The 288,358-nt window shown below is 36.4% G+C and overlaps 4 protein-coding genes across 6 annotated transcripts; 2 read left to right on the top strand and 2 right to left on the bottom strand.

Moving 5' to 3' along the window:
• Positions 1-48,814: 48,814 nt before the first annotated feature.
• Positions 48,815-199,968, top strand: LOC132548673 (uncharacterized). 3 transcript variants are annotated; one of them, XM_060212553.1, is made up of 10 exons: positions 48,815-49,323; positions 178,190-178,253; positions 187,099-187,210; positions 187,414-187,577; positions 187,827-187,905; positions 190,536-190,615; positions 192,520-192,774; positions 194,816-194,941; positions 195,706-195,858; positions 196,226-199,968. In XM_060212553.1, the coding sequence occupies exons 1-10, from the start codon at positions 49,291-49,293 to the stop codon at positions 196,606-196,608; spliced, it is 1,449 nt and encodes a 482-aa protein (XP_060068536.1). In that variant the 5' UTR covers positions 48,815-49,290; the 3' UTR covers positions 196,609-199,968. The 3 variants fall into 3 exon arrangements, with proteins under 3 accessions (XP_060068536.1, XP_060068537.1, XP_060068535.1); XM_060212554.1 differs by lacking the exon at positions 48,815-49,323 and adding an exon at positions 149,873-150,242; XM_060212552.1 differs by lacking the exon at positions 48,815-49,323 and adding an exon at positions 165,881-166,309.
• A 1,958-nt stretch (positions 199,969-201,926) lies between these two features.
• Positions 201,927-206,528, bottom strand: LOC132548681 (uncharacterized). Its single transcript, XM_060212562.1, has 3 exons — positions 206,441-206,528; positions 205,153-205,305; positions 201,927-202,222 (listed from the first exon to the last, which is right to left on the bottom strand). The coding sequence occupies exons 1-3, from the start codon at positions 206,526-206,528 to the stop codon at positions 201,927-201,929; spliced, it is 537 nt and encodes a 178-aa protein (XP_060068545.1).
• Positions 206,529-234,488: 27,960 nt separating this feature from the next.
• Positions 234,489-257,060, top strand: LOC132548680 (sodium- and chloride-dependent GABA transporter 3-like). The gene is made up of 13 exons (XM_060212561.1): positions 234,489-234,716; positions 243,494-243,625; positions 243,912-244,209; positions 244,746-244,878; positions 245,068-245,202; positions 252,475-252,578; positions 253,286-253,410; positions 253,979-254,091; positions 254,474-254,611; positions 254,700-254,799; positions 255,194-255,294; positions 255,871-256,047; positions 256,477-257,060. Exons 1-13 carry the CDS (start codon positions 234,509-234,511, stop codon positions 256,582-256,584), a joined length of 1,872 nt encoding a protein of 623 aa, XP_060068544.1. The 5' UTR covers positions 234,489-234,508; the 3' UTR covers positions 256,585-257,060.
• Positions 257,061-261,268: 4,208 nt separating this feature from the next.
• LOC132548679 (sodium- and chloride-dependent taurine transporter-like) lies at positions 261,269-287,913 on the bottom strand. The gene is made up of 13 exons (XM_060212560.1): positions 287,712-287,913; positions 280,959-281,090; positions 278,725-279,010; positions 278,470-278,602; positions 277,382-277,516; positions 276,659-276,762; positions 275,817-275,941; positions 268,456-268,568; positions 264,249-264,386; positions 263,388-263,487; positions 262,528-262,628; positions 261,852-262,028; positions 261,269-261,370 (listed from the first exon to the last, which is right to left on the bottom strand). Exons 1-13 carry the CDS (start codon positions 287,911-287,913, stop codon positions 261,269-261,271), a joined length of 1,848 nt encoding a protein of 615 aa, XP_060068543.1.
• Positions 287,914-288,358: the final 445 nt, after the last annotated feature.

Here is a 288,358-nt window from a genome sequence, read left to right as displayed (position 1 = left end):
GTATATCATTGGTGTCCGTTATTGTCCCGTCCTTGTTTTAGTATATCATTGGTGTCCGTTATTGTCCCGTCCTTGTTTTAATATATCATTGGTGTCCGTTATTGTCCTTGTTTTAGTATATCATTGGGGTCCGTTATTGTCTCGTCCTTGTTTTAATATATCATTGGGGCCCGTTATTGTCCTTATTTTAGTATATCATTGGTGTCCGTTATTGTCCCATCCTTGTTTTAGTATATCATTGGTGTCCGTTATTGTCCTTGTTTTAGTATATCATTGGTGTCCGTTATTGTCCTTGTTTTAGTATATCATTGGTGTCCGTTATTGTCCTTGTTTTAGTATATCATTGGTGCCCGTTATTGTCCCATCCTTGTTTTAGTATATCATTGGTGTCCGTTATTGTCTCGTTCTTGTTTTAATATATCATTGGGGCCCGTTATTGTCCTTGTTTTAGTATATCATTGGTGTCCGTTATTGTCCCATCCTTGTTTTAGTATATCATTGGTGTCCGTTATTGTCTTGTCCTTGTTTTAGTATATCATTGGTGCCCGTTATTGTCCTTGTTTTAGTATATCATTGATGTCCATTATTGTCCTTGTTTTAGTATATCATTGGTGTCCGTTATTGTCTCGTCCTTGTTTTAATATATCATTGGTGCCCGTTATTGTCCTTGTTTTAGTATATCATTGGTGCCCGTTATTGTCCTTGTTTTAGTATATCATTGATGTCCATTATTGTCCTTGTTTTAATATATCATTGGTGCCCGTTATTGTCCTTGTTTTAGTATATCATTGATGTCCATTATTGTCCTTGTTTTAATATATCATTGGTGCCCGTTATTGTCCTTGTTTTAGTATATCATTGATGTCCATTATTGTCCTCGTTTTAATATATCATTGGTGCCCGTTATTGTCCTTGTTTTAGTATATCATTGGTGTCCGTTATTGTCCTTGTTTTAGTATATCATTGGTGCCCGTTATTGTCCTTGTTTTAGTATATCATTGGTGTCCGTTATTGTCCTTGTTTTAGTATATCATTGATGTCCGTTATTGTCCTTGTTTTAGTATATCATTGGTGTCCGTTATTGTCTCGTCCTTGTTTTAATATATCATTTGTGCCCGTTATTGTCCTTGTTTTAGTATATCATTGGTGCCCGTTATTGTCCTTGTTTTAGTATATCATTGATGTCCATTATTGTCCTTGTTTTAATATATCATTGGTGTCCATTATTGTCCTTGTTTTAGTATATCATTGATGTCCATTATTGTCCTTGTTTTAGTATATCATTGGTGTCCGTTATTGTCCTTGTTTTAGTATATCATTGGTGTCCGTTATTGTCCTTGTTTTAGTATATCATTGGTGTCCGTTATTGTCCTTGTTTTAGTATATCATTGGTGTCCGTTATTGTCCCGTCCTTGTCTTAGTATATCATTGGTGTCCGTTATTGTCCCGTCCTTGTCTTAGTATATCATTGGTGTCCGTTATTGTCCCGTCCTTGTTTTAATATATCATTGGTGTCCGTTATTGTCCCGTCCTTGTTTTAGTATATCATTGGTGTCCGTTATTGTCCTTGTTTTAGTATATCATTGGTGTCCATTATTGTCCTTGTTTTAGTATATCATTGGTGTCCGTTATTGTCCTTGTTTTAGTATATCATTGGTGTCCGTTATTGTCCCGTCCTTGTCTTAGTATATCATTGGTGTCCGTTATTGTCCCGTCCTTGTCTTAGTATATCATTGGTGTCCGTTATTGTCCCGTCCTTGTTTTAATATATCATTGGTGTCCGTTATTGTCCCGTCCTTGTTTTAGTATATCATTGGTGTCCGTTATTGTCCTTGTTTTAGTATATCATTGGTGTCCGTTATTGTCCTTGTTTTAGTATATCATTGATGTCCATTATTGTCCTTGTTTTAGTATATCATTGGTGTCCATTATTGTCCTTGTTTTAGTATATCATTGGTGTCCGTTATTGTCCTTGTTTTAGTATATCATTGGTGTCCGTTATTGTCCCGTCCTTGTCTTAGTATATCATTGGTGTCCGTTATTGTCTCGTCCTTGTTTTAGTATATCATTGGTGTCCGTTATTGTCCCGTCCTTGTTTTAATATATCATTGGTGTCCGTTATTGTCCTTGTTTTAGTATATCATTGGTGTCCGTTATTGTCCCGTCCTTGTTTTAGTATATCATTGGTGTCCGTTATTGTCCCGTCCTTGTTTTAGTATATCATTGGTGTCCGTTATTGTCCCGTCCTTGTTTTAATATATCATTGGTGTCCGTTATTGTCCTTGTTTTAGTATATCATTGGTGTCCGTTATTGTCCTTGTTTTAGTATATCATTGGTGTCCGTTATTGTCCCGTCCTTGTTTTAGTATATCATTGGTGTCCGTTATTGTCCCGTCCTTGTTTTAATATATCATTGGTGTCCGTTATTGTCCCGTCCTTGTTTTAGTATATCATTGGTGTCCGTTATTGTCCTTGTTTTAGTATATCATTGGTGTCCGTTATTGTCCCGTCCTTGTTTTAGTATATCATTGGTGTCCGTTATTGTCCCGTCCTTGTTTTAATATATCATTGGTGTCCGTTATTGTCCTTGTTTAAGTATATCATTGGTGTCCGTTATTGTCCTTGTTTTAGTATATCATTGGTGTCCGTTATTGTCCTTGTTTTAGTATATCATTGGGGTCCGTTATTGTCCTTGTTTTAGTATATCATTGGTGTCCGTTATTGGTTTGACTCCCTGTTTTCCCTATTGATGATAATCCAGTACTTTATTAGTTGAAGTGAACGAAATGAATTGGTATAGATTCCATCGTGAATATATTTGGATGACCGACATTCATCTTATAGTAGAAATATCCATGTTTACTGTGAATTCTTCATCGTTTCTGTTTTAATTCCTAATACGTCGATATGATGTAAGGAGTATCAATAACGAAGTTATATACCAGAACTCCAAGATTTCATTGGCGGTAAGATACATCTACTTTCAAACAGTGGTAATATTCATGGAACTAAGTTGTAACTGGTTCATTTCCCTTCGAGGGTTCGAGAGGAGTCCACTTCTCGGCTACTACAGGTTAACGTATCATGTTAAGTGGTATTGACATCCGGCGGTTTACAGCCGAGTAGTCATATCTCATTACTCTATCCGGTTAACAGATAGCACGACGGCCAGAATTATTGAGTAGTTATGCCTGGTATTGGATACTAAAGGTCGTGATCTATTGCTCAGGAGGACCAGTCTAACAAGAAACTGACACCTTCCTGACGTCGCCACCGTAGTTAACGTCTGCTCAGGACGCAGAATTCCCGCCAAAGGCAACCTGCACGTGTTGGGAGTAGCACGGCGGTCATGCAGCATCGATCCAAGTTTATGACAGATCATAAAACCCCTGACCCAAGTCTTTATTAGCTTAGTATGGTGTAAACACAAAAATTTCCTGAACTAATTTAGACCGACGAGATAATACATGTATATCAATTCTATCTGCTATGGCACTAGACAAACATAGTTAACGCATTGTGCTTTCATCTGAAGTCACGCATGTTTATGGTGACCGAAAGGTACGTGCAGTCAATTAAACTAATGTATTTTATTTTTGCTTACTAAGAAACCTCTCATAGTACAATGATGCGGAGAATGATTCGGATTTAGTTTTAGTCAGACTGGGAATGCTATAATCTTATCAAAATCCGACACTTTCCTGTCTGGTCAGTTTTACCATCATGCAATGATTTCACTAACACTGTCCTGCTGAGAAAAAACAAAAAACAAAAAAACAAAACAAAAAAAAAAAAACACCAAAAAACAAAAAACAAAAACACCCTCTCCTGACCACGGAAGTTTGTTAGTCCTTGGACACTCCTGCTTACAAAATTCTATCGTCAATCTCCTATCCACACATTTATACTTAGTCATGGATTTGCTACTTTAATATGATATGTCGTGAACTTATTTGGCATATTGTGTGTACATATCAACGTATCGTATACCGGTGCCTTAGGTCGGTGTTACGGTTGCTACCTTCTTTTTTCATTTTTACATTATCAAGAGTAAGAAAAAATAAATTTCTTTTCATAGAATTTTTAGATGGTTTTGTTTACGTCCTATAATATTGAATCTGATTAACAAACACTGTCTGGAAAACGTGTGATCCGGACCACACCATTCCAATTAGTGTAAGTAACTAAGGTAACTGTGCTCGGCGTATACGTGAGTCGTTCCGAGCCTCGAAATCGATCCGTGTCCTAGAAATGCTTGCACGACAGTGGCACAAGCGACAATGTCACCATGGCGCTTTAATTGTTCCTGATGTGAAAGCAGTATCTAGAAAAGGCTAATAATCCCTTTTCATTAAAATCCATATCAATCACCGGAGGTTTTGATGATATTACCGTGTCTTGTGATATCAATCTTGTAATTGTTATCTAACAAACGAAGTCGACTACGGCATCCGGATTTATCACCAAAACAAGATTGGGAATCCATTAACAGCCTGAAATCCTCAGTTATATTAATCAGGAAACACGTACTTCCTTGGCGACAGATACTGCAGCGATACGGAACTAGGTCTTAGCAGCTCAGAAATTTCTAATTTAGTTTGAGAATATTTACTGCTATTGTCAGACAGCTGTTTGCGTGTTTCATTGCGAAGGTTTTTTTATTCAAGTATATCACGGATTGTCAGTCATAAAGCCGCTTTATCTTATAACCAGATTACCATGCTGAAGTATGGTATACAGTATAATTGGTTGAGAGTTAAACCCCTAAATTCATTCAGAAAATGAAATTAAAGAATTTTTTTTTAACATTTTTGCTTTTCAATTAGACAAGTCTAAAATCTACTCTCTCCCAGCCCTCAAACACACCTTTTACAAGTACGGACGCCTGTGCGGCTTGGAATCTGTGCTGTGTGGTATGACAATGTAACAAAAATAAACAAATAAATAGATAGATAGAAAAATAAATAAACAAATAGATAAATAAATAGATATAAAACAATAGATACGTTCGAACGACACGTAGATCGATCTGATATAGGCCTATTGGGCAAGGGACACAACTGTACATAAAGCTACATGTGTTGAAATGATTCAAAATTCCCGCCTCTCGATCTTACAAAAAGTATATCCGTGACGTAATTTCCAGGATCTATATCCGGTGAAGCAGTTTACCCACCGAGTTGGCAGGTCTGGTTTAGGTAAGTATTTTCAAGCTTCGTTTACTTTATTTTCAGTATCATCGTTTTGGAGTCTATCAGGATCTTGGTCTAGGTAAGATATTTACAATGTATTACCAAGGGTAGCTGAGTGTGGTGATCAAAGGGGCCTAGACCTTCTGTAATAGGGAAGCCTTTTTGTTATTTCATAATGTAGTATTCTGCATTATCCAATCGCTAAAACAATATGATATTTTTGTATTTATAGAAGATATATTATCATTCTCGGTGGAAGTGAGTTATTTTCACTATTATATTTGTTCGGTATACGTGGGGGCAACTTCACAACGAGTTAGTATTTCGAGTTGTGTCCCTTTCCTCTCGTGACCTGCTGAGATAATGTTACAATGTACTACTGGGCTTGGCCTTCAGATCTGACATCATCAGAAAAACGGCTCTTATTAGACAAATATATTTCATTTCTTCGTGTTTCCATAGTTCATATTTCCCAAGCAGGAAACATGAACTAGTCTTCTGTGCCTAGACTTCTGTCAAAACTTGTTCATGAACAATCTCTGTGATCACGTCAGATGTCGTTGAAATATTTTTGATCTTCCATTCCTATTTAAAACATTCCCCGTAAACAATTTACACCGGTAACAACAATGAAAACAAAATGTAATTATGTCGTTTATTTTTCTATCGGAAGTTTCTTCACAATTTAAAAAACAACGGTCTGAGATGGAGATGATCGCCTCGTGGAAACCATGAATTACAAAATTAACAATTAAGCATGTTAATTTATGATGTTTATTTTCGTGCTGAGTGGTAGAGTATAGTGTGAGGAAATTATCGACCTTCGGTGTCCCATCATTTGTTGTAGTACGTCAGTTCCGTGAGGACATAACATTTGTGGATAAACCAGTGACACCTCGGGATACCCATAGCTTCTCTCTTAGTTATATTTCTCAGACAGAAGGTATGTATCCATTTAACATTTCCGCATTCTTTCTCGTGAATACTCTCGTCGCGTAATCTCTGTGTGACAAAGCATGCTTCTTTAGTCAATTGTCTTACGTTTTGGCACGACGAAGTTCGAATGAAATTCGCATTCAATGTGTTTGTGATTTGTCAGCGAACCTAATAAAATGAGTAAAACAATGCCAATCTGAACTGATATATACATTTTAGTGCAATCATACTGAAATATCAGAACATCGACACAGTAGCTTAACTCCCTACTTGGTTAACATATATAGATGATCTAGAACCTATGACTTAAACCGTCCATAAATTACTGTAACTTGATAAGATTGACATTGAACAGTACTAATTCCGTCACAGTGAGATATTGTCAGGGAGTTGAAAGAAAATATAGACTTTCTTTAGCAACATAACCTTTAACAGAGGACATGATACAACGATAATGAATCTCGAATTATTATAAGAATACCACATAAGTCGCCTCATTCGCAATTGCAGAAGGTACATGTGAAATGACAGGAAATGCTGGGTTGTTACAAGTTCCCCCGGGTACATGATGTACCTGTGACCGGTTTTAGTAGCTAGACACAGACATAAAACAAGCTATTTGATATATCAATAAACAGTGACGAGTGACTTTAATGTCCTCTCTTATTGTATACGATCTCAAAACCTTCGAAACATGATACGAAAGGTAGAGGAATTTATGAGAGGATAACATCAAAATAAAATAATGATCGTAGCAAAACGCAATATTTCGACGACGGAGTCAAGTTTCAATATCACGCAAGGCGTCATTAGAACCCGCTAAATGGATCATAGAATGTTTTACAAAAATCCGTCGCCTACAAATGACATGACTATTGGGACTTAGACGAGATACAATAAAACATAATTGTGACATTAAGTCGGTTTTCTACCCAGTCATGGATGGGCGTTTTTATCAAATCTTGACGACGTTCTATTGTTGTACACAATCATTTGTAATGTTAACTTAATGACACAAATCAGTCCAACATTGTGAATTGTAACTGTGGGCTCTGATTGATATCATTACGGTGTGAATGATATCACTGGCGTATAAATGACATCAGGGTATGAGTGATATCATCAGGATGTGATTGACATCAGTAGAGTGTGATTGACATCGTCAGGGTATGACTGAAATCATAAAGATGATCAGTAGTGTGTAATTTACATCAGCAGTGTGTGATTGACATAAGTAGTGTGTGATTGACATCAGTAGTGTGTAATTTACATCAGCAGTGTGTGATTAACATCAGTAGTGTGTGATTGACATCAGTAGGGTATGATTGACATCAGTAGTCTATGATTGACATCAGTAGTGTGTGATTGACATCAGTAGGGTATGATTGACATCAGTAGGGTATGATTGACATCAAAAGTGTGTGATTAACATCAGTAGTGTGTGATTGACATCAGTAGTGTGTGATTAACATCAGTAGTGTGTGATTGACATCAGTAGGGTATGATTAACATCAGTAGTATGTGTGATTGACACCAGAAGTGTGTGATTGACATCAGTAGTGTGTGATTGACATCAGTAGTGTGTGATGGACATCAGTAGTATGTGTGATTGACACCAGTAGTGTCTGATTGACATCAGTAGTGTGTGATTGACATCAGTAGGGTATGATTGACATCAGTAGTGTCTGATTGACATCAGTAGTGTGTAATTTACATCAGCAGTGTGTGATTGACATAAGTAGTGTGTGATTGACATCAGTAGTGTGTAATTTACATCAGTAGGGTATGATTGACATCAAAAGTGTGTGATTGACATCAGTAGTGTGTGATTGACATCAGTAGTGTGTGATGGACATCAGTAGTATGTGTGATTGACACCAGTAGTGTGTGATTGACATCAGTAGGGTATGATTGACATCAGTAGTATGTGATGGACATCAGTAGTATGTTTGATTGACACCAGTAGTGTGTGATTGACATCAGTAGTGTGTAATTGACATCAGTAGTGTGTATTGACACCAGTAGTGTGTGATTGACATCAGGAGGATATGATTGACATCAGTAGGGTATGATTGACATCAGTAGTGTGTGATTGACATCAGGAGGGTATGATCGACATCAGTAGTGTGTGATTGAGAACCAGTAGCGTGTTATTGACATCAGTAGTGTGTGATTGACATCAGTAGTGTGTGATTGACACCAGTAGTGTGTGATTGACATCAGTAGCGTGTTATTGACATCAGTAGTGTGTGATTGACGCCAGTAGTGTGTGATTGACATAAGTAGAGTGTGATTGACATCAGTAGGGTATGATAGACATCATTAGGGTATGATTGACATCAGTAGTGTGTGATGGACATCAGTAGTATGTGTGATTGACACCAGTAGTGTGTGATTGACATAAGTAGGGTATGATTGACATCAGTAGTATGTGATGGACATCAGTAGTATGTTTGATTGACACCAGTAGTGTGTGATTGACATCAGTAGTGTGTGATTGACATCAGTAGTGTGTATTGACACCAGTAGTGTGTGATTGACATCAGGAGGATATGATTGACATCAGTAGGGTATGGTTGACATCAGTAGTGTGTGATTGACATCAGGAGGGTATGATCGACATCAGTAGTGTGTGATTGAGAACCAGTAGCGTGTTATTGACATCAGTAGTGTGTGATTGACATCAGTAGTGTGTGATTGACACCAGTAGTGTGTGATTGACATCAGTAGCGTGTTATTGACATCAGTAGTGTGTGATTGACGCCAGTAGTGTGTGATTGACATAAGTAGAGTGTGATTGACATCAGTAGGGTATGATAGACATCATTAGGGTATGATTGACATCAGTAGCGTGTTATTGACATAAGTAGAGTGTGATTGACGCCAGTAGTGTGTGATTGACATAAGTAGGGTATGATTGACATCATTAGGGTATGATCGACATCATTAGGGTATGATTGACATCAGTAGGGTATGATTGATATCAGTATCCTGTGATTGACATCAGTAGTGTGTGATTGACATCAGGAGGGTATGATTGACATCAGGAGGGTATGATTGACATCAGTACTGGGCAAATGTGATCGTCTTCCATTGTGTTTACCGCCAACTTTATCCACTTTAGTGCAGATTGCAAATAGAATGGAAATCTGACCTCATCACCCTTGTAATATCGGTTCTGATCTGGGATCGTGAAGTCGACTTCAGTGAACACCTTGACATTTATGACTATTATGGTGTAGGTGCATGTAACTCTTCTTTAAACGGGCGACAGTTAACACATTGGATCTTTAAATTCTCCTCTGTTTGAATCTCTTGTTATCAATCTCGTCATTAAGGATAGTAATTAAATCTGATGTCATCGATTTCTTCTTATCAACGTTCTAACGATTGTTTCTAAGGTAACGCTAGACAGATAGAGATTGGCGTCACGTTCAAAAGTGTTTCAAAGCTAGCATGGGAATTTTAAGTTTTTTGTAAAAAGCGCCAATATCAAATTTCTAATCAACTTCATTTTATATTGATCGCAATTTAAGTTGCATGTGATCAGCTTTGAATAAAAGATAAGTTTGTCATTCTGATTCCGTGGTAACCGTCACAACTTATTTACATAGAATGAATTAGTGTAATTTAATTTAAACCTGCAATAGATGATAAGAGATTTTTCCGAATTACTGCAGAACAGCGAAGTAGCAAACCAGTCAAATCAGCTGTACACAGAATCTAGTTAAAACAAAAGATGGAAATTAGAATTGAATTTTAATGAACAAATCCATAGAGTAAGTGACATGTTGAAACGGAAGCTAGAAGCTATTCACACATGCTCGCCTCAGATGATAACACCAGTGGTTAATTGTAGTGAGACACATAGAGATGGGAATGACAAAAGATATTAAGTAGAAACATTACTGCTAAAGCTACCACGGGATTATGGCTCTGTGTGTTATCTTGGTTAGTATAGTTCCTTAATGGATTAGGTTTTAACATGACTTTATCAAGACACGCTCTTTGACATACTCCTGGTACTGAAGTAGATCAACCGATTATCTCCCCTTTTTATACTAAAAAAATATCAAAACGAAACAGTAAAACTTGTGGTGTAGATTTCTTAAACAGCCTTTGTCAATAAAAAAATGTTTGTGGTGTATGTACATTAACAAGAAAATTCTCTCATTTTGTGTAGAAATTTTCATTTGAAAAAAAGTGTGTAAAGTTTATAGAAATGTTAAACCAGAGACGTATATAACACATGTGCTATATATACGTCTCTGGTTAAACTCTTAGAAACTTGACTTATCAGCGGGGTTATAACTGCGGGTGATACAATGATGGAGCCCAGGATTATCATCATTGTAAATAGTCATTACGACCAGGGACCCCGCTGTGATGAATGGCCGGAATCAGTATCGTATGCCTATTGATTCACAGGTAAACATTTCCGGACGGAAGTAATTAATTTCGGATGAGTTATATAAAAAATGATGTGTGAAGTTATAAAAATCGATATGATTTAGGCGAGTAGTTCAATAATTTTGTTTTATTTGTAAGTATCTGTGTTCTGGAAATTTTGTCAAAAACAGATAGCGTAAATCAGGAAATCATATGAAAGAAAGACATCGTCTATAAACAAAATACAAGTAGACAACATTTATACCTGTAAAACCACAGGGGTCCATACTCATTTCTTACAGATGTGTACCGTTAGAGAGAGTGATAGTACCTTCAAGTTGTACAATCTGTAAGGGACGTAGTGTGGGAATAGTGTCCTTGTTGATCAATGTGTAGCAACATAATACATTGTAACATTACAGATAAATTGGGGGCCCAGACGGTCATCTGTAACTTCCGGTCTAGAAGTTCACGTGACCTCCCATATTTTGTATAACAAAATAAAATATATGAGGAAAACAGAGCCATAACGTAAAGACTTAATAACGATGTCAGGACATCAAGGCCAAAATACTAAAACTGATTAAATACCGGACATAACGTAAAGACTTAATAACGATGTCAGGACATCAAGGCCAAAATACTAAAACTGATTAAATACCGGACATAACGTAAAGACTTAATAACGATGTCAGGACATAAAGGCCAAAATACTAAAACTGATTAAATACCGGACATAACGTAAAGACTTAATAACGATGTCAGGACATCAAGGCCAAAATACTAAAACTGATTAAATACCGGACATAACGTAAAGACTTAATAACGATGTCAGGATTTCAAGGCCAAAATACTAAAACTGATTAAATACCGGACATAACGTAAAGACTTAATAACGATGTCAGGACATCAAGGTCAAAATACTAAAACTGATTAAATACCGGACATAACGTAAAGACTTAATAACGATGTCAGGACATCAAGGCCAAAATACTAAAACTGATTAAATACCGGACATAACGTAAAGACTTAATAACGATGTCAGGACATAAAGGCCAAAATACTAAAACTGATTAAATACCGGACATAACGTAAAGACTTAATAACGATGTCAGGACATCAAGGCCAAAATACTAAAACTGATTAAATACCGGACATAAATTAGAATAAAGGAAACAAATTATCAGGTAAATGGCGATTTTTTTAAAAATGTCAAACGTCCTGGTAACAGCCGTCATAACAGAACGAAAGACGAAGACGGACGCTATGTCATAAATCAGAGCAGAAATTCAGTGTAGCAGATAGTGGAAACAGACAGTAAATACAGACAGTGGAAACAGACAGTAAATACAGACAGTGGATACAGACAAGGGTTACAGACAGTGGATACGGGCAGTAGATCAGAGAGTGGATACAGAGAGTGGATACAGACAGTAGATACAGACATTGGATACAGACAGTGTAGCAGACAGTGGAAACAGACAGTAAATACAGACAGTGGATACAGAAAGGGGTTACAGACAGTGGATACGGCCAGTAGATACAGATAGTGGATACAGACAGTGGATACAGACAGTAGATACAGACAGTCGATACAGACAGTAGATACAGACAGTGGATACAGACAGTAGATGCAGACAGTGGATACAGACAGTAGATACAGACAGTAGATACAGACAGTAGATACAGACAGTGGATACAGGCATTGGACACAGACATTAAATACAGACAGTAGATACAGACAGTGGATACAGACAGTAGATACAGACAGTGGATACAGACAGTAGATACAGACAGTGGATACAGACGGTAGATACAGACAGTGGATACAGACAGTGGATACAGACAGTGGATACAGACAGTGGATACAGACAGTGAATACAGACAGTAGATACAGACAGTAGATACTGACAGTGGATACAGACACTAGATACAGACAGTGGATATAGACAGTGGATACAGACAGTAGATACAGACAGTGGATACAGACAGTAGATACAGACAGTAGATATAGACAGTGGATACAGACAGTAGATACAGACAGTAGATACAGACAGTGGATACAGACAGTAGATACAGACAGTGGATACAGACAGTGGATACAGACCGTGGACACAAACCGTGGACACAGACAGTAAATACAGACAGTAGATACAGACAGTGGATACAGACAGTGGATACAGACAGTGGACACAGACAGTGGATATAGACAGTGGATACATACAGTGGATACAGACAGTAGATACAGAGAGTGGATATAGACATTGGATACAGACAGTAGATACAGACAGTAGATACAGACAGTAGATATAGACAGTGGATACAGACAGTGGATACAGACAGTAGATACAGACAGTAGATATAGACAGTAGATACAGACAGTAGATACAGACAGTGGAAACAGACCATGGGCACAGACAGTAGATACAGACAGTGGATACAGACAGTAGATACAGACAGATACAGACAGTAGATACAGACAGTGGATACAGACATTGGATACAGACAGTAGATACAGACAGTGGATACAGACAGTGGATACAGGCAGTGGATACAGGCAGTAGATACAGACAGTAGATACAGACAGTAGATATAGACAGTGGATATAGACAGTAGATACAGACAGTAGATACAGACAGTGGAAACATACCATGTACACAGACAGTAGATACAGACAGTGGATACAGACAGTAGATACAGACAGATACAGACAGTAGATACAGACAGTAGATACAGACAGTAGATATAGTCAGTAGATACAGACAGTGGATACAGACAGTGGCTAAAGGGATTATATAAAGAACTGAGAAAAATCATGTATTACATGTAGAAAATTGATATTAAAACATAATCACATTACAGGAACTGATATAAAGACAGGCTATGTACAGGATAAATATTATATAGGACAAGTGTATCAAGGGGATGGAAATCAGGTGTCAGTAAAAAGTCAATTAACACAGAATATTGAAATGAACAAATGGCTTGAAATGAATGCTATGACTATTAGAATATTCCTCATTGTAAAAATGTATATGTTAATAAGCGTATTGAAAAAAATCGTGAAAGCAATGAAATTTACCAAAGCTATAAATACCTCAATATATATAATTAAGTATAAAACAGCGATAGAGCTTTTAGTGGTAAATACTCGGAGTTATTTTATACATACTGAGAGCTGGACATATGTAGCAACTGTTATCAATAATTCACATAGGAACACTGAGTCTATCGAGTGCGACGCTGCTGACGCTGAATGAGCGAAGGACTCTCAGCCTCTGTATCGAAATACATCATCATTACGAGGACGAGATCAATAGAAGAGGTAGGCAGTCATGTACTGCCAATGTACGTGTGTCAAGTAATACCTTAACACGACCCTGGCCGTGCAAGACGGACGTACTATCGTCCGAACTTAAAAGTGAAAGTAGACTTGTCTGTTTACAGAACGAGTGAAGCCAGTTTTGGAACTCTCCTTGGTGTAGAGTACAGTGGGTGTGTATAGCCAGCACGTGCAAATTGCCTAAGTTCCGTCAACTGCCGGTGGTTTGGTGAACTTTTACACAATCTGTCAACTTAAAGAAGAGGTCAGCGATGTTGTGTACATTCCCAAGTCTTCAGAATTTGTCCATGTGCAGGGATAAAAAGAAAAAGGTAAGACTTACTATATAATATACATCTATATTAATCGCTTGTTATTTACAGGTGTATGTTTGTACACTTGCATTTCACCTGTAATTTTTACATGATAGAAAGTATTATACATTTTGTACCAATCTATTATAATTTGCAGAATCACGCGCATATGTACTGTTAAGACATTCACGAACGTATGTTTTCGAGAAAGTAAATTTTGCTCAGCAATCAATACTCATGACGATTCACCCGATAAGCTTGTGACATCGGGAATTAATGTCCATAAATAACTTGATTTGGTGTTGATAATCCTTTCGACTACAGCTGGTACACTGGTAGACATCACTATAGTATAGAAACGTGTTAAATTACTGTAATGAATGTTGTATCGGGTACGAGAGGGTTTTCCGGGGAATACCTAATCACAAGATTAAGTTAGTTACATATTTTCTTATTTACACATCCTCCCCATCATAATTATATATAACACCCCTCCCCATCATGATTATATATAGCACCCCTCCCCATCATGATTATATATAACACCCCTCCCCATCATGATTATATATAACACCCCTCCCCGTCATGATTATATATAACACCCCTCCCCGTCATGATTATATATAACACCCCTCCCCATCATAATTATATATAACACCCCTCCCCGACATGATTATATATAGCACCCCTCCCCATCCATGATAATATATAACACCCCTCCCCATCATGATTATATATAACACCCCTCCCCGTCATGATTATATATAACACCCCTCCTCATCATGATTATATATACCACCCCTCCCCATCATGATTATATATAGCACCCCTCCCCATCATGATTATATATAACACCCCATCATGATTATATATAAGACCCCATCATGATTATATATAACACCTCTCCATGATTATATATAACACCCCTACCCATCATGATTATATATAAAACCCCTCCCCATCCATGATTACATATAACACCCCTCCCCATCATGATTATATATAACACCCCTCCCCATCATGATTGTATATTTAAAACTTCCCTCCCCATCATGATTATATATATAAAACACCCCTCCCCATCCATGAATATATATAACACCCCTCCCCATCATGATTATATATAACACCCCTCTCAATCATGATTATATATAACACCCCTCCCCATCATGATTATATATACCAACCCTCTCAATCATGATTATATATAACACCCCTCCCCATCATGATTATATATAACACCCCTCCCCATCATGATTATATATAACACCCCTCCCCGTCATGATTATATATAACACCCCTCCCCATCATGATTATATATAACACCCCTCCCCATCATGATTATATATAACACCCCTCCCCATCATGATTATATATAACACATGATTATATATAACCCCCTCCCCATCATGATTATATATTACACTCCTCCGCATCATGATTATATATAACACCCCTCCCCATCATGATTATATATATACCCCTCCCCATCACACCCCTCCTCATCATGATTATATATAACACCCCTCTCCATCATGATTATATATAACACCCCTCTCCATCATGATTATATATAACACCCCTCCCCATCATGATTATATATAACACCCCTCCCCATCATGATTATATATAACACCCCACCATGATTATATATAGCACCCCACCCCATCATGATTATATATAACACCCCTCCTCATCATGATTATATATATACACCCCTCCCCATCATGATTATATATGACACTCCTCCCCATCATGATTATATATAACACCCCTCCCCATCATGATTATATATAACACCTCTCCATGATTATATATAACACCCCTCCCCATCATGATTATATATAACACCCCTCCCCATCATGATTGTATATTTAAAACTTCCCTCCCCATCATGATTATATATAACACCCCTCCCCATCATGATTATATATAACACCCCTCCCCATCATGATTATATATAACACCCCTCCCCATCATGATTATATATAACACCCCTCCCCATCATATTATATATAACACCCCTCCCCATCATGATTATATATAACACCCCTCCCCATCATGATTATATATAACACCCCTCCCCATCATGATTATATATAACACCCCTCCCCATCATGATTATATATAACACCCCTCCCCATCATGATTATATATAACACCCCTCCACCCCTCCCCATCATGATTATATATAACACCCCTCCCCATCATGATTATATATAACACCCCTCCCCATCATGATTATATATAACACCCCTCCCCATCATGATTATATATAACACCCCTCCCCGTCATGATTATATATAACACCCCTCCCCATCATGATTATATATAACACCCCTCCCCATCATGATTATATATAACACCCCACCATGATTATATATAGCACCCCTCCCCATCATGATTATATATAACACCCCTCCTCATCATGATTATATATAACACCCCTCCATGATTATATATAGCACCCCTCCCCATCATGATTATATATAACACCCCTCTCCATCTATTATTATATATAACACCCCTCCTCATCATGATTATATATAACACCCCATCATGATTATATATAACACCCCTCCCCATCATGATTATATATAACACCCCTCTCCATCATGATTATATATAACACCCCTCCCCATCATGATTATATATGACACTCCTCCCCATCATGATTATATATAACACCCCTCCCCATCATGATTATATATAACACCCCTCCCACCCTCATGATTATATATAACACCCCTCCCCATCATGATTATATATAACACCCCTCCCCATCATGATTATATATAACACCCCTCCTCGTAATGATTATATATAACACCCATCCCCATCATGATTATATATAACACCCCTCCCCATCATGATTATATATAACACCCCTCCCCATCATGATTATATATAACACCCCATCATGATTATATATAACACCCCTCCCCATCATGATTATATATAACACCCCACCATGATTATATATAACACTCCTCCCCATGATTATATATACCACCCCTCCCCATCATGATTCTATATAACACCCCTCCCCATCATGATTATATATAACACCCCTCCCCATCATGATTATATATAACACCCCTCCCCATCATGATTATATATAACACCCCACCATGATTATATATAGCACCCCTCCCCATCATGATTATATATAACACCCCTCCCCATCATGATTATATATAACACCCCTCCCCATCATGATTATATATAACACCCCTCCTCATCATGATTATATATAACACCCCTCTCCATCATGATTATATATAACACCCCTCCCCACCATGATTATATATAACACCCCTCCCCATCATGATTATATATAACACCCCTCCCCATCATGATTATATATAACACCCCATCATGATTATATATAACACCCCTCCCCATCATGATTATATATAACACCCCTCTCAATCATGAGTATATATAACACCCCTCCCCATCATGATTATATATAACACCCCTCCCCATCATGATTATATATAACACCCCTCCCCAACATGATTATATATAACACCCCTCCCCATCATGATTATATATAACACCCCTCTCCATCTATTATTATATATAACACCCCTCCCCGTCATGATTATATATAACACCCCTCCTCGTAATGATTATATATAACACCCCTCCCCATCATAATTATATATAACACCCCTCCCCGTCATGATTATATATAACACCCCTCCCCATCATGATTATATATAACACCCCTCCCCGTCATGATTACATATAACACCCCTCCTCATCATGATTATATATAACACCCCTCTCCATCATGATTATATATAACACCCCTCCCCATCATGATTATATATAACACCCCTCACCCATCATGATTATATATAACACCCCTCCTCATCATGATTATATATAACACCCCTCCATGATTATATATATCACCCCTCCCCATCATGATTATATATAACACCCCTCCCCATCATGATTATATATGACACTCCTCCCCATCATGATTATATATAACACCCCTCCCCATCATGATTATATATAACACCCCACCATGATTATATATAACACTCCTCCCCATCAGGATTATATAGAACGCACCTCCCCATCTATTATTATATATAACACCCCACCATGATTATATATAACACCCCTCCCCATCATGATTATATATAACACCCCTCCCCATCATGATTATATATAACACCCCTCCCCGTCATGATTATATATAACACCCCTCCCCGTCATGATTATATATAACACCCCTCCCCATCATAATTATATATAACACCCCTCCCCGACATGATTATATATAACACCCCTCCCCATCATGATTATATATAACACCCCTCCCCATCATGATTATATATAACACCCCACAATGATTATATATAACACCCCTCCCCATCATGATTATATATAACATCCCTCCCCACAATGATTATATATAACACCCCTCCCCATCATGATTATATATAACACCCCACCATGATTATATATAGCACCCCTCCCCATCATGATTATATATAACACCCCTCCTCATCATGATTATATATAACACCCCATCATGATTATATATAACACCCCTCCCCATCATGATTATATATAACACCCCTCCCCATCATGATTATATATACCAACCCTCTCAATCATGATTATATATAACACCCCTCCCCATCATGATTATATATAACACCCCTCCTCATCATGATTATGTATAACACCCCTCTCCATCCATGATTATATATAACACCCCTCCCCATCATGATTATATATACCAACCCTCTCAATCATGAGTATATATAACACCCCTCCCCATCATGATTATATATACAAACCCTCCCCATCATGATTATATATAACATCCCTCCATGATTATATATAACACCCTCCTCATCATGATTATATATAACACCCTCCTCATCATGATTATGTATAACACCCCTCTCAATCATGATTATATATACCATCCCTCCCCATCATGATTATATATAACACCCCTCCCCATCATGATAATATATACCACACCTCCCCATCATGATTATATATACCATCCCTCCCTGTCATGATTATATATACCACCCCTCCCCATCATGATTATATATACCATCCCTCCCTGTCATGATTTTATAACACACCCCTCCCTATCATGATTATATATAAAACCTCTCCATGATTATATATAACACCCCTCCCCATCATGATTATATATACCATCCCTCCCTGTCATGATTATATATACCACCCCTCCCCATCATGATTATATATACCATCCCTCCCTGTCATGATTTTATAAAACACCTCTCCATGATTATATATAACACCCCTCCCCATCATGATTATATATAACACCTCTCCATGATTATATATAACACCCCTCCCCATCATGATTATATATAACACCCCTCCCCATCATGATTATATATAACACCTCTCCGTGATTATATATAACACCCCTCCTCATCATGATTATATATAACACCCCTCTCCATCCATGATTATATATAACACCCCTCCCCATCATGATTATATATAACACCCCTACCCATCATGATTATATAACACCCCTCCCCATCATGATTATATGTAACACCTCTCCATGATTATATATAACACCCCTCCTCATCATGATTATATATAACACCCCTCTCCATGCATGATTATATATAACACCCCTACCCATCATGATTATATACCACCCCTCCCCATCATGATTATATATAACACCCCTCCCCATCATGATTATATATAACACCCCTCCCCATCATGATTATATATAACACCCCTCCCCATCATGATTATATATAACACCCCTCTCCATGCATGATTATATATAACACCCCTACCCATCATGATTATATACCACCCCTCCCCATCATGATTATATATAACACCCCTCTCCATCATGATTATATATAACACCCCTACCCATCATGATTATATACCACCCCTCCCCATCATGATTATATATAACACCCCTACCCATCATGATTATATATAACACCCCTCCCCATCATGATTATATATAACACCCCTCCCCATCATGATTATATATAACACCCCTCCCCATCATGATTATATATAACACCCCTCCCCATCATGATTATATATAACACCTCTCCGTGATTATATATAACACCCCTCCCCATCATGATTATATATAACACCCCTACCCATCATGATTATATATACCACCCCTCCCCATCATGATTATATATACCATCCCTCCCCGTCATGATTTTATATAACACCCCTCCCCATCATGATTATATATAACACCCCTCTCCATCATGATTATATATAACACCCCTCCCCATCATGATTATATATAACACCCCTCCCCATCATGATTATATATAACACCCCTCCCCATCATGATTATATATACCACGTCATGTCTTCATCGTAAATAGTTATTTTTCAATATGATTTGAAATTACCGGTCCTTCAGTACTGGATATTCTTGAGCATGGTGGAACACTTAAGGTGTCATTAAGTACATGTCACTTTTGTTTAAGTTCATTTTGGCTTGCAACAGGGAAATGTTTCTGGTTCCTTTTCTAAATATTCTAGAAAGGTTGATTTCTCAGAACATTTTACGTTGGGCTGAGCCGCTCTAGGAGAATGTCATGGTTACACATAATAACTGATCAAGTTACGCTAAATTTTATAATATTGTCTTAATTAGAACAACACAATGCACTCTGGGTTGTATCGTAATTCTGTCATCAAAACATAATATCTGTGTTTGATAGGTTGTCTGGTAGATGGTATTTCAGTCCAGGCGTCATTGATCAACTCTTGATATTATAAATCGATTTGTTTGGAGAGATAAAATATTATTAAAGAGAAATCCTTGGATTTTGAAAGTGCGATCCGCCGACATTATGGATCTTCTCATCGCTTGGATATAAAGTGATGTAAATTTTATAGAAGAAAAAAATGTCCATAGATATCAGAATATAAGGAAGAACAGTGTAACAATACAGACTAGTGATACTAATCAGACACAGAAAGGTTTATATACTTACCACGTGTAAAACACGGTTGTTATAAACACGAGATAAGACTGAACATATTTTACACACAGTGGTTCTACATTTCTTATAGACAACTTAATACCAGATAGAGTTTGTTGTCTCTACTCTAATTAAGGTTTCCTTGTAATTGCAACATACCGGTTGATTTTCCATATTATGTTGTGTGTGATACATGAAACATGACTGTAACGATGTTGATGTATCTACGTGTGTGTACTATATTAGGATGATGATATATGGAGTGTGTAGATTTTTAACAATTAAATAAAAATGTTTTGTCCTCTATCAGAAACCATTAGTCAAGTAGATGTTATTGGGGCCCCTCCGTGTAAAAAATGTTGTCATCGTGACTGATATCCGGTCACTATGACGACCCGAGTATAACCGAGTACAACCGAGTATAACCGAGTATAACCGGCAACCAGATCAGATTTCTGTGATATCTGGGTACAACATTAGAATTTGTATTTGGCACTGACATGATATAAATAATTAATCATCTCGTTATTCATTTGTTTTATTGATTACAAACTGAGGTATGGCGAGATAAAATTCAGTTGTCTGTACACGTGATTCTTTGTTGAGGCAGCTCTTCTGGGCAAACAGTGATGCACTTCAGTACAATGACAAAGTTGAATGAGAAGCCGCGTTATCCTTATTGTCATTATTTGGTACAAGGCCATAATTGGTTTTCTATTCTACATATCTACCTTGAATGGTTTTTTAACTATTGAATATCACCAAGGTACACTGTGTAAATATATCGTTTATAATTCAATGATATGATAAACAGGGATAGTATAACACTAATTCAATTGCATTAATATTACGTAATGGCACCGTGAACTCGAGAACTGAAGATAAACCACATCATTCCACCTCATATAGACGAGAAACAGAAAATACTGAATATCAGACTATCCTACACAGAAGAAACAAAAGAAAAAAATGTCAAATTTTCTTACATAATTAGATCGATCGTGTTTACAGTTTTAAAATTATCGAGTCGCTTAACGTCTCTAACGATCAATGGTTGGCATACATTGTGTTCTTGAACAATAATTTTGACATAATGATAGAAACTTTGGATGAAGGTTTGATATCAAATGATCAGGATAAGGAAACATAACCTTTATACATGTACACGGTGCCGTATTACAATAAACATGATGTTCGCCGATCTCTTAATGCTTTGTTGCCGTAACAACGACTACGCTCGAATTGTTGTCATCATGACTTTTGTTCTCTGTTATCTGCATGAACAAATTCCGTCAGGTTTCTCTCACTTGTCCTTGGAGCACAATCTACGTTCTATCAGAGGAAAGCGAAAATTAATACACATAGAAATTTTGCAAAGGATGTGACTCTGTTATAGTTTTGTAGACGTGTTCAATCTAAACCCACTATGAGCTGTAAAGTATTTCAGATCATGCAGTATCTAAATATCAGTACCCTATTCTACTATGAAAAGTGATTATCTACCTTAGACGTTGACTAGGCTGGGTATCTTCACCTGTGACACTGGCATTACGTCTATAATATGTATGTATCATGACCTATTTTATGGTGTTCTCTTCATGGAACTTATTCCTAGTGATAAGTTTAAAACTGCCGGTGGACTATTAGTCTCCGAAGTTTGCCGTAACCGACATACCACGTTTTAATTCATCTGTATAATGGTTCAGAATATACACATGTACTCGACGTGCTTCTGAAATTATCTGATACATGAAAATTGCGATATTTACTGAATTATGGGGCTAGTGCACCTCCCCATCTAAATTTTGACATTTCTTTCTATCACCGTGGATTTTTATCAGTCACTTCCTAATTGTAGAATTAAGGCCCTTATCATCACTGACAAGTCATAGAAGGACGAAACAGCTGCATGATGAAGCATCACCGACAAGTCCTAGAAGGATGAAACAGCTATATGATGCAGTTTAAATAATTGTTAAGCTCCATCGGACCTTATCTAAATATTCATTTAAATGTGTTGTTGACTTGTGTGTCTTTTGTACAATCAATGATTCCCTATAAGTAATTCCAAACTATTCGGGAATATCATTGATCATCCCCTCCCCCCTCCCCCCCCCCCCCCCCCCCCATTTTTTTAGCGTAGGACACAGAGTATACTTGATTAACTCCCCTTGAGTGTAAGATCTCTTTCTTCACCTCCGCTTTCGTGTCATTTTTAAAACTTCTCTGTTCTTTCGAGATATACATGATTATCTCCCCTTTTGTGTTGTTCTTTCGACTCTACATGTATTTCTATGTGAATTTATATGAAACCAGTCTTGCATCTCACCGCTGTCTGGAAAGTTTCAACAATGAAATATGGATGAGGTAAAAAAAATTAAGCGGATAGAATTTCCCTTGAACTGTACAGCCAGGAATTGACGTAAAACAATAACTCCCTAGCGAGACATCCATATGTCTGGGTCGGATATCGCCGCATGATGGCGTCGTATATCTCAACTGTCAACTCCTAACTGAACTATGTCTAGTCCCACGTGGAGGATGTACACTTTAAGGTCTTTTTCCAACCAAAAGAAATGATAACCACCAGGCAGGTACGAACTTACCGATAAGTAATGCAGTATGAAAATGCACGCTTAAGACTCCCGACGTCTCGATGGAAAATCAGCATTATTGTCTCACATATGGGAAATGTCACTGAAGAAATTAGATTAATATTTTAAAAAAATGAAAATAAATGTTTCAAACATCAAAGGATTTCAATAAAAGATATACAGCACTGGGTTTTTACAGGGAGATTGAATTGATATGCAGGACCATTTCAAGGGAAAATTTATAGACATTTACACGTAGTACGAGTATAGATAGGGAACATGGATCGAACGCTGTAATATAGCACATGCTTGTCAAGGGTCAAGCTTTGTTAGGGATCCGCAAATAATTTTTGTATCCAAGACTGACAAAGGTAGTCCCTATTAGGAGAAACTCTGTCAACCTGACGTGAAATTGCCATATCAGGTTCATGAATACTAAGGTGTATACCTTGATCTTGTTTGTTAAGAGTTATTTTCTAGGAAAATCGACATAAGTTTGCAAAAACTCGTATAATATCAACCACTTCTGTTTATGTTGATGTCGAAAAAATGAAATTAGAACGAACTACGTTATCAGTGGAATAAATGTTTGAAAAGGAAAATTGAGATGAGATTGTACAAACCGTACCTGATCAATGCGTAATGTCTGTCTTGCATACAGATATAGGTCGTCACGTGCGATAGATATGTAAACACGTGCATTTCAAATGCAACTTACGACAATAAAGTAGAAAAGATAAAATTAGCTTTTCCCCATTCTTTCGTGTCATGTTATAGATAATTAATCATTGAAGGGTTTTATAGTGTAAATTGCTGGTTTACATCGTCGGTGCTATGGTTTCGCACGGTAACAGCTGTACACATGTTACATCATTACTTTCGCAGGAGTGCTAAACACACACGTCTTTATATTACAAGTATGTTCATGATATTGAGGAAAATTGAATCACAATTTTCTAGTGAATTGAATATTACCAGATGAAGATCTTTGATATCTGATTACAGAAATTAGTGTTTACTGCATACATAATTACGTTATTCTACTTAAATTAACTGTATATCTATCCACTAAACATGACTGACTACAATAACTAGCTATGAATTTAGGTATCCTCCCCCTAAGTTTCTGTGTAAAGCATTAACGACGATATGTATGGAGACGTAGAACTATATATCTAAACTTGACATGTATTACGCAGCTTCACATTATGAGAAATAGAATATCAAACACTTGTGTCACAATTGGGTCTTGGAATTTGTTCATGTAAATTTGTATCATTGTTCCCACGAATATGAGGATTTTTTCAGATTGCTTTTTTCTATGTGGGCATTAAATCTTCGCGATAAACACGCTGTCAGACCAGAATGATTTGGCACGTCGGAGCTGCCCGGAGCACAATTGCCTGTACGCTAAGAATGGTAGTTCATTGTCAGAACATCATTAGAACATCAGCGAAAAAATAAGCAACGGAACACGACAGTAGATTGTTTAGCAAGTTGAAAAGTGTCTGCTTTGCGCTGGTGGAACGAGCTACGGTACTGTAACAGCAATACAGAAAAACAGCATTCCGGCATGGTTCGTAAATATCGACAGAGCAGCGTTAGTTCCTCGTAATGGATCGGTGATTCTCCCTCAGTGTGTACTGTACTGATATCGATGTGATACCATACCACTACAGTATTACTACCGTGTACTACCCATACTGTTGCCGTACCGCCTCTGTAATACTACCGCGTACTACCATGCTGCTGCCGTACCGCCTCTGTAACACTACCACGTACTACCATGCTGCTGCCGTACCACCTCTGTAATACTACCGCGTACTACCATACTGCTGCCGTACCGCCTCTGTAATACTACCGCGTACTACCATACTGCTGCCGTACCGCCTCTGTAATACCACCGTGTTGCTACCATGCTGCTGCCGTACCGCCTCTGTAACACTACCGCGTACTACCATACTGCTGCCGTACCGCCTCTGTAATACTACCGTGTTGCTACCATGCTGCTACCGTACCGCCTCTGTAATACTACCGTGTTGCTACCGTACCACTACCGCACTCTGGAAGCTAAGGATCTTGTTTGTGTCTTTGGGAAAGTCCCTTTACCCTAATTGCTCTGGGCGGCATATGACGGTCATTCTGTGTATTGTTCAGAGAGGTAGCCATCAGTTACTCCACGGCGACCACATATCAAAATAACCCTGGCTGTTCACGGGACGACAAACGCAGCCAACAAGCTTTACGTGCTGCTACCGTGTTCCACTACCGTTGTTTTTTGCGACGACGCGTCGGTATAACTACGGAGGCGCATCGGTAACACCAAAAGTATTCGGCCGCACAACACACTTAAGGCTAGAACAACGGGAATTCACGTAATACATGTATGTTTTTCAAGCACTGTTTTGACGGGGCTCCGTTGATTTTGTCACCATTGATTGAACGTCTCGGCGAGTTACAGAAAGTTACCCGCGATCCTGATACAATACCCAAAATGTGCATGTGTGTTTGTTATCTGTACGATGCTTGACGATATCTTTCAACAACATAGGAAAATGAAATAATGACTCTAACATTTAAGCGCTATAAAGATATATTCGTGTTCTTCTCGCTGGAGAAAGTAAACAGATTAGAAATATGAACCGATATCTTTCACCTAAATCTGTATCACCAATGTGGACTTTGTTTAACCCCGTGGGAAGCAGTGTTGCAGTGTAGCTTGGTATTCTGTGTTTGTGGCTCTCAGACATCAGTAGGGTTTACACTGTACTTGCATGTTTAATGAGGAATGGCCATTAAGTGTTGGCTTTGGGAAATGTTTTAGGGCGTTCATGATACTGCTCGGCTGTTAATAAGCACTAAACACGTTTATATACATGTATACAAATGTCTCTGTGTTTTAGGCTCCGGTTGTAGTGAAGATAAAACTAACAGTTTCCCAGCCGTCCCTTTTTGTTCTTGTTTTTTTTTATTATTATTGTTATCATTTCTTATCGACCAAATTCTTTGTAAATTTTTCGCAAAAAATTATTCCCTAAAATCTTAATGTTTGTTTTTTCATGTTTTATATGCTAGCGATCCCCATTACTTTCAGAACCCTGAGGCAAATTCACTTAGTCGCTCTATATTCTCCTGACACCTATCTGGGAAGAAAATGGCACGTGCGTTCAGTTTTGTGAGTGACAAATGCAATACATATAGACACAAACGTCATGAACTTTTCAAAAGTCAAAGGTGGAATTAGGTATTCCGGATAAATATGCATCTCTTCCGGATAAGATAACTTTACGTTGCTGTGACAAATATTGCCTAAACTATGTATGATTTATTTTTGTATTGAATTTCTAACAAGTATATAGGAATCATTTTGTCTGTCCATCTGTCCGTTACTTTAGGCTGTTAGTGGAACTCCTACACTGTTTGATAAATTATATTAACACTCGGCACATGAATTTTGAATTTAGCAAAATGGACAAAATCTCAGATAGAGCAGTGGTTCAATATTTGAATAAGAAAGGTGTAGCACCTAAGGATACATACTGAAATGGTAACAACACTAGGGAATTATGCCCGTTCATATTCTATACTGAAAAGCTGGGTGGATGAATTGAAGCGTGACAGACAGAGCCTTGAGGATGACGCCTGTCCTGGAACACCTGTCACTGTTGCAACCCCAGAAATGGTCAATAAAGTCAATTTTATTTGTTACGACTGACAGGCGAGTTACACACGTACGTAACAGTTGGCACTTCAGAGTAAAGAGCACATTCCATTTTTACAGAAGATCTTACAATGAGAAATCTCTCAGCTTGTTTGGTAACAAAACTTCTGACATTTGATTAGAATCACACAAGGCAGACTTTGCCACGTGCTAATCTGATCCTTTTAGAGGCAGGTCCTATTAACTTTCTGAAGAGGTTTGTGATGGAATGTGAGTCCATCATTTCACCCCAGAGGCCAAACAACAGTCTAAACAATGGAAGTACCCTGGTTCACCACTGCCTAAGATGGCAAAGAGTGTTTAATCAACTGGAAAGGTTATGACCTCAGTTTTCTTGGATGCTGATGGTATTCTGAAAGTGAATTATTTGCAAATAGTCAAACAGTCAATGACACATATTATACATCACTTCTTAAGATGCGCCGCGGAAATTAGTAAAGGTGTGTTGGTCCACCAGGACAATGCCACTGTTCACAAGTCTGCCATTGCCATGGTTGCCATTAACGACAGTGGCTTTGAATTGATTGAGCATCCGCCTTATTCACCTGATCTGATTGAAAAAGGCCATTTACAGTACCCCCTTTCGATCAGATGATGACGTCATACATTCAGTGGTGAGCTTTCTGAACAGTCAATTAAAGGACTTATTTGGAAGTGGCATTGGGGCCCTTAAACATTACTGACAAGTATTTAGATATTGAAGGGGGTTATATCGAAATGCAATAGGAAGGACTGTAATTTTCAAACACCACAGATGTTCTCACGCAGATTAGGATTTTCGTCATGGTAAACCATCTCATTATGTACACATTAAATATGTAACACATGTGCTGTACATACCCGACACCTGAGTATAAACTATTCCCATATCAATATGTGATACTTGGGAAATCAATGTCTAAATCAAGAAGATACTGGTTTAAAACAAGTTAATCCCGCCCAATTAATCCTAATTTTAGACAGAAACACAGACAACTTATCTTTAGAACTTGTTCTCGTTTCCTTTGTCATGAAGATTTCCAATGTGCAGTTTGAGCACTTTTTCGGTTTGGGAATCCTTTCACAAATATAGCGCTGATAACGTTACGTAACGGTTTTGAAAACGAGGGCGATCATTCTGTAAACAAAAACACATGATGACGGGGAGAAATGACAGTAGTGACACAGGTTTTCCAGCATCGGATTTTGTAATGGGTATGGTCAATGTTATTTGATAAATCTGGGTCAATTCAGAATTACGAAATAAGTATTAATCGCCGACATTGTTGCAACCGATTCAGGCGGGAAGCCATTTTGTTTACAGGGGACTTTGTTTAGTGCGCAAGCGTTATCATCTATGACGCATCAGTAGATGAGGATTTCCTTTAATTATAAATTAACCTCTTTATGTGCACATTTCAGCGAAAACCAGCTATTTTTGTTCATAAAGTGATAAAATTGATATATATATATGCGACAAAAGGAAAAAAATCAATAAAAAATCGTTTTACCGTGATGTCGCTTTAAAGCCCCAATATACGTAAAAATCACTATAAAAAACAAACTTTATCTTATTTTCCCCGTAATATATGTAACAAAACAAATACTTTCCTTTAATTAAACAAAATAAAACTGACTGTTTTCAATTTAAATAAAAATTGAAAAAATCGGAAAATAAACAATGTGGGACCCACAATAATTCATACATTACCGCTCGTAGCGATGACATTGCGCATGCGCATATTCCGCGAGTAAACATGGCAGACACAGTACAGTCGTCCACCAGTCGCTTCCTTTCTCTCCAATCATACATCAGGCCATTTCTGAATTCTTACGTTATAATTGTGCGTCGTATCGTTTCTAAACTAATTATTCCTTCTAATAATTTCCCAAAAAACTGAATGTTTATCACAGGAATACCTCAAGTCTACGACAAGACTTCGCAAAAATGTTTGTAAACAAAAACTTACCGTAGACATATCTGCATGTGCTTCCTCTATAAGAAGAAACCTCAACTCTCGCGAGATCAGGTCATGAACTTTCCGATGTGTTCGACAACAATCGTAATTTCGATGGCGGCGTGTTTAAAATGGAGGCATGTTTACAAATAGCGAGTTTCAACTGCTCATATATCAATACTTTATGCACAAAATCATGGTAACTATTGTTTAAATAACTTAATTTTAGCTACATCTTAGAGAATATCTCAATAATTATGTGTGATTCTACACTAAATTTTTGGTGAATGTTACGTATATTGGGGCTTTAACAACTGCAAGTATATCAACAAATATTTTTTTAAAAGTGATAAAAAGGGTTCTATTTCGATAATGACAATGCACTTCTCTGATATAGAATTCATTTCAGATGCTGTAAGGTTGGATCCCCTGTTTTATACGGACCGTTTGAGGTCGTGAAATATACCTCTCCCCCACCTTGAATGTATTGGTGTGGGTAATAACGCGATTTCATTTCAAGGCTTCCTCGTGTATCTCCGCCATAATTAGTTACGGAGGAACATAACATATTAAACATTGATGACGTCCTCCATCTTCACCATCCGATAGTGTAGAATTCCGTGATCCCAATAACTGCTATCTTCACGCCTCCATCTGAATAAGTCTGCACTTCATTGTAGGAAACAATAGTCAGACTATTGCCACTCGTGTCTAGAGACGAGAAAATACCTAATAGATGATGGCGTGGACGATGTCAGTTCAACGATTAATACCGTTGAGATATCTGAATTATTATAAATGTTTAAAATCTACCCAGTCGATTGGATTGTCGCCCACATTTACTTGTCATTTGTCCTGATGAAGGTTGAAAGGCTACATTGCTATCTACACACACGTTTCACTGGCTGTGTGTAGCATTATACCTGTGTTTTACCATAGATATCAACTCGTAAACGAAAAATGCCTTATAATGTCTGTTCCCACTGCGGATATTATAACGGGGTTATTTCAAAACCTCTTCGATACATTAATTATGAAAGTGAAAAGTTACAGGTATTGCCACGTGCCACGACAATAGTACCGTTTGTGTAATACGAGTAAGCTGGAGAAAAAACTTATGATATGGACGCCTCATTTCCAGTAGTATTGCTTGCTTGCCCAGAGTAATTTCGATTTCAGTGGTAGTGTTGTTCCGTAAGCCCAACATATTTCCTGTCGGGCGTGTTGTTCAAATAGCAATAACTCACGATAATAAGACTAGCAGGTTTCTGCTGCCTATTGTGGCCTTTCATTAAGGCCAAACGGAAACAACGCCGTGTTTTAGGTCCCTTGTTAGAAACTTGTATGTACGCAGTAAGAAGCTCTGTTTTATAACAGGAATGGTACAGATGTGCGATCGAATTTTTTCGTGAAGAGGTTAGGAATAGATAAATAAAATTTACAACTAGTATTTGATAAGCAAGGTGTCGAAGGTTGGATTCTCAGCTGAGGGTGGGAAAATCAATACCTTTGTTACCCTGACACCCTAGTAAGTTCTCTCTGACATTGTTTAACCTTTTAAAATTCCGGAATTTTCTTTGATGGTATTGGAGAGGGATCTATGCCAATATGAAAACGAAATCACTTCCTCTTGCTCATCAAAGGAATACCATCCTTAATGTCGATCACTAATTAGTTGTCTATTTCAGAGGTACGGCGTCGTTTCTTAGTAGTGTGTTATAGATATCATAGCATCGGAGGTCGAGTTTTACATTACAAAACTATCTATACAATGTTGTACATCATACAACTATCTATACAATGTTGTACATCATACAACTATACAATGTTGTACATCATACAACTATCTATACAATGTTGTACATTATACAACTATCTATACAATGTTGTACATCATACAACTATCTATACAATGTTGTACATCATACAACTATTTATACAATGTTGTACATCATACAACTATACAATGTTGTACATCAAACAACTATCTATACAATGTTGTACATCATACAACTATCTATGCAATGTTGTACATCATACAACTATCTATACAATGTTGTACATCATACAACTATCTTTACAATGTGGTACATCATAAAACTATCTATACAATGTTGTACATAATACAACTATACAATGTTGTACATCATACAACTATCTGTACAATGTTGTACATTATACAGCTATCTATACAATGTTGTACATCATACAACTATCTATACAATATTGTACATCATACAACTATTTATACAATGTTGTACATCATACAACTATACAATGTTGTACATTATACAACTATCTATACAATGTTGTACATCATACAACTATCTATACAATGTTGTACATCATACAACTATCTTTACAATGTTGTACATCATAAAACTATCTATACAATGTTGTACATCATACAACTATGCAATGTTGTACATCATACAACTATCTATACAATGTTGTACATCATACAACTATCTATACAATGTTGTACATCATAAAACTATCTATACAATGTTGTACATCATACAACTATACAATGTTGTACATCATAAAACTATCTATGCAATGTTGTACATCATAAAACTATCTATACAATGTTGTACATCATACAACTATCTATGCAATGTTGTACATCATACAACTATCTATACAATGTTGTACATCATACAACTATCTTTACAATGTGGTACATCATAAAACTATCTATACAATGTTGTACATAATACAACTATACAATGTTGTACATCATACAACTATCTATACAATGTTGTACATTATACAGCTATCTATACAATGTTGTACATCATACAACTATCTATACAATGTTGTACATCATACAACTATTTATACAATGTTGTACATCATACAACTATACAATGTTGTACATTATACAACTATCTATACAATGTTGTACATCATACAACTATCTATACAATGTTGTACATCATACAACTATCATAAAACTATCTATACAATGTTGTACATCATACAACTATACAATGTTGTACATCATACAACTATCTGTACAATGTTGTACATCATACAACTATCTATACAATGTTGTACATCATACAACTATCTATGCAATGTTGTACATCATGCAACTATTTATGTTGTACATCATGTTGTACATCATAAAACTATCTATACAATGTTGTACATCATACAACTATACAATGTTGTACATCATAAAACTATCTATGCAATGTTGTACATCATAAAACTATCTATACAATGTTGCACATCATACAACTATCTATACATGTTGTACATCATACAACTATACAATGTTGTACATCATACAACTATCTATACAATGTTGTACATTATACAGCTATCTACAATGTTGTACATCACACAACTATACAATGTTGTACATCATACAACTATCTATACAATGTTGTACATCATACAACTATACAATGTTGTACATCATACACCTATACAATGTTGTACATCATACAACTATCTATACAATGTTGTATATCATACAACTATCTATACAATGTTGTACATCATACAACTATCTTTACAATGTTGTACATCATACAACTATCTATACAATGTTGTACATCATACAACTATCTTTACAATGTTGTACATCATAAAACTATCTTTACAATGTTGTACATCATACAACTATCTATACAATGTTGTACATCATACAACCATGCAATGTTGTACATCATACAACTATCTATACAATGTTGTACATTATACAGCTATCTATACAATGTTGTACATCATACAACTATACAATGTTGTACATCATAAAACTATCTATACAATGTTGTACATCATACAACTATCAACTATCTATTCAATGTTGTACATCATACAACTATACAATGTTGTACATCATACAACTATACAATGTTGTACATCATAAAACTATCTACACAATGTTGTACATCATACAACTATACAATGCTGTACATCATACAACTATACAATGTTGTACATCATACAACTATCAACTATCTATTCAATGTTGTACATCATACAACTATACAATGTTGTACACCATACAACTATACAATGCCACCTGCCGGACCACGTGGGTTTTCCCCGGGTACTCCGGTTTCCTCCCACAATAAGACCCCTCGCGCGCTTACATCCGGGCCAACAAGAGTGATTAGTATAAGTTGACATAACTTGTTTCGCAATTGTTGTAAAATAAATAAAGTTTATATTTAACTATACAATGTTGTACATCATACAACTATCTTTACAATGTTGTACATCATACAACTATCTTTACAATGTTGTACATCATACATCTATCATACAATGTTTTATACAATGATATGTAGGCAATACTTTATCTAGGGAGTGTTTACTCAGACATTCTATGATCTATAGATACTTTTAGTATTGTCTTGAAATGTTATTGGTTCATTTTTCAAAACAAACGGCACAAAATCTAATATAAAGTAAATTTATCTGAAGGAATATAGCTGATTTATATCTTTTCGTTATATACACCGTACCGTGTCTCGTGTGGATCTGCGTGCTCGTCGCGAGGACTATAAATATCAATAGATGTCACCGGAGACAATCTAAGTGTTGAACATCGCACACAGAGAATTACAATACGCGTTTTGTTTTCGATCGATAATTATTGGAATTATGATGCAACTCTTGAAAAGTTTCTGTATATGCTATAGGACGTAATGAGATATAATAGACAAGAAACCGTTCGAGGAGTTTTCTGTGTAGGAGGATGTAAGAAACGGTTGGGTAAAATTAAAATACGTTTTACTGGAATGAAATGCGGAATGTAATGCGAAATGGATGTCTGTTTGCTGGATTTCAGCTGAATTTTTTCTAATATCTGTCACTCGAATATGATATAGACATTGTCCCATTTCTCCTGTGTTATGGACTATACATCCACGGTTGCTACGGATATATAACCTCGCTCCCGGCATAATAAGCGCATTAATACGTAAAGTAGTTCCACGGTTTCTTTGTTCAGAAACACTTCAGACATAAATCGGATACATAAAATGTGGTTGTTAACAAATAATGAGTTTTTTTTTTCAGAAATAAAAAATAAAAAATTAAAAAATAGATACACAGTAATTACACCGTATTTGGATTTTAAAATCATAATGATAGAAGAAAATGTTCTATCACATATTGACAGTTGGCTCAGAGATAAGGGTCGTCTATTTTGAACGTTGCTTGATACGATATGGTAGATATTATTGTTGATATCGATTTCTCTGCCGTACTAAATATCTGGGTTCTCATTATGGGTTGGAAAGTCGGCATTTACTGAATATTTTTTATGAAATGTATCGGGTAAAAAGTTGATAATTTTGAAAACATTTCTTCCTCTGATATACGTTAGGTTTGTTGTTATAGTATAAAGACTGAAAATAAGAGGAAAAGGCGTTACAAATATTGTCAATGATTTCACGATACTTAATTACATGTCCCAATATTTTATTTTCATTTTTGTATCTTTTTCTATTTTTGTCGTATGTTTGTGGATTCGATATCCAATTAAACTGTGTCATAACGTGCTCTATAAGTTATTGTCCTTGTATGACGTGATTGACTCGTAACTATAGTCATACGTCACTCGTAACTATAGTCATACGTCACTCGTAACTATAGTCATACGTCACTCGTAACTGTAGTCATACGTCACTCTTAACTATAGTCATATGTCACTCGTAACTATAGTCATACGTCACTCGTAACTATAGTCATACGTCACTCGTAACTGTAGTCATACGTCACTCGTAACTATAGTCATACGTCACTCGTAACTTCAGTCATCAGGAATGATCTTATTTCGGCACACCAACTGTGAATGTGTCTTTTTTATAATTGCAGTTATTTGGACCTCACAGTCTCTTATTTTCACACAACTCCTGCCCTAATGCACCTCATGTTGATTTGTTTCGGTATAATTGACGTCATTTGTAAGTGTTGTCATTGGGACCTCGTCCTATCCGAAATATTTCGGCACACTAACATTAAGCCATTTATAACTCATATATACCGCACATTTTCTTATTTCGGTATGTCTCTATGACGTCATTTATAATTGTAGTTATGTGGACCTTAGAGTTTCATAATTCGGTAAACCTGACATTTAAAAATATTACCAGTGACTCACTTTGTTTTTTCGAGACAATTTGACATACTGAAAGGATTTGAAATGTGAAATTCGATGTAATTGGCTTTCTAAAATCGAAACTCGGTTGTATCCAACAGCTAGACATCAGTGACAAGTACGATAGAAAATTGAAACAAATGTAAAAAATAGGTTTGATAGAAGCCGGAGATAAGATCTGCACGTATCACGGCGGATTTGATTAGACTCAGGTACCAGTGATTATAGAAGACAAATGTCTTTTCGCAGTGCTGCGATCGATTGTATAGAATTATAGCCTTCCGCTTGAGGGAGGAATATGAATATATACGGAAATTCATGTCAAATAAATTTTCTGAAACAAGAAAACAATGTCTCAGTTAAACGCCTTGTGCCCTGGTATTCGATCAATATAGGGGTGTTTAGTGCGTGGTGGTTTGTGAACTAAGGGAGGTAAATCTAGCGACTCTGACTGCAATGGACCGAGATTCACCTGGTTAGTGCTAAAATATCCGTGATACAAGACTGAAATAATTGAAAGAATTGTGTTCTGTAAGGCTTCAGGTTCTTAAATATTTTGGTTTTCGATAAAAGATTGTTCCACACATGAACCTTTTAACATAGACAATAAAACAATTTTTTTAAAATATTAGTTACTTAATGTAATCTTTTGATATTTCACTTCATTGAGCTTTCTATATTGGCTGTAGGTGTTTTTTCTGAAAAAAAGAGATTTTTTTCTACAACTAAATCAGTAATAATGGTATAAATTTTTGAGTTGTATGAAATACATTTGGTCTTCTCTTTCTCGTTAACTTATTAATGTTGCCTGTCCAGCTTCAAAACATAACAACTGTTAACGAGTATATATTCACAAATAATTTTTCAGTTTCTGTTCCCTGAAGAGTTTAAAATTAATCAGTATAAAAGACTCAATAACAAGCATTCTAAAATTCACGGACAGTGAAGTCAGTGATAGTAGGCAGTATAAATGACAAATACACTGTACATTTTACTCAAAGTTTTGTTCGCCAAAAAAATATTTTCATCAATCTTAACCCTGTTCTCCGAGAAGATAACTGATAGTGACTGTTTTTTCCCCAATCTGTATGATAATTAAGATTATTCTGATTTCCTTGTGAACTTTCAGTTTCTGTATAGTAACAACCTTGGTTCTCCATCCTAGTCATAATGTCACGATTAACATGAAAGATGTTCACAATTGACCGATATACTTACGATATTTACATTTTTATCGTAATTTCATTGAGAAATATTCGAATTCCTTGTGTGATATAAAATTGCATGTGTTCGGTGCCCGTGTAATGTCTTTGTTATTGGTTTTGTTGTTAAAACATGGTTCCGTTTGGAAACTAATTATCTTTAATTATTTTGATTGACAAAGATTGAGACGACGGAGCAACGCATGGAGATTGTGTTTACATGTTCCCTTTTTTGTGTTCATAAATGTAGCTTTGAATCCCAGAGATATGTTTCTCATAAAACCTCGATAACTGGAGCCAGCCTTACAACCAAATTTTCAGTACCACGATATATAGTTTTACAATTGGACCTCTTGTATATCGACCTACGTGTTAGATTAAAGGTTGTGACGTATATCTGTCGTCCTCAACGTATGATGCTTTATTTGTTTGTTTAGATTTATGACACGTTACTTGATGTTGATGATTGTAAAAAGGTATGTAATTTGTGTTTAAAAGTCGATACGGACAGTTTTACACCTTATTAATATTGAACGCGTGCTAACGAGATATCGTCAACCTGCCTTTAACGATGTTACTAACGATAACAATCTCAGATTGTCATATTTATCATCCTTCATTGTCAAAATAGGACAGATATCAACATTTTAATACATCATTAATCCAGAAACGGAAAACAAAATGCAAATTTTATTGATAATGATCGTAACATTGTTAAATGTTAACAGTAATAACGGCTTTGGAAATTTGTATCAGAAATCTGAGATAATGTCTGATTGTAAGATCCGTTTTGGAAATCTGAGCAACTGTCGGATTTGTGGATCAGTATCAGAAATCTGAGGTACTGTCAGGTTGGTAGAAACGTATCAGAAATCTGAGGTACTGTTTGGTTGGTAGATCTGTATCAGAAATCTGAGGTACTGTCAGGTTGGTAGATCCGTATCAGAAATCTGAGATACTGTCAGGTTGATAGATCAGTACCAGAAATCTGAGATACTGTCAGGTTGGTAGATCTGTATCAGAAATCTGAGGTACTGTCAGGTTGGTAGATCTGTATCCGAAATTTGGGATACTGTCAGGTTGTTAGATCCGTATCAGAAATCTGAAGTACTGTTGGGTTTGTAGATCTGTATCAGAAATCTGAGGTACTGTCAGGTTGGTAGATCTGTATCAGAAATCTGATGTACTGTCAGGTTGGTAGATCTGTATCAGAAATATGAGGTACTGTCAGGATGGTTGATCCCTATCAGAAATCTGAGATACTGTCAGGTTGGTAGATCTGTATAAGAAATCTGAGGTACTGTCAGGTTGTTAGATCTGTATCAGAAATCTGAAATACTGTCAGGTTGGTAGATCAGTACCAGAAATCTGAGATACTGTCAGGTTGGTAGATCTGTATCAGAAATCTGAGGTACTGTCAGGTTGTTAGATCTGTATCAGAGATCTGATGTACTGTCAGGTTGGTAGAACTGTATCAGAAATCTGAGGTACTGTTGGGTTGGTAGATCTGTATCAGAAATCTGAGGTACTGTTGGGTTGGTAGATCTGTATCAGAAATCTGAGGTACTGTCAAGTTGGTAGATCTGTATCAGAAATCTGAGGTACTGTCAAGTTGGTAGATCTGTATCAGAAATCTGAGGTACTGTCAAGTTGGTAGATCACTACATGCAACAATTGTTTTATGTAAGGTATAATCGTTGTACATACATACTCAGTGTTGTGGTTGATAATTATGTCACTGTATAATTTTCTGCAGACACAACCAATGATATAATTAATTTTTTTATGATGTAACATGTTTAAAAGCAACCCTCCTTAACATTCTATGACATTTTCTTTGTACATTCTACATGTAGCAGTTGAAAAAATCATCCTTTTGAAACTCACTCTCCGGATTTCTTAGAGACAACCCTTTCAATTTGAAGAGTTCAAACTGATGCAACAACGGCGCCCAACAAATCGGACCTTTTTTTTTAAAAGATATCAACAAAGTAAAATTCATCAAAATTTCAAATTTATATCGCAACGGAAGAAGGGTAACAATGTATACTCGTATAATTTATACAGAATTCACAAGAAACCCGAAAAGTGACAGATAGTAATGAGAATCTGCAATGATAAGTTGGTAAAATCAGGATTGCTAATGGTCAGTGAGTAAAGATAGATACTCCTGGCGGCCTGATGGTCGGCAAAGAAAGGCTGAACAACTGTAGAACGGATTTGTTCAAAGTACTTGATTAGGAGCTAATGGGATCGGAGTTGCTACGTTGATGATTTTTCATTTTTTTTTATTTGTCTCACTGTAAGTGCTTAAAGAATAAGTTTCTCCATGTCTTTCCACGCTGGCAGAGAGAAGGGTCACGGTGTAGGGTCACCGTGTAGGGGTCACGGTGTAGGGGGTCATGGTGTAGGGGTTACGGTGTAAGGGGTCACAATGTAGGGTCACGGTGTAGGGGGTCACGGTGTAGGGGTCACGGTGTAGGTGGTCACGGTGTAGGGGGTCATGGTGTAGGGGTCACGGTGTATGAAGTCACTACATTGACAACCTGTCAATACCGATATCACGTTTGCCCATACGAACATTTTCAGTTCAACAAGAAAACGATTTAAACTTCCATTAAAATTGCTTTCTGTATTTTTCTGAAGTGGAGCTTTGACGGTGCTTGTAAAGAAGTTCATAACATTAGTGCAACATGAATACCGTTAGTTTCCTTATAAGTTAATCTTTTACTTCACAGTGTAAAACCGTTAAGTGCGAATGTTAAAACATGTTATTTTCTAGTTTCACGTACGTATTGACTATGATTGGTTGATAGAAATTAAAATGACCACAAACTTAGTATTTGGCGTTGAATATGATCATGTTAAGATTGATATCCCTCACTGGTTTCAGTATAGTAGTAAGTATGAGAAAATTGACCTTCACAGAAAAGTACTCGGATCAATCAGCTGATTTATCATCTGATTAAACACGAGAATTTTATCAGTAGAAGCCAGTCGGATCAGCTTATCGAGGGATTCGCTGTAGACAGAAAACGAGTCTGTGAAATAGTCGGAGCAGTAGATCCAGGGTTCCGGAGCAGAGGGAAGAAACAGTTGGAGAAGTAGATAGGGGGTTCCAATGAAAACAGAAAGCAAGTGAGAGCAATATATCAGGGGTTCCAGCGAAGAAAAAAGCCGGCAGAGAGAGAGGTTCCAGTGGTGACAGAAAGCCAGTTGGAAAAGTACACTGAAATCGGGAGTTTAGGTGAAGACAATCGAGGCTGAAATATATTTCACTTTGACGAGACTAAAACCAACTCTACTCTGACGGAACTAAAAACCGAATCCACTTTGACGAGATTAAAACAGAATCCATTGGCAGAAGTGAAAAAACGACTCCACTTGCCACTTAATCCGATTCCTCTGTGATGCCACTAAATCGACTTCTGCTCGAATCGAGGTTTCGGAGAGAATAAAACTACAATCATGGTCAACTCTATTTCAATATCAAGAAGTCGTGTTGATGTAAGAGAGACGAATAGCCACATATCTTCTGAATACTTTGTATGTTCAACAGTAGCTTTAAAGGTTTTCAAACGTTTGTCATGTTTTGCATGCGCCGAGTAGCTTTACACGTGCCTGTAAGGTTACATGTGTTTGTTAGACTTTGAACTTGTACCATCAGTACGATAACCAAGTCAATGACAACACAAATCTGATACGTGTAATAAATTCCGGATTCAGTCTCGATCCAGTACGGTTTTGTTTGTTGTGTTGACCTTGTCTGTCGTGACACTTGTCCAGTCTGTAAACCGATCGTCCATTGTGATCATTAACTCCACCTGTTTACTATTATCGGGTGTAGCCTTATATAACAATATAATATTGACTAATTTCACGTTTTATCCACCCATCAAATCAGACTGAAATAGAGATGCATGTTTTTCCCTTATATGTTTGGATTTTTATTCTGGAAATAAAATATGACACCTGCAATATATGATGTGAAGTGGCAAGTCAAGACAGGATAAGAGTTTTGTCAATAGAATTAGAGCTAACAACCATCATCCGCAAATTATTGTTTGTCATTAACCAATCGTTATAATCAATAGCAGTGTAATTTAATGTGTAAGCTTGACTATGTGTCATTCCATGCACAGCGTAATGGGCAAACGGACCATGCGTTACTCAGCACACTGTGTAATGGGTAGGCGTGACCATGTGTCACTCTAGACACATCGTAATGGGTAGACGTGGCCGTGTGTCACTCTAGACATATCGTAATGGGTAGACGTGACCGGGTGTCACTCCAGACATATCGTAATGAGTAGATGAGACCGTGTGTCACTCCAGACACATCGTAATGGGCAAACGGACCATGCGTTGCTCTGTGTAATGAGTAGGCGGGATGGAGAGTCGCTAAGACACAGCGAAATGGTAGGGAAGACGTTGTGTTAATCCAGACACACTCTGTTGGAAAGGCAGGACCGTGTGTTATATTCGAGACGCACTTTAATGAGAAGACGGTACCGTGTGTCACTCCAGACATAGTTTCAATGGTAGGAGGGGCCGTGTATCACTCCACCCACAGTGTCACTCCAGACACTGGATAGTTCGAAGGCAGGCTACACGTCTCTTCTGAAACAACCAGAAAATACCAAAGTATGAACTGAACTATAATTCATACACAGATTAAAAAATGAATGAGAACAAGGTACACTCGAACACGTCCAGGTTCATAACGCACAAAGATATAGAATATATATTATAGAATATGACTATGTCGACCGTATGTTCAGCCAAACCTTTGTCAAAACTATACAACTGATCTTAACAGTATTAAATCTGGGTTGTCGTCTTATTGTAATACTGTTTATTCCAAAAGTGGAATTAATCGTATCTGAATTTTTAAGAAATCCAGAGTTCTTGACCAGTCTTCAACACCCTGTTCAAAACAGCATTTCTTTTATAAGACCATTTGATTTTTCTGTACATCACCCCATTCTAGACGCTTTCGTTTGTTTGTGAGAGCTTTGTGTTCTGAGGGAGGTGACTGGCGGTACAAACGAATGGTTTTAAACTATACTGAAGCCTAGTTCTTGAAAATAAGTCCACATCCAAGAAGAAATACGAAAGTTTAGAAAGAAAGAACGAAGTCAAAAAATGATAGAACTTCTGGTTGACAACATCTTCTCCGAGTTTGGTAGTAAGATCTTCCAACAGACTGTTGGCGTAATTAAGGGAGGTAGCCGTTTCCCTCTATTAGATTACTTGTTTTTGTTTAAATACGGGACTAAATTGATCGAAGGGCTCATCAAAACAGGTCACAAATACCTTCACTTTCAAACATATATATAGATATAGTCGTAAATACCCACCTGGATTGAAATTTAAGTTCACAACATACTTCCCTATATCAGCCGTTTATCTCGATCTTTCCTACCACGAAACCAACATGGACAGATTTCTACCACATTGTATGATAAACGTGGTAATTTCTATTCTCCTATCGTGATTTTTCCATTTCTGGATAGCCAGGCCCATACGTCTCCAGTCTATAGTGTTTACATGTCGCAGTTAGTTCGATATTTTAGGGCTTGTTCATATGTTCATGATTTTTTTTGCGCAAGAAGTCGTCAACTGAGGGACAAACTCGTAACACAGGGATTCAAAAGATACTGGTTGATAATGAAAATTTTACGATTGTAATCGTGATCTCATTCAGAAATGTTTTATTTTTTTACGGCGATATCAAGCTGGGCGTGTTTGATGCTTGTTAGTTTGTCTGTAGGTTCTCGTTGTAGAATACCTTGCTGTCGCTCGAGAACGTGACATAGCTTTCTGGAGTCTCCGTGTGAATCTTACTTTGATTGAATTTTACTTTGGATTATGATTATGTTGTCATGTTTGGTATTTTCTTTTATCACCCTCGAAACATGTTTTCGTGGGATATTAATTTATTTTTCAATTCATCAATTCTATGAGTCCATCCGTCCGCTCTTCCGTTCGTCCGAGGGGTTTTCCATTCAACAAAACTTTCTGTATATATTAGGCTAGTACCCTAATTGTGCCTTTTGCTATTGACGTCATTTTTATATATAAATGTTTTCCTGTTACCTGATAACTTTCCTCTCCGGGCTACAACTGCGAAACCATTCCACTCATCTAAAAAAAACTGTCTAGATAAGGTTAGCGTCCTTTTCTTATTGAGGATATTCAATTTTTCTGTTACCATCGAATTTTTCGTTTTTTTTTTTTTTTTGTGACTTTCTTCCCGAGCTTATAGAGTGTTGCATTAATTCGTTCATGTACAATACCAAGCTCTATTCTGATATTCTATACCAAATCTACATCAAGATATAAATTCTTATTATAAGGTTAATATATAAGATAATAAAAAATATACTTTCTTTATTTTACAACAATTGCGAAGCAAGTTTTTCCAACTTTAATCACTCTTGCTGCCGTGGATGGAAGCGCGGAAGGGGTTTTACTATGGGAGGAAACCGGAAATACCGAAAATCGAACCCCGGACGGATAGGTGAAAGACGAGTGTTTTACCACTACGCCACCCTACCACCCGGATATATATATAAAGTTGAAGTTGAGGTTGATAATTGACAAAAGCAACCATTATACAATACATTTTCTACTAGTTTCGCTGCATTATATCTTCAGGTGATATAAGCAGTACTTAAATGCGTGACGTCAGAAATTGCTATACCGGTATATATATATATATCATATTTGGGTTTTGCACGAACAGCAGGGTGCGGCGATAATGACACATTTCGCGGCTCCTTGTTTCTGTTTGTTTTTTCTTTTTGCTTTTTTTTTCTCGAGAACACAAAACCTTATCGAGGACAATGATAACTGGTGGAACCATTTAACAGAATAGATATTGATTTTATGCTTGTAAAGTACCAATCACTGATCTCATTATACTGGTATTTGGATTCATTGTCGAGGGTTACAGGATGAACAGCAATTGGTGGTGAGAATTTCGCAATGGTTGTTCCTACACTTAATCAGAGAAAAGAGGGCACTGAATGGAAACCTTGGGAAATGCAATCTGTATTAGATTTTGAAATTAGAATGTTGAATTTTTCTCAAGTGAACAATAACATGGAATAATAACATGCTCGTTACACGATGCTGCTCTTTCCCTGTTTGCAGGCGTAAAGATGGTACCGAAATAAATTTGTTTATTAAACGTTTGTTGCCCGTAGGTACTCTATAACAAGAATTAGGTTGTGTGGTAAAGCCAGTTGCTCTGAGTTACCATTTTTCCTGTCTTGTTGGAACATTGTTTACAGTACTTTGATTTCGTATTAACGTTGACACTTTCATTTTTTCTGAAAATATCGCCTTTATATTTGTTGTAGTAAACTAATACAGAATCTTTACACGATTGTAAGTACTCCAGCAGTCAGTAAAAAGACGAATCAGAAAGGGTTTGTGTCGGTTTACCGGCTGTCCAAGACATGTTGATATTTAGTGCGAACACTTTTCACTTCCTATAGACCGGAGTGAAGCAGCGGTAATCTAATTGGTTAACATAGAGCCTGAATCTGTCAAGTCGTCATCACCTTCCAGACTCCCGTCGCTCCCCATTAAGGAGGATTCAGGTGGTTAATGATCCACTGACCAATAAGGATTTGTCACCATGTCGTCCAACGCGGCCACTCAAGCCTTGCTTGACCATAACGGAGAATAAGACAATATCAAGAATTTGCTGTGGTGTGAAGGTTAAAACAACTGTAAATTATTCATTTGCGTTATTTTTCCTGAAAAACATATCATTGCTGCCGGTAGAATTTACAGCTTTTCGTTGTTCAGTGGTGTTTAAATAACGACATGCGATGTGGAATGATGTAGTAGTATTGGCACTCTTTGTCTAATGTAAAACTTATGACTAACATAGTACATCTCAACGCTAGCAGTAAGTCACATAAAATGAATTGTTTCAGAACTATAGTTATTGGTGACACACAGATCACAGAAATTATCAGAAGCTGTACCAACATGTAAATGTTTTTTAAAGTGTACGCACGAGCATTTTGCTTTAATATAGATAGGAACTGTTTTGGGAAAACATAAGTACGACTGACGACAAGGTGGCACGTAATTATTTGAATCATTTATGTATATTGACATCTTGTTTACAAGTTTATTTCCAGAGAAAGATTTCTGACTTTTTTTGGTTCATTAGCTATGCCACTCTCGGTATGGAACGGCAGGTTTCGTTTTTCGGACGTCATTACAGTTTCTTATATAACGTTCAAAGTCTTGGAAGGCATTTTACAACCTTCCAACAGTGATATGTGATAAAGTTAACAGAGCTGATCATGATTGTTAAATGTACTGACATAACAACACATTCGGTTAATCCGCCATATTTTGTTTCATATATATCCTCGTTTCTACACTTTGTTAATTTCAGATATGGATCTTGATTGTGAATTCTTTTAAGATTATGATAACATATGCATTTTTCTTTAGACGTTGCACGAGAGCGCAATTTATCTAGCACGCCGCGGTATGTCGTTAACACGCACTAAACATGCAATACCGGAAATTGGGCGTCCTTCGCTTTGGTAGCTACTTTTGTCTACATCCTTTACCGAGCAGCGGACACGTCGTATGAAGATAGCCTTTATGTACACCTAAACATCCAGGCGAGAATTAGAGATATGGCTTCATCGCGAAGTCGACATTAATGTAAAAATCATGAGCACTAGCTCTGGTGATTCCATTACCGGTGTTACATAGTAGCCGGTAGTAGTATTTGTGACCAGTCATTGCCCGCTTTAACCAACTTGAACGCTTTGCGCAGACGACAGTGTAAATGAATAAACCTTCTCATTTCTTTCAACAATTTGGATGAAAAAAATGTGCGAAAGCAAATGTGCGAGCTACCAACTGTTAACAATATTTTTTGTGGGTTCATCACCTTGCACGGAGGCCAACTGTGGCACAGATAGTATCTGAACATTGGGTGTTTGTGTTGGTAGTCGTCTGTGGGATCCACATGTACAATACTAACGTTGTAATCCCGATTTAATTACACACAGGAGTAGGTGTGGTGGTAAACTTTCCACACATCAGCATACGCAGTGATGGCCACATAACAGCTGACATAAAGTGTTATAAGATGGTGTGATGAAGCTTATTCCCTTGCAAGATGTCTGTTATTTATTTTGACGCCAACCCACTCTCTCCTCAACGGTCAAACCATAACAAATGGCAATCAATTAATATGCTAGCTATTAGTGACTTTGGCGACCTATTCCGTTAGCTGTTTGTATAGGCCTCGCTTCTTCAACAATACGGTAGTGATATACAGACCTTTACGTATACAGGGGATGAACAACTGACCGCTGATATTTATCTCTTATCTGACCCGACAGCCTATAGTACAGTAGACGGTGGATGTGATTGACATGCAATACTGATGCAATCAATAAGCTTTTTTGTGAATGTATACATTCATTTGAAGATTTAAAACGAGAAAACGAAAACTGAGGGCTTGAATCTTCCTCAGATCAACACCAGATGAAAATTTTCCATAACCCGTACTTCGTCTTGGCATGGATAATTTTCTGAAATGGGAATGAGACAGCCCGTGAACGTGCTCGAGAAATCTGTGCATTTGAATATAACGATTTGCCTGACGTCATTATAGAGTTTTGACAGAGACCTCGATTAGCACACGAACCAATTTGTCATCTGGCCAAAAGGAGCAGTTTGTGACATCGGTAACCACCTTCCTGTAGGAGAGCTCGTGTGATCACATGTCACTATTGGATTTAATAGGACGTTCGGATTGATGGACTGTCAGTTTTATCGACCGTAGAATACAGACATAATTCAATTTAAATAGAGTTCTGAGCGGTCTTAGCATATTTATTTTCAAGTTTATGATTCGATGTTTATTGACATCAGTTCGGAAGGAATATTGATAATAAAATTTTGGCATCTCAAGTGTGTCTTAGGGTGCAGTAGGACTTGTTAAGGAAAGGTTTCATTGGAGAAATCAACATTTTGGATGTTGAAAAATGACGACGTTATTTTAGATATTTTGGAACAAACACATCGAATAAAGCTGTTAGGTGGATTAATATCACTTCTAAATAGTGTATTGAATACGTTGTATTACAGATAAGGTAGAACGTGGGGCATTATCAGTCATCTAGTAAACGGTAAATCACATTGTTAACACTACAACATTAACCTTAAAAAACTGTACACGGCTTATCATTAGGGGATGTAACTTTAATTCGCGGAAGACAAATCAATGTTTGTTTCTACGGTGTGTGACCAACCTCATTATTTATTTGTTATTTACCGTGGTAGTATATTGTAGTAGAACTTCTCCCTAGATACAATCAAAGTCATACATTAAACTTCCGAACTGAATTGTTCAGTATTCAAATACGTAACGAGTCTAGAGGGAAATTACACCAGAATTAACTCGTGTTTCCAACAACGTAACGGATGAAGAAACAGGCGATGAAATCAAACTGAAGACATTGGGTACAACGACACGTAGACGGTGCTTTAGAAATAATCCAGCTCGTGAGGACAAAGGGTAAATCTGTCACTGAAAAGTAAAAGTATGTTACAGAAGTGTTAGTGTTCGTAACGTCACATGCTTCATTAAGTCCTCATAACTCCCTATTAGCAGGCAATATATTGTCAGGCAGTGAATACATATATGTACGAAACCAATTAGCACCACATGCTACAGGGATGGCGACATATTTGTAGATTCCGCTAGTTCCGAGCCATTCGTTCGTGGAATGGAAATTATTTTTACACACATTGGAAAAAGCTGTTTATGCTTCAGTGAATTCCAGTCGTGATAGACAGCAGAAAATTTACTGTAACGTCTAAGCTATTTGAGAATAGATTTCACGCCTCCGTGAAACTTGTAACTCGCATGTAACAGACGGAGTGAGACATCGATAGAACATCACAGGAGACGATTTCTCGTCCACACGATCAACCGGCCGTCAGGAATACATCAACAATATACTTTGTTGACAAAAAGTTCATTGTGTTAACACGTGTTGCTTTACCTGAATAACTAATCTTGTCTTCACGCTCAAATTTTATCAACAAGTGATCGCACCTTGGACATATGTTTGAAATGCGTTCTATGTGAATAACTGTGATGTAGACTTGTTTTTAACACGATGTCTTTTACGGAACTATAATTGCCAGTTTTATCGAACAATGTTTAATAAAAGCGATTAATAAGTCTGTACCTCATCGAGACCTTCTACAAGAAACAAAGCTCTGTCGCCTTTAATTTGATACATCTGGGATGTTAGTGAATGAAACCTTTATCACTACTGTGTCTGGTGTCTCCGCACGCTCCAACAAAACGTTCAGTGATTTCTACCGATCGCTTGAAATGTGGAGACCGAGATAAGAGTTTTTCGGCCATCAGCGGGAAACTTGTAAAAGGGTCGCCCCTATACGGGCGACTGTCTCACATTATATTTGTGAGAAAAAGGGTAGATAAAGACCGACATTGCGTCAAGCAGTAATTCACATACATGTATGTATCTAGACATCGCTACTGTCCCTACAACATACAGTCTCCCTAACGCTTGTTCGATATTGCTACAGTTGAAGGTGATAAGAGTTTTCACATGGACGTGTTATCGTTAAAATTACATAAAGTGGAAAGTGTACCCAATATACAAATAGTAACTGGGTGTGTGATAGCGTCGATATCTGCTATCACTACAATGTCCTATCAATGATAACACTGTCTGAGGGGTGGGAATTGTTTACAGTTTCCTTCGCCAGCAGAGGAGAGATTCTCCTCTAGCCCCAAGGCTTGCGATTTAATGGTGGCGGTTTTCAAGACACAGCGGTATACCAAAATTTAGGTACTTACTGGTACGAACACTCGCGCCATGTTAATCTTACTAGTTTGGAAGCTATTACCTCATGTGTTTCAGAATTAACCTAACATCTGATAGACTTAATGATCTGCCATTGGTATAGGCGTGTACACATTGCTTCAGTACTGTCAGCCTACCTCATGGACCATTGATCGTCATTCTTTGTCGTGTTAATTGTCTGTATATAATATGTATCTATATTGAAAGAAGAAGATGAAGACTTGAATCTCTACAAGACAACGTCTACACATTCATGAACGCCAATCTACCACTCTCTTGTTTATTAGATTACCTACATCCAATATGTACCACTGTGATTACACCGCCAGTAACACACAGTGCTGAACTGTCATCAAAGGGAAAGTAGGCAAGCGATTTGTGGGACGGAAGCGGAACTGTTTTCTCGTGCTCTTTTTCTATATGTCTGTGATTTGTTTGACTCGAACGCCAGGAATAACTTCATCACGGAACAAACGTCAGAACGGATTTGTCCACGGCTCATTCTGGGTCTGAAGAGCTCTTAGAGTGAATACGTTGTTCGCGTCCGATTGAGGATTAATAGCAAAGTAATAACCAAGTGTCCGCTGGCCCATCAATTAGGGCGGTGGATGGAAATCGATCCTAAACACGGGAATTGACAAATTACGCGGATATGGCTGCAACGTTCCTCAAACTTCTCGCTAAGGTAAATATGTCTTGTGTTCTGTCCAAATGTTTGCTCATGTAATCCTAATATTTTTAGTCTGTAAATAAGAAACGCACACACGTGCACATGTCTCTTTTTGTCAAAGCAGAGACTGGAATGCAGGTGAATCTGTCAATTCAGTATCAGAATGGAGATTCAGACATACGGATTTACGTTATTTAAATGAATTTGGGGATGGATCAATTTTGAAAGAAAAGAAAACTAGAGGTCTATATTTTCCGGTCAGTTATTGGCGATATTGCTGTGTAATGTAAAATTAAAAGTTGACAGACCCAATTGACATCAACATGATATATATAATGTAGATTTAAACCTTCATTGATCTTGGTGATCGATAATATTAATTCCTAATCAAGTTGATTGATTTTACTGGGATACTCAGAGGTATAGTTTTGCTTTGATGTCACTCAATTGTAAAACTTTGCCGATTGTAATTCTAAGCTAAACATATCGTTTGTATTGTAAATATTATCGTTTTCATGAAAGGCTTACTTTTCTGTCGAATCGATAGTATTGCGGATATTTTACGAACTTCTAGATGTAAATATGATCTGACTGTTAACCAAATATTATCTTTTACTAACACCTATAGATTTCCATTTATGTCGATATCTGTAAAATGTACCCTATCATTTTAGAGGTTTAATTACTGTCTCCTTGAGTTAATATGGAGGTCATATTTCTCCTTTATCGATAGAGATTTCCCGTGACTTCAAGATATCGGCTGCAGTCTAAAAGTCATAATTTATATAATGATCCCCAATATTTATGGATATTTGCTTTGACCATAGTTTAATAGTACTGACGTAAAGGGAACACTGTTTTCTATTTCCCTATTTGGATAACACAAATTCCTATACACCTTTCCGGATTTCACTCTTTTCTATAAACCTATCCGGATTTCACTCTTTTCTATAAACCTATCCGGATTTCACTCTTCCCTATATACCTCTCCGGATTTCACTCTTTCCTATATATCTATCCGGATTACACTGTTTCCTATATACCTTTCCGGGTTTCACTCTTCCCTATATACCTTTCCGGATTTCACTCTTCCCTATATACCGATCCGGATTTCACTCTTTCCTATATATCTATCCGGATTTCACTCTTCCCTATATATCTATCCGGATTTCACTCTTCCCTATACACCTATCCAGATTTCACTTTTTCCTATATACCTTTCCGGATTTCACTCTTCCCTATACACCTTTCCGGATTTCACTCTTTTCTATAAACCTATCCGGATTTCACTCTTTCCCTATATACCTATCCGGATTTCACTTTTTCCTATATACCTATCCGGATTATACTGTTTGCTATATATCTATCCGGATTTCACTCTTTCCTATATATATATATCCGGATTTCACTCTTCCCTATATACCTCTCCGGATTTCACTTTTTCCTATATACCTATCCGGATTTCACTCTTTCCCTATATACCTCTCCGGATTTCACTCTTTCCCTATATACCTATCCGGATTTCACTCTTTCCTATATATCTATCCGGATTTCACTCTTCCCTATATACCTCTCCGGATTTCACTCTTTCCTATATACCTCAATACCCGGATGTGCCTTTTCCGTTCCCATCATTTATGAAATATCGGGTCTCCGCAAGATTGTAGACATAGATAATATGAATATAATATTTGCCCTAACATCTTTAATGATTTGAGGTTTAAGTTGACCTTGCCTTGAAGTACAACCGATAACAAACTGATCACTTCCCTGCTAAAAGTACTGCTGCACCTGTTTTGTACTGTTCATGTCAAACAAGTCCCAAGGGAAAATCGGAAGCACTAACTTGGTTATTTTCTAGCCTTTGTTCTGGCTAACACTTCAGTCCCCACAGGAATTACTCCAGTCCAGAAATGACCCGAGTCCCGCCTCAGTCGTCACAGTATTGTTACAGTGGCTGGTATGAGATCACGATTGAATTACATATGGGAAGACATATTTCTTTAAATTTCTAAGTATAAATTATCAAATGTATCACCTTTTTGTCTGCTATGTTTTTCTGAATAATGATCATTACAAAAGTTTAATATTGACGGCCGGTGTGAGTGATGCCTATTCTGTAACTCTATGTAGTGACCCCGAAAGCTTGAATAATATATTTCCATTTGAATATTGGGTTTTTAAAATGGTTAGGAAAAACACAAAGTTATGTTATGATATATTGATCTGTCACAGGAGTGAACAGTTTAAATTATTTAGTGGATCTGATGCAATGTTATACATGAGTATCACTGCCTATCAGAATAGGGATCTAACCATTCCATGCCAACAGCTATAATCAACATATCGCCGTATTCGGTATGATTCAATTTCCGAGTTCGTTAAATTGTAGTTTCTCTGGACAGATGAGCTTGTGCGATAAAAATTAAGCAGAAATCGTAGTTATGTTTGGCTACTTAGCAAACCCTACCATTATCTATAAGTGACCCTCCAATGTCTGCTCATTAGGTCATTAAGTACCCATTGTACGGCATAAACAATGGCTTTTAGCATGTTGCTATGACGTCATAATGTGACGTATTGATTTGACGATTTCGTCTATAAAGAATGACTGGGCCATTTTTTGTAATTATTGTGTATATTCATTAGGTGATGGAAGTTGGATCTGGTCTACGGATTAAGTAATTACATTCCTTATAATTGTACTTTACTGTATGGCATCAAGTGTAGACTGATAACATTCCAAAATCGATATCTGAATAAACGTAAGCTATGATACATTATAGTACAGTATCAACAGGATATCATGAAAATTTTCTCATTTACGCTTGTCCGATCTGATTTTTGTCAAAAATGTGGTGTTAGGTATTTTTTATGTGCATCCTGCATGTTTCGATATGACGGTTGGGACTGTGAAGGTTTCGTCACACACTGTATCACTGTTTACCTGGATTTCAATCGAGTACCTAGGTTTAAATAATTTCGATTGGTAATCTGTTCACTTTAAACGCTGTAGCCATAAAACATGAAACATTCCGTTAACTATCAAAACTCATCCGTATCATTCATGTTCTATTGTAACACCTAAATAAATGGCACTTCTCAGTACAAATTTTAGATTAAGACATACTAGAGCCCGGCAAGGAATTAAAGCTGTTTCGTCCTTCTAGGACTCGTCAGTGATGCTATATCATACAGCTGTTTCGTCCTTCTAGGACTCGTCAGTAATGCTACATCATACAGCTGTTTCGTCCTTCTAGGACTCGTCATTAATGCTACATCATACAGCTGTTTCGTCCTTCTAGGACTCGTCATTAATGCTACATCATACAGCTGTTTCGTCCTTCTAGGACTCGTCAGTGATGCTATATCATACAGCTGTTTCGTCCTTTTAGGGCTCGTCAGTAATGCTACATCATACAGCTGTTTCGTCCTTCTAGGACTCGTCATTAATGCTACATCATACAGCTGTTTCGTCCTTCTAGAACTCGTCATTAATGCTACATCATACAGCTGTTTCGTCCTTTTAGGACTCGTCATTAATGCTACATCATACAGCTGTTTCGTCCTTCTAGGACTCGTCATTAATGCTACATCATACAGCTGTTTCGTCCTTCTAGGACTCGTCATTAATGCTACATCATACAGCTGTTTCGTCCTTCTAGGACTCGTCAGTGATGCTATATCATACAGCTGTTTCGTCCTTCTAGGACTCGTCATTAATGCTACATCATACAGCTGTTTCGTCCTTCTAGGACTCGTCAGTGATGTTACATCATACAGCTGTTTCGTCCTTCTAGGACTCGTCAGTGATGTTACATCATACAGCTGTTTCGTCCTTTTAGGACTCGTCAGTGATGCTATATCATACAGCTGTTTCGTCCTTCTAGGACTCGTCAGTGATGTTACATCATACAGCTGTTTCATCCCTCTAGGACTAGTCTGTGATGCTACATCATACAGCTGTTTCGGCCATCTAGGACTCGTCAGTGATGCTACATCATACAGCTGTTTTGTCCTTCTAGGACTAGTCTGTGATGCTATATCATACAGCTGTTTCGTCCTTCTAGGACTAGTCTGTGATGCTACATCATACAGCTGTTTCGTCCTTCTAGTTTTCGTCGTTTAGACTTCATAGAAGACTAAACACGAAAATACAAAGAAATAAATACGACTTAAGATTAAATAATTATGTATAGTAGTTGTGTTGTATAAACGAATTGTGTTATCTTTGGAATGGTGTCTTTGATTTTAAGAATTAAGAAACTACCCTCAAACACTTTTCATATTGTACTGTATGTGGAGTGACTATACGTGTAAACTTTCTCTGTATTTCAGGATTCAATTTACAGCAGGTCGGTCTGTTTATAAGCGATTTTTACATTTACCAAACTGTAACCTGTGTGTGTGTTTCAAACAAATGAAATAGATAAGGAAAATTAGAAATATTGATTTTCAACACCGATAAGAACATTCAGTCTATATTGATCGTGAATAGCATAGGTCTACATCTTAGATTTTATGACCATGTGCCAGAAATTTCATTAAAGTGAAATGTTCAATTATCAATTGTACTTAGAGAGAAGTTCATTTCAGGAGACATAATAATTACAATGATTTAAAAATACCAAAAACAAGTAGATTTCGTTATATCAGTGTAAAGAATTACCGATGTATCGGTACCCACCAGAATACAAAAAAGGGAAATCAAATTTTTCCTTCATTTCAAGTGTGTCTGAATTGCCAGGGCGGATCGAAATGAAGCCCAAGATCTATGTTAGTAATGTGTTTGAGTTTGATTCATCTACCAATTTATAACATATAGATAAAGCCGTTTCACCAATGTACAGGAATCGATTCCATGAATCTAATAAACGTTTATTCAGATTTCTGTACTGGAAGAATTTGACATGAATGTTATGTAACTGAGAACTTTATTGTATATCAGTTAACAATAGGAAAATATCAAACAAATAATAAACAAATAGAAAAATAGGCAAGAATCACATGTTGTTGTTTCCATTTTTTGCTCAGACCAAGAATTTTCCTGTACAAATGAAGAAATAATTGAATTTCGAAGCCATTATTGCGGTTAATCACACAGTATATTTGAGATGTGGACCATTGTGATGGAGAAGACCGACGTATGTCTACAATAGACAGAACACGTTTGAGGCGACTCGTGAATCAACGCAGACAAGAGAAATTGCGATATGATCAGAGCATGCAAGCAATTGCATTTGTAACGATCCGGATCTGTGTAGTCCGGTCATGATTTATTGTTTATATGTGATTTGTCGGTTCCTGGCCTATGGTAGGTCGTGTTGTAGTTTTATCAAACATTTTAGTTGTTTGAATTCAGGAAAACAGAACCAGCGGGACCATTGATTAATGGTATAAAATTGCAGATGAACCAGATCAGCTGTGTCCATGTACATTTGAAGTCCTGTTGCTGGCTGGTGTTGTTTAAGTACAAGTCAGTTTAGATTCATATAGCATGTGATTTGAAATAGTTTATTGTAAATAACCATTGGTCATGAACCCTGGAGATTTTCAGTATCTCCACTCGCAGACATGTATGCACATGCTACGTTCGATTAGCCTGTAAGTTCGGTGTTATTTATAAATATCTCAGTATGGCGTACATGATAAAAATCCACACTGAATTCCTTGACTTGAAGCAAACAATGTAAAAAATATCACGAGGTTTACGATTCTCTTAACGAAATTAATTTCCAAAGTACATGTAGTATATCCGTGAAGTACAATTAAGGGAATGTGGATGTAAAGAGCTCGAAAGACGTGCGGTCAAGACTCCTTATATGTTAATTAAGACCAATCGGTACCTTGTCATCCTCGTCCAAAACACATTTCAATCCTTCGTTTTTTAATTATGTAACCTACTCTTTTAACGAAGCGAATGACAACTAAAGCAAACAAGCGTAAATGACCCAAGAAGCATACATTAAACAAACTGTAACTGTACTAACTTAGGGTAGTCGTGTAGCGTAGTGTTAACGCATTTTACTTAGTGACGTGGAAAGGTCCGAAGTCACCTGCAGGCCATGTGGGTTTCCTCGGGAACTCTGGTTTCTCAGCCACAGAAAGACCCCTCGCGCGCTTCCATCCAGGGCATGAATAATAATTAGTGTAAGATGGGGAAACTTGTTTCACAATTGTTGTTAATTAAATGAAGTTTACTTTTTTTATAATTTAACACGACAATGCACACAACATAATGAATTAAATGTTGAGATCGATAGAATTCTGACTGATAATAACTTCTGTAAATAAACTTTTCAGTACTACAGTTTTAATTGCCATTGTGAACTGAACGTTTTTTGTTGTTGTTTTGTAATTGAAAAAGTGTAAAGTTCTTGTCTTTTCTTTCTTACTTTGAGTACGTGACATTAATCGTTCGGGATTTAATGGCGGATGTCGTTGATGAAGCAGAAGACGATTTCCCTTCCACAACAACTGTTTGTAAATCTTTCTGTGTTCTTATTTGCATTCGTTTTTTTTTTTAATTTTAGGTTAGAGTTATAACAAATTCTGTTGACATTTTCTTGGAGTTTTCTCAGTGATGCCTATACGGAACAATGTACAATTTCTACTCGTAACAATCCCCTTGCCTTTATCTCAGGTAGAGATAAATGTGGGAAGAGTGAAGTTGTGAAATGATTACCAATCGGGATTTTTTCTATTGACTCTATGAGTTTCGTTGATGACATTTTGTTGACTTTTTCTCTGATAATCTATTTAATACTTGACAACTTTCTGAATCATAAAGTGAGATTTCCAAGTAAACTATTGACAAGTAAAGTATAGATGTAATATGTTCCAGTCCTCGTCTACATCTTTCTCTTTCCATGTAGGTCGTCTGGAGTCATCTTAGTTTTACTAAGGTATTGTTAGGAGTAAGACTTATTTCCACTCCTATTAATACCATCCCCAGTGTGTCTCTTGTTCAATCCTGAACATAAAATCAAGGAAACGACACATCAGTTTACATAGGGATCTTAACCTGATATCGTGGAATCAGTCACAGCTGCATCCTACTAAATTGTAATGTTAAAGGACGAAGAATTGGATATATTGAACTTTCCATTTCTCAATAGAGGTATTCCAAATATTCTCCTTGGCTGTGTCCTTATAGATATGCCCTTTTCCAGTACTTCAACTGAAAAAAAAACTTACAGCCTTTGGTGCTTAATGGAGTTTTATTGTCGCCATTTCTTAGTTATCGCTTCCTACTGTATAATTGTCAGTGTGCCCCGTGGTGTCACTTCTCACGTCGCTATAATTTACCTAGCAGGTGTCCTTAAGTCGTCGGCACTTTTTGTCTTGTTGTCGTGATTTTATCAATGATGTCTATATTATTGCCTCTCTTGGTGGTTAGGTCTGGATTTGATGTACATAGGTGTCATCGCTTTAATCTACTTACATTTTATCAGATAACTGGAAAAATGTGAAAATACTTTGATGTGAGTCGGTACTAAATGACACATCCACTTAGATGATGCTACAAAAATGGAACTAGGTTTGGCTTAATCTCCGAAAACTCTGACAGAAACGATGATACTACAATTTTTATCTAAACTTGTTATATTTTTTAAGCAAAAAACAAAAAAAAAAAACATATTTGTATCACTTGTTACATTAAGAAAATGCAATGAATGCCTATTAAGTAAACAACAATGAGGATTGTAGCGGTGTTGTAATGGAAATTACTTCCGTAAGTAGAACAGAAAATATCTTGTACTTTTAAATAACTCTTCAACAAAACAACACCTCCAGCAAACATGGATTGAAAAGAAAATAAATTGAGTCTTTTGAGATGTAATTCGGAATCATTAATAATTCATGGGTTTGTGTATGAAATCGATCCCCTGGTTGTTTCGCCAGCTGAGTTTTTAAGTCTGAGGATGAGGCGGACACCGGCTGCCTTACAACACTATAATTACCTTGGGCGACGACAATCGATGCTAATTATTGTGGTAGGTTTCAAAGACATTGCACAAGTCGTCGATACCAGTGCTTTGGAGCACGAGAACGCCTACTGGCTATAACGCGTCCAAGTAATGGGTGCTATTGTTTCTTCAGATTCTTCCACCCGTAGGAAAAAAGTTGATAGGTAATTTTTGCTTTGAATTCGTTGGAGTTTATGTGGTGTTAATTTAGCTATTCACGAAACACTCTCGTGATTCCCTTGATACGTTGGATATTAAAAATTGTGTTTGATCCTTTCATTTCAAATTTTGTGTCAAATTACAGTATTAATGAAAAATCAAGTTTGTACGTAACATCGACAATGAATAGAGCTCAACTTGTACAGTTTATCACAGCGGAGACGAGAACTTTACGTAACTCAATAATATATCTTGTACTGATCAACCAGTTGGGGTACTCGACATACATTTTACATTACATCTACCGGTGTACAACAAGAAATGTTGGTACTCCTACACCAATATCATTTATCTACCTGTATACCACAGGAAATGTTGGTACTCCTACACCAATATCATTTATCTACCTGTGTACCACAGGAAATCTGGGTTCTTGTACACCAATATCATTTATCTACCTGTGTACCACAGGAAACCTGGGTACTTGTACACCAATATCATTTATCTACCTGTGTACCACAGGAAATCTGGGTACTTGTACACCAATATCATTAATCTACCTGTGTACCACAGGAAATCTGGGTACTTGTACACCAATATCATTTATCTACCTGTATACCACAGGAAATCTGGGTACTTGTACACCAATATCATTTATCTACCTGTGTACCACAGGAAATCTGGGTACTTGTACACCAATATCATTTATCTACCTGTATACCACAGGAAATCTTGGTACTCCTACACCAATATCATTTATCTACCTGTATACCACAGGAAATCTGGGTACTTGTACACCAATATCATTTATCTACCTGTGTACCACAGGAAATCTGGGTACTTGTACACCAATATCATTTATCTACCTGTGTACCACAGGAAATCTGGGTACTTGTACACCAATATCATTTATCTACCTGTGTACCACAGGAAATCTGGGTACTTGTACACCAATATCATTAATCTACCTGTGTACCACAGGAAATCTGGGTACTTGTACACCAATATCATTTATCTACCTGTATACCACAGGAAATCTGGGTACTTGTACACCAATATCATTTATCTACCTGTGTACCACAGGAAATCTGGGTACTTGTACACCAATATCATTTATCTACCTGTATACGACAGGAAATCTTAGGACTTGTACACCAATATCATTTATCTACCTGTATACCACAGGAAATCTGGGTACTTGTACACCAATATCATTTATCTACCTGTGTACCACAGGAAATCTGGGTACTTGTACACCAATATCATTTATCTACCTGTATACCACAGGAAATCTGGGTACTTGTACACCAATATCATTTATCTACCTGTATACCACAGGAAATCTGGGTACTCAGAAAGTCGTAGTTATATTTGGCTGAAAGATTCCTTTGATGAAGCCCAACAAAGTTTGTAAAAAGAAATGACCTTGACCCATATTCAAGGTCACAGAGGTTAAATGTGTTAAAACCTTTAAACGACTTCTCCCCAAATACCGGAAGGCTTAGAATCATTCTATTATGCTACTATGTTCCTCTTATGGTGTCCTACACTGTTTGCTAAAAGAAATGACCCATATTCAAGTTCACAGGTGTCAAATGTGTTAAAACCTTTAAACGACTTTTTCTGACTAACCCAATATCTAGGATAGTGATATTATGCCAATTTAGGTTCTCAATGATGCCCGGTAATATTTGAGAAAAGAAATGACCTTGACCCATATTCAAGGTCACAATGGTCTAATGCATTAAACCTTTGAACAACTTCTGCTTAATCAAAAGGCCTAAAATCTTAATATTTGGCCAAAATGTTCCCTTTATAGTGCCCACATAGTGTGAAAAAAATAGCTTGACCCTTTAGAATATTTAAGGTCACTGGGGTTAAATTTGGTAAAATCATTAACAACTTCTAATTGACCAAAGGCTATCATATTTTGCCAGTAAAAGTTTCACAAAGGCTTCTATACAAATATGTAGAACGTTCCAATGACTTATTAAAGGAATATATTTGGCTGGGAATTTGCTTGGCATAATTGGAATAAATTATAAGGACCTTTCACAGTGATGTCATATTGTTCCAAAAAATAGATTTGGCCAAGTCCCCTGGAGGTATGAGAGGCTTGAGCTAAGTAATGTGAAAAACTACATGTTAGCCAATTAGTTATGTTCTATTCACAGCATTAAAATACAGAAAACATAATCGGAAAGAGAATTGCAAGGGCTTCATTTTGATTTAAGATTCTTCATAATTATAGCATAAATGAATAAGAAATTTCAAGTTGATCCCATTTGCTATGCAGTGTTTATAGGCCTACAGTTAACTGTTATCAGTACTTCTCCAGTAACCGGGGCTTCACTGACCATGGTGACATCATTAATGATATGCATGAAACGTTTTATTATTGGTTTTGAGTTAGGATTATGGTTTATAATTACATGTACCTTATTTGTGCAAGTCTCAGATATGGTGTATCTGTGTTTGTGAACAATGATCTAAAGGGCAAGTAAGCTTCTGTTGTCCTGGGTCATCCGTCCAGCTATAACTAAGAGTTTTTCTGCTATATTGTTTGACCATCTTCTTTCCTTGATTTTGATTTAAAAGATATCTATCAATAATATTTAACTGGAAACATCACGAGAAAGTCTCAATTCAACATTGTGCAGATGAGGGGACTGACTACTAAGGGACAGAACCTATATGGAGTAATTTGTCATATTGCTTTAAGCATCTACTGTGGAACATATGCATAGATATAGTGCTGTTGGTCATAAAGATCCAGGTCCTCTGGGCCTTTTGTTTCTGTTTCTGATTCTGGTTTAAAAAATGTCGTTAGCCCTGTTGTTGGGGATGGCTACAAATTATCATTGCGATATGTTTGTAAAATGTATGGTTCATACATTAAGTTTATATTTGGTAACTAAAGAAAACATCTAACCACACATTATCAGAAATAGATGGATAATTATAAACCTCTCGCCCATTTGCTGCTCGCTGGAAGTTCGCTAATGATGATAAAATGTTTTAGAGAGAAAAATCAATAGGATGGGTTTTTTTATTGAAACTTATATAGATATCTCGGACGAGACAAAACATCTATCAGCTTTACAAATCGGTACAATTTTAACTCGAATTAATATTCGTTAGTTTTCATTCCCTATCTAGCCAAAATCGATTGCTTCTCGATTGTTTTCTTCCTGTGATTTACATAAGTCGACAGCACGTGCTTAGTATAGATCCAGAACGCCATCAATATTGTGACCTCCCCTGTAGGTAAGCAATTTAACATTTAATGTCCCCCGTAGAACTGTGTTGGTGCTGAGGACGGGGAAGCATGCCGGGCACGTCGCTTCTGATGGTGGTTTCGTGTGAATTATAAACACATTCCTACTGAATCAATAATCCTGGTGACAATAGTTGACTTTTTATATTGTTAAAATTGTCAATATTTCTATGTTTGTATCTAAAAGGAAACAGTTTTAGTAAATATGTGTATGTATTATTGTCGGGAGTTGGGTTATAACAGAATGGCTGATTTTTTCAGTAGCTTCCCGCTTTCACATTTGTCCGTTTTATAAGGTTTTGCCATGTAACATGTTAGGAAACCTTCGGTACACATATGGATGGAGCTGCAATTACAAACTGGCAAAATGAGCAAACGTTTTGTCTCAAGGTTATCGATGATTACGGAACTAGTTACCTCACTTACATAAGAAGTGCACTGTACCAAGCACATCTCCGTGTTACTGTCGTAGTTCAGCGAGTATTTGATTTCGCGAAAGATAAATGACAGTCTCATTCGCGAATACATGATTTTGTGGGTACCGAACTACAAAAGTTATTTATTTATAAACAATATCAGCAAAAGTATATTCGAGAGCGACTGGAATTCGCGAGGGGTGCTGTTCGCGAATAAACATGAAATATAATCCCTCGCGAAAAATAAATGATTTACACATCTGTTAGACCTTGAAGGCAACTTAATACTGCGATCTAACTCGTAAGAACAAGGAAAATTAAAATGGCCAAGAGCAATATTCCAAAATATAGCCGGGGAGATGCATTGGTCATATGCTTATGTTAATTTCATAATCTTCAAATATCTGATGATTTCAAAATAATGAAAGGTACATTTGTATCATCTGAACAGAATCATTAAAATATGATCTAAATTAAAAATTATAATGCAAGTGATTAATGCCACGTTCCAAATGAGAACAATGTATACAACAACGGAATCAACAGGCAAACTGACGAACATAAAACGCTTCCGGGTTCATATCACACAAAAAAACAACATGAAAATACTAACATATGAAAGAGAAAGAAGATATCTGAATGAGATCCTTCTGATAACCGTCATTCTGATGACAATGCTGAAATTTGGCCGATATGTCACTGCCATGACAGGAAAAACGGACGATATGTATAAAGATGCCTGATCAGCTATATGATGCTGTATAGTGAATATAAAATAATGTTTTGTTCTATTCAAGGTAAGATTTCAGAACACAATAATATTCTTTGCATCTATACCGTATTTGGAATACAAGACACAAAGAAAGTTATAAAAGAAATAATTCAAATACGATACGAGCAAAGTCTGGCAACATTTCAGAAAACATATCTTAGCAAGACATCATCAACATAAAACTTTATTAGAGTTGTTTGCTTTATTACTTTAACAGTTCTAAAAGAAGCCGACAGAATGAGATATTTAATTAAGTTACAACATAAGGGATTGGCTGTGCAGTTTTATGCTTTACACTTAACGTTTTAAAAGACCATGACAAAACCCCGTCCTCTCTTACTGTCTCTGTTTTACTGTTGACGTGTTAAGACCATGACAAAACCCCGTCCTCTCTTACTGTCTCTGTTTTATTGTTGACGTGTTAAGACCATGACACTTTCTCTCTTACTGTCTCTGTTTTACTGTTGACGTGTTAAGACCATGACACTTTCTCTCTTACTGCCTCTGTTTTACTGTTGACGTGTTAAGACCATGACAAAACCCTTCCTCTCTTACTGTCTCTGTTTTACTGTTGACGTGTTAAGACCATGACAAAACACCAACATTTCTCATTTTAGAATTCGTACAAAAGCCTCATTTTCTCAATCAAAAACTCGCACAAAAGGTCTCATTCTCAAATAGATCTACGCAAACGTCCCTTTCTTAATTTACAACTCGCACAAAAAATCTTTTCTTCAGCTTGAATTCGTGCAAAAGCATGTTTTAATAATCTACAACTCATGAAAATTACCTAATCATTCTATTACCTGGAAATTAGCAATGTCATTAAAAGATGTAAATTATTTACCGAAAAGTTTCTAGCGAATGCATTATTAGACTGATATTCAGGGCACCTCCAGAAATGTTAAAAGATTGTGCGACATGTCAGTAGAATATTGATCCAAACACAAAATATTAACAAATGGTAGAATTCTTCCTAAGGAAACCCTTTGGAACGAACAAGGAAAATAAAGCCAGATGTTCCTGAAAAGTAAGCGTCTTCTGCTTCAACGACGACACACGCTATTTAAATTTTGGATGCAAAGTATGGTTTCAATTAGAGGTTTTAATCAAGTTAATATTTAATACTTTGATAAATTCGGAACGAAAAGGCTTTCTGGAGTTCTGTAATTTGGTTAAGATGTGCTAAATATGCTTACATTGCAAAAAAAAAAAAAAAAAAAAACAGTATGTATTCAGATTATGGTAATTGGTGGCGAAATTTATGATTTTGTTTTTCAATTTTGAGGAAAGAATTGTATATTTTTTTGTGTTGTATGTAGTTATACCAGCAGTTAGAAACGATCGGAGTATACTCCTAGGGGTTGTCAACAAACGGTAAGGGGTATACCTACATCAGATTATGATAAAACGCGAGCATCTGTCACGAACAGCCACAGTAAGGGTACTCTGAGGTGTGATACTGCCGTTGTTTATGTACTTTTCAACCTGAAGTGAAATGCTTACACGTTTAAATGCCACGAGGTTAAAGTTTTACCGACAGAGTATGTTATGTAACGTCTTTCTATCTGACCAAGGTCAGAAGTAGAACGACTAGGTACTGTAGTTAAGAATAGTATATGACCTTTACAGACCTCGGCAGGGCTAATAGGATAAGTGGAGAAAACGACGCAATCCATTGGTCTCTCAACAAGACAGTAGCGGGTTTATCGTCCTTTTGTTCTTGGCATTATTACATTAGTGAACATATCGTAACGGCGTTAGTGGCACCGGCTATACAGGCACGAGTCTTCGTGATCGTATAAACCAGCAAGCACGTCTCGTTTCATTGTCTCGTTCTAAAGTGTCGTCCCCAAGTCTCGTCCCTAACTCTGGTCGTGATTTTTTACCCACTGTTTTGGTCGTGATTTCTTATCCTCTGTTTTGTCAGTCATGACTTTTTTTTCCTCACACAGTGGTTGATGGTTGACTAACTCTGATTGGCTCCATATACATCGTGACGACTGCCGCATGTGGCACCGGATATGCTTACTTTTCCGGAACATGACGATTCCTATCTATCATTACTCCTTACAATTTCTATAATTTGTGTCTTCCTTTTGTCTTTTTCATCAGTTGTCCTTGAAAGTTGACACCATGGAGATATCTGGAGTAATCTTAACACATGATGGACTTCTATTGATATAAACTAAAGCTGTGGCCGATGTACACCTAAATAATGTCTTATAAAGTTGTCTGGATATAGGGAATTGTTTAAGCTTCAGTCGAGGTGGACGGATATAAAGAATGTGAACCAATAGACATGTGTCCTTTTTACAATGTGTAATAGCGTTGACTCTATATGATTTGTAAGAATATTCCAGTTTCAAGGATGTTCCATCGAGGCGGCAGATGTTGGAAACTTTGTAACTGTAAATTGGGTTCTCTGTGGCATTAGTCATTCAGCTGATATCCTGATTCTTTATACAGGTATTGTTCATAACATTACAACAAACACAAACGATGTCTTGCTCGGTATATACACATCTGTATTATGGCTTTATAATAGCGACAGTTTACGAAGTTGTTAAAATTGCTCAAACAGTTGGCTTATGGTTATTGGACAACGGTGTCTTTTTTTCCATTATCTATGGTGTAGAGGTCAAATGGTTCGCCAAAAATCTCTAAAATGTTCACTCATTATTGGATCGATGCAAACATCCAGTTGGCCCAGACGCCACCGTACATGTTATGTAAACGTTTGTCGAGCTCCAGATCGATGATTTAAGTATAGTTGACCCCCCCCCCCCCCCTTCTTCTCTCCCCAATGACATGGTATCCAAGACATTTTGTACAAACTGGTGTGGGACAAAACCCTCATCACATAAATGGTTACATTTACAATGAAAGCCGCTTTATTGAATAAGGCAGGCATGACGGATGTTCACAGAATATACATTGTCATATGTAGCTTTATAAATAGTTTTATCTTTACTGAATACGTACATGGAGTTGATAAGGATCTGCCGATCTGATCGTTTATAGATATAACAACACGATGTAACTGTATCTGATAAAGATAAATATTACATACTATATATATTATAACAGCACGCTGTAAGTGTATATATATTATAAATATTACATATAGATAAATATTACTATTTATAGATATAACAACACGATGTAACTGTATCTGATAAAGATAAATATTACATACTATATATATTATAACAGCACGCTGTAAGTGTATCTTATATAGATAAATATTACATACTATATATATTATAACAGCACGCTGTAAGTGTATCTTATATAGATAAATATTACATACTATATATATTATAACAGCACGATGTAACTGTATCTGATATAGATAAATATTACATACTATATATATTATAACAACACGATGTAACTGTATCTTATATAGATAAATATTACATACTATATATATTATAACAGCACGATGTAACTATATCATATATATATATTATAACAACACGATAAATATTACATACTATATATATTATAACAGTATCTTATATATAGATAAATATTACATAAAATATATATTACATAAAATATATATTATAAGTTCCGTCGGTGGTGCTTATTCCGCCAACAATTACGTTTATATTTATTCAGTATCAACTCTTTGTCGAAATGAACAGATTGAAATACTCTCGGGAGTTTCGCGTTTCCTGTTGACATTAATATGTGTGCCTGTTGATGGGTCAGTAACAAAACGGCTATTCTGTTGGACACGCATCTCTCTGTCCAGCAGTTCGCTTAATCACATAGAATTGGCTTTGTCGCACGGCAGTCTAATCTGTCTTCATGGCCGACTCCATTACGATTACCATTACAAAACGCGCACAGAGTTGTCCCGTAGTTAGAGTTACTCAGGTGGACTGATTTCCGGTCTGTCATATGATTGAAATCTACATCAGGCCGTAGTTAGGGCTTTTAAATAATCTGCAATCCATTTTGTTCTACCAGAATCGATCAATACCGCCAGTGATCTAGTCGGGATGTGCCCGGTGATATGCTATTGTCATGGACGACACCACGCGAGATTTATCCGACATTTATGAGATCGGGTTCGTCAGTGCGCTTTAATCTTGTTCAGAAGTAAGCTTCATTACCGTTAGGACCTTAATGATTTTTGCGACAATCCGAGCCTGTGTTTCTGAAGTGTTACGGCACACTGTCAACATGGCAGACTAAGTTTGTATGAAGTGTTTGTTTGGAGTAGAGTTTACCTGAGACTAGTATCCCCCTCGAGACCACGCTACATTAGGACAAGTAGTGTTTCAACACGTAGCTTCTTCAATCTGGCGGATGTATCTGATGCTGGGCTTCATCCATTCGTGTCACATTAACGTGTGGAGTGATATATGTCATTTAGATTGATTCTGTGACAGGTGACAAAATTTCAGAATAACAAAGTTGTGAAAAGATTCATGTATACAAGTCTATAAATATTCTATGAAATGGCGTCGGCAATTTTGAAATTAATTTTGAAGGTAAGTTAACTTATTAATATTTCCATAAAATGAATATTCAAAAGATTTCCCTGTTGGGCATTGTTTTCATACACGGTGTTGATTTTAATATAGAATTTAAATTCATGAAGATATACTTGTAGAACGTAGCGTCTTATCTATTAATATTTAGAGTAAATTAAAACTAATTTTGAAGAGTACTGTTTGTGTCGTCGTGTGTCTATAACAAAATTTTGGTAAGAATGAAACGTTAGGTAATCCCGACAGGTCAGGCAAAATTAGATATTCTTTAAACACGTTAGACCAGGAACGTTTTAACTGTTGCATTTGATGGAATCATTGAAACCAGTTTTGTATAGATTGCACTTTCTCCATCTTTTCAGAAAAACAAAATATGATTTTTTTAATTACACGATGCTAGTTTATAAGGAATTACGAAGTATAAATGGTTTCTATCTCCGTTCTGAATTCTAACATTCCCGGGTCCGTATCTTGGCTATTTTCAGTTGTTTCTTTATATCATCATGGTTATATGTATTGGGATATGACGGGTTTCCGGTCTTCTAATGTTTTCTGCAATTTTCAATTTCGTTTGTTTGGGCTTTTGTTTTTTGTTTGTTTGTTTTCCCCATGGAATGTTGATTTTTGGTCATGTTTTATTCGCATTGATGAAGACAACGCCCAAATGCTTTGAACTGACGAGAGCGAATGGTTCATATTCTAAACATATAAATGATTGCTCCGTGATTGTAGGAATTTTTTGTTCCGAGATGGTAGGACCATGTTTCCTAACATAAAACGTATTCAAATAATTTGTTCTCTACCAATCTACAATTGAATATTGATAATAATGACTAAAATAACATAAAACAGCTGAAACCTGGTCAGTGACACTCGCGTCATACAGCTGACATCTGGTCAGTAATACTCGCTTCATACAGGTGATGTGTGGTCAGTGACACTCGCGTCATACAGCTGATATCTGGTCAGTAATACTCGCTTCATACAGGTGATGTGTGGTCAGTGACACTCGCGTCATACAGCTGATATCTGGTCAGTAATACTCGCTTCATACAGGTGATGTGTGGTCAGTGACACTCGCGTCATACAGCTGATATCTGGTCAGTAATACTCGCTTCATACAGGTGATATGTGGTCAATGACACGCGTCATACAGGTGATGTGTGGTTAATGACAAGCGTCATACAGCTGATATCTGGTCACTAATACTCGCTTCATACAGGTGATATGTGGTCAATGACACACGCGTCATACAGCTGATATCTGGTCACTAATACTCGCTTCATACAGGTGATATGTGGTCAATGACACGCGTCATACAGGTGATGTGTGGTCAATGACACGCGTCATACAGCTGATATCTGGTCACTAATACTCGCTTCATACAGGTGATATGTGGTCAATGACACACGCGTCTTACAGCTGATATCTGGTCACTAATACTCGCTTCATACAGGTGATGTGTGGTCAGTTATACTAGCGTCATACAGATAATGTGTGGTCAGTAATATTTGCGTCATACAGGTGAGGTGTGGTCAGTTATTCTCGTGTCATACAGTTGATGTATGGTCAGTAATACTCGGGTCATACAGGTGATGTGTGATCAGTGACACACGTGTCATACAGGTGATATGTGGTCAGTGATACACGTGTCATACAGGTGATGTGTGGTCAGTGATACACGTGTCATACAGGTGATGTGTGGTCAGTTATACTCGTGTCATACAGGTGATGTGTGGTCAGTGACACACGTGTCATACAGGTGATGTGTGGTCAGTTATACTCGTGTCATACAGGTGATGTGTGGTCAGTAATACACGTGCCATACAGGTGATGTGTGGTCAGTGACACACGCGTCATACATGATATGTGGTCAGTGATACACGTGTCATACACGTGATGTGTGGTCAGTGATACACGTGTCATACAGGTGATGTGTGGTCAGTTACACACGTGTCATACAGATGATGTGTGGTCAGTTATACTCGTGTCATTCAGGTGATGTGTGGTCAGTTATATACGTGTCATACAGGTGATGTGTGGTCAGTAATACACGTGCCATACAGGTGATGTGTGGTCAGTGACACACGCGTCATACATGTGATATGTGGTCAGTGATACACGTGTCATACACGTGATGTGTGGTCAGTTATACTCGTGTCATACAGGTGCTTTGTGGTCAGTTATACTCGCGTCATACAGGTGATGTATGGTCAGTAATACTCGCGTCATACAGATGATTTTTGAAAAATATTTTTGATATTTACAGCTACAGTAAACCTGTATTGATAATATTATGAATCAATGCCATTCTGACCGTCTACATGCTTCATGGGAAATAAATATTTGTTTGTGAAACATTCAACAAGTTGGTTTTCATTTTCGTATTGACGAATAAGGGAACCACGCTAAAAAAAATACAAGGAGTGGTTGACTTCAGCAGGGAAATGATTGGAGATATTCATATTGACGGTATTAAATGAAATGTCGCTTCTGTCATTGCACGTTTTTAGGATGAACTCCTTCTTCGTCAGGCTTGTTACAGAAGGAAGTTCAGCTATTCAGAACCAAAAATCCTAATTGTATCCAGTATCAATACCTGTCAAATCTAATTTTATTGATAATAACTTTTTCGCATTTAAAATGTTAATGCACTCAGTTTTCTTGCCATTTGAGGAAAAAAAATGACAAATTGTGTGAGAGGATGTTCAAGGTTTTATTCCGTTCATGTCCTCAGTGAATAATGTTTCAGCTATTTCTCGCAGGGCCAATTATCGATAAAATGGATTTGCAAATGGTAACTAGGACAGGACAAAAAAAATTGTGAAAAATGAAATGCTGCTTAAGACTTGCCAGGGGCTGGAGGGAACTATCGCTTGAAGCTTTACATTACCACTGTTGATATTAATAACCAGGCTTGTGTCGTTTAGTTTTATGTTGGTCTTTATTGTGTGATAATTACCGCCAATACATGACAGAATGTGCGCTACATTGTCAACAACAGAAATGAACGGGTTTAATATCATATCGCACATCCAATGGATCTTGTCTTATTGCTTTGCTTTTATGATAGTTGTTCATGCTTCATGTAAACATTCGAAGTCCATTTGACAAATCAAAGCTGCGCGATTACGTTTGAAGAATGCATGTCACATCCCATTTAGAAATACAAAAGAATTGATCAAATATATGCCGTGCTGAATAAGAGGGAGACTTCTTTTGTGGTATTGTGATAATGATGAAAATCAAACACACTGAAGGGCAACTGAAACATGACACTGTGGCTGTGAAATATTAGTTAACGATTGATGATGATCTAAACACACTTATAAAACAATATTCACTGCTGTAAAACTTCATGTTTATGTTGCAGAACCCATTTCAGACATAATTTGTAGTGCAAAACTCTGTTCTACCTTAGGCATTAACCTACACGGGAATTCAACCTCCTCTTCCCCGCTATATGATCCAATGCTGCGACTAAGAATGATAACCACTGTACATTGTAGTATTTTGTCTATCAGCTGGTCGGACACTGAAGGAACCAGTATTTGCTGGCACATCCATTTGGCATGACGACCGTTGCCAAATCACTCTTCATGTAGTTATTATGTGATAGATTTGATTTCTGAAGGATTGAAGAAGTAGATAAAAACCAGTGTACACGGTACATTTAAAACCATTGATATTGGCTGTAATCGTTAAACTATTGAAATGAGAGACATTGGGAAACTTCCGAATATCTTCTTAATATGTATTTCAGCTCGTGCACAACTCAATCAGCTATCATTATAGCATATACATCTCAGGCATATCCAGAATATTTGCTCAAATAGAAACGTATGTTGTATTACGTAAATGATGATTTGGTATACACACTTGTCGAGGAAGCTTACGCGATGGAAAAAAGTATCCTTTGCAAACTAGTCTTGAATGTAGCTTTCAGCAAATGATAAGGGTTTTTAGGCGTGTACAATGTACTCTTAGGTTTAAGGTAAGTGTTATTTATCTGACAAATCAACAAACATCGTAAATACTTCGTAAAAAAATGTCCAAAGTATGAATGCCCACTTCTCCCACCCATATAAGCAACATTGTTTGGTGAAGTTGTCAAATTTGACCTTTTACCCTTTAACCTTGACCGATGATATTCTTAAAGGTGGGCCACCACCCACCTAATGAAATAAAGGTGAACGTTCAGTTTACTCTCATAAATAGACTTTCCTCTCAGAGGTCTATTAATGCCTTCTTAAATGTATTGGACTCTTGAATATCTAGCTTGACCCCAAGAATATTTTCCTAAAAATAGCGCGATCTCAATCTATATTTAGAGCAGTGACGATACCAGTTGAAAACGAGACTACCTCAACAAAACGAAGATTATGAATGTGATGTATTAAAAAAGATTTTTATAGAAAATTAAAAATTGATGTATTTTCTTTCTTTTGCTGAGATATAAATTATTAATTATAGCCCTAGATTATGTTTCGGGATCCGGGCCGAGACCGGGCACGGCGTACGCAGCAGTCTCCGACAAGAAAGGAAACATGGCGGTTAATGTTTAGAAAATGAATGCAATTTCGGCATACTGAGGTACCATTAGAAACGAGAGCGTGTTTTAAGGATATCGATTAAATCAGAGGCTAACTTGTTATAAAGATAATGTAAGAGTTATTTTGTTTTTTTTGTTTTTTTTTTGTTTTTATGTTTTTTCGTTTTTTTTTTTTTTTTTTTTTTTTTTTTTTTTTTTTTTTTTTTTTTGCGAATCATATAAAATGAGTTATTGTTTTTTTTAATCAACTTGAAGTGCAAGTATCAATTCACGATGTTTTTATCGATCTTTGGAAATTGCAGCATTCTGTTTTAAATGCTTCGAAGCATAATTACACAATATATATTTTTGTTGTCAATTAATGAATAAGTAATGATGGAATATGTCGTACCCATTGCGACTGCACGACAACCTGGTCTCAGGCAAATGTGAAGGAAAATTGGTTTGTTTACTGACTGATAGCTTACTCCTTGGGGATTGGGAAGCCGGGGAGATTTTTCGATGTGGGATAAATACCTCGACATTGATAAAGTACCGGCCAGGACCATCTTCTGTAATGTTCATCATGTCGCTCGCTTCTAAATCTCCCCCAGAGAATTCAACTTTGGAATAATCAGATCAGGCGCAGCCGGTGTCGCCAATATAATGACATCGCCAGGAGCAGACGACATCGCTGCTCCATAAATACCGCGGGAAATTGAACAAAATGCCATCGGCAACAAGTGGTATATCCGAATTATAGTTTGACCCCGTGATTTCCAGCCCCAAGTCACAGCACGAGGTTCTTAATTCTCGTGATTGCTTTGTTTTGCTGGAACCAGAGGAAATAAAATGGTCTTTACTACGCACAATGTATAGTGATAGGGGTATTTTATGTGGAATACCTTTCTCTGTGTGCTGTTAGGTAGGGTTATTGTTGCCATTCCGACGATCTAAAGGCAGCAGTTATAGTGATATAGTGGTCACTGTGTAAAATGAAACATAAGTTCTACATTTCCCTGAAGTAAAAAACATATTCATAATTTAAAGATTGTAAATTAATTATCATTTAATTTAAGTTTGGTTTCGTCAATGATGCGTCACTGTATAACAAATTTTGGAAGCAATTTACTGCAATACGAAAAAAAACCCCAAAAAACAAATTTCAAGAATTCTCTTAAACACCATAACAGCCCCGAAAGTAGACAATGTTAATGAGAATCTAAGCTCAAGATACCTAAACGACCCCGAGGGATGGTCTATTATGTAACTCATGGGAATAATATATCGGATAAAACAGAAACACGTGTTTTAGAACATCGTAATGTGAGAACACGAACTTGATGCTGGAGGCGCTTTTTGATGAATATGTCTGTCCTGTTTTGACAGACATCGTTCTGCCATTTACATAGATCGGCAGTAACGATTTATCATTGGCTCTACGTTATACATACAGTTTACAGACGACCGGTGTATGTTACGGCCGTATGGACGCTGTAATCATAAATCCGGCAGTAACTTCCGTCTGATCCGGTCATTACTCCGTATGTGCGAAGACAACATATGTGAAACATTGATGTGTTGTGTCTGCTTCTAAGTTTATATTGTAATGTGATTTTACATGTATTTCATACAAAATTTGAGAGTACTGAATGATGAACTCTGGAGTCCCAGATGTTTGCCGTAAACATGTCCAATCCAAATTCTTTAAATGATCACACGGTCAAGAACGTTTACTTGTTCTGGGCGTTCTGTTGAAATGCCAACTGGGATTTTCCTAACTTGCCAAGCTAGATTGTCACACATTAGGCTTTCTAACATTACTGATGGGTCTTCGAATGACGGAAGTTGTATGATGTTGTTCGATTCCGTTTTCTTGCATCTGCTGTGTTAAGACCAAAATTTAAAACATTTTTTTTTATTTGTGTGGTTTTGTGCAATCATTTCAGATTTACATAGTTTTATCCTATACATTACGAAATACCACACAACATATCCGAGTCTGGTGTTATGTGCTCTTACATGTACGTGTATGTTAACAATTTATCGAATACAGAACGCTTTACAGTCAGAGATAAGTGTTACTACAAAACACTAGGTTACATACGAGTCCATGAAAATGTGACTCTGTTGATATTATTTCTGAACTGCGAGGAAAAAAGACGTAAAGATTCCGAACGCCGCTTGTTAGCCATTTCTGTTGTAAATGGCTCTCCGATTTACTACGTGCGTGAGCAAGATGGTGGAGAAATAGTTCAGTATCATTAACAATTAATGACTCTCTTAGAGAACTGTGTGAAGTATCTAACAACCTATCTCCTATGGCGGTTGATATTGTAAATAATAAATCACCTACGTTGTATCCTTATCTACAAAACAGTTCGCGTCACGCCATCATCGCCATCTTGTTATAGGTGCAGTATGATACTAGACCAGCTTGAAACAACTTAAAGTTATGGTAATGTTTTTGCAATGTATAGAATCACTGTTTTTCTGACATAGTGTTAATTTGTAGAAATGAGGATTAGAATCTTTAACAACTTAGAAGGCATACATATGTTCTTCATATCGTACAGTCCGTGTCCTCTATAAATACCGTCATTGATATGTAAAACTTGATTCGTCAGGTGTTGGTGATATCTGCCGCTCGTTTTTTTCTGTTTAATTACGTATTGATATATCGGTTATGTTGTTTCATACGCTGATGTGGTGATGATGATTGAAATGTATTCTAAACATTGTATACTGCAAACAGTAACAATTTTCCTTCTAAATATTGTATACTGCAAACAGTAACACTTTTCCTTCTAAACATTGTATACTGCAAACTGTGACACCTTTCCTTCTAAACATTGTATACTGCAAACAGTGACACCTTTCCTTCAAAACATTGTATACTGCAAACAGTGACACCTTTCCTTCTAAACATTGTATACTGCAAACAGTGACACCTTTCCTTCCAAACATTGTATACTGCAAACAGTATTACCTTTCCTTCAAAACATTGTATACTGCAAACAGTGACACTTTTCCTTCTAAACATTGTTTACTGCAAACAGCGACACCTTTCCTTCCAAACATTGTATACTGCAAACAGTGACACCTTTCCTTCTAAACATTGTAAACTGCAAACAGTGACACCTTTCCTTTTAAACATTGTATACTGCAAAATATAATACCTTTCTTTCCAAACACTGTATACTGCAAACAGTATTACCTTTCCTTCTAAACATTGTATACTGCAAACAGTGACACCTTTCCTTCTAAACACTGTATACTGCAAACAGCGACACCTTCCCTTCAAAACATTGTATACTGCAAACAGTGACACCTTTCCTTCTAAACACTGTATACTGCAAACAGTGACACCTTTCCTTCTAAACATTGTATACTGCAAACAGTATTACCTTTCCTTCTAAACATTGTATACTGCAAACAGTGACACCTTTCCTTCTAAACATTGTATACTGCAAACAGTGACACCTTTCCTTCTAAACATTGTATACTGCAAACAGTGACACCTTTCCTTCAAAACATTGTATACTGCAAACAGTGACACCTTTCCTTCTAAACATTGTATACTGCAAACAGTATTACCTTTCCTTCTAAACATTGTATACTGCAAACAGTGACACCTTTCCTTCTAAACATTGTATACTGCAAACAGTATTACCTTTCTTTCTAAACATTGTATACTGCAAACATTGTATACTGCAAACCTTTCCTTTGTATACTGCAAACAGTTAAACATTGTATACTGCAAACAGTATTACCTTTCCTTCTAAACATTGTATACTGCAAACAGTATTAACTTTCCTTCTAAACATTGTATACTGCAAACAGTATTACCTTTCTTTCTAAACATTGTATACTGCAAACAGTGACACCTTTCCTTCTAAACATTGTAAACTGCAAACAGTGACACCTTTCCTTCTAAACATTGTATACTGCAAACAGTGACACCTTTCCTTCAAAACATTGTATACTGCAAACAGTGACACCTTTCCTTCTAAACATTGTATACTGCAAACAGTGACACATTTCCTTCAAAACATTGTATACTGCAAACAGTGACACCTTTCCTTCAAAACATTGTATACTGCAAACAGTGACACCTTTCCTTCTAAACATTGTATACTGCAAACAGTATTACCTTTCTTTCTAAACATTGTATACTGCAAACAGTGACACCTTTCCTTCAAAACATTGTATACTGCAAACAGTGACACCTTTCCTTCAAAACATTGTATACTGCAAACAGTGACACCTTTCCTTCTAAACATTGTATACTGCAAGCAGTTACACATTTTCCTTCTAAACATTGTATACTGCAACCAGGGTACTCCATGATGTTACCGGTTCCGACTGACGACTAATTCTACTGGAACAAGTTTGTTAAAATTTTCGTCATAATTTGAATTCGACGTCACGTGATGACTTGATTCCGACACTTATTGACAAGCTTTTATTATTGTTGGGCGTATTCATGCACTCTTAATGTTTTGACAACTTGCAGATGATGGAAGATTCGTCGTTTTCAATCCTCAGAATTGAAATTCCAGTTTCCATGCTATGTCAGCCGATCATTTAGACAGTTTTATCCTCGGATAGTTCAGGGAGTTTACAAATGCAGTTACTTTGATGTTTTGTATAGTCATTCGCATTTGAAATATCTAGGTTTTGACACGTTACTGTGCATTCATCATGTCTAAAATGATTTTGAAAAAGCAACTCCAGTGCATGCACCCATTCATAAAAATTAAGAATGGGATGGACTTCTATCAAATGTATTAATTAAACTTCAACATGCATCTGGTTTTACTCGTCAGTGATGCTAGGGCCTAAATGGAGTTTCTAACGTAATTCATTAACAATCTGCCTTCGGGATACCTCTGATATTTACTGGAGTGCAAGGTTTAAGATAATATGGTTTGTTAAAGATTTTAAAAAATTTATTCTATATGATGACATTTAAATTCAAGCCCTTGTTTATTACTTTTAATGTTGTTTAATTTGTATTCATGGAAAAGAACAATGGTTTCAATGAGGCTGTAACCGGATATTTTCATGTACTTTTTTATTGTAATTATCTGTAATTAATGGCTTTGTGACGGTAGTCTTCTTAGACAATTAAATGTCTACATTGTCTCTCGCGCAGACATAATGACCCTCTTAAATCCATGGAATATGAGCACGCGATATTTTGATTACATGAATTTTACGATCTCGTCCACTGATTAAAATGTTTATACATTGATTACCATCCTACAGAAATGTATCATCAATTAATCCACGATGACAGATATTAAGGTTATCTCCGGGATCAAATTGTTAAAAACAGGAGTACAATAATTGTTAGTCAGATATAAAATAATTTCAATATGTAAACAGAATCACAAGAAATTCACAGTCGTAATACGAAAACCTGGATATAGAATCACAACTGAAGAAAAAAGGACATAACATAAACGAGAGAATAATTTACATGGGGATGTTTTAGAAGGCATAAGGAGATGATTTCCCAGGGAGATAATTATGACGTCTGCAAAACTTCCTCGTAATTTTGGCATCAGCCTGCATCTCTCGAAACCCTGTTTGTCTGTCAGCTGTAAGCATCTTGAACAAAAATCTTGATATCTAGAATAATTCCTGGAAGATCGAATCACATTCCGGTCTATATTTCAATCATTAATTTTCACACATAGACTCCATAACAAACAGCGGTATAATGTAGTTTAATCATTATTTGGTTCTGTTCTATGTAATGGTTTTAATTTTACAGTTTTATCCCTGAATTTTAGTGCTTCGTGAAGTTTGTCTATCAAAACTTCCAACAGACAAAATACATACAATGTACACATGGAAACCAAGGGCACCAGTCTCTTGACCGACTTTTATAACAGACTGGCTAGATCTTAAAAAGTAACCTCGTCAAGTCCTTTAAATTCACACTTGGATCTGCAAAAACGTTTTGCCAACATGCTGAGAAATTCACTAACCTTTATGTAGTAGATCTTATTTACCCGCTGAAATTGAAATGGAGGACTCGAAAGCCTCTCTTTAGATTTTATCTCGTCCTTCACTTACAACGTAACCAGCACGGACTATTATCTCTAAGCTGTGCAAAATAGTGACGCATGTAGTTTGAATTTCATTATCGTAAAGATACAAGTTAATGTCTGTTCATAAATCGCGTGGTAAATGTTGACAATTGACGGAAAATCTAACAACACTGTGTTAAGAGACCTACAGGTTAATGAATAATTCGAGTAAGCGGTATGGTCGTCATTGTACATTTGTAATCTCGTTTCCCCGTGTGATGTGTAACGAGATGTGGTCAGTGCTCGTTAGTTCTCACTCTGTTCCTACTCTGATTCAGAATTACCTGACAGGTGTCATCGATAGGCACCCTTGACGTCACGTGTTGTAATTATCGATCTTAATTAGAAGTACTGTTTGTTTATACGGCGGTATGTTTTTGTATAAAGATGGAATATTGGAAGAAAAAATAGTTTTAGAGGGAAGAGAAAATTGTTTGAAGTAAGTAAATTGATTAACGTCTTTCTGTTATTAATACATTTACATCTAAAAGTAGTCTTTTTTATAAAACAAAATGTTCATTTAATTTCCCAAGCGTACACTGTTTATTTACAAGGCTGGTGAATTATATTATCGTTTATCTGTCCGATCTTGTCGTCATCTTCTGAACAAACTCGTGACGAAGCAGTTTGTCGCAGACTCGGGCTGACAGCAGACCACCAGACAATCTCTGTGTGTTAAACACCATTTACACACTTACAGATGAGTCCGCTTGGGATTACCCGCCATTTCAAGCACAAGCAACTCTCAAGCTAAGACACTTATCCGCCTCTCGCGTTGAAGAGTTCGCCTTTCCCAAGTGTCGCTCTGTTTCGAACGAAGATAATTCGATATTCGTCTGACATTCCCTAGAGAAGACTTGGTGGAATACAGAGTTACAATTTCTGAATAATTTTCCGTTTATAACGATCATACATTGATAACATCTCAGAGGAGATCGCATCGGATCTGAAAGGAGATTTAATTAATTCGTTAAACGGCCAACATCTTGGTCGACCTGGGACCACTATGTCCCCTCCAATCTTCCTCGAATACTTTATAGCGACCTCTGGCGGTTGACGAGGGGACAGATGATAGCAAATGGCGCCGCACGCGCACGTCCTCGCTGCTCGTGATGAATAATATCAACGATGTGTATGGATTGTCTCGGTGGAGAGAGTATCAAAAATTTAGTAAGGACACGTGCATTCTATTTTAAAATATGTCAATGCCTAAACTTAAAAATAAAAAAATGTTTTATAATCAGCTTCGTTTAATATCTTTGATCAATCGATAAATTTCATTCTTCCAATATCTTACTGAATTTTAACAAAACCCTAATAGATGCTGTGAAAATAGCAGCCACGTGTACATGTATATTGTTGCCAAACACTGGTTCTGTATCGCTCTTCAAAATGATATAATTGAGGCGCGTTAGGTAAAATGTAAATAGAAGAATGATTTAGGAGAGTGATTTGACTACCAAACTTTAAGCTATTTGTCTGTTAATGCTTATAGCGAAACACACCAGTATGGAATGTGATCACTCCAATCTATCCGTACAAATGTTAGAACAACGAATAAAGACACAACAGAATAACGATAGTTCGCTCGTCCCAATATAATTCAAATTATTTATCTTTTATTTCTGTACGTACAATAGCGTAAATGTTTTATTCGATTCAAATTGGCAAGTCGCTGAGGGAAATTGGAACCCGTTTTTCACACTTAGGAAATTAAAATCATTCTAACCACATCCAACATGGAGCTGCATTCCCTTAGCAGATATGTACTGACTGTTTTATACCGGGGTATTGTAATTACATATATAGAAACACACATTTAGCGAAATAAGTATATCGTTTACTACATTTTATTTTTTCCTTCTAATTTCTTTTTCAATTCCGATATTGGCAAAGATCCGGGAATGTTTTCGTAAGTTTTTTTTTATGCGGGAACCTTATTAAAGTACAGCGGTCTAATCCTAGAAACACATTACATGGCGAACCGTAATCCTGGTGGAAACATTACACATACAAAACACACACGGACCAATTATTGTAGAATAGTTTTTATAACTCCAACCAAATGTTTATTGAAATGCAACTGATATGCAGAGCCGATTGAAAAACTAGCGCGGACTTTGGAGCGAAGTGTGATAGGAGTGAGATAGGAGTGTGAGACGGTGTGGAGAAATAGGCGTGTTTTACACCTTTATGATTTCTGTCATATTTTTTACGTGTAAATTCACCATAAATTGTTTCCTTTCTCGTCAAAACTCATCAACCCCCTCCAAGTTCCACACTTTCGGCAGTTTGAAATGATTACAACAATTCTGTTCTTAATTAAAGAAAGTATTTTTTACGTGGCGAGAAATATGGAAAATAGTGAAATATGCATGGTGTACATCACTAGCATATGGAGGTGATTTTATAATTTGATAACATTGTTCTAGAGAGAATGATAATAGCTGTATTACGTAATGCCCATGGGCACATTATCTATATGTTTACTACCCTTTTCGTTACTTTTTGGAATATGAACGGTTTTACGTCAATACTTATTTAAAAGATAGATTTTCTCCCATTTTCATTTTGTGCATTTCAGCACATCTATTATATGCAGTAATTTATGCCTTCGGAGATGATGTAAATTTTCAATTCATTATATATTATTGCTCACATTAATTTACTTACAAACTGAAACAGTATGGATCGCGAACATACTCCCTCGATAATACAGGAAATTTTATCTGGTTTTAAAGTGGAGTGTTCACAAAATTAAAGTAATACAATTCCTAACGTATCTGATCAATTTCACTTACCTGTTTCAATTACAAAGATCTAATCATCTGTGTGTGAATATAATTATATCGCAAGTGTGAAGTAATAATGGGTAGAAGTTTTAGTGAAAACTGACATTCAATTAAAATCACAATTAACTAGCCTTTAAAGAACAATAATTTCACAATAAATCTTCCCGCCAAAATACATTACATGTAAACAGAGACTACAATGTAAACAAACGGAATCAAGCATGTTTTAATGTTTTAATGGTTAAATTGGAAATATGACATTTTTCAGTTACGTAATGAGTACACTAAATTAATGATAATAATGCTTGTATGTTTGAATCTGATTCTGGTCGTCAACATGATCTTTGAAATGTCCTTTGAAATGGGATATGAATTTTGTTCTAAATACTTGTTTGTTCCACTGTACTTAATCTTTATGGCATTATTTAATTGGTTTGACAAAGATTGGTCGTCGATGAAGCAGAAGACGCTACACTTCAGGAACACCTGGTCTTATTCGTCTTGTACTTTCTCAGGAGTCTTCGTGTATTTTATCTTATTAAACGGCTCTAATTTAATCGAATTCAAGTTTAATTACGATTCTGTTGACACGTCAGCATTTTGTTTCTTGACTTTAATATGTTGTTTGAAATGTATATTCTGTAAGTATCTCACAACTGTAACTGAATCCATGGGCTTTTCATCTCAGAACCGAATAAAAGAGAACATTCAATATAAAATTGATATCTGTCATGTAATATGAACTCCGATATTAGCTACAGAATAAAGATCTCGTTAGTTTGGTCGGCAGAACATCGGACTTCTATAGACTCGAATGAAAACAGAAATATTTGGTTCGATACCTAACCTGGAATGATTGTATTGAAGCTAGGAGCTTTAGAATTGCCAAATATGCCGCGGGTTATCTCCCCTGTTTTAGGAGACAATAGTTACTACAAGAAGATATTGTCTAAGTTTAAAGTAACAAACAAACGTAGCTGTGGTTAATTACCACTACTGTTATCTTATTTAAGCAATATCATATATACAGGGGATAGTTTACGACGGTTGTTCAATAAACGATATACATTATATTGGAGACTAGAAAACAATTCTTGTTCCCGTTAAGATGGACTTTTTTTTAGACAATCGTCACTAAGACCATGATTTAAAGGTTTGTTCTGTTAAATTGTATCATTATAGGTCAACAAACTTAGTGTTAACCACCAGTTTACAATTGTATCATTATTGTTCATCAGGCCTTAGATGTATCTAGTGTTAACCACCAGTTTACAATTGTATCATTATTGGTCAACAGGCCTTAGATGTATCTAGTGTTAACCACCAGTTTACAATTGTATCATTATTGGTCAACAGGCCTTAGATGTATCTAGTGTTAACCACCAGTTTACAATTGTATCATTATTGGTCAACAGGCCTTAGATGTATCTAGTGTTAACCACCAGTTTACAGTTGTATCATTATTGGTCATCAGGCCTTAGATGTATCTAGTGTTAACCACCAGTTTACAATATAGCTACTCGCCAGTGAAAGCTTTCACTTGTCTATATTTATCTAAAGAAACCATAACATTATATATATAGTTGATACGATAAAGTATACAGGTCTTGTCTATGTTGGATAAACACTGTCAGTGATATCAGTGAATATCGACTTTTTTCAAATACGTTGTCCTATTAACTTACAGCTATCTAGGCCCTTCAACTTGCCAGTGTAAATCTTTATTGATCATATATTATTCTGAAGGGGTAAACATTAAGTGCATTCACTTCCAAAACATGTTAGAAATTGTTGAAAAAACACATGCATTTTAAAATTTACTGTCAGCTCTCACGTCTTTGAGGGTAGATATAGCAAGATTAGGGATAAGAAATAACCATTAGCTATGTGTCTATATTTATTACCTTGATATCACCTTTCAGAAATGCAGTTCTCGATCACCAGGTGAGGTGATAACGTATCTTTATTGAGGAATTTTAATGGTATGAGAAATGGCGGAAGTAATTTTAGATAGCACTATAAACTAACGAAATGTATCGTGACAGTTTTAACGGATAGAGAGCTATCAAGATAGGAGATGTACTTATTCATCCTGTTAGCGAAGGACGATCTTACTTATTAGTGAAGTTTAACGTACATGTACACCGTATAGAATAAACACGTCCGTCTTCAGCACCAAATATATCTTAGATAATAATTTAATTATATTAACATAAAAAGAGTTGTCTTACCAGTTACGGAAGTAAAGCCACAATTAAAGTATTTCTAGGGAAAAGCCTTAAGTATTGTTACTATTATTTGTGCCCCTCTGGTTACTGTTTTATGACAACATAATATGTTGAAATTGGCTTTAACGATGTCATTAATTTAGATCCTGAGATAATAGCTGTATATGTGTATATGATACTGTCATTATCAGAGATCATGGGTTGTGATTCATTATACTGTCATTATCAGAGATCCTGGGTTGTGATTCATTATACTGTCATTATCAGCGATCCTGGGTTGTGATTCATTATACTGTCATTATCAGAGATCCTGGGTTGTGATTCATTATACTGTCATAATCAGATATCCTGTGTTGTGATTCATTATACTGTCATTATCAGAGATCCTGGGTTGTTATTCATTATACTGTCATTATCAGACATCCCTGGTTGTGATTCATTATACTGTCATTTTCAGAGATCCTGAGTTGTGATTCTTTATACTGTCATAATCAGATATCCTGTGTTGTGATTCATTATACTGTCATTATCAGAGATCCTGGGTTGTTATTCATTATACTGTCATTATCAGACATCCCTGGTTGTGATTCATTATACTGTCATTATCAGAGATCCTGGGTTGTGATTCATTATACTGTCATTATCAGATATCCTGTGTTGTGATTCATTATACTGTCATAATCAGATATCCTGTGTTGTGATTCATTATACTGTCATTATCAGAGATCCTGGGTTGTGATTCATTATACTGTCATTATCAGCGATCCTTGGTTGTGATTCATTATACTGTCATTATCAGCGATCCTGGGTTGTGATTCATTATACTGTCATTATCAGAGATTCATTATACTGTCATTATCAGAGATCCTGGGTTGTGATTCATTATACTGTCATTATCAGAGATCATGGGTTGTGATTCATTATACTGTCATTATCAGAGATCCTGGGTTGTGATTCATTATACTGTCATTATCAGACATCCCTGGTTGTGATTCATTATACTGTCATTATCAGAGATCCTGGGTTGTGATTCATTATACTGTCATTATCAGATATCCTGGGTTGTGATTCATTATACTGTCATTATCAGAGATCCTGGGTTGTGATTCATTATACCGTCATTATCAGATATCCTGGTTGTGATTCATTATACCGTCATTATCAAAGATCCTGGGTTGTGATTCATTATACTGTCATTATCAGAGATCCTGTGTTGTGAATCATTATACTGTCGTTATCAGAGATCATGTGTTGTGATTCATTATACTGTCATTATCAGAGATCATGGGTTGTGATTCATTATACTGTCATTATCAGAGATCCTGGGTTGTGATTCATTATACTGTCATTATCAGATATCCTGGGTTGTGATTCATTATACCGTCATTATCAGCGATCCTTGGTTGTGATTCATTATACTGTCATTATCAGAGATCATGGGTTGTGATTCATTATACTGTCATTATCAGATATCCTGGGTTGTGATTCATTATAACGTCATTATCAGCGATCCTTGGTTGTGATTCATTATACTGTCATTATCAGAGATCCTGGGTTGTGATTCATTATACCGTCATTATCAGCGATCCTTGGTTGTGATTCATTATACTGTCATTATCAGAGATCCTGGGTTGTGATTCATCATACTGTCATTATCAGAGATCCTGGGTTGTGATTCATTATACTGTCATTGTCCGAGATTCTAACTTTATTTAGTAGACTATATACAATGTAGTTCTATCAGATTTCTTCATTTAAAACATATTTTAACATTTTTTGTCAAAACGTACCATTGGCTCTGATAGGCAGCGGTTTATTGAGATTGATTTCTGTAAAACTAATCAAATTCTGAAATGTTCGGTACTCGCCGCTTCAACAATGTGAGATTATCATCGTTAGAAGCGGGTTGGTTGTACTAAAAGGTGCGGGGTTAAACAGAAAGTGTGGTATGGTCCATGTTTATTTTCTATAACAGACATTCTTTGTCTTACATTATCTCAGTCATCAAGGAGTCCATGTCAAAAGTTTCCGGCTGGAAGGAAGCGGTCCCAGATGTTTGTTGGCATGTTGGCCTTTCTGTGCTGGGTTTAGTCCCCCGTGTGTTGTTGGGACCGTAACGAGGAACATCTCCGGAGGTTTTTAGATCTTGTCCAATTAAAACATGATATCAAGCACGTGCGGCTAAACACCTGCTGTACATCATACAGTAACACGAAACACGCTGTTGGAGATCGGTATTGAGAATACGATTGTGTATGGTACTATCTGTAATAAGGTCGATTTATATCTTACTTTGGAAACTTGAGGAAAAGAACAACAAGGATTCAAAGTTTAGTAGGGTACTCAGCAGTTATAGGATATGTAAAAGGCTAATGAATGATATCTGACACTATTTACTTAATATTATATACTGATAAATAATACCGGTCCTGTCTCTTCTTACAGACTAAGATGGCTTCAATAGCTTCAAAGAGTTATTGCCCTTTGTTATTTTCATTATTTTAACATTGCACACATCTCTTTCAAACTTTCTATGTCTTGATTTACTATAAGATATATAGAACTGTTGTCTCTCTACACATTTTCAACCTTTATAACCATAACTATATTTGTATTCACTTCGATACTCAAATCATGACTGTTTCTTTGGCATGGGATGTGTGTATATCGCTCCTCCCCGCGGTGTTCTGTTTATTGGCGAGGATTCACAATAACAATAGTTATAATTACATCACTCATTAGTAAATCTTATCGTTTCAGACAGCTCGTATTCCATTTCGTAAACTTGGTGTTAAATCTGTTTAAAACTTTAACCTGTTACACTAATTGGTAGACCGGAATTTACGGTTTTTTACCGATAAGAATATATCTTCTACAATAAAGATAACTAGCAACGCGTCGAATTAAGACATAATGGCCAGAACTATTGCATCATTGACACGGCACGTGCTAATTGATACGGCAGGAAATGGAACTCCTTCCAGGAAATGTTGCAATTAATTTTTTTTCCGGAGAAAAACTGATATGAAAAAATCTCGGGATATTAGGTACTAAATGATATGAATTTCTTTGCGAGAATGAAAGTCTTCCAAGAAACGTTAGAACTAATCCAAGGATTTATTTAGAACGTGTAATAATGCGCAAAGTCTGATCGTTTTGCACTATCAGATATTAAATGTTGAGATAAAAAAACATTAAGGACCGTTATACATACCACAGTTGAAACTTGTTTATGTAAAACTTCGATGCTATGCGGGTCCTCTGCTTCTGTGTTCCAGTTTGCTGCCTGTATTGGATTCTGTGTTTCTTTTGGATTCTTCTGAATTCAGATTTATTGTTTTGTATTGGCAGTAAAGTTGAAAATCGTTATCCCCCTCTGGCGGTGTATTCCGCCGTCTTGGCCACTAATTAAAATAGATACGCCGATTTTGTACCAAGATACGATGAAATGAAGATGTATTTGGGCATTTTATGGGTTTGAAGTCAAAATAGGATCTGCACAATGGTTGGTATCCTGGCTCTGACCTTCTGTGCCACACACACGGTACACGTGTATTTATTATACATATCATACCAACTTTTACAGTATTAAACATCTGGAAGAAACGTCGGTACACTGTTGTTTCAGGACCATCTCTGTAACCATATTCAATAAGTTTGGTTGAATGTTAAACATCATTCATGTGAATTATAATTTCAGAAATAGATATAAAGTGTGTAAAGTATTATGTGGGATTGAATTTTTGGTGATTTCTTTTTTCAATTTAAAAACTTTGACGAAAGCGGTTCTCCGAATCCCATTCCCTCTTATAACGTCTATTAAACAACAACAGAATTTGTATTTAAAGGCAAGTAATGTACCGTTGTAATACTTTATCTCGCAAACAGTACAACTGTACTTGTTCTTGAATGTCAGAGTAAAAAATATCAGTATATCAAATGTTTATGTATGTACATACTGTGATTTAGTTTAGTTCCACAATGAGAGAAGAAATAATTTGCCCCGATAATAATCTCTGTCCTTTGAAATTTGTACAAAACTTAATTCATTCGTGTTTCCGTAGGTATTTTTGCATATATGTTTAATATGTGTTTGCTTGCTGGGTTAAGTTTGCCTATGAACAGCCAAGGTAATTTTAAAAATGAGTTTCCATTAATGGCTAAAAAGTTAATGACTTCACTGGACCGTCATGTGAATGCTGTTTAGAGCAAGTAGTGTGATGGGTCAGAATCGAAATGTTTCACATTTACTGTTTGTTTATATGAAAATATATGTTTCACATTTACTATTTGTTTATATGAAAATATATGTTTCACATTTACTATTTGTTTATATGAAAATATATGTTTCACATTTACTATTTGTTTATATGAAAATATATGTTTCATATATGAAAATATATGTTTCACATTTACTATTTGTTTATATGAAAATATATGTTTCACATTTACTATTTGTTTATATGAAAATATATGTTTCACATTTACTATTTGTTTATATGAAAATATATGTTTCACATTTACTATTTGTTTATATGAAAATATATGTTTCACATTTACCGTTTTTATATGAAAATATATGTTTCACATTTACTATTTGTTTATATGAAAATATATGTTTCACATTTACCGTTTTTACATGAACATGTATAATTCACATTTACTGTGTTTTTCTTTACCAGAACTGATTCACATTTACCGTGCGCTATGTAAATCGATATGATTGATAATTACTAGCATTTGTACAGATATTTTTGAAATGAATACACAAGATTGACTTTAATCGTGTGCCTATTTGTGTGTTAAGATTGGCCGTCACAAAATGTTTTACAGTGTAATGTAGAAACTGTACGAAAAGACTCGTGAAATATCTCTGAAAAAAGTTTTATGGGTACTATCACGGAGTTCTTTTAAATGTGGTACGGATATTTATTATCATTTCAGTTGAGATTTTATATACATCGTAGATTTTCGAGGTAATGAAATCAACAATTTCACTACAATGTTATCTGTGCCTATCACTTGTTATAACGGCGTACCTCGGCGGTGTTTAGTTTGACAGCGTCTCAGAAACACAGCGTTATCAGCATTCCAATTTGTATTGAGAATAGAATATGAATTTCAAATTCAATTTAGTTGTAACATTAATTATTATGAGGGAAAGGGAAAAACGACCCCAAGATAGAATTTAGGTTCACAACGTTTTGATATATCGCCAAATTTATTGCATAACATTCCACAATCGATTTCAGTAATAAAATTATTTCTGTAATACAATTATTTTGTGCTTCTACAATCGGGAATAAATAGAAAGTAATTTGATTTTTAAAAGAAGACGGAGATAAGAATTGATCAAACGTATTGGTGACCTTCCTTGTTCGCAATGAATCGTTCTCAATAGGACGCTTGACGAGACCACAATGCATTTTTGCCGAATCACCCAGTTTTATTGCACTTCTGCAGTGAGTTTGAGTTTAGATGTATTTATTTTTTATGATTGCTATGAAGAATATCACATAATGAAAAACACTGGTTTACAGTTTTATATTTGCTAAATTGATATATCTTAGTTTGAATAATGTTACGAGATTTCTTGAATTTGTAAGTTATCGTTGTCTTTGATACATCGGGATTTGATACGGCGAATATTTACGACATACGCGTGCGTGGGATTGTCAGACTTAATTATATACTACTGCATCTTCTCCGGAAGCATTCGCACTAGTTTTCTAAGTTAGATAAAATGAAATATTTAATGACGATATTACAGACTGAAGACAGCAGATCGAATTCTTATCACTGAGTGAAAGATATCGGAAACTAAGGCAGAAAAACACACTCACTAAACAGACCGCAAAATATTGAGATTCGAAGAAGAAACTAGCTAATCGCATAATAATGAAGACAGAGAAAATCGGGATTTAGAGATCAATAACTGGCCAGAGACCTGATATAATACCCAAATAAAAAAAATCTGAAGGGACCAATAGGCAGACCGATACATAATTAAGCATTAAATCTAATGCAATAGGGACATATCGAGATTCAAAGAAGGCAAAAAGTTAGGAAATATTTACGTACACTGAAACATGTCATGGTTTGAAATAGGCATCATGGATACAGAAATAACAATATTGGTGGTGGTAAAAAATTGACTAAACATAGACTTTTCATTGGTCGTGATAAAGAATTGACTAAACATAGACTTTTTATTGGTCGTGGTAAAAAATTGACTAAACATAGACTTTTTATTGGTCGTGGTAAAAAAATTGACTAAACATAGACTTTTCATTGGTCGTGATAAAAAATTGACTAAACATAGACTTTTTATTGGTCGTGATAAAAAATTGACTAAACATAGACTTTTCATTGGTCGTGATAAAAAATTGACTAAACAGACTTTTTATTGGTCGTGGTAAAAAAATTGACTAAACATAGACTTTTTATTGGTCGTGGTAAAAAATTGACTAAACATAGACTTTTTATTGGTCGTGATAAAAAATTGACTAAACATAGACTTTTTATTGGTCGTGGTAAAAAATTGACTAAACATAGACTTTTTATTGGTCGTGATAAAGAATTGACTAAACATAGACTTTTTATTGGTCGTGGTAAAAAATTGACTAAACATAGACTTTTTATTGGTCGTGGTAAAAAATTGACTAAACATAGACTTTTTATTGGTCGTGGTAAAAAATTGACTAAACATAGACTTTTTATTGGTCGTGATAAAAAATTGACTAAACATAGACTTTTTATTGGTCGTGGTAAAAAATTGACTAAACATAGACTTTTTATTGGTCGTGATAAAGAATTGACTAAACATAGACTTTTTATTGGTCGTGGTAAAAAATTGACTAAACATAGACTTTTTATTGGTCGTGGTAAAAAATTGACTAAACATAGACTTTTTATTGGTCGTGATAAAAAATTGACTAAACATAGACTTTTCATTGGTCGTGATAAATAATTGACTAAACATAGACTTTTTATTGGTCGTGGTAAAAAATTGACTAAACATAGACTTTTTATTGGTCGTGATAAAAAATTGACTAAACATAGACTTTTTATTGGTCGTGATAAAGAATTGACTACACATAGACTTTTTATTGGTCGTGATAAAAAATTGACTAAACATAGACTTTTTATTGGTCGTGATAAAGAATTGACTAAACATAGACTTTTTATTGGTCGTGGTAACAAATTGTCTAGACATAAACTTTCAAAAAGAGTAAATATGGATGTTCTCCAGATAGTCGGAAAGTCGGCACGCTTCCCAACATGTATCTGTTATACAAGGTATTTTAATATTAGTGTTTCGACATTTACAATCAGAAGTTTGTTGTTAATAAAACGCAAAATTGAACCATACCATATGTCTGTGAATTTAGACTTAGCAGAACAGCTGGGGGTTTACAGCAAACTTAATTAGAGTCACGTGTGATTCGTCAAAGTTTATAAGTATGAACACATGCAATGTTTGATCTGCATGACTTGGTGTGTTTAATAATAGGGAGTCACAACAGGTGAGTAATCTTAATGACTCCAGACCAAGAAACTGTATAATAATGAATGTTTGTTAGCAAACAGATAGGCTAGTTTTTTTACAGAGGTAAAACTGACACCCTTATAGATATAATGCTCTGGTTTTAAAGTATAGAACAGACACCGTGTACCTTAATGACGTCTTGTTGTGAGACACGTGTGTTTAAAAAGAAAAAGAAAACTAGCACGAGCTTACATATGGGCACATGTATTAATAACGTTATACTAACCTCACGCAGTGAAGATAGCTTGAAAATGCTGTCTAGTCGATGAGGCTGGATCCACTTAAGTCGCAATTAGATATCTATGTTTTTAATACATGTGTATGTTAGGCACCGTCCAATCCACCACACAATTAGAGTATAACACCTCGTGTAAATCTACCTTGTTAGGCACCGTCCAATCCACAACACCATTAGAGTATAACACCTCGTGTAAATCTACCTTGTTAGGCACCGTCCAATCCACCACACAATTAGAGTATAACACCTCGTGTAAATCTACCTTGTTAGGCACCGTCCAATCCACCACACAATTAGAGTATAACACCTCGTGTAAATCTACCTTGTTAGGCACCGTCCAATCCACAACACCATTAGAGTATAACACCTCGTGTAAATCTACCTTGTTAGGCACCGTCCAATCCACCACACAATTAGAGTATAACACCTCGTGTAAATCTACCTTGTTAGGCACCGTCCAATCCACCACACAATTAGAGTATAACACGTCGTGTAAATCTACCTTGTTAGGCACCGTCCGATCCACCACACAGTTAGAGTATAACACGTCGTGTAAATCTACCTTGTTAGGCACCGTCCAATCCACCACACAATTAGAGTATAACACGTCGTGTAAATCTACCTTGTTAGGCACCGTCCAATCCACCACACAATTAGAGTATAACACGTCGTGTAAATCTACCTTGTTAGGCACCGTCCAATCCACAACACAATTAGAGTATAACACGTCGTGTAAATCTACCCAGTTTGTGACGGTCTGATTTTACCGATCTTGTCCAGACTTGTCCCCAGACTGGAAAACATCGGGTTCGGGGCGACAAACCTTACAATGTGAGAAAATTTAGAAACAGGATAGTGTACTGATTGACCTTTTGTGACCCTATTCTCATTATACCTCTCAGCAGTCTCCATCTTTATATATATATATATATAAAAGTATAATTTTCAGTGTCCGGTGAAATATATTCAAGAATGAAAGCGCTCATGCTTAATTCGACGTGCTGTTTTAAGTTATTCTAATATATATATATATATATTTTTTTTTTTTTCCTTCAAATTTTTCCCTAATTTCATCGAATTTTCTTTGTTGGTTTGAGTCGTGATAATAATCACTGTTCAAAAATGGACTTATACCTGGTGCTTATAGAGCCTCTCGACTCACAAATATCCTGAGATGCAAATCTAGAATTACAGTGTAATCAAACACTGGAAAAAAACTACATCCTAGAAACAATACCGGTACGTATTGACTCATTATAGCAGGAATAAGACGATAGTATGGCGCAGTGCTATTTGTAAAGTCTTCAAAAGATACTGGAAATTACTGTATTCAGGGACATTGTTTTAAAGACTTATTCAACAACGTGACGATTTCATCGTGTATCGATGTGGCGTCCTTGAATATTTCGGTTAAAGTCTCTAAATGATCCTGCATGTTCTGTGTGTCACGCACGACAATATATCTCTCAAGCCGTTAATTCGGTTTTTCAAAATGTTTCTAAACTCGTGACTTTTATATTTGGTCAATGTTAGTTGTAGGAACGTGTGTAGTGTGTTAATATCGTTGAGACAGTGTGTAGTGTGTTGATATCGTTGAAACAGTGTGTTAATATCGTTGAGACAGTGTGTAGTGTGTTGATATCGTTGAGACAGTGTGTTAATATCGTTGAGACAGTGTGTAGTGTGTTGATATCGTTGAGACAGTGTGTTAATTTCGTTGAGACTATGTGTAGTGTGTTGATATCGTTGAGACTATGTGTAGTGTGTTGATATCGTTGAGACAGTGTGTAGTGTGTTGATATCGTTGAGACAGTGTGTTAATATCGTTGAGACAGTGTGTAGTGTGTTGATATCGTTGAGACAGTGTGTTAATATCGTTGAGACAGTGTGTAGTGTGTTGATATCGTTGAGACAGTGTGTTAATTTCGTTGAGACTATGTGTAGTGTGTTGATATCGTTGAGACTATGTGTAGTGTGTTGATATCGTTGAGACAGTGTGTAGTGTGTTGATATCGTTGAGACAGTGTGTTAATTTCGTTGAGACTATGTGTAGTGTGTTGATATCGTTGAGACTATGTGTAGTGTGTTGATATCGTTGAGACAGTGTGTAGTGTGTTGATATCGTTGAGACAGTGTGTTAATATCGTTGAGACAGTGTGTAGTGTGTTGATATCGTTGAGACAGTGTGTTAATATCGTTGAGACAGTGTGTAGTGTGTTGATATCGTTGAGACAGTGTGTTAATTTCGTTGAGACTATGTGTAGTGTGTTGATATCGTTGAGACTATGTGTAGTGTGTTGATATCGTTGAGACAGTGTGTAGTGTGTTGATATCGTTGAGACAGTGTGTTAATATCGTTGAGACAGTGTGTAGTGTGTTGATATCGTTGAGACAGTGTGTAGAGTGTTGATATCGTTGAGACAGTGTATTGATATCGTTGAGACAGTGTGTAGTGTGTTGATATCGTTGAGACAGTATGTAGTGTGTTGATATCATTGCGACAGTGTGTTGATATCGTTGAGACAGTGTATAGTGTGTTGATATCGTTGAGACAGTGTGTAGTGTGTTGATATCGTTGAAACTATGTGTAGTGTGTTGATATCGTGGAGGCAGTGTGTTGTGTGTTGATATCGTTGAGACAGTGTGTAGTGTGCTGATATCGTTGAGACTATGTGTAGTGTGTTGATATCGTTGAGACTATGTGTAGTGTGTTGATACCGTTGAGACTATGTGTAGTTTGTTCCATTTTTTTCCCGCCACTATTTTCGTAAATTTGATATTTAGGTTATCAACTAAAATAAACTGACGAATTATTGTGTATTCATCAAAAATTAAATAACCAATCATCAAGCTCAGTTTCAGGAGAATCTGATGCAGTTAATTCAAAGTTATTTTATAGCTTTTAAATAACTTCAACAGGAATTGAAACATCAGTGTAGCGCCAAGTCGTGAACAGTTAGTGTTTCACCGATAAGTTCGACTTCACTGATAGTAAAAACGAAACAATTTGTAGTTAGGTAATTAGATTACAACAGGAACAAAATATTTATTACTGAGCGCAATGTTTAGAATTTTGTCACATTTTTCTATTGTTTAGTTCAGTGATATTGAAAATTTAATTACTTCAATATGTTTTAGTGTCATTTTCTGCCACAGATAATACTTTTCAAAAACTTTGTGTAAAACTTACAGATTGTCAAGGACGAATACGTAAATCCAACGTAACGCAATGCAGTCAGTTGATTTATCAATAGATAGATTCTATTTATTATATTTATGACATATCAGTAGGACAAAACAAATATAAAATGATGGTATTTGTGATATTGTCTAGCCGAAGCGAGACAAATTCTGATATCAGATGCATCATGAAATAATCCATGTATTTCTTGTGTGTTTCCCGATCTTGTTGTAAATATTGTGTGTTTAATATTTAACCACATATGGGAGAGGGGAATGACACAGAATAAAGATCGTCATAATGAAAAGATTCTACTTTTCGTCGGCGTTAAAAACGTTAGCTAAATTGCTTGACATTCTTTTGAAATCATTTGATATTAATAAATGTAATGAATGGTGGGAATGGGGCACCTGCTTATTTGGATTTTGAAATTTATTTTCGACCAATTTTGATTTCGATAGTTTAAGGTAATAACTGACGAGTCCTAGAAGGGCGAAACAGTTGTATGATACAGCTTAATTCACTATTTGTCTACCGTATTTAATTATGACTTTGTGTTGAAATGCATATTTTTCATGTGATATGTGTACGTGCATTCTTTCGGTGGATTTGGACATTGCTGATGGCTTCTGAAATCTATTTCAATCTTCTTGTTTGTACACAACTGCAGTAAACATTATACTTTTATCATAGTCATTATTTTTGCTTGGTCGTGTTTGCTTTCCTGAACTTTCAAACTTTTATTTGTTATCTTCTTGGTCATTTTGGAGATTTTAGATGGGGACGGTTGGACATACCGAGGCAGTTTTATTGGAGTGTTAACTGTTAGCTTCTCAGGGCAGTGATATATAGATATTTCATGATAATATAACATAACAAAGTATGTATTTACAATTAGAGGTACCGATTTGTTTATTTTGTGGTTTTACATCGTCGCTCTCAAATGAAAACGGTATCCACAGTTGATTGGGCCATTTATGGCGCTTTATAGTGCCATCATACTGAAATGATCTGACATGATCACGGTACAGTCCATCATAATACTCTCACCAATCGCGATTATATTTGTTTCATAATTGCCTCCTAGGTTTCAATATTTAGACAGTTAGAATCTTTGACGTATCCTAGTAGGACGAAAAAGTTGTATAATACTGTTCAATTCATTTTTGGCACTACTGTAACTAATTCTATATTTGTATAAAAATGAATTCACTTGTGTTTCGTACAAGCTTTAAATTAGCTGCTTGACGAAGAAAGCGACATATGTGATTTCATACACTAAATATCATATTCACATCAGGTACAGCAGATATAAGTTTTCATCACTCATCCTTGAATAAAGATAATATTAACGATTGAATACATAGCGTCAAAGATAATATCACGTGACATGTTGATGTATTGCATCAACAGTACATAGTAAAGCCGCCACACGAACATCTACACAATAGACCCGTACAGATAGGTATATAACACATGCAGTACGGGCTTATTATCTATTGTTACGTACTATTTATTACATGTTATTATATATTATTTATTTTAATACCACGTCGTGTTTTAAAGTGCTGTCTGAACCGAGAGACAGTCAATATATATTTATGACGTAGCTGTCACTTAATAGTTGTTTAATAAACCACGATGAATATTTCGGAAAACTTCATTATTTGCATCATGCGATTTCCTTATGAATTAGAGTATGTTTGAGCGTCCGGGACGGCGTATTAATGAAACCTATAGCGCTGGGTTGTGATTCTCACATTGAAAACCCCCTGATTTACGTCGTTATGGCATGCTACAACGTTCTACACAGGATTGATCGGAGTCTGGAGTCGCCCAGTCTGTTGTCTGAGCTGCCTTCTAGGCGATATAAGTATGCTTGTCATAACATATACTCATTACAATTGTCAGATTACACAATGTCCGGTCTAGTGTGTTATGACAGATAATCAAAACCCTGTTATTGTGTTCCCGGATATTGTGACGTGAAGAAGGTCATGACATTAAACGTTTTTATTAGTCTGCTTCAAAGTAAGTGTCTTCTCAGGATATATATAATTTTTTTTCTTGGCTTTCTGTTTTAGTTCGAAGAAAGTTAGAATTTATAGGTTTAATAGAAAATCTCATTAACAGTGAGCAAGTTTGGTTCGTCAATATCGTATATGGTCTGTCCTTAAATAGTTTCATCCATCTGGTGCAGATTGCAAAATATCAATATCAAAAAGTAACTCAGAGTAGTTTTTATCGTTAAGAATGAGAAGGATTATCAAGAAAATAAATGATCTGTGCATAGTACACGTGTAATCTAAGCACAGTACACGTGTAATCTGTGCACAGTACACGTGTAATCTGTACACAGTACATGTGTAATCTGTGCATGGTACACGTTGAATCTGTGCATAGTACGCGTGTAATCTAAGCACAGTGCACGTGTAATCTGTCAACGATACACGTGTAATCTGTGCATAGTACACGCGTAATATGTGCGTGGTACACGTGTAAAGTGTGCACAGTACACGTGTAATCTGACGTGTACACGTGTAATATGTGCACAGTACACGTGTAATATGTGCGCGGGACACGTGTAGTCTCCTTTTATGTATATCCTCTATAAGTATAGTACTGTTGCAGCATGCCGCTATCGCAGGGTACAAATAACCCCATAGTACTTATAATTAACACTCATTGGATCATAGCCAATACCAATCAGTGTTCAAAATTCTAAGAAGGGATGACCTCTGTTAAGATAATTTATCATTAGTTGCAAAAAGAAAGTATAGGATTATGTATCTGGTCGTTCCGGTGAGACCGATGTTTTGTTCCGGTACAAATATTCAATCCTGTTATCAAAGCCATTAGCATTTATATGACATCTTATTTCCATGTATAACCAAATAGTTATGCAGTGATGCTATGGAATACTAAATCCGGATCAGAACGTGTGTTATCCGGCTTCCTTTTCCGGCCAGGACATTAGAATTACCAATAAAGACGGTTGATAGCTAATGGATGTCGGGGAAAAGCTCGTCTGATGTCGGAACCAATCTGTATCGATTTTATCGATCGACAAGTTCACATCAACGCTTTATTTAGTCTGCGTTATGCACACGCTATAATCCCTATACGGTGTCCCGGTGCCATTAATCCGCTCCGACCTGGGACCTACCTGTGTATAGATCGTAATGGAACGCCTTTGTTGTTATATATTTGCATTAGACTTTGCTGTTCATTAACTAATTGACAAGTTTCGACCAAACTGGAAAATGAACTAAAAATCAGATAAGCTCCCATATCAAATGACTTGTGTGCCTAAATCTTTAATGTGACAATGAGTATGTCAACAAAACTGAGCGCACATTCTACAAAATGAAAAATGTATTGGCAGTATGAACTAACAGGTGCTATATTAATATAAAGAGGAGCTACATGCTGTCTGAAAGCGTCATGAAGCTGAAGTATACGTTCGATCTGCTGGGATACTGGTTAAATTGTCCGTAGGTTACTCTAGAAAAGGACGTGTTCTGTTTACACTGTTGTGTCGCCGTCCGCAAAGGTATACTTATTCCACATGAAATAAAAAGATTCCTTTTATTAATTCAAATGCTCTTTAACGTGACTATCCCTAGGCTAATTTCAATTGCAAGCGTACAGATAAATCAGATCACATCAAGTTATGTTATAGTTAAACAAATAAGGTGCACTTTTACAGGAGTCGCCAATTTACATTCATTGTCTTAGCAAAGGTCAAATCACTTCTAAAGCCTCCATGAGTGATGCCGGTAACAATGGTCTCTAAACTGTATTCGTATGATCATACTGCTGTTGGAAGGCCATAGAAATGACTTTGAGTGTGACGGTCATTATCATGTTTCTATGGAAACCCATTAATGAAACCCATTATACCTCTTTTAAGGCTTCGTAATGCCGTCTGTTATACGTATTCTAAATAAGGCCATGATAGCTCTACCGGTTAGAGTATTGTCCTACGTAACCTCACGTGAAGATCCGAACGGTCTGTGTTTCTCAGGTGAGAAATGGGTTGGTTTGTACTGACGTGGCAAGACACTGAACATTAACTGGTGTGGATGGTATGCGACGTACCTCCCGTATGCTGATTAGTGAGGTAACCATCAACTGCGTGTACTAAACGGACACCTCGTCTCACTCTGACCACGGAGCGATGTTCCAATTATAATTATATGAAATGTGATTAAAGTTACCTTTATCATAAATTCGACAAAAGAAAATGGGTATTAAAGACACATTAGCAAAACATTCAAATTGGATGAAAAGAGGCCAAACATTAACAAAATTGAAAAAAAAATATTTTAAACAAAACCAACCTGAAGAAAAACTTTCCGAAATATACCTTATGTTTGTATTACTTCATCCAGGCTACACAAAGCGATGATAGGTAGTCTATAGTGGTACAGCCTCCGATAAGGAGACTAAGCGGAGGGGTTTTAATGTATGTTGTTATGGTGGGTTTTTTGTGTGTTTTTTTTTGTGATATTTACTTGGCGCCTCTTATCATAATCTTCGATATACGGAAAGTGAAGTAATCTCTGTTTTATATTACCAATTTTTGAACTTTTAAGATATGTATACTAAGTTATCGACTATTTTAGCCTTGTCGTGACCATATATGTTCCTGATATAACTAGTTATGGCCTGCATGTCTGGTAGACACATAAATATTACGTATTATCGACACCTTTGTCTGGATCCAATACCTAACGAATGCCCAGCTTCCTGTGCGGTGTAACTTATCTACAAACCATAAACAACCACATTTAATATGTTTATTATTTTTCTATTGGTCGCTTCAGAGAAAACAATCGTTTAATATCGCCCCTCTTTCATTTGACATTTAAAGTGAACATAATGATAGTACTGATAGAAATCGTGTTTATTTCTGAACACTCGTGAAATTCACAGGAAAATCGCAATTAGTGGCTGGACGTTTTAAATAGGTGTTAGTTTACCCGGTGTTTATATGGAATAGACAGTTCTTGTAACACAATATGGAGATGACTACAATGTGACGTTTCAACTACTAAATGGCCATCTTCTAAAAATACCGTGTGGTTCTGTTGTTGTTTACCTTGTTCTCACTTGAGAACATGACATTACCTTTGGAGTAACAAAGACATGACGGGTGAAGCAAAAGACGCTTACCCTAATCCTAATATTTTATATTCTTGAACTACAAAAGTGTTTCATTCTTAAGCCGATGTTGGCGATACATTTTACTTTTTAACAAGAGAGCACACTTTTGACACTTGTCTTTAGAAACTCACAACTCCCAAGGTACGACCAAATATTGAATGCCGAGAACAGGCTATGATATTGACTCTCACACTTTAACCCTTCTCTGCCAGTAGCTTTAGTCTGATGTACAACTTTTATTGCCCTTTGATTAAGATGCATGTCGGTTTTCACCTTTTAGCAGTCCCGCAGATACAAAGTGTGTGGAACTGACATATCGGCGCCAGAAACACGTGCTAAAATGGACAAGTAATGGCAGGTTATGGCACGCGCCTTGAGGTTTGAATTTTGTAGGTATTTCGATTATCGAAGTGACAAGTTAACTAGAAAGTTGGCAAAACATTAGTTAGTCTGTAGCAGGAGCCCACAGCGAGCACCTGCTGTGGAAACTTACTTTGAGCCAGGATTTGTTGGTTTTGTAATTCTTGTTTAGTTATCACTTTAATTTGGTGCTTAGAAATGTCTGTTTTTGTATATTTGTTTAGCTACTTAAAACTTAAGTTGATTTAAATGAAGAAAACCAATCCTTATTGCTTAATCATGCCTTCTATTTGCCGGGCATTAATACGTATTTCGGCTGACGGTGATGTAACGTAACATCGTACAACTAGTGACTTAAAATAAACATCAAACATCAAACGAAACAATTTAAAGATGATCTTACGGTTTTTGATTTTAAGGAATGCTGGCTGTATCAAACGCGTGTAAGTTGTCGTAATTTATGTTTTTTTTATGTCGTTACGTTGATGTAGAATGATACATGCTTTTTGCCAGAAAGCTGCATATACGATCTTCCTTGTCTTTCTTTGAACTTTTGATACACAATTCTGATTCTAGTATCAAAATCACATGTGGTGAGGGCTCAAAATCTCGTTTTTCACTGTTTTGACACCCGATGTTTGGCAATAATCTAATATTTTTTTACGAATTCTTGTATAAACCTCGCCTGGATTCCGCAATTTGCTGTAAGAAATAGTCAAGTACCTTTTTTCCACCGTGAATTTTTTCCCTTGCTGGAAACTCCGTAAAGAGATAGTTATTTGACTTTTTTCTCCCCAAAACAACAAGATTCTATTGGTAATTTTTGAATTAGTTTCCTCGGTGGATCATTTAGGCCTCTGTCACTGACAAGTCCTGTTTATAAGGATTATGACATGTTGCGTGATGAGTGTTGATCGTTTTCAGCATCAGATAAGTTTATATATTGTGGGCGATCGTACAATCATCAGTAAATGAAAAAACAAACTTGTTAAACTCCAAGAGGATTGATTGGATAGCTTTGTGTGATTGACAAGCGAGAAAAAATACAGAAATTTTACAATGTTTACCATATAGCACCAAAATGTCCTTGTTATATAATTATTGATATTGAATGATGTCAGACCATTTCGGATGATATAAATGAATCAACGCTGTTGTTTGTTAACCGTAAATCATTATCCGCTTTCAGGTTTCGTCAGATTGAATAAGTGTTTTGTGTAGCTTCATTTGTTACTTTTAAGTCTAACAAAATATTTACTACAAAGTGATCGATAAATTCTGTATTCAAATGGCAATAAAACGTTTTAATAATACAACTAAATTTAATGAAATCTATCATTTTAAAGTTTTCAAATTGATAGTGATAAAACTACGATACAAAAGACAGTTTATGTATGGCTTTAAGGAAAACATATTTGATTTAAAAAAAAAACAACAGAAATCGCTCAGTCATGATCAATAAGATGTTTTTTCTGCATAAATAACGACGTTGCGCTTTTTTCTTGAAATTGCTGATTGCGCCCATGCATTTTTAACCGTCATTTTACCCACTTGTTTGTTAATTACAGTTTTGAGATCTTGGAGGCTTCCATGCCTTGGAGTGTGCAATCTATCCTTTAGGTAACACCACAGATAAAAGTCCCATGGACTTAGATACGGGGAGTGGAGAGACCATACAGGATTGGTCCTGTATAAAATAAAATTTCCCGAAATGTACAATATCACACTAGAGACGGAAGATGTTTATGTATAGCGATACTGTGCTGAAGGGTTAGTCATCATGGGCTGCTGAAACAGGACAGTAGACTGGTCTGTTCATAAATCCATGACGAATATTTTAACTTTTTTTTGACATTTTGTAAATATTGGGGATAAATGTTTACGTATCAACTGGGCGTGTGATGTGAATTGCTATTGGCCTACACTAGACGGCATGCTGTAATATCTGTACATGTGATTTCTCCTTATCTATTCAATGATCATGACAAATTAGCTGTGACGTCATATATTAACAACGTATCAGATATGACGTCTGTGCTGTAACATGTAATCTATGACGTCAGTAACACTTTGACGTATCAGTTGTGAAGTCGGACTCAATAATACTTCCTAGGATCCTTGCAGTATAATGCATTAGTTGAGATGTCTGTGGTATTAAATCTTATCTGAATTATTGGGTCTGTGTTCTAACGTCGGAGTCGTTAGGTCTGTGTTCTAACGTCGGAGTTATTAGGTCTGTGTCATAACGTCGGAGTTATTAGGTCTGTGTTCTAACGTCGGAGTTATTAGGTCTGTGTCATAACGTCGGAGTTATTGGGTCTGTGTTCTAACGTCGGAGTTATTAGGTCTGTGTTCTAACGTCGGAGTTATTGGGTCTGTGTTTTAACGTCGGAGTTATTGGGTCTGTGTTCTAACGTCGGAGTTGTTTGGTCTGTGTCATACCGTCGGGGTTATTAGGTCTGTGTTCTAACGTCGGAGTTATTGGGTCTGTGTTCTAACGTCGGAGTTATTAGGTCTATGTTCTAACGTCGGAGTTATTAGGTCTGTGTTCTAACTTCGGAGTTATTAGGTCTGTGTTCTAACGTCCGAGTTATTAGGTCTGTGTTCTAACGTCGGAGTTATTGGGTCTGTGTTCTAACGTCGGAGTTATTGGGTCTGTGTTCTAACGTCGGAGTTATTGGGTCTGTGTTCTAACGTCGGAGTTGTTAGGTCTGTGTTCTAACGTCGGAGTTATTAGGTCTGTGTTCTAACTTCGGAGTTATTAGGTCTGTGTTCTAACGTCGGAGTTATTAGGTCTGTGTTTTAACGTCGGCGTTATTGGGTCTGTGTTCTAACGTCGGAGTTATTAGGTCTGTGTTCTAACGTCGGAGTTATTGGGTCTGTGTTCTAACGTCGGAGTTATTAGGTCTGTGTTCTAACGTCGGAGTTATTGGGTCTGTGTTTTAACGTCGGAGTTATTGGGTCTGTGTTCTAACGTCGGAGTTTTTGTTATTGGGTATGTGTTCTAACGTCGGAGTTATTAGGTCTGTGTTCTAACGTCGGAGTTATTAGGTCTGTGTTCTAACGTCGGAGTTATTGGGTCTGTGTTCTAACGTCGGAGTTATTAGGTCTGTGTTCTAACGTCGGAGTTATTGGGTCTGTGTTATAACGTCGGAGTTATTGGGTCTGTGTTCTAACGTCGGAGTTGTTTGGTCTGTGTCATATCGTCGGGGTTATTAGGTCTGTGTTCTAACGTCGGAGTTATTGGGTCTGTGTTCTAACGTCGGAGTTATTAGCTCTGTGTTCTAACGTCGGAGTTATTAGGTCTGTGTTCTAACTTCGGAGTTATTAGTTCTGTGTTCTAACGTCGGAGTTATTGGGTCTGTGTTCTAACGTCGGGGTTATTGGGTCTGTGTTCTAACGTCGGAGTTATTGGGTCTGTGTTCTAACGTCGGAGTTATTGGGTCTGTGTTCTAACGTCGGAGTTATTAGGTCTGTGTTCTAACGTCGGAGTTATTGGGTCTGTGTTCTAACGTCGGAGTTATTGGGTCTGTGTTCTAACGTCGGAGTTATTGGGTCTGTGTTCTAACGTCGGAGTTATTGGGTCTGTGTTCTAACGTCGGAGTTATTGGGTCTGTGTTCTAACTTCGGAGTTATTGGGTCTGTGTTCTAACGTCGGAGTTATTAGGTCTGTGTTCTAACGTCGGAGGTATTAGGTCTGTGTTCTAACGTCGGAGTTATTAGTTCTGTGTTCTAACGTCGGAGTTATTGGGTCTGTGTTCTAACGTCGGAGTTATTGGGTCTGTGTTCTAACGTCGGAGTTATTAGGTCTGTGCTATAACATCGGAGGTATTAGGTCTGCGCCATGACGTTTGAGTTATCACGTCAGCACTATGATGTCTAAGTTATGACGTCTGAGTGACGATGTCTATGCAATGACATCTGAGTTATGACGTCGATGTCCGTTGTTTGAGTTATGATTTCCGAGTTATTACATCCGGAGTGCATGATTGACTTTAAGGTTTCGACGTCATGCCAGTTACTCAAAGCTTACTTTGACATCCGACTGAGAATCACATCTTGTCTTTATGTGTTTTGTCATTGCCAGCGTTCCGATTGAGAATCACCTCTTGTCTTCCTGTGTTCTGTCATTGCTAGCGTTCCGATTAAGAATCACCTCTTGTCTTCCTGTGTTCTGTGATTGCTATCGTTCCTATTGATAATCGTCTCTTGTCTTCCTGTGTTCTATCACCATTCCACTTGTTCTTGCGCACCCCATGTTGAGTGGTGGAGGTGGGGAAATACTGTTTGCTAGCGAATTGTTTATTTTGGTACATATCTGTCAACAAACTTCCTATAGAGAGCTATCATACTTGATGAGCGCAGCCTCCGTTTCTACACATGCGAAACTATTTATGTTTACCCGAAATGTTCGAGGTAAGTTGTTTAAAACTGGTCCCGGCTTGGTTAGCATGTTGTATATACGATAACCCATTACGGAGACTAATTGATGTGGTAATCAACCTCGGGAATGAATGGATATCAAAGGAAACGTATAGATTATGTGGTACATGATCATGATATTCCCCATCAGAAGGATTTGGAGGCCTCGCCTCTATTTCCCTGTTGGGTTCTATCTCTCAAGTCTTCATGTGATAAAAACACAACCTTTTACACAGAATTGACTAATCGTCATGATATAATGATACAATAGAAAATTTGATAAAATACTTGCATTGCATCAAAGAAGGAATTTCTTTTATCCCAAACCTCAGGCCCAAAAGAAACAAATTAACTTTCCATGAAAAAAATATATATTTCTCTTCCCCTACGAATGCTCTAGACCAAATAGGGACGAACTCATATCATTCTTACAGAATAAAGGTGGTTGGGGAGAGAGGGGCGGGGTGCAGGGGTTCTTTAAGAATTGAAGAATTTGATAATTTGGTCTTTTTTATCCAAATTGTGCTAATTGTTTCTGACACTTTGGTCAAAATCTGGAGTGTAGTTCATCAGAAGTAGAAATTGCTTGGAAAGTTTGATGAACAACGGACGTCTCACCATGACAAGCTCTACGGTCCCTGGACCGAGGTGATCTAACTTTACATTTCATCCTTAACGGGATAGTCAGCATTTTTTCTGTTACAAAATGTTTGTTTAAGTTCGGATAAATTTCTTGTTGTGATGTCGGGTATGGCGTGATGAATGCAATTTGTGAACATATTTTTGATATTATTCCTAGGTTTTAACATACATGTATTTATGAATTATATTTTTAGAGCAAACTTTTCGTTTTCGGACACATTTTCATCAGCCAAGAGCTTGTCACGGCGCTGTAATGTTGATTCCTTAGGTATTTGTGAGGGGTCTATGACCTCTGTGTACTTGTATATTTGTGTATTTTGGTCTGTATTTTCACTTTACTTTTATTTTCCTTCAGTATTTCATTACTTTTGAAAATGCACGTTAATACTTCAGTGCTTATCTATTGGAGTACTATTGTGATGTTTAAGTGTAGGTACTGAACGTTCGAAACTAACGCTCCCTTTACTGGATCAGCTTTTACAAACTCATATCAAGCTTTACCAGATATAAGAATATGAACTGTCCTATACCAATGTATGGTACCGTTTAACGTTATATGTATGTTACAACGAATTAAGTTTCCATTTCGTTGACGAGTAGCTTCCCTTGCATCGTGTTGTTATCTACAGATCGCTTCCCGCCATAACATTTTCTCCCACTCCATTTTCCTTCATTCTTTCCTTCGTTATATAACAATACCCATGTCCAGATACAGAGTGCCCCAACTCACCAAGTCAAATGTGGGCCTCAGTTTTGGGATGTGTAATGATAGCGGAGACGTAGAAATTCTACAAATAATGATATTTTATCTGTATATTACACACGTGCACAGTTATTACTGAGCTATGATAATGACGACACTCGTTTAACACCGTGTATAATAGTTTGTGTCTGTACTACCTATATAGTATATGTGTAATACATAGAATTCTATCAGATCAATTTTCTGTAACGCTGAAAACATGGTAATAGGATAAGAATTAAACTTTGAAACGTCAAGACTGAGTAAAACTGTAGTGTTAAGGGTATATATTAACATGTATACAGGGCTACACTAGAACAGACCACACATACTACAATGTCTCTAACGACAGGTGTCATCTCCTCATTATACAAGGATAACTGCGTCTTTGCAGTAAACGACAAAAACAAACAACAACAAAGCAAAAACCAAGAAACATTAAAATTCAATAAAAAAAAACAAACAACAAACAAAGCCAAAAAACAACACAAGAAATAGGCAAATTCATTCAAAATGAAATAACAAACAAACAAGCAAACACAAATTTTGAGGTTGTTGTGTTTGTCTTAAGTATAGAATCTTTGTGACAAATCCAAGTCGCCAAAAGGTAAAGGGAGACAACTACAACTGCCATCCGTACATATGTACCTGACGTGTTATCGTGACAAATCTGACAAATCTGTAACAAACCAAATCAATAGTGATGTCATTAGCTGTACTGGTGATAGGTTCCTAATCAGAACCATAACATCTAGTTTAATGAAGTGAAAGTAAGATCTACCTGGTACACGGACTGTTAATGTCATTCATTTGAGCATCCTACACGTAATTTGTTGTTACTAGCTTGTAGGAACGACATCATGTGTCATTTACCATTCTGATATCATAGGATCTTAACGATTCCTTCATGCTTCAACCACATCTGATATGTATTCCCTATATAAGCTGTGGCACGTGTCTAATTTCACCGGAGCATTTCGTAACGATTCTCACTTATACTCACCACACTAAAATGTATATTTACACATGTAAACAATGGACTGTGTCATTGTTTAAGTTGGAAAGGGAAGCAATGAGGAGCTAAGATGTGAAATGATATGTTATAAAATAATTGATGTATTTCTATTCATCTATTATTGACAAAGCATGTCTGAGTAATATTTCACGTCGGCCGATCTCACCTGAAGTCAATAATAGACTAATATGGGTTAGAAAGACGGTATAAACATCGATTGAGTGTACCACTACAACATCTAATCACCTGTATCAATAACGAGAGACACGTATACATCACTCTAATTAGCTGTGTTACCTTATGTAAGAGATATGTTATAAGAATTATCTGTGATCGAATTATCTAATTTATGTCTTTCTTTTCTATCTTTACAGGTAAGTCTATAACAGTATCAGGTGGTGTGTAAGCGGTGAGTGTAAGTATATAGAATCTAATTATTTCTTCGTGTTGTCATTTATGTGTAGTTCTCAACAAAATTGTATCGACTATACCGATATGTCCGTAGCTTATAAATGTTTTCAAAGCCACAATTTACAAACCACACACATGAAAAATAATAAATCTACGAAGAACTCATTGGTTTCCATTTAGTGTTTCTTTTCGATGTGACGACATTTTCTCCATGAAAACGATATAACAATATCCGGAAAGTCATAAAACTGAGACGCAGCGAAGACAATAAAAGTTATATCTGTTTTTATATGTGTTATCAATCTAATATTTATATGGACGATCTTGAGAAAATCTGACAGAACTATCCCTATATAAAAGTCATTGACATAATTATAAAACATCAAGTGTCTCCCTAAACTTGAAACTTTGATTATAGTCTTTCGAAACTCAGTGTTATACGGGGCGACTAAGGTAGCAATCATTTAAACGTTTGCCATCTTAATCATTAAGACGTTTGATTTAATTCATTTTACATATCATTTATGTATTAAATTTGTCATACTTTGTTTCGCCCAACACGTTCCGCGTGCTCCTCTGTAAAGTCTGTACTATACACAGAGTTCCTGGGAGTATCTCATTGTTTTATCCAGTAATGGCGTCAGTTGAGTAAACGCCTTTAACATAGAAACAGCTGATGTTGACAAATAGAAGCAGTCATTTACGTCCATGTCTATATCCTAATGGCGCGAGCTTGTTTTGACGTGTCTGAAATGTTGATTTTAACGTGAGCGTGGTATTTTGAAATGCACGTTTGCAGAGTGTAAACATGAATCCATCAACACGAATTCCTGTGGTTTATATTGTGTGTTGTTTCGAGCTGGTAGAAATGAGGACTGGGAGGATAAACAGAGGTCATTGGAAGGGTAGGGGGCAATTCAATTGACAAGAGATATATGAGGACAGGGATAAGCTTACGTAGTGGAACGGCGGGAACGTATGGTAAGGCACAAGGAAAGGGTGAGTGTGTGAGAAGGGTATAGGAGCTATTAAAGGAACCGTAGTAATGAAGGGGCGGCAATTCAGGAAAAAGTAGACTGCGACGACAGGGTAGAGGTCAGTGAAGACAATGTAGCAATAGAAAGGCAGGTAGGGAAAGTAGTTAACGAAGATGAAATAGAAATGTAGGAGCAGCAGGCAGCGAAGGTGAAAGCGGTAATGTAGAGGCAGCAGGCAGCGAAGGTGAAAGCGGTAATGTAGAGGAAGTAGGCAGCGAAGGTGAAAGCGGCAATGTAGAGGAAGTAGGCAGCGAAGGTGAAAGCGGTAATGTAGAGGCAGCAGGCAGCGAAGGTGAAAGCGGCAATGTAGAGGAAGTAGGCAGCGAATGTGAAAGCGGCAATGTAGAAGAAGTATTGTGAGACACAAATAAGGAATTAAAGGAATAAAAGTACAGAGGAATGATAAAAAAAAAACATAAGCCACCTAATTTCATCCTACATGTATGCCCAGATTTACCTGATTTCTGTAAAGTTCAGTCGTCAGTGAAATGTCAGGATAAAAAGGTCGTGACATACTGAGAGGTACCAGAGTTAAAGGGGAATGATTTACAAAGAGAACTTGAATCAGGGACTGAAAATGGCTTATGTCGATATAAAGAAGGGACGGGGCTCGATCATTCCTTGTAACGCCTACAGGCGTATGAAGACAGTGTTAATGACCAATGGACCAGCCAATGGCCGTGTTGTAAGCTGGACATGGCAGTCTGACACCCGATTCGTCCACATCCTCCAAAACCACTCAGGTAACGAATGCACTATACAAAGCACGAAACATGGTCATGCAACTACACTAGTATACATTAAATATGTAAAATGTACAGCAATGATCGGTTCGGCCGTGTTAACAACACATTAAGCATTTCGCGGTTTTTACACGCGTTTCCCAATTTCACGTTAACGACATGCTGACGGCGGCAACAAGAATATTCTCTACGTACCTGTTATGGTCAGTAGGGTGGTCACTGACTGGGCAATGCGAATATGGAATCTAAAAAACGGGAACATGTTTTTTTTACCAAAATAAATTTAGTGTAGAGTACAATAAATCAGGAACTGTAGACAAGTGTACATTTTACTTACTTGTTTGGAATCGTTTACGGTTATGCGATACAAACCTGAAAACTCAAGATAAATTGTTATACCGGAAGGTGATACCCAGAGATAAGAAAAGGCTATCTCGGCGTGTCCAGAGATCGTCCAAATATCATACCTAATTGCCTACTGATGACATGTCTACAAAATTCATTGCTTTGAGCTTGCAAGTAATTCCATTCCAATCCTGCTTCACTGATGACATCACGCGAGCCTGAATGTGACTGAAGCAATCCATCATCGTGTCCGAGTAATGGGGAAATGCATATCGTCCGGATATATATATGTTGGACGAAATTATGATATTCGTTTTCATCAATTTCTCCTGTCCTTACAATTACTTTCGTTGAACAGAAATGAGCAAGTATAGATCTAGAGAATTTGAGGTGGTTTCCGGACGTGCTTCGTTTTTCGTATTTCGGCGAGTGTTGGTCGGTTTGTAAAGGTGTCAGTCCAGACATAGGGGGCTGTCGTTTCTATTTTCCAATACCAATTATCTCTTCCTTTTCTATCCTACAAATACATGAACAAAATGACATTTCGCAAATCCTATCGTGGACCTGGTGTGATGTTCAACATTATCTAGCCATAGGGACGTGGGGCAGTTGTATACATGTTTTGTTAGAATTCCGTTATATAGTTGTCGTGGTGGTAAATCGTCCAGTGTCCGAGGTCGTGGAAGAATTTGTCTGCTTTGTTAATGACAGGACATTAATTCGGTGTTTTTCTCTCATTTTCTTATTATTGATGTTAGTTATGTTAAAGATATAATCTACCTCACAAACGATGTCAAATTAAGATTGATTGAAATTAATGGATATGTATGGGTACTGTCCTTATTTATGAAAATATCGAACGTAAACATATGTAATGTAAAAAAATAAAAAAAACTAAAACAAAGGAAGATATAGACAGAAGTTGTAATGCATTGTAATGTACATGTTTACATTGTATGGCTGAAGGTCAAAGTTCACGTTACTTGTTTAATTAAAGATTGAATGTCACGCCGTCAATGGATAGCTATCTAAAACAATGAAAACTCCGACATGTTTGTTTACCGTCCCAGTATATGATCATTACGTACCTACACTCATTTAACCGTCGCAAATTTAGAGAACACACACGTGAATATATTCAATATATCCTTTGTCAAATGACACCGGTGACTTTTATACCCCACCCATGCAGAGAGAAAGTGCGAAATTCTGTTTATTTTCAAACCGCAGCGACGTAAATGTCGCTCATCTTCTTAAAATGTAATTTAAGGGAACCGATTTCAGCTTTAAACGGATTTTTTTCATTGTCTCTGTCCGAACGCTGAGAAAACAATTCACTTCATCCTTTCTCTTTTAAAAGTTCAGGCCGATTTGTGATGTGAAAGACAGGTGAATGCACTAAAGCGCGGATTTATTGCGGAAATCCTTCCAAAACAAAGACGTTATCTACCTTATAAAGATCACGTAAAGACAGGTCGTGTACGTTAAGGGTGAGAATTTATCACGTTCGCACTTCGACGATTGTGGTGAGCCAGGATGCGCGTGCGATATTAATGTCTGGTACAATTACTGCGGGATAGCTGACCCGGGGCGCAATCGATCGGTTTCCCCACTAGTACTGTACGGTAAAGTGCATTGATACCTACTGCAATAGCCACGGACTACCAATATCCGGTCTCTAGTCCGCGGGAAATCTAGTCCCTAGCCAGACGATTAGTTCTCTGGTCCAAAGTAACCATACATTGTATTTATACCGTACTAAATATCCATACCAGTACTGTCCATGCCGACTTTAACAGATAAAATGATATTCGAGAAATTTCATAATTAAAATTGTGTATATCTGGGGAAAAAGTCATTCGAGGTTAGCAAATAGTAATAACACGTTCTCAAAGGAGTGTTAACAACAACGGAACCCCAGATATAATAACGAACACCAAACAATTACACAATGAGATATAATCTGTCTGGACTCAGAAACAACCATCTTCAAGTGGTCTACTTCGCAGGAAATTACTGTGATTGATATGGTTTGGTCAAGCGCGCATGTCCAGGATAGTGTGACTTGTTGACCTTTTACAAAGAAGGATTTTGACTAATTAACCTTACATTAACCAATTCTAGTAGTGTTCTGTTTACCGTACACAGACGTTTAGTGACTTAGTGATCGTATACCGAGACGGTTAGTGACCTAGAGTTACTCAGGGACAGATAATGACTTACAGTGAGACGGTTAATCACTAAGACGGCTGGTGACCTAGAGTTACTCAGGGACAGATAATGACTTACAGTGAGACGGTTAATCACTAAGACGGCTGGTGACCTAGAGTTACTCAGGGACAGATAATGACTTACAGTGAGACGGTTAATCACTAAGACGGTTAGTGACCTAGAGTTACTCAGGGACAGATAATGACTTACAGTGAGACGGTTAATCACTAAGACGGCTGGTGACCTAGAGTTACTCAGGGACAGATAATGACTTACAGTGAGACGGTTAATCACTAAGACGGCTGGTGACCTAGAGTTACTCAGGGACAGATAATGACTTACAGTGAGACGGTTAATCACTAAGACGGTTAGTGACCTAGAGTTACTCAGGGACAGATAATGACTTACAGTGAGACGGTTAATCACTAAGACGGTTAGTGACCTAGAGTTACTCAGGGACAGATAATGACTTACAGTGAGACGGTTAATCACTAAGACGGTTAGTGACCTAGAGTTACTCAGGGACAGATAATGACTTACAGTGAGACGGTTAATCACTAAGACGGCTGGTGACCTAGAATTACTCAGGGACAGATAATGACTTACAGTGAGACGGTTAATCACTAAGACGGCTGTTGACCTAGAGTTACTCAGGGACAGATAATGACTTACAGTGAGACGGTTAATCACTAAGACGGCTGGTGACCTAGAGTTACTCAGGGACAGATAATGACTTACAGTGAGACGGTTAATCACTAAGACGGCTGGTGACCTAGAATTACTCAGGGACAGATAATGACTTACAGTGAGACGGTTAATCACTAAGACGGCTGGTGACCTAGAGTGAGACGGTTAATCACTAAGACGGCTGTTGACCTAGAGTTACTCAGGGACAGATAATGACTTACAGTGAGACGGTTAATCACTAAGACGGCTGGTGACCTAGAATTACTCAGGGACAGATAATGACTTACAGTGAGACGGTTAATCACTAAGACGGTTAGTGACCTAGAGTTACTCAGGGACAGATAATGACTTACAGTGAGACGGTTAATCACTAAGACGGTTGGTGACCTAGAGTTACTCAGGGACAGATAATGACTTACAGTGAGACGGTTAATCACTAAGACGGTTAGTGACCTAGAGTTACTCAGAGACAGATAATGACTTACAGTGAGACGGTTAATCACTAAGACGGTTAGTGACCTAGAGTTACTCAGGGACAGATAATGACTTACAGTGAGACGGTTAATCACTAAGACGGCTGTTGACCTAGAGTTACTCAGGGACAGATAATGACTTACAGTGAGACGGTTAATCACTAAGACGGTTGGTGACCTAGAGTTACTCAGGGACAGATAATGACTTACAGTGAGACGGTTAATCACTAAGACGGGTTGTGACTAATTACCCTTATATACAGAAGGTAGAAGACGACTTACTCTCACTGAGACGATTACTGAATTATTAACATTTTACAAAGACGGTAAGTGTCTTATAACCTTATACAGAGACGGCATGTGTCTTATAAGCATTATACAAAGACGGTAAGTGACTTATAACCTTATACAAAGACGCTACGTGACTTATAAACTTCATACAAAGACGCTAAATGACTTATAAACCTTATACAAAGACGCTAAGTGACTTATAAACTTTATACAAAGACTCTAAGGGACTTATGAACCTCATAGAAAGACGCTAAGTGACTTATCGAGTTGATAAAAAGACGCTAAAGAACTTATCGAATTGATACAAAGACGCTAAGGGACTTATAAACCTTATGCAAAGACGGTAAGTGTCTAATGAACCTCATACAAAGACGCTAAGTGACTTATCGAATTGTTACAAAGACGTTCAGTCTAAATACTGTAACACGAAGATACATTTGTTACATGCGTCACTATGACGCCATTTTTAATCCTAACGTCATAAACAGTATATGTGATTATACGAGTCTGTTAAACACCATCGTGTCTAGTACACCGTAAGTTATTTGTGAGATGATATATTCTTAATGAGTTTTTTTCATTTTTTGTATTTCACAAAAATCTTTTTGAAAAAGATTTTCAGTTAAGATTGCTCCTATGTAGGAACCTGTACAGGAACAGAAGGTACAAACTTGACTACTTTTGCAGACTCTGATCCCTTACTTACATGTAGATTTTTACCTATAGGCGAATATTGGTTGCTTCTATACAATACAATGCATAGAATTCTAGTCGCACAGCGGCCATATTGCCTTATATTGACGTATGTTTGTTTATCCTTCGGGACACCTCTATTTTAATACTCGGACTTGATCGACAATATAGTGTACAATCGTTAGTGATGACGCATGTTGGTGTTGATGTAATCAGTTTACAGCAGTTCGCTTGATTAACTGGAAGTGTTATTAGCTAAATTTAATCAGAACCAGCGCAAATTTTGAGTCAGTGCTAAATTAATAATATAACAAGTAAACCCCGGGATAGGAGCTTAATACCAACTAAATTGTCGAATCTGATGTGAAACAAATCCTCGTACTCAGCTAACAATATCAAGTGTACATGTAAGTACAATGGTGTGTTCCTTCCTCAGTCATATATATATAGATATATACATGTAAGTACAATGGTGTGTTCCTTCCTCAGTCATATAGATATATACATGTAAGTACAATGGTGTGTTCCTTCCTCAGTCATATATATATATACATGTAAGTACAATGGTGTGTTCCTTCCTCAGTCATATATATATATATATATACATGTAAGTACAATGGTGTGTTCCTTCCTCAGTCATATAGATATATATATATACATGTAAGTACAAAGTACAATGGTGTGTTCCTTCCTCAGTCATATAGATATATATATATACATGTAAGTACAATGGTGTGTTCCTTCCTCAGTCATATAGATATATATATATATACATGTAAGTACAATGGTGTGTTCCTTCCTCAGTCATATAGATATATATATATACATGTAAGTACAATGGTGTGTTCCTTCCTCAGTCATATATAAAAAACAATACGCAATGACGTAATGACAAAGATCTGTATACGTACTCATTGTGGATAAGAAGCATCGGAGAGAAAATAAAGGATGGAGAGAGAAAGGGAGAAAAAACAACAAAAAGAGAAGTTATATTATCATGTCTTTAATATGCGGATTTTAAAATTGTGACGAGAAATTCTTTCCCTCGCATATTTACTGACTAAACGAATACTGGTTAGTTAATAAGGATATTGGGTACAATAGTGGGTCCAACGTGTTTGGTATGATGAGCATGTAATTTGGTATAGTAAGCAAATATGGCCGCAGAACTGCGCTTCGGAAGTCAACGGTGAATACAGAAACCTAGATATCTCGTGTACGTAGAATGCAAGACTCTGATGAATATTGCGTTTTGTTGATAAAATGTTTGCTGTTTTCATTCTGGAAGACATATCTATTGACATTTATGGATTTGAATTTATTGAGCAGATTAATCGAAATTCTGGGACAGAAAAAAGCACCCCACGACGGCCACCATGACGTTTTCGACAGGACATGCGCTTCAACGTCATTTTAACAAAATTATGACAAATACAACAACTTATTATCACTTTAGAACCAATATTTATCCGTGTTTCTGCCACAAAAATTCCCGATAAATCCAGTATCGTGCGTTTTATTTTGGTGTACGCTGTATGTGTAGTTATATATACACCACCACACGTGTTCTGGGATTCGTCTATATGATGTCGAAATCCAAACACCTAAAAAACTTTACTGTATCTTCTATAGTAACCTGTGAGAAGTGGTATTTATACGTGTTTAAATTGCTTTGCACAGGCACATTTTTATTGCATAGATGGGATCTAGCAAACTACCACCTCTTTAAAGCCAATTAAATCAGCTAAGAGATTGCACAAAGGGCACTTATATCAAGTGAATAATATCTTTTAATACAAATGTAGAATTTGATACAATAGAGCTGAATAAAGAATAAACAGCATCATACAGCTGTTTCGTCCTTCTAGGACTCGTCAGTGATGCTATATCATACAGCTGTTTCGTCCTTCCAGGTCTCGTCAGTGATGCTATATCATACAGGTGTTTCGTCCTTCCAGGTCTCGTCAGTGATGCTATATCATACAGGTGTTTCGTCCTTCTAGGTCTCGTCAGTGGTGCTACATCACACAGCTGTTTTGTGCTTCTAGGACTCGGCAGTGATGCTATATCATACATCTGTTTCGTCCTTCCAGGTCTCGTTAGTGATGCTACATCACACAGCTGTTTTGTGCTTCTAGGACTCGTCAGTGATGCTACATCATACACTGTTTCGTCCTTCTAGGACTCGTCAGTGATGCTACATCATACACTGTTTCGTCCTTCTAGGACTCGTCAGTGATGCTACATCATACACTGTTTCGTCCTTCTAGGACTCGTCAGTGATTCTAAAGATTGAATCATCTGCTCAGTAACTTCTAAACCAAATCAAATACTGGTAACTATGTCTACCACGAATAGAAACATCAAACATTTTATCACCGAAACGCAATTTTCAACAGAATCTTGCATTCTACATATATGAGATATCTAGGTTTCTGTACTCACTATTGACTCCCAATGCACCGTTTTGTTGCCATACATTTGTTTTTATGCTCATCATACCGAATTAGTTGCTCATCATACCGAATTAGTTGCTCATCATTCCGAATTAGTTGCTCATCATACCGAATTAGTTGCTCATCATACCGAATTAGTTGCTCATCATACCGAATTAGTTGCTCATCATACCGAATTAGTTGCTCATCATACCGAATTAGTTGCTCATCATACCGAATTAGTTGCTCATCATACCGAATTAGTTGCTCATCATACCGAATTAGTTGCTCATCATACCGAATTAGTTGCTCATCATTCCGAATTAGTTGCTCATCATACCGAATTAGTTGCTCATCATACCGAATTAGTTGCTCATCATACCGAATTAGTTGCTCATCATACCGAATTAGTTGCTCATCATACCGAATTAGTTGCTCATCATACCGAATTAGTTGCTCATCATACCGAATTAGTTGCTCATCATCACCGAATTAGTTGCTCATCATACCGAATTAGTTTCTCATCATTCCGAATTAGTTGTCATCATACCGAAAGTTGCTCATCATAATTTTTCATCATACCGAATTAGTTGCTCATCATACCGAATTAGTTGCTCATCATACCGAATTAGTTGCTCATCATACGATTTAGTTGCTCATCATACCGAATTAGCGCGCTCATCATGTAAGTTGCTCATATACCGTTGCTCATCATACCGAATTAGTTGCTCATCATAACATTAGTTACATTCCGAATTAGTTGCTCATCATACCGAATTAGTTGCTCATCATACCGAATTACTTGCTCATCATACCCAAATAGTTGCTAATCATACCGAATTAGTTGCTCATCATACCGATTTAGTTGCTCATCATACCGAATTAGTTGCTCATGCAAACATTAACAATATTAGTTGCTCATCATACCGATTAGTTGCATATCATACCGAATTAGATTGCTCATCATACCGATTAATTCATCATACCGCATTAGTTGCTATATATTCCGAATTTTGCTCATCATTCCGAATAGTTGCTCAAAATTAGTTGCTCATCATAATCTAGAAATTAGTTGCTCATCATACCGAATTAGAATCATACTTCATACCGAATTAGTTAATTCCGAATTAGTTGCTCATCATACCGAATTAGTTGCTCAACATACAGAATTAGATGCTCATAATACAGAATTAGTTGCTCATCATACGCTCATACCGAATTAGTTGCTCATCATACCGGTCTGCTCATCATAATTAGTTGTCATCATACCGAATTAGTTGCTCATCATTTTTGTGCTTTATCAAAAAAAAGTTGCTATCATTCATCATACCGAATTAGTTGCTCATCATACCGAATTAGTATCATCATACGCTCACATACCGAATTAGTTGCTCATCATACCGAATTAGTTTAGTTGCTCATCATACCATAATTAGTTGCTCAAATACCGAATTAGTCCTCATCATACCGAATTAGTTTATATACACATACCGAATTATGCTCATCATACCGAATTAGATCATACGCTATCATACCATACTTAGTTGCTCATCATACCGAATTAGTTGCTCATCATACCGAATTAGTTGCTCATCATACGCTCATCATACCGAATTAGTTGATCATCATACCGAATTAGTTGCTCATCATACCGAATTAGTTGCTCATCATTCCGAATTAGTTGCATCATACCGAATTAGTTGCTCATCATACCGAATTAGTTGCTCATCATACCGAATTAGTTGCTCATCATACCGAATTAGTTGCTCATCATACCGAATTAGTTGCTCATCATACCGAATTAGTTGCTCATCATTCCGAATTAGTTGCTCATCATACCGAATTAGTTGCTCATCATTCCGAATTAGTTGCTCATCATACCGAATTAGTTGCTCATCATACCGAATTAGTTGCTCATCATACCGAATTAGTTGCTCATCATACCGAATTAGTTGCTCATCATACCGAATTAGTTGCTCATCATACGCTCATCATACCGAATTAGTTGCTCATCATACCGAATTAGTTGCTCATCATTCCGAATTAGTTGCTCATCATTCCTAATTAGTTGCTCATCTTTCCGAATTAGTTGCTCATCATACCGAATTAGTTGCTCATCATTCCGAATTAGTTGCTCATCATACCGAATTAGTTGCTCATCATACGCTCATCATACCGAATTAGTTGCTCATCATACCGAATTAGTTGCTCATCATTCCGAATTAGTTGCTCATCATTCCGAATTAGTTGCTCATCATACCGAATTAGTTGCTCATCATACGCTCATCATACCGAATTAGTTGCTCATCATACCGAATTAGTTGCTCATCATACCGAATTAGTTGCTCATCATACCGAATTAGTTGCTCATCATACGCTCATCATACCGAATTAGTTGCTCATCATACCGAATTAGTTGCTCATCATACCGAATTAGTTGCTCATCATACCGAATTAGTTGCTCATCATACGCTCATCATACCGAATTAGTTGCTCATCATACCGAATTAGTTGCTCATCATACGCTCATCATACCGAATTAGTTGCTCATCATTCCGAATTAGTTGCTCATCATTCCGAATTAGTTGCTCATCATACCGAATTAGTTGCTCATCATACCGAATTAGTTGCTCATCATACGCTCATCATACCGAATTAGTTGCTCATCATACCGAATTAGTTGCTCATCATACCGAATTAGTTGCTCATCATTCCGAATTAGTTGCTCATCATTCCGAATTAGTTGCTCATCATACCGCATTAGTTGCTCATAATACCACGTCGGCCCCCTGGTTTGGACACTTTTCTAAATAAACTCATTTAAGGGTAAATGAAACTAGACCTAATTTTTCAGTATGACTGTTTCTGAATTTACAGAAGAAAAAACACTTTGAAGTCCATACGATTTAATCTCCTAACTACTTTAGCGCGCCATACGTGTAAGTGAGAGTAAACGTTGTAACATAACACATTCAGAATTCTCAGGATGATAACATTTTACATTAAGCTGGCAACTTGGCACTTTTTAATCCCCTAGCAACCCCCTGGAATTACTTTAGGTATAAATTGGTCTTGTATAACGACACCATGATCCGGCTTTATTCTGATTGAATTTTCTATCATGCAGGTGGATTTTTTTTGTAACGCGATAAGATTACAGTGGGATGCAAACATTAACAGCAACTTTCGATTGTCAAAATGCTCTTAATTCAGTTTGAGATTTCACTCTCATTGAATTCAAACCGCAGCTTTAGCTATATATCAAATTTTGTGACTTGAATATTCTAAAATCTAAAATCTAGAAATTAATCTAGTCATAGAAAAGAAAACTTGCGGGGGAAGGTTATTAAAAATTAAATTGTATTTATATTTATTTTTATGTCGCCTGATTTCTCGATAAATTCTCTACAACATGCCTCACTCGGTCTGCAGCTAATGGTGTAAAATCATGCGCTCAATTTTTGTGATTTAAAAAAAAAAAGCTATTTCGTGGACACTTGATTCCATGGATAAATATAATTCAGTATATGCACTTAACACTAACATAACAGTTCCTGGAATTCAACTAAAATAAAGCCCGAGAAAATTAGTGATTTTACAGCAAGACATAAATCCTTGCTGAAAAGAATATAGTCCTTGGATTACATCCAGTGGTCTTGTTTATAAACACATTTATGAACTTATAAATGAATTATATGTTATATACACATACTGTTAAAAAACTAAAACAAAGATTGATGTTCAGTGACCTCAAAGGGGCTACCAGGGTAAGGCTTAACGATGAAAGTGGGTTTTTTATGCATAGACTTAGTATGAGTTCGAAATCTTGAACTGGACACTGCATACAGTGATTAACACTGTACCAATGTTTGACTCGACGGACCGGGATAGATATCTTTCGATATATACGATGCGTTAGAACAGGGTCGACAACTCACAATATGTGTGATGCGTTTAGTGCAGGGGCGATAACTCATGACATGTGTGATGCGTCAGAACAGGGTCGACAACTCGTGACATGTGCGATGCGTTTTGTGCAGGGGCGATAACTCACGACATGTGTGATGCGTCAGTATAGAGGAGATTACTCACGATATGTGTGATACGTCAGAACAGGGTCGACAACTCACGATATGTGTGATGCGTTAGTGCAGGGGCAATAACTCACGACATGTATGATGCGTCAGTGCAGGAGTGATAACTCAAGATATGTATGACGCGTCAGAACAGGGGCAATAACTCAAGATATATGTGATGCGTCGGAACAGGCCCGATAATTCACGATTGCGTGGTGCGTTCGAACAATGTCAAAAAGCCACGGATAAGTGACACGTCAGGACAGGGTTTGACACTTCAGAACATTACAGATAAGGCTGGATGAAAACGTACATGTACAACTGCTATACGATATCTTACCTTACAGGTAGATTTTGTTATTGGAGGAGAAATCGATAAGTTCTGTCGATAGATTAATGATCTATGAATAATTCATGTGATAATGCGTGACCTTTAATTAATTATTTATAAACATTGGACTTTTTCACTACGTACACATAGACAGTTATAGTTAGCACAGCCATTACACGTTTACCTGTATACTACATATCATCACCTACCGCCAGTATTAATGTCATGTAGTTTACCTATATACTGTAGAAAATGTTTCTAGGCGGTTTAGATGTCGTAACCTACATGTCACGTTTCAGTGCATTCGAATACTGACACGGTTCATAATTTCCACATATACTTAACGGTCTCCTAACATTATCAGATATGTGAAATTTACTGAATTATGAGGCAAGTGCACCTTCCATTCTAGATTTAAATCAGATTGGATTTCCCCAAGTCACCTCCTTGGTTGAAAATTTAGGCCCTTATCATCACTGTGGACTTCCAGAAGGGCTAAGCAGCTGTCTGATGCAGTTCAATTAATTGTTTAGCTCTGTCTGCCTTACCTAAATTTATCTGTAGTTTATATTCACTTGTGTCCACTGTTACTTTCCAGATATATGTACTTATTTTACCTAGACACTGGTACTATCCGGATATATGTACTAATTTTACCTAGACACTGGTACTATCCGGATATATGTACTAATTTTACCTAGACACTGGTACTATCCGGATATATGTAGTAATTTTACCTAGACACTGGTACTATCCGGATTAAGGTACTAATTTTACCTAGACACTGGTACTATCCGGATATATGTACTAATTTTACCTAGACACTGGTACTATCCGGATATATGTACTAATTTTACCTAGACACTGGTACTATCCGGATATATGTACTAAGTATATGTACTAAGTTTACCTAGACTCTGGTACTATCCGGATATATGTACCTATTTTACCTAGACACTGGTACTATCAGGATATATGTACCAATTTTACCTAGTCACTGGTACTATCCGGATATATGTACCAATTTTACCTAGTCACTGGTGCTATCAGGATATATGTACCAATTTTACCTAGTCACTGGTGCTATCCGGATTTAGGTACTAATTTTACCGAGACACTGGTACTATCCGGGTATATGTATCAATTTTACCTAGACACTGGTACTATCCTGATATATGTACCAATTTTACCTAGTCACTGGTATTTATAAAAGGATTTATGCATTAGGCGATAAAACATTATGTCCGCCTATATTATTAATCAATATTTAGATATTTTTGAATTATGCTCACCTGTATTGTCAGCGGATGTTTATATAACCGGTAATTATGCATCAATTAACATAACAACAATAAGATGAATTAGAAAAAAAACCTGCCTTTACCTGTGGCGTAGGTATATATATATAATATATATAATATATTTATCTATATAAACATATATATACATACTTGTTTTCCCTTGCTATTGTTCTACCTTGGTTAATACATTTTAGTATTCTTACATTCAGACTCAGTAAAATGTATGTAAATTTCGTTCTGTATATATATTTTGTTTCAAGGTAATGTTTATGGTGGTGTGTAAAAGGAAGATCTATTGATGGTAGAGAACATCGTTGTATATCGAAAACTACATCATTGTACAAATCTGTTCTCCTTAGTACGGGGATATTTTTTTCTGGATTGGAACATCTAACATGAAATTGGTGACTTAATAAGAGAAGGAATGAAAGATGAGAGAAGGTAGAACACGGACAGACTACATTTGTTAAGGAAAAACATGTGCCGTTCAGTATCCCCGGAGCTATTGGCTAAGATTGATGCTGATCTCGGGATGTAATTTCTCTTGTCAACGTTGTTTAATTAACGAATCCGCGTCGCCCTTTCTCAAACAACATGTCACACTGCGGAATACACGAGGGAAGCCTTCCAGCAGCTGAAACTAGGGTCACATGACGTTGCTCCGCCAATGACGGATCGGCAGAATGTCGGAAATTTTAGCTTCTTGCTGACGGCCGTTTTAAGAATATCAAATGTTGACTTGAGATAAAAATGGAGTTTCTTTTAACGACAAATAAACACACATAAATACACATCAGTGGCGAGTAACTTACTTTACACCTCGATGTTTACAACATTCTTTGTCTCTGTAGAGAAGGTGTTTATGTTCAGCTATGTAGCATGTTTGTCGTAAACTGTTTTGTAAAAGAATAGTTTGAATTTAAAAGCTACTCAAACATAACAAGACCGCCTATAAATTGCACAGATGGTTCCCAGAGGCAAAGTCGTAAAAATATGACAAATCTACCTTAGATGATTCGGATAAGAATGTTCTGTGTTCGGCAGGGGCGATAACTGCCTGAGGAACGGCTTGCATTTAATTACATGCGCCGTTCAATGGAAACATAATCCAAACATGAGAAGAGCTCGTCATATTGGAAAGGATTTCTTCAGGCAATGTTCGTCGACATGTACCCGGTATATTGGATAGAGACGTTCAGTGTATCTAGAGATACGAATATAGTACGGACGATTTGGCCTTGGAGCCATATTTGCTGTTTCAATAGTTCTCTTGTACATTTAATGGGTTTTTTATGGACGTAAATCTTCAATTACTTTACTTCTGATGACTTTTAATTCAGATTTAGACATCACTTTAGAAATGGGTTCAATAGTTTACCATATGAAGGTTTGAATAACGTCTGATGCTCTGAACAGTACGCGGGAGATGAAGAGTAGGGGTCGGGATGGGGATCTGAACAATACGCGGGAGATGAAGGGTAGAGGCCGGGATGGGGATTGCAAACCATCTGAACCCATGGCAACAGATTCACGAACGTTCCACTTCCGGTGAAATGTTCTCAGCCTCTCTGTATTAAAAAGAAACCCTTCATTATTATGTCTCGTATTTTGTCTGACGTCAAGATTTTAGACTGCATCCAATATTTTATGTGGAAATGAAACTTCAGCAATAATTCATTGGACGGACAAACTGGATCCTCACACGCAAACTTTTAACATTTTTCTTATTGTTTTAATTTTTCTTTATTGTCAAAACACGGAAGTGAGAAATGGTCGATATTTACTGTAGATACATGTTGTACAGCCCTTACAACTGACTTGTACACAATACCAGTTGTTATTTGTCTTTACCCTTAACGCGTTATTTTCTGTAATTGTAGTTTGTGTTTTAGTCAAGGTCTCTAACTTTCGCGAGATATATGTGCTGTCCAGCTTATGTATCCTTTGTACAAATAACATTTACAGTAACACGTATGTATGTTTATTGTAAAGCGGTATTCGGCGGCAGATACTTCTACACATGACTGAATAGGTAAACAATTCAAGAATGCTTATATCGCTTCGGTTCAGTGATTAGATTATTATATGTCAATACTGCTAATTGCATTATTAAAGTCCTCCACGAAACTGTCGTTTCTTAATAATTCATTAGAAATATCTTCATTATCGACCGGGAGCTGGTGAGAGAGACTACCTATAACCCATGCACTGTGTGTACACAGGCTTCCAACCGTCAGCTACAGCCTCGCTATCAACGCCTAGTTACAGCAGCTGAGCAGTGGCGCGAATAGACGCGTGGATGAAACTGACATCTACTCGTACACATAAATGACAGGCAGTTCATTCGCCATTTCATCGGCAGATATGATTAGATTTTCACTGTGGTATTTGTACACCATACTTCTTACTGGATAGGAATTCTGTGGTCGCCTGACCTCTATCCAATATCATCGATTTGTTGTATTTCCGGGAATACATTTGATAGTTCACAACTTTGATAATCCTCAGTATTGTTCTTCCTGGAATTGTCTCCCTTTTCGATTAGGTAACGCGATAATCTCCCCGGGACATAACCGATAGCCTTGCAATCATTATCGATCAGTTTGAGGACGCGCTAGTTTGACGATAAAAAGTGGGCTTAGCGCCGGAGATTATGGTCGAACCTCGAAGTTGATATGACAATGGAAACAGACTTGAGTACTTGACACTCATGCCAGAGGGCGTTAGAGCTATACACCTGTACAGTTTGCCTGTTAGAAAGGTGCTTCACCAAACCTACCCTTAAAACTCATTTACGTCTGATCACGGATTTCTAAAAGTAAAACGTCTATTGGACACCACGAAGATTATTTAGGAAAAAGGATATTTGCACGAGGACCTGAAACAGAACACCAGAGTAAAACGTTGTGATAACAGAAAAACAACAGAAGGGTTCGAATTAATGGACTAAACCTGTCTCATCTGCTGCAGTAAGACACTATTGACAGAAACAATACAGATGTACACTGTTATCTGATGTCGATTTCTGTGTAAACACAGGTGTTCTCCAGTCACTTTTCAAACCGGCTAGCATTCAACACACCTCAACACTAATCGGGACAATTGGTTTTGGACGGATATTTAAAAAATGGCGAGTTCGTTGTGAGTTTCACCGGAAATCTAGGTCCTTTTCTGATCCGTTTTGCCGACCTTTGTGGAAGGAGAGACAGATAGTAACAGTCAAGATGATAAAAGCTGTATGTGTGGTGCTACTTTTCTCTGGTCTGGTAAGTTCTTCTCTCCTTGTATTGCTGTGTTTCTGATATGTACTTTTAATGACACCGTTACAGTATGTTGACAATGACGTTCCATACCTGGCTCCGTATATATATAGTTTATATCATACATACTGATTATTGACGTTGTATGGTATTTGAATGTTTCTGGTATGTTCCATACATTTGTAGGATATTTCTGGTACTTTAATATTTCTGTATGACAATGTGTCTGTATGACATTGTGTCTGTAAGACGTTATTTCTGGTATTTTGATATTCTGTATGACATTGTGTGTGTATGACATGGTGTCTGTATGACATGGTGTCTGTATGACGTTATTTCTGGTACTTTAATATTTCTGTATGTCATTGTGTCTGTATGACATTGTGTCTGTATGACGTTATTTCTGGTACTCTAATATAGCTGTATGACATTGTGTCTGTATGACATTGTGTCTGTATGACATTGTGTCTGTATGACGTTATTTCTGGTACTTTATGACGTTATTTCTGGTATTTTAATATTCTGTTTTGACATTGTGTCTGTATGATATTATTTCTGGTACATCTATATATCTGGATAGCATGTAGTGTATTTGTATATTACGTCTGGGACTATGACATTGTGTCTGTATGACGTTATTTGTGGTATTTTAATATATCTGTATGACATTGTGTCTGTATGACGTTATTTCTGGTATTTTAATATTCTGTTTGACATTGTGTCTGTATGACGTTATTTCTGGTACTTTAATATAGCTGTTTGACATTGTGTCTGTATGACATGTTGTCTGTATGTCCTTATTTCTGGTACTTTAATATAGCTGTATGAAATTGGTTTTAAATGTTTTTTTCTTATTCTGGATGACAGTGTTTTTGTATGATCGTAAACAAATTCTGGTGTTTTGAATAATTCCGAGGTTCATAGTTTTACACGACACCTTCAGTTAGATAACGCACTAAAATTGTTCTAGATTGTGTTAATTTTTCATTCATTTGATTCTGTATAACGTGCTTTACTTTTCGTCCATTATTAATTACGTTATGTTATTGATAAATTCCATGTCATTTAGGAAACTGTCGCCACTTTATTTCATACGCTTAATCAGGCGGATGATGAATTAAATCGAAGTTGAATTTCCTGTGATAATAACATGCACCATTGCACGAGTGGATACATAATCACTGTTGACATTACGTATGTATAGGTAGTATGTGCTAATATTGTAACAAACATCAGTGACCCTCGTTATCAACCAACCCATGACAACCGTCCGACCAGTATGTAACTCGTTAATGTGTGTCACTGTTCTTTGTATAAATCTGTTAAATCCTTTCTCTAATTCTATTTTTAGCTAAACATCAATAGATTTGTTAGTAATCATTTACTATCTAAATCCAGATGACGTGATGGGATGAACATTTTAACAGAAGAAAACACATTAACAAACAATGATATAAATTGTCAGAAATATAAATAATATCTCTCCGAATCAAAAATCATTTTTATTTTCTGGATTAAACATTGCCGATCCCCAAACGATGTTTAAATGTAGCAGTTGATTCTCGATATCCCAGAGATTGTTCCCGATATCAAGATGGTGGCAACTGAAAGACAAATTAAACAACACAGAGAAATTTTGCTGTAATTATCTCACTGATATTTTTTTCTTGTGCGATATTAAGTTGAATGTGTTTGATGGTTGACAGTTCCGTTTTTGCTGACATTGTTCTCACTTGGGAACGTGGCATTACTTACTTGGATTGACTTAGATTAACTAGCAGATGTCTATTCAGCAGAAGACATGTTTACCCTTCCGGGATACCTCGTCTTATTGTCTTAAAATTTTTTCTTGAGTTCCGTGTGTATCTGTTTTGTTTGTTTGTAGTTTGGCCAAGTTCCGTTTATTGTTGGTTTCTATTAAGACTCTCTTGACAGGTCGGGATTTTTTCTTTGTTGATTTTGCTACCGCTCAATATTACTATACTACATACATCATTACATATTAAACAATGTCGGAAGCTTCAATAGTGGAGAGCTCCAAAAGGGGAATTAATTCTTGTCTGAGGACAATATTGTGTATGCATTATTAATGAAATGAATGTGAACTCGGTCCCTAAGAATCCAATTAGTAACTCTAAAATCAAATTTTACACTTTTATTTACGCTGGGAAAAATACGTAATTTCCATTTTTATCTAAGTTTCAGCTTCTATATTTAGATCACTACAGACTGTCTTAATAATGAACTCGTAATTTGTGTCATTTTAATGTATTAAACTTAAGTATGATAACAACTTTACTCTAGAACTCGATTGACTTTACTCTAGAACTCGATTGATGAATCTTACACGTGGGGTACCTGTTATCGTTGACTGGGTAATTAATCAGTATAGCTTATTTGTTAGGCTTGGGGTACCTGTTATCGTTGACTGGTTAATTAATCAGTATCGTTTATTTGTTATACTTGGGGTACCTGTTATCGTTGACTGGTTAATTAAAACGTATGGTTTATTAGTTACGCTTGGGGTACCTGTTATCGTTGACTGGGTAATTAATCAGTATAGTTTATTTGTTCTACTTGGGGTACCTGTTATCGTTGACTGGTTAATTAATCAGTATAGTTTATTTGTTCTACTTGGGGTACCTGTTATCGTTGACTGGTTAATTAAAAAGTATGGTTTATTTGTTACACTTGGGGTACCTGTTATCGTTGACTGGTTAATTAAAAAGTATGGTTTATTTTTTACGCTTGGGGTACCTGTTATCGTTGACTGGTTAATTAAAAAGTATGGTTTATTTGTTACGCTTGGGGTACCTGTTATCGTTGACTGGTTAATTAATCAGTATAGTTTATTTGTTATACTTGGGGTACCTGTTATCGTTGACTGGTTAATTAAAAAGTATGGTTTATTTGTTATACTTGGGGTACCTGTTACGTTGACTGGTTAATTAAAAAAGTATGGTTTATTTGTTATACTTGGGGTACCTGTTACGTTGACTGGTTAATTAAAAAAGTATGGTTTATTTGTTATACTTGGGGTACCTGTTACGTTGACTGGTTAATTAAAAAGTATGGTTTATTTGTTCTACTAGGGGTACCTGTTATCGTTGACTGATTAAGTCGTGTTTACTCTAATGACCTAACGCATGTTATTACGTAAATCTGATCTCTAGTAGGTAAAGACCGTCGATCAATAACACGATGACGTAACACGCTTAATGATACAGCCCCGTCGACAGTGTTCTCCATCTCAGTTCTTAATTTATCCGTTGTATCGGGTGTGCCAAAGCTTCTATTTTAATTTTGATGATTGTAGTCTTACGAAAGAAATTTTAATTGAACTAATCATTGATATAGCATGTGTTATTCAACGTGAACTGAAGCAGGCCTCAGTAATTGAGAGACTTCCGACAATTAAGAGTCTTATGGAAAGATATAAACTGGAGCTGTCTTATCCAACATCACATATCATTTCAAAGGCTTTCAAACAGAGAGTCTTTACACAATCGTCTCAAATTCCTAACATTTATGTTCGTGTGTTAATATCAGGCGGGCGTCTGACTCCTATACTGCATAAGATGAAAGAAAGCGCTGCAAGGTTTTGGTGCAAATTTGTCCAAGAAGCAGATTGAACGGATGTGACGAAACGTTTAATTCACATTCTGGAAATCCCATCTCAGGTGTTGATTAACAGGTTACCTGGGAGAATGCCATTTAGTGTGTACGTGACTTTACATACCACAAACAGGAAATACCATAATCTTTGATACGATTGCATATAAATTCAGGTTTTGGTCACTACATTTGACATGTAACATTATACACGTCTGTGCTACATACAACTGTATAAATTATACACTGAGGATGAAAGGGTGTGTTATATGTGTAGTCTCTTTTTAATGATTGGTCCATTCTGTCATTAAATACAAATGTAACTGAATTATTAGATATATATCTAAAGTGATATGTATTATCGATGTTCTATAAACAATGTCTATATTAGAGGTTATCATCAATGGATCTGGTGTCGGTTCCGTAAACAGTTAACGTGTGTGGGTACCCTTTTCTATCACCATCATACAAACTGACAACTGGTCACCAATTTCAAGCTTAGCTTTCGTCGGTCTTAATATCCTAGCCTGAAGAAAAACCAACACAAGGTTGCCAAGTGCTAGCAGTTATTTATAGATTCACGAAAATTGAACTAAGATCAAAATGCGGATCATAAACTTTGTTTCAAAGATGACACGTCAACATTTGTCACTGGTATGATGACATCAACAGGACGTGTTTAAGGGATGTTTTTCTCAGTATACTCGCTATATCAAATAAACGCTAGACAGACCAAACCTATAGACTTGTCTGTCGGGCTTGGTACCCATCACACTACCGTGATACTTCGATGTCCATGCCATAAAAAAAACAGAGAAAGCGGATTGCCAAGAAAGATAAACAATAATTGTGTATGGTGTATGATCATATAATAGGGTTATTATACACACCTCGCACAGACTGTTATGATCGGGAACTATATGATTTGGTGATAAAATACATCCTACACCGTCTGACACGCCATCCTCACAGGAAATTAACGGGACAACACACTTGGTGTCAGAAGTGTTTTCCTTGCTGATTCCGTGACACTGGAATATAGTGGTAGAAAATATCTATCGTTCCTTTCGTCGACAATGATAATCATCGGCATTGTTGAGTGCGATTATTGGAGATTTTACGGATAAGTGACGAGGTATTCCGAAAGTTGATTTATTGCGACTTGATAAGTATACTTTGTTGAGAATTGTAGTCTGCACTGTCGTCACGTAAATGGAGATCTACAACCTAACGCGGCTGTGTGCTGTTTGTGCTCGGAAACAACCTTGAACATTACTTTACTTATCATCAAAATATTCTTATATGTGGTTAGCTTTTCACTCGAATTTTTCCAGAAATAATATTTTAGAAAGCAACATAAAAATATCTTTATTTTCGTCGTTTAGGAGATACTTTAAGAGGATTGCATTTTCTTTCAAGCTTCTTAAAACTCATAAACATATCCTATGTGGATCGGATTTTATTTTATGATATATTGATTTTCCCTTAAAATGTTTTAGAAATGCTTTTATTGCAGAAGAAATGTTCAGATAACGACGTAATTGATTCAGCATTCTAAAGTATACAACACATACTGTAACATATGTTGTCTCGGTGTAAACATGAGTTATCGGCCTTCTAGGTGTAAGGATTTCGATCTGCTGTAGATAGAAGTCCAGCTGTGGCGCTCAGTATCCACGATTTGACAAGGTATCCTCGCTTTGTGAAGTCTATCTTCGGTAATCAATACACAATATCACGGATTATGAGTTTGAACCCTACTGCCGAGATCGCATCTACATTCACTTCGACCAGTTCCAAGATCTGATAAATACAAACACTTTGAATTAAAAAAAATAAAATTAAAAAAAAAAGGTTCGAAATCGGACTGTTAGCATTCCTGCTGACAAATTAAATAAAAAACAAAAAACACCCCTCCCCATTAAAAAACATTGATTTTATGCAAGAAAGATTTTTACACCAACACCTTTTCTGTTTCGTGTTTTAGAAACAGACATGCAGCCGACTTCGTTAGTTGTTGTTGGAGAATTCTGATGAATGAAGTTTCACAGTAGTTTAAAACCATTATCTCTACAGAGGGAGTGAAACTTGATGATTATTTCACTAATCTATTACTGTGACAAAGGTTCAATCTTCCTTAGGCGTTAATTGTATTAGAAGTCAACTTCATTACATCAACCTGTGTCACGTGATGACAGTAAGTCACGTGCTCAATTTGAAACACTGTGTGCCAGGCTGATAATTTTAAAGTGTGCGTTAAAAATCTGGCTGCAAGTTGTCGACAGTTATTTGAATAATACGAGATTCTATTATAATGAAATGGTGCTGTTATTACTCTTATATATATAAACTCCTTATTAGTATCACAGGATATAAAGCAATAAGTGATGGGGCCTCGTTACACCACTTACTGGTATTAACAATGGATTATTGTATCAGTAAATGACGTTTTATTTTTTTTTAACAAATTGTACACATCAGGTAACGTCATGTCTGATTAAAAATGTATTTGATACAGCTAAGAGTAAACCATTATTATGATAATTTGAAAACAGAACGAAAAATATAATGAGACCATGAGCAATGTTTACGTTCGTGAGTACTCGAACCAAGTCGATTATTACTACGTGTGAGATTTATTGAACGTACACAGATGTATTAATGGGCTCCTTATTATCTACCCTAAATTGACAAACGAGCGAACTCATTACCTTCTCTAAATTGAAACACTGATCAACAGGTTTCCGAACCTAAACCCTAATACAATTGTTCCAATATCGATGTCGTTGCCTTCTCTTCACCGTTCTCGGAGAAAATCCGGTATTGCTATCTTGCAAGGCTTTCAAGCGAGCTCATCTATCTTGGAAGCTGACACGGGATATTTCTTATTGAATTTGGACACCACTCGAGAGCGCGGAGCGGCTCAGCTGTAAGCCATGGTAACGCCAGTGTCAAGTAATGACTTCCAGAACACACACTGAAGCGTATTGACGATACGATTGGTTTGGTGGGAATCGAAGCGAATTCATTAATTGTAATCTAAGGTGCTGTAAAATTTGACTGTTTGACTCGTTAACGGTCGACATGGAAACCACTCCGTTTCTATGATAAAAGCAGTTAGGGGTTAGTGGTTATAGTGCTCGGTTGAAAGGATTTTTTTTTCGACTGTTTGCGTCAAACATGTTATTTAAGGTTTATACGTAGGAAGATGGTAACACTTAAAACACATTGAAATTGTGAGGACGTCGAGAATGATCGTGATGGAGAGGCGTCAGCTGACAAAGGAATGCGTTAGAAGATAAATTAATTTTATGAAAAAGAAACGTTTGTTTAAGTATTCGAACAAAAACCATCGTCTGTTTGAGAGTTGAGGTGATGGAAACAGGTGTCAACTTGACAAAAGAAGCACCATCAAACCGCATACCACTTACATAAGACAATGTCGCCGGACGTTAAGGATTTCGTTAAAGACCGCCTGACATAAAGTACTTAGTTGCAGGTCGCGATGTAAACACAAGGGAAATGTTCAACGGCCTTAAGTATACAGTTTAAGGTCGCCATGTGACAAAGAAAAAAAGACCTTGGTAATTCGATTTAAGGTCGAAGGTTAAGCAGCCTATTTCTAGATTGAATAGGTAACTGTGGATTTTTTCCTGTTATGTATCCATGATTCAACATATAGGCTACTTAGATTTATTACATACATACTGGTAGATCATTTCTCTGTCGTTCTTTGTGACGATGATATTCCATCTTGATGTAACGATCGTACTAATTGATGTTTACCGTTAGAGATTTACAAATATCCTCGTCTCTTATGTGAACAAAGGTATTCTAGTGTTTATCCCACATTGATAGGTATTTAGAATATATTCCTTGTAAAGGGGCTGAGATAACAGTTGGTACAGCTAGGGATTACTGTGGGCAAATATAACAAAACACTTTCTCTTTAATCTTCATTAGGACATTTAAAAACTTCGTCGGTGTTAACCCTTACAAATCGGGTTTCCTTTTTCATGATTTTGTGGTATCATCAAATTGTCCTTGAAGTAAGATGGAGGCGGTGTTTGTAGCAATCAATCAGGGTGTATTTAATTTGAATATACGTGTGTAAGAGATGTACATTGTAGTCAGTTAATTTGTAACATATCCCCGTCTTCAGGTCTCGATGACGCCTTGTGTTAATGTTGACTAAAATTACACCAACACAATACCAGGTCACACGATTGTGTATAGATGTTAGGGAAACAAATAGGTTTAAAACCAGATTGTTACGTGTGTCTAATGCTGATTGATCTGATAATAGTGGGATTTCACCCTTTATCTTCTGCCTTAGGTTCTATTTGTATCTTTTTTTGCATACAGTAACGGAAATCTCACTCGTGCGGATTTTCCGGTAGAAACACAACTTCCGGCATGATTTCCGGGACCAATAAAAGTGGAATTGAGATGTAAAATGATCTCGGAAGGAGTAACATATCTCACTGTGAAGTGTATTGCCAAATCGTTACATAAAAGACTGTTGGCATTGATTGGACCAATACTAAAGCACGGCTTGTGCCATATTGCGCCGCTAGTGTGTACGAAAGGCAGTAAACGGAGCCCCATACAAAGTAGACTCTAATCAATATTCCACTACAACGCTGATTATATCTGCAGATGATCCGAAACATTTCATTTCCGAAGAAGTTTAATTATTTAAGAGAGAAATCCGTCGATCGATAACCAGTATAAATGACTGTACTGTCTAAATCTAACACCATTACGCCAACAAATGTCGGGAGAGATGTTAAGTCATACATATGTATATATTTGTCACGAGTAAGAAATAAATATCTAATGTTTACAGCTAACATATGCCATCAGTCTAGGCATCCCGTACGATCGGTTTGTAATGTGACAACACAAATGTATTGCCTGCCAACTAATATCGAACTACCATCACTCCGCATAATACCTTCTGTCGCACATCATCATAAAACCTCAAATTGTATCGCGGCCGAAAGCAGTTCTGTTATCTTAACAATGTGTAAATCTACAATTAGTTTAGAGTGATACAAAGTTTCAAGGAAACGTCTTTTTAATCCATTAAGAAGGGCGGTTTCACTTAGAACGAACAACGTAGCTTTCCTTTTTGGATACAACTTCCATCAGCACATATTTGATAGTAAAACGTGTCGATTTGGCATTTTTGTTATTCTTTGATAAGATAGTAGTATCTTTTGTCAAAAACTACCCCCATTCTCCAAAGTATCGTAAAGTGGAGAGGAGATTGAATGGAGGTAGTCACCAAAGGACGTGTCAGTATAACACATGTCTTTTAACGTATCTAAAACTCGAGATCAAGACACGTGTCTGTTAACTAAGAAACGTGTATTTTACCATTAAAACGATGTAAACAACGAAAGATATTTCTTCTAAGTTCAACATAAAGAAATCAATATTTTTTGTTTATTTCTAATCATTCTACCGATTGAATAAGTTTTTTTACTTCAAGTTATCATGATAATATATTTTTAACAGTGTTACAAGGCAAGTACAATATAATGAGAGTGACTGAACATAAACATGATCTAGATGTTGTTGGTCCAGTATAATGTCTTGAGAGCTACTAGTGTCACTAGATACTGCTAAAGTTGTTACATTGGAGGGCTTCCAATTTTTTAAGGATGAGATTATATAAAAAAAACTTCAAAAATCTAATAAGGAAAAAAGGAACCTTAGACTTTTTTTATAACTTGTGAAATGTGCTTCAAACGAGTGGTAAATCAGAGAAAAATTTGAAATTATATATGAATTATATACGACCAAGGATGTTTTAGTTTAAAGTACATAGCTTGTGTCTGTATAGAATGGGGACATTCAGTGACGTTGATAGCTTTTCCACTTGTTCCAATAGGCTTTCACACTTCAAACTCTGTTAGATTCTGAAGGATCGGTGGGTTAAATACTATTACACGCATAATGAATAATACAGATCTTTTCTGACTTGAACATTCTCACATCTGATTGAATAAGGATGTAAATACTTTGTATTACATGCCATTACAAAGCAAGCTGACGACCTATCTAATAATTTTGTGCGGGTAATTTTGGAGTAATGAAATTTCAAACCACAATGAAGGAAGAAAAACACATTTTATCAACGCCCAGAGGTGATCAAAGGTCGTCTAACACAAAAATTAGAAAGACAGCCAGGACAATCTACTTCATTGGGCCCCCATTTTTTTCGTTTTCCCTCGCTGTTACTGTGTAAGATGAAACTGGGGTTAGGTCGAAATGTCGCAGGGGACGATATAAAACAATTAGAAATTATATTTTAAAAATCTTTTTACAACAAATGCCACACAATTTTTCGATCTTATATTAATCACTCTTATTGGCCCGACGGAAGCGTGCGAGAGATCTTACTGTGTGAGAAAACCGCAGCACCCGGGTAAAGCCCCATACCTTTTTCCTGTCCGTTTCTTTAGAAACCAATCTCGGACGTATAGGTGAAAGGCGTTGGCACTGCTCCACCAGACCACTCAAACATAATACAAATAATAATGGCGGAGACTTTGTAATAATACTGAAAAATAAAAGAATGACCTCTGATGCAAGTTCACCGTATATAATATGACATGTTTACAAATACATCGTATAAGGGAAACATTTTTCGGAGATCACTAGATTCTAGCATGACTCAAAATGTTGATGGGCTATATCTTTATGATAAGCCCATTACAGGGAATTGTTGGTAAATTATATACATGATTAGGTAGTACTGTGATAATGAATCCACTCTGGAATAGTTTACGGTTATTTATCACCTAATTATAAACAAAATTATCGCTTTTTTATAGAGGTAATTATTAACTGATCAATACAAACTGTGTTAGATCTGGTGGCATCAAATGTGGATGAAAAAGCGATGACATCTAGTTATAGAAGACATGTTAACAACCCTCTGGTCCAGTGATAATATATTGATTTAAACACGATCCTGACATATATAGTTTTACAGGTTTTAGTTCTATACACGGTAGAGTCATACTAATTACATCACGTATACTAACAACAATACCAACATGTCAACATAATCGTAATCCAAACTCACATTCGAATAATTCAGGGAAAAATATCAACAAAAGAAAGATTTGCAGTCAGACACCTTAAAAAGGGCAAGGAGAATAAGACCAGGTGTTCCGGAAGAGTAAACGCCTTCTGCGTCACCGCTGTTTGTTTTGTTTTTGGTTCTGGGGATTCATTTACAGAATGGAATGCAATGTGATCTAATTACTGGTATTTAGAGACACACTTGACTCGTTAGGTTTACCGTATTTTCGTTACTTTGTTTTCTTACCATTTTATTAACACTGTTGAGTAATTCATCTTCAACTTTTATTAATGATGCTATGTATTTGTTGAATGTTTAGGTAAATAGGAATTATTTGTGTTAAAATATCAGGACATTAACTCCAGTAACTTATAAACAAATACATTCTCTATCCATACTACTTATTACCTACTAGCTTACTGCGAATTATAAAAATAAAAATGGTGGAAAATCGACACAGATTGTTCATCCTGACACTAAAATTCTGTACTGTCAAATGTTGATTGAGAAATGCTCCAACTCACTGTATAATTTAACACAGCATCTGGATACTGACAAGAAAATTATGAAATGCCTTTGTGTTATCTCATTACTCAGAATGGTTTCTTTTCCTCACGCCATCTAAGAGGCGTTTGTGATAGCAGCCAACAGCTCAGCACAATGTATTGATTTTTCTACCTCCTCAGCAAACAAAAGTAAAGTTATAAAAGAAAACGACATGGATCTTTACACGTTCAGCAGTATACGGAACGTGAGGCTCAATTTCAATTAACATAGTTGAGTTTTTATTGAAAGATATATATTTTTTAACTTTCAATGGCTACTTTTGTGTTGCTGTTGGTAGAAAGTCTCTATTGTTACAAAGTCTGTACTTGTGTTATTACATCTGAGATAGGCTATGATGAATAAGGTTTTACGGCAGATAAAGCAGAAACATGGCAATTTGAAGAGAAATTTTAATGATTTATGGACAGTTGTGTTTGGTGCATCATTGGCTTTTGGAGTACGTTATACTTAAGGATGATTACCAGAACACATGTTGTATAATGAAAAAGAAAGCATAGTTTTTATGATATTGTGAATAACTATTCTAAGTTGTTGACGATCCTGTCTGTTATTTCAAGTTTACAGTATCCCTGTCGCCACTCCCAAACTTATGTAAAAATTTCGAAGTATCCACACTACACCAGACGGTGTTTTTAGAAAACATGTCGGATCCAGCTCATATCGTTTTCCGTTGTAGCAGTAGTGCATATAAATATAACGAGACAAACTCTGATAAGTAAATTCCAGTTATCAATGAAAATGCGAGGGCTCTTGTATATCCCAACTGACATTCTTGATACAGAAAAATAACGGAGATAAGTAAATGTAAGTTAGATTATCTGCCTGGCTGCTGTAATTGACTCGGTTGAGTGTAGTTGTGAGACAAGAAAGACGATAACTGAAACTGGAAACATTAAACTAAGCGCGTATTTATGAAACCAAACACCAATTCAATACATCTCTATTTGGGGATTGAATTGTTAACGCTAAGTTGTCGACATTTATGCTACTTTACCACAGATAACTTATTGTTATGTGAAAATGTAGAAGAAATACAATGTGATTTGTTTCAGTGTTGTTGCGTGCTGCGATGTATTTAGATTAAGACAAAGAAAGCATGAAGAAAACTAGGCTGATATTTTGTTCATTATTTTTAACGTCATGATTAATGATTTCGAAGTATTCTGCTTCTCTCGTCGGTAATCTCACGGTGCCCGCTCACGTCCGTATGCACGCGCAAATCTTCCAATTAGCAGACGTTTCACGGTAGGTACACACGACTCTTCCTGGCAAATGTTAATACAGTTAAAAGTTCGTACATGCGATGAAATAGTCCAAGCTGTATATTCTTTGGCTACATGCCTGTTAATGATAAAACGAAATATAATTACTCTTTATATTTCTTCTGATGCCGGGACAAAACCAGACTTGCCTAATTTGTTTATCAATTTGTAAGTCTGTTGTGAAATTATACGATCAATTTAATCCAAATTGATCGTGAAAGTTCTTTACCAACGATTATCGGGCAGCGCTACATGTCATTTCAATAGAATTGCGTTAAGGTTTAACAGGTGCGCTGTATGAAAATAATGAATATAAATATTTTTGAAATCGCGAATAAAAATACCTGTCTAATTTGACAGGTCTCCGCTGTTCAGGATAAGTACTTAGAACAGGACAAGAACGCGATAATTCTATAGAGTGTTTTTATTATAAGGCTGTAATTTCTTCACATGTTCATGTCATATTTTATCTCTTTAAAATGTAAAATACTTCAAGTACTGTACAGGTCAATATTGAACTCTGTATAAACCTTTGACAGGTCGACAATAAAAACTTCTCTATTCAGATCCATGCCGTCTTATACCTTTAACGAGAGTTTAATCTTTGAGCAATAGAGAAGGTGCTTCAACGTCGTTGTTAAATGGGTTATATTTAAATATGTACAGAGCACATGAAAAACATGGTTCCTCACCTACAACCACCGAGGTACGACAACCTGTGTGACATTTAAACGAAACAAATTCAAGTAATTGTCGTACCTTTTCATATATTAGTTAGATTAACATTAAATAAGTGTTGTCCTCTCACGCGATGCTCCCTCACTGAATCGGATTCAAAATTCTGTATAATGATATTGTAGAGATAAACTTCGGGATTAACCGTTGTTTTGTTTATGTATGGTAGGAGTTCGGCATATGTATCCTACCTGTTTTTAAGACTCGTTGTTCTAGGCCGACAATGCTTCTGTCCTTTATCAGCTCATTGTCGTCTGTACATTTGTATATATTTATATACATTGATATAAATTAAAGTGTCGATGCCTTTTATCCAGGCGGAGCGTGAGATATGTTGAGAGCACTGCACCATTGTCTGTTGTTTAATATGACGCGATCGATCTAGTTTAGATCTAATCAACTGGAAAGATCTCTTTATTAACGTGCTGGTGTGTTACCGTGTTGGAAACCTTAGGACTCGTGCTTCAAGTATCAACAATCTTGTTCCGTGATTCCGTCTATCAAGTTAACCCAACAATTGGATGTCCCCAGGTAACGATTGGTTGGGCGACCTGTATGTATCGATATCTCGGGTAAACTTTCACAGGTCACTTCAGTCGGGTATCAAACTGACCGGACACAGATTCCCCAGTAGCCAATCAGTCATCAAAGTGTGGCTTTCTTCCGGACGTTATTGTGGAATTTTGTGGTTTTGGATACAATAATCTGGAGGATAAGACGTCGTGGTGCCTTCTGGATGTGATAGCTCTAGGTTTGATTTTAATTTGATAACTTTGATGTTGAGTGGTAGATTACACATAATACTTTCTTTGTTTCTTGTTCCGACCACCTACTGTTCTATAGGAATCTTCATGTTGTTCTGTGCCCTGTTTTCAGCTACAATGAAGTAAGATGTAGTAGATGGCGGATTAATACCAGGAGAAACATTGATACGCTGTGTGTTGTGAGAACGATCTTGCTGTTAAGATTTAATTTTTTTACTGTTTATATTATCAGTGGCAGCGAATTACTTAAGTAATTACTTTAGGGAATATTGATTGCTATGAATTATTGAAAACATATATACAGTTCTATATGTAAGCCAGGTCAGAAGTGTATCGGCTAAATTTCTGCCTTTTTATACTCGTACAATTAAATAATTTCCACAAATCATAATAGACGTCTACTATTGTCACAGTTTCTGTGAAACACTTTCTTTACCTGTCGTGTCTGTAAACTACCACACAATACATACGACTGGCACTGCAGAGACTTTAGAATTTGTCATTCCGACGTGTGACGTAATTAATGCTGAATCGTTCGGTGTTCCTGTCCGATGGTGATGTGAAATTGATATAACCGTATCCCAGGAGACGTCGCAATGCCAGAGAAGCCACAGCTCACATCCACTGTTACCATGGAGCCTTCACAGCTTAACGATATCTTGGAGGATGGTGACAGTTCAACACCTGTAAGTAGATTATCTCCCTTGGTTACAGACACCATAGTTTATAATCCCTCCGTTGTAATATGTTTGTTTGGATTGGTTCGGGTTCTCGTGGAATTGATCTAGATAAAACAATGATCGAAAGTAAACCTAATTTAGAAGCTCTGCTGGTACTTTGAATAAGTCGTCTTTATTTGTACAGCATGCTGTGTCTGTCACTCTAGCTGTCATGCGCCATTTTCAATTTCTCTCTTTCTGAAGGTTTCTGTTCACCAAAAAAATGAACATTTATAACGCACGCGCATGCAGAGGGTGCTTGAACACGTGTTTATAATAGTTTGTAGAGATCTGATGATCTCAGAACGAAATTATTTTTCAAGTGGAATTTTATACCCTCTGGCTTTCTTTAAAGTGACGTGGACAAAGTACTCTTGCCTTGTAATGTCACCGTGTAAATGAGATGTACTGTTCACGTAATAACATGTTGGACGATCTTCTCAGTAACACTGACAGGGCGTGCAATCAAGTCAACATCAACCTCTCTAATCGTTATCGAGTGATCGTAAAGTTTGCAGGAAGCACTACTTGTACAGGATAACGTCGGTGCAATCAATTTGTATTGAAAAAAAAATAAATAGGTGACGTGATATGAATGCACTTAATATTGATATAAAATTGTTGTGAGAACGAGTAGGAGGTTATGTTGTCGGGTTACCTCGGTCTTTATCCATACTTAGTGTACAGAAGGTGATTTTCGTGTTTTAATTTGATTCTTTATCAAACATCTATCTACCGAACAACAACTTAATACCAGAATGTCCCGGTGCTCACCTGTAAGGTATTTAGGCTATTTAATGACTTTTTCACCTGAACAGTGATGACAAAGGAAGGCGGTCAGTAGGATATTTTACCTCTAAACTTTTTGATAACAAAAAGCCTTGAGAAACGGTATGACATTTTATGAAATTTGACCTTTGACTTTCTGTTGGGATTTTACGCCTAGATAAAGTGAGATTTATCACTTCATATGAGGTCTAGATACCATTGTGTAGATAATGATTTTCAGTCAGACTTGCTGTATTTATAGAAGGTTTAAATAAAACAAACGTCCTATATGTACTGAATTTTTATTTCCTTTATGTAACAATACTGTTATTTAAAAAATAAAAATGTTAAGAATTTCTTGATACATTAGTTCGGCTTTTAAATGGAAAGTGGTTTACTTGTTAAAGCTTCAAAATGACATTGAAGAATGTTTATTCCAGTACTTGAATCCTATACATTTGAGACACAGTTTAGTTATGTAAACCTCATTTGTATGGCAACGTCAGTAATGTAATTGGTTCCCCTCACGTTCAAAGTACCTTAATCTTTTAAGAAATGAACCGGATTTTAAAGATAAACACTTCCCGGATCAGATTGTACAATGACAAGCTCTTACTTCAAATCTTATGAAAAAAGAGAGGAAAAGAAGAAAAAAAATCTTACGTTACGGAAGAAAATCCGTCTTCTGCTTAATCTACAGCACCTACCTCGTAAATTTTGGTCAATACAAATAAGAAAGGACATTGTTCAATGTGTAAATCTCTTTTAATCATATTTTGCCCTAGTTTTTATGGACTTTGAGTTTTGATTATGTTGACAGGTTGGTATTTTCTTGATTTCTGTTTTAAGACCGCGATCAACATGCGTACATGTAATAGCCAAATCATTTGACGATTGGTTCGGATATGTATATTTAGCTACAAACCTATACCTACATACACCTACAGTTATACATAGATACTACTGGCTTTGTCGGTACAAATATAAATTTTGGAATGATACACTAAAGATAAGCATGGTTCATAACATCCTGTGAATACAAAAATTCATCAGATAAATGACAAGACTAGATAAGCAATTCCTTTTGGTCAAAAGGCATGTATGAAAAAGCACATTAGAGAGGAAACTTTTCCAAACCGTGATACAAGTGATTTTACACAGAAATCAAGCTCGATATATAATCTTAAAAGTAAGGAAGACACTATGGTTTTTAAAACCGACATATTGTACTTGTTTTCAATTCCTACTGTTTTGAATCCGCTAATACACTTATCTACTTATATAAACAATAAAACAACATAACATTCTGTTCGCTACGGTGACGTATGCAAAGACACGAATTTCATGATCCGGTTTCCGATACCGATTCCGGAATTAGAATTAAGACTCTTCCTGTACGTCGCGAGCTTTGTACCTATGTTTGACCAAAGTCAACACTGTGTTTACAAAAGGTGAGTGATAAGAGCTACTGAAGATATTCAACAGGCTAGTTTGAATAACAACATCGTCCTGAAGTCTTCATTAAGTTTATTCAGGGTCGAGTTTAAACAAATATTCACATTTGGTAAATAGATTGTGAAATTATTGTCAGATGTAAAACGACTTATTAAAGTAAGAACTACAACACTAGAGATAGACCACTCGGTTCTGACAAATATCGCGGCTCTTTGTGTGTTGATGTGGTCTCATTTTGGCTCTAGTTTGAATATGGAAGGTATATTAGGAAAGTTTTGAGTATCGTTGTATGTACGGTAGATATGTACAGTTGTACACCCTATATCCAGTATATAGATATCAATTACTCTGTTAATGAGATGGATGGCTGAATTCTGATAACATATTTTATTCTGTTTATTTAATAGCATTTTTACATCGCTAAAATGCAAAAATAACATGAAGTGCAGCAACATGAGTTTTGGCTGGTTCACAATTGCTGTAAAATAATAATATTGAATTGATTGGTCAGTTAAGGTATTAAATGATTTTGAATTTTGACTTCGTCTCAAATAACATTTTATCATGCCCCATTTGCATATTTCACAAAATCAGATAACTTATTGTAATACCATCAATAACTCTAGAGACAGGAAGTAATCTATGGCGAAGAAAAATCTTTGAGGTCACGATAAGGTCTTTTTCCAACAAAGAGGTGAAAGTGTGCATTAGTTCTTTTGATCCATTAGATATAAGCATCCATTTAACATTCAATACTAAATGGAAATTAAATTGTTGCCCTGGAGGGTTTGTGTTGTCTGCTCCCCTGATGACCGTACATATCACGGAAACCTGACAAGATACAGGTATAGGTTTTCGTATGTGGCCTTAATTGACACTGAAAGGTTTGGTCAGACATGGAAAGTTAGGGGACGTCACAGTCAGTGGAACGTTTGTAACCGCGTCAACTTTGATATATACTCAGGTTAATGTTAGTCCGTCATCTGCTACTAAAACGTTTGTTTAACCTGATCGGTTTAGGTCGCAGCCGGGCTTAGTTCTAATGGTTTAAATAAGCCTGCTTCACACAATAGGTTTATTGCTGACATTTGGAGGCGATAAAATTCTCTGTTCAATGTTAGTACTATAAAGGGACCTTACCTTTCCTCACTTTTAATCATTCTTTTATCTGGGGAGAGTAACAAAAGATGTATCGTCAAATTACATGCTTATATGAAAGAGAAACTTGATTCTGAGTCTAACTAGTTCTAGGGAACCTTGCACTTCAGCCTGAGGTATCACTTTCGATTGAATTTAACAACTTTAAAAGGTTGGCACTTTGCATCTGATTTACGTAACATGGAGATGGTTTAGTTAAATCATTTCATTTTTCACTACAATTTAGATAATAGATTGATCATGACATTTCGGTAGACCTATAATGAGTGTAAAAAGGATTTTTTTGGCACATCAGTGGAAATTTTAAAGGAATCGTTGCAATACATATATGTGTGTCACATATAACATCCAATGTATAACAACGTCCATATGATATATAAACTCTAATGTCAGTGAAAGGATTGAAACACAACACATAAATATCATGAGATATGTTCAGATGATTTATCAAAAACACAAAATAATTGTTTCGTTAACGATTTGGAGCTAAAGGAACAACAAGAGTTACACGTATCACATCAGGAACAACAAGAGTTACACGTATCACATTAGAAACAACAAGAGTTACACGTATCACATTAGGAACAACAAGAGTAACACGTATCACATCAGAAACAAGTTACACGTATCACATTAGAAACAACAAGAGTAACACGTATCACATCAGGAACAACAAGAGTTACACGTATCACATCAGAAACACGTTACACGTATCACATCAGAAACAAGAGTTACACGTATCACATCAGAAACAAGTTAAACGTATCACATTAGGAACAACAAGAGTTACACGTATCACATCAGGAACAACAAAAGTTACACGTATCACATCAGGAACAACAAGAGTTACACGTATCACATCAGGAACAACAAGGGTTACACGTATCACATTAGGAACAACAAGAGTTACACGTATCCCATCAGAAACAAGTTACATGTATCACATCAGAAACAAGTTACACGTATCACATTAGGAACAACAAGAGTTACACGTATCACATTAGGAACAAGAGTTACACGTATCACATCAGAAACAAGTTACACGTATCACATTAGAAACAACAAGAGTTACACGTATCACATCAGAAACAACAAGAGTTACACGTATCACATCAGAAACAACAAGAGTTACACGTATCACATTAGGAACAACAAGAGTTACACGTATCACATCAGGAACAACAAGAGTTACACGTATCACATTAGGAACAACAAGAGTTACACGTATCACATTAGAAACAAGAGTTACACGTATCACATCAGAAACAACAAGAGTTACACGTATCACATTAGGAACAACAAGAGTTACACGTATCACATTAGGAACAACAAGATTTACACGTATCACATCAGGAACAACAAGAGTTACACGTATCACATCAGAAACAAGTTACACGTATCACATCAGAAACAAGAGTTACACGTATCACATCAGAAACAAGAGTTACACTTATCACATCAGGAACAACAAGAGTTACACGTATCACATTAGGAACAACAAGAGTTACACGTATCACATTAGAAACAACAAGAGTTACACGTGTTACAGGAGGAACGACAAGAGGTACAGATGTTACAATAGGAACGACAACAGTTTCACATGACGTTACCTATTATAACTATTTTCCATTATTTAGAATCCATGTTGTCATGTAGATACAGGTTTTGTCATTGTATTCAAAACGTTTCTGTCTCAGACGTATCTGCTTTTAATATATCTGCTTCGTAGCATTTGATAGATTTGAACATAAAGGTTTCAAATTCTGTATGTTTCCTTTAAAATATGTCTAGACATTAGTTTTAGAAAGGTGGAATTTAAGTAAGATTGATGATGTGAAGTAGACAATTTTATTCCAGCAATCGATTTCATTTCAATGGGAAACAAATTACTGAGCAATGACCTCACGTTACAGCAGGATAGAAGCACAGGTGGGATCGATCGATTAGAGATGAAGTTTGTTCCGAACAGGAAATTACCAAACTTCAAACTGACAAGAAAGATAAATGTAATTTGTAAATGTGTGTCATAAATAGATGCAGCATGTATACCACGGTGTACTGACATCAACGGTAATTGTGACTGCCTCCTTCTATATCTCTCTTCCTTCAGAATTTGTTTTAATTGAAAAACAAAAAAAAATATTGCCACGTGTATTTAAATATTCAAGTATCGTTTGTAAATATAATACATGATGAGATTTTGTAATTATATGTGTGTCATCAGTATACTGTCAAGTGACGTAGTGTTAACAAACTTGACTCTTACTTAGACGTCCGGGGTTCGATTCTCCAAACGACGTAAACAAGTATAATTCTGAATATTTTGTTTTGCAATAGTTGTAAACTGATTATGTTTTGTATTGATGATAATGAAATTACAGAATATGTGATAATAGTGTTGTATTATATAAATCTTCACTTCTAATTAGATTTGTGTTATCCAATCGTTAATGAAAGAGCATAAACAAATACATATTTAACTTTATGATAAAGAGGAAAGAACAAATGCTGTAGATATAGACTTCAAGAGATGTAATGTAATGGTGGTCTTCCATTATTTATCTGTTCCAAATTCCAATAGATTTTGTTGACACCTGGAGTTCCTCCTGTTCTTTCTACAACAAATGTTCGTATACTCGGCGAGTTCTGTCCACGGGTAGAATATTTTACTAATGACACACTGGAGTGTATTTAGGTCGATAGACGGAGATTCTGACAGTTTCTACAAGATAAAGTGTACTTTTCCAGTGGGAGATAGATTTGCCTATGTAGTAACTTGTTTTGGTTTATGAATATTTATATTGTTTTTTATCTTTATAAATGGATCACGGAGTAGGGACAACACTATCATCAGGGGAAGTCATTCGTCACTGCTTGACGTGGTCTTTACCATTATGCATTGTACATACACATCACGGGTTAATGTCAGTATGTCATTGTATAAACAGCTTACTTTGTAAACTGTTGATGGCCAAACTTTTTTATTAATTATATATTTAACATGATTTGACGTTTTCAAATATTTATATAATATTTAACGTTGACAGTTCGGGTCGCCATTCCTCTTAAATGTTCCTGTTAAATATTCACTTTTTCCTTTTGAGTGTTTTTTAAAATAGGAACTCAATGACGTCAGGTATGTATCCTATTTGACTTTGGCTGCTCAAATTTCAAAGACGATGAGGTTTATGGGAAAATGTGAGGGACAGCTCTTCTTGAACCTGCTGGCAGGAGATCTTATCACTATAGATATATGCCTTTAATATCACAAGGAACATGCTCATTTTGTAATAAAACATATGTGGTATTTGTATAATTTGAGATTTTCTTGAAAGAAAATAACGTCAGTGCGTTTATTAGCCTGTGATGTGAATATTTATCAACTTGATCTAATAATAAATATTTTTTCTCTGTTTAATTTAATTGGTATGCACAGAGGTAGATTCTCTGTTTAATTTAATTGGTATGCACAGAGGTAGATATCATTAGATATTCTTAATATGATTTCTGGATCCCAGGAAAGAATACAGAATTTAATAAGACTGTAAATGCTTGTAGTAATGTAATATTCTATTCAGAATAAGTATGTAAAGGTGTTATAGATTTTCCGTAATAAGTTTCTATGTTCTGCGTTTAGTGTGGTTCTGAGTTTAGTTTACAGTTTGTGTAACGCGTGTTAATCTTTTTACTAATTCTGTATTCCGACGCTAAGCTGCCTGATGCTTTTTCATGTGACTCGACTTCTTCCCTTTCGTTTCATTTATTTCCCGTTATTATCTACGAATTATTTTCTATTAACAATCCACGTCATTTATGTGATATAAGTTTTGTTAAGATTGTTGTTTTTTATAAATTGATTAAATTTTAAATGACGTCCGTTACATTATATCGCCAGACTCGTGCATGTATCCGAAAATTGTTTTTAAAAAAAAGCGATGAAATGAAATTTAGAATAGTTTCCAATTTTACAAAGATACAATCTAAGTTACAACAATTACCTAACAATGATAGTCTATAACGTTATCACGTGACTTCAGACTTATTCACTCTTACTCCTTATGATCTTCGGGATAAGTTAACGTAATATACAGATTATAATCCAGGGCAATTTTATCAAGGTTTATTAAGTGTACTTGCACGTCACATATTGAATCAAAACTTGAGATTCTGTACAAACAACTGCTTAGAAATTTTGAATAAGACTAATCATTCCAATTTGATACCTTAAAATCTATTAACACGACGTATGAACCTTAAAATCTATTAACACGATGTATGAACCTTAAAATCTATTAACACGACGTATGAACCTTAAAATTCTTCAACACGACGTATGAAAACAGTATTCTTGATAAAGCGCCATTCTGTAATGTGTTTCCGGTCTCTTTTAAGATGCACACTTATTTTTAATCCATACTTGAAAACAGACATCCACGTCCTTTACTTTATATTTCGATACGTCTGAACAGTATATCGTCTCATTACTTGTGACAAATTCAATCTCTGTTGTAATGTTTAGACGAGACGAGATGGTCTTCCTTATGTATCCTTTGAGACTGCAGCAGTTTTGTATAGACGCTGTGCCAGGCATCAATATCCGGCGTACTTGATGATGTGTCAAGAAACAGTTCTTCGATGTCGTTGTGAATATAATTTTGATATGATAACGTCATATGAAATACCCTGCTTAGATCAAAGGAAAGTACCGCATTAGTGTGATAATTAAGTAATGTAACAGATTCGGTAATGTTGATACCTGTGTGACAGATTCGGTAGTGTTGATACCTGTGTGACAGATTCGGTAATGTTGAAAGATAAGATTAACTTCCTCGGAAGCCATTTAAATAAAGTAGAACAGTATTTTTTGAAGAATACTGGGATACACATGCATTGCGCGATGCATGCCTAATAATGTCTAATTAATGCTTATAACACAAACTTCATTGGTCGCTTTTGAAGCACTGAAAAGTTTTGTACCGATATCGTAACCTCACTGTACCATTAACGATCTTACTGCAAAACCTCCATGATGGAGTGACGATGTATTTTCAAACCCGGTAAATTTAGATCTTTTTATAACAAAATCTGTTCAGTACTAGGTTTATATGTATAGAAAACGTGATTATAACCAATTCTATACCATCCTCGTTGATATTTAACGACCTTTCAGCAAGCTTTTAAAGCTTTGCTCTCAGAACAAAGTTTAAATCCGCTAGGCAAGAAAACCAGGAATAATAGACAATCTGACATGTGGAACCAATTACCGCAGTCTATGGATTTTAAGGGTTTGTAATTTCAGGGAGAACGAACGTAACTTCCCTCTTCCTGTTATATCTAGGTAACCTTTGAAAGGTATTAACGGCAGACCAAAAACTGAAGCTAATAAGCCGAAATAATTTCCCTCTGAGAATAAAGAGGTACTTTCAAAGAAAAGAGGCTCTCCTTGGAATGAATTAATAGGAATATGCATCTTTTCTTTTCTAAACAAATCTGCTATGATAACTAAGAAGAATAGTTTATTATGAAGTCCTCTTTAATGGTGAAGGAATGTTGGGAAAGTGTGTTCTCCTAGGATCTAGAGTTTTACTTCGCTGTTGAATTGTTAAGGAAGACGTAACATGTTAGATAAGGTACTACCCAGTATGTTGTTTCCTTCTCCCTTGATTCAGTTTTTTTTTTTCTAAGTTACTGTCAGAATCTCCCTCGAGTCGGTCAAAAATTTCAAAATCTTGAAATCAGTTCTCACAATTCCTGTAGGTAGGCCATCAATGTCATATTACTGTAGGAACCCTGCTAGCGGCTTGTCGAGGGGTCGGTTTGTCAGATGTTTCATATGCGTTATATCGTTATATCAGCTGTTTAAGATATCTCCGGGACGAATGCTCAATCATCTCACCTTGTGATGGCTGGTCTGATACAGTGGAAACTGAACACGAACTCGCGATAATGAAGAATATAGCGCCCGATGTATAATTTACAAATAGTATTGAATATACCATGCGTTCGTACATGGGTTCATCCTTAACGTACTTTGATAACCGTAACCTCTCACAAGATCCTTTCTCCAGCGCTAAAAAAATACCGATTTGTTAGAATCACTGAGAACTGTTTTCTTCGAAATTAATGGTCATGTGACTTCCATGCTGTATACAATTAAACTCTTTGATATAAACCACCTGTACGTTGTGGAACATGTTTATTTTGAAAGATAGGAATCCTGTATAGGGTGTTAGATGGTATCAACAAAAGATCGTAAATAGATTGGGATTCTTTTTTCTTGAAAATGTCATGGTTTGTAGATTAGATTCTGGATTAGATTAAATGTGAACTGAAATCCTTATCCATTCATTTCTTTTGAATTAAAGGTCTTTATTACTACATCAGATTATCTACAAAATATTTTATTTCTATTAGTTTTATTTCATTAATATACTTTTTGATATTATGGCGTTATATGACATGTTTCATTTTCCCTGTCATATTTGTAATTAGTACGGCTAGTGTTAGACTATATGTTGTACGACTAGTGTTAAACTATATGTTGTACGACTAGTGTTAAACTATATGCTGGTATTGATATGTGTGTTCATTTATCATTATTTCTCCATCGGTTTGGGACAAAGGACAGTGTGATAACATGTCTATTTTAGTATTTGTATTTACATCTTTAGCAGAGTTTAGATTTGTTTTTTGTGTATTTTTTTATGTATTCATTGATATCATTTCTACATTACATCACAATTTGTATCTACTTCTCGCTGGTTTTTTGTTAAAATAACTGTGCGTAAAATAAGTCGTGTATTCATTCTTTATTGTGATACAGTCTTAATCTGTAGATCGTTCGTGACGAATTCCTTGCAGAATGTTTAGGAAATTAGGTTGAAACATTTTAAAAATAATATTTAGAATTATTATGATCTGTAAGAGTTAGGGAACAGACTTTTATAAATACGTCCTTTTTTAATGTTTAAAATTAGCTGATGGAATATTTGATTATATAAAGCTAAATATTCTAATAACTGTATGTTGTACGTGTTAGTGAAATTCATATTCTTTCAATGAGACCATCAGATTTACAAGGTGATATATCACTGATATGGTTTCCATCACCTGAATCCAATTATTCTTGTAAAAGATGAGAATACTCGCCCGATATTCGTCCGTTAGGTTACTCAATACCAAATAACTAATTGCCTATTTGAAGTTCAGCAGTATTAATTTTCTTTTGGTTTAATTAAAGTCATTTGGTTTGTAAAATGTGATTAATATCTTGAACTATAAATAATGTCTGGTTCTAATTAAAGTTCCCTAAAGTACTAATGTGTAGTGTATACTTCCAGTGGTGTCCGGTAAATTCGTCACACGTAAAACTGTTGTGTAAACACTGTCCACTACCTTAACATCATTTAAAGGTCCAGTACACAATCTTAAATAATAACATGTTCTTGCGGCGGTTTAAATAAATAATGTCTTAGTTGTAGAATACAACCACGTGCTACCTGACTCAAAAAGTATTGTCAGTTTTTTTTTTTTAATTTTCGTGATATTATAAAATTTATTATATGATTTTCGAAATTTTTATTTCAATTTGATATTGTCAATTTGTTTCTCATATTGTCATAAAAGAATCTCATGTTATGACCGAGCAGAAAATAGATAATTTTAGTCGAATATTTATAAAAACCGTTGAAAACCGTTGTAGATAAAGCTGTCAAAGTGTTGGCTAAGCGGAGCTGCTCTGTGACAAAGCTAACTGCAGCGCATAACGTTACAAGGCTGCCGAGAGAGTTGTAATTCTAGGGATTCACTCCTGAAGTAACAAAGGCCCTGCTTTCATTTCCGCTTCTTTGTGTTAAAGAGATGATCGAAATTTTCTCGTCTTGTTGGTAATATAACAGATTGTGTAAGCCAGACAGTGAAGTGTTATCGTGAACGAGTGCTGGCATACCATACATCGTGCGGCTAAGTCACAGGATGTTTTAAAGTAGAATGATTTGTTAAGTCGTGCATGTGGACGACTAGTCATAAGTCGAGTAACACAGTTGTGTCCACGGTGTTTGTAACAGTTCTGCTTTACTCCAGATACACGTCTGCTTCAATCTGTGTCATGCCTGTGTTATGTACGAGTTTTCCCTCAAATTTGTGCGATTTTCACAACGAGGTTTAGGTACATACGTTGTGCTCGGCTGGCTATGATCGACAACACAATAAGGGTGGATCATCTAGTTTATATCGGACGAATATATATGCATTTGATGTATACATCGTTTTAACGAGGTGATCAAATTTCTGGATGTACCTGTGTGAATTACTTTCTGTTCGGCCTTTGACATTGTCTACAAGGAGTTGATTTTGAAGGCGGCCCCACCTGTGTGAGAAAGGATCTAATTTCTTCCTTTACAGACGTCACGATGCTGCTTGGAAGAAAGGTGATATTATCTCTATCTTTGTTTGATTCACTGTAACAATACAAGTTTTTTATAGCCTCATTATATACTTGATATGTATCCGATAGTCGATATAAACCCCATGTCTACATAGGTAGATTCGTCACATCTGGTCATCAGTATACACGGAGGGGAGACAGGGACATCACCGGGGATTGTCCACTACCCACATTAACGTTGATGTATGTAAACTAAACAAAAACAACATGACAGCAGTTGTCTTCATAGAAGATTTATCAGTTTGATGTTGTTTATTGAGGTAACTTATTTACATAATGACTTGGTTCGGTTAGAATCGTATGTTTTGTTATTATGATAATAAATGTATATTTCTAGAGATTATAAGATGATAAAACGTTCAATTTTAACACGAATTAACCGAGTCTTAAACACCACAGTTGTAGGAGTGATGGGACATTATTCTTCGTTATCGTACTCGACATTAATAAAACATAGTTATACACAAAATGTGCAAGAAACGGAAGAATGTCAAATATACCAGATTCACAAAGTACGATGTTAGACTACATGAAACATGAATATAACAGTCGAATGAGTGGAGGAAGTCATTGACGGGTTAAGGGTGGATTACGTCATCCTCTACATTATACAATGAAGCTTATTACAAATAAAGGGGACAGAGTCTAGGCCTGTTGTCAGTCGCTTCTCAGTCTGATGTCATTGATAAACTTACCGTCTGGTTTGCCCACAAATCTACAACATAATCACAAATATTTGTTCATTTTAATAAATACATATTTTTTATTTTAAAAAATGCTGGGTGACAGTTAGTTTGATTGAATGGTACTCAGCCATTCTCTGGCCAGGGGACCTAGCCCTCGTCTCGAGTACAATGAGACTAATTATTGTGATAGTTGTGAGGGCTGTCTCTATATTAGAGTGTTATACAATAACACCGTTCTATATCTACAGCTAGTGTATTTGTATATCACCCTTCATCGTACACTGTATAAGGTTTACAAGTTTTGTCTTACATAGCCACAGTATGTACTGTAAAATAATGAAGTACCACATTCTACAGACCCTTAGTTAATGGTCCTGATAAACCCTTTGATTTATACCACTTTTTAAAAAACTTGACAACTAAACAACCGTCTCCTTAACTGGGTTTGATATTTTTAATCTTTATGGTCATGTTATACCATCTGCTTTTGAACTGCTTTCTAAATAAATTGATTTCTTTGGTTATGACATAACCTCGTAATTCTGTCCTTATTTTCTGGCCATAACCCTCCTTCCTAAACAACTGATTTCCTTGTCATGGTGTACTCTCCTTCAGAAACAAACTTATTTCCTTGTCATGGAATACTTTCTTTTCCAAACAACTTATTACCTGGCCATTGTATAATATTCTTCACAAACAACTTATTACCTGGCCATTGTATAATATTCTTCACAAACAACTTATTACCTATCCATGGTATAATATTCTTCACACACAACATATTTCCTGTCCATGGTATAATATTCTTCACACACAACATATTTCCTATCCATGGTATAATATTCTTCACACACATCTAATTTTCTGGCCATGGAATGATCTCTTAAAAATCTGTTTGAGATATTGAGACACATGTTTGTGTGGTATGGCACACTGTGACACACCATTGGCTTTGGGTTATAGCATGTTCTACTGAAATGTACAGCAAATAGGTAGTTAAATAGTGCGCTACCTTAGATTATCATAATATTGTGATTCAGAAGAAATAGAACTTTAGTTTTATGAATTGTATCGCAGTTTTGATCAGTTACAGCACTCTCGTTAATATGTGTCTACCTGAGGTATGTTGAGACATACCTGTTTAACCTGATTATTGTGTGCACGTTTTTCTGTTTACACAATTTGTAACTCGTTCCGTTTCAAGGAAAATCGACAGATCAGATTTTGTTAATATTTCTACAAATTCTACGTATACTTATAAAAATACCAGTACATTTCTGTCGTTGTCGTGTCCTAATGTAGTGTGTAAGAGGAAGTCATTTATTATTGTGTTTAGTTTGTGAGTCATGTTACAAAAATACATTTCCGTTACTATGATTTGTACAAAATCCCAATCCTAGGCACTTTTGTTTAATTGTCATAATATTTGAACAAAGAATAAAGTGCATGATTCTCCCAGTTGATTATTAACCTCCATTCCTCTACAGGTTTGAGCTGTTCACGGATGACTAGCTGTGTAGGCAGTGTTTTGAAAAGCTATATTCAGTAGTCATGTAAACCTCTCGCAGGCCAGCGATATCTCTCAACAACAAAACCAGGTGTCACAGGGTGTCCCCATTTAGGGTTCAAATCCCGGTTCGGCACGAGTGGTTTTGAATAAGTAACCATGGTGATCGAACTACTGGTGTTTTCATATTGGCTATTTCTGGCTTATATTTAATTTCATTGTCATTAGATACTGTATAGAAATGAAGGCGCTTTAGGCCCGAAACACACCATACACAAGTAAAGCTACTTTATTTATCCGCGCGACGATTTTGATAAAATCTAAGTCGAAAGTTTTACAATTTTATTCTCGTCAATTGTCTGGTAATTATCACGTAATTATCAAGAAATTTTTAGTAGCATACCTGACATTTTTGAAATATTATAACAAATATACTCAGACGGTGATTTGCAAAATAGAATTATTTACTTTCTTTCCTTTCGTGACCAGCAGCAAAATTCAAATGATATGATCAATTCGATTCCGCTGCTATGGTATAGACCACATGAACCATATCTAAAGGTTGGATGTTGTTTTTTTTGTTGGCGGTGGAATACATTCAAAGGGAAGGTGTGCGCCTGCCTATCGGGCACGTGTTTTAAAAACTTTTGAAATGTGTTTCCTTATAGAACATATCTTGTACACTGGATCTGTTTGCAGTTTCTGGACATATTTCCATGGTAGTTTTTGGCCTAACACGAAGCATTCATAGATATGTTGGTTCACAGGTCACTCACAGAGGCATTTTATCTCGGATACTAGAAGAATTTTAGTCCATCTATCTCAGCATTCTGCCAATATTTTTATTGCTATGAGATATTGCTAAGAGGTCAATTCCCAAAAGTCTAAACAAGAATAGTGTCGAGTTTCCGGCAACAAACCGGAACCTCTCTCACTCGATCCATCAGGAGCTAGGAGGTCTCTTGCCAGTATTTTGATAGTATTGGAAAATTATCCCTGAAAGTCAGTATAAATTACTTCAGACAGGCAACAGACCACAGCACACAGATCGTCCATCATTCTCCCGGGATCGGAGCTGAAAATACGTCTATATTTAGACGTACAAACACTTTCTGTACAGACAAGAAGGAAAAACCATCCGAATAAACTCGGCGTTAGACAGAAAACCAATATAAGATAAAAAAGAAATAAAATGCAGGTTCGTGCAAATACGTGATTAAACAAAAATATAGATTTTTTTCTTCTAATCACCTTGCATTCCGTGCAACCAAATGTACCTTTAGTGATCATAGCTTTGGTATTAGGCAAATTCACTAAACAAGTAACGGCTTTCTGTCGATACAAAGCTTCTAGTTAGAGATGTTATAAACATTCTATCATAATGGTGTTACTGGTGTTAATTGTCAATTATGATGGTGTAAATTGTCAATTATGATGGTGTTAATTGTTTCTGTCGTCATAGAAGACCGGCAAAGATGTTTACTGTTTCGGAACATTATCTTCACCTTTGTGTTCGTTTTGAATTGTCTTTTTTGGATATCGTTTATTTGGCCATATTTAATACTGTAAAAGATGAAATTTATATTATATAAGGCTTATTGTCTTATTTGTGTGGTCAATAAACATGCGTCTCAGCCGTCCACTTCTTTTAGTTATAGTAACTTTTGTTGTACATACGATTCTGAGACATTACAAATGCTACCAGAGAATACAGGAAACTTACCCTGCTTGTAACGTTTATTATTTTGTCTCGCATTTATAGTTATGGAATTCAATGATATACCGGAAAGAAATAAACCTGTAAACATTATGTGATATTTTAATTCAGCTTTCTCAGTGTGCCATAATTTTGCGGAAATTATATTATTTTTCGATATGAGAATGGTAAAATCAATCTCGAACCTTCAGGCAAACTGATGAGGTTACATCAACATGGACCGACAATGGGATCGGAGATTCTGATCTATGTCTGCACGGTCTGGTGCTGTGGTGTTCTTCTAATCACAGTCTTTCGGAATACTTTCCTGTATATCAAAGCTCTCAGACAATCTAGACAATAAATAATTTGTACTGAACCAATCACAGGGGTCGAATTAACGTGATATAACTTCCATTATCATGATGTAACGCCCATAGCTATTGGTTCAGACAGTTGGAGACACCAAGGGATCACATTCATTTGAATAATGGATCAGTATGTCTGTAGCATGGTTTATTTTGAAAGATTGGTTTGCGAGCTATGAAAGCGACTGCGTTTGATTTTTTTAAGTTATAGAAAAAATAGAAAGTAATTGAAAGAGAGACACGTTGACAAAATGCATTGAACTTTAAGATGTCGATGAGCGAACGAGATTGCGTTGAGTCCCTTCATTTGAACTTCTGACATTTTCGTCAGTTTGAAAACTACAACCTGTGCGGCAATAAAAAATGGTGACCTACTTTCTAGGATGAAGTAAAATCGAGTTTGTTCGAATGATAACTTTTTTTTCTAGTTTTATGATCTTTAAAAAATTGAACAATACAACCTCTGATAACAAGAGAATTACCAGAGTTTGGTCGACTCTGCTAGTGGACTGAAGTCCCAGAGGTTTGCCGTTACCTGTCTGCCTCGTTTTCAGCCATTTTAATACTGCCACGGCTAAGAACGTATACACGTGACTGTGATGCTGACATTGATCTTATTCTGGGGTTGCTGCACCTCTTGGTTTTAGACATCTATCTCGACCAACTTTGTTTTCCGTCATTCACCTCCTCGGTTTCAACACTTAAAGTCTTTAGCATCACCGACGAGTCCAGTAGGGTCAAAAAAGCTATGTGATGCTGTTCTGACATATAATTATTTGTATCAAAAGATGTTTTTCACTTGCTTGTCGTTTATACAAACTGAAGTTTGTCTTTTCAAATGTCATCCAAAGGATTCTGATGCCAAGACGAATGACTGGACAATGAGGTCGTCGGTGTGAATAACCTTGACTAGCATACGAGATCATACCAAATTGAGTGAAATATATTGAAAATAGAGTTACCGCTTGTGAAAGAACACTTTTTTCTTGTTGCTAATAACGGCATTTTTCACGTTTGTGGTTACATTATTTTTTAATACCTCCATGTCGTGACAATCCTAAATTTACATGACTATCCTAGAATTGCTGCTACAATATAAATGTGTATGTATTTCATGGGAAAACATATCTTAATTCTGTTTCTCTCTATCAATTACATGTAGATAAGTGATGATTAGCACACGGCTGCACTGTGTCTAAGTTTAAATCTCATAATCACTAATTTGATAAAATCTATTTATATATTTGTCACTAAGTCATTCTGTTTCTATTTATAGAGTAATTTACATAATATATCGTCTTTTGTAGTTGAGTTTAACTTCGAGTACATTTGCCTGGTTTTGTTATACACCCTGAAACATAATATTTAAACACGTGTTAAATGTTATCTTTTCCTTGTTTAACATCACTAAGGAATATAAAACATTACAGACGAAATAGGAAACCGCCTTCACAGCTGGTCGTCCCTTTTTTATCAACAACATTCATGTACAGCGATGTGCATGTAAAGAGTGTCACGTGATATCACCGTCGCAATGCATTAATCGTGTGCTCTTTTACACATCAAACGACGAAGGTTCAAGTGTGGCTAGCGACAGGATACACTTGGGCTCATTTAGACATACCAACTACATCTGTTTAGGGAAGCTTGTACTGGACATAAATAACACTGTATGATATATATTTATCTTTAGTTGCACTGTTGGGTTTCCGTATAAACGCGTCGGCCCTCGGGACCTACAATTAAAGGTGATTAAACATCGGGTTGAATAGAGCACATGATCACACAGAGTAAGGCTCATGCTTATCGTCAAGTCTCATTACTAGTCAGCTTAAAAAAGGATGAAATGAACTGGATCTAAAACATATCTAATCAACGAGAAAAACTAAAATTGATTTTTGAAAAGTGATTAATTTCAAGATAAGTTAAACAGGGAAACCATGGTCTGTTTTTGTGTTATGTGTTAGTGAAGGAACATGTAAAGCTTACGTTGGGACGGAAAGTCTGACGGATACAGTGATAAAGTACTCAGCCTACACCTGTAGCTCAGGAATGTATACTATAGATTGTAACAACAAGTTTTGTCCAAGATAGAAAATTTAATTTTCTTCCTACGTCTATATAAATATGAGTCAGTGTCATTTGATTAGAAATAATCTCACAAAGGCTTTGTCCGAATACTCATCGCCAAGTCCCCTATTATCTTCTGTTGTCAGAGGTTTGATTGTCATCCGCTTAAATTCGAGATAAGATTGACAAGAAATTGAAATAATGTTATTACGAATTCCTTTCCTGCTGTCGACTTGACCGTGCTGTAAACCGGATATACAGTACAGAAAATGTGAAACTTGTACGAAGTTTATCAAACTTAACCCTCAGAATCTTATTAAGTTGTGTTTATCATTTGGTCTATTCCATTTGTACTTGGATTTTATTGAATACTTCAAACAGAATTTCTTTTCATATTTGGTACTGAAGTTTACTATCGCTATCGTAAGAGATTTGTTTAAGTCAGTGTTGATCGAAGGGAGATAACCTGTACTGGCCTGCTTCGTATTGATCCGTTCATTGTCTTTCCTTGGTGTTTATCGTTCTTGACATGTAAGGCCAACCGATTTGTAAGTCTGTCCCGTTAACAAACATTTCTTTGGAATGCACTGATACCCCGATAGTTATACTGAGCTAAAACTAATTTTTATTAAATGGCAGAAGGCCTTGGCGTATTTTTATTTGAAAAAATAAAAATTTTGAAAATAGAGTGATTTTGGAGATACTATATATATATATTGTACGATAGTTAGACAGTATACTGTTACAGTGGAAGTATGATACATCTTTTATCAATTGTGTGAGTCATTCCTTTGCAAGTTCTTAAATCTACCAGGGTTACCTTTACTCTAAGGAAGAAATCTGATACTACCGTAGATAAAAAAACATAAATCCGATAAAATGTTTATAGAAAGGAAGGCAGCGCTAACTGATGGGACGCCAATCGTTTATATCATCAAGACGTGGATCAAGACAGGTGACGTGAAAACTGATCCCCAGGAATGATAAAGATGACATTTTGAATCTAAAAGAAACTAGAAAAATATTTTACACTATCGAAGTCTGAATCTTTTATCGAAACTATTAAAAGGTGTTAAGTAACCTTGATTAGAAGTTGAAAAGTGAGATGAATAGGACTTTTCCACGTATGATGATACGGAAACATAACGATCTATTTGGAAAGATTTCTCCATCGCTAAAAGGCGAATGTTCGAATTATTTGTTTGAAGTTGCGTAACTATTCAGTTATCGACTAAAACTGATGAAAAAAGACATAATTTACAAAAGCATGATAAAGCTGTCATAAATTTTAACTTGATAGGCTGTGGATTCGGAAACGTTTCAAAAAGAATAGAAAATATCAAGTCCCTATCGTGCATTCTCTATTCACGCCAAGATAGCTACCCCGTGCAATACAGCAGTGATGGCGTAGACACGCAGTGTGTGTACGCTAGAGTTATGATAAGACGCGATCTTTTTGATGATAGGAGACATATCGTGGACGAAGAATCCGATAAGACTTCTGACTTAAGAATGTAACTTTACCTACTGCCTGATTATGTCATAACCACCACGCTACCTCCGATTGTTTATAGATCTAACACTATGAGATAGTCACGTGACTTCGTCCTACTGAGAGAGAAAAAAATGAAAAGAACAATAAATGAAGATCTCTGTGATGTTCGCGAATGTCAATACTAGAATGACTGTTTGAGATACCCCTACAAATAGGACACTGAAGAAATAATACCCCAGCACCTGGCTGTCACATGAGGCGACTAATGTGTGACTACTTGTTAGGAATCTTGCCCGGCACTTTCACTCTACCCATTCCCACGCTTGAGGTACTTGGTTCTCTTCTCTGGTTTCAGAATTATGCACACTTATCTGGTGTTTGTTTGTTTGGGATTTCAATTCATTACTGGACAATGCATTACTTTCAGTCTATATACTGAGCGTCGTCGAACTAATAGAGAGTTGTAGAATCTATCGTCATACTACTAGTAAAATGTTAGAATGTCTCTTCATTACTGATGGGGAATGAAACGTAAAACATGCGAGGTACTGTATTGGCCTCATCTTTATAAAGTCTTATATAATTTACTGTACAAATAGTTTGTTAAAGAAAAGGAAGTATGTCACTAAATGTTTAAAGGTGAAGTATGTGGAGGTCAGTAGAGTTGAAGGTCACACATTTAGAGGTCAATAGATTTGATGGTGAGCAGGTTGAACATGACACATTTTTGACTCGATGATGCTAAAGAGGACACATTTTTGACTCGATGGTGCTTAAAAGGACACATTTTTTACTCTATGGTGCTAAAGAGGACACATTTTTTACTCGATGGTTCTGAAGATGACACATTTTTTACTCGATGGTGCTGAAGGTGACATATTTTTGACTCGGTGGTGCTGAAGACACATTTTTGACTCGATGGTGCTGAAGATGACACATTTTTGACTCGGTGGTGCTAAAGAGGACACATTTTTGACTCGGTGGTACTAAAGAGGACACATTTTTTACTCTATGGTGTTGAAGATGACACATTTTTGACTCTATGGTGCTGAATATGACTCATTTTTGACTTGATGGTGCTGAAGATTAACCTATTTTTTGATTCGATGGTACTGAAGGTGACTCATTTTTTTATTCGATGGTACTGAAGAGGACACCTTTTTGACACGGTGGTGATGAAGATGACACATTTTTTAGTCATGAGAGTTTATTCATCTTAAAGCTATATTATCAATTCGTAGCTATCTTTTGTCATTTCGACTGAAGATGCATTAGATACATATTCTATTACACTGAAGCATTCGTAGGTACGGGAGATTTATATAAAATATTTCAATAAGATTTTCTATAGATACTGTAATCAGAAAAAAATGACTTGTACATCAATCACAAAGCGAGAGTATCCTGTTCGATCTACAGCCACGTGTTACGTGTAGTCGGTGAGACGTGAGATAGATTTTCTAGATATCATTGTACAGTGTATCAGATGGCGGGAAATAAAAAGCTGTAACCTGTTCTACGCTGGTGCTTTTTCAACGTTTGTAACACTCAGTGAATTAGAAATATCAATCTAATTCCTTTTATTGATACGGCGTGTGAGACAGGGAGGGTCGGAGCATGGCAGGTGATGAACACCTTTCAGGAGCGAGTTTGGAATCTGTCATGCTTTATCTACGTGTCACTGTTTGTTAAAGTATAGTTACTATTTCATATTAAATCAGAAAGGTTATATTTGTCAACATAATATTTATCAAACCTTTTTCAGCAACACCATATCCCGCCCTTGTCATAGACGTTACTGAAGTAACCCTATCATACAATTGTGTATTCCAAGAAATTGCCAAGCGTACACAAATCTGATACTAAACATGATTTTAATAACTCGGCAGCCGGTCCTGACATGTAACCCCAGGTGAAACAAACATCGATAAATGTAGTAGTCGTGTTGTACCTGAGCACACCTGTGGAAGTTGAACACTAACATACCTTGTTTCTACAGCCAGTCTAATCCTTTCTTACCGCGGACTAATTCTACCTACTGCAAATGTTTTCTATCAATACAGATTTTCCCGGGAAAATACACGCGACTGTTTCCGTATACAGGGGGTTCGTTTCCTAAGCTGCGAGAATTATGATTCCGACTTACCTCTTTTTTCTCGCGCAAATTAGAAGATGATTACTAACTGGATTACGTTGGTCCTCGAGACCTCGCGATACTGAAAATTGATTAGAAAATATTGATATTTTCTCGGCTGCAAATCGCACTGTACTGTGTCTACAGTAGAAAGTATATATCATCGTAATTTCTGTTGGCTGCTGTTATTTGGATGTGACATTAGTTTGGCTAATTTGCTTCGTGTGTGTGTTTTTTTTTTAAACATTGCATTACACACACCTGAAATATAAGTATTTAAGATCATAATAGACTAATGTACAGCGAAAAATGTAACTTGGTTTATTGTAAAAATAGGAGAAATATTTTTATCTTCATTTTGTAGTTAAGAAGCACCTAGGTATGATTGGTGAGGGATTGTGAACATGTAAGGCTGAACGTTTAGAGCACACTAGAAACAACAAACAAGCACGGAAATACATTCATAAGAAGGGGATGATGTCGGCTGAATCTTTGTATATTTGACTGGTATCTGCAGAGACTAGAAGATATTGATGTTTTAGACAGTACAATACAATAATGTGGTACCGAGCGTCTCTACACTAACAAAGCTCTACCAACATTATCCATCATGATAACGTCAGTGTAGACATTGATTTGATACTTCATTTCCCGGAGAGGGCCTGACGTCTATTCGATACAGCAAGCCTCTTCGCGTGCGATCGTGCCACGAACGTGCTTTAGGCCTGGCAACTAAAACATATAATTATAATCAAAATCGGAATTCGATCAATTGTAAATCTGATCACAACATTGTATGTTCAAAACCAGGCAATATTGAGTGTGCGGGTAATCCGCCACTGTTGTAAGATCGATATCTGCTTCATTATCAATACCAAACACCATTGTTAATTTAACGGCTGCTTTTCACGTGTGTCATTTATCTTCCTAACTCTGTTTTTTGTTTAATTCCTTTAAGAATAAATCGTCATTAAGTATACATGCGATCGATTAATCGGTATTGTTTTAAAGCTGTGTGAAGGAACTTTGTATTAGTTACTCTCTCAGAAATCAATTAAGTTTAAACATATTTTTTATTTGTATCGAATTTATACACTAGGATTGGTCACAAGTTGTCAAACTTACAATCAAATCAAATAATCAAATGACCTGCCTTAAAGAAAATACACGTGCTTTTTTTTTTATATCTTATGGTGTTCTTTTCAACATGGCGTTGTGTCGAGATCGGGATTGGTATCAGACAGCGGTATAAACTACCAATGCTAATACTGGAAACAGAAAAACTTAGGTCGATGTGGCCTCAATACTTTAATGGCTTAAGTTACTTTAGTGTATACTATAACTGATAATACTGGAGACAGAAATAAACTAAGGCCGAGGTCGCCGCAGTGCTTTAGCGAAACAACCTCATTTGGAGTTCCGAGGTGTGTAGTTCGAGCCCAACCCGGGCATTTGTTTCTCGGAGAAATCACGGAGAATTATGTACTGTCGTGGTTGTATACTGCAGAATGCGACTCTTTATCTCTAAATACTCTACATAGCATGCGATGAACAGCCCATATGATATTATCATAAGTGATGAAGATACTGCTGGCAGTTCCCTCCTCATCTTCTATATCTGGCTGTTCACAAAGCAATGTGTTCAGCGATCAAACAAAGCAGGCTGTCAAAAGGTCTAAACTTTTGGTAAAAGGACCTAAGGAAACATGGACAAGGAATTGGTGTGTAATGACAACATTACAAACAGAATAGAAGTTATCATAACACAACCAGTAAAAGGTTTAAGTGTGACGCTTAGATGACTACGCTGTCACCCTCAACGGACACAAGACCAGTGTGAAGCGTGCTAACACTGGCGTATCTAAAGTCCGAATTGGTAAGGATTGGGCAGCCATCTGTATTTATGTATAGATTAGAGTTTGTAAAAGAATACAAGAGAAACTGATTTACACGTGGAATTAGTCAAATTCCGAGGCACTAACAGGACAAAAAAATGCAAAATCGGTGCACGAGAAACGGGTAATTAAACTTGCCATTCCTTTCTAGATATTTATTTCCTGACTGTGCGCTGTCAATCCTTTCTAGGAACACAACCTGTTCGATCCAATGACATTTCGAATTTATTTTGGTGACTGCACTCCAACGGAAACGGGAAACGATGCTTTATATCTTTGAAAGTTGTTCTTGAGGGAAAACCTGAATAACCCACTTCGACCATAGCAACATGATGTAGCCATGGGTGGGAATTTATCACGTTATAAATTGTTACCCGGGAAACGACTGGATCCAATATTGTGTCCCTGGAACAGTAAAAAGTGAGTTGCCCATACGTCACGTGATCCTTAAGTCACATGGGAGTGCTCTTCTGGTTGGAAATTACATTACTCGGTTGGAGATATTTTATTTCCCGCGTTTTATGTTATTTAACCCTCACCATTTGATGGGTGTGAGTTCTATTGAATTATACAACCAACACCAGTGTTTAATGACCAAGGCTTCTCGGGAACACCGTGCCAGAATGCACTACGGCACATGTGTATGTTTCACTGTGTTTTGGGGACATGCAGATGATTTAGCACACCTCCAACGTATCCCATTGATAAAAATTTTGTTTTCTCCCGTGAGGATAAAACATTCGTGAGAAAGAGAATGTGCAGATTTTTTTTTTAATTCAAAAGTAACTAAAAATGAAGGTTTATTGCGAAAGATCTTTTCGGTTTTCTGTGTTTAAAATACATGTCTATTTCTTGTGTTATTTTCTGTAGAAATGTGCAACATGAATGTGTTGAACTTTTGTGTTATTTCTGACACGTAGATGGGAAGTTCAATGTGCTTTAGATTCCATTCCTTAATTAGTTTTGATATATCTCCGGTCGGACATATTGGATATTTTGCGTATACATCTGTGACACGCACAATCTGTAATTAAATTGACGTTTAGTAAAGTCGTATTTCGTATAAAAACTAAAAGTAGAGCATCCAATTTCAGAAATCATATCATGATTGATGAGAACACGTCCAGAGAGCGAAACAGGTGCGCGGATAGTCAACTAAATAAAAAGAGATACAAAAGGAGTAGGCAATGTACCCTTGGATCTTACAGGAGTGGTACTCTTTTCTGATCAACAGTATGCAATGAGACTAAAATCAAAATTTTGTGAATAAAACAAAAAAATGTGTGGAAGTGTTTACTTTGTTGTTTTCACCTATTGATGACAACATAGGAAGGTTATATTATATCACAGACAAAGTCTGCGGTAAAGGTACATGGTGCCAGTAGGGCCGATTTTACTTTGTGTATAGAGTGTCTTAAGATGTCGGGGTCTCTACACGACCTATTACAGTATCTGATCGATATACAGCACCATAAACCAATTACTGGAATGATCAGTCAGGATGGGAGAAAGCAGCATCGATACAGAGTCTTCTGACCGAGTCTGCTCTCTATCATTTGTCTCCTCCAATCACCCGTACCTGTCTCAGCAGTCCATCACGTTATTGGGTAATATTGCTGTAGTCTTCTCTCGAGTCTCAGTAATGTCATTGGTTTTGCTCCGGGAACAGGCCTGAGCGTCCGTCCGGGCGTCCGTGCAAGAGAATTAACTGTGATATTAACATCCCTGATCTACATCGTGACCCTGATGGTGCTAATTAATCAGAATCTACACCACAGCTTCAGTTACTATCATAGCGCACGTCAATCGAACGATCTCAAGTCGTCACTCTATTGCTAGAACATTCTTCGGACAAATTTGACTACTGAGATAGTCTTCGTTGAGCTATGGTTACAATTTATTTTTTCGCCATTGTCTCAGAAATAAATTTAAGAAAAATACTTTTTAATTTACAGTGGAGTTGTTTCATCTCATATTCTGAAATCCCTCCATTTTGAAATGTCTCCGTTTTCATCACATCGACATAGAGGTCAATAGGTACAATAAATCTCATTAGAGACAGAGGAGATAGGCGTGAATCCCTTACGTACATGTTCCAGCATCGTTAACGTCTATTTTAAATATGTACACCGGATGTTACTGATGGTCACGTTGACCATCAGTTTGGCTTCAGTGCCACCTCCCTCCTCTCCGTTCCACTTAGTCACCCTACTCCATCAAATAGGCTATATTACAATAGACACTGACAGACGGTCTTTTCCTCGTACGTTCTGTCGATTTTTTGTGACGGTTTTCACACTTTTACACTCACGTTTCATAAATGTTTAATAAAGAAATGTGCCTCAGTATTTGGCAGTTCGAATAATTGCGTTTAGATAGATACAAACAGAAACCATATTGACTACTGTAGATATACCGTGACGGGTTTGGTTAACATCTAATATGAGTTGGGCGAATGTAAGAGTTGGGAGGGGCTTGTCACTGCAACTAAGCACAGATAGCGGCTATAAGCTCGCGATAGATGTACAACCAATTTATAAATATTCAGTAACACTTCAAAATTTCTTCAGAATTTTAAATTTTGAATGCGATATTGGTAAACGTGCTTTCAATACCAGTCTTTGTTGTGTATATATCTATTGTAAGTACACAATATACGTCTTTGTAATTGTTGTTGGCGTGCTAAAATGCCAACTCTGCTCCCTAACCGCACAAGGTGCTCTCGCCATGAGTTCTCGCTAAATATCGATTTTTAAAGTCTTGAATACAAGGCCTATATTTATATATCGATAAGATATATATGTTGTACAAGTTCTGAATCACAATGGGTTACGGTTCGGTGAACACACGCCGTGGTATTGATAAAAGCGGATGATTACGAATAAATTGAAACATATTTATCCGCGGGCTGCTTATGTAAATTAGACACACACAAAAATCAAGAACAAACGTTGTGATGAACGAATCCTGAAGTAAATTTTACCTCCGGAGAAATTGTTTCTCTGTATAATGATACATTTACTTGTACACACACGTCTTCTAAAACATTTTGTTTGTTACGCGTATGTGCATACGAAAAATGACTTACGTATGCTGTCAATTCACACTTAATTTCAATAGCAAGGAGCTATTGACGTGGACGATACCCATGTTATTCGAAACTAAAAACGAAAAAAAAAAAGAAAAATGAAAAAAAAACTAGACAAGTCAGTGACAATTGTTGACATGCGTCTGATTGGAAATGTCGCGATAATATGGGTGCCGTGATGGCAGTCATATTGCTTGCACATACAGATAATATTGACATCAAGCACACTGGTAACTAAGTCACTTAACATTATAATTACCTACAAGTACCTGTGTGTCGATAAATCACCTATATACAATTACATAGGTTGTAGTGTGAATACTTCTCTGTGCTGGTACTTTAAAATACTTACAATATGTCATTGTATGCAATTGTCTATATCAATACAGCAAGTGATTTCACACACTATATATATATATATCTATATACACGGACAGAACAAGCTTTCTCACACACTTATAAGATTTAAAGAGGCCAGAAATCACGGATATTGTTCCTAGTTCATAAGTCACGCTACTTATAGAGTTCAATTCGTGTTTCAGTTAATGAAGGCAAGTGTAGAACGAGAGGAAACGCTACACAAGTGCCTACAGGCCGACTCACTCAGGGCTATCTGATACCCATATACCCACATGATCATATGAATAGCGCTCATATGTAAAAAGGAAACAAAGGCGTGAAGGCCTATTGTGCCGGGATAATCTACACGTCCTGATCTCTGTATACAGTGTGTGTTGTCAGAAGGTGTAACAGCCTCTTTCTACTCCACCATTCTTTCCTCGGAAGAAGTATATAAGATCTTCTTTCAATCCGCCATTTTGAAAATCAATACTCGTGGAGCCGCCAGTTTCAGTGGCTGGGCGCTGTGTATACAGCTAGTTGAGGCTGTAGTGTTGACGCTCGGGACGGATACGCGGCCTTTCTCTATGGCTATTTATGTGTTGTAACGTTGTTTTTGTTGTGAAATGAGATATAATTAGCAGTGTAGGTTATTCCTTCATTGTTTTGTGTGTGTGGACCTTCTTAACGGAAGGATTTTAATCCAAACGGCACGCTGGCGATGCTTGGGGCTGGATGTTCCAGTTTGCATTGTGAAAATGCAAAGGAACCGGTATGTATATATGTACAGTATATTCTATAGCTCTCGTGAGGAGTTGCTTCCGCATGCACGGCATTTAGTTATCAGCGGGGGACTTGGTCTCCGTGGCTACTCTCTGTAATACTTGAAACCAAAACTCATCCCTGTAACTTTTCTTTCTCGAACTTTTAATCGCTGCGCTGTGTATTTTGAGAAAACTATTTTCGTTTGAAGGCTTTAATGCTTTATTGAGGGGTTTACGAGGCCAGTAAGGCTTGCACATAATTTCCTGTTGTCCAGTTCAATTACAGGAAGATAATGTTTCTGATATTTAAAACATCACACCAGGTTGTCATGAAGTCAGAAAGGGAATACTGATAGGTACACATACACGATCATTTAAAGCCAGACTCTACTCTCTTCTGTTGCTGCCTTTTATACTGTAGGATATTGTGGGAAATTCAATCACAAAACCACAGGTAGGTCTAAAGTATATCGACAATTAGCCGTCCTGAAACATTCAGTTTATTATATATAATTAAATAAATAGATGAAAATAAAAAAGTTATGAGATTATACAAATATATCAAGTTACAAGTGACAGGTTCAGTAACAATAGTAGGGGCTATTAGTCTGTAGGAGGCGGTGGATTTGCCTGTCGGTGATGGTAAGGGCTGATGAAGCTGGAAAGACAAGTAGTTATAGCCGATATAAATTGTATACAAACGTCATCCGTCAGACATATACACATCTGCGATTGTCAGTTTAATAAGATTTTAAGTCCGACAAGCAGCATTAACGGCTATCTCAGGTGCTCGTTTCCGAGACCAATAACTGTACCATACTATCGACCATCCATGTTACGACCTCCTCCAATCATCTGTAGATTACCCGGCCTGGATTAAAACCGCCTGCTGACTTCTCATGGGGTTCCACAAAACAGAAGTCATTGCGAAGACGATATAGAATATGGCAATATAATGTTTTATATACATCTTTTCATTCCATCCAATACCGTAACTTATTTGTGGTAGGATTTGCTGACGTCAGAAAAAACATGGCAACCCCTTTAAATATCATGGTACGAAAATGGAACTAGATTTTCTGATAAAGTAGAACAAGAGATGACTTTGATGTTGTTAATTACATTGTGATGTACAAGTGGGTTAAAAATAGACCGTTTTTTGTTCTAGAATGATGTTATCTGTATGGTTACACCTAATCGGGGATCTGCACCATAGGATGGTTTCGTTATCACATTTTCATTGCCAGTACCTGTTTCTGTTTACCTCCTAGAATTGACACATACGGTTTCTGTGTTTTTATATTTCGAGTTTTTAAGTATGGCGTTACTTTGTTTCTGTGTTTTGTGTCTCGGTCCTGGTCCCTCTGTATAACATATACTGGTTCTCGTGTATGTTGCTGCCTTGTTTCTATCTCTGGCCTAACTTTTTGTGTTTAGGTTTCTGTATTTTACTTCTCTGTTTTCTGCGTTTTACGTCTCTGGTTTCTGTGTTTTACGTTTACAGTTTCTGCGTTTTACGTCTCTGGTTTCTGCGTTTTACGTTTACACTTTCTGCGTTTTACGTCTCTGGTTTCTGCGTTTTACGTTTACACTTTCTGCGTTTTACGTCTCTGGTTTCTGTGTATGGGGTTTTTGATGTATTTATTTCTGTTTTTTTTTCATTTCATGTATTTGGTTTTAGTTTTCTTGACCTCTGTATTCGACCTCTGCCTTGATTTTAAGCCAATGTGACGTCACTTTAGTCAGACAGAACGTAATTACAACATTCTGTGTTGACTCGTACTCGCGTTTCGGTGACGAGAGAATCGGAGAACTTATCTTAGTTATTTTGAAAACCTGAAGACTTTTTTTAATTTCACACAATCTTTAAACGAGGTTGGTTGTTGATATATCATACTAATATCCGTCAGTTTTTGTTATGTTAGTGCAAAGGTTCCATGCTAAAGCGTGATGGAATGTTTTATTTGATAGAGTGAAAGCATGCAGACATAATGTATAATTTTACATTCCAATACCACATACAGATGTCTATATGTTAACACTACATTTGATTGTTTATGTGTGGACGTTTTGGACAAGGTGACCATTGTTTTGTCAGAGTTGTTATACTTACTGACACATACATCTGTGGTATGTGATGATAGGTACATGGAAGGCAGGTACTTGCACTGAGTCACTATTTTACATTTTAATAAATAAATAAACAAACTAAAAGTAAACAGATAATACCAGCTGTCATTATTATAACTACAGCTAAACACCCTGTCATTATCGTTAGTAGGCGATTTAATTACTGTTTATTTAAACATGTTAGGAATTTTCTGTCTCTGCTGTGTACTGACTTCGTGTTAATAGCTACATTATATACTTAGTGAACTTATTTCTCAAAAACCTTCAGCAGGAATCAGTGATATCAAAACTGAAGATGATATTGTTTACTGTTATTTATACATACTGCTGATCTTACCAGTTAGATTTATTCAATTTGATCATATCTGTGGAAAAAGAACCAATTAAACATAGGAAAAAAGAAGTTATCTTGTGTTATAAAATCTCTGTCACCAGATTTATCTTATTTTGAAATTCGTTTTGTTACAATGTGTTGCGGATGGGGAGAGGGGGGGACGGGGACGGGGAGGGGGACGGGGACGGGAAGGGGGACGGGGAGGGGGACGGGTAGGGGGACGGGGACGGGAGGAGGTTTCATTGATTTGACGGATGAATCCGATGGTTTTAAAATCTACCTATTGTAAGTCAGAAATATGTTAGCGCGTGGTCGTAACAGGTGTCTCGTCACTAGCAGAAATCTTGTTCGGAAACTTGTTACGGTTTGACTAGCGTGCTTTGAATTTTTTCGTATCACAGTTTTTGTTTTGTATTTTAACAGTTGTCAAATGTTATGACGTCATTGTTTTGTGTGTGGTGTAACCGGCTTCACGAGACTAGTTTGTGTATATGTGGTATCGTGTTGCATGTCAGTCATGCGCCAGATTTACTCTTAAACAACGCTTATACGATTTAGGTACGTAACGCACAGGCACTGACTTTTATAGCTCGCGCTGACTGTATTCCGTGGATCAAAATATAAAAACAGAAAGATTCAGTGATTACAGATGTATAGTTACAACCCTGTTCCCGGAGTTTGTGTATTATCACAGAAAAGTATGATAATTACTCCATAAACCTTGCTTAATAGTGTAACATGCGGGGCCCACCACGGTAATCAACTGCTGAAGCTATTCACAAGATTATTAATCAACCCTCTTGAGGAGACAATATATCCTTTGGGGAACCCCATTTAGTGCCGAGAGGGTATTAATTGGTGCACGTGAGGCATCCCATATTAAGTTAGTTATTAACTGGTAATCTTCTATACTTTCACGTCCACGGTAAACATGTGTAAACATTGATTTTGTGATATTTTAATAAGAATTAGTCTTCATTCCAAAATTTTATGACGAAACTACAAAATGGATGGATTTAATTGAAGCTTTTCTAATTGATCAGAACATTGAACTAATGCCTTTCCAAACATATAACAGCAATCTCTGGTTTGGTGCCAGTTCTTGTATCTAGTGATCCGTACAGTTTTGTGTCCAGTTACTGTGCCAGATGGTCGGTCTTAAGGGTGTCCAGTATTGTTGGGTGTCCGGTAAAAAAATGTTCTGTTTACTCTGGTGTCCGGTTTGACCGTATGTCCGGTGTCTGGTATGGTATATGGTCAAAAATTCCGTATGGCTTTGTGTCGAATTTCGCCTGCTGTTCTAAAATGGCAGGAGTGCCACATTTTCCGGATATCAAATCCGGATGATTCATGCATACATTAATCGTTTGAATAGTATTCGAATGAAAACCCCACATGATGTATAGTTGTATACGTGTTGGGAACGGCGGTGTCCTTTGTCATTGACCTTTGACCGATACATCGTAAGTCTGATGTCCTCAAAGACGGGAGGACAGGGTCCGTCGTGTCCATTTTATCTGCGGACATCTCGTCAGAACATGACCACATTCTGATTAGTTTTCACGATTCAGTGAACTTTATTGTGGATTTTACCCCTAAATTAAATCTCGTCACGTGAAAATAAAGAACAAACACGCGACAAGAAAGAAGTCAAAAACATAGTAGACAAATGGTTTTCTAATGTTGATATTCTAAGGGAACATATTGAAAATTTAAACTTCAAACTGACCAACCGAGACCAATTTATTTGCATATTGATGATAAAGATTGGACATTGGTGAGCCAGCCGTTTCAGGTCCGGACAGGTAACGAGATACCCTTGTCAGCCTAGTATGGTAATGGCTGTAATTGACCGCCATCTATCTATTAGTCGTTTCTTAGTATGTAAATTAATTCAATTAGTGATTTAAAGGACACGTGATCGGTCATCCGATCACTGACCAAAGTTATGGCCGGAATTTTGATGTCACATCCATGCCACGTACAAATCTGTTCTGTTAGAGGAAATTCAATTCAAAACACATAAAACAGCTTCAGGTTTCGGGGCTTATAACTTGGTGTATAATTTTAAGACATATTGTACTCAGGAGAGGTTCAGATACGTACACATCCTATGATAATTATGGAACCAGTGTACATTGTGTTGTTTTAGAGATGTTTTTAAAGTGATTTTTTTTCAGAAAAATCTTAAATGAGAAGCTTATTATAGATGTTTGTTATGATTATGGTTTAAATACCCTGTGTAGGTAGAACTGAAGGAATGATGATATACATCCATTCTTAACAGCGTCCCACATTATCAAGCCAATCGTTAGCTTCGGGTTTCTCTCAAAGACACGAATTTGTTCTCCGAAAGCGAATATCCATTTACAAAAGAGCTATTAATTCTGTAGTTGTAGATAGGATCAGATACGGAGTACTTTCTAGAAATTTAATGGAAAGACATTTCCGAACCAAGGTCGCCACGTTTTCCGACTTTAAAGCTTAACTGTCGTAAAGATAATCCAAACCGCTTTCAAAGTTTCTAGTAACTACAGAATTCTAAAGATTTAACATATCATTATGCTGATTTTCCAACATGAAAAATATGTTAATTTTAAAATTCATTGTTCATCAGATAAGCAAATTTATTATAAAAAAATTGCGTTGACGAATATTGTTACCTATCAAAGCGAATGACGACTTCCGGTAGAGATCGTTGATCAAAGGATGAATTGATATCTGACGTGATTACAATGATCTATACAATCAGTGCAGCTTACCACGTGTTAACTAGGACTGATACAACTTACTCACACCCTATATACATGCAATTTAGAATATTTTTTATGTACCAATCATACCTAACATAGTACATGTAAGAACAAATACGGACGTATCAAAACGCACATGTACGGAATAAGTCTCCCGATGAACTTTCGGGGATGGTGATGGATTTATTTTAAGAATCCACATCATCAATTTCCAGATTCTGAATTGTACTTCATGCATATGGAAGTGTTGCACGAATCAACAGGCCCGTTGCCCTCGGGACGAACCATCTGTGTACATCTGCCTTCAACAGTTGTTAATTTTTCCCTTTTCGTCCCAATTAGCAGTAACATATTTCGAACTTAACCATACATTTAACCAGGAACGAAAACCACCTGTCTTTTCTTTCTAAATGCTTCATGAAAGGTATGCTTGCGATCTCGTGACGCCATTAGAGATTGTCTAAAAAACATACCTGTGAACTCATTATGATGTAAAATCAGACCCCAAATAACAGCTGCCTAATTTAACTGCACAGACCACAAAATTATATGTTTTTTATGGGTTTTCATTGATAATGCAATATCAGCATTCATAATGCGTGACAGACATTATGTTCACTGGTCCATAACGACACGGACTAATGGTGACCCATCTAGAGACTCTAACGACGAGACATAATGACGTCACACACAAAGACCGAACAGGAACAACGAACAAAACATCATAACGGAACTGCTCAATCATTTATCGAACACTTTTTGCTCGTCACATTCAGAGGTATTGTGTCGATATTTAGGCTAAGGAAATAAAAATAAAAAAGTTGATGTAATTTTCCTGAAATGATAACTGTGGTAATGTGTTTAACAGTAGAACCTGAAGACATACGTCGCGTTCTAAAAGACTTGACGGACGATCTTTGTAGAGGATATTCCCTTTGATGTATTGAGATATATTCTATAAAATAACATAAAACTTATAAGCATATTTTGCAATGAAGACGACATGATGATAAATAGCTTCCCCCAACCCCGATTACTAATTGATGTATCTGATGTTTATAGTATAGGACAAATTAGATATAAACTGACGACTCAGATTTGAAATTATTGACTGCTCATAATTGACCAAAGAAGAACTGAAGGAAAGTCACTAAATAAAGGTTATTATTTTAAGTACAAGAGATATTCGCCCAATAACGTAATTCACGATTGCATTGAAGAAGCCTTGCGATTCATTGATAAAAAAAAACAACAATATGTAACTGTTTTGAAATGATTGTATAGCCCATCCCGAACTTGAAGTAGAGCGGTAACTGTCGACCGCTACAACTGGAAATGAAATAGATTATTTCTAATGTTCTCTAACGTATAGGTGAGTAATGGCGATAACATGGAGATCAGTGATGGACGTTAGTGAATGTCTCGGACTGTTAACAATGTGTTTCAAGTAGATTAAATATGTATTCAGAATACTTTCTACTGGCAAATTACCCTGAGGTTAAACTCGCTATCCACTTGGAAATTAAACGCACGAGAGCTTGAAGCTAGCATTATAAAGGCAGAAACTAAAAGTATTTTGTATCTGGTACCGTGTGAAAACGAGACGAAAAATGACGCGTTGTTGTAAGGTAAAAAAACCCGTATTGTTATCTGTCCGCTTGTACTTGGACATCAGCGTGACTCAGTCGAGTCTCCCACTACATCGTACAAAATATCTAAAGGCATTTCCCGTAATTGTGTGACTTGCGTGTCCGGCGTTGAGTTTATTATCCGTCATTTGTATGTGACATACAGTACAGGGAATTGTGATCTCCAGTATCAAGAATGTTGATATTCTCTCTTACACTTACCAGATACCATCACCCAAGAAGGATTATGGGGATGGTCACGCCCACGTTCTGTGTTTTTGAATCTCTGAAATTAGATAATACATTTTTCACTCTGAAATTGCTGTACTTAATTTACGCTGATTTTATTTACTTTTGTTGAAATCATAATTCTTTCTGCTGCGCAAATTCATCATTACGCGCGGTTGCTAAAACTGCTAGTGCGATAAATTTGATTACGTCATGCAGATTGATAGTGTTGACTGTATAAACCATTAAAACATAAACCGAGTCATTATTTCCTTGAGGAAGACTGAAGAAACTTTCCCCGACATGAAACATAAATCATATGTGTTGTTATGGTTTGATCAAAACTCGACATGGAGACCAATGTAAACTAAATCGATAACTCATACACTTGTCACTTGATTCCTGGCAATATTTCACTTCAGTTATGTCTTCAGGACATCTTTGAACACGAAGCGAACCAATTTGTTAAAAGGCTTTTGTATCCTGTGTATGAGTGTTGTTTTCATTACAGTTTTCCTGTTCTCTCGAGTTAACTCAATATTGACTACCTATAACTGTACTCTCCAACACCCTGTAACGATAGTGAGCTGGTCAATGATTCTAGGCAGTTTGGGAAACAGACGGATGTTAGTCTTTATAAACAAATATTTGATTTTCGTTAAGGAAATTGACAAGCTGTTCAAGCCGTTAGAAAAGATGGACATTGTATCACTCGTGAACACAGTACAACATTTATAGATTCTCTGTAACTGTTTGTATCGTATAACTGGGACATACTCGAAATACACGGTGTTTTCAGACTTAGTATGGTCTATGGTTTTGGTGTAAATACAGACTTGGTATTGTCTATGGTTTTGGTGTATGGTCTATGGTTTTGGTGTAAATACAGGTTTTGGTGTAGTATGGTGTATGGTTTTGGTGTAAATACTGACTTGGTATGGTCTATGGTTTTGGTGTAAATGCAGACTTAGTATGGTCTATGGTTTTGGTGTAAACACAGGCTTATTATGGTCTATGGTTTTGGTGTAAATGCAGACTTAGTATGGTGTATTGTTTTGGTATGGTTTTGGTGTAAATGCACAGGCTTATTATGGTCTATGGTTTTGGTGTAAATGCAGACTTAGTATGGTCTATGGTTTTGGTGTAAACACAGGCTTATTATGGTCTATGGTTTTGGTGTAAATACAAACTTAGTAATGTCTATGGTTTTGGTGTAAATACAGACTTAGTATGGTGTATGGTTTTGGTGTAAATGCAGACCTAGTATGGTGTATTGTTTTGGTGTAAATGCAAACTTAGTATGGCGTATGGTTTTGGTGTAAATACTGACTTGGTATGGTATATGGTTTTGGTGTAAATGCAGACTTAGTATGGTGTATGGTTTTGGTGTAAATGCAGACCTAGTATGGTGTATGGTTTTGGTGTAAATGTAGACTTAGTATGGTGTATGGTTTTGGTGTAAATGTAGACTTAGTATGGTGTATGGTTTTGGTGTAAATACTGACTTGGTATGGTCTATGGTTTTGGTGTAAATGCAGACTTAGTATGGTCTATGGTTTTGGTGTAAACACAGGCTTATTATGGTCTATGGTTTTGGTGTAAATACAAACTTAGTAATGTCTATGGTTTTGGTGTAAATACAGACTTAGTATGGTGTATGGTTTTGGTGTAAATGCAGACCTAGTATGGTGTATTGTTTTGGTGTAAATGCAAACTTAGTATGGTGTATGGTTTTGGTGTAAATACTGACTTGGTATGGTCTATGGTTTTGGTGTAAATGCAGACTTAGTATGGTGTATGGTTTTGGTGTAAATGCAGACCTAGTATGGTGTATGGTTTTGGTGTAAATGCAGACTTAGTATGGTGTATGGTTTTGGTGTAAATACAGACTTAGTATGGTCTATGGTTTGATGTAAATACTGACTTGGTATGGTGTATGGTTTTGGTGTAAATGTAGACTTAGTATGGTGTATGGTTTTGGTGTAAATACAGACTTAGTATGGTGTATGGTTTTGATGTCAATACTGTTTTTTTACATGTAAAATGACATTACTGTTGATTTAGCCTCACCATAACACAGATATTAACACACTTTCCTTTGCCAGGGTCTATTCATTATTTATACACGCATTATGGCTAATTACAAATGAGGTATGTGAGATTTCACTTGCGGAATAACACTTATAATTTTATGGTGTTGAAATAAGGTTTCATTTGATGTCTTTCCTTGTATTATACATGAGAACTCTTACAGAAACGAATTGAGCTATAGACAATTAACTGTCGCAGAGACGTCCCGCTCGTTTCCTTCTATTGCTGTTTATCTAATTCCTGGTAACATAACTTTGTTTTATTGTTTTTAACGACTTTTATCTTATTGTTCTGAATATGTGTCGGTTGTTTCAAGGACGGACGTTTGTCGTTAATTCTGTTATATAGACCTTCGTTGTGCTTGGCATTCGTGTAGTCGGTGCGTTTAAGTCCACTGTATCAGACCGCCATTACTGATACAGCAGATCTCATGCAATTGTCTAGTTCCAAAGGATTGCGCTTCCTTTATGGTATCCCCTCTCAGACTACTAATGGCGTTTCCACTTTCAGATCGTTTTCATACCAGACGGACTGCAAATCCCCTGTAATTTTATATAATGAAACATTAAATATCTCCCGAGTATAGAAAGTCAACTGCTTGACCCAACAATTGATGAGTATATGAAGATGGGTACAATTTGCCAAAGTTAAGATGTTTAAGTAGTCACGCATGCCGTAAGGTCGTTTTCCTCGAATGGTATGTATCGGATGAACCCTCAGATATAGAATCTCGAAGACCAATGTACCAGACTGCATAACTACAGATCGCAAACGCGCACCTGCTTGTGGGAACTTCTAAACACAAGATTGAAGGCACAGGCCTTTGAGTTAAAAGTAGAGAGCATTTCATGGCGTATGCTGGAAACGAATGAGGTATAATTGGCCATTGTCAGTTCTGTAACTAGTCTCTGCCGCGGTTCGTCAATTATGTAGGGAAGGTTTGTGTTTTTCATCGTAAAGAGTAATTGCTAATGACGTCTTTACCAACTGGGAACGTTAGAAACCCAATCAGATTCCGGGTGAATTTCGACTGTATTTAAGATTGCTTAGAAAACATTCAATTTTTCTTTTTGTGAAATACCTTTATGTTTTCATTATTGTTGTGAACAATTCTACGTTCCATCAATAACAGCCTAGCCGAAGTTTAATGTGTTATTTAGGGTTCGTATGCGAAGGTTCAGCGATGGCTTTGTATTTTGACAGTAATATGATAAATTACCGGAAGACGGCTACTTGCCCACTTTATCGTGAGGAACTCGACTATTTCTAGCATCAGCAACTTCATCAGTCGCTCAATTTACATTTTGAAATGTATTCTTGTCCAATTTGTTTTCGATAACCTAAAATATTTTTATTAATTCTTGTCTGAAGATAATTTCTCCAAACATGTGCGTGCTTCTTAAAATTTGGTTTCAACAATACCTGATGAAATGATTGTTTATTAAAGCATTGGTTGTACAGTCTTAATAGATCATCAAAAATCCATTCGAAATTCGAAAAACCAAGATATATGCTGAATATTGCATCTTTGTTCAAATTTCAAATTTCAATCCGGAGACAGTATATATTAACATGAGAACTGAGTACAAAACTGAGGCCATCCACTGATCGGATGTGGCACTCTGTTGTTTGTTTACCTACTCTCGCACCTGACAGATCTAAATGACCACTACAGGTGTTTTAATGACCAGTATACTGGCGGTGTTGGCCGGAGTACCTCATTATTGTATGTAAATAACAACAGTACAAGGTTGCTGTGCCTATAAAGACCAGCATGTACATTTTAATGGGTAACATTAAAGTAGAATATGATAAGAGACCTTCGCGATAAAGCAGAAACATGGAGCCATACAAAAATAAGTTTGCACCCAACATCAGGTCGTACTTTGTACTTTGTTTTAAAATACAGAAACTGACATCAAACGAATGCCAGTATGATATTGACAAAGGTAAAGACAATTCCATTGTTATTTCTCTTACAAGTCTATATGACATGCTTTGGGTTGTTGTAACTGGGAAAGCGGGAAGCTTATAAAATATTGCATAACATATTGCATACAAAGCTTGTGCAATATTAGATGCCGCGCTTTATTTAAACGTCAAAGAACATCTGAATGAACGAATTAAAGTTATGATTGAGTCCGGGGAGTATTGAACAGGAGAAGTAAAGATGTCATTGAATCGGGAGAGTATCTGAACGGACAAGTTAAAGTTATGACTTAGTTGGAGAGTATTTAAACGGACAAGTTAAAGTTATGACGTAGTTTGAGAGTATTTGATTGGACAAGTTAAAGTTATGACTTAGTTGGAGAGTATCTGAACGGACAAGTTAAAGTTATGACGTAGTTTGAGAGTATCGGATTGGACAAGTTAAAGTTATGATTTTGTTAGAGAGTATTTCAGTGGGCGAGTGAAAAATGTAATTGGGTCTAGAACCCTAATTTTAATACAGCGAATCTATACTCAGAAAGCGTGTGCTATCTATAAAAGTGTTTCGAATTCACTGAAACTGTTTTATCTCTCCGAACGTGTCCAAACGTATCGGAGAGTTCAAAAGAATGTTATCTTAACATTTGGTGGGTGCACAGCAAGGGTAATTGTGTAAGTTAAAACTTGCTCGAAATGTACACGGAAGTAAGTGACATTGGGGTCGGTTAAATCGGAACCAGATACAACAACATTCAGACACATTTTGATAATATTTGTATTGTTTGTCTTCCACAGATTGGACCAGCACAAGGGAAGTTCTCACAAGAATGTGCCACACAACTCGACCACTGTCCGCAAGGTAGGACTCGTACGATTACACTGTCCTTAACGACTACCTGTCGATAACGACCCCCTGTCACAACAGACCATAGTTCAGCAGAAAATGTTCATACTAAACAAAAATTTTGTCAGATTGTTATATCATACGAGTCTAAACAGCAAATGTATAGAAGTGTGATATAAACAAGAAATGATAAATAATAAACAGTTTTAGTGAAATGTATAAACTCTGGGTTTGCTTTCCCATCCTATTTGTAGTATTATTACGTGGGTGTTAAATTGTTGTATATACTGAATTAGAATATTAAATTAAGCGTGAGGGATGTGTAATAGTATTGAATATATTGAGTCAAACTATTGTTTAAACGAAAACTAAGTGTGAAGGATGTGTGTAATATTGCAATTGTTTAATAAGAACAATGTTTAAACTTAAACTAAGCGCGAAGTAAAAGACGTTTCTACACATGTATTAGTAGCTTTGTAGTTTGCAGCAGGTGCTTAATTAAGTAAAACATCACACGATGGTTACGCTTTATACATGTCAGTGACTACGTAAACATTGTGTCTTAATGGGTTCGGATCGTTCTAGTAGAGGAAGCGTTCGTGATCATATTTTGATTGTGCAATGCTTTAGTGTGTATGTAATACTACGCGGTTCTATTTGTGGCTTGTAGTTATCGTTGTGACTCTCTGTACCCTGTTTAGAAGAACAACTGAATTACATGGAAATTACGTAATATTCAAATCACCTTCCCAGCTGAAATTTAATGTTTCTGTAGACCGCATTGTGATTTATACAGTTATAAATGGAAATGCGGTATTGCTCAGTCTACCGTGCAACGCGTTTGTGACAAAATTGCACTTTTATCTTAGTATCGAATGAAACAATGACTGGTAAATCAGAGATATGGTTAACGGTATGACAAGTGGTATTCTCATTGCAGATTCTCCACATTTTATCTCGACATACAAATACATGTAAATTCTCCAATTTCGTTTGACAAGGATCTACACGGGTGACAAACAGTCGCCGTGTTACTGGGATCTACATAACATCGAATTATTCATCACACGGCTAGGAAATTATGGCACTGCGGCCTTCGGGAGACTGGCAGAATTATCGCTGGGCTATACACAACGGCCATAGGTCGTAATTATTATGGAAATCAGGGAATGTTCCCGAGCAGAAAACCACTGTCAAATCCGTCCAGTAAATGTGATTTGTAACAGTATAACTAATGTGGGATCGTGGTAGGGAAGAATGATAAACGACACATTCTGTAGTGCCTAGCTCTACAGAGAGGTTTGCATTACATTAAAGTTATAACAGTTTTTATTTTTTAAGATTTCATGAAGTTTGAAATAACAATATGTAGATTACATACATAACATTGATACCTTCCGGTTTTTATTTTCTCGTTTGCTACGATAATTAGTGACACGTACGGTTATACAACAGTATAAAGTTTGATATGAAAACGAAACTGTCCATTAAAATTGAAATGTTTGGGCCGTGTACTGTACCTATAAATTAGCCGTTAGTAAAGCCTTACATTTTCGTACGGTCATTAAAATCCAATTTTCCGAGCACTAATTACCATCATTATGTACTTATTTGTTGGGATACTGTTTCTATAATCAACATTAATGGGAAATAGGATTTTTTATTTGAAGTCATTTGGTATTTGTCATGAGCGGATAGTTCTGACATGGCGGTTGATTGTAGTCCTGAGTTAGCCGCTAAAATGCCGGTATCATGTCGTGCACTATAATGATCTAATATATAACATCGATGTGTCGAAGTGCTACCCCCTATGAATTTGTATTGCATTTTACAAATAGGTTTTTTAATCAAATTTGCTAACAATGAATTACTCTATCAATGGTTGGACACGAATTCTGAAACGATTTTATCACGAGCCTTACTTACTGCACAGTACGCACTTCAAGCTCTGCCACAAGAATTTCAAACATTCTACAATTTGTATGTGGCGCCAGTGTTACTTTAACATGTCGGAGACGGAGACTTTATATGTTTTGTATCCGGACAGATAGAAAAGTAACGGGCAGATTTTTTCTGCACTTGCATGTTAATCTCTCTTGTGCATTTCACGTGCTGTGTCTGATTTACACTGCATGTAACACACAAGGTACAAAGAAGATAAAAGTTAGTAGAGTACATGCATTCCCATTGATGAAAAACAAAGAGTCTATTAGGCAGGTAGTGTTACCTACACTAGCAAACACTCGACAGCAGAGTCTCGTCGTACCTGCTATTTAGACCAATTACTTGGGACGTGGGCTTCTGCCAACACTTGGTTTACGGATTACCGAGAAACTACTCTCAGTGGAACGGTCGACGTTAGTTGCATATTTACAAATACATGTGTACGAGTTTGGTATCTGGTATGATATCCGCAATATTTGTACGAGGGAAAGCAAGGTCAGAATGCACAATTTGTAAGACAGGCTATCTTTATTTTTTCATTTTTTATGCACTGAATGGATTTGAAAAGGCTGTTTCTAGAAAACTTACTGGGGTCAGAATGAAATCTTGTGAAACGAAATATCAGATAGATAGTTGGATCACTCGTAGTATACACTGACTGAACTCTATAGACATCAACAAAACGTACCAGCTTCTTGATCATACAGTTAACTATTTTTGCGAGTTTTACTTTTTTCGGAATTTAAAGTTTATGGAAGGGTGTTTTAATTCTGAGAAATACAAGAATATGCACGAAAAACTTAATTATCTTAAAAGATCCAGCTGTCCATGTCACGAATTGTAGGAGACTCCTAGGCCTATGGCGTGGCAATTGGTGCAGTCACGTTAGAATTTAGGTAAGAGAGAAGATCTTTTATAGGAATGTACCAAAACAAGTGAAACACGGCCCGACTGTATCTCTGTGTTCATAAGGTGTCGTTCTCGGCTCCATTGTGTGAAGGGACGCGGGGCTACAGTGTCAAACACAGAGTGTTATGTTACACAAATCAGGGACAAAAGACGGAGGATAAATCTTTTTATAAACATAAACTAGTTTTGAAAAGAAATTCATCATACTGAGGGGTTTTCAACACTGCGCCTGCATTCTTTAAGGCAGTTTTCTGATGCATAAAATACATCTCGTATAAATGCAAGAATTTGAATTAATCTCAATCGTTTTTACCGCAAGTAATAGTCTGTTTCCTAAATAAATCATTTTATTGCTACAAAACTTCTACGAACGCTGACGATATTTGAATGGTTCGAGTATGACTGGTTTACATTTCCAGACCTGCGTCGCAGGAGATGCCGATGCTGTGTATGTACGACTCCGATACCGTGACATATCGACTCTCGCGAGACTTTCCTTAGAAGGACAGACCAATTTCCGGTTTCGTGATTAAACCGATCTGCACATGTATATATTGATGGTCCCAGCATTCATTGCGAGTTTGATTGGTCGGAAATGGATAGGCGACGATTTCATTATTTGGTCAAACTTGATAAATGTTCGGAAAATGTCGATAATCTTTGACAGTATGAACAAAGACGTTGTTTGGTTGCTGATTTTCTGGAATACAGTCAAAAGACCACACGGACCACTAGAACTATTTCTGGAGAACTCGGGGTGTAAGAGACGAACTTCATTACTCCGTACGGATAACAGAACTTGAAAACATCGCAGTTTGAAAAGACCTGACATTGGAGATCAATCAGTTATATTGAAATAAAAAAATGTCTGACTTTAAGATAAACAGGGATTTCAAAACAAGTATGCACAGCGCATTGCTGGCTTGTGAGCAGCAATGCGGCAGTATAAACCGAAAAGATACGAAGTCTCAGTTGGACTTCTGAGGTTTGTATTGATCCGTGGTTCCATGTTCCATACAAGCAGCTGGCGCTGAGGGCGGTGAGGACCCAAATCTCTGGTCCTACAGATGTAGTTGTTAAATGATATACTGGCGGGCCTTTTATTTAGGTAGCAGGGTGAGGTAACAAATCCGTCTATACAAGTCCTACTGGGTTGTCCTATCTTTCTTATCAGTAATGACGTCATGCAACCAGTGTTAACTTATTTTGTAGAATGTTTAAATTAAGACGGGTGTCTCGGCCATTTGGACATCGGCGGGGAATGATTGGAAGATTGAGATTTTTGGAAATCGTCTAAATTCTTAATCATTTCTTCTTTCAATCAACTCTGTGTGTTAAAATTCGTTCTAAAGAGTTCCATTAAAAAGTTTTCTGTGTACATTTAATCATTGGCAAAGAAAAAACCTTTCACAGAATCACTTAGTTGCATTCATTGTTGTAAATAGCTCTCGGACGGTTTGACTTGTATAACAAAATATTTCCGATCACATCCTCACATGTTGTAACATTTTTCTGTCTATAGGTAAGCTCATATATAAAGACAATTCACTGAAACCTGAGGGAACATGAATCTAATTAATCAAATCGCATCAATATTTCATTTTGTCTTTGAGCACGATGCTACAAAGCCTTTAATGTCCTGTATCATTGGTTTTTGTGTGACATTGGACAGGCGTGAGAAATGACAAGTGTTAGAGAGTAGTCGCGCGCGGAATCTCCTGCAATAGTGCTCAGTGACGGATGGTGTTGACCAGAAACAAACACAGAAAATCAATAGGTAGTGGGCTTTGTAACATCCAGCTACTTGGTAAATAGAAACAGAAAACACACAAGAGATGCCACCGTCGTATGGTCTTATCTTCATTCAGGTCCCTGGGGGCCAAGTCTCATATATATCAGCGCTGTGCTAAAGGGTCTCGGGGAAGGATTAAAGTAGACGTAGCGAAATAGGATTTTGAAATCGATATTACATACTGTTTACTCAAAAGTTGCAGAGAAGGGATTCATATAAGCAAATTACAGATAAAATATTTTGGAAGGACCAATAAATTTTGAAGTATAATTATGGTACAGGGGCTACGGATATCCGTGGTGTCCAGGCTGCTTATATTTTACTTGTGTAAGTGGTGCGAGTGTTATCTGAAAGAAGATAGAAAGCCAAAGCATTGTAGTTAGTGTAAAACAATATACATAAAAAGACGTTTATGGGTAGTCGACTGAAAATAAGGAATGAAGGATGTTCGCAATGTCATACAGACCTAACACAATGGAATTTGACACCAGACTTAGCAGACATCTACACAAAGTCACATTGCCGTATCATTCGTACAATCGCTTTTATGAGCTCCAGTATATGTAACAAAGATTATGAGACGATAAAAACTATACTGTTTTACATTTACAAATACACAACATATGTAGGATCTTAGCTATTGTTAGGAAACAAGAAAAGTTCAAACGTAAAAAAAAACTTTGTTTGAAATTGTGTACAATGAAATATACTAAGACGTCTATTACGAGCAAGCGACTTGTATTTCTGGTAAAAAATCTTGTGTGTTTCTACAAGCACTGTTGTTTGTTCGACATCGTTATCGATATATCTGTAACATTGGTTGTGACAAAGGGCCTGTTAAACAAAATGTAGTCTGGGTAGCTAGAACTGTATTGTCAATGTACCAAACAGGTATACATTATCAGACACAAAGAAACACATACATGTAGAGTTAAGTCATCAAAAACACAGGCACATAGTAGACGCCTTAAGTCATAAAAGACAAGATTAGTGCACATCTTTGTCATCATAATGTTGAATTTGCCGCTTGCACCCTAAAGATGTTAACGTTAGTATATCAATCAAGAAAGTGTATTTACCAACTATTGGTGTAAGTGCGGGGGGTGGGGGTTACCACTTAATCTTGAAGAGCTTTGTTTAGTTATAGAAGGGGACACGATTTACTTGACGACAGTGAAGGTGACTTGGATTTTAAATATTTTCGACTGGTGAAGTCATTGTTTTTATTTCTTAATTTGGTTTCCTGTTTCTGATACGGGAACGATTTATCTAATTATAACGTTCAGATTTAAAGTTACGCCTTACTCCTGAATTAGACCTTACCTGTCTCTTTAACAACAACAAGGACTGTTTCACCGTATGCTAAACACGTATGATTAATATGATACTTTCCCTGTTCCGAACTTTTTGTTATGATAGCATGCCTGATCCCCCAACGTTTGTTGAATCTGTAGGAGATATTGTTTTCAGTAAAATGAATGGGATAATGAAGACGAGAGACGTTCAGTGAGTCTCGAAGTTGTTACAGCACCACAATACACTGGTCCATTTACAATAAGACAAATCTACTCGTGCATTCGTATGCATGCCAAACCTCCATTACGCGTCACAAGCGGCTGTGGTCGATCGGGACGAGAGATTATCTTGGGAATTGGACACTGAAATAATAAGACCAATGGCTTTTGGTCCGACGAAGCCCAATTATAATGTTGAATGCTGTTGAGCTGTATATATGTCCTTCCATTCTTTCGAGGATGTATTGGAGGCTTAGAGTCGATCTACTCACAGCACACGCACAGTTCGATTTTTCTTTGTCTGATCAGTGGTATTATTAGATTAGAGTATTGGTCAGATCGTGGCTTCATGGTTATCATCATATTAGAAGTAGTACGACTTAATTGATAAGAGAATTGGGAACCTGGAAGTTTGTTATCGAATATTGCTAAGTCGTCTCATTAAATCCACATATCTTGTTAATTAGTGTGGTCTATATAGTAAATGATATGGACGTAATTATCCAGTATATGTTCGGAACTAAATGTCTGTCGGATTCGTGCAACTTTAACGATGATATAATCAAATGAAATGATAGTGAGTGAGCTGACAAAAAATGTCCGAGCTGTCATGGAAATGAACTAACGGTGGTTCATCACCGAGTAAGGTCGTCATTAAAATGTCTGTGTAAATTTACCTGATGTAATCACTCTAATGGTTTACCCGACATAATCACTCTAGTAGCGAGATTACTGGCCAAATAAAACAAATTCTCCTGTTGTTAGGTCCTGATAACCAGAACTCTCCTAGAACTCGATTTAAAAAAATTAAAATCAAAATATCAAAATATGATGCCAGAATTTTAATGGATATACTTATCAGTGGGGTACACACAGGAGAGCTGATACTTGTATGGTGTATTATCGTATTGTATGTTTGTTCTTGTTTTGTTTTTTTTTTTGTTGTTGTTGTTGTGCTCTGGTGTCTAGAAAAGTTGTCCAACTTTAAGAGAATTCGTTTTTATTTCGAGGTTCTTGACTGTTAAGAGGTAGATTTTTTCTATGTTTATCTGAATGGTTTAGCACATTTTAAGTCTACCCCTTCATTAATCTGCTGCCTTGTCTGAAAATAACATATTGGTCATTGTTAATGTAGAAATATGAGAACTAAGAAATCCCTTTAGATCAGACCTACTCGACAGGAAAAAAGCGTAGATCAATAGTGCAACGAGAGAGCTAGAACAAATGATCTAATGCTGCACGAGATGGGTCTAACATGTAATGGTGATTTATTGATGATATAAAAATATCCCGTTGGGAGCCCCATTCAAAAGCGTTTGATAGAACTGCTTTGTAACGATCACTAGAAAGAACTTCTGGGTTTGTTACCTGATCGCTTTACGCCACCTCAGGACTGTCTCTTCCTGCTTAATTCCGTGACGCACAGTCTGTTTTTCGTCCGCCCAACTTCTCAAATAATTTCTTACGAACCATCGAGAGAAAGATAACATTGTCTGGTAGCGTCTTGGAACTTGCTAAATACTTCACATGTGTATGAAGACTAGAAACCCGTAATTCCCAATATTAACCAAGGTCTGTAAAATTATAACATTTATCCAGTAGAATTGTCCCATTGGTAAAGGTAAAATGAAAAAAAAAGGATTTCCCCCAATGATCATAACACCTTACGTTGAGGCAACACCATAAGGCAAAGACATTGTATAGAATTATCTGTCAATGTGATGAAGATGAAGATATGATGGGTTAAAATGGAGTGATTACTGGTTTTGGTGATATGGACAAGCGGTCGAATACGGCAAGCTTGATATGAATGACATTTAATTTCTCTGAAATAATTAATTGAAACTGTTTTAATGAATCCGGTTTAAAGTCAATTACATATTATCTGTCTCCATAAAACAGCAGACTAACCAGTGTAACAGTGTAAAGACGGGCTGATTTAACTGTTGCAAGTAGTGTTTAAATATTTGACGAAGAACGTGTATGTTAGCACAACAAGGTTCAAACTAGTACTTGTGTGTAATATGGCAGTTCTTTCCGGATTTGTTTCACAAGCCCGTTTGGTAATTAGTAGATTCTTTTTTATTCTCTTGCACTAATCATTTATAACACGAAATTGACTCAAATTTGCATTTCGAATAACGTTGTCAGATGAGCGATTGATTCTAGTACATTACCCTTAATGTCAGGTGTAGAGTGTTTAGCGTTATGTTGACAGGAATCACCATTATAACTAAACCATATGTTATCATTTGAAAGCGAATTGTAGACACGAACTGAGATGTAACCATGTGATCAATTGTTTTGTCTTCAGTTTCGTTCATTGATTCTGTCAATAGTGACACGTGATAAATTGTCGAAAGAAAACATGACGATATCATATTACATGTTGTGTTATGTCCGCGATGTCATTACCTAACCACTAGTGTGACTTCCAATCCATTTTAAGGAAGACGCAAAATCTTGAAAATCGATGGTCCCCGCCTGAGTGATTAACCGCCAAAATGTTTACTGACTTCGGACGCTTTTGGCGTCTTTAATTGTATACTTTGCCTGAAGTTTCTGTCTAGGTAACACAATTCGTTGGCTGAAAATAGAGAGAAAATACATACAACAGGTGATCTGAAATGAAATCGATCTAAAACAGCACGTTTCGTTTCTAAAACAGAAGTCTAAAATGTTTCTGTCTTCTATTTGACAGGACACGAGATGGCGCCATGCCCGGAGGAGGCGGGGTCATTCAAATGTAAGCAGTGCTCGGACGCCACCTTCCAACCGGACAGAAATGTCTGGGGAGACAAATGCCGTCTCAGGTAAATCTTTTAAGTATTCTAAAAAAATGTCTTTGAACTGAATAATTAATGTTCAGCCATTGTAAAAATCAAAAGTAGTATAAAGATAACATGTACCACACGTACATTTATAAACAAATGACACAAAGTTTATTTATAGATTTTGATACGGAAACATTTCATGTTTGCTTGTTATTATATACCTTAATAAATGTCTTATTCAGGAAGGTGTGTGATTCCCGGCCGAACATGACCTACAAGGACTACGGTAGTACTATCAGGGACGCAGACTGCAAGTGTAGTCCAGGCTTTCACTTCGAAAACATAGACCAGCGCGCATGCGTACCAAATAAAGTATGCGACAAAGGATATGGACAAGGGGATTATGGTAAATGATTGGAAATCAATAAAACATTAAAATTTAATGTCAGTAAAAGTAAAAATAATATTTATAAATATATAAATAAATGAAAAATGTAATTTCTCTTTGTTGAAATTTTTAATCGAAGCTGAATTGTTAAATGGAGCGAATGTCATGTACCAAAATATCAAAGGTCATAAAACATCAACTGTTGACATGTTGGCTACAATTAATTATGTTAAAACAATAGTAACTAATTGTAATTTTCCTTCACAGGGAAATGTGAAAAATGCATTGACATCAACATGTACTCAGACAAAAAGGACAAAATCCAGAGATGCCAGCCCTTAACAAAGTAAGTATTAACTATAACGAAAGTTACGTTTCTCGGAATATGGGTTAAATATGACGTTTGTCGAGACACTGATTTCAGTTCAACATAAGGTATTTCGAATGTGCATATGTGTGCACGTTCCTTTCAAACCAAGCCATGTACGACTTAAATGGTCGGGTTGACCTTTAAATAATTTAAAAAAGCAAAAATAAAGCAAACAAACACTGTACTTGAATTTTGTTAAAGTGAAACAGTCTGTCATTGAGTGATATGTAATGTCCTACCATTAGTACAGGTAATGTTGTTTTAAACCCTTCGCCCTACCCACACCGCCCCATTTGGTGTTTCTGTAGCTTATAAGTTACCAACACTGCTGTCTCTTTTTGATTTTTATGCAGCTTTTATCACAACTTCTTAAAACGTCGTTGATCGAAAACGCAACTCTTTGTAAGAATCTCAAAGGAATTTACAAATAACATTTCTACCGTTTGAAAATTCTTTCTTGAAGAACTGTTCTGTGTCTTGCGAAAAGATTGAGATGTTGGTATCGATCATTGCCAGAACGTTTAAGTCCGTATGGACCACATTCTCTGATGTGATTCCACCAGGAGAAATACATTTTAGATTTCCTAGTGAACGCCAGCCTAGAAAATAAATGTTTCATTGAATGCTATATGTTACGCAATGGGAATGGTTGACAAGCTTTCTTGGAAAAATCGAATTTGAATGCGAGCACGCCAGCAGTGTGTCTATATAGACATTGCTGAGTAACACATATATATAGGATGTACATAGCTCAGCCTGTATACCCCGCCACTAGGGTATACGGTGATAGCTTTCCAAAAAGGCAGCACTAAAATCGATTTTCTTTTCATTTTAACCAAAATTCTCCAGTATTGAATGCACGCCGTCAAATTGTGTCGGAGCTGATGTAACCGATTGATTTGGTTATGTTAAGATAGTGCAAATGTCAGGTCTCATCAACGTGAGCTGGTGTAATCATAAACAATAAACTCTTATCATAGGAAACGTAAATGCATAACTAATTAGGTTAGAAGTTGCAATCCATACAAATGGGTTTTCCTTGTGATTATTCGGTTTCTGTTATTTTGTTTTAAAGCTACACACCTGTTAAAATTAAAATTCTTAAATGGTCTTACTGATATCACCAGTGGGCTCAGAATAAACTTAACATACACATATAAAGCAATGGAATGTGGGAGGCAAAATACATGCATTTCATGTATTAAAATGAGATTATTGAATTGATGGACGCCTGCAAAGCTTTTACATTGAACATCCATTATTACTGTAAGTGTGTCCGGTATTTATTCTTTTTATTTTTGAGATCTCATAGTGCACGCAACATTCAAATAATCCCCGTCTTCACATGCAGTGAATCGTATGATTATAAAATAATACCAGTTTCACATCTCACACTTAGTTTCTATTTTACACATGACTCATAAATTTGCTTTTAAACACAACAGAGAATTGAATCTTGTATAGCACAACTATAGCTTCTTACAAAACCGGAATAAACCCCGACAGAACACAACAGTAACGGTACAAAAATAGTCCAAGCCAGTAACCAAGCTCATTTATCGCACTTCGTAGCCTGTAGGATCGTCTACATCCCTCACACCTGCCTGTATCACAGTTTTTCACTTCTACTTAATTACTTTATCACAAACATTTGATACACGTTGCGAAAACAGGCCAACTTGTCGTCACTGACGGTATATACTCAACACCTCCTATAAATAGCTCTCTGTTTTCCATCTTGAAGCATTCTTTGCCAGTAATTTTACGATTCTATTATCTACCTGGCCGTCAGCATCTTCTCTCGTGGATCCATATCAGACCTGCTACAAAGTAGTGTGTTTATCGATTTCTATCAGATTCTAGTCTTATTCCATATTTATTTTAAGTTTTCCTGATAATTTTAGACACATGCTGTGTCTTAAGCATTGTCTGAATACAACACAAGTGTTACCTACATGTTACAATATCTGTTATCGGTCACTGTTGCATTCCAGAGATTGACGAAGTACTGTTAAAAAAACTGACATATGTTGTCTCTGTCCGACATTCCAATACACTTTCCATTTCCCTCTCTCTCTGTCTTATCTGTTGTTTACGTTCGTGTTTCTCAGCTTGATAAGGCTCTGCTATTAGAATGGAAGTTTTATACTTTATATAAAGCGCATTTTGAGAGCACTATCATAATAGATTTCGACAGTTGTATCTGGCACTAAATTTAAACCAGTATCTGTATGGGTCATGGTGAAACAAAGTTTATAGTCTGGTCCGTGTTTTGGAAATAGTAGAGATAAACAACGTCAACTTCTGGAGATAAGTCACTCTTGTCAAACTTCTCAAAAAACTGTGTAGTTATTTTTTATGTAGTTTTGTTTATTTTTCGACAATTTCTGCTACCTTTCTACATACAACTACTTCTGTTATTATATTCGTCCAAGAATGGTTTCTGTTGTTATATTTGTATGGTGTAAATTTGACTATTTATTTATTTTTCTTTTTTGTATTTCTCCCTATAACTTGTTCCGTTATATAATTGAACAATTCATATAGCTATTTGTCTGTAAAGGGTCGACATATATTTTACTGTATACCTTTTTGTCATTTAACAGTTGTGAAAAGGACAGTCGGTGTACAAAAACAAAAAGCAATGGGACATTCGACAACATATGTGGAAGTAATAGAGTTAAAGGTAAGCATCACCTATGTTACTGGTCTATAAAAAAGTAACAAGTGTTCAGAAATTATCATAAAATGTGGGTTTAAAACAAGTTTGCATTAGGAAGTCCTTCCGAACAATATTCCTCAAAAATGACATGTTAGATAGCGTAGTGGATAATCAACTCGTCCTTCACCAAGACAGTCTGGATTTGAGTACCCGATCAGATGTAAAATAGGTATGGAATCACTTTCCTGACGGTATTTCGATTTCCGTTCACGAAGTGAAAATGACATACAGGTTAATTCTGAGAAACAAGTAATGATGGCTTCATGCCTTTTAACAAGTTGATATTTACGAGTTGAAATAGAGAAAAGAAGGTTTGGAGTGTGTTTAGGGATTTGTTGAGTACAGAGTAAAAATGCCAAAAAAAGGTTTGTGTTACATATAAAATGGAACGTCCAATTACAATTCGTTTCAGTAGATATGTGCAATAAATTTGAATGATAAACTTTATGCATTTGTTGAAATAATTATCTTGGAAATATTGATTTTGTGACGTCATTGATAGATAGCTTCACCTCATCTGTTAGAAAATCAGATAGCGTAGAGTGAACTGCTAATTGCCAAAGAACTGTATATTTGAAACAGATCCAAAGGTTATGTTGAGAAAGAGTTCTTTCACCACCTCCACAGTTTCAGCAATGTACACATTTAATGCGGTTTACATCTGGATCCTGCTTAACTAAGAGTTTTACCAAACATCCACTTAGAAACACACATGTTCCTTCCCATTGGGTCCTTAATTGAGCTGTGTATATTCCCCAAGCTCTTGAATTCAACAAGACTGGATGAAAGTGAAGAGATACGGTTTGAAGCGAAAATAATCAATCGTTTTAGCTTTGAGAGTTTAATTTTTTTTTCGTCGTTTCTAAAAGATTCCTGGGTAATTTACTCCGCTGCGTTGCTATGACAACAGCTTGTGGTTTAGAGCAGTGAGTGGTTTTGACAACAGTCAGTTGAAAGAAGGATTTTGAAAACGCGAGAAATGGTTGCTGATGTTGTAGAGAAACGAGAATGGATGGTTTCCATGCAATGTTTTGTGAAATAGATAGAAATTATTTGAAGCATCTGCGTGACTCAAAAACATTTCTACTTTATCTCAGTGATAAACATTCATATGCTGATTTTTTTGAATAATGAAGATTGATATACATTGATGGAGATGGGCAATGAATTGTGCTATTCATCTGAACAGTGAACCAAGTTTGTTGTGTGGCTTTTGATAATAACCTCGATTTGGAGCATTTTATTGTATGCTTTTCTTCGAATAAGAAAAAAATATATATATGTAAAGAATGTTCGGGTCCAATCATAGTAACCTAAAGCCAAGGTATATAAATCAGAAGTGGGTAGATGGTGACGTTTAAATATTCTTTTTTATATCACAAAGGCTTCTTTTGCTGAACACCGCTAACAACTTCTATACACAGTGTAAACCACACTACTTTCATGTGTTTTCATTTTTCACCAGTTTTGAAATAGTATGAAATAAAGAAGGACTGATACCTATTTGATAAAACGCATACAGTAAATAATATTTTTTATTTTCAACAACAACACGTTCATTTTTCTTCAAATAAATAGTCAAACAGCGAAATTTTGAACCGACAAAAACACTTCAGCCTCCGGGATTCGATTCCCGGACCAGACGTGAAAAGGTATGAGACCACCTTGTCGACCATGTTGGTTTTCCCCGGGTACTCCGGTTTTCTCCTACAGTAGGACTTCTCGCGAGCTACCATCCAGGCCAACAATAGTTATTTATAAAAGCTTGTTTCGCAATTGTTGTTAATTATTGATATATTAAAAAATTCTCTTAACAGTAAAATAAAGCGTAGAATGTTAATTATGCCCTACTGTTTCATTCCTTACAGATGTCTCAAAATGTGAAAATGCCACTGCTGACAACGGAGTGGGAAACGATCAAGGCATTCTGGGTACAGGGGCAATCATTGGTCTCGTTGTTGGATCTGTCGTTCTCATTCTCTTCATCATTTTAATCTTCATCTGTCTAAGGCGTCGACGACAATCGCGACATGTAGAGGATCCACTTACTGAGGACCAGTTTAAAAAGTTAATGGAAAGAATAATTGAGAAATCGGACGAAGAGGAGGCGTATTGTAAGAAAGGTAAGGTCAAGAGGTTAACTTTTCATTATTTTAACAATTGTTTTGTTAGGAACTGTAGTGTTATGATTATGCTTATTATAAAGTTTTACGATTTTAAAAATTCGTCAAGTAGACGATATATTATCAGAAAAGAGAGAGAAAGCGGGAAAATGAGACGGGGAGTAACGAAACAGTTTAGATATGTAAATGGAAAGCAAGTACAGTTTGCTGTTAATACCAGACTTCAGCTATGTCCGCTGAATATGTGAGTATCAGGGAAACGTTAGGGCTACGATATGTTTGATTTATGGAACAAGACATGTATCTGGTATCTTTCGTGCCAGTGTTTAGACGGACATATATCAAGCTAAGTATTTAATCAAATGTATATATAAAGATAAATAAGTCGACCATAAGTCTCAATGAAACTGATCACGGTAGATTATCTACAACACGCAATACCACGTCAGTGATACTGTCCCTTGTTAGTTTAGTAGATGTCAGGAAGTAGAGAAGTATATTGGTTTTAACTTTTATTTTAGAGAAGCCATGTTAGTATTATAAAATATTCAATCTAAAATCAATCTGTGGTTTATAATTAAATAATAATTTGGATCACAGATATTGATTGTAAATTTTTGATGAAGCTGACATGCAGGCATGTTGTGATAACATAAGTTAAGGACGCTGCGAGAGTGTAACCTATCTTTACTAGTAGTGGACACACGAGGAGAGGGTTTTATGTAGGTATAGAGAGATGGACATTAGAATAGCGTGACAATACACTAGAACAACACGGCGTGACTAATGATCGAGATTCAGTGAAGTAAAATCAGTGTTTTCTGTCGTGTCAAACGTCGCCCAAGTTTATGTAGGTAAATTGTAGGTAATTTGAGATTTTGATATCTAGAGATAATTATAAGTCTGTCACATCTGGAATGTTTTCCCTCCTTACCTTATCTGTTTATGAAGGGTATACCTAAGTAATTTAAGCTCTAATTCAACCAAGGATTTCTGCTCGAACAACTCCAGGTAAATTCTTATTTTTGTCCACCAAGAATTTATTATTATGGCTTAAACGTAGATATATCTTATCGTGTTTTTTGAATTATAAATGACTGCTGAAAAAGCCGATAAGTCATCTTAACATATTTATTGTCGAATAAAGTTTCTCAGGACAAGAATCCTATAGAGTCCAATGATGATGTTTATAGCGGCAAATTAGTCGTAATTTCCCAATCAAAAGCGACATCAGTTACAAGGATGTAAGATATCGGTAATAGTGTACCTACAAGACCATAAACATAGTCCTGATCCTTAACTCCATCAAACGAGGACAAGTGAAATACGATTATAAGAAAGATTTACTCTGATATCGGAGGGTGGGGTGGGGGTTATGAAATGTCAGCGTCGTCTTCTCAAATTCAACTCGCAAGGATGATTTGACAGATCTACGTCGATGTAAGGAGATGACATCATAAAAATGTCTGTTATCATCGCCATTCATCTTGTTTATTTTGTTCTTATTTTAATTTATTCCTCTCGGAAATGCTGATATCGTAAATCTGTGCTTGAATATCAGATTAGCTAGAGTACAGGGTCCTAAGGAAAGGTTGTACCTCCTACATGTCTAATCATTGATGGCTGTTCTTAGATATTATATACAAGTAACCACTGTGGTTTATATCTTGTCCTAATCTCATGAGTTTAAGTTGGAATTCCGTAGACATACCATTGTTTCTACAGTGATTTATGGATGGTTAATGCTTCATGTAGTGTTTATACTTTTGTGTAAATATTATGACTCAAAATTTCATCAAGATTATAAACATAACGATACACTTAGTCTATTAAAAAAATACGAAACGAGAAATTAATTAAACCTTTCCGTCGCGGTGAAAGCGTGGGAGGTTACTATGATTGGAGAAAACTTGAGAATTGTTTTCATCAAACATGGTGCCGAGTATTATAAAATGATATTACTCTGAGGATGACTTGGTGTATCGACTGAGCTATGGAGCTGTGGTTGTTCTGTCACTGACCGTTTTAATTATCTCTCCAGTGCTGAGTGCGTCGTTCCGGGAGATAGAAGACAGGATAGACCGACAGAAATGGTCACTCGCCCAGGAACTGTTCCGGAACCACTACCAACCCGCCATGTACGAAGTCATCGTCGATAAGTATAAAGGTACAAATCAGGGACAAGTTTACTTCACCATAAACCTCAATTCTCAACCTGATGGATGATCTACATATATACAAAGTATAAAGCTCGTGTTATACACCTCATCCCCCTCCTTCCACCAACCCCCAACCCCCACCCCCCCCCTCTCTCTCTCTCTCTCTCTCTCTCTCTCTCTCTCTCTCTCTCTCTCTCCCTCTCTCTCTCCCTCTCTCCCTCTCTCTCTCTCTCTCTCTCTCTCTCTCTCTCTCTCTCCCTCTCTCTCTCTCTCTCCCTCCCCCTCCTCTCCCTCCCTCCCTCCCCCCTCTCTCTCTCCCTCTCTCTCTTTCAACTTGTCTATAATTGTTTCATTGTTATTATATCCTACTGCTACCTTGAAAATATAATGTGTGTGTATTGATATGTTTGGAAAGGGCTTTATATAAGTAGTAAAACTTGTGCCCAATCCTATTGCTAGTTATGTGCAATAAGATATGTTTGAATCAACCTGAAATATTTACAAAGTAGCATGACAGGTCTGTGTGAATCTCTTGTCCTTTGTCACGGTTCTAATCAATAAGCATCGGGTAATTCCTAATTGAAAGAATATAATTATTGTGATTTTTAAAAATTTTATTTAAAGTAAATATCGCCAGTATTATGTTATTTGTACTGATAACAAGCTGTTTGTGGATTTTATGTAATCAATTGATGATTACCATATTTGTATAATTGGTATTGGTTGATTAATCTTTCTTTAATTGGCTGATATCGATTTTGAATTATTTCAGACAAAGAGTGTAAGTTTGCCGTGAATGGCTACCTTCAGGATTGGCGTGAGTACATGGGTGAGACGGCACAATCTGTACAGTTCCTGTTCAGATGTCTAAAACAGTGTAGACGGGAAGACATTGTGTATGAGATCTGTAACAAATTCAGAGAAGGTAAATTTCATCTGTTAGTGTTCGTTTAAAGATACGTTCATGTGGCTGAAAGTCCTGCAACAGTGTTTATCATATTCGATCTAAAAGGATTTTGCAAAATATCAGTGAATAACACTTTTCGATACAAATTTTAAAAAGAATGAAAGTGATTAGATTGTGACAATAAAAGTTTAATTACCTTAAAATGAATTGTGCGAATAAACAAGGCATGTTAGTAACAACCAGCTTTACACCTGTTCACTCATTTCCGAAAAGTGCCTCACAATCACTATAACATTACCACTAGATGACGACATCCTAGAGCCGTTTCCTCAATACCTTATTTGGTTCTTTGTTAATATAACAATATCTCGGTCTGTTTCAATAGGCTACCCGGAAGTGGTCATTGACGCTGAAGCACAATTAGAGAATGGTGTGGTGAAGAAACGGAAGCCAAAGTCGAGCTACAGCAACGGACTCCTGTCGTCGATATTCCCGTGTTCAAGCTGTGGTAAAAACAACGAACATGGCAAAGCAAACAAACAAGAAAATAACGAAACAAAAGACAAACTGTTAAACCTTGAATCATCACCATCTAAAGAGGAGAGCATGTCTGGAAAGGACGCCCTTGACCTACAACCGCAAGAGGCGGGTGCTATATATAGAGATAGACCAAGTCCTAGTGCGCCAGTCATAGACGAGGCGGGTCACGTGCACGTTGTAGTTCCATTCAATCGTGCGATGTCTTTCCCTATACAGGCTAGTTCGTGATCAAAGGGTCAACTGTGAAAGGTCACACCACATGATAAAACACGACAGGCGACCATCTCTATTGTGTTCAACGTTTCATTCATTTTGTTAAGCGGATCAAAGATCCCGAGTAGAAATCATGAGTATATGTATGATGGTTGTGCTGAGGCTTCAGCATACAGCGGTATATGTGTTTGCGTAAATGCATGCATAAAAAACTTTCATAGAACAAAGCTTGGTATATGTAAAGTGCTGACATCAAAGTATCTGTCGATGTGGTTGAAATAAAACGACGAACTACTGGATTTAAAGACGAGAACATCTTGTTTGACGAATTTTCCTGAAAGTTTAAATGTCTCTTCGTCTTAAGTTTTATTCATAGGGAAGAATTTCTTCATGGAACAGCCGCACTCGATGTGGATCGTTTTAAGTTCAACCACAAGAAAGTAGCTGAATGAAGGACAGCTGTGACATAATGCTTATTTACAATGGAGGTGTTTTATCAAAGGACCTTGTTCACTATGGATTCTAATTAATTCCCTGAAGGATTTTTTTTTCTTTTAGTTGAACATCTAAAAAGAACATATTGATTGTTTCATGGCGGATAATAAAAATGTATCCGAACCTAAATGTAATTTTTATAGTCAAAGTTTGATGGAATAATACACTCTGTGAAGTAACATGTCTCTTGAGACAATAACGTCGTTCGCGGTGGAACTAGGTATTAAAGTATGAGTGAACAGAAGTATTGTATGAACGTGTGTGGATTTTATTGAACATTTTGGTTTAATACATATGTATTGTTAGCCTCCGGGGATCAATTCATCAATCTTACTGTGTGAAACAATTATTTTTTCATTAATGTCATACTTTTTAAATGATAAATGTCCTGAAACAGTGATGTCTTGCTGTTATTTTCTCGATTGTTAATTTGTTATCATCATGACACGTGAACTTATATCGAAGTTATGCTCAATTGAGATATGATCCACAAAAACAGCTGGTGAGCATCATGGACGACCATTGTAATTAAATCATGTAATTCAGAAATCACTGTGGTGTACTACATGTGGGATTTGCAATATCTGATCACCATTAAGAAATACCTTGTATTGGTCACAACAAAAATGCTCGATTTTCACATTACATTTTCATGGTTTTATGTCGATTTAAGTAGCACCATATGATACGATGTAGAACGAAATAAAGGTAAGATTTTTTTTTGTTCGGCGTTAACGTCATTGTGGAACATTGAAGTGCTACTTTTTGGGTGCGGACATGTCTAATATGCACTGTTAGTTCAGTTAAATGTAGATTTCCAAATGCTTTAATTAAATAGATTTTATAACACAGGATTATAAATGATGTATTCCCATTTTACGGCTTAACACATGATAAATCACACAAGTGACATCATAGGTAAGGGTCATGACATGAAAGTTAAATGCTAAAATTAAGCAACTAGGGTGGGCCTGTCTTCCTGATGTAGAATACATGTAACCAGACATCTATATAGGTCTGGCCGGAACTGGTGTAGATCCGTAGTTAGTTTTGCGTCCAGACAATGCAATTGGATTTTATCCCCACTAATAACATGCAAAATTAAGACAGAGCTTATAGAGATATCATGTTTGTGTAAAATTCCATTCCTAAATGGTATGTACACAGCGTTATCTCCCCTAATTAGCAAAGATAACGCTGTAATCACCCACAGCCCCGATAAGACCATTTCATATGTTGTCATATGATTGGCATTTGTCCGACGTTGTCATGGAAACTCAGTATAATGACCTGTCATTTCAATATGCGATGTGTCACATTACCCGGGATCTGTGCGTTTTTATATCACGTGATATTTAACAGTTTCCTGAAATACGTTATCATGCATAATTTACCTGATATATAACTATTTGTAAATACGGCGAGGATAGAGATATCCCGAAGTTTGTGCTTATCAGTATAATTTACGTATTTGGCAGGTGCTTAACTCGAATTAAATGAAAGAGGTGTACGCACATGTATGCCCTTTTATTCATTTCGTTTTTTATGTTAGATGGAATAGAATTTGCTTCATACTTGGTATGTGGCCTTTGTTGGTTAATACGTTATGTAAAAATCGCGTTTAAAAAAGTTTGAAAAAAAATTAATTTCATAAACTCGATTTCGAGATTGTGATTAAAATACTTAAGTAGTGGCTAATACTGTGAAATTAATGTATTAATATATTTTAACTCTTTAGAATTCCATTCATTTGTAGTGTAAATTTAAAAACAAATGGACAGAAAGAAATATATTGGCATGATCATTCAGAGGGTATCCATGTTATCTCTATCACACAAATCGAGTTTATTTTGCAATATGTATGTGTGCTGAATATTGGTATAACTATGTTAAAAGCAAGATTCTACAAACTGTACCTAGTAATTATGTGTTTGTCTTTTTCATTTATATACATTTCATATTCGTTAGTTTGTTATATTTAGTCTCACATTCCATCATTGCGACTTAATCTATAATTTTTTTTTACATATAATCAATAACATGTTAATTGCATAGATCATTACTAATAAGGTAGATTGTATTTCGCTGTTTTGCATATTTTGAATATCTTGCCCTTTTGCAATCACCCTTTGTTCCCTCGCTTGCCAACCACAGGGTCAACTTTAGGTCGGTATAATTCTCAGTGTTTGTGTGGTCACAGCTAGAGAAGCAAACACCAAGACGCACACGAAAAAAAAAATCTTGTAAGCACGTTTTAGTGCAAGCCTGTATGGTAAATAACCAAAGCTCCTGCTGTGGTGTTTCACTGACCGGTGGAACACGGGGTAATTTCTAAATGACGTCTGACAAATCAATTCTTTTTAGCTTTCTCGTCTCAGTTTTCCGCTCCGGTCTTGATGAAAATATCAATGTATGCCCATTAGTCCCAGATAAATGTGAATGTCCCATGTCCCGCCTTCAACTCCTACCCCATATATTTTGTTGTATGTCTAGATTTAAACTCATTTTGTTTATTTTTAATCTATTTTATATAGTGCGAATCCAAATGACGATGTCATCTGCTTTGAAAAGATTTGCCACGCGTTGTGCTTTCTGCTATTTTAACAAATCAAACACCTACCATTGAAATTATTCTTCGTTCTATACAAAACAAAGCTGATCAGATTTTTTTTCACATTTTGTATTTTTGCGTACGACGTCATCATATGGTGCGTACTTGTGATACTGTGTCTGATGAAATGCTTATTAGCTATATATACAAATCTGGATTTATTTGTTTTCCTTATATGTAATGTGTACTATACTACTTGCATTTTGTCCCATTGTTGGGATAAGCGATGTTGGTTTATGAATTAGCCAAATAAAACATATTTTTGATTAGCTGTTGGTTTAGTTATTGATACGAGACATTAAACAGCTGACAACAAGTGATACAGATTGCTGCAATGTAACCGAAACGGTAACATAAGACACCGTAAATAAACAACTGGAAATTTCCGACATGTCATGGAGGCTGTACGAGAGACACAAGTGAATATCACCTTTTGATACGATACAAATTTAGACGGTTTTGATACAGTAGAACCTAACAATGTATTTAACCAGTCATACGGCTGTTTCGTCCTTCTCGGATTCGGTGGAGCCAAGAAGGGATTAAATCATGAAAACTATGAGATACATGAGTGAAATACAAAAAGATTGAGAAAAATATCAAAATCTGGATGGATGGGTGAACAGACCTCATTATTCATTACTAGTAAATTTTATAACTTGCATGTGATCATTTCAAAAAAACGTCAAGTACAGGTGTGTTAATTAAAACACAGGGACTAAATGTTCATCAACAGTGTCTACCACCTGCGATCTGGAGGAATGTACAAGACATTCGGGAGAACAGCACATGTTGTTACAATTTTTGATTATAAAAAAATGTACCAAATAATGAATCATAATTCAAAATTCGAAATCGAGGAAAAAGTGGACAAAACGTGAGCTAAGAAATAAAAAATCATTCGGGCCAAGAACTACTGAATCACAAGGCAACAAACATCGAACACATCTGAACTTCATATCACACAAAAAGATAGAATGGGTTCACAACAGGATTTTTATAGAGACCACGCTTATAAGCAAGAAAGTTTGGTATCAGTGAGTATAATGTTTGTGAACATTGTTTTTCCTTTAATTGAATTATTTTTGTTTACTTTTGTTCACATTTACCGTCCTATAGGGAGTGGTCGGGGATTTACATGTTATATCGATATTGTACGATTCTCTACAAACAGATAAGGGAGTTTGATAGATAGGGGAGGACATGCAAGTGAAAATTCTAAACTACCTCATAAAATACAGAATTACCATATGACTACTCTACTAGAATACCAAGTTTGTGTTAATATTATTCATTTTTTTTAGTTGAACAGTTCATTATTGTAAAGATAATATCCCTGCCTGGTGTTGGTTGTCAACATAGACGAAATGATATGGCTAGATCAATCCGGTTTATTAGCCGAAGGGTTTTCTGATAATGTTGGGAGGATTAGGACAGGAAAAGTCGATTATATTAATACGGTAAGTAATTACATGGTACAGCACCAGGACAAATAATCGATACTGATAACACGGGTACACACTGTATCAAGTTTATATGTTACTATTTACATAAAAAAAATACTGAGCATAATAGTTGAGCTCTGTAGTTCAAGGGAGGCAACCCCTATAAAATATTGGCATAGAAAATTTGCATGATCTACGCTAACAACCAGTACATTCTCAATTCTCATCGAAAAAATTGTGAAATATTCCACAACAATTCAAGAAATACAGAAACAAAAATTAATAATTATCTACACACAAAAGAACACGTGCTTCATAGGGAAAAATTAAAACAAAAGATTTTGTTACTTGGTTTGTAAAAATGTATAACTTTTTTATGTGTCTATGACTACTACGAATAATTCTTGTGACTTCGTCATGTATCGATTCTCATACAAACTCTGTCATAAAACAATATCAACAAACTATCTGTTGGCTGTTTCTTTACACATAGAAAATAGAAATAACAACAACAAATGCATTCTGTTTTAATAGCAAGCATACACGCACTTACACGTCAGTTACACACACTTACACGTCTGTTACACGTCACTTACACTCAGTTACACGTAAGTTACACTCAGCTACACGTCAGTTACATGTCAGTTACACTCATTTACACTCACTTAAACGTCAGTTACACGCAAGTTACACGGCCGTACCATTTCAGAAAACTTCCACGATCAATATCTACTAACATAGCATTTATGTATCATTAATCTGTTGAACAACTTGTCTGTCATTTATTCATCTGACCCTCTGTGTACAGCATGGTCAAATAAACCACACCAATGGATAATCCAACACATTAAAAGTGTTAACGTCAGTGCCCATGCGTTGTTCATACCCCCGGCACGTGATATTCCCTCCTGTGGACCGTTACAAAAGTCTGTTCGACAAACGGAGATGCAGATCACATACGCCTGATAGTAGGCGCACGTTGATTGGTTGTTTGGCATCACTGTCTTTAGACGGGGAATGTCGTTGTATGAAAATGTATGTCCATCACTGCAATCTCTGATGAAGCTGACATCTTTGTCTGGTGGTGGAAACACATCAAACTTGTTAATCCGAATTCAAAAGAATAATAAAGGGCAACAGCGGTATAATTCTTTGAAAAAGTACAGGAAGAAACAGGTTTCCGTGATACATACATCTCCCTGATACTACCTGATACATACATCTCCGTGATACATTAATCTCCCTGATACATACATCTCCCTGATACATTCATCTCCGTAATACATACATCTCCGTGATACATACATCTCCGTGACACATTCATCTCCCTGATACATTCATCTCCCTGATACATTCATCTCCGTGACACATTCTTCTCCGTGATACATAAATCTCTCTGATACATACATCTCCCTGATACATACATCTCCCTGATACATTTATCTCCCTGATACATACATCTCCCTGATACATTCATCTCCGTAATACATACATCTCCGTGATACATACATCTCCGTGACACATTCATCTCCCTGATACATTCATCTCCCTGATACATACATCTCCCTGATACATTCATCTCCGTGACACATTCTTCTCCGTGATACATAAATCTCTCTGATACATACATCTCCCTGATACATTCATCTCCCTGATACATACATCTCCCTGATACATTCACATCCGTAATACATACATCTCCCTGATACATACATCTCCGTGATACATTCATCTCCCTGATACATACATCTCCGTGATACATTCATCTCCCTGATACATACATCTCCCTGATACATTCATCTCCCTGATACATTCATCTCCCTGATACATACATCTCCCTGATACATTCATCTCCGTAATACATACATCTCCCTGATACATTCATCTCCGTGATACATACATCTCCGTGATACATTCATCTCCCTGATACATTCATCTCCGTGATACATTCATCTCCCTGATACATTCATCTCCGTGATACATTCATCTCCCTGATATATTCATCTCCCTGATACATTCATCTCCCTGATACATTCATCTCCCTGATACATTCATCTCCGTGATACATACATCTCTGTGATACATTCATCTCCCTGATACATTCATCTCCCTGATACATACATCTCCCTGATACATACATCTCCCTGATACATTCATCTCCCTGATACATACATCTCCCTGATACATACATCTCCCTGATACATTCATCTCCGTGACACATTCTTCTCCGTGATACATACATCTCCCTGATACATTCATCTCCCTGATACATTCATCTCCGTGATACATTCATCTCCCTGATACATTCATCTCCCTGATACATTCATCTCCCTGATACATTCATCTCCCTGATACATTCATCTCCGTGATACATTCATCTCCCTGATACATTCATCTCCCTGATACATTCATCTCCCTGATACATTCATCTCCCTGATACATTCATCTCCCTGATACATACATCTCCCTGATACATTCATCTCCCTGATACATTCATCTCCGTGATACATTTATCTCTCTGATACATTCATCTCCCTGATACATTCATCTCCGTGATACATTTCTTCTCCCTGATACATCATCTCCCTGATACATTCATCTCCCTGATACATTCATCTCCCTGATACATTCATCTCCCTGATACATTCATCTCCGTGATACATTCATCTCCCTGATACATTCATCTCCCTGATACATTCATCTCCCTGATACATTCATCTCCGTGACACATTCTTCTCCCTGATACATTCATCTCCGTGATACATTCATCTCCCTGATACATTCATCTCCCTGATACATTCATCTCCCTGATACATTCATCTCCGTGATACATACATCTCCCATGATACATTCATCTCCCTGATACATTCATCTCCCTGATACATTCATCTCCCTGATACATTCTCCCTGATACATTCATCTCCCTGATACATTCATCTCCCTGATACATTCATCTCCCTGATACATTCATCTCCCTGATACATTCATCTCCCTGATACATTCATCTCCCTGATACATTCATCTCCCTGATACATTCATCTCCGTGATACATACATCTCCCTGATACATTCATCTCCCTGATACATACATCTTCCTGATACATACATCTCCGTGATACATTCATCTCCCTGATACATACATCTCCCTGATACATTCATCTCCCTGATACATTCATCTCCCTGATACATTCTTCTCCGTGATACATAAATCTCTCTGATACATACATCTCCCTGATACATACATCTCCCCATACATCTCCCTGATACATACATCTCCCTGATACATTCATCTCCGTGACACATTCTTCTCCCTGATACATACATCTCCGTGATACATTCATGTCCCTGATACATTCATCTCCCTGATACATTCATCTCCCTGATACATACATCTCCCTGATACATACATCTCCGTGATACATTCATCTCCCTGATACATACATCTCCCTGATACATTCATCTCCCTGATACATCTGTATGTGTTACAAAGGTTGTTAGAAGACATACTTATTTTATAACTATAAAGTACTGAAACCTGCCCGTGCCACTGGTGGCAAATATTTTATATGGCGCATGCCACTTAATTTCTCCGTCACATAAGATACTTTCACAAGTGGCACTAGCAGGCTTCCGTAATTAAGTATTGAAGCAGAGATAAAATAGAACGATTGAAAGGCGATAAAAAGGAATTCTACGTTATAGTATAGCAGACAGTTAAAAACTGACAAATTCTACGTTATATTATAGCAGACAGTTAAAAACTGACAAATTCGTTATAACAAAACACATCAGATGTCAAATCACTAATAAAGTGCAGAGGTTAGATTACAAAAGGAAAAACATTTTAACACATATCAAGATATAATATGACCCCATATCATTCTGATCATTTTAATGCTGGGTGTACTTTTAGTGGTACGAATAGTTTGAACTGGTTGAACTTTGAAGAGACATGTTATTGTTGGTTTAACCTGGGTGAGTGATCCGGTAGCACTTTTATAACACTTACCTTCCTTTTTGATGCTTTCTATCATACAATAGTGTTGATTAGGAGCTGAACAGTTCCTGTTTAAGTTGCCTCCCTTGTCTCTGTTATGTATCAAAGCATCATAGGATGTTTCACAATTTCCAGAGTCTGCGCATGCGTAACATCGTAAAGAATCTGAGGAAAATATCAACAAAAACAATAACGATATTCCTAAGACGACATTTTGCTTTCTGAATCATCGTACTATTTTGTCAAAAAAAATGGCTAAAGTGACCCATTGTGCAGGGAACAGATATCTACAATACGGTCTATGATCGACCTTATACCAGAAACTTCAGTAAAAACTGCTTATCACTTTATCATCATATAAAGATTTATTTAGCATAGGCTTGAAAGATCGTACAAAAGACACACAAGTGAATAGCACATTTTGATACATATTCAGAGTAGTAAACTTCATCATACAGCTATTTCGTCCTTCTAGGACTCGGCAGTGATGCTACATCATACAGCTGATTCGTCCTTCTAGGACTCGGCAGTGATGCTACATCATACAGCTGATTCGTCCTTCTAGGACTCGGCAGTGATGCTACATCATACAGCTATTTCGTCCTTCTAGGCTCGTCAGTGATGCTACATCATACAGCTGATTCGTCCTTCTAGGACTCGGCAGTGATGCTACATCATACAGCTGATTCGTCCTTCTAGGACTCGTCAGTGATGCTACATCATACAGCTGTTTCGTTCTTCTGGGACTCGTCAGTGATGCTACATCATACAGCTGATTCGTCCTTCTAGGACTCGGCAGTGATGCTACATCATACAGCTGATTCGTCCTTCTAGGACTCGGCAGTGATGCTACATCATACAGCTGTTTCATCCTTCTAGGACTCGGCAGTGATGCTACATCATACAGCTATTTCGTCCTTCTAAGACTCGGCAGTGATACTGCATCATACAGCTGATTCGTCCTTCTAAGAATCGGCAGTGATACTAAGGACCTAATTTTTTAACTCTAGGAGGCGACTGAGAAAATCCGAAATGATCGAAAATAAAGTCACGATCTAGATGGGAGGTGCACTAATCCCATGATTAGATAAAATTGGTTACTTTACTTTATCAGATAATTTTAGAACATCATCAATTATACGTGTATATCCTGACTGTCTTCAGAAAACACGTGAGAACTATGGTACAGTTGTGAGATCCATATAGACCGAGCACTGATCCTTCATCAAAATTCGTGTGAATATAAATCAATTATTTTGGACAGTTTCGGGGCCAATAAGAAACATTTCTATGTAATGACCCATGTCTTTTCTATCATTGACACATACAGGTAAAATCTTTTCCCGACGTGCCAAGATCTGAAGGTCATTCTGGTGAAGGTCAGGCATGCTGTTCATCAGTTTAATCCTACCATTTCTGAACACGTGTCCGGGAGGAGAGGATGTAATTATCTCACCCAGTAAAAACTGACCCGAGCAGTATAGAATCTAAGAGCAATGTTGACTGGGATGGGGAAGGTAGCAATTAGAAGAATATCTCATATCTCACTTTAAAGTCGATATAGGTAACAACAACCAATGACATACGCATTATTTCTGTGGCCATTCAAATGTATGTACACCACCGTACATACAACTCCGTGCATACACCTCCGTACATACAGCTCCGTACATACAACTCCGCACACCTCCGTACATACACCACCGTACATACAACTCCGCACATACAACTCCGTACATACAACTCCGTACACCTCCGTACATACACAACCGTACATACACCTCCGTATATACACCACTGTACATACACCAACGTACATACACCTCCGTACATACACCTCCGTACACCTCCGTACATACACCACCGTACATACACCTCCGTACATAACTCCGTACACCTCCGTACACACACCTGCGTACACCTCAGTACATACAACTCCGTACATACAACACCGTACATACAAAACACTGCAAAATGATTTTAGGACACAGGCAACCACCTGTATAACAGGATGTTATCACCAAAGAAATGAAAACTTTAGCTACGGAAAATACAAGTGCATGAGATTAATATTCTTTGTGACAGAAACTGATTCACCACCTATGCACTTACAGGATTGGTTATAAACGCTAGGTTTAGGATAAGCTTATTCCGATTTCTTTGGAGATTTAGCGCGCTGAAAATAAGTAATGACAATTTGAATTCCAAATAATCTGGAAATCCCTTTCGCATATGTTTTAGCTTATGTCCTTGTTTTTTTGTTTTGTTTTTTAACTTATTGCTATTTAATATGTCCTGAAACCTAGTTATTTCAAAGTTAAACACAGCACTGGAAAGCAAGCGGGAACGGTATTGATTAGGTATCGGTTATATATAGGTTTTCATTAATTATTTTTAAAAATGCATTTTGCACAATAATTACAAATCTCACAAAAAGAATAGCAACGCGTGGTCTTAGTAATTTAGCCTTTGTAAGTTAAACCTGCAATAACATGTACAACAGAAAATATTCTCCTCTCTTGTCACAACAATTAGTACTGGGAAATTCTCTTCTCTGGTCACAACAGTTAGTAGTGGGAAATTCTCCTCTCTTGTCACAACAATTAGTACTGGGAAATTCTCCTCTCTTGTCACAACAGTTAGTACTGGGAAATTCTCCTCTCTTCTCACAACAGTTAGTAGTGGGAAATTCTCCTCTCTTGTCACAACAGTTAGTACTGGGAAATTCTCCTCTCTTGTCACAACAATTAGTACTGGGAAATTCTCCTCTCTTGTCACAACAATTAGTACTGGGAAATTCTCCTCTCTTGTCACAACAATTAGTACTGGGAAATTCTCCTCTCTTGTCACAACAATTAGTACTGGGAAATTCTCCTCTCTTGTCACAACAGTTAGTACTGGGAAATTCTCCTCTCTTGTCACAACAATTAGTACTGGGACCCCTCTCTTGTCACAACAATTAGTACTGGGAAATTCTCCTCTCTTGTCACAACAATTAGTACTGGGAAATTCTCCTCTCTTGTCACAACAATTAGTACTGGGAAATTCTCCTCTCTTGTCACAACAATTAGTACTGGGAAATTCTCCTCTCTTGTCACAACAGTTAGTAGTGGGAAATTCTCCTCTCTTGTCACAACAGTTAGTAGTGGAAAATTCTCCTCTCTTGTCACAACAATAAGTACTGGGAAATTCTCCTCTCTTGTCACAACAGTTAGTAGTGGGAAATTCTCCTCTCTTGTCACAACAGTTAGTACTGGGAAATTCTCCTCTCTTGTCACAACAGTTAGTACTGGGAAATTCTCCTCTCTTGTCACAACAGTTAGTACTGGGAAATTCTCCTCTCTTGTCACAACAGTTAGTAGTGGGAAATTCTCCTCTCTTGTCACAACAGTTAGTAGTGGGAAATTCTCCTCTCTTGTCACAACAGTTAGTAGTGGGAAATTCTCCTCTCTTGTCACAACAATTAGTACTGGGAAATTCTCCTCTCTTGTCACAACAGTTAGTAGTGGGAAATTCTCCTCTCTTGTCACAACAATTAGTACTGGGAAATTCTCCTCTCTGGTCACAACAGTTAGTAGTGGGAAATTCTCCTCTCTTGTCACAACAATTAGTACTGGGAAATTCTCCTCTCTTGTCACAACAATTAGTAGAAGTTCCCCTCTCTTGTCACAACAATTAGTACTGGCATGTTCCCCTTTCTTGTCACAACAATTAGTACTGGGAAATTCTCCTCTCTTGTCACAACAATTAGTACTGACGATCCCCTCTCTGGTCACAACAATTAGTAGTGGGAAATTCTCCTCTCTTGTCACAACAATTAGTACTGGGAAATTCCCCTCTCTTGTCACAACAATTAGTACTGGCATGTTCCCCTCTCTTGTCACAACAATTAGTACTGAGAAGTTGCCCTCTCTTGTCACAACATTAAATACAGGCAAGTTCCCCTCTCTTGTCACAACAATTAGTACTGCGAAGTTCCCCTCTCTTGTCACAACAATTAGTACTGAGAAGTTCCCCTCTCTTGTCACAACAATAAATACAAGCAAGTTCCCCTCTCTTGTCACAACAATTAGTACTGAGAAGTTCCCCTCTCTTGTCACAACAATTAGTACTGAGAAGTTTCCCTCTCTTCTCACAACGAATAACACGGAGAAACTTTCTCTTTCGTCTCACAACAATTATAACAGAACAACTTCCCCTCTCCCCACACAACAATTATAACAGAACAACTTCCCCTCTCCCCACACAACAATTATAACAGAACAACTTCCCCTCTCCCCACACAACAATTATAACAGAACAACAATTATAACAGAACAACTTCCCCTCTCCCCACACAACAATTATAACAGAACAACTTCCCCTCTCCCCTCACAACAATTTTAACAGAACAACTTCCCCTCTCCCCTCACAACAATTATAACAGAAAAACTTCCCCTCTCCCCTCACAACAATTATAACAGAACAACTTCCCCTCTCCCCTCACAACAATTATAACAGAACAACTTCCCCTCTCCCCTCACAACAATTATAACAGAACAACTTCCCCTCTCCCCTCACAACAATTATAACAGAACAACTTCCCCTCTCCCCTCACAACAATTATAACAGAAAAACTTCCCCTCTCCCCTCACAACAATTATAACAGAACAACTTCCCCTCTCCCCTCACAACAATTATAACAGAATAACTTCCCCTCTCCCCTCACAACGATTATAACAGAAAAACTTCCCCTCTCCTCTTACAACAATTATAACAGAACAACTTCCCCTCTCCTCTCACAACAATTATAACAGAAAAACCTTCCCCTCTCCCCTCACAACAATTATAACAGAATAACTTCCCCTCTCCCCTCACAACAATTATAACAGAAAAACTTCCCCTCTCCTCTCACAACAATTATAACAGAACAACTTCCCCTCTCCTCTCACAACAATTATAACAGAACAACTTCCCCTCTCCTCTCACAACAATTATAACAGAATAACTTCCCCTCTCCCCTCACAACAATTATAATAGAAAAACTTCCCCTCTCCTCTCACAACAATTATAACAGAACAACTTCCCCTCTCCTCTCACAACAATTATAACAGAAAAACCTTCCCCTCTCCCCTCACAACGATTATAACAGAACAACTTCCCCTCTCCCCTCACAACGATTTATACAGTTTCGCTCTCTTGGCGCGTTCCATGTTTTGTTTATTTCAATAGCAGCGTTTTGTGTTATCATTTTACCACAACAAATTGTTATGAGATTTTAAAGGATGTATGTGTGTCTTAACTGATGCTAGATAACGCGCCTAATACTGAAATAGAACATTAATATAACTTTGCAAACTGTAGTTATATCTCTATCACTCATAAAACGTCAACTTATCACACAAGATCAAAAGAACTAGACAAAAGGAAGAAAAATGAACCGGTGTAAAAAACCACATTGTATTGATTCACGATAGTCTAAATTAAAATACATCTTACCTGTTCTTTTCGCGAGGTAAAGAACAAAACACAGAAACAGTAGAATCCTGGACATTTTCTTATTTTCTGTTCGCAATGCTTTTCGCGCGCATGCGCTTTCGCATCTTGACAACAAGTAAGGGTAAAATGTGAATAGATTGGTAGCTAATTACAGAGAAAGGGTCTCACTTACTATACACCTACGTTATCAACACGAGAGTTAAAAGGTTACACAGGTCACGATAGACTTTAGAGTAAGTACATATATAGCAAAACAACCATCGATAGTCAAACAAGTAGGAGTTGTTATACGTCTACAACTTTTCTTATTTGATCATAAAGTTAAAAAAATATGTATGGATATCTTTCCTTAAATCGAAATATTTTCCTTTAAATATTTGAATGAATAAACTGAAAGGGATCCTTTATTGTGACTTTATTATATGTAGGGTGACGGGTGACATTTTTTCTAATAGACATTGGAGAACGATTAAGATGTCGACATTGGGAGTAAAACTAGTATTTTTTGTAACTTTTTTTCTGTGTAATACAAATATAATTAACGTTTAATGCAAGCCGTCACCACCTATAAAATATTTAGATTGTAAACAGAAACGTAGACATTTCTCCTATTACATTTTAGTACGTTGATACAGAGACACCTGTAATTACAGCCATCAATATAACAACGTACCGGTATAACCTACCTACACATGTACGCTGGTAAGGTCGAAAATTAAACTTGTGCACGACAAACGCAGAATAATTAGATTCAATTTTGTTTTATACAACATATCAATCAATAAGTACAAAGTTGGATGTTTTATCCATTCCTCAGCTGCAGGGTGATATAATCCCACACAAACAGACGAATTGTAAGGCATAAATAAGGTGTAGGCTAGCCCTTTCACGTGGTATATCAGTCGGCATTAAACTTAAGTTGTCATCACTTAACTTCAAAACAATTCCATAGTTTTTATGACTGTTGAGGACGTATGGAGCTAACTGCATGCCGTTAAGACTGTCTGGTTTCCAGGCGGGGATTATCTTACACAAATACGACATTTACAATACAGCGTTAATAGATTTCCGTACATGCCATTTATCAAATGTTTTCTATATTTGTCTCTCCCTGAGAATATAAGTATGACATGATATTGCTATGCTGCTCAGCTTTAATATTACTAGTTATAGCTCCGACATATTGAAGTTATGTTGACATTAGCTAACAATCCCATGTACAAATGACGTCATCAGTTCATCATCGATATCGATATAGGCACAGCTGGGAGACGACAGAAGAAAATGGTACGACACATCTACCACAAGGGCTAAACAGTTAGCACGTTTGAGATAAGAATTGAGTTTTTTTTGTTATGGTGGTGACGTTCTATCACAGATCATTGATCACCAAACCAGAGGAGAAATTGTAGAACTAAGAAAAACAAAACAGGAAATTCTGGATTCAGAAATTTAATTTTATTATCCAATATAGAATCCAATAGTAATTGATAGCAACGTCTGTACATAATGACTGATCTTAAATGTAAATAACAACAAAACATGTAAGTAAGTATTTACTTATATAACATCTCACTCCTGTTGATTACATCCTACTGAAGAATCCACTAAGATTGCTCTTCTTCATTTGTTTATCCGTATCTAAGGAGTAGATGAGTGCTAGAGAAACATGACAAAAGATGAGTGCTAGAGGAACATGACAAAAGATGTTTGCTAGAGGAACATGACTAAGGATGAGTGTTAGAGGAACATGACAAAAGGTGAGTGCTAGAGGAACATGACAAAAGATGTGTGCTTGAGGAACAAGACAAAAGATGAGTGCTAGAAGGAACATGACAAAAGATGAGTGCTAGAAGGAACATGACAAAAGATGAGTGCTAGAGGGACATGACAAGAGATGAGTGCTACAGGAACATGACTAAAGTTGTGTGCTAGAGGAACATGACAAAAGATGAGTGCTAGAGGAACATGACAAAAGATGAGTGCTAGAGGAAAATGACAAAAGATGAATGCTTGAGGAACATGCTTGAGGAACATGACAAAAGATGAGTGCTACAGGAACATGACAAAAGATGAGTGCTAGAGGAACATGACAAAAGATGTGTGCTAGAGGAACATGACAAAAGATGAGTGCTAGAGGGACATGACATGACAAAAGATGAGTGCTAGAGGAACATGACTAAAGTTATGTGTTAGAGGAACATGACTAAAATTGTGTGCTAGAGGAACATGACAAAAGATGAGTGCTAGAGGAACATGACAAAAGATGAGTGCTAGAAGGAACATGAAAAAAAGATGAGTGCTTGAGGAACATGACAAAAGATGAGTGCTAGAGGAAAATGGCAAAAGATGAGTGCTAGAGGAACATGACAAAAGATGAGTGCTAGAGGAACATGACAAAAGATGAGTGCTAGAGGGACATGACAAGAGATGAGTGCTACAGGAGCATGACAAAAGATGAGTGCTAGAAGGAACATGACAAAAGATGAGTGCTAGAGGAACATGACAAAAGATGAGTGCTAGAGGGACATGACATGACAAAAGATGAGTGCTAGAGGAACATGACTAAAGTTATGTGTTAGTGACTGAAGTTGTGTGCTAGAGGAACATGACAAAAGATGAGTGACAAAAGATGAGTGCTAGAGGAACATGACAAAAGATGAGTGCTAGAAGGAACATGAAAAAAAGATGAGTGCTTTAGGAACATGACAAAAGAGGAGTGCTAGAGGAAAATGGCAAAAGATGAGTGCTAGAGGAACATGACAAAAGATGAGTGCTAGAGGAACATGACAAAAGATGTGTGCTAGAGGAACATGACAAAAGATGAGTGCTTGAGGAACATGACAAAAGATGAGTGCTAGAGGGACATGACAAGAGATGAGTGCTACAGGAACATGACAAAAGATGAGTGCTACAGGAACATGACAAAAGATGAGTGCTAGAAGGAACATGAAAAAAGATGAGTGCTACAGGAACATGACAAGAGATGAGTGCTACAGGAACATGACTAAAGTTGTGTGCTAGAGGAACATGACTCAAGTTGTGTGCTAAAGGAACATGACAAAAGATGAGTGCTTGAGGAACATGACAAAAGAGGAGTGCTAGAAGGAACATGAAAAAAAGATGAATGCTAGTGGGACATGACAAAAGATGAGTGTTAGAGGAACATGACAAGAGATGAGTGCTACAGGAACATGACTAAAGTTGTGTGCTAGAGGAACATGACAAAAGATGAGTGCTAGAGGAACATGACAAAAGATGAGTGCTAGAGGAAAATGACAAAAGATGAGTGCTTGAGGAACATGACAAAAGATGAGTGCTACAGGAACATGACAAAAGATGAGTGCTAGAGGAACATGACTAAAGTTATGTGTTAGAGGAACATGACTAAAGTTGTGTGCTAGAGGAACATGACAAAAGATGAGTGCTAGAGGAACATGACAAAAGATGAGTGTTAGAGGAACATGACAAAAGATGAGTGCTACAGGAACATGACTAAAGTTGTGTGCTAGAGGAACATGACAAAAGATGAGTGCTAGAGGAACATGACAAAAGATGAGTGCTAGAGGAAAATGACAAAAGATGAGTGCTTGAGGAACATGACAAAAGATGAGTGCTACAGGAACATGACAAAAGATGAGTGCTAGAGGAACATGACAAAAGATGTGTGCTAGAGGAACATGACAAAAGATGAGTGCTAGAGGGACATGACATGACAAAAGATGAGTGCTAGAGGAACATGACTAAAGTTATGTGTTAGAGGAACATGACTAAAGTTGTGTGCTAGAGGAACATGACAAAAGATGAGTGCTAGAGGAACATGACAAAAGATGAGTGCTAGAGGGACATGACAAAAGAGGAGTGCTAGAGGAAAATGGCAAAAGATGAGTGATAGAGGAACATGACAAAAGATGAGTGCTAGAAGGAACATGAAAAAAAGATGAGTGCTTGAGGAACATGACAAAAGAGGAGTGCTAGAGGAAAATGGCAAAAGATGAGTGCTAGAGGAACATGACAAAAGATGAGTGCTAGAGGAACATGACAAAAGATGAGTGCTAGAGGGACATGACAAAAGATGAGTGCTAGAAGGAACATGACAAAAGATGAGTGCTAGAAGGACCATGACAAAAGATGAGTGCTTGAGGAACATGACAAAAGAGGAGTGCTAGAGGAAAATGGCAAAAGATGAGTGCTAGAGGAACATGACAAAAGATGACTGCTAGAGGAAAATGGCAAAAGATGAGTGCTAGAGGAACATGACAAAAGATGAGTGCTTGAGGAACATGGCAAAAGAGGAGTGCTAGAAGGAACATGAAAAAAAGAGGAGTGCTAGAAGGAACATGACAAAAGATGAGTGCTAGAGGAACATGACAAGAGATGAGTGCTACAGGAACATGACAAGAGATGAGTGCTACAGGAACATGACAAAAGAGGAACATGACAAAAGATGAGTGCTAGAGGAACATGACAAAAGGTGAGTGCTAGAGGAAAATGGCAAAAGATTAGTGCTAGAGGAACATGACAAAAGATGTGTGCTAAAGGAACATGACAAAAGATGAATGCTTGAGGAACATGACAAAAGAGGAGTGCTAGAGGAACATGAAAAAATATGTGTGCTTTTGTTAAAATAATAAGGCAATACATTTGAATGTTATATTCTTAAACCCGGTGCCATCAACAAACAAGTAAATAGATAAATATTTAGTATTTGATAAACAATATGTTAAATATTGATTTAACTTCGTGACATCCAAGTTTCCTGTCGATGTTCGTACATTTTCTCTGTGATGGTCGTTATTATAACGGTTTCTCGCAGTCATATATGGTATATCAATCTCCTGTAAAAGTAGACGCTTTGAGCGGTTGTGTACATAAAACACTGGAAGATGATACGTTCTCCTGTAAAAGTCAACGCTTTGAGCGGCTTATGTACGTTAAACACTATAAGATGTTAATTGTAAAAGTCAACGCTTTGAGGGGCTTGTGACATTAAAATCTACGGTCTCCTGTAAGCTACGTCATAGTCGATGCTGTTTTGGTGACGTGACAGAGCCAACATTGATGAAGCGTAAGTGAAGGCTCTAGATGACCAAACCAACCTTTCCTCCACAGAACCGTCATTGATATCACCTGTTCCTGCAGGTTTACCATCTGTCATCTGTGACACGTACCACTCCGCCGAAACCACACCTTGGACTGCAGCGGTCAGAGGATCCTTACAAGGGTACCGTGGAGTGATCTGTGAAAGACTTCCGTTCTCATGAAGACACGTGTTGGCTGGATATGGGTTCAGAAGTGTCTGTTGAAAACAAAGGATAAAGGTTAATGTTCTGTTATTTACGCATGTTTCAGCAATGGCATATAAGGACGCAACATGAAACATTGGGGTCGATAATATCTTTAACAACGGACAAACGTTAAACAAGGACCTAGGCAATCCTTTGAAAACTTCCCTGGTAAATAAACATACAGTGAAACCTCACCTAACGACCACCTCAAAATTACGACCACCCCGCTATTACGGACACTTTTTTCAGTCCCGTTTTTTCCACTATATATCTTTGTATTGGTCGCTTCAGTATTATGACTACCCCGCTATTCCGTATTACACTGGTAGAGATAATGTGTTTGCGAATTTATGTGAAAAATGAAGCGTTGAAAGACTTTATAGTGACTTCATTGAAGTTGTTACAAATACTGAGTAAATGTGTTCCTAAATTTATGTGAAATAGTTGCAAAATTAACGTTAAATTCCTATTGAACTTAAAATGGATTGTTTGTTTCCTTTTATTCAATGTTTACAATAGTAAATATACATGTGTATTATGATATAAACTAAGGAATATATACATAATTATTCTTCTGTCAATTCAGCAATTTTATCTTTTTTTACATGCATTTCATAAAATTCAACATTTTAAATACAGTTTAGTTATTATTGTTGAATAATATACATGTACATTACTTAATGATATATATACTCTTTATTTTAAACAGAGTTACGGTTCTTTGTGGTCAATCACATCCACCTCACTATTAAGACCACCTCGCTATTAAGACCGCTTTTGTCCAGTCCCCAAAGTGGTCTTAATAGCGAGGTTTCACTGTATTACACTGTTAATTTGACACATATCCTTACATCGCAACAGGTCTGTACACACTTTACAAGATAGAAGTAAGGAGCAACTTATGTTGGTGAATTGCTGGCTGTGACATAGAGTGTATATCTACGTCATTAGGGATACAGTATATGTAAATACTGTCACACAGGGTTTGTTATAAAGCTGGTGTAATGTTATTTTCATTGTTTATATTTAAGATATTTCAGTTATCAGTTATCCCCTCAGAGACAGATCCGTAAAGTTTACAGTCCAGTTCATCAGCTGCCAGTCGAGGTAGCTTCACAGTCCCATCAATTCCTGAACATATGATAATGATACAATCGTTGGCAGGTCGCATATCTTATACCCACTTCCTTCATTTGTGCGGAAATATTGAAAATACATGTACGTTACGGCGTACTTTAACGTTATCATGGGGGACAGTCTCCTAAATATCACTATTATTGTTTCATCGATTGGATTCTTTCTCTAACACTATACCGGCTTCCTTTGATTTTTCTTAAACTTGTCTTTGACAAGTCGACAGATACAATGCATTTATATTGAAACTAAGGAAATCACTTCTCAACTACTGGTAATCACTGGAGAAGCCATTTTCATTTACAGTCACGTGACATGTTATGCACATGACGTAAATTACATTCCAAAGCTAGTACCTTGTTTTATGATATTATTTGTACAACTTACATCGCGTCGTGGCCAAGACAACAGTTCATTTCCAGGCCTGTATTTCTCACCAAGGATGTGACGATTGAGCCAGGTTGCTGCCCGCGTCATCACCTCTCTGATATCAACAGGCGTATCTAAAATAAACCAAATTTATTTGTGTTGATAAAAATGTTCAGTTTGATTGGATTTAATCAATTTTCATAATTTAAAGAAGAAATAGCAAAGCTCCTCCACGGAATTGATCGACATTAATTTGTTATTGTGCGCATAGCTGACGTAAAATCTAACGAACCTAGTTTTGATAGTTTTCAGTGTTCATTAAGGCCACCCTAATGAACAAAATATCAATACATGTACAAACCAATGATTAACTATATGTGAACAGCCTTATCTACTGGAGTGTATCTATCTTGCTTCATTTCGGTTAAAATTGAATGACATTCTGAATGGCAAATATAAGAATGAAAAAAGAGTTAAAAGATGTGTAGTATCTTCACACTAGTATGGGTACAACTTAAGGAAATCCATTGTGTAATCGTATGTTAAATACCATGTCGTGGAAACAGCTGTTGACTGTAAATGATCATTAACCGAGTCACCAAACTACACAGAGGATGAACAGTATACATAATATCGTGACAAATCAGCAGATGTACATATCTCCACCAACCATCATGTACTGACCATCACATATTTAATTCTTTAATTAATTGACTCTTTAGTCCGCACTCAATGTTGATTACATTTCTTTAGTTGACACGATACTGTTTTCGAATTTACATGCTTATAACTGATTCCGGGTTACGGTGTGATTTTGAGCTGTTTATGTTAAGATGACTACCATGAAATACTAACATCTTATTTTAGATTATCCTTGTATAAATGTCATACCTTGAACGTAACCCAAACAAACAGAATCCAGTTTTCGTTTTATCACTGATGACGTTCAATCATAACATTATCAATTTTGAAAAATAAACGTAAACAGTTAAAAACAGAGAGGAGCGTACATTCCTCCCACACCAAGTATCCGGACCCTTCGTCTAACACAGTCCAGCTGGATAGTAAAGTGTTCATCGCCATCGCCGTGGTGAAGACACGGGTCTCTCTCTTAGTCTGTAACAAGGGGAAAGAGTATAGAAAGAAAGATAACTCTGTCAGCCATATTGTCTACGTTCTGATAAAAGCGACAGTATATTTATTTCTACATTACTGATGTTGTTGTGATTTTATTATATATGCTATGCCATTAGAGATGATAGAAGTAACTTGTATAATAAAACAAACAGAAAATTGGTCACAGCGGTGTCAAATAGTAAAACTTAAAACGTATCATCACTACCGACAACCTATAACAATAACACACATGCACTATGCAGTCTTGTATTAAACGGACTTTTGCAAACAGCTTTTAATTAGAGGGTATATTTGTACTTACCCTGTAGTCCTGGAAATACACCTGGTCAGGCTCCACTCTGGTAGCAGCACTCAGAATCCTGGTGGTACAATAACCCTGTAGGACTTCCTTCAGTTCTAACATAATGGCAACCAGTGCCTACAAAATAGACACGTCTCTCCATACAGTTCTAACATAATGGCTACGTGTGTCTACAAAATAGACACGTCTCTCCACACAGTTCTAACATAATGGATACCAGTGTCTACAAAATAGACACGTCTCTCCACACAGTTCTAACATAATGGATACCAGTGTCTACAAAATAGACACGTCTCTCCATACAGTTATAACATAATGTCTACCAGTGTCTACAAAATAGACACGTCTCTCCACACAGTTCTAACATAATGCCTACCAGTGTCTACAAAATAGACACGTCTCTCCACACAGTTCTAACATAATGGCTACCAGTGTCTACAAAATAGACACGTCTCTCCACACAGTTCTAACATAATGGATACCAGTGTCTACAAAATAGACACGTCTCTCCTCTCCACACAGTTCACACAGTCTCTCCATACAGTCTAACATTACAGTTCTAACATAATGGCTACCAGTGTCTACAAAATAGACACGTCTCTCCATACAGTTCTAACATAATGGATAGCAGTGTCTACAAAATAGACACGTCTCTCCACACAGTTCTAACATAATGGCTACCAGTGTCTACAAAATAGACACGTCTCTCCATACAGTTCTAACATAATGGCTACCAGTGACTATAAAACAGACACGTCTCTCCATACAGTTCTAACATAATGGATACCAGTGACTATAAAATAGACACGTCTCTCCATACAGTTCTAACATAATGGCTACCAGTGTCTACAAAATAGACACGTCTTTTCACACAGTTTTAACATAATGCCTACCAGTGTCTACAAAATAGACACGTCTCTCCATACAGTTATAACATAATGTCTACCAGTGTCTACAAAATAGACACGTCTCTCCATACAGTTCTATTAATGTTTATGTTCTAATATAGATAATCTTATTCCGTCAATACAAAACGTTTCATATTATCATACATTGTAAGTAATGGAACAGTGGAATTACAAAACGAACTGCCTCGTTTTCAAAACTTGTGCATGGGATTATCAGCGTTAAATTTGAGAGGGTATTCCCGAACCAAGAAAGTGGTCAAGCTGGACATTGAAGAATCGACTGTGAATATCGGGTTAACATAGAAACGTAACTGGAAATGTATAAAGACGCACAATTAATGTATTTCCCGCGATGTCCCTGTAATATATATATATATATATGATATCAATTAACTATGATAAGGTAATACAGACCTCGTGGAGTAGTCCATGCCTGTTGATATGACGACGAAGGATTGACAGAGTTCTGGCAACAGACCAGTAGAATTGGAACTCCGACGGATGATAAAGAAGAGCTATATCAGGACGACCGGAGAAGTTGGAACGGATTTGAAAAGTCAACATGGACGACGTGTTTCGGTAAATTTTCTTTAAAAACAGAACAAAACATGTTTTCAAAAATAATGTCATGCTAAGTTTTGTGGCCATGGAAAATCTCTCAGTGTCTCCATCTAAAGGGAGGTAACTACGGTTGAATGAGAAAATTACTCATACAACAGAAATTCTAGTCCCATCACAGCGGTCCGTTCATAGGTGATAAGTATATATATAATGGTATGACAGGATATCTATATTTTGAACGAGTCCGAAGATTCTGTTACATGAGTGACATATTTATGATATATATATATATTAACAAAAAACCAATCAATTTTCTTTTTATTGCATTAAGAAAAATGAAAAATCCCGATCAAACATAAAATAGTGGTGTTGAACATTGGCCAGTTAGTGAAAATGTGTCACCCTGAGATAAGTTTACAAGCTGATACTATATATGTAATAAATTGAATCTTTTTATCAGTTCTTAATGTTTATCTGGGAGATCATGTTATCTTTAATTACTATCAAAGAAGCATCTCTAGTTCGTGTTAATATCTATTTGAATGAATACATGTTTGTGTACGAAGTCACAATAACAGTTGTATACTTTTAAATTTCTAATCTCGCTGTAGCGACTTCAGTGGGACACAGTGAGGAATTACGGTTTGTAAACAATTAAGATCAACTACGTTATAGTAGACATTTAAGGATTTTTTATCTTTTCATTGAAATAAAGTATAGTATTTTTAAAAGGAGCACCAATATTCCATCTAAAAATCTACTATTGTTTTAAAACATAAACTTCACTTAATAGCATCATTAACTTGTCTACTGAGTGTATGAAGGTCTGCTTCGTATATAATAATGTACCTCTACATCCGGGTCATCTAGCACGTCATAGCTAACCATTCCTGTCAGTATCATATTGGTCAGTCCAAAGAGAACACTGGCCGAAGTTGTGACGTCAATGGTTTTCAGATGTCTTGATGAAAAGGCTGTTCCACGTCTTTCACCATCTAAAATCTTAACACATGATTGTTTTTAATTTAGTGGGATAAACTCTCGTATTATCTCATTATCATCAGATATGTATTTTTATTTCTATGTAACGTTGTGTTGATTCTGAAACGTACTACACAAAGAATTTGATACGAACTACAAACAGAAGATAATAATTACTACACACAAAAATGATACGTACTACACACATAAAATGGTACGTACTACACACATAAAATGATACGTACTACACACAGAAAATGATACGTAATACACACATAATATGAGTTAACTACTGCAAATATTGAGAAAACTCGTAGACAACACACGAAGTGATACAACTGTAACTAACATGTCGATCAGCTGTATCTAAGTGTTACAAACGTTTACTAATCAATATATATGGACACATACCCATGTGGGGATAAGTAACACATCTTTATTTTCTTCTTTGGCTGCTTCAAGGTATGTTCTCAGGTAGAAGTAGGTCTTCGTGTCAACCAAATTGGTTTGTTCATTTGAAGAGAACGGGCGATAGGCAAGGTGTTTCAACACAGACATTAACGACATCACGTCGCTGAAGTGCGATGTCCAGGTATCATATCTCCCAAAGGAATCTCGTTCCATAGATCGAAGCAGTGAACCAAGACCAAGGTTCATGAATGTTGACTCGAAGTCCGATGGAACATCAAAAGTTTTCTGGCTGTTAAATGTGAAGAAAAATACTTTACAAAAGTCACATCGGAATTAGATTCTTTAACGCATATAGCTTTTTTGTCATGTTATGGCTCATCAGTGATACAAATTACCTACAATGTGAAAACATTGGAGGCGACAGAGTAAGTCGAACCCGAAATTTCGAGATAACAACTCAAAATTTCGGATTACTAACTCGAAATTTCGAATTACTAACTCAAAATATCGAGTTGCTATCTTGAAATTTCGTGTTAATATCTCAAAATTTCGGATTACTAACTCAAAATTACGAATTACTAACTAGAAATTTCGAGTTAAAAGAAGACACAACGTGGCCGGAATACGCTTCCGTAGATACCAAACTATTTTAAAGAGTTGAAACGAAAAGGTAAACACTGCTGTATGTCGAAAAGGTAAATGCTGCTGTATGTCCGGAAAGATGTCAACTTTGAAACTTGGATTATTTTTATGTTACGTCAGAATTATACCAATATTTCAACAGTACTTATACATACTGAACAAAAGGCACATCTTTGACATAACTTGAAGATTGGGTGATATACAGTTTAAGAAGTATACTGATATACCTTTGCTAAGCTGTTATAGTGCAATAGTTCTCTCATTCCTTACACGACACACCTAGAGGACTGAAGGGACTTAAGGCCGTCAGCAGAGGAAACTATACAAATGAATACGCTTAAAGCATGACCCAGGCGAACATTTAACATTTCCAGGTGAGTTGGGTAACGCCCATCCTGCCTCACGGACAGCACATATGTAGTTATACACTACAATAATACTACACAACGAAACATAGATAATGACTATATATAAGGTAAGTATATAGTCTAGATTACAAGGCTTATGTCTGGACCATTTCATGCCAGTTAGATAGTTTAGTGATAAATTTATCATAATTTCTGTAACCATAAAATGAGGCCATACATGTGTACTCTAAACTTTGTTTACATACCTCATTATAAGATGTTTTATTATGATGGGTAAGTCACCTCTATTGCGTTCTCTGTTTACTGGTTCCCTGTCGATATTTGTCATTGATTCCATTAGACGTCTAAGATTAACAGGTCCTCTAATCCAAGTCTGTAAGGTTAAACATAGGGGTAACTAGACACAGAGTAACGGTTTTAATTACTAACAATATAACATATGTCATGTCCACAAACCGAAGTTTGAGAGAGTCAGCGTTGGGAGCTTTGGAATCACTTCCTCTTACAGACTCCAACTTCAAAACTAAATTTGTATCAAAGCTAAATAAATTAAATCATATCAGTACTTGTCTTCAAAGGGTCATGATTATAATACCAAATATGAGAGAGATTTTAATGTATCAATAAATGTTCCTGCAGTATTCACTTCAGTTTGGTCTCAATACTTAAACCTTTATCTAAATCACTGATATAAGTTATGTAGTGTCCAATCATAAGTAAACATACAAAACAAAAGTCACTTTTGATATTAGATTAGATAGCCAAAGACACAAGGGAACACATGGAGGTAGGGAAGAGTAGCCACAGAAATCACAAGGGAACACATTGAGGTAGAAAAGAGTAGCCACAGAAACCACAAGGGAACACAATAACGTAGGAAAAAGTAGCCACATAAATCACATGGGAACACATGGAGGTAGGGAAAAGTAGCAACAGAAATCACAAGGGAACACATTGAGGTAGCGAATAGTAGCCACAGAAATCACAAGGGAACACATGTAGGTAGGGAAGAGTAGCCACAGAAATCACAAGGGAACACATTGAGGTAGGTAAAATTAGCCACAGAAATCACAAGGGAACACATTGAGGTGGGGAAAATTAGCCACAGAAATTACAAGGGAACACCTTGAGGCATGGAAAAGTAGCCACAGAAAACATAAAGGAACACATGGAGGTAGGGAAAATTTACCACAGAAACCATAAGGAACACATTGAGGTAGGGAAAATTCGCCACAGAAATTAAAAGGGGACACATTGATGTAGGTGAAAGTAGCCACAGCAATCACAAGGTAACACATTGAGGTAGGTAAAAATTAGCCACAGAAATTACAAGGGAACACATCGAGGAAGGGAATATTAGCCACAGAAATTACAAGGGAACACATTGAGGTAGGTAAAATTAGCCACAGAAATTACAAGGGAACACAATGAGGTAGGAACGAGTAGCTAGAAAAATCACAAGGGAACACATGAAGGTACGAAAAAGTAGCCACAGAAATCACAAGAGAACACAATGAGATTGGGGAAAGTAGCCACAGAAATCACAAGGGAACACATTGAGGTAGGTAAAATTAGCCACAGAAATCACAAGGGAAAACATTGAGGCAGGGAAAAGTAGCCACAGAAATCACAAGGAACACATTGAGGTAGGGAAAAATAGCCACAGAAATTACAAGGGAACACATTGAGATAGAGGAAAGTGGTCACAGAACTAACACGGGAACACATTGGAACAGGAGAAAGTAACCACAGAAATCACAAGGGAACACAGTGAGACAGGGAAAAGTAGCCACAGAAATCACTAGGGAACACATTGAGATAGGGGAAAGTAGCCACAGAACTAACACGGGAACACATTGGAACAGGAGAAAGTAACCTCAGAAATCAAAAGGGAACACAGTGAGGCAGGGAAAAGTAGCAACAGAAATCACAAGGGAACACATTGAGATAGGGGAAAGTAGCCACAGAAATCACACGGGAACACATTGGAACAGGAGAAAGTAGCCACAGAAATCACAAGGGAACACAGTGAGGTAGGGAAGAGTAGCCAAAAAAATCACAAGGGAACACATTGATAGGTAGGGAAAAGTAGCCACAGAAATCACACGGGAATACAAGGAGGTAGGGAAAATTAGCCACAGAAATTACATGGGAACACATTGAGGTAGGTAAAATTAGCCACAGAAATCACAAGGTAACACCTTGAGGCAGGGAAGAGTAGCTAGAGAAATCACAAGGGAACACATGGATGTAGGGAAGAGTAGCCACAGAAATCACAAGGGAACACATTGAGGTAGGTAAAATTAGCCACAGAAATCACAAGGTAACACCTTGAGGCAGGGAAGAGTAGCTAGAGAAATCACAAGGGAACACATGGATGTAGGGAAGAGTAGCCACAGAAATCACAAGGGAACACATTGAGGTAGGTAAAATTAGCCACAGAAACTACAAGGGAACACATTGAGGTAGGTAAAATTAGCCACAGAAATTACAAGGGAACACAATGAGGTAGGAACGAGTAGCTAGAAAAATTACAAGGGAACACAATGAGGTAGGAACGAGTAGCTAGAAAAATCACAAGGGAACACAATGAGGTAGGGACGAGTAGCTAGAAAAATCACAAGGGAACACAATGAGATTGGGGAAAGTAGCCACAGAAATCACAAGGGAACACAATGAGATTGGGGAAAGTAGCCACAAAAATCACAAGGGAACACAGTAAGATAGGGAAGAGTAGCTAGAGAAATCACAAGGAAACACACGAAGGTACGAAAAAGTAGCCATAGAAATCACAAGGGAACACAGTGAGATTGGGGAAAGTAGCCACAGAAATCACAAGGGAACACATTGAGGTAGGGAAAAGTAGCCACAGAGATCACAAGGGACACATGGAGGTAGGAACAAGTAGCCGTAGAAATCACAAGGGAACACAATCATTGAGGTAGAGAAGATGAGTCGCATATGTGATGATGGGACAAACTATTTACCTTAGGACCTGCATGATATTTATGTGACCACATCGTCATTCTCGGATTTAAAATACCGAGAGTTCTGTTTCGGAAATCAGCAATTGCATCAATCGACAACCCTAGTTGTACTTCGGTAGGTTTTGGGGCTTTTCCGTATTCATAAGCCTCGAGTAACATCATCGTGATCCAAAGGTTTGTAAAAATATCACTGTCCCTGACCGAACAAAGAGACGGTTGATGAATTGAGTCTATCGGTTCATAAACGTCCGGGGTCCACTCACTCTCAAATGTTCCTCGATATCGTGTGGCGATAAAGACAGAGTCGCTCTCTGTAGACTTTTGAACTTGCATGTCCTGGAGTTTATGAAATAAGATGTTGACAGTGTACATATATTCCTGTCTCCTGTCTGAGGAAAATACACCGAAAATCCCAGCAAACCAAATAAAATACAGAAGTAGAGGCATTTCTAGGCAGACTCGTGGATCTACGACCAATGTCCAGTCTAGTTCGGCTGGATGACGAATGCATCACTGTATTATTACACACATGTATAGTCCCCATGTAAAGTGTTATCAAGTTATCAAGAAAACTATGAATAACCACTTAACCGTGATACAGCAGACACATTAACCATAACGTTCGTTTTTGTAAATCAATTTCAATGCTAATTGCCAAAGATAACAAGTTTACTGTCTGAACGTGACGTAAGAGTGACCCCTGACCTCACCTCATATGTACAATACAGTAAATCCGCAGTGGTTTGTCTCTCTGGTGTGGTTCGGACGGCAGAGTAGTAGCGCACTTGCCGCTCACCTGGCCGTCTGGGGTTCACTTACTGGAATGGACGTGAAAATGTACAGGATTATCTGCCTGACCACGAGGGTTCTCCCGGTACTCCTGTTTCCTTCTACTGTAAGTCCCCTCGCGCGCTTCCATCAAGAGTGATTGATATACGACAGAAAAACTGATTTCGCAATTGTTGTAAAATAAATGATGTTTATGTTATGTCCTTAATATTCTCATTGCCTAAACCAAGTCAATAGTTTTTTTTTAAATCTCTGCGTGTTACTTGCTAAACTCTCTATCGTAAATCATGTTTTGCGCGTTAATTTGGCATTTTGAATGCTCTTGTATTTTCTGTGGCAACAATTTAATTATTTCACTAAACATTTGTTAACTCTGATTTTTGAAACAATTGGGACCAGATGCTCGCGTCACAGTGATGGCACTTTGACCATGTTTGGTCAAATATCACCAGATATTAGGGACATGCATTTTCATAGAGTACCATGTGTTGGTCAGTTTTGGTAAGGAACAGTCAAAGCTGTGTAGCCCACACACTAACATACACCTGCTTACATAATTTAGTTCAGGCCTATAAGTATCCCAAAATTTGTACACATGTGCAAGTACACGTGCCCTCTCAATATAAGTACACAATGCATTTTACGGGTGCACTGCGGTACACCGGCAATGATTCGTTATCTTCTCCGAGGTGTAATTTCGTTTTCCGAAGTTCAAAAAATATATTTTAAGGATTTTTTTTTTAATCCTTTCAATCTAAATATAATCAGTAAAGTACAAATATGAAAACATAACCGATGCAATCATTTTTATCTGAATATTGACATTCGCTTCATTACAACTTTACGAGAATGCGGATGTAATAACAAATTGCAACTTATCGTGTTGTATTATGACGTCACAATGTTCTTGTCGTTCCATATCTCAGTTGTTCCTTTAATGGATTTACCCCATGGTACAAATAAGTTTTTTTTGCTAAATACAGACTTTTACCTAGTTAACATTTGCCCAAAATGATGTCGTTATTGTAAGAAATGATAATAATTTTTGGGGGTTTTTTTCAATTAATAACAACAATAATAATGATATATCCTCATCTGGTTGATTTTGCATTGCCAATTGACCATATGTAATTATATCGATATACTTAAATTAACACTTGACATTGCTTGAAAACAACAACTAAAATACCAACATGTCAACAGAATCATAATCCAAACTAAAATCTAATAAAACTTGGGCAAAATCTAAAGAAAGATTTACACTCTCGAAATAGCACATGGAGAATATGGTAGGTGCTCCCGAAGAGTAAGCGTCTTCTGCTTCATCATGTCAAGTTAGTAATGTCACGTTCCGAAATGAAAACAAACAGTGCAACGAGGGATCAACCAGGCAAATTAATGATCATCAAACATGTCCATCGTTATAGCGCACAAAGAAATATGATACTTCTCAACAGGATGATGACGACAGTAAAATTTCTATCAACCGGCATCTCTAGAAACCTTGTGTGGTGAGTTTGTCTGTCAGTTGTCGACATCTTGCACGAAAGTCGTGATATTGGGGACAAACCCTTGAATATCGAATCTCGGGGATGGAGGAATGATGCAATAAAGAATATCCACGAAAATGAAATAAAAACCATCATACTTGGTGGAAAGCTGTCCACGTTGATTTTGCTGTTGATGCAGAGGAGACTGTCGTAACCTTAATTTTCAATTCTGATAGATGTACACCTGGTCAATAAATCTCCTGTTCTTTATAGATAAGACGTCATCATTATACCTTAGTGTGAAATTGGAGGACTTTGCAAGGTCTTCGTGACCTGTTTTGATAACAGAGGGACACAGTTCCCATCTTATATCAATTTCATAACCAATGTTTAAGTAAGTGAATTCGGCCAGTGGTATGAATTAAGAAAAATTATTTAAGATATTTCCAATATTAAAATAAGGATTGTAAATACAATTATTTTATTCACAGGAAAAGACACACCGATATTGCATACATTATCTTCGCGCAGGAGGAAGGTTCTCTTACTTCATTCATATCACTAACACCAGAATTACACACTTTCTTATAATATTCACATTATACACATTACGAATCTCTAAATGATTAGGAAGATGATGTAAAAAAAAGGGGGGGGAGACGAAAGTTCAATAAATATATAAATAATGAATGAATGGATTATTCTTGCACCCATTTAGTATTAAACATATAATGTCCTTGAGAAGAAAAGAACATTTTATATGGTATTAGCACACATTTAGCGCTACCCTTATAAGTCAAGGGGAATAACCCCCATTAAAAAGACACACTTTGACTCGCATTGTTTCCGTTTGATTAACTTAATTAGAATTTCGATTTTCCAACAATTGCTCTAGATTTTCTGTTACTTAGTAACAACAAAACTTAACCATTCCTTGCCATATTTCACGTCGTACCTCAAGATGTACGAAAAGATGATAAAATGTTTGTACCGTCACCATAACCTCTCCCTGGTCACTCAGTATCACATCTGTCCTGTTTCTACTATATCTGTCAGTAGTTCCTTCAAAGTGACCAATCACTAGAAAAAGCAAAAAAGGAAAAACATATGTCTGGTTGTAAATATGAAATGTTCATTTTTTTACGTAGATATAGATATAAGCACACACAGACACATTTATATATACATACACGCAGATGCATCATTATTTCATAAATTCGTCATAATGATCATTATGAAGGCATGAACACCATAGCAACACATCATCATCATCATCATCATCATCTTTTGACGACCATAACCGTGTATCACATGACTGAATAGTTAATTGAATTTATGTAGCAGTGGCAACTGGATTTTAAATAGAACAAAAACTATTGCACTATTTTATGCATATATTGACCTAATCCATGCTAGATTCCTGATTGGAAACAAAAACAAAAGAGTTAATTTTACATCCTGTTACAATTTTCCCTTGATACTACGAGATTTCTGTTATTTATACCTCAACAGGAGGTAAAGTCAGTTCCTCGGTTTCTCTTATTTCAACTCTTCGGAAAAATAGGTATCACTATTCTTAAAATAGTCAGGTTGTGGCAATACCAACCAGTGATGCCTTTACAGGTTAATACCAGTGATGTCTTAACGGGTTAATACCAGTGATGTCTTAACGGGTTAATACCAGTGATGTCTTAACGGGTTAATACCAGTGATGTCTTAACGGGTTAATACCAGTGATGTCTTAACGGGTTAATACCAGTGATGTCTTAACGGGTTAATACCAGTGATGTCTTAACAGGTTAATACCAGTGATGTCTTTACGGGTTAATACCAGTGATGTCTTTACCTGTTAATTCTAGTGATGTCTTAACAGGTTAATTCTAGTGATGCCCTTACAGGTTAATACCAGTGATGTCTTAACGGGTTAATACCAGTGATGTCTTAACAGGTTAATACCAGTGATGTCTTTACCTGTTAATTCTAGTGATGTCTTAACAGGTTAATTCTAGTGATGCCCTTACAGGTTAATAACAGTGATGTCTTTCCAGGTTAATACCAGTGATGTCTTAACGGGTTAATACCAGTGATGTCTTTACAGGTTAATACCAGTGATGTCTTAACGGGTTAATACCAGTGATGTCTTTACAGGTTAATACCAGTGATGTCTTTACGGGTTAATACCAGTGATGTCTTAACGGGTTAATACCAGTGATGTCTTAACAGGTTAATACCAGTGATGTCTTAACTGATATTGATCTAAACTTCATCAGTTGGAGGGGAAATCAACATAAATCAAAGGAAAGGGCTTGGAAGAGAAACTTGAGAATTTCCAAGGTGAACCGATGTATAAAACTCACTCTAACCTGTACCTGATCTTTCCAGTGGTGTTGGAGCGGTACGAAACTGTAAACTAGTAACCGAGTTTTATATCTGACGAACTAGATATTTGTAAACGTATCTATCTGATAGGTTTACAAAAAAAACTTTTTAAAACTATAAAAATGTGACTCTATAGAACTTTAAAATGTGAATAATATCGTGAACGCCTACGTTCTAAATATATGCAGAATTTATCACAGGGAATACATGTTAATTAAAGTGATATTTAAGTTATTTTAGGTGTCTGTAATGGTATTTATCACTGGTAATTTATGTTAATTAAAGTGATGAAGTTATTTTAGATGTATGGTATGACAGGTGTTTCAACAGGTCCGGCTACTCCACACGATATAAACAAACATACATATGCATTATTTCTTGTAGAGAAGTCTAATACTGTATACTAACATATAATAATCTATATCTACATTTGTAGAAGATAAATGATCAAACAACATATGTTCGGTTATTTTTTCATTGCTAAACAAAATCAATAAAAACAAGAATACAAAATAGTCGTATACCTACCTACTACTTACCTACCTACCTCGCTACCTACCTAGCTACCTTATCTACCTACCTACCTACTACCTACTACTTACCTGCCTACCTACCTACCTTCCTACTATTTATCTACCTACCTTACCTACCTACCTCACCTACCTACCCACCTACCTACCTACTACCTATTACTTACCTACCTACCTACCGCGCTACCTTCCTAGCTACCTTACCTACCTACCTACCTACCAACCTACCTACCTACTACTTACCTACCTACCTACCTACCTACTACCTACTATTTATCTACCCACCTTACCTACCTACCTACCTTACCTGCCTACCCACCTACCTACCTCGCTGCCTACCTAGCTACTACCTACCAACCTACCTACCTATCTACCCACCAACCAACCTACCTACTACCCACTACTTACCTACCTACTACTTACCTACCTACCTACCTAACTACCTACCTACGTACCTACCTACTACCAACTACTTACCTACCTACCAACCTGCCTACCTACCTACCTACTACCTACTATTTATCTACCTACCTACCTTACCTACCAACCTACCTACCTACCTCGCTACCTACCTAGCTACTACCTACCAACCTACCTACCTATCTACCTACCAACCTACCTACCTACCTACCTACCTACCTACCTACCTACCTACCTACCTACCTACCTACCTACCTACCTACCTATATCATAAATAATATGATAAAACAAATATAACACATTTACGATTCATTATAATCTCTTGAGTCGATTGTCACGAGATATATAAATATACCAGTAGTTCATCATGTAGGATCGATTGTCACGTGATATATAAATATATCAGTAGTTCACCATGTAGGATCGATTGTCACGTGGTATATAAATATACCAGTAGTTCATCATGTAGGATCGATTGTCACGTGATATATAAATATACCAGTAGTTCATCATGTAGAGTCGATTGTCACGTGGTATATAAATATACCAGTAGTTCATCATGTAGGATTGATTGTCACATGGTATATAAATATACCAGTAGTTCATCATGTAGGATCGATTGTCACGTGGTATATAAATATACCAGTAGTTCATCGTGTAGAGTCGATTGTCACGTGGTATATAAATATACCAGTAGTTCATCATGTAGGATCGATTGTCACGTGGTATATAAATATACCAGTAGTTCATCGTGTAGAGTCGATTAGAACGTGGTATATAAATATACCAGTAGTTCATCATGTAGGATCGATTGTCACGTGGTATATAAATATACCAGTAGTTCATCATGTAGGATCGATTGTCACATGGTATATAAATATACCAGTAGTTCACCATGTAGGATCGATTGTCACGTGGTATATAAATATACCAGTAGTTCATCATGTAGAAACATATATATATACCAACACATTTAGGATCGATTGTCACGTGATATATAAATATACCAGTAGTTCATCATGTAGAGTCGATTGTCACGTGATATATAAATATACCAGTAGTTCATCATGTAGGATCGATTGTCACGTGGTATATAAATATACCAGTAGTTCATCATGTAGAGTCGATTGTCACGTGATATATAAATATACCAGTAGTTCATTATGTAGGATCGATTGTCACGTGGTATATAAATATACCAGTAGTTCATCATGTAGAGTCGATTTTCACGTGATATATAAATATACCAGTAGTTCATCATGTAGAGTCGATTGTCACGTGATATATAAATATACCAGTAGTTCATCATGTAGGATCGATTGTCACGTGGTATATAAATATACCAGTAGTTCATCATGTAGGATCGATTGTCACGTGGTATATAAATATACCAGTAGTTCATCATGTAGAGTCGATTGTCACGTGGTATATAAATATATCAGTAGTTCACCATGTAGAGTCGATTGTCACGTGGTATATAAATATACCAGTAGTTCATCATGTAGGATCGATTTTCACGTAATGTATATATATCAGAATATACGATTGTCACGTGATGTATCATCGTGTAGTTCAGTCGATTGTCACGTAGTATATAAATATACCAGTAGTTCATCGTGTAGAGTCGATTGTCACGTGGTATATAAATATATCAGCAGTTCATCTTGTAGAGTCGATTGTCACGTGATATATAAATATATCAGCAGTTCATCATACAAGGTCGATTATCTCTTGGATTGCCTGTAATTAACGTTAATTTGTTGTCGAGAATCCTATACGTAATTCGTCAGGATTATTTCCGGGTGTTTCGTTCTTGGAACATAGGAGGACACTTTGATGAGTTGTCTGTATGTAGTGGCTGGGGACCACCTCACTGTGAAGATGGTCTGGAGCATGCTTTCTAAATCTGTCGGTTTTAAATGTATTGATCAAGGACACAACCCATTACGTAACAACACAACCCCTTCCCTTCACCCATACATCACCTAACATGGAACAAAACACAGACCGGAGCTTCACCTGAGCTGGCTTTGATATTCTTCCGAATTAAGGAAAGGTTCAGACATGAAGTTGATATGTGTTGATATGTGACCCTATAAACTACCTAGTGTTATACTCACAAATGTCAACATTTTTATTATAATTACGTTTTCTATACCTTTCTATATGTATATATATATATAAACAAAAGTATATCTTTTCGTACATAAATTACATATTCTTAACTTTACAGGTAAAATTGTGTTTATTTATGTTCATCACAACTGGATGACTTCCAAAAATATATTCCGTAGGTGTCCATTATGAACTAGGGAACATAACACCGGATGTCGTTGTATATATGTAATCAAGGCACAAAGGAGAAGTGACAATCTGTAAGAAACAATAACTGTTGTTTCTTTTCTTGTTTTTCCCTGTACCATTAATAAAAATATAACAAGAGGTTATTCTAGCCTCGAGATGTTTACCTCAATCCTGGATCAGTGCTTCAAGTGAATGAGTTTGTGAAACAAGAGCTTCGTGAAGGTAGAAGAGGCTACATACCTGAAATGTTCATATATCTTATAGCATATGAACAATGAATATTTTTTTCTCTCAGTATGTTAGCTCAAAATAGTAAATCTAGATATCCGAATTCCAGCATTGTGGGAAATCCAGATATCCGAATTCGAGCATTGTGGTAAATCCAGATATCCGAATTCGAGCATTGTGATAAATCCAGATATCCGAATTCGAGCATTGTGATAAATCCAGATATCCGAATTCGAGCATTGTGATAAATCCAGATATCCGAATTCGAGCATTGTGATAAATCCAGATATCCGAATTCGAGTATTGTGGGAAATCCGTATATCTGGATAATATCGGCCATCGCAGCATTTATGTATCTAGATAAAGTTGGAGACCTTCGCCTTATAAACATTTGGACTTTTTTGGTTTCACAACAATGAGCGTTTTTATTATAAACATTGGTGGAATTGTGTGCAAAACGAAAAAGTAAAGCAGTGCAAATCATAACAGCGCTGGATTAGTCACGGAAATAGCTGAACCTAATTATGGAGCTACTGCCCTTCCATACATTTCATTCACATGGACCGCACTGCAATAAAACCCAGGTATAGTGTAGATTAATGATCTGTCTCCGTTTCTCCACATATATACCTTCTTATACACAATTTTTCAGGGTTCAAAGTCATGGGGTCGATGTGTAACGAAGAAAAAGATGTGGTATCGATCGAAGAAAGCAACACTTTCCTTACAGAAACAGGAGTAACTGATAAAGGATTACACAAACGTGAGAAATGGTCAACAAGAGTTGATTTTCTTCTGGCATGTGTTGGCTTCTCTGTCGGATTCGGAAATGTCTGGAGGTTTCCATACCTTTGTTACAAGAACGGTGGAGGTAAGTCATAATATTAGAGGATTATTTTCTCATTCTAGGACATCTTAGCATGGAATTTTTGTAATTTTGTTTTCTTTCCCTCCTATCGAAGTCTACGTCACCTAACTAATTCTGCATTATTTTAAGAGCTACTCTCTCTCTCTCTCTCTCTCTCTCTCTCTCTCTCTCTCTCTCTCTCTCTCTCTCTCTCTCTCTCTCTCTCTCTCTCAATAAGTTGCGTAAATTGTCCTATCGATTTATTGCTTGTATTTATGATGTATTTTGAAGAAAAATACTGTGATTAGTTGTGAATACTTATGTCCAATTATTTTGTAACTATTTATTTGGAATTAAATATGTTTAAATCAAACGGATGTTTTAAAACCATTATAACGTTTTATTCGAAACTAGATCTATAATGATTTTCTTCAACTGTCCGAGAAATCTACCTGTGTTAGCCAAACAAATACCTGTCACGATCGCCAATTTCTCGACGTTACGTTATACATGTCTAAATAAACCAGTCTGAATGACCAAACCCTGGCATTCGTAATAAGGGTCCCTGGATCATACAGCATATTGACTGTTTGCAATTTACGATAGTCGATTAAAAAATAAATAAACGTGTTAAAAGATTGGCAATTATGGAATTGCATATTTCCTGTAGATCCCCAGGAGTGTACATAAACTCAGCAGACCGTAACGGACATGCTATGGCCACATTCATAAAAGCGACTAGGAAAGGGTATAAGTAGAACACCATTTTCGGGAGCTTTGCTCACGTGACGCCCAGGCTTGCCAGCAAAGTCACACTTGACTTCTTCATGAAGACGTGTTCTTATCTCGCTTTTGTATTCTACATATACAAAAGGAAAAAACTTAAACGCGGTATTTAAAATCTATTCACTTCAAAGCACACTAATTTAAGAATACCAACGAAATCAGATATTGAAGTAATGTCGGGTATCACATTTTGTAAATTGTGAAATTAAATTTCGGTCCTCACCTCCGTTTAAATAATCTTATTTAATATTTTTACCTGATGCCCTTTGTGTATCACGGTATAGGTAACGTATATTGAACGTTTGTGAAACAGATCCGCTACACCAGTACCCAATAGCTTCAAAATCTCTCCGTATTTCAGTTTTTTTTTCGTAAAATTATTGCTACGTAAAGTAACCAAATGGTTATTATAAACAAAAATACCTCAAGGTAGGTTTGGTTTTATTGGTTGCATTGAATTTTAAGTGAAACAGCACCATGTATGCAAATGAGTGTTTACCAACACAGACGTCTTTACAGAACATATATAAGAAAATACACAAAAGGGTGGATGGTGGGGTTTGTCTCCTCCAAAAGGAAGCCTTCAAACGTTAGATACAGTAGCGCCAAGTAATGAATTAAACTGCACCTTACAACAGTTTCGCCCTTATTCCTCTCATCAGTGATATCAAGGGACTAAATTCTGAATGCCAAGAGGCGACTAAGGCAAATCCAAACTGATCGAAAGACACTGGACGTTTCTCCATTGTGTTAAACTGTCAGTGTAAATTCTATTAGTAATAACTTTAACAGACAAACAGGATTCAATTTTCTTTTTTGAAAGAAACATCGACATTTCAAACTCTACAATTAATAAGTCTAGTATCAATAACGTAACAGTAGCACAGTGATAAGATCCCTGCTCTCAGATGCAAAGCTCTTGCATCGAATACTCATATCATTCCTTATTTGAGAGAGATTACATGGTGTTTTTCTATTTTCTATTTTGTTTCAAAAGGAAACATTTAAATATGAAACAATTATATTGTTGGTTGTTTCAGATGTGAAATGATGTGTAAAATATCAATTAAATATTTTTTACATCGTCTCCAATCTCTCTCTCTCTCTCTCTCTCTCTCTCTCTCTCTCTCTCTCTCTCTCTCTCTCTCTCTCTCTCTCTTTGTTTATAATGTTGCCCGAATTCCTCTGTTCTCTAGTTTTTTCTATACTAACATGGACGTTAGTGGGCTGGTGAATTTACTCAGACAGTCACTTCTGATCGGTCTGGAGCTGACTAAAACGGCCATCTTATGCTTGATCAAAGTCATAGCTTTTCTGCTCTTTAGGTTTGGGTCCATATAGCGGCCTGATAGAGTACCTTTATCACCAGACGTTATGTACGAATTTGATCGTGTTGTCTTTCGACTATTTCTTACTGTATATATTAGAACTGAAGATATTTTTTTTTCTGTGTCTCGTTTGAGGAGTCAATCTGCCTTCTCAAACATGATGGACACCTAACGATTTGAGTAAAGTTCCCATCAGCTTGGTTATGATTACGTCTTATTTGAGGAGTGAATAGACTCACAACGAAAGTCCACGACCAGACAACAGAGTTCACGAGGTCATTGCATCCGTGTATATATAGCGTAGCGGTATCAGAGTCTGATAGAGTGTTCTAAAAGCTGCCTAAGGATACGTTTTCTTCACTGTTGTTTTGTTTCACAAACATGTCACAAAGAGCACACTCAATCACAAAAAGTCAAATATGAAGCACAAAAATCTTACATCATGAATAAATAAATTCATAGAAATTATAGAAAAATCGATTTAAAGAAACTACGTGTTGAAGAGACTGTTTCTAACACAAGCGATCTTTAAAAAAAATAGCACAGTGCGTTTTAAACTATTAGGTGTTGTTGATAATCAATTTAAAGTATTTTAGAACTTTTGTGTGTTTCTATCTCCCCACTGCAGCTTGAAAATATGTTGTGTCGGCAATGACATTTTTCATTCATTCGAGGAGTCTAAAGTTCTCGTTATGTGCTGTGATAATAGCGACTGATCACGGACGAAGGGGTTCTTACTTCACGGAAACACAAAGGCTTAGTGATAATGATATACAAAAATGTATATAGCCTGTACTTTAAGACACCGGTTATATATTCTATTTATCCAAAAACATAAATTGAAATTCAGATCACGGAAACAGCTTTGTTGTTCAATCTTTGTTTATCTGCCGTTAACTTTACACTAAATTTTACCTGATAACGTACACCAAAATAATTGTTCCGCGCAAAAATGACAGCAATTTTTATAACAAAATAAGTATTTTTAAGTTATTTCAGGAAGTAATTCTGTCGAATTAATGTACGTGCGAAAATACAGGTAGCAGTATACAGTCTCTCAATGTGGCCATGGGTAATATTTTTGTTCATTAGATTTGCCAGTTGTAAAGGTTTTACTGAAAGTTTGAAAAATAAATCCTTGTAAAATTTGGTCTTGTAATGTTGAAGTGGACAATGTGGGGTTTCATGTTTTTCAGGATGACAATTTGCATTTGTTGGAGATTATTATTGGGACAGTCTCGAATTTGTGTCTACACACCAGAAATTAGCTTTACAAGAATCGAAGATAAAGGCGTTCAGAGTTGGAATTTATGGAAATCGGCAGCCGTTTAAGTTCAATATTCCCCAAATTATTTCTCCTTAGACATGGCGGACAGATAGGAACGTGTCGTGTTTCACATGAAGGTGAAATTAATGACAGCCATATGGTGTCATGGCTGTAACCGAAAGAAAGAAATTTCACTCAATTTCTTGGAGAGCATGCGTCGGACCTCCCACATGTTGTTAAGTGTGGTAGACCTCGTTTTAACGACAATTCATCTAGTTTCCCTTCATCTCAGTGTACACCGTTTTAATGGTTGTGACAAGGCTTTACAAGTTGGTAGATGTTTCAATTTGATTCGTACATCTCTTTTGCTCGTTCATATTTAACAGGTTAAATGTCTACTAGTATACTATTTTGCCTTTCAGCTGACGCGTTGCACGGTGTCAGTGGCATGTATGGGATTCCGTAGATATTTACCTAGGCGTGACAAAGCCTCACAAACCTACCGGAAAGTGACTTAGTGCAACAGTATAACTATATCCTTTAGGCTGACACATTATTTACGTTCCGTGTTTGTCACTGGACCTTCACTGGATCATATCATAAGGCGAATTCTGGTTTATTCTATAACGAAATCCGAGAGGATCACATATTAACAGACAGTTGTAAACTGAAGAAGGTAGAGTCTGCTTGATATAGGGACCTCTGGATAATTAAGCAAAATTTAATTAAAATGTCTGTCATCTGATGTATTCCAAACTATCCTGATGTATTCCAAACTATCACTCGCTTGTATTCAAAGCCGGAAAATATTATGTTGTTTGTTTTTTTCATTAGGAAAAATAGTTAGACCTAGATCTTAAAAAATATCTGCCCTCATAACAAGTGTGTTGCTTATAAAAATGAAAATAGACAAAGATGAAGCGAAGACTGCATTAAAATTTCGTGGTCAGTTCATTGTACAGTGAAACAATGAAAATATCATCCACGCGAAAATAACCGGCTGTACGATAATCTGTTGGCAGATAAGACTTGTAAAAAACTGGAGTGCTGTATCAATACTATTGGTAGTAACATTTCAAACTTAATATCTAGTTACAAATTTTCATTTAGTTTTTGATATTTTTTCTAAACATACAGAAAAGAGAAATCATCTTTCTATCCAGAATGCAAAATTAAAAGAAACAAGAACTGGAAATGAATCACAAATTGCATTGTGGCGGCAGTGCTATTTAATGGAAAGTTAAGACAGAGCTACGAAAACCTAGAACGGTGGAGATTTAACATTAAAGAAAAGAAAGATTGATAGAATCTGTATGTATGTATGTATTCCAGATCGACTGGGTCGAGGAAGGACTTTTGTAACAAAATCTCATTCGAGACGAAGCCGAGAATAAGATGTTACAGAATGTAAGTCCAAGACTGCGGCAAACCAGTATATTGTTCTCCTTCATTGTCATCTCTACATGTCATAAACCTTTCTCGACTACTTTCATTTAGAAATTGATGGACTCGATTGGATTACCTCCCCTTTCGATTAGGCGTCATAAATATAATTGATTATGACATCATCTAAATCATGACGTCACATGGTGCAAAAAGTACCCGATAGTCAGAGATAATCTTCCGCTGGGTAGCACATGAGATTTCCCTGTTTCAGGTATGACTCAAGCGTTTTCTTTAGACGTTTATTTACGAGATCATGCCCAGCAATAAAGGGATCTCAACGTTTACTCACCGTGATATGGGACTTTCTTTTAAATATATCTATTCATTTTCTTCTACTAAACAGTATTGATAACTTGATTTTTCGGTCTCGAATTTTCATTCCCTGATAGTTACAAAGTGTACACTTTTCTCACCCCAAACCGATGTGATGCTTTGTAATTTCAAGTTTCTGGAAATTGAAAAACGTAGACATAGCCTACCATACAATACTATATCATGTAATTCATACTGTTGTAGAAAATAAGCAGAATTTTTAATGAATTGTGTTTCACTTCCGTCAATAATTTCATCTAAAGTAAATAATCTGTGTGAATTTTTTATGAAATGGACAAGTTTAAACACTTCTGATATATATTGCAGGAGCAGAATAATCTTCCTCAAACCAGCACTGTCTTAAGCGGATGACAACAATTATGATCTTTCCATAGTATTTTTAGCTTTTAATTTGCAAATTCAGACTCGGATTATTTCCAATTATTACCAAGTACTTGTTGAAAGTGCTAACACTTTTTACTATATGATATATTGTCTAGTAAGCCACTTTTGGCTGGACACTTTGTATAGTGTGATTTGATGATAGTGTAGATATTTTGTGCTTAGCGCTTAAATAAAAAAAAATTAACTTCATCTCAAACTGCTGTAACTGTCAATAACTGGTGCAGATGAACGTGCTTTGCATGAGTATATGATTATGATATCTTATTTCAGCTGACAAACGATCTTAAGTTGTGGTTATTATACTTTCAGAAACTCGTTTAAATTATTTTTTCATGATTTTTACAGTCAGTTGACGCAATACACTACCGAGTCAGTGACACGCTATAACAGGGGAGAAGTTTAGGAATTTCTAGCTATATAAGTCGGCCGATCCAGTTACAGACTGACGTCATGGGCAATTATTTTATCGTCAAAAACAAAATTTCTTTCGCAAAAATAAGGATCTTAATAGCAGTATCATATGTTTATACCTTCATACAAACAAAATAATCGGTAGGAAAAAGGGATGGATACCGGATATCCTAAAAAATCTAACCGTGTTATCAATTCAGCCAGGCGACACGCATGTTTATCTCAGTTTAATGGTATCTTTCGGACTGACATATTTAAGTTATTTTTAAAACTAAAAAAAAAAGGATCAAAAAGCCGATTTAGGATTCTCAAATTATCAACTTTACTTTGCATGCAAATAAGTTGACAGGAAAATAAATAAAAACATACTTTCTAAAGCTGTAATATGTAAAATGTACTTATTGGTCTAATTTCAACCTTTTTTCCGTTGGCGTGTTTGTGTCTTTATATCACGGCCCTAGATTGTATAACAATGGGTGGTATGCTATGTTTGTCGGATGTAACCCAGCCAGTTCGAGTCCAATCCGACCTATAAAAATCATGAGGCATATCAATTTCATTGTCTTTATAGACAATTTTAGACAGTGTTAACTTAAAAACAGTTTACAGCTTGACAGACAGAAATGGAAAGAATACTTACAAACGGACACTAAAAACATATCAACACTACCACCCGTACTAACAAGTAACTCTTACGGGACAGTCCGTTGGATGGGACTTAAAATGGCGGTCAGTTATAATTTTATTACGTTTGATAATATAGACAGCCCCTCTCTACCTCATCTCTGTATCTCACTCTCTCTACTCACTGATAGTATTGACAGCCCCTCTCTACCTCATCTCTGTATCTCATTCTCTCCAGTCACTGATGGTATAGACGGCCCCTCTCTACCTCATCTCTGTATCTCATTCTCTCAAGTCACTGATGGTATAGACGGCCCCTCTCTACCTCATCTCTGTATCTCACTCTCTCCAGTCACTTAAAGTATAGACGGCTCCTCTCTACCTCATCTCTGTATCTCACTATCTCCAGTCCCTGATAGTATAGACGGCCCCTCTCTACCTCATCTCTGTATCTCACTCTCTCCAGTCACTGATAGTATAGACGGCCCCTTCCTACCTCATCTCTGTATCTCTCTCTCCTGTCACTGATAGTATAGACGGCCCCTCTCTACCTCATCTCTGTATCTCACTCCCTCCAGTCACTGATAGTATAGACGGCCCCTCTCTACCTCATCTCTGTATCTCACTCTCTCCAGTCACTGATAGTATAGACGGCCCCTTCCTACCTCATCTCTGTATCTCTCTCTCCTGTCACTGATAGTATAGACGGCCCCTCTCTACCTCATCTTTGTATCTCACTCTCTCCAGTCACTGATAGTATAGACGGCCCCTCTCTACCTCATCTCTGTATCTCACTCTCTCCAGTCACTGATAGTATAGACGGCCCCTCTCTACCTCATCTCTGTATCTCACTCTCTCCAGTCACTGATAGTATAGACGGCCCCTCTCTACCTCATCTCTGTATCTCACTCTCTCCAGTCACTGATAGTATAGACGGCCCCTCTCTGCCACATCTCTGTATCTCACTCCCTCCAGTCACTGATAGTATAGACGGCCCCTCTCTACCTCATCTCTGTATCTCACTCTCTTCAGTCACTGATAGTATAGACGGCCCCTCTCTACCTCATCTCTGTATCTCACTCTCTCCAGTCACTGATAGTATAGACGACCCCTCTCTACCTCATCTCTGTATCTCACTCTCTCCAGTCACTGATAGTATAGACGGCCCCTCTCTACCTCATCTCTGTATCTCACTCTCTCCTGTCACTGATAGTATAGACGGCCCCTCTCTACCTCATCTCTGTATCTCACTCTCTCCAGTCCCTGATAGAATAGACGGCCCCTCTCTACCTCATCTCTGTATCTCACTCTCTCCTGTCACTGATAGTATAGACGGCCCCTTCCTACCTCATCTCTGTATCTCTCTCTCCTGTCACTGATAGTATAGACGGCCCCTTCCTACCTCATCTCTGTATCTCACTCTCTCCTGTCACTGATAGTATAGACGGCCCCTCTCTACCTCATCTCTGTATCTCACTCTCTCCAGTCCCTGATAGTATAGACGGCCCCTTCCTACCTCATCTCTGTATCTCACTCTCTCCTGTCACTGATAGTATAGACGGCCCCTTCCTACCTCATCTCTGTATCTCACTCTCTCCTGTCACTGATAGTATAGACGGCCCCTTCCTACCTCATCTCTGTATCTCACTCTCTCCAGTCCCTGATAGTATAGACGGCCCCTTCCTACCTCATCTCTGTATCTCACTCTCTCCCGTCACTTCATACTATTTAATTACTACTCATTTTCCTAGTTTTCCTCGTCCACCGAAAGGTCGTAGTAGACGTGATTAAGTAAACTGAATCCCATGTTGGGATAATTCAGGTAGTATATATAACACCGCGTTCACGTTCTTTGAGGTAAATATGTCAGGAGAAATGGCTCCAGGAGAATATTAACTATGGAAATAGTTGTTAAAATGTGCAACTTCCAGAAGAAAGACCACCTAAAAGTGTTCAATGAAAATAACTTTACTACTAACTAAGGTGACAGGACATGAGCTGTTAATATTGTACTGTCGTTTATCTAAATATAAACTTGCTTGTTTATGGTCGTCCAAAAACACTTCTTAATGAATACATGCCGAAGTTGATGACATGAAGACCTTAACAGGCGATATTATAAAGATATTTATGTGATATAGAGGTTGTAAGCTCGTTATAAGTATAAATAAACTGATGTGATACAGGTGTTCAGGGTATAATACCTCTTGTCCTTGTTTTAGGAGCGTTCCTCATCCCTTACATAACATGTGTGGTGGTGGCCGGAGTACCCCTCTTCTTCCTGGAAGTAGCCATTGGTCAGTTCATGGGGGTCAGCGGTTTCAAAGCATGGAATATCTGTCCATTATTCCAAGGTACCTCTAACATACACAACATGTTGCATTTCGTCTTATTTAAAAAAATAAAAATAAAAACATTTTCAGTGATTTATATCATATATACATTAAATGAAATTTATCATAAATGTCTGGCGAAACTATAGTATATCAAAGATCCGTATACGTTATTGATTGTATCCCAACATCATGACCTCACGTGTTAATGATAATTCCTGACGTATGAAACAAATATACCTATCTAAGATATAGGGGGCGTTGTGAACATAGCGAGATTAGGTGTAAATTTACACGTATTTTACAGGAATTGGCGGTGTAACGACCACGGTTGTGTTTTACCTCAACTGTTACTACAACGTGATCATATGTTGGGCACTTTACTACGTGTTCTCCTCCTTCACCTCCGAGCTTCCCTGGAAGTCTTGTGGCCATGAATGGAACACAGAACACTGTTATGACTTTACTGGCGCCAATAAAACGGTGGTCAATATGACAGAGGCTGATACCAACCTCATCGTTAACAACACCTGGTCGAATTCTACCTACAATGCCACCAAACATGTTGCATTGATTAGAATCGATCCCGTCAATGAGTTTTGGGAGTAAGTTTATTTTTATATCATTTTTTTGTTTCATGTCTTGTATTATATTTTCAGGTTGGTAAGAAAACAAGTGTTGGTATACTCTTCGAATTTGGAACTAATGTGGATTGTAGTGAAGATGTGTTCATGCTGTTTATCTCTGCCGATCTATTTTTTTCATTCTCATTACACTTTTAATAAACATACGTAATATTCTATGTCATGCTATGTAATCTAAGAGATGTATATTATTACTTTGATTACCTTGTCCAGTTAAAAACTTTTAAAAAAATGTTAGTGAAAGCAACATTCCATCCTGTGTTTACAATTGCCCATACATTTCATTGTAGTAATTATGAAAGTAGAAAACATTATATCTTAATATAGATACTGATTCAATAGCATTGTCGACGGGGTTTGTTCGGACAAGATAACAAATGACGGCAATAATAATGATGGGGTTCGCCAAAAATGTAGCAAAAACATCACATTTCAGCGAAAGATAATCATATTCTTGTGAAATTTTATCTCTGAGATTCTGAATTCTTATCCACCAGGAGAAAAGTGTTAGGTATATCAGATGGGATTGAGAACACGGGAACCATAAAGTGGGACCTTGCCCTGTGTCTCCTATTAGCCTGGGTCATCGTGTATGTGTGCATCTGTAAAGGAATCCGATCTTCCGGTAAGGTGAGTACATCACATCCGGTTTGGTTTACTGGCATTACATTCAAGTTGCCAGATAGTCGACGCACGTCGATTGGACTCTGTCCGGCGACGGAAAACTTTCATCATCATCATCATCATCATCATCATCATCTTCTGATAAGATTACATACATGAATTGTGTGATAACTTTTTTCTCTTTTTTTTCTACAGGTGATGTACGTCACTGCGACTGCCCCATACTTTTTCATGATAGCACTTCTCATACGTAACTCCATACTGGACGGTGCTATAGATGGGGTGATCTATTATCTAAAACCAGATTTAGCCAAACTTTTGGATATTGGGGCAAGTATTGGTTAGACCACTAATCAAGCAGACCTTGTAAGACATTCACTTGAGACGAAATGTCTTCGCAAGGTCAAGTTTATTCACAAAAAGACGTAATCTTACAGGACATTCGTTTCTTCCATTACATAATCACGAACACATTCCTTTATAACCGTTTCACAACCCAATTCTAAAGAATCAAAATTCAGGACATCATATAGCTTCATCAATTTTAATGAGTTAATTTTTTTGCATTGAAAATTTCCCGATCCGGATGTGAATAAATACATAAGCGTCTCATTATTTCACAGCTCAAAGTCACAGCGAAAATACCGAGACAGCAGCTGGTGATACGGCGTTAGGAGCGTATATGAATTCTATTATATATATTTTTAAATATCTTAATATTTTCAACATGTAACGAATAAGAAATGTTTATTCATTCAAATGCATATTTATTACACTTCTAAATATGTAATAAATAATGCGGGATGATTTTATTCAAGATTTTAAACGATATGATTTTAAAAAGCTTTGTAGTCAGCGACGTTAAAGAAGTTAAATTACTTTATAGAAATTTTGTTTCAGTTAACAAGCCAACACTCCACGACTACAAGCGACAACAAAACAGTGAATCACCCTTCCTGAATTTAAATAATATCAGCCCTGTTTAGTTTAACGTCCATCACCTTAGTAGGTAGTGATTCATTTCAGGAAGAGAAAAAAGACTGATATTGTAAAGTTTATTATATAAGTAATATACTTAAGTGTGCAGAGTGTCAGCTGGGTGATTAATTTCATGTGTCTGTAGATGAGAGTGATAGGTGAAAGTATCAAAGATATAATTGAGGCAAGTGATATTGGGCAATAAAAACTCCCTTTTCTCAAAAAAAGTCTGAGTCTTCGAAGTACGATGAATTCGGACTTTTGAGTTTTAGATAAATGGTCATGAACACGAGTTCCATGTTTTCTTTACTTACGGAAATACCTACTTATTTATTTGAAAGATGTGCTAACTATTAAGTATCCATCTACTGTAATAACTTAAGTTTCCTTTGATTCCGATGACTGTTAGTTACAATAGAAATAGCGATCAAGTCTATTTGTATACACAGATCAAACATTGGGATCGCCATTGTTCCACAAGAATGTCTTTCTGTGTTTATCCTGTTGGGCTCTTTCCAAGGGTTTGAGTGAAGACAAATTATGTCTTGTCTTCATGAATGAACGATACAAAAATATAAATAAATAATGATTTACGTTGGCAATTTTTTTAAATAAACTACGAAAAAGTGTTCAAATATAATAGATATATTTCGTGATTGTGATTTGCTAATCAAATGTTTTTTTTTTACAAACAATACATTTTCCTTGTTTTCTGAGAATGAAATATCAGTTAAGGGTTTCCCATCAATGGTAAGGATGCAGACCTTCCTCGTTTACCTTGGATATCTTAATCTCATAAGATTCTATATCAACATTTAATTGATTGTTCGTGTAGTTGAAGTGACTTCAGGGAAAGGTGGCCAAATAATGATGTATGTGTAAGATGTGTGTGTATGGTGGTGGTGGTGGTGGTGTGTGTGTGGTGTGTGTGGTATGTGGTGTGTGTGTGTTTGGGTGTGTGTGTGTGTATGTGATACAAGTATGAAATTAGATGTGATCGGTACTTTATGTCTGATGATTTATTTTGTTGCAAACATAATTCTCATTGAAGAAGATATGATTACTCGAATTAACCAAAAATCATGTAGCTGATGTCGGCGATCAAGCAGAATTCGCTTACCCTTCTAGAACACCTGATTCTTATTCGCTTTTACTTTATCCAGGAATTTGTGCGATGTTTTCTTTTGGTCATGTTTTTGATCCTTGTTTGATCGAATTTGTGTTGGTACCGCCTATACTTCTGTAACCAATGAACGAACTTGACAGGGACGTTTTTTCTTTATTCCTTAGAGAATTTAGAGATAAAACTTATTGTTATTACGTGTTGTACGAACTTAATTGACAGCAACATATCTGATAATAAAAAGAGCCGAAGCAACGGAATTGCGATGCTTACAGTTGAGTGTAGACTAATCTTTACGTCCTAGTACACGTGAAGGGCACGAGGAAAATACTTCTAGTTCACAAGAAACAGACTATAGGCAAACTAGTAGTGCACTAAAGTCCACACAGGTAATGTGAAAGATCCCTGATATATAATGGATAGATATCATAGCCTCCTGGTGTTTCAGTCCAGGGACTATACAACCAATGGTTACCTGTGGTTTTATCTGTACGGTTACTTGTGGTTTAACCTGTACGGCTACCTGTGGTTTTACCTATACGGTTACCTGTGGTTTTACCTGTACGACTACCTGTGGTTTTACCTGTACGGCTATCTGTGGTTTTACCCGTACGGTTACCTGTGGTTATACCTGTTCCGCTACCTGTGGTTTTACCTGTATGACTACCTGTGGTTTTACCTGTACGGTTACCTGTGGTTATACCTGTTCCGCTACCTGCGGTTTTACCTGTACGACTACCAGTGGTTTTACCTGTACGGCTACCTGTGGTGTTACCTGTTCCGCTACCTGTGGTTATACCTGTACGGATACCTGTGGTTATACCTGTGCGGATGCGTGGTTATGTACCTTATATTACAGTACTGTTTATTTGGTACCATAACATTAACTTTTACGCTCGGAATTATTGGCGACAAAACATTTATCTGGTAATTCATATTGTACAATGTTATTAAAAAGTAACACAGATATTAACAAAAATGTGTTGCTAAATAAGGAAAAATAAATGAAGAAGAAAGGAAAAATCATATAGAGAACATTAGGTGATACCATCAATAATTACTCCGGCAGGATCACACCAAGCACTGACCCAAGTTCAAGATTCTGTTTATCATATAACATAATCAGATAAATTATTTACTTGTAGCTCGACTGTGTCATAGGTACTGGAACTCTCGCTATACTGTGTAGGTGTAAGCTTTCACGTTGAATTAAACATTTAACATGTGTGTAAGCCCTCGTGTGGTTTCTATGCAAAGACCACCCATAACAATCACCTCAACATGGAATGTAAACTCAACTATAATAATTTTTAAGCAAGTCAGCTTTTTTCATCAATAAAAGGCTAATCACTCCCTGTACTTACCTGGATCCGCCTCCCTTGAAGATATATGTTTCACTGATTAAAAAGTCCGTTCTACCTAATGTCTATTATATACCTAAGTTTGATTATGGTTGACGTCAGTGCATCATTTAAACCTATTAAGATGTATCTAGTTTAATGACTGAAAAAGGCCGTTACCGATTTCACCTGTAGCCGAACCCCCGGCTTATAAAAGGTAGAGGTTTAAAATTACATGTATATTCCTGATAAATTGAAATTAAGCACTTCTGTCTAAATTATCAAACTTTGGTATAATAATAAAGTAGTTTTTTTCTAAATATAAACTTTTGACCTCAACACAATAATATATTTCTAGAAGTTTTTATTCGTTTATGTTTCAAATCAAACCATTTAAGTATATTTTCTCTTATATCTATCAAACAGCTATTTTTGATTACACGTTTGAGAATTTCCAGTGGATAATGCTTTCAATTAATCAATTTCCTAACCAATTAAACTTTTTAAATTATATAACATCTCCTCCAAATAGGATGAATTTCATTCATCACAGATCTTTTGTTTCTATAAAGTCCATGTTTCCTAACAATTAATTATCATTGTGAGTTTGTAGTTATTCAATTTACTTTTGTTTTAAATTATGAAATGCGTAAGAATTTACATTAGAATAAAAGGTAATTCATACAGCTGTAGGATATTATACAGGTAAGGACTTCAGACAATACACAGGTAAAAATCACAGGTAACTGTGTACACTGGCCGTTCTATATTAGGGGAGATAGCAGCATCACCTGTACCAGGCCTAGAAGTTTACCTGTAGTCTAAACCCCGTCTAAACTTAGTCGTAATCTCGTGCACTACAAGTGCACTAAGTGTAAAGATTAATCTATACACTTAACTGTAAAAATAAGTAAAGTTGTTACATATAAACAGTTGCATGACATTTCGGAACTAAATATCTATAGCGTGAGTAGAATGTATATATATAGATATCGAGTTAGGTGACTCTGTTAATATAACAAACCCAACTCTTGTTTATTAAGAAAATGACAGGAATGTCATTTCTCAACCGGATATGAAGAGATATGGGGTCACATGTCCGACCCCGTGTAATTTCAGTGAATATTTCGGTTATTAGATGTTAACATTGCTTGGTTTAGTAATTTACTGTTGGCGCTGCTTGGTTTAGTAATTTACTGTTGACGCTGCCTGGTTTAGTAATTTACTGTTGACGCTGCCTGGGTTAGTAATTTACTGTTGACACTGCCTGGTTCAGTAATTTACTGTTGACACTGCTTTGTTCAGTAATTTACTGTTGACACTGCTTGGTTCAGTAATTTACTGTTGACGTTGCTTGGTTCAATAATTTACTGTTGACACTGCCTGGTTCAGTAATTTACTGTTGACACTGCCTGGTTTAGTAATTTACTGTTGACACTGCCTGGTTCAGTAATTTACTGTTGACGTTGCTTGGTTCAGTAATTTACTGTTGACGTTGCTTGGTTCAATAATTTACTGTTGACACTGCCTGGTTCAGTAATTTACTGTTGACACTGCCTGGTTTAGTAATTTACTGTTGACACTGCCTGGTTCAGTAATTTACTGTTGACGCTGCTTGGTTCAATAATTTACTGTTGACGCTGCTTGGTTCAGTAATTTACTGTTGACGCTGCCTGGTTTAGTAATTTACTGTTGACGCTGCCTGGTTCAGCCATTTACTGTTGACGTTGCTTGGTTCAGTAATTTACTGTTGACGTTGCTTGGTTCAATAATTTACTGTTGACACTGCCTGGTTCAGTAATTTACTGTTGACGCTGCTTGGTTCAGTAATTTACTGTTGACGCTGCTTGGTTCAGTAATTCACTGTTGACGCTGCCTGGTTCAGTAATTTACTGTTGACGCTGCTTGGTTCAATAATTTACTGTTGACGCTGCTTGGTTCAGTAATTTACTGTTGGCGCTGCCTGGTTTAATAATTTACTGTTGACACTGCCTGGTTCAGTAATTTACTGTTGACACTGCCTGGTTCAGTAATTTACTGTTGACACTGCCTGGTTCAGTAATTTACTGTTGACACTGCCTGGTTCAGTAATTTACTGTTGGCACTGCCTGGTTCAGTAATTCACTGTTGACGCTGCTTGGTTCAGTAATTTGCTGTTGACACTGCTTGGTTCAATAATTTACTGTTGACGCTGCCTGGTTCAGTAATTTACTGTTGACACTGCCTGGTTCAGTAATTTGCTGTTGACGCTGCTTGGTTCAATAATTCACTGTTGGCGCTGCTTGGTTTAGTAATTTACTGTTGGCGCTGCTTGGTTTAGTAATTTACTGTTGACGCTGCCTGGTTCAGCCATTTACTGTTGAGGTTGCCTAGTTCAGTAATTTACTGTTGATGCTGCCTGGTTGAGTAATTTACTGTTGGCGTTTTCTGGTTCAGTCATTTACAACAAGGGCCAGATGTGTATCTGCAAATTAAATGTTCGAATGTTTAACTACATACTAAACATTCGAATGTTTCACTACGAAATAAATGTTCTGACTTATAATACAAACTAAACACTGGAAAATTAGATTACAAACTAAACATTCGAATATCTAACTACAAACTGAATGTTCGAATATCTAACTACAAACTAAATGTTCGAATATCTAACTACAAACTAAACGTTCGAATATCTAACTACAAACTAAATGTTCGAATATCTAACTACAAACTAAATGTTCGAATATCTAACTACAAACTAAACGTTCGAATATCTAACTACAAACTAAATGTTCGAATGTGTAACTATAAACTAAACGTTCGAATATCTAACTACAAACGAAATATTCGAATATCTAACTACAAACGAAATATTCGAATATCTAACTACAAACGAAATATTCGAATATCTAACTACAAACTAAATGTTCGAATATCTAACTACAAACTTAATGTTCGAATATCTAACTACAAACTAAACGTTCGAATGCCTAACTACAAACTAAACGTTCGAATATCTAACTACAAACTAAACGTTCAAATGTGTAACTACAAAGTAAATGTTCGAATATCTAACTACAAACTAAACGTTCGAATGTGTAACTATAAACTAAACGTTCGAATATCTAACTATAAACTAAACGTTCGAATATCTAACTACAAACTAAACGTTCAAATGTGTAACTACAAAGTAAACGTTCGAATATCTAACTACAAACTAAACGTTCGAATATCTAACTACAAACTAAATGTTCGAATATCTAACTACAAACTAAATGTTCGAATGTGTAACTACAAACTAAACGTTCGAATATCTAACTACAAACTAAACTAAACGTTCGAATATCTAACTACAAACTGAATATTCGAATATCTAACTACAAACTAAATATTCGAATATCTAACTACAAACTAAATGTTCGAATAACTCAAACTAAACGTAATATCTAACTACTAAACGTTCAAATGTGTAACTACAAAATAAATGTTCGAATATCTAACTACAAACTAAACGTTCGAATATCTAACTACAAACTTAATGTTCGAATATATCTAACTACAAACTAAACGTAAACTAAACAAAGTTCGAATATCTAACTACAAACTAAACGTTCAAATGTGTAACTACAAAGTAAACGTTCGAATATCTAACTACAAACTAAACGTTCGAATATCTAACTACAAACTTAATGTTCGAATATCTAACTACAAACTAAATGTTCGAATGCCTAACTATAAACTAAACGTTCGAATGTGTAACTACAATATTAACGTTCTAATATCTAACTATATTCGAATATTTAGCTTCAAACTAGATGTTAGAATGTCTACAAACTTAATATTCGAATGTGTAACTACAGGCGTAACGTTCGAATGTGTAACTTTAACCAGGATGTTTAAATGTGTAACTACAAATTAACGTTAGAAAAATGCCGAACTACAACCGAAATGTTCGAATGTTTAACAAATGAACGTTCGAATGTGTATCTACAAATTACACGTTCCAATGTGTGACTACAAACAGCTTTTTTCGAATGTGTTCTCAGAAATCATGAAAATCAATGAAGGATTTTAAAACTTACTCCGGAAACATGGGTGCACCTTTAATATATTTATAGCCCTGAAGGGCTTTGCAACCCCTGCGGGGGTCATCACAGCTATTTCACATTTATTTTGCAGGTTTGGGTTGATGCCTCGACACAAATTATGTGGTCCTATTCCATAGGAATCGGAGCTCTGACAGCTCTCGGCAGCTACAACAAATTCCACCATAATTCTTACAGGCACTGTATAGTATAGCATAGTGTGCATTTCTGAAACTGCGGTACTGTAGGAGTAAGGCAAAATAGTACTTAATGATATTATCATCTCTGATTAATAGGTGTAGTATTTTAAACGCATCCTTTTTGCATAATACGAATCATAGATTTTCATTTCCGATATCTTAGGGCTGTATTGTATAAATAATATACCAGATTTTGTCGAATATGAAAGAATAACAGCGTTTTGATATTCTATGAGGTTAATCCGTATGTATGTCTCAAGTTTACATATTGGTGGAAATGGAGGTGGATTTATTTTTATTATTATTTTCTGATTTGATTTGCTTTTCATTTATCTAGTTTTGAGTAGAATTGTTTCTGTGTTGTTATTTCTGTTCCCAAACTTGTATTACTTGTATGGATAACGTTGAATTCTTATCAGAAATAGTATCGAGTCAGTCACTAGGATGTACACGTATCGTTGTAATACAACCGGTATCAGTTCACAAAATAATGAGGTAAAGTGCCTAATGATTGATGTATCTTCTTCCAGTGATATTACCTTGATGAAAATCTTGACGATGTGGGGATTACACCTGTTTCCATTAATGTTATAACCTTTAGTGATAATCAGTTTCATGTCGTGTTCCTCCTCTCACCTGTTCAAACAGGAAATATCTATTGACACGCTTGTCGGTAAGTTTAAGTTTGCTCTCCGTTGCTTACAGAGATGTGACAATATTCGCCCTTATTAACTCTGGCACAAGTATATTTGCGGGATTCCTGATATTTACAATTCTGGGTCACATGGCGTTCCTCCAGGACACGACGGTGGATAAAGTAGCGTCGTCAGGTAACCATTAGTAACAATGACGCAATATCCGGCCACCCGCTTCAGATAATTCCTGTTCTTTTGTAACTTTAGCTCAGGTCATCGCAGCAGACACCAAAGCTTGTACGAAAACCTGCAGTGTATTCAACACTGAAGTAGAGTCAAATATTCATATCTAATGATCAGCAATAGACCTTGTATTTGTTTATACAACAATCACGATTTCCTAAATTTGTGTAAATCATTTCGCTGATTATCTACTACATGTCATTAATCAACATGCATGTAATCACTAATTGAAGGTTCACGAAGGATTCTAAGGTTTATGCCAAACTGAAACTAGTATCGTCGGGAGGTAGTTTGTTTTGTTTCATAATATATTGCTTTTTCTGGAAGCTGCCTCTGGCTAATTTTTGTGACGTTTGCAGGACAAATGTTAAGCCACTTCATCAAAATGTACCAACATTTACCCAAGTACATGTCAAACAATACTTACTGTAAAATAATAAATTTTCGTTGTGAGATTATTTTCAATGAATTTGGCTAGTTTCTTACTAATACAACCTACCAACATTTTGTTGCTATTCAGGTCCCGGTTTGGCTTTCATTGCTTACCCTAAGGCAGTATCCCTGATGCCCGGAGCCCCGGTTTGGTCAGCCCTTTTCTTTATCATGTTGATATTCCTAGGAATTGACAGCCAGGTATAAACCATTGTTACTTGTTTGATGTACAGGAATGTAAACATTATCTTTAAACATATTAACAAACATCCAAATGTCTTTTACTGATTGCTACGTATCTTCAGATAATTGTTGTTGTTGTTTTTTTAAATTTTACTGATTGTAGCATCTATCGTTCTTGACTGACTCATCCCCGGATTGAACCTGATTTAGTCTTGTTGTAAAACCACCAGTCAACACATGTGTTCCATTACACTCAACAACTTTTTATTTGACTTCAAAAACTGAAGAGTTCAACATTTAATATAGAGAGTTATGTCCCTTTACCTAACTGGTATTCTCATTGACAGATACCACACTGATTGTTACGTATCTTCAGATCATTGTTTTTTTTAAATTCCAGTTTGTACAAATGGAAGGGTTCATTACAGCTGTTGTTGATCAGTATGCTCATGTCCTTCGACGTGGATACAGGAAAGAGTTATTCATAGCTCTCGTGTGTTTTGTATCGTTTCTCATAGGACTCAGTATGGTGTCACAGGTAAGATTACTTCTTGTATATGATAATGTGGAATACATTATTTGTTTAAATAGAAATTCTTCGTTATATTCATGTCCTTTATTTCCAGGGTGGAATGTATGTATTTCAAATATTTGATTATTATTCTGGAAATCGTGTGATTCTTCTCATCGCCTTCTCCGAATGTGTAGCAATATCTTGGATCTACGGTGAGTGTTCATCACAAATTTGTTTCATTTGATCTCTGGAATAGGTCGTAGTTCACAACACAAGGATGATTAATCGTTCTAAGATTTATGCAATATTTGTGTTAACAATATAATAGATCTAGGACCATCTTTAACTAAGGTTAATGATAACATACAAAACAATATATATATATATCTTGTTACAGTCACGCCTATAAATTGAGATTGGTTGAAGTCGGCGGAAAATATCATTCAAGTCTTAATATTTTTGCTCATAACCCTTCCTGGAAGGATGAAACAGCATGATAAATTATGAATTGTTAAATGCTGTTTGGCGTGTACTTATTTGATCCTAAAATTGTTTCCAGAATTGGGTTTTGTTTTATATATGTTGAGCACTGCTTTGTGTAACCAGGTATTAACCGGTTCTATGATAACGTCGAGATGATGTTAGGATGGCGTATCAATCGATATATGTGGGTAGCTTGGACAGTGCTGTCGCCGACGTTTTGTGCGGTAAGCAACTATTAATTTCAATTCCTAATTTGTGTAAGACCCAATCTTTAAGGAATACATTAGTTTCCTACAGCAATTTTTGGTACTTTGGTGGTCGTAAAGATGTCATCGGGACATATTCTATTTCTTTGTGCGATATAAAGCTGGACGTGTTTGATGCTGGCTAGTTTGTCTGCTGATCTGTTGATGTTTGTCTTGTTAAAAACGAGATATCACATGCTTGCACTGACAAAGATTTACATGGAGGGTATAGTCTCTGGACTTATTCTCCTTGTACTTTTTCAGTAGTCGTCGTGTAAATCTTTTCTTTTGTCCATATTTTGCGCTAGTTTAATGGTGCCTGAGTTGAGATTTAATTGATATGTCGGTATTTTCAGTACATTTTTGGAAGTATAACATTGCAGTTGGTACAACAGTTTAATACATACCATGAATCCTCAAGGACCTTGTTAATGAAAAATGGCGTTTTCATCAGCTCAAAATTTCATCAATATATCATATGTTATGCTGGAAACTTTTACAACAGCAGACTTAAGCTAGCGAACAAATTAACAATTTAAGCACATGATTTTTCAGGTGTTTTTCCTAATTGGCACGGTGACGTATTCAGAACTTGATTACAAGAGGCCATTGACCACATATCACTATCCTGACTGGGCTGTTGCTATCGGCTGGATCATGGCGTTGTCGTCTACCGTCTGGGTTCCAACACTCATCATTCACAAATTCGTCAAATATGGATTTTCGATAAAGGTTAGCCAATTGTACTGAATGTTCCATCTCCTTGTGTGGTATAAAGTAATCCTAGTGATTTTGTTTTTCAGGAACATTTTCCTCATTTGAGATCGTGACATTACTAAATTGGACGTACCTAGAATAATATGGTTGACGTCTTCGATTTAGCAGAGGACGCTTACCCTTTCGAAACGCATCTCTCTTTCTACTTTCCCTATTGTTTTTCCGTAAACATAAATGTTTAATATACTTTGCCCATGTTTCACAGATTTTATGTTTGAATCAAAAGTGTCTACATATGTCGATACTCTCTAGTTATTTCATATACTTTGGTGCAGAAGATTTGTAAATGCTTTATTGATGGAGTGACTAGCTAGTAGGTGGTATTCAGAACCATTTTACTAAATCTATATTTCCCAGTGGTATTAACCGATCTCTTTGTTTCAGACGTTTAAGCTTATGCTTGTCCCACTCGGTCTAAAGGAACATCAGCTGAGACCTGAGGACAAAGGAGAAAAATCGCTCAAAGATTTACAAAATGGTGTGAAATACTGAATATCTACACCACCGAACTTACATCCAACTTTACATAAAAATTATAAGGAAAATGTATTTCTCTGGAACTACCGCATCGAGGTTCAGGATTCCTAACGTAAACGTTTTCAGAATAGAAATGTTCATTTATTCTCTCTTTGTCTTTGAACAATCAATCTTGTTTAATTCTATATATATGAAACGTAATCCTTACGATATTATCTCACGCTTGAATCATCGAAATATATGTTAACAATTGGTTTATTCTGAAGTTGATCTTAATGATACAAACTTGCTTATCTAATATGTTATTAGCTTCGTTCCATACGTTACATAGTCCTCTGATGTATGAGGACATCCTATAACTGATTTGAAACACTATTTGTTATTTATAACGGTTTGGAAAGTTTATCAAAATCAAAGTCAAGTACATCTGCTCTGATATAGACTGTATATATGCAAGTTCTTGTATACCCTGTAATCGAAATTTATCAGATTAAAACCATAAATATCTATATATATATATATATATCTTATTTTATTTATTTCAGTTTTGTAAAACATTTTCAAATTTAGGAAAATTGATCATTTTACATAAAGGTTATAAAATTGTTTGATGTTTTTTATTAACTATGTCATGTAATTACGAGGATATGTTACGATAACTACTGTAAAATGACATATTTTTGCGGGGCTAAATTTTCCTGCTTTGCAAAAAAAAAAAAAAAAAAAAAAAAAACAAAAACAAAAAAAAAAAAAAAAAAAAAAAAAAAAAAAAACAAAAAAAAACCAGAAAAAAAAAAAAAAAAAAAAACAACAAATAAAATCAAAAACAAAAAATGTTCTGTTGCTGACTTTAAATATTTCGTTATCAAATACAGCTCAATGGATTTACCTGTACCGATTTGAACAGTTCCTTATATGATAGTAACAACGGACACTAGGATAATGCGAAAATTAATGAATTTACAGTATTATAGGGTCTTTAAAAAAGAGGCATCCGGTAAATTGGATAATGCAACTAGTTTCCATTATCAAAGAAACTGAAGAAAATGTTCACCTGTAAACTGGTTATTATAAAATTGTGAAGGAAGTTAGAGTTGATGTTCATGAATGCAGGAGAGAATGTGACAAACTGAACTATCATTCTAAGGTTGGCGCTGTAGTCATTGTGAAACATGTTATTCAGTCGCATTCATTAAAGTAATACAAATTTCAAAGTCATACGTTCTTGTCATGTTAAGAAAAGGGGTCACCATCTTTACATATATGTTAGCATCTATTTATCTTAATTAAATACATCTTGAACCTTATGTGTCGATCTAATATGGAATTCATTGAATGAATTAAATTGGATATGTCACGAACATGGATTAATCAAATTATTAACGAGATTGATCAATTTCATATTACATCGGCACTCATGTGAGATTCCATTTATCATGAAAAAACAAAATAAAAAAATATTTCCCTATCAGACAGATTTCGAAACGAACGGTACCGAGGCATTCATATGACGTCATCAAAACGTGACTTATCTATGACGTCACACCGGTGTCTTACGATATTCGTAGCATGACCGTACGACATGACACGACAGGCTAGTGATGTGATGACATAAATGAAAACGGAAATCGTCAATAAAAAGATTCCATGACATCACAAATCGTTCTACATTTAAGAAACTTAGGTAGGAAATTACTAGGGCACACATTGATATATTTTATCTTTAACTATTTTGGGTATTTACTGCATATGTTATTGAATTCGTAGGGAATCTTAGAAGTGTTTAACTCTTGTTAATTGTCCTAATGTCCAACGAGGCGTGACAAATATAATATTGAGTGAGGTAGATAATACAAAACATGTTGTCATTTGCCATTATTGGATTCAAAATGAAAATATCAGCGAACTCACTCCTGGGCCTGTTTTCATGAAACCATTCTAATGCTCAAGCACAGATCTTGTGCTCAAGCAGACTTTCTTTTTATTTCGCCTAAATTATATAAAATAAAACAAATGTCAAATATAAACATTGAATATAACTTTGATTTGAAGTCCTTTCAAAACTTGTTTAAAAGTTTTGGCAAAATCAGTCTTATTTATTACTTTTTAACTTAAACAAGACATAAGGCTTGAGTACAAAATTCATGCTTGAGCACGAGAACGGTTTCATGAATACGGGCCCAGGTGTTTGTGCCGTTGTTCAATCTTTACACAACTGTGGGAATCAAATGGTGAATAGACATATTAGCATTCAGAAACAATTTGATAGGAAATTGTCCTACATATATATTACTCAACAATCTAATCACTAGGCGATCTGGTGGCGCAAACTGGAATTGGATGATCATATGTTAATTTCTAAAACACAAATACTTCGGAAAGAATATCAAAAAAGATTAATGATAAAGATATATGTACCTTTATTGCAAAAACATGGCATTAGAATCACAAATGCGTTTTACATAAAGATAATGTGCACGTCCCATGTTAACAAATTCTCGATTACAACTTTAATTTGGTACGATACATAATCGTAATGTATACCTATAAGAACACTCGTTTATTAAGTACATATTATAATGAGCAAATTTTGAATGAACAACCAGATTTTATTCTGTTTAAGTGTATGTACAAATACGTCAATGTATGCCCTGAGCACCAAAACATCATTTAGGTTGTATATGTGATGATGGGTTTACAACTATGTATGTATGTAGAAGGTGCATGTAATCTGTCGGAATTTTTAGTTAAGGTGCTGATGCATGATTCTAGACTAATGAGTGTTTGTGATTTTATATATGTTTCAATATTGTAATGTCACGTCTTTATAGGAGGACTTTTTTCCTGTCTATGTACCCACTGGATATGTATCTGTAGATTTAGAAGAAGACCTATGTTATTTGTTTCGGGTTTTTCGAGTTAATTATAACTTTCTTCATGTGTCAAATTGTAAGAAAAATTAGTGTTTGTGTTCAGTATGGAAAGTGTTATTGTGTCTGTGTTTGTGTTCAGTATGGAGAGTGTTATTGTGTCTGTGTTCAGTATGGAGAGTGTTATTGTGTCTGTGTTTGTGTTCAGTATGGAGAGTGTTATTGTGTGTGTGTATGTGTTCAGTATGGAGAGTGTTATTGTGTCTGTGTTCAGTATGGAGAGTGTTATTGTGTCTGTGTTTGATGGTGGGGAGTGTTATTGTGTCTGTGTTTGATGGTGGGGAGTGTTATTGTGTCTGTGTTTGATGGTGGGGAATGTTAGTGTGTCTGTGTTTGTGTTCAGTATGGAGAGTGATATTGTGTCTGTGTTCAGTATGGAGAGTGTTATTGTGTCTGTGTTTGATCTTGTTTGATGGTGGGGAATGTTAGTGTGTCTGTGTTTGTGTTCAGTATGGAGAGTGATATTGTGTCAGTATGGAGAGTGTTATTGTGTGTGTGTATGTGTTCAGTATGGCAAGTTTTATTGTGTCTGTGTCTGTGTTCAGTATGGATTGTGTTATTGTGTCTGTGTTTGATGGTGGGGAGTGTTATTGTGTCTGTGTTTGTGTTCAGTATGGAGAGTGTTATTGTGTCTGTGTTCAGTATGGAGAGTGTTATTGTGTCTGTGTTTGATGGTGGGGAGTGTTATTGTGTCTGTGTTTGATGGTGGGGAGTGTTAGTTTGTCTGTGTTTGATGGTGGGGAGTGTTAGCGTTATTGTGTCTGTGTTTGATGGTGGGGAGTGTTATTGTGTCTGTGTTTGATGGTGGGGAGTGTTATTGTGTCTGTGTTTGATGGTGGGGAGTGTTATTGTGTCTGTGTTTGATGGTGGGGAGTGTTATTGTGTCTGTGTTTGATGGTGGGGAGTGTTAGTTTGTCTGTGTTTGATGGTGGGGAGTGTTAGTTTGTCTGTGTTTGATGGTGGAAAGTGTTATTGTGTCTGTGTTTAATGGTGGGGAGAGTTATTGTGTCTGTGTTTGATGGTGGGGAGTGTTATTGTGTCTGTGTTTGATGGTGGGGAGTGTTATTGTGTCTGTGTTTGATGGTGGGGAGTGTTAGTTTGTGTTTAATGGTGGGGAGAGTTAGTGTGTCTGTGTTTGATGGTGGGGAGTGTTATTGTGTCTGTGTTTAATGGTGGGGAGAGGTATTGTGTCTGTGTTTAATGGTGGGGAGTGTTATTGTGTCTGTGTTTGATGGTGGGGAGTGTTTTTGTGTCTGTGTTTAATTGTAGAAAGTGTAAGATTGTCTGTGTTTGATGGTGGGGAGTGTTATTGTGTCTGTGTTTAATGGTGGGGAGTGTTATTGTGTCTGTGTTTGATGGTGGGGAGTGTTATTGTGTGTGTGTTAGATGGTGGGGAGTGTTATTGTGTGTGTGTTAGATGGTGGGGAGTGTTAGTGTGTCTGTGTTTGATGGTGGGGAGTGTTAGTTTGTCTGTGTTTAATGGTGGAAAGTGTTATTGTGTCTGTGTTTAATAGTGGGGAGAGTTAGTGTGTCTGTGTTTGATGGTGGGCAGTGTTATTGTGTGTGTGTTTAATGGTGGAGAGTGTTATTGTGTGTGTGTTTAATGGTGGAAAGTGTAAGATTGTCTGTGTTTGATGGTGGGGAGTGTTAGTTTGTCTGTGTAGAACGGCAGGAAGTGTTCGTGCGATTGTATTTAATAGTGCTCTGTCCAAATGTAATGGTGGGAAATCTTCGTGATACAAACTATTATGTTGTTTGTTAAGACTGTGTTAGGACATGGTATTCAGATCAGCCAGTGTTTTCTGTCCTTTGTCTTTTGCTCTCAGCTGGTGGTCCTTTAACCCAAGAGGAACAAGCATCAGTCGAAGAGTCTACAAATAAACAAATCATCTGTTACATTGTTTACCTTATATTGCTATCGTGCACTCTTTGTGATGGACAAAACACATGACAACGAGGAGATATAATAGTCTGAAGTGAAAATCTAACCGAAAGAACATCTTCAACATTTTACACGAATGGTTTGGTCTACATATAAAAATGCTTGTTTGTAAAAATGTATCTAAATTATTGTCTGTAGCAAATAACAATAAGTAAATAAAGAAATGGAAAATATTTCTAGAAAACGACCATTAAATCATTTAAGAGAGAAAAAGAGAGAGACAGAGAGAGAAAGAGAGAGAGCGAAGAGGAGAGAGAGAGCGAAGAGGGGAGGAAGGGAGAGAGAGCGAGAGAAGCGGAGAGAGAGAGAGAGAGAGAGAGAAGAGAGAGAGAGAGAGAGAGAGAGAGAGAGAGTCGAATTGGCAATGGCAAAGCACTGCGCATTTATATTGCGAGTGGAAAGACTTTTACCTCCAAATTAAATCCATATTTAAAGAATTTGTGAAGAATGAGAGCTGGAATCCAGACAGCCGAGGACATGGCCATGATCCAGCCAATGGCTACAGCCCAGCCGGGGTACTCGTAGGTCAGGGTAGTACGCTTGTAGTCCAGCTCAGAGTATGTCACTATACTGATGAGGAAAAATACCTGCAAGGTATGACGTCATATCTGATTAGTAATACATCACCTCCAGGTACCTTAATATACTGATGAGGAAACATACCTACAATATATGACGTCAGATCTGATCAGTGATAGATTACCTCCAGATACTTTAATATTCTGATGAGCAAAAATAACTCCAGATACCTTACTTCTCCTGACGAGGAAAAATACTTATAACAAATGACGTCAAATTTCACCCAAAATACATCACATCTGTACTGACGAGAACAAAATTATCATATGTATAACAAACTCTCTCAAATCTCACCAGAAATACATTACCTCCAGATACTGTATTATACTGACGAGGGAAAATGTCTACGACTAGGTGATGATAGAATCAGAACAAGTAAACAAAGGACATTGGTGATAATAATAGACTTGCCATTTGAACTATGAAAATCTTTTCATAAAGTAGCTTTTGGATGAACAAATAACTGTTTCTCAAATAACAGGTAGTTAGTTAGAGGTTATTACTTACTATACAGAACAGTGGTGTCAACACTGTCCAAGCTAACCACATGTACCGGTTGATACGGTGACCCATCATCATCTCAATATTGTCGTAAATTCGATTTATACCTTAAAACAAAAGCAGACAAACTTGTCAATACCTTTTAATACAAATGCAAATGCGATTTAACTTTGTCAAAACATGAATAAATGATTACCACAGATCCTCTTAGAAGTAATTTAAGGAGATGGGGGCCAGATATACAGATATTCTCGATAATTTTCTTACTATAATTCGTCTTGGTCCTAGACATAATTTAACGAAATTCGCTTTATCAAAGTTCACAGCTGCAATAACAATATACTTTTACTTCTATTCTTTGTAAAGAAAGCTGGCAGAAAACGAAACCGTTCATTTAGTTGCAGATGGAATATCATTGTGTACAGAGTGGAATTAAAATCAAATGTAATTATAGAAACGACATGAGTATATGTGTAATCATTTATCATATATAAGCGAGAAAAGTTCGTTTCTTCAAACGCCTAGCTGTCACCTTTGATCATATTGCCACATTAAACATCTCTTCCACCACTGACTTTCTAAAATAGGTTCACACAGCCAAGCACACATCATTAATCATCAAATTGCTTTCAAAAGCTAAACCAGCCCATGTATCAATTAAAACCCAAATGTTACACTACGGCAATATACATATCTAGCCATAAATCACACCAAATGAGTACTACGGTTACTTGTCATAAATTGAGGTCACATTCATAAAATATAAATATATGTCAGACCGACTTTAGTGATGCTATTTGATCTTATATTGCTGATAAATAGGTCACTGTTCCCCATTATCATTGATAAGTTATCCGTTTACTTACCGTAAATCCATGCCACAGCCACGCACTCGGCAAAGGCAACGAGCAGAATTACTCTATTGCCGGAATAGTAATCAAAGATTTGAAACACGTACATCCCTCCCTGGAACAGAAGGATAGCATTGCAGTATAGAGTAAAACATAATCTGCATAGCTTATGAAGAATACAACTGTTAAAGAGTCGGGCAACCATTTTCAACATCTGATCTATAACATTTCATATTTCTAGTTTTTCATAAAGCATAGTTATTAGATAACACAACAACATAGTTCTCCATGACAATATGTATTATCTTTTATTCAATAATTTATTTGAAATTTATGTGTTTTTATACATAACCGTACATGAAATCTTATTTATTGCTGTTAGTATTTATTGGTTTACAAATTGTTATTTTAAATACATTTCGTTTTAATATCCATAATATCAATCTATCTATTACTTAATTTCTAATTAATTAGTATAAGGATTAATTAACATTTTCCATTTCATATTGAAAAGCATTTTAATGCGATTTTCCTAGTTAACGACTCTGTGTTTAACTTTGGCAGTCATTTCAATGATTTCTGAAGATGGTTGATAATCAGATTAAAATTGTAAATGTAAGAAATGAGGCGATGACGTCAGATTTTTCTAAAAGGTCTAAAATGATAAAGGTAATAACACATTCTTGATCCGACAGTCCGTGACGTATGCCTGTTTTGTTAAAAAAAAAAAGATTAAGCCGGTACGTACAGAATTTTGATCATTTGGTAGAACATATTGTAAATCCATTTATTATTAAGATAAACTAAATTGATGATATATCAAACTTAAATCCAGTTTTACACCATTTTATTAAACTCCCTCGAAATTCCATTTACCTCTGCAATCATTGTCAGACCAATCAGGAAAGACACCGCGCAGACCACAGCTATAAATATCTCCTTCCGGTACCCTTTCCTTAGTATGTGGGCGTACTGATCGACGACAGAAGTGATGAAGCCTTCCATTTGTACAAACTAAAAGTAAATATAAATAACAAAGTCAATACCACGATGACAGCTCTTGACCAAAACAATCGAAACTGAAATCTGCTATAATTAAACATTTGAAAGACTACTGGCCAACATTTTTAGGAGTTCTGAATAATGTCGTTAAATTATTGTTCAATGTGTAGTTGCCAAATTAACCAAAACCAGGAGTTGTCGAGTAGCCTTACAAGTGTCTACAAATCAAGTACAACAATAATAAAATGATACGCCAGAAGAATTGTTCTCCCTCTATGTCAGTGTCAATATTTAACTTTTGATAGTTGGAAAGATCCGGAATGAAAGGAACAGTACCGTTTTGTATATTACATTGTTTGGTATCATTGTATAAAGGTCTTTTGGTGATAGCATTTACTCTATGGATATAGAAACATTAATTGAACAAACCCTTTATGTTTAATTTGCACAAGGTCTTATTAGAAATCCACATGAGCCGTTTTATCTGTAAATTGTATTTAATAAAACACAAATGAAGTGTGCCTACAGGTTATGTGAAATTATCAACGTAGTCTTCATGGAAACTCTTCTTTGACACGGCTTCAAATAGGATGTTAAGGAACTCTTATGTATTACATATAGTAACAGCGATGTCTAATGTGATCTATATCTCTATATCAACGCTTAGTGATAAAAAGAATTTGTATCTCACAAATCTCACTGTTTTATATCAATTTTAAAAATGTATTGTGTAACCAACTTAAGGTTTATTTAAACCAAATTAATTGGTAATATAAAGAAAGTGTAATTTTATTACGATTTTTCTATCATGTAAATGTTTCTTCGTAAACAGTAAAAAATTTCAACATTTCACAATAACATTGCATAGTTTCAGAATTTCTGGACTTATCAAAGCGTTATATTTCAGAAGTTTGTAATCTGTACCTGATGTAGATAACGAGAGATACAAGTGAATAATGAAGTAAGGTTTCCTCTTTCTTTAGCTGTCATCAATAAGTTTATTTAAAATATAATGGCTAGTTGTGATAATTGATAATACCAAATAATATGTATAGCTAAACTCAAATATAGTCTCCATTGGCATGAAAACATTACTGCGATGCAACTAAATCAATTCCACGCATACAAATAAAACTGATTGATTATAAATTGCGATTTGATTCAGGAAATGTCATTACAACTTGACTGATTCATCAGCTCCATGTTTTGATATTTACTTACAAATCAACATAATCAATGTAAAAAGGGGTTTCAAAAGATGCAAAAAGATGCAGGTTTATGAAAATTGTAGGGAAGTTTTCCGGTCATCATAGATATCTCATTGAGAAATATTCTTTTTGCGATTTGATACTCGTTTATTAGCCTGTTGGTTCCGTTGTTGTATATCTTATTCTCTTTCTCGGACTGACCAAGAGTTACATGGCGGGTGTCATCGATGGAGCATGAAACGCTAACTCTTCCGGAACACCTAGTCTAATTCAGGAGTCTGCGATTAAATGATCTTTTGTTCACTTTTTGCCCTAGTTTTATTAAATTTGAGTTTGGATTATGATTGTGTTGACCTGTGTCTACGATAAGCATGGTGATTCCAATATCCCTACAACATTCTGTTCCTGGATAGTTCCACCCTGGCTTCGCCTTTATTCTGATGATACAGGGTGTATTCTGATGATACAAGGTGTATTCTGAACATTACGAATTCCGTTATACATCCATATGTAACTAAAAAAGGGATTTCCAATTGATGCAGATCGAAAACCATGAAACTATTTTGTGGTTGCAGTCATATTTCCATACTTGTTTTTAGATTTTCTGCTTTAGCAAGCGGCATTACTTGGATTGAAATAGATTTGCTCGTTGACAGTGAAGAAAAAGATAACGTTAATCCTTCAGTAAAAGATATTTTCTATGACTGGGTACAAGTCTGTATTTTGTTCTTATGTATTCAATTTTTGGATTCAATAAGATTTTTGTCGATATGTTCTTATTCTTTGGAAATCAGTTTGCTCACGAGCTATAGATGAAATACCTTAAGAGGAAGTAGGCACACGACTATATTATTTAGGATTTCCTTACTATCAATCAGAAACGCAAAAACAATACGAGTTCTGAACAATATATCGCCAAGACTGGGTCAAAAGAATGCTTTAAAATATTATGACTATAAACCATTAAAATTAGAAATATGGATGAATTTCAAATTAGAAATTGGTGTGCTGATATTTTTTAATTCTTTTTGGGAACGATTTCACATTGGAATTAAATATAATGTTATGCAAATTTTGTAGAATTGACATGTGAAAGAGGTAAAGAACAATTCTTCAAAACTAAACAACGATCATTTGCGAAGACAAATACGTGGCTAGCGCAATGCAATATGTAAAATGTCACTTCCTGTTTGATAATGGCTTCTCTGATCATGCATAGAGTGAAACAGAATCGTCCATCCATTGCCTTTTATGGAAAAGAAATATTTTTCTTTACGCAAAAACATGGATCAAACTGTATATGCATATTGATTGGCCATTATCAAAACAACACATCATATAACACAATTCAGGTAATTCAATGACAATTATTTCATAACGAGTCTACCTTTTCCCTCGGTTCAGTTAAAACAGTCATGAAGACTTCCGGTTCCGGGTCATCCGTCTTTGAATCTGTTATCAATGTGTTGTACATAAGGACCTTACAAACCCTCGTTTTATATTTATGGCTCCTCTCTGTGGACCTGTCAATAACTCTCATAATACAGTAGATTGTAGAGGCAACCTGAAAAACGGCCTCGCTTCTTACCTGATGGATGTCAATAACTAAGGTGATTTGATTTCTAAGTTCACGTAATACATATGATTCCGGGTCGAAATCCTAAATAATAATTTTGAATATCACGCGATATGTTCGATTGATAACGACTTTTCTCTTTGAAATTGTGAATATGTAACACCATACATCAACATTCTTATTTCTGGTATTCCCGCGGTGAATATATTTAGCCGTGAAAACAACGGATTTTTTTTTCCGCGAGACGAAGCACAAATTCATCAAACGCTAAGTATTAAAGACTTGTTTGTGGTACTGATAACTGAAATAAAGGTGTAATAAGTCGAGTTATCCAGTATTTGGTTTGTGTACAGGTAAGTGGATTGGCCTGGATAAAGAAAAAGGGAAGTTTATGAGTACGATAACATGAAAGAGAAGGTCACAGGAAAAATTCCTAGAACGAAAATACAATATATATGTATACAATAATTAATCAGTTTACATATTCCTGAAATAAATGCAAATATTATAACCTCAGTTAGAATCAGAATCAGTATAAGAATAACCAATATTACACATATCAATAATTTGCCGTTTAATTAAAAAGAGATAACACATTTTTGTTAATATGTATGTCTTTCTTTTAAAGACATACAAACATACACGGAAAATCATTTATATAAAATTCATGAAAATCCAACATGAGCTGAAGCCTAATGTTTTATAGATATATCCTCATATCCTCGTTTGATGGTAATCGTTGATGTTATTTAAGGAAAGAGAGGTTGAGAAAGATAAAGACAGAAAAAGAAATACATAGGAAGACAGACATAGGAACAGACACAGGCAAACTGACACAAATATTGAAACAAAGTAAAACACACGCATTTCAGATAGATAATTAACTTTAAAATGGTTGATTAATGAAGAAATGGGTTTTCAGTTATAAAAACATTTATAAATTATTGTTATAGATTAAGGATAGTGTAGATTACGACGAAACATTGGTAGAATTGTTTTAAACCGAGAAATGATTGTATTTTGAAGTTAATTTTTTGAACATTTACCAAATGTATTTACAACAGTCACAGGAGAAAGTTTATTATGTAACTTCTTTGTTTTCGAAACAGTTAGCAAATGCGTTTATAACTGAGTAAGTGTATGTTAAGGTTTATTTTTAGAATCTATTTTTAGCGTACTTTTGGATTGACCGGATGTACATAACGCTGATTGTTTCATAACGGATGTATGCATTTGTATAGGTAGTGTTTTGGAAAACTTGGTTGTGAAAATGAATCGGTACTAATAAATAGAGTACCTGGCTGTCGATTCCCAGGAAAATGATCATGATGAAGAATAAGGTCGACCAGATCGGAGCCCCAGGCATCATGGACACTGCTTTCGGATAGGCTATGAAGGCAAGACCCGGACCTGAAATAGACATTCACACAATTCAAGGCATGTACCAGGAACTCTTAAACGACCTAAGTGAATAACACCTTTCCATTCCAATAAAAATAAGATTCAATAAAGTCAAAAAATGAATCAATCTGCATCATACAGCTGCTCGAGCCTTGAAAATGGACATCAAGGAGGGAATCAGTAAAGCAAATCAAAATGGTCCAAGGCAATGTCAAAAGATGTGAACGAGAAAGTGCACATGTTCAACAAATTTCATATTCAACAATATTGGGTAATTACCGGAAAACGTCTAATCCGTGGATAAATTCTGGACAGTGTCAATATTCTGAAGACCAATTTCACTTCTCATTGTGCTATAATCTTAATTAATCACGGCAGTTATTAATGAAGGTCCTATGACATTATAATCCTAATTAATCACGGCAGTTATGAATGAAGGTCCTATGACATTATAATCCTAATTAATCACGGCAGTTATTAATGAAGGTCCTATGACATTATAATCCTAATTAATCACGGCAGTTATGAATGAAGGTCCTATGACACTATAATCTTAATTAATCACGGCAGTTATTAATGAAGGTCCTATGACACTATAATCCTAATTAATCACGGCAGTTATTAATGAAGGTCCTATGACACTATAATCTTAATTAATCACGGCAGTTATTAATGAAGGTCCTATGACACTATAATCCTAATTAATCACGGCAGTTATTAATGAAGGTCCTATGACACTATAATCCTAATTAATCACGGCAGTTATTAATGAAGGTCCTATGACATTATAATCCTAATTAATCACGGCAGTTATGAATGAAGGTCCTATGACACTATAATCTTAACTAATCACGAAATTTATCAATGAAACTGTTAGCTTGTCGATATATGAACATTGGCGTCATGTCTGTAAAGGCTAAATACATTAATATAATTATACAGATACTAAATCAATAACAATTAATACTTAAATTGTTCAACCTCAACATCGATCACAGATAAAAAATTGGTACAATAAGAGCGACATATCACCGGTACACTGATAGCGACAGAACACTGGCTTAATAGCGTGTTATGAATCAGCATCAGCGACTACTTTGCCAGGAATAGAAGCTGACTTGTCTGTTATCTTGTCAGAAAAACAGAGGAATAACTCTGTTCTGGCATATCGTTATAACTCCACACTTTCCAATTAGAAATACAGTGATAATACATGTCATTAATTGTTATAATTCATATGAACATTTATTAGATCGATTCTTCAATTATAATGCTGACTTTATTAGAATGCTTGCATGATCAATGATAGGAATATGGCGCGCCAAATCACGAATGACAAGTAGACCAGACACAAATGGTAAGCGAACCGAGTTGTCAAACTAAAATGACCTACAAGTGGCTCATTGTTCCCAATAACGGATCACGAGTGGACGAAGAGAGACAACTCGTATAAATATCGAGTAGTATATCTACCTTCTTTTGAATGATGTCCTGTGCTGGATATGGAGACTCGTCTCCGTATATGGACATGCCATCTAGCCGGAATAGCAAAAATTGTCTCCATATATGGAGACTGTATTTCTTTATTATAACTATTAACTATGTCACTAGATAGTTACATAGATACGAGTTATATAAAGGTAATTTCCTACCTACTATTGAATAACAATTAAAAGTCGCCTGTTTAGTTTAAGTAATAAATGTAAAAAAATTTGTGAAGTTGATCATTAAGTGTTCGTATCCAGATCCTCATATTGGTCTGTGTTGGGTGACATTAATTTATAACCCTGTAATTATATCTATATCCTGGCTCAAGATCTTATCAAAAGTTTTGGCTGGACACTGGTATAATAGTAAAAGAATACTGGTACAATAGAGACAGAACACTGGTACAATAGAGACAGAACACTGGTACAATAACTACAGAACACTGGTACAATAACTACAGAACACTGGTACAATAACTACAGAACACCGGTACAATAGAGACAGAACACTGGTACAATAACTACAGAACACCAGAGAGACAGAACACTGGTACAATAACTACAGAACACTGGTAAAATAACTACAGAACACTGGTACAATAGAGACAGAATACTGGTACAATAACTACAGAACACTGGTACAATAGAGACAGAACACTGGTACAATAGAGACAGAACACTGGTACAATAACAACAGAACACTGGTACAATAACTACAGAAGAACACTGGTACAATAACTACAGAACACTGGTACAATAGAGACAGAACACTGGTACAATAGAGACAGAACACTGGTACAATAGAGACAGAACACTGGTACAATAGAGACAGAACACTGGTACAATAACTACAGAACACTGGTACAATAGAGACAGAACACTGGTACAATAACTACAGAACACTGGTACAATAACTACAGAACACTGGTACAATAGAGACAGAACACTGGTACAATAGAGACAGAACACTGGTACAATAACTACAGAACACTGGTACAATAGAGACAGAACACTGGTACAATAGAGACAGAACACTGGTACAATAACTACAGAACACTGGTACAATAGAGACAGAACACTGGTACAATAACTACAGAACACTGGTACAATAGAGACAGAACACTGGTACAATAGAGACAGGACACTGGTACAATAGAGACAGAACACTGGTACAATAACTACAGAACACTGGTACAATAGAGACAGAACACTGGTACAATAACTACAGAACACTGGTACAATAACTACAGAACACTGGTACAATAGAGACAGAACACTGGTACAATAACTACAGAACACTGGTACAATAGAGACAGAACACTGGTACAATAACTACAGAACACTGGTACAATAACTACAGAACACTGGTACAATAGAGACAGAACACTGGTACAATAACTACAGAACACTGGTACAATAACTACAGAACACCGGTACAATAGAGACAGAACACTGGTACAATAGAGACAGAACACTGGTACAATAGAGACAGAACACTGGTACAATAACAACAGAACACTGGTACAATAACTACAGAACACTGGTACAATAGAGACAGAACACTGGTACAATAACTACAGAACACTGGTACAATAGAGACAGAACACTGGTACAATAGAGACAGAACACTGTTACAATAACTACAGAACACTGGTACAATAGAGACAGAACACTGGTACAATAACTACAGAACACTGGTACAATAGAGACAGAACACTGGTACAATAACTACAGAACACTGGTACAATAACTACAGAACACTGGTACAATAACTACAGAACACTGGTACAATAGAGACAGAACACTAGTACAATAGAGACACAACACTGGTACAATAGAGACAGAACACTGGTACAATAGAGACAGAACACTGGTACAATAACTACAGAACACTGGTACAATAACTACAGAACACTGGTACAATAGAGACAGAACACTGGTACAATAGAGACAGAACACTGGTACAATAGAGACAGAACACTGGTACAATAACTACAGAACACTGGTACAATAACTACAGAACACTGGTACAATAACTACAGAACACTGGTACAATAGAGACAGAACACTGGTACAATAGAGACAGAACACTGGTACAATAGAGACAGAACACTGGTACAATAGAGACAGAACACTGGTACAATAACTACAGAACACTGGTACAATAACTACAGAACACTGGTACAATAACTACAGGACACCGGCACAATAGCTACAGAACACTGGTACAATAAAGACAGAACACTGGTACAATAGAGACAGAACACTGGTACAATAACTACAGAACACTGGTACAATAGAGACAGAACACCGGCACAATAACTACAGAACACAATAGAGACAGAACAATGGTACAATAACTACAGAACACAATAGAGACAGAACACTGGTACAATAGAGACAGAATACTGGTACAATAGAGACAGAACACTGGTACAATAACTACAAAACACTGGTACAATAACTACAGAACACTGGTACAATAACTACAGAACACTGGTACAATAGAGACAGAACACTGGTACAATAACTACAGAACACTGGTACAATAACTACAGAACACTGGTACAATAACTACAGAACACCGGTACAATAACTACAGGACACCGGTACAATAACTACAGAACACTGGTACAATAGAGACAGAACACTGGTACAATAGAGACAGAACACTGGTACAATAGAGACAGAACACTGGTACAATAACTACAGAACACTGGTACAATAACTACAGAACACTGGTACAATAGACAGAACACAGGCACTGGTACAATAGAGACAGAACACTGGTACAATAACTACAGAACACTGGTACAATAGAGACAGAACACTGGTACAATAGAGACAGAACACTGGTACAATAGAGACAGAACACTGATATAATCAGATACAGTCAAATAAGGCTTTAAATTGTGTCATACAGTTGTTTTGTTATTGTAGTACTCGTCAGTGATGCTCAGTATCAGGATAAAAATATAGAAATTGAGATGTGCACTAGGTTTAATTTTGTTGATATATTTGATAATTTCAGAAGAACGGTAATCACGTGCTTGTATTCTATACCGTGCCGCAATTCGAATGAATTCATACACGTGACATGCATGTTACAATCTTCGGGAACTAAAAGTCCACCAGCAGTGTCTACCACCTGCAATCTCGAAGACTGTACAGAAAACTAAAATTGCATGCGCTTAATTTTTATACACAGTTTTTACACAACTCAAGTGTTGAGACGGTGAATAAATCAAAACAGCACAATGAGGACCGGACAAGTGTGCACTTAAGTTACCCTGTTGTATGACTGATGTACAATCATTTACACATCTTACTCCAGCTTTCTCATGATAATGCGATGAGTTATTAAGCAGTTCACGTTGTCAGATTTAAGATCGTTTAAGAATAAATGTATATATATTTGCCGAACCTTTCAACGTTATGTAAATTTGTATCCGTAACCTTTAACCTCACGCCAAGTAATCTCTTATTGTGTAATTCTTGAATGTCCTCAAAGCTTTTCAACGTGTTCTGTTTACGATAAGTATCTGGATTATATCACCGAGCAACTTTATGAAATGCAGTCGGTAAACGAGTTGTCCTGCGTAAATTGGGGTGAAGACCCGAAGTGTGCGGTTTTACACTAACTATCTGTGGCGGTTTGTTTTCCTCGACAAGCTGAGAAACGGACCGATCTATGCAGTTATGGTTGTGCCTCTGAGCAGGATGGTATACCGTAATTGCTCTAGATGGCCTGTTACCACCTACTACAAATAGACCCCGCCTCAATTTACAATGGCGGCTCACGGCACGAAAAAAACATCAAAAGAACAAATGGAATATTGGAACACTAATCATGTGATCACAATATTCGATAAAAATTGCCTGCATCCAGATCAAACAAGACATCCAGCACAAACAAGACATTCCACTCAAACAAGACACCCAGCTCAAACAAGACATTCACCTCAAACAAGACATCCAGCTCAAACAAGACATCCCACTCAAACAAGACACCCAGCTCAAACAAGACATTCACCTCAAACAAGACATCGAGCTCAAAAAAGACATCCACCTCAAACAAGACATCCACTTCAAGCAAGACATTCTGCTCAAACACGACATCCAGCTCAAACAAGACATTCAGCTCAATCAAGACACTCAGCTCAAACAAGCCATTCAGCTCAAACAAGACATCCCAATCAAACAAGACACCCAACTCAAACAAGACATTCACCTCAAACAAGACATCCACCTCAAACAAGACATCCAGTTCAAACAAGACATCCAGTTCAAACAAGACATCTAGCTCAAACACGACATCCAGCTCAAACAAGACATCCAGCTCAAACAAGACATTCATCTCAAACAAGACATCCACCTCAAACAAGACATCCAGTTCAAACAAGACATCCAGCTCAAACAAGACATCCAGCTCAAAACAAGACATCTAGCTCAAACAAGACATTCAGATCAAATACATCCAGCTCAAACAAGACATTCATCTCAAACAAGACATCCAGCTCAAACAAGACATTCAAACAAGACATTCATCTCAAACAAGACATTCATCTCAAACAAGACATCCACCTCAAACAAGACATCCAGTTCAAACAAGACATCTAGCTCAAACAAGACATCCAGTTCAAACAAGACATCTAGCTCAAACAAGACATTCAGATCAAATACATCCAGCTCAAACAAGACATTCATCTCAAACAAGACATCCAGCTCAAACAAGACATCCAGTTCAAACAAGACATCTAGCTCAAACAAGACATCCAGCTCAAACAAGACATTCATCTCAAACAAGACATTCATCTCAAACAAGACATCCACCTCAAACAAGACATCCAGTTCAAACAAGACATCCAGCTCAAACAAGACATCCAGCTCAAAACAAGACATCTAGCTCAAACAAGACATCTAGCTCAAACACGACATCCAGCTCAAACAAGACACTCAGCTCAAACAAGACATTCAGCTCAAACAAGACATCTAGCTCAAACAAGACATTCAGCTCAAACAAGACATCTAGCTCAAACAAGACATTCATCTCAAACAAGACATCCACCTCAAACAAGACATCCAGTTCAAACAAGACATCTAGCTCAAACAAGACATTCAGATCAAATACATCCAGCTCAAACAAGACATTCTGCTCAAACAAGACATCTAGCTCAAACAAGACATTCTGCTCAAACACGACATCCAGCTCAAACAAGACATCCAGTTCAAACAAGACATCTAGCTCAAACAAGACATTCAGATCAAATACATCCAGCTCAAACAAGACATTCTGCTCAAACACGACATCCAGCTCAAACAAGACATCCAGTTCAAACAAGACATCTAGCTCAAACAAGACATTCAGATCAAATACATCCAGCTCAAACAAGACATTCTGCTCAAACACGACATCCAGCTCAAACACGACATCCAGTTCAAACAAGACATATGATAAAGCAGTAACACAAGATTAAGGAAGAGTATTGATGCATTGCGTGTAAAAATAAAATTTCTGGGGATAAAAATGTCGGTTTAAGAAAATATGATAACCGATGTGATATAGAGAATATGCAGACTTGTTGATGTCAAATTAACAATCCTAAATCTTTCAGATAAAACGTAAGCCATCCTTTAGAAAACATGTTGAAAAGGTCTCGTATCCAACGAGTAGTTAAAAAATACTCATTATCGTCAGTCCCATAAATATCTTAATATAATACTTCTTGTGTCATAATGATATAGGAGTACATGTTTATTGAAGCCTTACCTGAGGCAGCCACTTTGTCCACAGTTGTGTCTTGTAGAAAAGCCATGTGGCCTAGAATGGTAAAGATTAGGAATCCAGCAAAAATACTAGTCCCAGAGTTGATGAAGGCGAAGATTGTGACGTCCCTGGAATTACACAACATCAAATTACTTATCTAACCTTTTCATCATAACACAACATGTAATTTTACTGAATGAAATAAGTTTATTCATCCTTACACAAAATTATATGCTAATATTTAAAACCTTACAATGACACAACATTACTTCACTCTCAATGATTGTGGCTGGTATTGGGTTATAACACACGAGGTTCAGACTGATTGCCGTTAACACGAGATACACAACACTCAATGGAGGTAATCATTTTGACTTTAACATGTTGCAGCATCAAATAACTAATCAAACTCACAAAATCGACATGATAGGAGTCCTTAATTGACAAAGTTTTGTCGAAATATTTTACTGTTGGACACTGCCAAGTGAGCTTTAGCATGCCATTCTGCGCAGGAATGTTTTTAAGTCTTCTTATGTATCGTCAGAAGAAAACTTGTCAATTAAAATTAGCAGTTTGATCGATAAATATTGTTTTCGATGACAACTGATAACTTCACAGTCGACATAATTTATTAAAATATCCACGTCACTTCTCTGACGTCACTATTACGTATCACATTACCGTCCCATATATGGTTACACAGTGCGGTCAATTTCCCCAGCAGTATTTTTCGTGGAAATTGCGGATAATTCATTTCAGTATTATACAGACAAAAATACCATTTATAAAGTGTTTTTATCATCTTGTTCTCATTTTTACTCAGTAGGCTACATGGAGGAACCTACCTATAGGAGTTGTGGCTAAACTTATTGTAACTGCCAAGGGCGGTCAGGGCACCATTACCTATGGAATAGGACCACATGATTTGTGTGGAGGCGTCAATCCATACCTATAAATAGGATATACTACATCAGCACACGACAGAACAAATAACGAAACAGAAATAATGATAATAATAATTAACTAACATGATGTATTTATTTATTTTTTCATTATTATCCTTATTTTCAAAATAATTTTACAATACACAATTGTTTCGTATATAACATTATACTGGTTAGTTTTAAACAGGAAAGCTTGAAGCAATACATTGATGAGAAGTTGTGAATGTTGTCAGCGACCCCCCGTCACCAGGTTGTAAGGTCAGGGCTTTAGTCACTCACATTTCACATGTCCATTACCTGTACATTAGTCTGTTTTATTTAGCAATGTATAAATGTTGTGACGTCTTATAGATGACTGACGAGGTCACGTCCACAGCTGTATAGTACACCGGTACTAATTCATCACTTGCCTCACCTTTTAAGATCAGCATAAAGCACAGGTGTTTTTTTTTTCATTTGACTACAACGGTTACTAAGAGACTGAGACTAATGTCCACAGGGGTCGTGGTACATAACTCTGGCGCTCAGGGACAGGTCTATGTATATATGTCAAAAAATGTCGGCATAGCGCCCTGTAACAATTCATTGAATAAGATGACAGTGGGGTTTTTTCAAAAGACATACTTCCATGTCAGCAAGTTTAGCGATGTCTGGCTTCAAATAATAGATCACCCCATCAAGAGCGCCCTCTAGCATAGAATTACGTATGAGTAGGGCGAGCATGAAGAAATATGGGGCAGTCGCCGTGACGTACATCACCTGAAAATGTAAAATTACGAAAACAACACTGCACGTACATTGTCTACACTGTCTAATTAGTGCTAATAAGGTTTATGTATATTTGCTATAATGTCTGTGTCTCCTCTGCCACAGATATGAGAGTCTGGATCGCGAAGAGGATAATTTCACTCCGATATAAATATATTTTTAACATTGTGGTTGCTTCATTTTGATTCGAACCGATATTGCCTATCACTGAATATGTACATTGCTAGGAATAATGACCTTTGACTAAAGGGTTCCATGCAATGTGGATGTTTTCATTGTGCCGGTAAAAATGTGTTTTTCAGGAACGATAACTTACGAGATGTTTCCCAGTTGATATAAAAAGTAATATAAAACACTATCTTGGTAAATAAGAGCGGTGATGATGCCTCTTAATAGTGACGGAAACAGAATGAACGAACCCCCCCCCCCCCCCCCAAAAAAAAAAAAAATATATATATATATATATATAAATAAATAAAAAAAGCAAACAAACAAAGAAATAAATGGTAAATCATACTATGATAATACGTAGTGATTTCTTGATTGACTCCGGATTAATCTGACAGGTTTACCTGCTTTATGAAAGTTCTCACAATTTTTAAAAAAATGTAATTTTTGAATAAGATGATCATCACAAACTGGAAATGTCAATAAAGAATGAAAAAAGAGTAAACAGGACATTCCAGAGCAATATCTTTAATACATCAATAAAACTAAACACATTTCCTATAATATGTTAGAACAGCTCCCCATTCATTTTTTCTGAAGATCTAAAAAGTCTGTAAATGCTTCCTACACATTTGCTTAATGTAGTTTATTTTCTTATTTTTTTTATTTATTTATTTATTTTTTTTTTTTTTTTGTCTTATTTTTATCAAAACGTTCTTTACATGTGCGTATCATTGATACAAATGTACTGATTTTAACGGATGTGACGTACTTACCTTACCGGAAGTTCGGATTCCTTTACAGATACAAACGTACACTATCACCCAGGCTAATAATAAACATAGAGCTAGATCCCATCTTACAATGCCCATTTGATCAATGCCAGATGACAGACCCAGGACTTTTCTCCTAAAAAGCAAATTATTATAATCTGTCATTTATTCGTTAACAGGTGTACGTAAAATTCTAACAAATATTTCGCGGGTGTTTATAAACTCTTTGAACGACACGTCCGATTCTGTGATACTTACTCCCAAAATTCATTGACAGGATCTATTTTGATGATCGACGTGGTGTTAGTCGGCGATGGTACCGTAGTAGTCTCAGTAAGGTTGTAGTATCCTCCAGTCATATTGACTACTGTCTTATTGGCGCCAGTAAAGTCATAACAGTGTTCTGTGTTCCATTCATGGCCACAAGACTTCCAGGGAAGCTCGGAGGTGAAGGAGGAGAACACGTAGTAAAGTGCCCAACATATGATCACGTTGTAGTAACAGTTGAGGAAAAACACAATGGTTGTAGTGGTTCCTCCAAGACCTAGGAAATAAACACAGATACAGGGTTAACACTGCAGCACTTCATGACGACAAATACAGCATATCTGCAACTTTCTTACTTCACAATTCAGTTTTGTTTCTTTTTTTATTGTAAGCTACATATATGTGTATTTCTGGATAATTACCATTTTCTGTTGCAATGTAATTTTGGTTCCAAGAGATACCGAGATAGTAAAAAAAGACATACCAGTGAATAGACACAGAAAACATTGTTACACTATTTGTTGATCACATCGTACAACGAATACATCACAACTAGAAAATGACATCCTTCCAAGGTAAGGGGAAATGAAAACGCTCATAGGGGAAATAGATGTTAAACATCTGATAACAAGTTATCTGGTGTTTTCTACATCTTACTGGAACATTAAGAAAAATCCTAACACAAAGATAATAACAGTACTGCAACATCTGATAATGATTTACACAGAGATTCCTGAAAAAGTACAGGTGAGACCCAGTGTTCCATAGGAGTAAGCGGCATGTAAATATCGGTCTATTCAAGTGATATCACGTTCCCAATTGAGAATAAGATATACAACAAAGGGACCAATAAACAAATTAACAAACATCAAACAAGTCTGGTTTTCCATTACACAAAGAAATAGGATATTTCTTCATGAGATCACCATGACGACCGTAAATTTTCCCCGTAATGTTCATCAACCTGCAAAATTTGACTACAGTTTAAAAAGCAACAAAGATATTGTATATTGGTATGTACACAATGTTTCCAACGGTATATCTGATAGCAATGAGTATCGTGGGACATATTTAAGCTCGGGAATATAACTCCAAGCTGAATATATCAACATTTCTCTATAACATGCAACCATGTTGCAAAAACAAAACAATTGTGCTTCCCGATGCACCTGGCGGTTTCGCTTTCTACAACTTCGCCAGACATTGGTAAACACTGAAAAAATGGTTGTAAATTAAGAGATATAGACAAAACAACATCCATTGTATCCATTGTGACCTAGTAAAATTACTAAATTTCTGTCTGAAAGTAAATCTGTCTGGTGACTCTTTTAAAACGCACTTAGTAACGTGCTATTTCATGGATTTACCAAGATTTACATGATGCAGAAGACCTTTCGGAACACAAAGTATTATTCCCTTGTACTTTTTTCCGAGGCTCTCCTGTAAATTCTTTCGTTGTTCTTAGTGGGAGAACAACAGAAATGGAATCAAAGTCCAAACCGTCAGCTCGATAACGAGGGCAAAACATGAATTAAGAACATATTAGCATCGCTACTCCGGAAAAAGCATTAGATAATTAAAACGGGCGTAGTCAGAAAGGCGAGGTGACTTCTGTTTCATCGCAGAATTCGTAATGTATATCTAGGTCAATTTACGTGACGTCACATTCTTGAAATATGAAATAGAAACTGAGTAAACATCAATAAAACTAAAGAAATCCGAGCGAACATGGAGCACATACAAGACAACACACACAAAAATATAATGTTTACAATTAGGATCACGACGATGAACATAAACAGATTCTGTGTGAACCTGCATCTATAGTAGACCTATATTGTTTTCTGGTTAGACTTCATGATTACGATACAACTTACAGGTAATCTGTCAGCCTTACAAACTTTGTAATATCTGCAATGCCCCCTGGAATCATTAAGCATGTTTAAATTTATCTCCATTGGGATACTTCACGAAAACTCTCGCAGCTAAACATTTTAGACGTACAGCTAGCTCAAGTAAGAAGAACAGAAGTATGCTGATAGTGAGCTGTTGAATGGTTAAGCTTAGTTTAAGATATAATGAAAATTAAAAAATATGGACACTTTCAAAGGTGATTTGTTTGTAGGGAAGCCTTAATGTATTGTTCCTAATATGGTTTAGATTTCGACGGGAATAATTTGTACAAATAACTGTTTCCTTTTTTTATTACGTGATATCTGACCTACCCTGTAAAATAGGACAGATGTTCCATGCCTTGAAGCCACTGACCCCCATAAACTGACCAACGGTTACTTCCAGAAAAAAGAGCGGCACTCCAGCCACCACCACACATATCAGGTAAGGAATGAGGAACGCACCTGTGGAGGTAAAACAAATAATTAATGGTTTGATTAACATACGTCATCTAACTGACGTTACCGACTTAAATACAGCCAGATTTTATCGGCAACAAACTTAAATTGCACCAGTTATTACGTAATATATATACATACATGTATGTTAATGTTTTTGATACAATGTTTGAAAATAATGCATTATTCACAACAATACCTTAAAATAGCCATGAATTATTCAAAACAATATGTTTAAAACTTAGGAATTATTTACCGCAATCTACTGCTTAAAAGTCCCGCTAAAGCAATATACACATGTATATACACATTTTTATCATTTTAATACTTTTACGACCGCATTATGCCTTTAATAACAGCATGTTGTAAAAACCAACCTTTGTCATCTCTACTTTTAATCTGAAGGATGATAAAAGAGGATTCCGACATGATAACAAAATTTTCATTCAAACATAAAATGGATCAAACGAGTGCAAAATATTAATACAAAGCATTTACGTAGAGACGAAACAAAGAGAATAAGACCAGGTGTTTTGAAGGATAAGTGTCTTCTGCTTTGCTGACAACCGGAATGTAGGTGACAACCTCTACTTAAATAGTATATTTGATTAAAAGGAATAGTTACTATACGTGGTCTTATATATGGTTCATACTTGTATCTGCAGTGTAGTAGAATACCTGAATCATTTACAAGACGTAAAGGATTGTAAGTTCACGTCAATGATAAATTATCCAAGCCACCAGAATAAATTATTGCCACCAACTGCCCAAGACATATCATCATTGTCAGAAACAAATTTAAGGTAAGGAAAACTTGTAGGACACACACTGTATCAGATTTTTTTATTATTAAACTATACAAACTCCCAAGAGTTTAAGTTGAAGGAAAGTTTCGCCGGCTGTTTACATTGATTATAGACATGTAATACTCTAAGATTGACTGTGTATGATATTGTTATGTAGCGGACGTCGTTAATCATTTGCTTACAGAAAAATCCTTCGATGGAAACATAAAAAAAAACTGTTTATCGATTACATATGTGGAGATGATTTTAAACATTACATTCTACATTTTCGTCAAACAGGTTTCATACGATGAGCTTGATTTTGAAAACCAAAGAATTTCTGACTACTAATCTGTAGAGTCTGCCCCTGTCCCAGATAACTGAGAGGTTGCACATTTTCTGGCTCTGAAAATTGAACGAAATCCCTTATCATGAAATAATATCAGCAAAGAAAAAAAGAGTATGATATAATTGTCGATAGTGAGGAAGACTAGACAGACTGCAGAACTAATTATTTTTTAATGGGAGTATATTACAAAACAGTAATTGGGGAGATAACTAGTAACTCCCCTGAGTACTACAGTTGTATCTCCCTGACCTTACTGAGTCAATTGGTGGTAATTAGGGGAGCCAGACAGATATTGAGTAGCTGTTGTTTCTATACCCAGGGTTGCTATAGCAACACAATTCATGCTGACCATCAGTATCATATATCTACCCAAGGTCTCTATAACTCGTACCATTCATGCTGACCATCAGTATCACATATCTGTCCAGGTTCACTGTTGTAATACGTACCATTCATGTTGACCATCAGTATTACACATATGCCCAGTGTCCCTATTGTAACATTACTACATGATATATAATGTTCTTTACCGACTATCAACATCGCCATGAGGCTAAGTTTGCTAATTCACTACAGAATATCTATCAATATAGCGATCTGCCTAGAGTGTAGATAGTTAAATTAGTATTCACGAGATCAGCAAAGATACTTATGTGTAACGGGTTAATACATAGTCCTAGTTGTAAACAAACGCTGCTGGTATAATGTTGATGTGATCGACAAAGACAATGTATTTCTTTTTAAATCACATTATTATCATATTAATATAATCTGAAAATGAAGTTGTAGAACTTGTAAGCCATCGGTACATATTTCGACGGACACGACGATAAATAAGTTCAGAAGATAACATAAAGACGATGTCAATAAGAGGGACACTGTCTCTTCTACTGGGTTAGTTAGTAGTATAGGTATGTCTTGATACCATATAAGGCAAAGAGATCGTGAAGCGAGCGTTCAGTATTTCACGCAATATTTCCAATATACTTATATGTTATCATCTTTTTCCCCCTTTCGAAACAATAAAATAAACACGTTTCCAGAGTTTAAAATAGAGTAAGACAGGGTAGTATTCGGGAGGAAATCCTAATGTCCAGCAAAGAGACGATTTTATGAGAAGGCGTCAAAGGATTTATAGTAATACAAAAAATATATAGCGATAGTGCCAGGTCACACCATATATAAAAACATGTCATTATTTTCCAGTGCATGGAAATATCCCTGAAAAAAACTTTCACTTCTGTAGTAAATATGAGTTTGAATTAAGAATAACATTACTTCAAAAATAAAAACCATCCATAAACAGGAGATTTGTTGCTGTAACACTTGTTATTTCTCTTGTAAACTTATGTAAAAATCTGCTTGTTTTTTTCACCTTCGTATGCTGTATGCATACGACCTCGAATTTGTGAATTTTATTACCTCGAAGCTATTTGTCACTTTGAAGTCCCCGACTTTACTGAGCATAACGGTCACAGATCATTTATGATTCTATCCTAAGTCATAAATCAGAATATCAAGGCGTGAACTCAATAGATTAAAAAATAGGAAAAGAAAACAAACACATGCGGTCGGCAGATATAACTTGAATGTAAGACTTTCTTCAAAATAAGACGTTCTCGAAAACATGAATGTTGTAACCAATTAATTGTGACGTTTACGTGTCATTATACGCACGACGGGTACTGTGAATGCTCTCCGAGATTAAAGCAATGGTGCATTCTTATTTCTGTAATTGATTTGTAATTTTCTGATGTTTACTCTTGTACAATACTTTTTAAACTCCTTCTGAATGTGTCAAATTAACTACTTATCATGTTCAATGTGCTTTCCCTTGGGAATTATATTACTTCGAAGCTATTTGTTACTTTGAAGTCCCCGACTTTACTGAGCATGACGATTCATGTTCAATTTTATGAAATAATATTAAAATATTGAATCTGCTATCATACATGCTAAATACGTGTTGTATATGCTATAACAACTAAAATTAGAAACAATGTCAGTTCCAGGTGTGAGGGTAGATCAGTGTATATGCCGTGATACACGCTATAATTGGTATTGTATATGCCGTGATACACGCTATAATTGGTATGGTATAAACTGTGATACACGCTATAATTGGTATTGTATATGCTGTGATACACGCTATAATTGGTATTGTATATGCCGTGATACACGCTATAATTGGTATGGTATAAACTGTGATACACGCTATAATTGGTATTGTATATGCTGTGATACACGCTATAATTGGTATTGTATATGCTGTGATACACGCTGTAATTAGTATTGTATAAGCTGTGATACACGCTGTAATTGGTATTGTATATGTTGTGATACACGCTGTAATTGGTATTGTATAAGCTATGATACACGCTGTAATTGGTATTGTATATGCCGTGATACACGCTGTAATTGGTATTGTATATGCCGAGATACACGCTGTAATTGGTATTGCATATGCCGTGATACACGCTGTAATTGGTATTGCATATGCCGTGATACACGCTGTAATTGGTATTGTATAAGCCGTGATACACGCTGTAATTGGTATTGTATATGCCGTGATACACGCTGTAATTGGTATTGTATATGCCGTGATACACGCTGTAATTGGTATTGTATGTGCCGTGATACACGCTGTAATTGCTATGATCATACATGTCGTATATGGTATTATTATACAAGTTAAATTTATCATTTTTGCCTGTAATACACATATTAAATTCACCAATTATTTTTGGTACTTTTATCAAATGATTTGTGCAATATTTACTATCTATGATCAAAATATATGTGTGTTTCACATACTGTATACTTTTAACTGACAGTAAATATACTTGGCTTTCTTATTGTTACTTCATGCGCGTTAAAAATGTTTCTATTTTCTAATATATTCCATTTTTGGGCAAGCGCGCTAGCCTACAGTGATCTCATTGGAACAGATTTGCGACAGACCTTAAAACTAGAATTTGAAGGATATTATAATCGTTTTATACATGTGCCACATCATTCAGTGATTATTTTTAAAATTTTAAAATGTGTCGTCGTTTTCCTGCAATCTGTGAAAAAATGCAGTGATGAGAAATCTAGGCATTCTCGAAACGTGTTATTGTTTTCGTTGTTATGTGCAGATGGGTTCAGTATGTACAGAGCCTTACCATTACCTCTATCTCGGTCCATAGATAATCAGGTGTGTATGTGATGGCGTGTGAGGGTTGGTGTATGGTCTGTCCCGTCTATTGTTACTCCTTGTGTCATTAGGTTTATTGTGCATGACATCGGCAACCGCAGTTATCCGCTCGACGAAGAGAGTAAACGAAATATGCCCGACTTTGCCATTCTGAATAATTACGGTCATAATTCGTAGTCATTGTTTTGCTTACAATACACCTGTATTACATAAGTACATAATCCTCGCGTGGAAATTAATTACACGAAGGAAATAGACACTGTTTACAGATAAAAGTAGTAGCATTTTACAAGCTACAACTGGATAACGGAATTTATTGTTTTCCGGTTTGTTTATATATCCAATTTACGGAGAAAAGGTCACTCTGCCACTGTTTACTAGTATTCCTAGCGGTAAGGCATCCTCGATACTCCAGGGGTTACAGTCACTTTCGCTCTCTGCACTCCTAGCAGAATTGAAGGTTCCGTGTGCGAGATGTAGACGAAACGAAAAGACTAGTTTACACATATATTATAATGGCTTTGAATATTGGTGTCGCTCATTTGTTTCTTTAAATGGAGCGTATCAGTCTGTGATTGGTCAAGGTAATTTCTCCTGGAACCAATCAAATTACTTCGCTTGTGCCTTCAATTTTCCAATGACATTATCCAGGTATGTAGAGAGTGAAAGTGATCGTAACCCCTGGATTATCGAGGATGCAAGGATGGCGGTGTGGCTTTTAGTCCAATAACTAGTTGGCACTCTTTACATGTAAAATTATCTGATTCAGATATGTGACTGTTGTCAACGTTAAAGTGAAGTTGATAGGGTACACTATTCATGTTATTTTTTTACCTGCTTGTGGTTATTACTTTACCTGTAACTTGCGAGTAATATCAAGTGACATATAATTACATCACAGAAGCCGCACCTTGGCTTACCATGTTAATTAATTACATACAAAAGAAAGTAAAAAGCCGAGCAATATTGAATTACTGAACTTATTCACCGATAACTTAGTGCAGAAGATGTTATTTATTCTAAACACATGAAAACAGATATATATATACTTTTTACGTTATATGAACCTGGAAAAAAATGTGTTCGCGTAACCAAGTGGAGTTATATAATCTTAAAAGCAGATAAACAAACAAAGCTTGTTTGTGACTTGCCCAGAGACAACAGACGCTGATTTTTTATCTCTACAAGTCTAAATTTAAAGAGGGAATCACTTTAGGAATTAGTTTTAGATATTTCTGTTGGACAGTTTGTATTTAATTTAACAAAATTTAATGTCGACATAATCATTACACACAAAATGTCGACATAATCATTACACACAAATTAAATTCAATTAAAAAAGACAACACTTGTATGTCAACACAATCAAAATTTAAACTAAAACTCAATAAAACTATGGCATTATGTGAACAAAAGCAAGTTTTACACTCAGACTCCTAAAAAAGTACAAAGAGAATAAGACCAGGTGTTCCGGAAGAGTAAGCGTCTTCTGCTTCATCAATGACACCTTCCATGTAAATCTTGGTCAATTCAAATAATGTCACGTTCTCAACGAGTAAACTTGAGTCCATCAAACATAAAAGAAATCCGTCAGTAGGTTCAGTCTTTCTGCAGAGAATGTGGCGATACTTGCCATCTTAAAAAAGAAATTTCGCTGAGGACGCTGTTGTTTTTTTATACTCATAAAACAATCCAACTTTCAATACGGTATGTAAATAGATAACATAAAATAACATGTCGTTGAGAATTTGTTTTATGACATTTGACACCTGGAAATTGACGTTTTGTCCCGCTACATGTCAACTGGAGATGACAGATCAAGAGAACATACAAACAGAATATACTCGCACAGTTTTCTTTCTGGAATGGTATCCAGCATTCTATTATTATAAATTTGACTCTAATTAACAAATCCTTTTAGGTGTATAACATCTTAATGATTTCAAAAGCCTTAAGCACTAAAACCCCAAGATACACTTGACGCGAACCCACGTGACCATTTACATCTTGTTAAGATTGTTTATACATGTTTAGAGACTTGTTTAAAGGTGTTACAGAATGCTAGTTATTCTCATTCTTTGATACGTTGATATTGACTTATCTGCAACATCCACTTTTCACCTTTTTGTGAAAATGTTTTAGTATGTGGTTATCCAAGTGTGTCGTGTATGTTGTATGTATTTACCTGGTATATAGGTATGTCTGGAAATTTAATATAAAACATTATTATATACATGGTTATCAAGTCTAAAATATTGAATTATTGTAAACAAATAGAATTGCTTGATAAATCTCACCTCCGCCGTTTTTGTAGCACAGATATGGAAATCTCCAGACATTTCCAAACCCGACCGAGAATCCCACACAAGCTAGGAGAAAGTCGAGTTTGGTAGACCACGTCTCTCGTTTATTAAGTCCTTTCGTCGTATCTTCAGCATTATCAAAGAAAACTTTGCCTTCTTCCTCGAATTTTTCGGTGCCGTTTTCTGTTTTCTTCATTGTCGGCCTTTGCACTACAGGTGTGAGAGATAGGAATGAATGAATACGTTATACACACTGCAGGATTCCAGTTAGGGGGATCGTGAGGGGAACCACGCGACTAATCTACGTACACATGGTTATTAATGTATACAGCTCACACCACATGTCCTACATACCGGGCCAACCTGCAGTTTTTGTCTCCGTGATTTAAGGTTATAACAAAAGAAGAAAGCGTTTGTCCTTAACAGTTAAATGTTTATCTTGTACCAAGTCGTCGGTGTGCAGCAGTAAAGATATCAAGTCGTACTCTATGTTTTATTCGGATCAGTTTTACCCAAGATCATTATAAATCAAGGTACTTCTGTTGTATCAGAATTTTGAGAGTTCCCTTCTCGATTTACATGGGCAGCTTGATACGTTGTCAGGGTTTCCGATGAACAGAGCTGACTCTAGCTATATTTAT

Source organism: Ylistrum balloti, unplaced genomic scaffold, assembly GCF_031769215.1.
Source record: "Ylistrum balloti isolate Yb309-2 unplaced genomic scaffold, AGI_CSIRO_Ybal_v1 Utg370024, whole genome shotgun sequence".
NCBI classification, from domain to species: Eukaryota; Metazoa; Mollusca; class Bivalvia; order Pectinida; family Pectinidae; genus Ylistrum; species Ylistrum balloti.
Note: the sequence above shows the minus strand (reverse complement) of the source record. Positions and strands in the feature narration are given on the sequence as shown.

What these genes read in the sequence shown, in the direction of transcription:
- LOC132548681 (XM_060212562.1), bottom strand. Translation starts at nt 206,528, where the DNA reads ATGCCTGACCTTCACCAGAATGACCTTCAGATCTTGGCACGTCGGGAA. An exon ending in CAATGATAGAAAAGACATGG is followed by an intron (nt 205,306 to 206,440) that starts GTCATTACATAG and finishes TATTTTCCTCAG; the next exon opens with ATTCTTTACGATGTTACGCA. An exon ending in AGAAAGCATCAAAAAGGAAG is followed by an intron (nt 202,223 to 205,152) that starts GTAAGTGTTATA and finishes TTCCACCACCAG; the next exon opens with ACAAAGATGTCAGCTTCATC.
- LOC132548673 (XM_060212552.1), top strand. Translation starts at nt 166,259, where the DNA reads ATGCTTGGGGCTGGATGTTCCAGTTTGCATTGTGAAAATGCAAAGGAA. An exon ending in AGATGCCAGCCCTTAACAAA is followed by an intron (nt 187,906 to 190,535) that starts GTAAGTATTAAC and finishes GTCATTTAACAG; the next exon opens with TTGTGAAAAGGACAGTCGGT. An exon ending in TGGAAGTAATAGAGTTAAAG is followed by an intron (nt 190,616 to 192,519) that starts GTAAGCATCACC and finishes CATTCCTTACAG; the next exon opens with ATGTCTCAAAATGTGAAAAT.
- LOC132548679 (XM_060212560.1), bottom strand. Translation starts at nt 287,913, where the DNA reads ATGAAGAAAACAGAAAACGGCACCGAAAAATTCGAGGAAGAAGGCAAA. An exon ending in TTTAGCCACAACTCCTATAG is followed by an intron (nt 275,942 to 276,658) that starts GTAGGTTCCTCC and finishes GTGTAATTCCAG; the next exon opens with GGACGTCACAATCTTCGCCT. An exon ending in TCCTGGGAATCGACAGCCAG is followed by an intron (nt 264,387 to 268,455) that starts GTACTCTATTTA and finishes ATTTACTTTTAG; the next exon opens with TTTGTACAAATGGAAGGCTT.
- LOC132548680 (XM_060212561.1), top strand. Translation starts at nt 234,509, where the DNA reads ATGGGGTCGATGTGTAACGAAGAAAAAGATGTGGTATCGATCGAAGAA. An exon ending in TATCTGTCCATTATTCCAAG is followed by an intron (nt 243,626 to 243,911) that starts GTACCTCTAACA and finishes CGTATTTTACAG; the next exon opens with GAATTGGCGGTGTAACGACC. An exon ending in TGTCGCCGACGTTTTGTGCG is followed by an intron (nt 255,295 to 255,870) that starts GTAAGCAACTAT and finishes ATGATTTTTCAG; the next exon opens with GTGTTTTTCCTAATTGGCAC.